Consider the following 277,656-nt stretch of genomic DNA (forward strand, 5'->3'; position numbering starts at 1 on the left):
CCAGGCGCCCCTGTTCGGAGAGCTTCCGGGTTGGTAAACATGCTGGGAGAGTGGGGCACCCAGAGAGGGCATGCAAACCTCGCACCCCTCCCCCCATACCTCACGCTAGGCGGCTCTTCTATTTTGCTCTTCAGTTGTAGCCTTTATGACAATCCCGGAATAGCAAGTAAACGGTTTTCCTGAGTTCCGTGAGCCGGTCTAACAAATCAGCCAGTCCGCGGATGGGGTCACAGGAGTCCCTGAGTTGTAGCCCAGTTGGAGAGAAATGTGGGTATCCCTGAACTCAGTACTTGTCAGCAGTGTCTGAAGCCGGAGGGGGCAGTCTTATGGGGCTGAGCCCTTTACCCATCTATACTAACTTCAGGGAGTTAGTGTCAGAATGGAATTAAATCATAGTACACCCGGGCGCCTGGGTGACTCCGTCGGTTGAGCATCTGACTTCGGTTCAGGTCATGACGTCACAGTTCGCGCGTTCGAGCCCTGCTGTCGGCATAGAGCCTGCTTTGGAGCCTCTGTCTCCTTCTCTCTCTGCCCCTCCCCCACTCTCTCTCTCTCTCTCAAAAATAAATAAACATTTAAGAAAAATAAATCATAGTAGAGAACAGAGAATTGGTTGGTGTCAGAAGTGCTGTGAGTAAAACAGATCACAGGAGTCCTCTGTTACCCATTTTTGGTCCTTCTCTGTCCCGCTCTGGTCCCAAGAGGGTGGCACATGGACCACATCACCCAGAGCCCCCTGCCCTGTTGTTTCTGGTTAGGTGTGGTCACGAGACACCAGCGCGAGGTCAGAAGGCAGGAGAAAGAGGGGTATTTACTCGCCGGCTCCCTCTAGTGGTTGCGTCCTTCTATCTCCAGCCCCTCCTGGGCAGACCTGCACCCACGACTCCCTCTCACTGGCCCTGGAGATACCACTCCCCTCTTGTCAGCCCTTGAGGTACGGGAGTGATTATGTCCCCGTCATAAACACTGGGTCCGGGCCCTCTCCTGTTGGCTCCCTTAGCACGCTGACCACACCTTTGTAAACGCTCTCAATTGCCCTGCCAGACAGCATGCCATCTGTTTCCTGCCAGGCCTCACCATACAGGGCGTCGGTTTGTGCAGTAAGGGCCTTAGTCACCCAGTTCAACCCTCCCTTTTTACAAAAAGGGAAACTGAGGACCAGAGAGGGTAAGGGACGTGTCCAGGGTCACCCAGGCGCAGGGCTGGAGCTCATGGCTGCTCTGAAAAGGCTCTGGAGAGGTCAAGGCTGACCTAGGCAGGGGGCGGAAGCCTGTTTAACCCCCTCCCCACCCTCACCCCTCCCAGCCTGGAACGGGATGTGTCTGCACTGGCTATTAAATCAGGGCCATTTGCCCCTCCCAGAGACAGGCACCTGGGAACCCAGCCAGCGCCCTCCTTCCCTGCCGCCCCTCGCCTCCCTGCCATCCCTCACCCCATCCTCAAGCCACCCAATCCTGCCCGCCCACCAGCCCCTAGTTGCTTCCAGGCCTTTGCATAGGCTGCTGCCTCGACCTGTGCCCCCTTCCCGTGTCACCTGGCACAGCACTGCTCCTTTTCCAAGGACACACCTGCCCAGCAAGCCTCTTGTGAAGCCTCATCTGGATCTGGCACCTGCATCCCCTCTAGTCCTCGAAGTGCTGGTGTCCCTCTACTCCCCCCACCTCCCTTCCCCCCCCCCCCCCCTCCAGCACAGGGCAACTTGAGGGCAGAACCCTGCTCGGGTCATCTCCCGCCCGGCCCGGAGTGGGGCTGATGACAACAAATGCTGGGCGCCCTGGCCTAGGTTTGGGGCCAGAGTCAGCTCTGGACTGAGCCCAGGCTTCCCTAGGAGCCCTAGGGCCACATGCACTTGCTTCCCCCGATGCCCAGAGTGAGCACAGGGCTGGGTGTGAGGCTTAGAGGCCCTGAGCCCTCCAGCTGGGAGGCCAGGTCAGCTGGAGAGGGGGCCACCGGAAGGACACTGGGGGCTGGGACACCCAGGGCCAGACATGCAGGGCAGGGTGAACACATTCATCTCATTGGTGGAGAGTAACCCGGGCCCAGTGAGGCCAGTGTAATCACCCTCGTTTTCCAGATAGGGACATAGAGGCCAGACGAGAGGCTTACCGGGACCCAGATGGCTCAGCTGGCCTGGGACCCTGGGCCTCACCTCCGGTGCTATATTTTCCTAAGAGCCCCCACTCCCACCCTGCTCAGGAGAGCTGGGGACAGGGGTCCAGGGAGACTCCCCAGGTGAACAACAACACAGATGTGCAGGGCTGCTGGGGACATTTATTTCTGACAGGGACAGGCCTAATTTTGGGCTAAGGACACTCTCCCCTCACCCTCACTTGGAAACACTCTCTTCCAGGGCTCCAGAAGCTTTCGGGCATGCTCCCAGCCCGGGATCTGCAGCCTGGACCAGGGAGGAGGCCAAGGGGCAGGTGCGGACCCCTCATGAGGCCCCCACGGCTGGGGGGTCAGTCACGTGGTGGGTGTTGTATCTTCTCACGCAAGTCGACTGCTCTGGGCCCGAAATGGGAGCGCTCCTGCAGGTGTCATGACTTTGGGGAGGGGAGAGAAGATGAGTGTAGGGCCTGATCCAAGTACTACAGCTACTGCCCATGGCTTGGAGCTCGAGGCATAGGAGCATTGGGGAAACTGAGGTTCCACTGGCCGGGCTGGATTAACCTAAGGGAACCGGGCTATTCCTCTAAACCTCACAAATCCAGCTGTGCCCTCCCAGCCCCCACACTCTCCTCTACTCCCCGCACCCCAGGGTCTGCCCTGTCTCCCCTCATCAAGAGCCGCCACTGGCTCCCTCTGGCCTTCAGGACACAGCCCTTTTCCTCAGCTGGGAGTCATGACCCCCACCCCCCACCCTTTGCTTGGCTGCCAGAAACCCTCCTGCCCCAGACCCTCCCCCCTCCCTCCTAGAACTGCTCCCCCCTTCCCCAAATCCCACCCAGAGACCAGGTTTCCCCTTTTCTCTAGGAAGCCCTGTGGGCACCCCTGTCCACCAGGCCCCAGCATGCGAGTTCTGAATGAAGTTTTGAGGCAAAGCTCAGCACTTCAACTGAAAGCAATTCTCCGCCTCGGTGTCTCCCATCTGGAGTGTCTGCGGTGAGCCCCCTACTCGCAATTCCAGCTGTTGCCGCCAGGGGGCGAGGGGTGCCGCTCAGAGAGCGAGGACACGCCCAGGCCACCACCGTCCCACACCGGCAATTGGTCGGCAGAAAGGGACAAAGGAGGGAGGGGTTCATGCATACACACACGCACACACACACGCACACGAACACACACTCACAAGCCCTACTGGCTTCTGGGTAGAGAGGACGAGGAGGATAAGAGGTGGTCTGGGTCAGAGACCCCACCCTTCCCAGGGGGCCCAGACCCTGGCCACTTACCAGGTGTAGATAAGCAGAGCAAGGAGGGCAGTGAAAAGGACAGCCAGCAAGACCGACAAAATGGCAATGATGACCACGGTGCCCGCGCTTTGGGGTCCTGGGACAGCCTGTAGTGCCTTGGCTGAGAGGTGTGAGGGGGTCCCCCAGGCAGGTGGGGGGTTGGGGGGGGGAGGGAAGAGAGTTCTGACCCAGAAGGGGGACTTGGAACAGCCTCCAGACCAACTATCCCTGCCCCAGCTGGGGGAGGGGCACCTGCAGACAGCAGGATGGTAATGGTGTCTCTGATGGGGGGCTGGTCCATTCTCCCCAGCCCAGCCCGACCTCAGGAGCCCCCCAGGCCCCAGCCCCCCAGCCCCAGTGTTTGACCTGCTCGTTTGGCCCCGTACCTTGCTGCAGGCGGGTCTCGCTGGACCATTCTGTCTCAGCCACAGGTCCCCTGTCACTCATCACCAGGAACTTCACTCTGAGAAGGAGACCCAGGATTGGGGGTGGGGGTCCCCGGAACCTGAAACCCTCTGGCCCCGGCACCTGTCTGACCTCTTGACTCCCGGGTACTGGGAGGTTGGGGAATTGGGGACTGGGCCTGAAAGCCAGCCTTAGAACCCACCAGAAGGGGTTCCAATTCCAGCTGTGTAGCCTTGGGCGCATCCCTCACCCTCTCTGGGCCTCAACATCCTCACTTAGGAAATGTGTGTGGAATGCACTAGCCCCCCAGCACCCCACATCAGTGAATCAAGCCCTGAGTGAGGGGACACAGGGCTGGGGACAGTTTGTGGATGGGAAAACACCCACAGGGGTGAGATGGCCCATGGGGGTAGGGGCTCAAATGGGGGGGCCCTCTGCCCAAGAAAGAAGGGAGAATTCACCAAGGCGTCCCTGGTCCCTGCCCCCTGCCCACCCCCACCCCCCCCAGCAGAAACCCAGGCACTCAGCTCGGAGCTGCCCCAGGCTCAGGTTTGGGCACAGGCAGGAGCTCACCGATAGGGGCCCGGGCCCGGCAGGGGGTGGTTACAGCCTCTCGTCTTAGGGGAGCAGCGGGTATCATTGCCAACGCGTAGGACCCGGAGCTGGTTGCCAGGCTGGTTGCCCGGGTAGAGCAACCGGTTGGCCATCAGCGTGAGATAGTAGCCCCTCTGGCTGAAGTCAGCCGGGACTGGGATGTCCTCCACCCTCTGTGGGGCAGCGAAGTTCTGGGTGGCTGAGGGTAGCCACAGGTCAGATGGTGGGGGCCGCGAGGGCAGGGCCCCACCCCATCCCACCTGGCCAGACAGCCCTCACGCCTCATCCCCTGCAGACCAGCCTCCCCTCCCCCCACAGCCGCTGCTCCACCCAGGCCTCCTGCCCATTTCACAGAGGGAACACCCAGGCCTGCCCCTGCAGCACCCACCGTTGCTGTGGGCCACCACCAGCCAGATGGTGTCCAAGTCGGAGATGTTGAGGCGACTGAACTGGCCCCTTGGCTGCTCCAGCGTGAAGGTAGACTGGGTGAGTGTCCCTGCCAGGGTGGGGCTGGAGAGCTGGGGCACGTAGCTGATGCGCTCTGGGGTGGGGGGGGGGGGGGGACGGACAGACAGAAGGGCTCAACAGGACAACCAAGCCCCCACAGCCCAGTCTGAAGTGGGAGTCATGGTCCTGGAAGCCCCAGTCTGAAGGGGGAGGCACAGACTTGATCTGGGGACCCCAATCTGAGGGAGGAGTGGAGGCTCTTCCTGGAAGCTCCAGTCAGGCATTAATCAGGAGGGTCTGCCCGTGGGGCATGGGCCGGTGACCGAGTCCGGCCCTGCCTCCTGCCTACTAGGGGTAGGAACTGTGGGAGGTCAGGAGGGAGGCCCTGCCCCACCTGAGTCACTGGGGTCTCCGCGGTGGGCAGGGCCTGGGGAAGGCATAGAGACACAGGAGACCCCTTCCCCCGCCGCATACACAATTCTGAAGAAGATGTCTTAGGCCTTGTTGGGGCGAGACTCAGATTTAAGGGAGCCTGAGCCTGAGCCCAAACCTTAGACGGGACTCTTGACAGTGACCTTGAGCTCCGGCACTCTCTGGGCCTCAGTTTACCTGCCTCTCAAGTCCCTCAGCTCCACCCAGATGGTCCAGGTTGGTTTGCTTGAGAAGAGGAATGAGGAAGGTCCCCAGCAAGACCCCAGGCCCAGACGTGCCCCTCCCGGAGGTGTCCTGGCTGAGAGCACGGGACGTCCTCTCTTCCTGGCCCAGGGCTGCGCCACCTGCCAGCCCACCCTGGGCACCTGGCCCTCTGGATCTTGTGCCCTAACCCCCCACCCCCACCCTCCTGCTTCAGCCTCGCTGGGGAAGGGTGGGGACAGGAAAGGACAAGAACCCTGGGCCCCCATGTCAGAGATGGGGGCGCGACGGACTCAGGACCCAGGGCAAGTAATGTGGCCACGTCCAGCCTTGCTGCCCAGAAGGCTCCCGAGGACAGTGCCCCTTCTCTCTGCAGTCCCCAGTCCTGGAGGGCAGCAGAAAGGGGAGGCTGGCTTTCACGCAAGTCTCCAGAGCCCTCTCCCTCTTTTTGTTCAGTTCCCCTCAGCAGGATTCATGTCCATCCCATTCGGCTCCTGAGGTTCAGGACTAGACTCTTCCTTCCTCAGAGCCCCCGCTCCTGTCTCCGAGGCCCAGTGCACACTGCATACAGCAGGTACTTAATGTCCACTTAACGAGGGAGGAGTGGAGCAGCCGAGATGGGGCGCTGCATCTCTAAGCCCCTCTAGTGTAAGAGCCCACAGTGACCAGTGCCTGCAGCCCCCCGGGAGAGCTTCCTTCCTTCCGGGAGTTGCCCTTGCAGACTTGTTTAAACCCTCCTCGGGGACAGAAGGAGGGGAGGTGGTTGCTGAGAACAGGATGGGAGCTCAGGAGGCATGGGGATGAGAACCCTAAAGAGAGGGAGGAAGCATTGCTCACTCCCTCGTCTTGGGTGTGGGGACAGGTGTCTGTCTGTGACCCCTTTGGTGGGCCATCTCCCCTGACCCACCCAGGACCCAGTCCCCAGACTTGGGGCTTGGGAAGCAGCTGGGGAGGTGGGGTCTGTCCTCCTGAAGCCGGAGGCACGGTGCCCCGTCCCCCTTCACTCACCCAGGCCTGTCCCCTGCTGGAGGCAGGTCAACAGCAGCCACAGTGGCACCGGCAGCCGATACTGTCCCCCACCGAGCCCCATGGCCAGGCCAAGTGTCTGACCGTCCGTCTGTCTGCAGCGTCCCAGAGCTTCCGCTGTGCTGTCTGCCGGGGGACTGGAGAGCTTGCCTCCGGTACCTCCTGAAGCTCCTCCCAGGTGCCCCCTCTTCCCAAACAACTGGTCGGACAGGTTTGGGGGCAGAATCCACTGGCCCTACGGATTTGGCATCCCAGGGAGGGGTCTGAAGAGAACAATCAGGCACCGCTGCCTGGACAAGCCCGTGGATGCTCCCACCCCCCACTCCAGGAGGCCCTGGCCAGGGAGGGGCCAAGGAAGGCGGTGGTAGCTCCGGGGTCCCCATGGCCCCCGTGACAGTCCTGCCTACCTGGCACCTGGGGCCCCCCACAGTCACCCTGTGCTGAAGGGAGTTACCCTCATTTTCTAGTCGGAAGGAGCATGGAGCCGAAGGGGCTTGTCCAAGATCACCGGCCGGGTGGGGCATAGCCTGGATTAGCCGGTCACACCCAAAGGCAAGTTTAGGGCACTCCCTGCTGTCCCCCTGCAGCCTGGGCCCTGGAGGGGGGAGCTCCCCGACATCGCCCTGCCTCCTCTCCTTATCCAGCTGCATCCGGCCGGAGCCACCCTCCTAAAACTCAGACTCCTTCGGGGACAAGGAAACAACTTTTAGAAAACAACTTTTAAAAAAATTATAAATATTCTCTGGTTATTATGATGCATTTACATGCTATTTGATTGCCAGCCCACGTACACTATTATTCCCCCCCACCAAAAGGACTTAAACTGTGCCAACTGTTTATGACAGTGACCTCCAAAAGGGGTAAATACTCCTGCCAACTATGGAACTGCCTGGAAGGCTTTTCGTGACCAACTCTTTACCGGGACATGTTGGCAGAGAGTTTCAGATTTTTCAAGATTGGAAATCACTGTATTTCCTTCATGATTGACTCGGCCCCAAGGGAACTGGGGGCCGAAGCCAGAACAAAAGCTCAGGGAAATCACCGGATTCTACTCCTGAAATCATTAGCGCTGTATGCTAACTAACTTGGATGCAAATTTAAAAGTAAGTAAGTAAATAAATAAATGGGGAAAAAAAACCCAAAAATAAAATTAAAAAAAAAAAAACAACAAAGCTCAGGGAAGGGAAATGAGGTCAGGGGGAGTCTGGGGGTATGCGTTGGGGGAGCCTCCTCCGGGAGGACCCTGCTACCTTGCAGTACCCAGAAGCCTCCTGTCCTACCTACCTCAGGGGCCAGTACTATTAGACATGTGCTCTGGTCGGGCTTGGTGCCCCCCCAAATGCTCCCCTAACACCCTCTCCCCCTGGCACGCGTCTCCATTTTCCAATCACTGTAATGTCATGCGCTGTCACCTCAAGGGCATCCTTGCACACACCTGTGCCCTGCTCCTGCTGACAGCCCGTGGAGGCGGGCACTGGCCCTCCCGTACCCGCGGGGTGTGGAGGGGAGAAGGGTGGGGGCCAACCAGAGGGTCTGGGCTTTCTTTAACTCCCCAGCTTTTTTTTTTTTTTTAAGAGAGAGAGAGCGAGCGGAAGGGAGATAGGCAGAGGGAGAGAGAGAGAATCTTAAGCAGGCGCCACGCCCAGCACAGAATCCGACGAGGGGATCCATCCCATGACCCTGGGATCGTGACCTGAGCAAAAATTAAGAGTCAGACGCTCAACCGGCTGAGCCCTCCGGGCGCCCCTCCCCAGCTCTTTATTATAGAAATGGTCACACCTTTAGGACAGTTGAAAATATATAGTACAGTGAATGCCCATTCATAGAGCCTCCACCCACATTCACAACTGTGAGCGTTTGGCTGTATTTGCCCTCCACCTTCTCCCTCCCAGATATACGAGTATATATACGCTATGTTACTCTCTATGTACCTCTGTACCTTTACATACTTATTGTGTATATAATATATATACTTATATATAATAAGTTCTCTCTTCCTTTTTTTTTTTTTTTTTGAGAGAAAGAGAGAGAGAGTGTGCAAGTATGAGCAGGGGAGGGGCAGAGGGAGAGAGAATCTCAAGCAGGCTCCATGTCCTGTGCAGAGCCCAATGTGGGGCTCAAGCCCATGACTCCGGGATCATGACCTGAGCCGAAATCAAGAGTCAGATGCTTAACTGACTGAGCCACCCAGATGCCCCTTCTCTCTCTCTCTCTCTCTCTTTTTGTTTTTTATGAAGCTCTATGCTCATGGGGCTTGAACTCATGACCCTGAGATCAGGACTTGCACGTTCCCACCCAGTGAGTCAGTTAAGTGCCCCAACATGTTTTCATATATTACGTATTTTTATACAATACATATTAATAAATATACGTATTTACTTTTTTTCTCCTCTACCTTTGAAAGGCGTTGAGAGCGAACATCACAACAGGTGGAGAGCTCGCTTCTTTCTGAAGACACGTTCCTGCTCATCGACTCATCTCCACAGCTCCTCTAGAAGTGAGTAGGGCAGGCATTATGACTAATCTCATTACACAGACGAGAAAACAGAGCCCAACCTTCCTGCAGTGGCCTCTCGAGCTGGAGATCGGCCCCAGGTTGGTCATACTCAGGACTCTCTCCCTGTGGATCTGTGTGGCATTGGGGGCCGGCGGGAACACTGATGTTTCCTGTCTCAGTTCGTGGCCCACGCTGATTACTGCTCTGCACAAGGCCCTGAGTTTACTTTTGTATTTTCCCTCTTTGTGCCTGCGTCCCTCTGTCTCCTGCCCCCACCCCCAGGACCCCCACTGTCCTCGGTTTGCTGTGTGTCCAGGATCACTTACCTGTGTCTGCCGTGAGATATACTGTGGTCCGGTACCCGGCATGAGGCCCCTAAAGGGTATCTTTGTTCCCTCAAAGTGCGCCACAGTAGTAAAGACAAAAATAGTGTTTTTGTTTTTCATAACAAGCCCCTTTCTTTAAAAAAATAATTTATTTTACTTATTTTGACAGAGAGAGAGAGCACAGCAGGGGCAGAGGGAGAGGGAGAGGGAGAGAGAGAATCCCAAGTAGGCTCTGCACTGTCAGCACAGAGCCCGATGTGAGGTTCGAACTCATGAACTGTGAGATCATGACCTAAACCGAAATCAAGAGTAGGACGCTTAACCCACTGAGCTACCCAGGCACCCCAATAACAAGCCCCTTTCCACCTGAGTTTATGTTAATGAGGTGACATTTGGAAGGCCCCTAGATAACCCCAGGATGGGCACTGGTGGCCAAGGACGCCAGCACGAAGAGAGGATTGGAATTTTCTGCCCCATCCCCCCTACTTCCCCAGTGGCCAGTGGCTTAATCAATTATTCCTACATCAAGCCTCCATAAAAACCCCAAAACTGAAAAATACTGAAAAAAAAAATCAGTCCTTTCCCTTTGTTGTCATATACCACAGACATAGGCAATTCTCAGTGTCCCCTCTCAGCTTGACCCAGGACAAGCTCCCATAATGTACCAGCGGTATCCACACCCACAGCCCACTTGGGGTGCCGTTGGCTTAGTTTGTCCTGCCAAGGACAAGGTACGAGGGCTCCTCCCCAGACTCACCGGCCTCCGGGGGTTCTCCCCAGTCCTGCAAGATTCATCGTGGGGCTGCTGCAGGTGACAGGCTCAGCCAGGCTGGGGGATGCTCTCTGATGTTGGTCGGTGAGCTGATGGCCGGCCCCCACTCGCGCACAACTGGATATCACCAGGGGAAGCAGCTCCCAGCAGTGTGTCACTATGTGGCAGAAATGATGATAGTGACAAGGAGGACTGGGGCAGATCCAAGGCCAGAGACACCACCTCCACCCACTGCCATTTTTCTAGCCTGGGTCAGCCCCGGGACTTTGGCACAAGCTCAAGGAGGGAAGAAAAGCCACACAAAGTGATCACTATGGGACCCACAGAGAGTGGACACCAGGAAGCAGAGTTGCTATGATTCAGAAAACAAAGAAGTCTGATGCATCCTATATCTCAAAGGTTACAGACATTCATGCCTGATTCGTGTGTGTGTGTGTGTGTGTGTGTGTGTGTGTGTGTGTGTGTTCAGGTCAGCTCCTGGACTTCCTGATTCATTTCTTGGACCAATCTTCTTTTTTTTTTAATTATTTTTTATTAAATTAAAAAAATGTTTATTTATTGAGACAGAGAGACATTGCGTGAGCGTGGCAGGGGTTGAGAGAGGAAGACACAGAATCTGAAGTAGATTCTAGGCTCTGAACTGTCAGCACAGAGCCTGATGCAAGGCTTGAACTCGTGAACCGCAGGATCACGACCTGAGCTGCAGTCGGACACTTAACTGAGCCACCCAGGCGCCCCTCTTGGACCAATCTTCTATTTGGGTATCAGTATCAGGCCATTTTAGTCTTTGTAACTTTGCCCTACGTTCTACTCGACCACAGTACTAACTGGCTGTACCGTTATTTGACGAATGCTTCTTCTCTTCGTTAACAGTGACTCCTGGAGTGCAGTGATTGGGTCTGTTTGGTTCCCCCACTGTGTTCCCATTGCTGAGCCCAGGGTCCAGCACAATATCTGTGCTCAGTAATTATTTTGACTGCTAATATGGCCACCTCCCTGTTCCATGGATCTGGCCGGGTGGCCAGCGGTTACCATCTTGTTTTACAGCATCAGTCTGACAACTAGAATGTTGTGGCTTCTGGGTAGAGGCCAGCTTCTCTGTTGGATCCGCTCTTCCTGGTCCAGATGTCCCCAGCTCCAGTGAGTCCCTGTGTGAAGGGAAGGGGCCCACGATGCCCAGAGGGACTGGGTGGGGCCCATGCCAAGCCCCAGGGAACAGTCTATTCCCAAGGACCTACCTTGCCTTGTACCTTTGGGGTGACTCATGTGATGAGGTGTGGCTTCCACCCGCCCCCAAACGCAGGGCCACCAGAGAAATTCTCCCAAAGGCCCACCCCAGCCCCATGTCCCCAGGCAGGGCCCCAGCTCCATGGCAACCATCACAGCCTGTCCCGAGGAGAGGCTCGGGCACCTCCAGGGGCAGCCTGGGACTTTGTGCAGGGAGGGGAAGTACGGGTGACCCAGTCCCCTCCCCCTGCACCAGCTTAGCCTAGGGGCCACTCACCGAATGCTGACAGAGACCCAGTGGTGCTAATCCCAAGGGGGACAGACGCCCACGGTTCATTGAGCCCACCCTGGTCCTTAATCTTTCCACGGCACAGTGATCCAGCCCCTTCCAGTTCTGCTGGTTCATCCCTCGAGACAGGCAGCTCACCACTTCCCTGGTCTAGTGATAGCATCGGACACCTGGAATCATAAAGCAGAAAGCTCTTTCAATAGGGGGGTGCCTCCTTTGAGTGAAATTGCACAACTTTGGGGCCAAGAGGCAAGCAAGCCTGGCTCACTCTTGATCCACCGAAGCCTGGGGTAGGTGGGCTTAAATCTCCCCCCACGGGACACAGGGCTGCTGGAGGTCAGGAAACTGAGGCCTTTTTACTTTCTATGTCCAGTGCAGCTGCCACACTGTTTATTGAAGGGCTACTGTGTGCCAGGACCCCTGCGGGCACAGGTCATGGGCAGAAGCTCTAGAGGAGAATTGTGGGTTGGGAAAAGAGTGGGTACTTTATTTTTATTTTATTAAAATATTTTTTTAAATGTTTATTTTTGAGAGAGACAGAGACAGAGTGTGAGAAGCGGAGGGGCGGAGGGAGAGAGAAACAGAGAGAGAGAGAGAGAGAATCTGAAGCAGGCTCCAGGCTCTGAGCTGTCAGCACTGAGCCCAACGCAGGGCTCAAACTCACAAACCGTGAGATCGTGACCTGAGCCAGAATCAAGAGCCAGACACTCAACTGACTGAGCCACCCAGGCGCTCCAGGGTGGGTAATTTATTCACTGATCCCCCCAATAGGCCGTCAGAGAGCCCAGCAGCTCTGCCCGCAGAGGACCCCACTTGAAGAGGCACCCGGAGATGTCTGATGAGCTGAGCCCCCTCAGCCCCCAAACCCTCCCGCCCACCCCTCCTCACCCCAGCCCATGGCACCCTCTACCCTGGGGGCTCTCCCACTGCCCCAGCCCCATGGAGTTGGGGCTCAGACAAGGACAGGGTTCCAGTCACAGGGATCGGAGGGCAAAGTTGAGCCTGGAGATTCCATTAAAAACATGCGGTGGAGGGGCTTTGGGCCACCTCCACTGGGTGGGGAGGGGAGCAGAGGGACCAGGGCTGGGGACCAGGAGGGAGAGGCCAGGATGACTAATGAGGCATTCCTCTCTGTCCCTCCGGGAGAAAAGTCACGGAGAAGAGTGGTTGTCAAGGGCAACACATTCTTTTCCTGTGGGTAACTCTAGCTTGTGTCATCCACAGGGAGTGGGGTTTGGGGGAGGCCGGGACTGGAGGGTCTGAGCCGGGAAGCTTGGAGGTCTTTGCTCATTTTACAGAGGGAAACTGAGGCCAGGGGAGGAGGGCGGGGTTGCCTGGTGGGGCAAACGAGGTATAAAGGAGAATGCCAGGCTCCCGTCTCGCTCCTGGGGCTCTCTCTCAGGAGTCAGGGGTGTCCAGGCTAGGACAGGTGCGGGGGATGGTAGGGGAGGACGAGGACACGGCTGTAGTGGCCTCTGGCTTCTGTATGGGGAGGGAAGGGGAAGGCCACCCAGAGAGCTGGGTCGGGGGTTGTGAGCAGATCCTGGCCTACACCCATCCAAGTCCATTATGAAGGCCTCGGCCTGCCCAGTGCACCCCCCAAGCCCCGTCCTACTTCTGAGCCTCTATGCACAAAAGCCTCTGCTCACCTGTTGGCTGGACGTTAAACGTCTCCCCCTGACCCCTACTCCGTGCGCTCCAGCTCCGTGACTACTCCTGCCCACTCTGCTGTAATGGTGGGTGGATTAGCCTACTCGGCGGCCACAGCAAAAAGCCACAGATCAGGGTGCTTAAGCATCATCAAAAACAAAACAAAACAAAACAAAAAAACAAGCATCATCAGGGTGCCTGGCTGGCTCAGTCATTAGAACACGCGATTCTTGGGGCTTTGGGTGGCTCAGTTAAGCATCCGACTTCGGCTCCAGTCATGATCTCGTGGTCTGTGAGTTCGAGCCCCGCGTCAGGCTCTGTGCTGACAGCTCGGAGCCTGGAGCCTGCTTCAGATTCCGTGTCTCCCTCTCTCTCTGCCCCTTCCCTGCTTGCACTCTGTCTCTGTCTCTCTCAAAAATAAATAGACATTAAAAAAGAAAAAAAAAAGTAACATGTGATTCTTGGATCTGGGGGTCGTGATGTCAAGCCGCATAGAGCCTACTTAAAAACAAAAACAAAAACCAAGCATCTATTTTGTCACAGTTCTGGAGGCTGGAAGTCAAGATCAAGTCCACTTGGTTGGTTTCTTCTGAGACCTCTGTCCTTGGCGGGCGGACGGCTGTCCTCTGGTCACGTGGTCTTCCCTCTGCGCTGCATCCCTGGTGACTGCTTGTCCTAATCTTTTATAAAGACACCAGTCAGACTGGATTGCACCCCACCCTAAAGGCCTTACTTGATTACCTCTTTAACTGAATTCCATCTTAAAGACCCCATCTCCAGATACCCTACATTCCGAGGCACTAAGGGTTAGGGCTTCAACATGCGAATTTTGAGAGACACAATTCCATCCCACCCACAATTCCCCTGTGGGTGGGACACTCTCTAAGGACAGGGACGGGATCTGAGGCCTCTGTAAGGACCGGAGGGTCTCTGGGCCGGGCCGGGCCGGGCCCCAGGTGTGTTGTCCTACCCCGAAGTGGGTGCCCGGCAACGGCCCCCTCCTCCCGCTCCCCTTGGAAGAGCGGGTGGGGGGAGGCAGGCCGCAGAGTGAGGGGTGAGGGCTGTGTCCCTATGCTTCTGTTTCATGGGGACCCCCGCCCAAGAACATGGTGCCTTCCGCCTCAGGCCAGGCAGCTTCCAGGGCTGCTGGGGGCAGGGACAGAGAGGGCTCCAGGGAGCCAGTGGGCTGGGCTGCCAGGGGTCAGCTGCCCAGCCGCGTGGCCAGGAGCTGGCTGTGCCCGGTCTGTGCTCCAGGCCTTCCTACGGACAGCGGGGAGGGACGAGCCCCCAAAGCTTTCTTGTGTCCCCATCCTGGGGAGGGGGGAGGGGTCTCTGGGGCGGTGGCAAAGAAAGGTCAAAGTGACAGCTCTTCCTCTGGAATAACAAAAGGTATCTCAGAGAAAAATAGAAAAAGTCATTAATTGAACATCTACACATCAGACCCCTTGAACCATCGCATCTCCCTGCCCCTCACAGCAGCCCTGGGTGACGAGAATGACTGACCCATTGTACAGACGTGAACACTAAGGCTCGCAGGCGAGGTGTAACAAGTCCAAGGGCTCGACCCTGGAGAGGTCCTTGCTCTTCCCCACACTGGCCCTGGGGGTCTTCCTAGAAGGCAGACAGTCACAGAGCCCAGCAAAGCTCTGAATTTAGTGAAACTGGGCCCAGCCACCTTCCGGAGGGATAGATGGCTGCCATTCTGACTGTCTAGCTCCTGCCACACCCTTCTTATGGCTGGGACATTGCCTTCCTGCTACGTGCACTCCCAGAGCCAGCACTGGCCACAGGACGTCTTCGTGAGAATCACACAAAGGTGTCCCTTCTCAAGGACGCGGCCCCTCACCCACAGCAGGTACGACACTGCACAGGCCCACTTCTGCTGGGGGCTTGAGTCTGCGCTCCTACTGTAGCTGCAGGAGAGTGTGACTTTCCAGCCTCCCATGCAGCTAGGGTGCCCACCAGTCATGCACCCACACCAGACAAAGAAGTGACTACCATGCCCAGCTTCCAGAGGCAACCAGGCCAGAAGCTCGCATGGTGGGACCCAAGGAATGCAGCTTTGTTCTGCACTGGGATTCCTGATGTGGTCTCCAGCCCTGGCTCTCAGAGCTCCAGGGGCTTCCTAAGCTCTTCTAGAACATTCCTTCCCCACCGGGCTCACCAAAGTTGGTTCCTTGTTCCAGTTGCTTCCTAGTCCCAGTGTTCCACTGTTTGCGGCTGAGAGCACACTGGGGTGGGGGTTCCCGGGCCCTGTGGAGCCTGAGCCCCGCCGCCGACCGTTTCCTGGGTGTGTGAGAGAGACTCCACTTCTGGGCAGAATGCAGTTCTGCCCAGTTAAAAACGATTAAGAAGTGATTCAGCCAAATGAGAGGAGCAGTGAGTGACAGAACCCATGACAGACAAACATCAGGACTCCTGTTTTCTTTTCCCCAAAAAATGACACCAGTCACAAAGGACCATGTTTCTAGGAAATGTTCAGGAAGTAGACAAGCGGTTGCCAGGGACGAAGAGAGGCTACTGCCTCATGGGCACAGGGTGTCTTTTAGGATGATTACAATATTCTGAAGTTGGAAGTACTGATGATGAGTGGACAGGTCTACGAATATGCCAGAATTCAGCAAACTGAACACTGTAAGTAGGTATATCGCATGGTATTTGAATTCTATCTCAATGAAGCTGATTATTTTTTTAAGTTTATTTATGTATTCCGAGAGAGAGAAAGAGAGAGAGAGAGAGGGCAGGGGAGGGGCGGAGAGGGAATCCCAAGCAGACTCCATGCTGTCAGCACAGAGCCCGACGTGGGGCTCACACTCACAAACCGGGAGATCATGACCTGAGCCGAAATCAAGAATCTGACACTTAACCGACTGAGCCACCCAGGTGCCCCTGAAGCTGATATTTTTTTTAAAAAAGAACGTGAACATATCTTTGCCTTTTATAAGGCAGTCAGTCAACAAATGTTCATTAAGCACCCACGGGGAGTCAGGCACTGTGTTAGTTCCAGGGGCACCTTGGTGAGCAAATCAGACATGGTCCCTGCCCTCCTGGAGTTCACAGTTTAGTGGGAGAGATGCAAAAGTCACCCTTTTTAATGCCTAACTACAAAATGGAAAACGTGCTGAGAAGAGAAAGAAGAGGGCTCCAGGAGAGCTGAAGGGTCAGAAAGGGCTTCCCTGCAGAAGCCACACTGGAGCTGATGAACGATCTAGAGGAGCGAGGTGGAGAAATGTCTTACACTGAGGTGGGAAAGCAAGTGCAAAGGCCCTGTGGCAGCAGGGCTAACCAGGGACCTGTGTGGCCAGAACACAGGGAATAAGGGATGGATCAATGGGGCCTCAAAACTGAGATGGTGAATCTAGACTCTGGTCTTGCAGCAGGAAGTGACTGCAAGTTGGGAGCAAAGGTGAACACCATCAGGTTCACAATCTGGTCCCTCTGGATACTGAGAGGAGGGCTGTGGGGGTCAGGAACGCTGCTAGAGGCAGGAGGGGGCTGGCTGGGGGTTGCAGGGACAACGGGCAAGAATAGGTGGTTCAGAGGCACAGACGAAGTGAACCCAGGGGGTGCGAGAGAGTGCTCAGTGCCCCCCCCCCGCTTGGTTTCCACCTGCTGTCATCCTGATCCTTTCGATTTCTGGTCTGATGAGTCATCTGAGAGTCATCACCCCCACAACTGCTGCTGTTTTTTTCTTTTTAACAATGAACTTGTTTTTTGCCACTGAGCCATTACCTTACACGCCAACGGATTTGGAGGCCCTCTGTCAAATATAGCCCTGGGGAAAAATTTTAAACGCTATTTAATAAAAGATGCACCATCACATGGCTGTCACTACAGGCTCTACTCAAGGCTGTCACGATCTGGCCCGTGCAGAGCTGGGGTCCGGCTGGTAACCCTCTGGAGCGTGACTCTGGGGCAGAATGCCCCGACATGCTTCCTCAGGGCCTGTGCTGGCCATGACCAATCCTGCCGCCCTTTCTCCAAGTGGCTTCTTGGAGACCCTGGCGTGCTGGTCACCACAGCCCTGGGCCAGAACACCCCCAGTCTGGCGGAGTCACAGGGTGGCCTCCCCCTGACCCAGGACAGGCTCGTAAAATATTAACGACTTGTTAACGTTCTTCTGAATGCACCCATCTGCTAAGATGGTGTCCCCAGAACCCCCTTTTCCAGAAGTCTGCTCTGAAGCAAGCTGGGGGACGGAACCACTTTCAGAACATAAAGCGCCTCCATTTTCCAGTCACACACCCCACTCCACCCCCATCAGAAACCCGAGCATGGCCTCTCCTGGGGCATCTCTCTCATCTATGAAGTCCCAGTTCCTTGGGTCACCTCCTGAATATTCTGGAATCCACCTCCTCCTCTCCAACTCCCTTTGTCTGCCCTGGTTCAGGCCTGGTTCCATTTGCCTGGAAGACCAGGCCAGTCCCCCTTGCTCTGGCCTCCTGTCTCCTAGTCCCTGCTGCCAGCCCCCCGGGGCACCATTTGTGCCATCGAGGGGGAGACTGTTCACTGGTCTCCCTGACTCTCTTGCTCTCTCTTTCTCCCTCCCTCCCCTCCTACTTGACTCACTTCCATGTGCCCCTAAAGACTCCTCTCAGAAGTCACCCTTGGGAAGCCCCCTTGACCTCGGGTGGGGTCACCCCCCCCCCCACTCCCACAGCCACGCTTCACCTACTGTGCTGTAGTGTCTGTTTTGGGCCCGTCTTCACAGTCAAGCCCTACATGGTCGGATGGGGCAAGCACAGCTCCTCACAGGGCTCCGGGGTGCCCTGCACACACACAGGGGACATCACTGGGGCTGTACCTGGGATCAGCACAGGTTCCGGCGCTAAGAATAAGCCACAAGAGGGCCCTGGGACACACAGGAGCTCAGGGCAATTCTTGCTGCTGCCTGATCTTCCGGCCCTGAGCCGGTTCGTTCATGTTTTCACTCAGCCAACACCAGTGGAACCCTTTTCCTCCTCGCCATACCCGAGCTGGGTGTCTGGGCCCAGAGGGCCTCTCCATCTGGTGCTGGAGCCAGGCCTGGACAGGACAGCGCGAGACAGGCGCTGTTGGACACAGCTGGTGAGGGTGGGAGGCACTTGGAACGCTTAGAGGCCAAGAGGGACCTAGGTTCCACAGCAGCAGCATTTCAAAAGCGGCTGCCCAAAGCGGCTGGCTCCCATGGCCAGATGTCACCCAGGACACAGGAGCCTGAGCTCCTGACTGCATTTGAATCGGCTTCTGCCTGCACCTGGAGGTATTACAGCCGAAGGGGCTGCAAGTAGGATGGAGGATAAACCACTAGGGACCAGGGCTTCATGGGTTTTGAAAGCAAAACCTCCCTGAAGTGTTTGCCTGGGAGACAGTACTGCTAAATCCGCGGAAGCTGCATTAGCGGTGGCCTCTTGGCCCTGAAATGCAAGGATGAGTTTCCCTGGGGCCCATTAGGAGATGGGGCACCTCGAAAATGCAGTTAGGGCTGTGCGTCAAAAGGACAGGCTCGGGGCAGACCCCAGGGCGGAAGGGGTGAAACGGGGCTGGGCCCCGGGCGCAGATGCCCCTTTCCCCACACCAGCGAGGGCACCGCTAGGGGGACGGAGACCGCGTTTATTCACCTCTGAGGAGGGCGGGTACACATGGGTCACGGCCGGGCGCCGTGCAGGGGCGGGGGGGGGGGGGGGGGGGGGGGGCCTGCATGCTGGGAGCCGCGGTCCCACCGGATAAGATGGGAGATGCCCGGGGACAAGAGGGGCGTGGTGGTGGTGGGAGGGGCGGCAGTGGGCAGAGCGTGGAGGACAAGTCGCCCAGCCTCAGTTTCTCCATCTAGAAAATGGTGGCGGTTGTGTGGACTGGACGGCCCTCAAGCGAGTGCGTGACTGCTCATCCCTCTGGCTTGACCCAGATGAGGTCTGGAGCCCTGACCTCCAGAAAGTGGCGACGGCTCCTCAGCATCAGGTCACCGCTGGAAACTGCCAGTCAATTGCCTCAGGCGGGTCTGTGAATACGAGTGCGCGTGCGCGGGGCCGGACGGCTGCGGCGCACCGGCGCCACCGTGTGGCCAAAGCTGGACCCACCGGCCCTGCGAGAAGTCGGACGCTAGGGGGAAGTCTAAAGAGTGTACTGCCTGATGGTGGGGGGCTCCGGGGCCTCAGAGAGCCCATTGGGGTGAGCATCTAAGGAGCTTGAACCCGAGGGTATGTGACAATCTGACAGCCCTAACAGTAACAGGTCACATCTGGACACGTGGTCATCTCAGGTCCAGAGTGGTGAGTGAGCTCCCCAAGTTCAGGACTGGTTCCTCCTGAGGCTCCATGTCTAACACTGGCAGTGGCATACAGCAGGTGCTTAATAAATGTTGGTGGAGCGAGAATGAGTAAGCCATCTGTGTGTGCAATAGGGTTGGAAGTGGTGGAATCAGTGCTCAGACGGCCACAATGTGCCTCTACACTCTGAACTTCTGGCCACCCTCAGAAAGTACCCCTGCCCGGGGAACAATGGAGGTGCCTCTGAAGGCTTCACTGCAGCCCCAGCCACTGGAAGGTGGGACAGAGAGACAGAGGGAGGCTCGGACTTCATGCACCCAGTGATGGGCCTGGCCCAGTCCCCTGCACAGGGCAGAGCAAGGCCCCCCACTGGGCCCCTCCTGGAGCCTGGAAGCTTCTGGTCAGTGTGGCCTCTCCACACTACCTCTCACAGAGGTAGGGTTGGAAGTGGGGCCTGCATGCTGGCCTGACCATGACCCTCCCCCCAGACGTGATGCAACTTCAGTTGCCTGGAGGGCAGAATGGAAAAGGCAAAGGCAGGGCTGCAGGTGGTGGGACATCGGGCGGGTGGGGAGGTGCAATGGGGGAGGGGCATGTGGGCGCAGGAGCTGGGAATGCGCACTGCGTAGGTGGCCCCCAACTTCCCAGGGCCCCGCCCCAGCCCCTTCCACCAGGCTAGGGGCTGAGGCTGGGGAGGGGGTCCAGGCCAGGCTCATAGCCCACGGGCAGGGTGGCGGCCTCAGTGGGTGGGATGTGGTGGGTCATGTAGCGCTTCCCCTTGAAGGAGCCAATCCGCAGCTGCTCCGGGACATCCTCCGGCCACCACAGGCTGGAGCTGGATGGGGAGAGGAGACCAGACTGGGTCCCTGCTGTGGGGAGCCATCTGCCAAGTCAGGGCCTCCTCCCGCAGCCTCTCCCTTTCCTTCCTTCCAGAACCTGCTTCTGGCCCACCTCCTCCAGGTGGTTGCCCTGAATACCCTGGTTTCAGTTCACTGAAGCCTCCTTGGAGAGAAAACACGGCCGGGAGGAGTAAGGCCAGGGCCAAGGACACGCTGAAGGACAGGGCAGAGCGAGGTGGCCCTTCTCTGAACCTGTCTTCAGAGGAGCCTCTGGCCCACCTCCCTGCTGTCCAGGCGAGAGATACTCAGGGCGGAAATTTCCCGCACACCCCTGGAAGGGGAACCGCCAACTCAGCCGCAGTGTTCCTGGAGGGCTTTCAGGTGCTGGGACCAGTGAGAGGGAAGGGGCTCTGGGTGGAAGAGGGGCCCAGGGGGATGTCAGCACTCACAAGCGCACGGTGGACGCAGCCAGGAAGGCCAGGAGCAGGAGGCCGGCCAGAGAGGAGAGGATGGAGGCGATGACAATCATGTCACCGCTTCGCCGCCCTGGCCACGTGTCGATAGAGCCTGGGGCCTTCCCTGCACACAGCGTACGCTCAGAGGCTGCCCCTCCAGCCCAGGGCGGTCACTTCCCCCTCCAGACTCACGCTCAAGGCCTGACTGCCTCGAGTCCCAAGACAGCCCCTTGAGCCCACCCCATTTGTCCAAACCAGCGGGGCATCAGTGCCTTCCCAGGCCCAGACCACCCACCACTGCTCCAGCCTTTTTTCTTAGTCTCACTTTCTAGGCTGTTCTTGCCAACACGCCCACCCCACTGCACTGCCCACAGTGGGCAGAACTGCGGCCGACCTCAGGACCAACCGGGTGGCCGCCTCGTTTCCTGGAGCGTGGCATTCAAGGCCTTCAGATGACAAGACCCTCCACCCCCAGCCAACACCCAGCCTCTACAGCCAGTCTCCCAGGTGTCCCTCACCCCGGGGCACTGGCCTTCCTACATGCAGTTTCCTCGGCCTGGTCCATCACCAGCCCTTTAGGGCCCCGCTGAGGGAAGTCTCCCAGAACCTGCGGCCCTGACTCTGACCCCAGCCTCTTGGTGCCCTGGCCCTTCTCCACCTGGCAGTGCTTGGCCCAGGGCTGGCTCCCCATTGGAGGGGAAGACTGTTTCTGCCCACAACTGGGCTGGGACCTGGGCACCCGAGGTTGTGTTGATGTGGATGGACACAGCTGGTGTCTCTGCCAGTGAGGCTGACCCAGTGCCTCCTCGCCCCCAGCATGAGGTTCTTTTCGGGGGATGGGCTGGACTTGGAGACTTCCTCCAGGCCCCCAGTCTCATGGCAGCAGGGGGAGGGGCCGGCTAAGCAGGACCACTGGGCAGAGGGTGACTAGTCCACAGGGGCAGACTGGAGCCAGAGCACGCCCCGCCCCCCTACGCTACCTTGGTGGAGAGTAATGGGGTCGGACCACCTGGTCTCGGCCTGGGGTGAGCCGCTGGCGTCCATCAGGAGGAACTTCACCCTGGGGAGAGGAGAAGGAGTGGGGCTCAGAGCCTCAACTGCCCTGGGCCCGGTGACCAAAGCAGCCAAGCCCCAGGCACTTCTGGGCCGGGCTCTTGTAGGGCCTGTCAGGGCCAGCCATGGCCTGGTCCTGCTCTGAGAACCCCCCCCCAAGACCTCTCTGGCCACAGTGACCTCTGCCAGCAGCCCCAGTCCACCTGAGCCGTTACTCTCCAGACTCCCCATCAGGTTTAGGGGGCCCCCATCACTGTCCCATACAGAGTGCCTCAGGGAGTCAGATGGGGCTGGGGGCCCCGGGCCTCGTAGAGAACAGCTGGCCAAGTGACATCTAGAAAACCATAGAAGTCTCCCCAGTAGGGTCAGGTACCCTAAGCAAAAGCCCAGGGAGGAGAGGGGTGTTCAAGAGCCTGGGATCACAAGGAGAGGCAGGCTGAGACCCGAGGGCACCAGAGGCCATGCAGAGGAGCTCAGGTTGTATCTTTGTGCCAGGTGGGGGGCTTGGCAGATGTCTGAGCATGGAGGGGCCCAGGCAGGCTGGCGTGGAGGGCAGCCAGCTCTGGTGGCTGCTAGGAACAGGGGCAGGAGGTTAAGATGAGGCTGAGCCAGGAAGTGGGCATTGGGGGAGGTAGGAAGGCGGTTCTGTCAGGGCCGGGCCGGGGAGAGGGCAGAGGGAGGCGGTTAACGGAGGTGCCGGTCCAGCCCACACCAAGCCCCACCTTCCCTGCACCCCATGCTGGTTCTCTCAGCTGGACTTAGTCTCCCTGAGGACACCTGGTCCTGTCCTGTGGCCCAGGCGGTCCTCATCTGGACACCTGCTCTCTCACTCTGGCTCCCCCCGTGACCCTGACAAGCCCTTGGTGCCCTGTGCCTCGGTTTCTTCACCTGTAAAAGTGAGCAGTAGGCTTATTTCCTGTTCCCCTGTCTTGTACCCACTGATTGGGTCTGGACTCAGCCCTGGGCTCAGATTCCTACCAGATCTACCCCGGGGCTCGTGGCTGCAGCCCGGCAGCTCCCCACCCCTGACCCTGGGCCTGAGACCCCACCCTGCCCCCACAAGCCCTGTGGTGCCCACTTCCTCGTGGGCAGTTCTCCTGGAAAGGCCACATTCTGCCTGCCCCCCAGCTTGGATGAGCGTTGCTCCCTGACCTCCCCCCCCCAAGGCTTGTGAAGGGGAGGAGCCTGCCGCCAGGATGGGGCCCTGGGGAGAGGCTAGGGAGGGCAGCCCTGTTCCCCCAGACCCCTTCTCCCCCAGTACAGGCCCTGTCCCAGGGTCCAGGCAGAATGACTCACCTGTAAGGTCCAGGGCTGGGGAGGGGGGTGTTGCAGAAGGGTGGCTCACGGAGGTCAGCAAGGCAGCCAGGGTCATTGCCCACCCGAAGCAGGGGGATGCCCCTGCCGCCCCGCACGGGGTCCTCACAGGGCAGCTGGTCCAGGGACAGGGGCAGCGTCATATAGTGGCCATCGGTCAGCAGCCGTGGGAAGGCTGGGATCTCAGCCAGCGTCTGTGGGTTCCGGAAGTCCCTGGAGGCTGTAGGAGAAAGGGACAGACGGATGGGGCTAGAGGGCATAGCCCCAGGCTGGGTCTGAGGCCTCCCACCCTGGCTGTCAATGCCTTCGGGCCCAGAGGCTCCCTCCAGACACAAATCAGGTCACTTTGTTACCCTCCCGGAGCCCCCCAGGATAAAGCCCCACGCCCAGTCTGCCTCCCTGCAGCTCTCCTCAGCCCCAGACCCGCACCATGACGCACCGTTGCTGAAGGCCACCACCAGCCAGATGGTGTTGGCAACAGTGGCATGCCCATCCAGGACACAGCGTGGCTGCTCCAGGGAGAACGTGGTGGCTGTGACCTTCCCTTCCAGGTCCCAGGCTGTTATCTGCGGCGTGTAGGGGATCAGCTCTGTAGTCACACAGATAAGCATGAGCGTCCTGGGGCCTGCCTTCCCTGGGGCTGCCTTTCCCAGTTGGAGGGGTGGGCTCCCAGGGTCTGTGAATTCATCCCAGGATCCCCACTCACCCAGGCTCATACAGGGCGGGGGCCAGACCAGCGCCCCCATGAGGAGGAGAGACAGCAATGGGCCAGGCTGCCTCTGGGAGAGCCCCATGATGGCTGCCCAAGCCAGGGCTTCTTCCACATCCACAGCCCAGGGCGATGTGGCCACCTCCTGCTGCACCCCCTCCCCCAACACCTTGACCCTGGAGGAGCTGGTTAGTCAGGCTTCCAGGCCGGCCGAGGACTGGAAAGACCTGAAAATGTAAATGCACCCCACCCCTCCCACTGGCCCAGCCTACCATGAGGAGGGAGCTAGGCAGGGCTGCAGGGTGGGGCCGGCCAGTGCCAGGCCCCACTGCCGGGAGGGAGGCGGATGCCACCGGCCCCCCAGATGCCAGCCAGGAGGCCAGAGACTCCCATGTCTGAACAGGGGTCCCACCCAGCCTCCCAGCCCTGGAGAGGACCCAGTCTCTGGAAACATGGGCTCAGGGCCACATGCCTGAGATTCCCACACCCCGGGTGCCAGGAGCCTCCCTCTGGCCTTCCATCCCCACCCAGGGAGTGGAGAACAGGGCAGAGGTCCCGACCTGTCCAGCTCCAGCCCCACCACAGCCCCCCTGGTCCTGCTGCCATCTCTGCGCCCTGCCCTCCCTCCACAAGGCCACATTCTTGTCTGAAGGAAGAATCTGGAGCCAGACGAAGGACCTCTGACAGCTGACAAGCCTCCACTTACTTTACTCCCTTTGGCTCTATTTTTTTTTAATTAAGACATAATTCAAAAGAAGATAGAATTCACACAGTATAAAATTCATCCTTTTAAAGCATACAGCTCAGTGGGTTTTCACAAGGTTGTGCAAGCATCACCCAGGTCAGCACATTTGCAACACCCCAAGAGGACAGTCTGTACCCATTGAAAGTCACTCCCCATTCCCGGCTCCCCTGGCAACCTCGCACCCGCTCTCTGCCTCTACAGACTTGCCTGTGCCGGACATTTCACAGCAACGGAATCACACACGTGGCATCTTGCGTCTGGTTTCTGTCACCTAGCATCCTGTTGTCCAGGTTCGTCCACGCAATAGCACGAGGCGGGAGTTCGTTTTTCTCAGGGCTGCGGAACTTTCATCCCACCGGATGGAAACCAGGCATTTTATTCACCGGCTCCTCCGCTGACACCCATTCCCGCTGTTTGGCTTCTGTAAGTAAGGCTGTCATGCGCGCTCATGCCCAAGTTTTGTGTGGACCTGTTTTCCGTTCTCGGATACACACCTGGGGTGGAATTGCTGAGTCACAGGGTAACTGCTTTTTTTTTTTTTTTTTTTTTTTTAATATTTTATTTGTAAGTAATCTCTACACCTGATGTGGGGCTCGAACTCGCGACCCCGAGATCTAGCATTGCATGCTTTGCCAACTGGGCGAGCCAAGTGCCACAAGACACTCAAACTTTTAGATGGAAGAAAATGCTGTAATATATAATACACTCAGCTTTAAACCAACACATCATGAAATAGAACTTAATTTTTTTTCTTATGGAGAAAAGGACCTCAAGGAGGCAAAAGTATCCCTGGCCCACTCAGGATGTGCCACCCTCCCCGCCAGGGCCCTGCAGCCCCAGGCCCCAATCACCGCCCCCAGGCAGACAGCAAGCTGGGGTATTTGATGTTCCTAAGAGGGCTGGGAAGAATTAGGACTTCAAGGATGACGTCAAACCAATCCTGGCCCAATTCCAGCCCCGGCTCTACGCCCTACTATGAGCCTGCGACCTGGGGCGGGTCACTGCATCCATGACCGTTTCCTCATCCGTAACAGGGAAGACAGCAGCACCAGCCACATGTGAGTGGCGCTTTACTGCGGGAGTGAACAGGACGGTGGGCCTGGCGGAGCTGCTGGACCGCACACGGCGAGAACTAGAGTCGGGGATGGGGAAGCAGCAAGGTCAGTGCTCGGGCTCTTGGGCCCTCTCTGCGGCCTCAGTTTCGTCACTGGGGAAAATGCGCGTCGGACGGGCAGCGTGTGAGCTCCCTCCTGCCCTGATGCAGCAGGGCACGTATGTGTGTGCTGCCTTCTCACATCAGAACACACACACACACAACCTCTCCACCAAAAACACACCAGGGCCTGCTGACTTTGGCTATAGGGCATTTATTGCAAACAGAACATCTGAGGTATGAGAAGCTGACCCAGAACCCACGCCTGCCCTGGCTACGATGGGGGACGGGGCAGTCTCGCCTCACCCCACGCCAGGCCCCCGGCACTACGGCCCCGAAGCAGCCCGCCAGTGGCAGAGGGCCCCACGCACTGAGGTAGCTGCATCTTAAGCCCCCACAAGTACAACTCCCTGGGCCTGCCTGATTCGCCTGTAGATCTGGGCCTGGAGGGGAGGATGGGGGCAAAAGGCGGGCCCCCACAAACCTCGCAGCCTCTGAGGAAAGGCACCTTCCCGCCTGCCCATCCCGGGGCAGCCCAGCCGGCAGCAGGGGGAGAGGGCAGCTGGCTGCCAGAGGCAGGCGCGGCAGGGCGGGGATGGGGCCGGCCAGGCCCGGGGCTCACTGCTGCTCCAGGCAGTCCTCGGTCACCCCCTGGGCGGCCAGCTCGGCCAGCACATTCTGCAGGTAGTTGGGGTCGGGGTAGCCATGGCCTGTCACATTGCGGTCCATCTCTGTCTTGTGGTGGATCTCGTTCCACACCACTGTGTCGGTCTCTCCCGTGGTGCTGGATGTCCCTACCGTGAAGATCAGTCGCCTCTTCCAGGCCACTTTCAGCAGCTCCAGGACCTGCCCTCGAGGAAAGGGTGGAGGGGAAAGGAGGGAGGGCCTGGTGAACAAGTGTAAACCTGGGCACGGGTTTTTCACTCTGGAGCGGTGGGTGGCCAGGTGACAGGGTGAGAGCATCTGCGGCTCCCCCTCCTTCCCTGGTCTGATCTCCCCAGCAGTGAGGGCCAGTACGGCAGGAGCAGCCACCCACCAAATGCCAGCTGCGGGGTGGGGCACACTGAGGGACGAGGCTCTCTGTCCCTTTGGCCTTTACTGCGAGCCACTGGCAGGCTGAGGTTGGGCCGCTCTCCCAAGTGATCACATCCACAGTTCCGGGCCGGGGCCCCATCTGTCGGGATCCTCAGCCTCCAGCCCCAGTCTTGACCACCGCCCCCACCCCCCGGAACTCCATATGCTGACCTGACCGCCCAGGAGGACCCCCCACCTCAGAGGGCGCCGCCATCCACTGCTCTGCTGCCGCTCAAGCCACACCCGGGGCCAGGCTAACCCTGCCCTACTTCCAAGTCATCCTCTCCCCAGGCCAAGCTCACAGCAGCCAGAGGGCGCCTGATGCCTCACTGCCACACACACACACACACACACACACACACACACACACACACACACTCACTCACTCTCTCTCTCTCTCTCTCTCTCTCTCTCTTCTCTCCCTCTCTTTCTCTGGGATCTGATCCTCCCCAGACGCCTCACACCCTCCAGCCCAGCCCACCTCTGCGACTCTCAAAGCTGCCACTCAAGCTGCTCGTCTGACCAGAATGCTCTCCTGCGTTGTAATGCAGAGGTGGCTTGCAGGCCATCACGGTCACCCAGTCCTGTTCCCCTGTCCCCACTCTGCCCAACGCGTCACACTAGCCTGACTTAAGAGCAGGTGACCTGGCCAGAGAGGTTGCTAGAAGTGGCCTCCCCTCCCTGCTGGTCGTCTCTCCTGGTCAAGGATGCCTCACGGATAGCAGGCAGTCCCGGGAAGGAGTGGCCAGCACCCCAGCCAGCCCCAGAAGAAGGTGAACAGGGCAGAGCAGGTATGGCCTCCCCATCCCACCTGCTCGAACAGCCCACGAGCAGCGAGGCCAAGGCCTGCCAGCAGAGGGCGGGGGGTGCCCCCAGGGTGGTGGGGCCTTACCTTGCGGCCCTGGGCATTGTCCGGAAGGTAGCACTGACGGGGAAAGCCCCTGGCGGTGAATGGTTTCCCGGGATTGGGGTGCTCTGGGCCCTGCAGGAGGAACACAGACACAAGGAGGCGGGGTACCCTGAGAGGGGCCCAGCAGCTGCAGAGGCCCTCGCAGCCCGGCCCGCCCTTCACCTCCCTAGCCAGAGCTTTGTCTGCACTCAAGTGACCAAACAGATCGCTGTCTCAAATCTTGCCCCTCAGAGACCCAACATGATGTGGCCTGCCTCCGGCGACCACCTTCCCTGACCCCACGCCATTTGGCTTGGCATCACACACTCCTGCAAATGTCCTGATGAGACTGGAATTCATCAAAGGCTGGGGCTCCCATTCCGCTGGGCACTGGGCTCTTTGGCCTAGAAGGCCAGGCCTCCCTTCCTGATGCCCTCGCTCCTTGCTCGAGATGGTGCCACGGCGGGGCCGGAGACAGTGGCAGCAAACTGGACCGAAGGGTGGGCGGCTGGAACAGTGAGGGATCCTTGCCCGTGCCCTCTGCCACTCAGAGACACGCCACATCTACGCCACGTATACTCCACACTCCCCTCCTGCTCTGTGGTTCTGGGGCTGTCTGGAATGTTTTTAAAATTCACTACAACCCACTGAGAAGAAATGGAGGGAAACCAGGGAAAAGCATATGGTTAAACGAAAGAGGGACTCTCCATCTGTCACAGACAGGCCACCTGGGTCCTGGCCTCCACAGCCCTGTATCTTCCCCACCCGCCACCAGCTCTGAGGTCAGTCTTGGCCCAAGCAGGAGGCCTAAGGGTCCAGGGCTCCTGTCTGGGTCTCTACTGCGACCTTCTGCTCGGGCTCCTGTCTCGCTCTTGACATCAGACACAGCCCTGCCACAGGCCTGGATCTGGCCACCGAGCTGGTCTCTCAAGGACAGTCCTCAGTGTTGGCACCTCCCTGCCCTCTGGGTTCTTCCACTATCCAGACCTTCAACACAAGTGTTCTTCCTGCTTATACACTTGGCCTCCCGCCCAGCACAAGTCCAGCCAGGATGTCTCCGCCTCCAGGATGCCCTCCCTGCGTCAGGAAAGGGCTGGAGGCCATCTCTTTGCTTCCACAGCCCTAAGAGCTTGTTCCACCTCCAGACACCAGTGCCCCCGGTTCCTGGGAGCCTGAACTTGGGAAGCCCAGGCATCCTGAGTGCCTGGGGTGGGGGGGGGGAGGGAAGGCAGACTACAGGGAGAGGGGCAGGGTAGGAAGAAGTGTGCCCCACAGCGAGAGGGACCGAGTCCAGAACGGTCTGAGGAGGCTCCTCCTGTGCTGGGGCCCCTTACCTGGATGCCGTGAGGAATGTTGTAAACTATAAGTATCGTCCCACAGTCCTCATGGCCAGGGAGGGACACCTGGAACTTGAACACCTCCATCTTTCCCTGGGGCTGGGTCCCGGTTTTCTCTCCGTAGATGGTTTTGCAGGAAGGACACTGCAAACTCCCGTCCTGAGGCAGAGCAGAGCACCTAGTCTCAGCCGGTGCCGAGAGAGCACCCAGGCACGCTGTCTGGCTGTCGAGGTGGGGAAGAGCCCACAGGGGCTCAGCTCGGCCCGCTGTCACACAGCAGGTCCCTCCTTGCACAGAAACCCAATCCTGAGAGCGTCCCTGTGAAGATGTCCTACACCAGAAACTCCTCAAGCCATTTCCATCCAAGGGGTGAGGTACCAGGAGGCGAGCATCAAGTAGGAAAATCAGGTTTATGAGCAAAAGTCTCCACGGTCTAACATGTTTAAAATCAAACAAAAAACCCCGTGACCTCTCAACTGACTGTGCTGGCACCCTGGCTGGTACAGGGGTGGCACAGCGATCTGCAGAGAGGCCAAGCCGGGCCCAAAGGTCTGCCATGTGACTCAGTTCTCTCTGTCCTCCCAACCTGTCCATTCCGGCTGAACTCCACTGAAGGGAAGCAGCCAAGTATCACCTGTCACCCTCGGCACCCCCGGCGGCCAACCCCTATCCTGCTGTGAGGCCAAGGCCTACAGACATCTTAAGGTCGCCTCTGAGTGCCCTGGGGCTCACACGGCAGCAGCAGTCACCAGCTCAGATGCGACAGGATTGGGACAGGACTATGGGCAGGTTGCCCCGACCCCCACCCTGGGGTCAGACGTGTGGGCACCTTGTTTCCATTGCAGTACATGGCCAGCAGGCAGAGCAGGTGGAAGGCATGGCTGCACTTGACGAGGCGGCCCACGGCCACTGGCCCAATGGTCTTGCTGTCGGTCACATCGCTGTACCCGGACACCACGGACAGTTTCTCCATACAGATGATGCAGTCCTAGAAGGAGACCAACACAGGGCACGCTCACCAATGGCCCACTGTGCCAAAAGGGGAGAAGGGAAAGAAAAAGCCTTTGTCTGCTGAAACGCCAGGATTACGGACAATTCTACAGCTGGGAACACAGCTGGGAACACAGAGGAGTCCCCAGATTCTGCGCCCTCAGAGGGCTCACCGTAGTACAGAAGACAACAGGCAGCAGTGAGCATGGGGGACACGGGGGCCTTGGCAGTAACAGGGCACGGGCAGGGAGAGGGGACAGAAGAGGGCAGGCTCCTTAGAGGTGCCCCGCAAGTTGGGTGTCACAGGGGAAAGGACCTTGTCGGGTAGACAAGCACAGGAACGGGCATTCCAGAGAAAGGGAAGAGGATGTTCTGAAGCAGGAACCAGCACAGAGTTTGGGGAGGGCGGTGGTAATTGCAGGGGCCAAGGGGTGAGTAGGGTGTAAGAGACCGGTGGGACAGGACCAGGTCCCGGAAGGTTCTGATGGCTAAGCTCAGAGCTGGGCTTCGTCTCACACGTCAGGGGACCCTGCTGAGGTGCTCTACAGTGGGGGCACCACCAGGACCACAGCTGCGTGCAGGCTGTACAGGTGGCAGCTTGGAGGGCAGGAGGCTGGCACAGAGCGGCCCAGTGATGCCAGGTGAGCACAAGGGCAAAGACAAGGACACAGACGTATGCTGTCAAGTGGGAGACACGAAGACGGCCTCCAGGTCACTGTCTAAAGCTTTACCAGCCAGAGCTGCAGGGGAGAGGCAGGGCAGAGCCCTCGGTTCCGCATGGGCATGACTGCCGTTTAACCCACCGTCCAGAGTCCCCAGGATGCCCCATTCAAATCACAGACAAGTGGCGCTGCGGCCCCTGAAACAAGGCTCAGCACAGAGGCTCCGGTCCTGCCCAAGCAGCTATGAGGGTCTGGCAGGCCCTGTAATTACAGGAAGCCTGGCTGGCTTTCCCAGTAGCCAGAGGGGCAGGACTGCTATGGGGACAAAGCCACTCAGCCCGTGGGGAGTGCGGCAGGCTCTCCCATCCTTGGCCTCCAGGACTCCCAGGCACCAGGACGGCACAGGGACAGGAGCACCCAGAGGCCTGTGTAGGAGCTCTGCTCACTGGCGGCAAAGCTAGGATCAGAATCCAGGCCTCTGAAGTGCAGGCTGCCTCCTCCTGGTAGGGCCAGCCTCCTATGGGAGGCTGGGAGATTAAACCCAAGCACCTGGAGCACGGCCAGCACCCAGAGGCACTGTGGGAAGTACCCCCTGCGGCACAGGAAGGGCTGGTATCCTTCTCTGGCGCTACTCCTGGTCTCCAAACGAAACCAAAGGCAACATGGCTCCCGTGACACATACCTCATCTGGGGCTATCTTCAGCTCTTCGGTATAGTTTTTTATCACCTGTTCTGGCTCTGGCTTTGGAGTCCCTCCTAGAAGAGAGAAGGACAGAAGCAGTGTCCCAAGGAGTACGAACTGGGGACGCTGGATCCAGAGAGGAAGAGGATAAGCCGCCAGGAGGGACATTCAGAGAGGCCAGGGCAGGAGGGTGAGCGTGCAAGAAGAGACGGGGGAGGGTGGGGGCCGACTCGGCCAGAGCCCTGCCGGGCAGAGCCCCCTCTGGCCCCACCAGGACGAGGACCAGAGACGGCTGCCGGTCACAGCCCCCAGGAGCTGCGTGCTGGGCCTCCACCACGTCCCTGTGCACGTTCAGTCAGGAAGCTAGACGGACCCAGGCTCCTCAGGAGGACACACAGAAAAGCCAAACAGCAGCTTCTAAAACAAACTACTGTGGGGAGTGTCCCGGCAGCGCTGTTTCACTCAACTGTCATTACTCTGGTGCGAAAGCCAAGGCAGGAGAAGTTTCAGGAGCCGAACGTGCAGTGGGTGCCCACCCCCGCGGCACACAGATGCCCACTGACTGCGGATGACGGCCACGCTGACAGGGTCACGACAAACCCCGGTTTTCTCTCGCCTGTCCCTGGACTGTGGGGTCTCAGTGACACCCCAACTCTGGGAAGGAGCCGAGGAGCAGCAGGAGGGGCACCCTGGCCACCCCACTCCTCTGTGCACATGTGCATGACGCTGCACCTGCACGAGCACCGGCCCCCACGCCCCCAAAACAAGAAACTCCCGCAGCGGGCGAGAGAACCGGCCAGGCCCGGGGCGGGGTGCGGGGTGGGGGGGCTCTCCAGCCAGAGGCAGCAGCAGAATCACAAAGAATGGCAGCAAAGCCGTGCAGGGGCAGAAAGGAGGGACCAGGGAGACCAATGTGGCCTGGGAAAGCAACCCCGGCAGGGCTCCACATCCTGCCTCCAGGTCACCAGGCAGCTCCTGGTCCTAGCCTCTGAGTCCCGAGGGACCCGGTTTGAACTCAAACTCATAGCCACCAGCCTATGGCCGCAAGGACATACGAGCCTGACAGCTCCACAGCCAAGCGCCCTCAAAACCAGAGAAGGCTAGGGGTCAGCTATGAAGGGAGCAGAGGCTGGGAGCAGGCGACGTCAGGCTTGATTCTGGCTCTTGTGCTGGGACCAAATCACGTCACCTGAATCTCAGTTCCCTCACCTAAAAACAGAAACCTAACCCTGACCGAAACTGTGATTGCTGTGAAGGCATGAACCGCTACTACCTAAAAGGCAGCGACTGGCAAAGGAATATCACCCTCTCTTCCACACACACACACACACACACACACACACACACACACACACACTCCCCACCCCCCTCACACACACAAACATACCACCATCCCCCACAAACATATCCCACACCCCCTCACACACATACCCCATCCCTCTCCCCCTGCTCCACACACACACACCCCATCCCCCACAAACATATCCCATACCCCCTCACACACACACACACCCATACACACACAAACGCATCTCCCACCCCCTCATACAAATATATCCCCATCCCCTCACACATACAATATACACCCACACCCCCTCACACATGCACCCCACACTCTGTCACACACACACACACACACACACACACACACACACCCCTCCCCCACCCAGTACACATACAGACACATACACAGATTTCTAAGCCACTGACTGGTCACTGGTAAGAAAGTCAGGCCAAAGCACAATGACCACCAGCACCAGTGGCCATCCTCGTAGCTGCGACTCTACTCGGACTTAGGGAAGAGGCGTTTTAGAAAAGCCTGGTGGCTACAAGTCAGTCTCTAGAAGGATCCCAGGACCCCATCTGCCAGGACCAGCCTTGGGCCCACCTCTGGCTCAGCTCTGCATCCCATTTGCCCACCACTCGCCTTTGCCCGGGCAGCCTTTCAGAACCGAAGGTAGCTTTCCATGAGCCGTGTTTCTCAAAGGGGGCCAGCCAGGTGACCACCAACCCCAAGAAAGGGACACCTGAGCCCAGGAAGGCCAGAGGGTCTGCCAAGAACGTGTGTCCTTCCCGGGGAAGCCCAAGTATCTCAGGAAACTCCTGGCCTGCCCTGCCCGCAGACCTGCCTCTACCTCCAAGGCAGAGGAAAAGGGGAGTGGGTCAGGACATCCGAGGCCTGCCTGACTTCGGGGACCCGGGTGAGGTGGGGGACTGGGTATGAAGCCCTACCGCTCCCTGGGCCTCCGTGCCACCTGCGGGGTCGGGGTTAGACAGATGGTGGGCCAGGGTCAGAGCAGCCCCCATCACTCTGTGCCAGGCACCTCACATGTGGATTTCCTATTCCTCCCACGACCAATCTGCTAAGTGGGAGGTACCGGCTCATGAAGGGAGACACGGGCGTGAGACCCTAAAGCAGTGAGCACAGAAGCCACGACTGGAACCCAAGACTGGCTGAGCCAGAGCCATGCTCCCTGCTCACCCCACCGTCCTGAAGGTCACTGGGCTTTCAGCAGTCTGTGCGTCTCCAGCCCAAAGCTGGAGGCAGAGCCGCTACCAGCTTTAGAAATGGCAGCTTTAGAACCTACTACCCACAGGCTCCTTCATGTAAGTCTGCTTAAAACTCACTGCACCTTCCACGGTTCTGAAACCCCTTCCTCCCCAGCCGTGTGATGGGCAGCACGGTGCTCAGTGGGAGACCCCTCGGAAGTAGGCCAGATAGGGCTGGGGGCCTTTCCTGAGACACATGCTGGTCCCGGTGGGAGGGACAGAGTCACCCCCATCCTGAGCCGGCCTCACCCCATATAGAGTCACAGAGTCCTCAAGAACAGGCCCCTCATGCTCCAACTGTGCCAGGAAGATAGGAGCTTAACTCTGGGTCTTGAGTGTTAAGTAGATTCTGGGGGCCACCTCTGTGCTGAGAGCAGGGAGAAGGGCCACTGAGCCCCTCCCCTGGGGGGTAAAGGAAGCAGAGAAGGGCCGTAGGAGTCAAAGAAGAGCAGTCAATGCAGGAGAGTCAGAGGCAGCAAGACTCGGAGGCTTAGCAGAGGCCAGAGAGCATTTGTGAGCAGGAACTACCTTTCATGGACATTTTCCTCAATCTCTTAACTGAGCTGTGACTTTTAGAGGCCAGACAGGAGGCGGGAGGGCTGGCGGACTGGGGTGCGCGGCTAAGACACACAGGGAGTCCAATGGCTGACATCAGAATACTCGTCATGCCTACACGGGGTGCGAGATCAGACATGCAGAGAGGGGAGAAACGTTAGAAGGAGTCATTCGGCATGTGACGTCCACAAACCCTGGCTGAGTCCAGGTGGCACTGTCAACGGCCAGCAGGACCCACCGATCTCCCTGAGGACTCAGCCGCTCGAGGCTGCCAGGGCCTACTCGGGCGCGCTGGGCTAAGCTCCAGGCCAGGAACCAGTGAAACGCCCGGCTCATCGGAGCCCCGGCCCCAAGTTCCACAGCTAACTGTACAAGCAACCACCCAGCCCGCGCTCACAGCATGCGGGGAAGGCGGCGGGGCGAGGCCGCTTGCTTCAGGAGGGCAGAGGGCAGGAAGCCATCCCAGGAAGCCTCCTAAGCAGTTCCGGATGGGGTCTCCCTGTGCTAGGAGCAAGGAGAACAGGCAGTGACACGGAAGGATGCGGCCAAGCTATGGAGATGTGGACGGGGTCTCGAGCTCCCAGTCCACCCCCTGTGCTCCCCCGGATGTGCCCTCTTGGCTCCTGGTCACCTTGCCTCCAGTGGGGTGCTATCTGCCTCCTGTCCCCCATCTGGCCTGTCTAGGTGTTTTCAGCGCCATTGCTAGGGTGGGCGGGCAGGAATGCTGGCCCCGGGACCTGCTCTCCCACCGAGGCACCCCCAAGGCCCTTGCTCCTCTGGAGCAGCAAGGGTCCCGGGCCGTGGCCTCCTCCTCTCGTGCCCTCGGTCAGGGCTCAAACAGCCCCTCTGCCTCGGACGGAGCAGGGTGGGCATACCCACGGGGGAAAGGCCTCACTCCTCAGCCTGGTGCTCCACACACACCCTTGCCGGACTCTCCCCCCTCACCGCTCCCTGAGGACCTGACACATCGTGGAACACGGCCTGTCCTCCTGCTGCAGTCTGTAGTCCTACTACACCCTCAGCCTACTTTGCTGTTCCACAGCACCCCTACCCAGTGCCCCCTGCCCACTGTCTAGCTCAAAACCACCTCCTCCCCAGGAGAGCTCTGGGTTCCGCTCTGCCACCTTCCCTGCGGGCAGCCTGGGATAGGAAGTGGAGATCCCGCAGCTGGTGCTGCCCAACGCAGATGGGTGAGGGGAAACCCGGCCCTAGGACCTGGCCGGGCCAGCCACTGTGGCCTCTACAGAACAAAGATTCAATGTGGCAAACATGCCCAGTCAGGGACAGAAGCAGAGGCCAGCCAGCAGCCTGGGCATGGGCAGCACAGCAGAGGCAGGCAGGGGGTGCCATGGCAGCCACTTGCAAGAGACACAAAAGTGCACATCAGAAGACCACGGCTGCACCCCAGGCGCTCGCTTGTCAGGTAATGCAATGCCACCAGCGTCTTAGGGTTGAGTGCTTCTGAGCTCAGATGTGAGTCTGAACCTAACCGTCCGGTGGACGGAATAATGACAAGCAGGCACGGGGACAGAATGATGGAGGGGACGGGAATGATGCCTTAGTAGAGCCCTGGGCCTCTGTGCTGACCATGACCTCCTCCCCCAACACCCACTGCCTCACTTCGACCAGACCTCTCCCCAAGTGTCTCCTAGGAGGCAGCCCTGCCCTGACCACCCCATCTATAAGAGCCACGTCCCCTCCATCTCTGCCTCCTTTACCCGACTTAGTGTTACCTGAAAGGACTCGCATACCTGTTTTGGGGACTGCTGTCTTCCCTGCAATGAACACCCAGGGCAGGGCCCGGTCACAGGAGGTGTTCACAGCACCTGTCTGCTGGGGAACCAAGATACCCCAAATGCTGCTGGGTGGCTGCTGTGAGGCCAGCATGAACAACACTTCTGCTCCGGTCAATGCAGGACCCCCTCCCCTGAATTCAAGTCACGGACACAGAAGTCTCAACTTAAAAGCCTGCGGAGAAGCAGCCCCTGCTCTGTGGCCTGCCTTCTTGCAAGAACGTGCGAGAACCACCCCACACCCACACTTTGCGAAAGCAACATCCACTGGACAGGATGAGGTGGGGAGACACCCAGAGGGGGCCATCACATCTTCCCAACAGCAGAGCTCAGGGACAACTCCCCAAACTCCTCACATCCCCAAATGACTGTAGCAGCTTGAACGGCCACAGCTTCTCCACTCTTCTGAGAGGATTCCCGCTTATCTGTCAGAGACCCCGAGAGAGCAGTCCCTGTCGCGGTCAGATGTACAATCACTTTCTTTCTGACACCAGGGGTCGGCCCTTCGTCTAGTGACCGGGGCTCAGGTCCAAGCCTGTCCTGACTCTGGCCTTGCCCGGCCAGCCCCACTCCTCCTGGCTGTCTGGGCTTGGGCAGGCTGTGAAAGCAGAAAACTCCAAGGAGAGGGCTGGGCCATGCTGCAGCCAGGGAAGCTGTCACCTGAGGCACTGAGGCCTGACCTGGAGGTGGCTCCTTGGTGGACCTCCTGTCCCAGTGTAGATGACCATTTGCTTGTAAACCTACCCACAGAGTGCTCAGTGCAGGGAAGACAGCACTCTGTTCTCCAGACCCTGCTTCCTGGAGGCTGGCTCAGGATCTCTCCTTCCCTGACACTTTAGACTAGGGTCCCACAAACAACTACAAGCCAGAGGCTGTGTTCAGAGGAGGTGGCATCTGACCAGTGGTTTGAGTCTCCACTCCGTGCTCGCTGGGACTGAGTTCCTAAATCTTTGAGGTTTCCCCAGTGAGTAAAATGGAGGTTAAAAGACCTACCTACCTCCTGCATCGATCTGAGAGCCAAGGTGACAGGGGACATTGGAGACAATCCGGGATACAGACCAGAGAAGGTCCTCAGCCTCAAGAGCAGCGGAAAGGGAGCAAATGCTACTCAATCCCCAGACCACTTCTGAGACGCGTTTAGAAAAGTTATTACAGGGGCGCCCGGGTGGCTCAGTTGGTTAAGCATCCGGCTTTGGCTCAGGTTATGATCTCACAGTTCGTGAGTTCGAGGCCCGCATCCTGCTCTCTGCTGTCTGCATGGAGCCTGCTTCGGATCCTCTGTCCCCCTCTCTCTCTGCCCCTCCTCCACTCATTCTCTCTCTCTCTCTCAAAATAAATAAACTTAAAAATATTAGAAAAGTTATTATAACATCTGTATTCAAGCCTTAGTGATTACAGTGCTGAATGGAGCTGGGCCATATGCAGGCCAGGCCTATTCACCTACAACCGTTCTCCAATAAGACCACCACCACACATATATGCGCGTGCGCGCGCACACACACACACACACACACACACACACACACACACACACACACAGAGGTCTGACTCACCTATGGCATCTGATGCCACAAGAGGACCTAAACTCAGGAGGAACTTTCCAGTCACCACATCTTTGCTCACTGTTCTCTTTGCCCCCGCAGAAGGCTGATGGCTGAGCAGCTGAAGCAGATTCCAGAGGGGCCCCCTCTCCTGTCTTCTACCACTTTTCTGATTGGTCCCTCCATTTCCTTCAAGGGCTCTTCCCAGAATCCCACTTACAGTCTCTGTGAGCTCATACGATCCCCCCGCGGGGGCAGAGGCCACCCCATTCCACCCCAGAATGTTCTTCTGAACTGCACACCCAAACTCCCACTGCCCCCAGGACAGATGCGCCGGGCCACAACCACAGCCAGCACCCCCCACCTCTCCCCGCGCTCCCACCAGACTCCGGATCGGCACAGTGAAATGGCTAAGAACCCAGGTGCTGAGGCCTAGAATGCCTGAGGCTGAGTCCCAGCTCTACCAAGGGCTGACTGGCTCATCTTGGGAAGTGTCTGGAATTCTCTGAGGCTATTTCCCCAAGTATGAAATAGGAATAAAAGTTCATACCTCACAGAGCTGTTACTGGGAAGAAGTGAAGGAAGACACATGCAAAGCCCCTACACGATCCTCAAGAACGATCACGACGTGTTATAGCACCACATCGGCAGCCTCACACCGGGCCTCCTTCTATTCCTTCTCTCTCACGGCGCACCCAGTCACCAAGTCAGACGCTCTTACCTCCACGACTGCCACGGCTCCCCTGAGCCATCGTGTCGGGCTCCACACGGGTCTCCCTGCCCCGGGCCTGTCCCCTCGAACTCCCGCTGTCTACTACGGTGACTCACCCTAACACACAGACTCGGGTTATCTTATTCCCCTGCTTCAACCTCACGACACTCCTCCCCTCTAGCTTTCCATAACACATTGCATTTCCCATTAGTTAAAAAGTAACTTTCAGTAGCTCCCTAAACTATAAAAAGAATCTAAAAAACAGTTCAAAGATATATGGTTAACAAATGATCCAGTTGGACACAAAGCCACTTAATGCAAAACGTAACTGCAACCAAAATAGCTGCAAGTTCCCCCGAAGGGCCCCTTTCGGGAAATGCCTAAAGCATCTCAGGACAGAGCAGTGACTCAAACCATAATTGAAGTGACGTGAACATGTAAAAGGTGGAAAGGTCCACACCATCGTTCCCACTGATATCAAGCAGGACTCCCCTGGAGAGACAAAGGAGGGGCGGCCCCAGGCCCACTCGCTGAGGGTACGCTGAGGGTACGTACACTGTCACCCATCACCCAAGAGGCACCGCCCCCTAGGGAGTGGCTGCGGCTTTCCGTGAGAAGAAACAAGGTAACAGCACCCCCACCCCACCATCTCCTCCCTCAACCACGCATTCTCCCACCACCTCCGCATCCTGCCCCCTGCCGGGTGGTCTGTTCTGGAACCCGGAACCCAGCAGGGTGCCTACCTGCGAGGGCTTGCTGGACCCGGCTGGGCTTCGGCATCTGCACAGGCACAGCGGCAGGGACGCTCCCAGGGTTGCTGGCAGGACCGATGGGGAGGGAGGCACTAGGGGAGAGGAGAGAACAAAGCTTAACGTAGGAGCCGATTTAGCAGGAACAAGAGCCAGAGAAAGACCAAGATAGGAATTCGCTGGTGTTGCCGGGGCCACTTCGCAGCTTCACCCTGCATGGCTGCTTCTGTGTGAGTGAGGATTTCTGGGTTTTCTTTTAATTAAAAAGATCCTGATGTCTGGAAAGAGAATCAAAGAAATCTGAATTTCAGCACTCTTAGACCCAAACTAACCTACAGAATCTGACTGCTGAGGATGTGAAGCCCAGAGCCAGCCCCACCACCGCCACAAAAATCAAGCGGGGACGTAAAACTCCAAGCCAGGCATCGAGTGGGGGGAGCATCGGCTGGCAGGGCCAGAGCAGTGATGGGACAGAACACTGATGGGTCACGTCACTGCTGGGGTGAGCCTCCGCTTTTTACAAGCGATCAAGAAGGAAGCATAAATTGTCAAAAAAAAAAAAAAAAATGTTTTCCTGGGCAATTCAGACTCTGAAGACAATCCTAAAAGAATTCTGAGCTCACTCACTTTGTCAGAATAAGAGCTCTATGGTACCTGAAGAGGGGAAATCTGGCAGCAACTGCTCTAACAAGTACTCAAGACCAGTATCACCAGTAATAGGGCCAATCAACACCAGGAACCCCAGAAATGGTGCTCTGAAAGGGACAGAACACCATTTTTGTGGTTCCTGCCAAAAGTGCATAACCTCAAGCATGAGAAACCGACAAGCCCAAATTAAGGGACATTCGACAAAGTAACTCTTTAAAAGTGTCAAGGTTATGGGAGATAAAGGAGGAACTCCTACTGAAGGGAGGAAAGGAAGAAGAAAACAAAACTGGATGCGAAGTGGGGTCCCCCAGGATCCTGGGACAGAATGGAAACAGTGGTGAAAAACCGGTGAAAATCGAGAAAAGTCCTTGGTTAACAGGAACGCACCCACGGCCATTCCCGGGTTCTGAGGACTGCAGCATGGTTATGAAAGATGTTTATGAGAGGAGTCAAGGAAGGGAGATATGGTAACTCTCTGCACTATTTCTTAACTTTTCTATAAACCTAAAACCAGTTCAAAATAAAAGAATTTCTTTTTGGATTTTTTTTTTTTTAAATGGGGGTCTTGCTTCCCACAGTAACTATGTTTGAGTCATTCATCTGGTTCTAAGACATTCTATTTCTCAAGTGTTAATAAATCTACACGACTCTGGTTTGGGAAGAGCCCCACACTGGAGACCGGCTGGTGGAGATGGCCCGAAACGCCTGACAATCCACGCCCCCCCCCCCCCACCGGCCCAATTCCCACGTCTTCCAGCCCATCCTGGGGCACCTCGGTATTTGTCTGAGTGAAGAAAGATGTTGTTTTGTTTTCATTTCTTGATTCTTCTCCCCAAAGAGAATAACCCGTGTGGCCACACTACTCACATCGTGGCCCCCGCCTCGGCTACACTCAAGCCTGAGGGAACAAGGGACCTGGCTCCGGAGTGCTCTGATAATGCAGGGGAAGAGCCAGGCATTCAGACCACCTGCGCTAAGGTTTGGTCCCACTAAACTGTTTGATTTGGAGCAACCACCACCCCCTTCCTGGTCCTGTTTCTCCATTTGGGTTTTTTATTTTTTTATTTTTATTTATTTATTTAAAAAAAAATTTTTTTTTTAACGTTTTATTTATTTTTGAGACAGGGAGAGACAGAGCATGAACAGGGGAGGGTCAGAGAGAGGGAGACACAGAATCCAAAACAGGCTCCAGGCTCCGAGCTGTCAGCACAGAGCCCGACGCGGAGCTTGAACTCACGGACCACGAGATCATGGATCATGACCTGAGCCGAAGTCAGCTGCTTAACCGACTGAGCCACCCAGGCGCCCCCCATTTGGGTTTTTTAAAGGAAGGTAGATAATCTCTGACGGTCTTTGCAATTCTTAGGTTCTAGAAGTGAAGGAATTCCAGAAGGTAGAGCCCTTCTAGTCATGGACTCAGGCAACCTTCCGGGCCTCCCCTGTTCCTGGGTCTATCTACAAGGCCCAACCTGGCTTTCTTGTCTGGGACTATCCCCAGGAGCTTCCAAATGGAGCTCAGAATGAGACACGAGGATTTCTAGTCTTCTGTGAAGGTGAGATTGGACAGCCCCTGTGCAAAGGGCAAGGCTGGGAGGCTGGACCAAGGAAATGCATAGCCTCCTACCAGCTTCCCACAGGGTGAGCCAGCACTAATCAGCAACCCCGGGCAGCACGTGCAGTATGAGGAATGTGACACGGCTCGGGGCGGGGGGGGGGGGGGGGAGGGGGGGGCTCTGGAGACCCCGCTAACAGCACCCGCTCCAGCTTAAAGCTGTGTGCCCTTGGCCAGGTCGAGTACCCTTTCTGAGCTTCAATTTTTCTATCTGTAAGATGAGAACAATTCTAAAAGGCCCTTGGGGTGGTTGTGAGGCTCAATCCACAGCCCAGTACAAATGTCCACTGTTCCCCTGTTCTCAGAGGAGCAAAGGGGACACAGGAAAGCTGAGGAGCCGCCGGGTACCTTCCTGCAGGGCTCCCCTGAAACCTTGAAAACTGTAATACTGGAGCAAAAGGAAATGTCACACTTCCCAGTCCAACTCCTTAATCTTAAGAGGGGAAAGGAGGGACGTGGAAAGGGAACAGAGCTGACCCAAGGGCCTACAGCCAGTCGGGAGGAAGGTCCCCCTGGGACCCAGGACCCCCGAGCACCCAGGCCAGGCTGAGAGCAGGTGGGAGTGCCTTTAGAGGCTAGGAGAACAGCAGTAGCAAGAACAGAGCAGATGAAAGCAAACCGGCAGAGCCATTTCCAAGGGCTATTTAGTGCAAAGGCAAGGCGCCCCAGGGCTCAGCCACACCAAAGCTGCAACAGACTGCTGGTCACGATCACTACCGGAAGTCATCAAAACGTTAAGCCACCACACCCCCTATTAAAGACGAGGAGAGTGTGCATGACACATTTTGGAAAGTTTTCCACCCCACATCATTAAAACACAAGTTTTGGTGCTTAAAGGGATAAAGTTCAGCTACTAGGAAATTTTCTTAAACCCAGCAGCTCAGTGACAGACAGACGAAGTCCCTTCTCAATGTATTACTGCCTACTCAGAAAGCCTCCCACAAGGAAGTCAGTCGGCCAAGGTTTTACCCAGGTTGAGCAAGAAGCGATGTGAAACCACACGGGTTCCCAAATAAAAACCACATGGGTTCCGTGAATTTTGATTCCACTCATTCACATGTTCTTTCCAGCGGTTACCAGTAAGTACAGCTGGTTCTCAGGCTTCCCCAGCCCATGGTGCCGCCAGCCTGCCACTCCCTGGGGAATTTTCAGTTAATGTAGCTGACAATCATTCACCTTGGAGAACCAGACCACGGCCCCCAAGGAGACCAAGGGGTCGAGTGTTTTCGATCATCCTGGCCCTGCTGGGTCAAGACACCAGGTATTCGTTACACCCCTTCCAGCCAGCTCTACGATACCCACCGGAAGGGGGTGAACTAAAGAGCATCGATACAAATAAGACGTGGGAGAAATCCTGTTTTTCCAAACAAGGATAGGCCCATGCAAGTGAACTGTGCCTCTCCCAGCTCCTGAAAAGTTGGAGGAGATAAAGATGAACACCCACCTCAGGAGGAAGGCTCCTTCGAGGCGGTTTCAACTAACAGAGCTGGCTGGCCTGGTCCCCTTCCTGGCTTACAACCAAGGCAAGCAGGGCAAGTAGCAACACGCAGGCCCAGAAGCAAAGGTAAGACCTTCCCTTCTGTAACTTGCCTGGCCTGTACCAGGGGGCCCCCTTTGGCAGTCTCTCGGGCTCTCAGGCTGGGGAGGGGGGACGCCAGAGAAATATCAGGAGAGACCAATGGGAGCCCTGTACCAGGAAAGAGCAACAAAGCCCATCAATCAAATCACTTGGCTCAATCCCAGAATCCCAGTTCTAGAACTATCTAGAAATGTGCCTCAAAATAATCTGTAAGAACTTAAGAAGCCCCAGGAGGCTCAGCAGAACTGACCTAGTAGAAGAGGCTCTGGTCCTGCTGATAACCATTCTGGGCTGGTAGACAGCACACTTTTTCCTGAAAGATTCTGACCCACTTACTATAGGGGGCCTCACAGCATGCTGGGTGGGGCTGGGACAGCCCAGAGCCCCGTTCGCTAACGCCCACGTGAAAATCCGGGGAGAAGGCCAAGTGAAAGCTCCTGTAGCCCCATTCCCAGAAAGAACTCAGGTCCACCTGCTCCCACTCCCTGAAGGAGATGCCCCCAGAAGATGCCCTGACCCATTCTCCTCCTGTCTACGGACTCCCCACGGTCATCCCTCAAGATACCACTGCCTTCCTATTACTCTGCCTTTAAGACAGCTTCAAGAACTCCACGTGTCCCTTACAGCCTGCTGTGGGGCCTGGTTTAACCCCAACTCTACCACTTGCTGGCTATGCTGCCAACCTTGTCAACCTCGGTGTGCTCACCGGTAAGCTGAGGACACCACCTACCATATGGTCACTACAAGGATTACTGACATCATTCACACAGCCTGCTCAATAGGGCCTGGCAATGTGTGCTCAGTGAATGGCAGCTGTCACCCTGTCTTATAGAAGCTGGCAGGGTCCTCTGAAACCTAGCTTTAAAAAAATGCTAGGAGTGCCTGGGTGGCTCAGTTGGTTAAGCGTCGGATTTCAACTCAAGTCATGATCTCAAGGTTCGTGGGTTTGAACCCCACGTCAGGCTCTTTGCTGACAGTTCAGAGCCTAGAGCCTGCTTCAGATTCTGTGTCTCCCTCTCTGCACCCCTGCCCTGTTTGCTCTCTGCCTCTCTAAAAATTAAATAAACATTGGGAAAAAAAATTAGCTAGAGGTCCAGGAAGCCGCTGAGAAAGTGTTGTCCACACTGGGAAGCCCTCACTCACCATGGTCAAGGAGGCAGGGATGCGGCTGGGTGATGAGCAAGGCAGAACCAAGAAGCTGACTGGCCAACGTCAGTCCAAACCAACAAGATGTTGACCCCCTTGGGGGGCAGGGCAGTCACAGGTCCACTACAGGCCCACACATCCAGTCATTACCCACCCTCTCCGGTCACCATCTCAGAAACCAGCCCCCCATCCCAGCTCCCATTTGGAATTCTCTAAATGTTCTCCAAGCCCAACACCCTCAGTAATGATCACTGACAAGGCCCCTTGTCAGTGACAAGTCTCCAAGCACCCAGAAAGCAGCCCCCACTGGCCACTCCAAGAGGTTTCCTGACTTTTAGGTGCCCCCTGGTCCGGATGGGGCACATTTCACCATCCCCCTCAAGGAGCAGAGAGCTCTAGGAGGCACTGGGCCAGACTACACCAGCATGGAAGCCGTCCTGTCACCTGATGCCACCTGCCACACACCCAGTGTTTTGTTCTCTCCTCAACCGATTGTTAAGCACCAAAACTGGGCTCACAGCCTCCCCCTGGACCACACTTGGGCTTGTGGGAGAGAATGTCCCATGTCTGTGTCTTCAGTGCCTAGCACAGAGGAGGAATCAACGAAACATTCTCAGGTGCAACATTCTCATGAGCGATGTGGCACACAGGCACACCTTTACCTGCTCTACAGAGAACCTGATTCTCCTGGCTGGCTGCAAGCATTACTGTTTTTAACCCATGTGGCAACGATCAGCGCTCAAGCACCAGAGGTCAGGGAGGCTCCATGCATTGCAAGGCTGTGGAAGGCCAGCGCCTGGGCACCAGGTGGTACATGCAAAGGAGATGACGCAGAGACAAGGAAGCAGGGGTCAGGTCTGTAGGTATTTGGGCACATCTTCCCAGCTAAGTAAAAGCAGAAACCCAAGCCTGCTGACAGGGCACAGAGGTAGACAAAATGACCCTCAAAAACATAAGATACCTGGCTCCGCCGGCAGTGGACAATCCTGGGGGCTGGTGCTGTGGTCCCAGGTGGGAGAGGCTGGAGCGGTAGAGGGGCTGGTTCCCCAAGGAGGGCGGTGCCCCACCCCAGGGGTTGGTGGTATTCAGCCTGGGTGCAGACCTAGCCCCAGAGAGTGAGGGCTTATTGTACGGGGCAAAGGCCTGGTGGGTCCCAAAGACAATGGCGGTCCTGTGGGGGGGCTGGGGGACAGGGTAAGCCGGGAGGTTGGTCATGGAGTGGCGGTAGCGGCCCGACACGGGGCCAGTTCCACCACCACTGAGGCACTGATGGCAAGAGCAGGCGACTCCCATGTGGCCCGGCGGGGCAATGATGGTGGTCACCGGGTATGGGGGTCCTGCTTGGCGCCGCACACTACGGCAGAAGCTCGAAGTCTTATTGGTCTGCGTGTGGGTGGCGTAGTTGACGGTATAGTTGTACCCCAGGGGAGCCAAGTCCACAAGATGGTTGCCCCTGGCCACCTGCTGCTCCAGGAAGTCACAGACACTGGCTTCATATGCTGTCCAGGAGCCATCGTCACTCAGCCACTCCCAGACGATGCCCCGGCCCGGGGCTGAATGTTGGGGGAACAGATGCCTCCGCACAGCCCGCATGGTACCTGTTTGAAAAGGAGGAGGACACGTAAATGGCTAATCTGCTAGCCCCCCAAAACAAAAAGGGCTTAAAAATTCTTTTTGGGGGCACCTGGGTGGCTCAGTCGGTTGAGCGTCCGACTTCGGTTCAGGTCATGATCTCATGTCATGGTTTGTGAGTTCGAGCCCCGTGTCCGGCTCTGTGCTGACAGCTCAGAGCCTGAGCCTGCTTCGATTCTGTGTCTCCCCCTCTCTCCGCCCCTCCGCCGCTCATCCTCTCTCGAAAATAAATACACGTTAAAAAAAAAAATTCTTTTTCTACAACCAAAAGAAACCAACATGGTCAGTGTATATAGGGTCATGTTGCTATCTGACCTAAAGGCTAGTACTGGTTATTCCTTCCAAATTTTGGGTGAAGGGTAGAAAGGGTAGAAAGCTCCCTCTCTGTAAAGAAACAATGGCCCAAAGGGACCTAATGGCAGAGGGGGATCTGTGCTCCTCGGCAGGAGTAGGGGATACCAGGAGCTTAGGTCAAAGAACAGCTATGGCTCAGATTCCAGGCTTTTTCAAAATATTTCTAATGATGAAACGTATGTAGTTTCACTTAAAAAACTGAGAAAAAAAAAAAAGGAAAGTTAAGAAAATTAAACCGTCCATAATCTAACCACACAGCTTATATCACAATGCATTTCTTCCCATTTCATCTTCTAGACACGTCCTTTTAGGAAGCTGACAATCACACTGAAAACTTTTTGGGCTGTTTTCTTCTGTTAGGCCATCAGTTTTCCTTACATCTCTAAAATTTTATACATAACTCAGTATTCATTGTTACGTAAGTCTCTTACGTGGATGTACCCATACCCTTTGACTCTTCAAGCAGCAACTACTGGGAAATACCCCGTGGTTAGCTTATATTCTTAATAAACCAAACCTGATGATTACAGAGAAAAATTAATTCGGGCCATGTTTCCAAGAGCACTTGCCAAAAGATGATCACTGCAATTTGCTTCTACTGGTCTCCTGACCCCCACCTCGCCTCCATCCTTGGCAGCCAGAGGGATACTCTTCACCTCCAAATCAGATTACAGCACTCCTCTGCCCAAATCCTCCCACGGCTCCCCCTTTCAGAATAAAAGCCAAGGGGCGCCTGGGTGGCTCAGTCAATTGAGCGTCTGGCTTGATTTCAGCTCAGCTCATGATCTCACAGTTGGTGAGACTGAGGCCTGCATCGGGCCCTGCGCTGACAGTGCAGAGCCTGCTTAGGATTCTCTCTCTCTGCCCCTCCCCTGCTTGTACTCTCCCTCTCCCTCTCTGTCTCTCAAAATAAATAAATAAACATGAAAAAAATAAAAAATAAAAAAAAGAATAAAAGCCAAAGCCAAAGTCCCTTCAAGGGACAACCTGCCCCTCCCTCAGGTCTGTCTTAGACCCCCTTCCTGGTGACCTGGCCACCCTGGCTCAGACCTCCACCTCTCCCAACACCTCCATTCCCTGATTAACACTTATTGCCATCTAACACAATACACAATTTCCACATTACATATCTTGTTTGCTGCCTTTCTCAGTGGACTCCAAACATCAGGAAGGCAAGGACTTTCTTCTGTATCCAACTGATTGGAAGGCTTAGTCCTCACACACCCAAGGACGCTGCCGTAGGGATCAGAGTAGCGTTTCTCAGTCTCCCCACCAGTGACATCCTGGGCCAAGAATTCTTTGTCGTGGGGCCGGTCCCGTGCATTTAGCAGCATCCCTGGCCTCTACTGACTAGACACCAGTGGCTCCCTGCCCAACTTGTGACAATTAAAAATGTGTCCAAACATTGTCAAATGTCCTAGGGGACAAAACACCCCCAGTTGAGAACCACTGGGTTAGACAGACGGGGCACAACTCCGAGGGGAACTTGGTGGTCCCATTCTCAGTAATACTGATCAAAACACACAACAAACCCTAATGTGAGCACACAGGAGAATAAAGTAACCTGCTCAGGTCACACGGACACTGTGCAGCGGAAGCAGAACTCATCACCAGGCCCTCTTAACTAGCACAGCGCTCTTCCTCTGTGCTGGCCTCTCTGCCCACAAGCCCCTCCATTTCTGCAGGTGGAAGCAGGCAGTTTGGGTTCAGGAAACAGGGGGGAAGGGGCGGGGCGGGCCTCTGCCCTGCGCTCTCAAGGCACTCCCTACTACTAAGAGGTACATCCCATACTGTGGTACCTGTACCACTCACAGCACCTGTCGGGGACAGGATGAAGGGCCGAGAGTCAATTCTATATATAACTCCACCATCAGCATGGCACCTGGCCCAAAGCGGGTGCTCCAACACATACTAGAGGCAGGAAGTGTCTTACCAGTGTCCTGGCGGAACTGGGTCCAGCTGGGGAGGTCAATGATGTAAGGGGCCAGCGAGGGGTCAGCTTGGCCTAAGGGGATGCTGTGGGCCAGACTCCCCAGCCCGAAGCGCTGGCCCTTCTGCTGGACAAACTGCTGCTCGATGTAGCTGCAGACAGTGGCACTGTAGGGGTGCCAGGTGCCCAGCCCATCCTGCCATTCCCACACGGCCACTGCCACGGGGCTGGTGTACACCTGAGCCAGGGAAGGGCCTGGGGCCATGGCCATCTTCCCCAGGACTCCCTCTTCCTTCCCAAACGGTTTCAGACCACTCTGGGCTGAAGTCTCGGGTTCATTGCCCAGTGCTTCCAGCAGACCTGTAAACAGGACAAACAGTTATCAACATACACGGTGTCCCTGAGAGTTGGCCTCAATGCAGGGGAAAAAAAAAGTATTTTCCCACAATCACTTTTTTCCCTAAAAGAAAAGAGCATTTTTTTTTTTTTTTTTTTTTTCAACGTTTATTTATTTTTGGGACAGAGAGAGACAGAGCATGAATGGGGGAGGGGTAGAGAGAGAGGGAGACATAGAATCGGAAACAGGCTCCAGGCTCTGAGCCATCAGCCCAGAGCCCGACGCGGGGCTCGAACTCACAGACCGCGAGATCGTGACCTGGCTGAAGCCGGACGCTTAACCGACTGCGCCACCCAGGCGCCCCAGAAAAGAGCATTGTGAATCAAGTACCTGATCCTGTCTTTTTGTTCAGGCAGCCAGGAAGAATTCAGTCAATCAAGCAACGTACCTGCCTCTGTAAATGTTCAGGAAGATACTGTGGAGTGAATTTTGGGTGCTAATCAACAGCCCAGCTTCTTTTTACCAATCATTTCCTTCTGACCTAACTACTGAGTATATCCTTGTATACTGTTTTCGTGAGTCACCCCAAATCCTTCGTGTACTGAGGCCACAATGACCCCTTACAATTATGTGAACACTCTATGGTTTCCAATGCAGGTTTGGGAGATACCGCTATGCTCCTGACGGGAAAAACCTGTGTCTCAGAAAGGACTGGGGGCTCAAGGACCCTCAAGAGGGTCAGTGGCAGAGCTGAGACTGAAAGCCTGGTCCTAGCTCTGCCCAGGTCTCCAGGGTACCCAAGAGACTTCATTAACCATGAAGGGCGCCCTAGATAAACATTAAGATCTCACAGATGCAGAAAGCCGGCCTCTCCGCACCCCTGTCTGGGCCTAGCTGACCATCAGTCAGGCCCAGAGAGTTTACACCCAGCTCCTGAGACACTCTTCTCTCAGCCACCCTCGCCCATCCTCTTCTCTTGTAAACTCTACTCAGCCTTGAGGCCCAGCCTGTGTGGTTCAGGGAGCCCTTCCCTGGCTCACGTGAGCTTCTGCCTTGCAGCACCGGCCAGAATGCTAATGCCTCTATATATGTATGAGGAGGAGGACGTTCCAGAATTTTCTGCTCCTCCAGACAGCAGCGAGCCGGGGAGTCTGTCTTGTCCACAGTCCTATCGCCAGCTCCAGCAGAGATCTTGTCATGTGCTAAGTGTTGTATACATACTAGTTGACAACACGGCTGAACGCGAAGCCGCCTGCAGTGGTCTGAGGAAGGGCGCTATACTGTGAACGTACCGCGCCAGGCGCCCGGAGCACCAGCACTCGGAGTTCAGTAGGAACAGGACCAGTGTAGTGGCAAACACCAAATATACCTGTCTCGTGTATGCCTAACAGACTGACAAGGTGGCATTTCTCCCACTTTACAAGGCTCAGAGAGGTCAAGGTCTTATTGAAGGTCACATGAATACTGTTGAGTGGCGGCAGAGAACAAGCCCAGATCAACCCGGCTCTAATGTCCATTTCTGAGAGAAGAAAACTCAGCCTGACTCCACCTTGGGCTCCACTTACAGGCCGCGCTGAGAAAGGCGGAAGGAGAGAGGAAGCTGTGTCCCAAGTCCCCCAGCACCCTCAGCGGTTACAGCACGTCCACCCAGGGCCCCGGTGCCAGTACGGTTCCCAGTCACACCATCTGTTCAGATTCCTACACAACCCTCTTAAGTGAACACGCTGAATTTTCTCCCCATTTTGCAGATGAGGAAATCAAGGTCCAGGCAGTTGTGGGGACTTGCTTACACAGTGGGACCCTGGGCTTTTTGCTGCTGTCCCTGCGAGTGCACTGCACTGTCAAGGTGTCGAGAAGGCCAAAGACACCCGCCACAAGGAAGGCAGAGCTGGAGCCCTAGGTGAAAGGAACAGGCACAGGCTTACTTACTCCACTCGCTGTGTCATCCTGACAGAGGTACCCGAGCTCTCCAAGTTTGCTTTCCCCTACTTGACAATGATGATAACAACATCCATGTTCCGTGCTTTTCACGGGCATTCAGACAGACAGGTGGTACAGAGCACACAGCAGATACCCGCAGAGCCTGTCCTCCCTCCCTTTCCCTGCCCACCCCTGCCCCCCATCCCCCGGGGCCTCCCTCCCACCCCTCAAGTCCAGGTGAGGAGCGGCAGCCTGGGGCGGCACTGGGCTACACAGCACGAGAACGCGGGCGATGAGTCAGGCCTGCAAGAACGCAGAGCACGCCCGCGGGTGCCAGGGCCGCCAGTGAGCTGCCAGCTGCTCCAACAAGAGCACACATCCCACTCTGGAGGATCAGACCTGGGATGCCCTTGGGTGGCTGGCTTATTAGCTCCGTGACTACAATTAGAAGTCTCTGTAACCACATCCAGGTACAAATCACAGGACCGGTTTCAGAGCCAGCTACTCCCGGGCTCGGACTTTCCTCCTGGCACCTCCTGGCAAGCATCACTCACCCGGCAGGCAGCGGGGGCCTCCCACAGATCAGCACCCGTGGTCCGCTCCAGCATGTCCGCACATCCCCGGATGAACCAACTTGCAGAACTTTGCCAAACAGCCAGAGAAATGCAGGCTAGTGCTGCAGCTCAAGTTTTTCCTGAACGTGTTCGGCCTCCACCGACCAAGGGCGCACCCTCCTCAGGCACTGTTGGGGTCCTAAAGACCCAGAGATGAAAAAGACACGGCCGCTGGTCCCCCCTCAAACCAAGGCCTCCACCTTACATCCAGCCATACCAAATTTTAGCAAGTGCCAGAACATTCCAAGCCATTTCCTACCACCTCACAGCTGTAGAGCCTGCTGCTACGTGTGTCCAGACTCCAGTCTTCTCTTCACCAAGAACCCAAACATGCCCATCTTTCCAGAATCAGTCACAGCACCCCTCTCCTGAGCCCTCTGACCCACACCTCACCAGAAAAGTGCTGACTCCACCCACCTGTGAGTCTTCACTGCATATCCTACTTATCCAAACATGAACACAACGACATCCACTGGTCTCGGTGTCTGTCTGCCCACCGGAACAGGAACTCTCTGAGGACAGAGCTAGTGCTGGCCCAAAGCTGGGGCTTTAGTTCTTCAAATGCCTAATATCCCAGAGGGTCTAAAACCCCAGCGGACAGAAGAGAGGTGAACCTTCTGCTCCAGGGGCCTGGGGCACATTTGAAGCAATGTCCAAAAATGCCCACTGGCATGGCACCTGAACAGAGCAATTACGCATGTCCAACAGCCATGTCAATGCGCCCATTCTCTGCAACAACCTCAGCCATCACGAAGCTGCAGTCCAAAAACCTAATTTGTCTCGGCTCCTAATGATGGGGGCTATTTAGGGTGTTCCTAATTATGAAAATAATAATTATTATAATTGCCCATAGAAATAGTCCTCGATCTGGAACCTGAACACCTACAATAATGGAATTCTTAAATAAGTTACAGTACATTCTAATGATGGAATATAAGTCTTGAAAAATGTTTACAAAAGGCTTACAGACCTGGGGCACCTGGGTGGCTCAGTTGGTTGAGCAACTGACTCTTGATTTCGGCTAAGATCATGATCTTGCGGTTCGTGAGTTTGAGCCCCACGTCAGGCTCTGCGCTGACAGAGCAGATTCTCCCTCTCCCTCTGCCCCTCCCCTGCTCCCACTCTATTTCTGTCTCTCAAAATCAGTAAACATTTAAAAAAAAGAAAGGCTTACAGACCTAAGATAATGTTCACGACAAATGAAAAATACAAGATATGGAACTGCACAGGCCCCACCGTTAGGCAGGAGGGTGTGCCCTTTATTGAACACCTACTGCGGGGCACACACTCTGCCTGGTGCTCTTGTCATCCAGCCCTCAACCCTCAACTGGAATTATGCCCATTTTATAGATGAGAGAACTGAGGCCAAAAGAAATTAAGAATTGGGGTGCCTGGCTGGCTCGGTCAGAAGAGCATGTGACTTTTGATCTCAGGGTTGTGAGTTTGAGCTCCTCATTGGATATAGAGATTACTTAAAAATAAAATCTTAAAAAAAAAAAAGAAATTAAGAATTTACCAAAATCTATGATGCCATAAAACCTATGTCCTTTCTGCCCTGCATGAACTAATTTTTAAAAGGCTGGAAGGAAGGGGCGCCTGGCTGGCTCAGTTGGAGGAGCCTGACTGAGACTCTTGATCACCATGAGTTCAAGCCCCATGCTGGGTGCAGAGATTACTAAAAATAAATAAACCTAGAAAAAAAAAAAGGCTGAAAGGAGAAAAAAGACTGGAAGGAAGATCTCTAAAATGTTAATAGGAGTGATGGATCATGGGATTTTTTTTTTTACCTCTTTCTGTACATACAAATGCTCTACAATGGTCATATTACTTCTTATGAGACCAAAGTAACATTTTAAAAAATATTAACGGGGCACCTGGGTGGCTCAATCGATTGAGTGTTTGTCTCTTGGTTTCAGCTCAGCTCATGATCTCATGGTTTATGGATTCAAGCCCCATGTTGGGCTATGCACTGGCAACTCGGAGCCTGCTTGGGATCCTCTCCCTCTCTCTTTCTGCCCCTCCCCTTCTCGCCTTCTCTCAAAATAAATAAATAAACTTAAAAAATAAATTAAAAATATCAACAGCCTTGACCACGAAGAAAACCTTCCTGTTTTCCTTCGCATTTTCTTGTGCAATTTAGCTGCAAATCCTGTCCACAGTACTGTGGCTGCGAGGCACAGAGGAAATTTGCTGTTCTACCAGAGAGGAGTTTTCACACATAAGAAAAAAAGTTACATGTGTCCCACAGTCTTTCTATCCCCAGAGGATTTAGAAAAGCTTTCGAACAAGATCTGAGCTGGCACAAGAACGTGAGTGAAAACCATCTTGCCTAATTGTGGGTCTCCAGGTGGGTGAACCACACGAAGGGATCCCACCAAAGCTGCGGCCTCTGGGCAGAAGGCTTCGAGTGTGGTTTTTAAAGCAGTGCTCACACTGAGTGATCACCACCTTGCCAATACATGAGGACCCCACTTCATCCCTCCAAAGCCCACCCGTGCCGGGCTCAGCAGTTCACCCTGCAGTCCATGCTTGGGACAGTGGCTGTCCCACACTCTCCAATGTCCCGAGAGGAGATGGAAACGGAGAGATCTGTCAGGACCCCCTCGGCGCGCGCACACATATGCTCCACACTCGGTGACTTTGGGGCAGTCACTTCCCTGTCTGTAGACTCCACCACTCAGGCAGTCAGATGGGTTTGCCAGCCTGTTACAAGCAGTGGAACCTGTTTCCAAATGTGATCACAGGCCACCCACTGAATAAAATTTAGGAACACGAGGTGTTCTTTTTGACACAGAAATGGTCTTCATTCCTTCTTCTCAAAACGCCCAGGATGCTCTTCTGCAGAAGAGTTCTGAAGGGCATGGATGGGAAATCAGCGAGAGCAGGCAAACAGGAGGCCTATTTTTTTTTTTTTTTTTAAGTAGGCCCCACACCCAGGCCCGACACGGGGCTTGACCTCACGACCTAGAGATCAAGACACTTAACCGCCGGAGCCACCCAGGTGCCCCAAGGAGGCCTATTTTCTATTCCACCTCTTCTTCGGACCCTTTCCAAGAAGCTCAGCCTGAAACTCCATACCCACCAGTTGACCCAGGGAGTATAACCTTCCCAGACCTCTCACAGTGCAGCCAGCCCCCCGGGTCCCATCAGGAAACCCTCCTGCAGACCTGGGAAAGTCCAATCCTGCACACAAGCCCAGCAAAGAAATGTTCTACCTGACTAGAAACGTTTTTAATACAAATTAAAAACAACGGAACATTATTTTTTGGCCTATCAAAATAGTAGAAAAAACAACACACACACACAAACACCCCTTAATTTCAATACTTGGTGCTGGCAGGAGTACAGAGTCCTCATATCACTGGGAAGGATAAACCCTTTCCAGAAAAGTGTGGTAACAGGTATCAAGTGGTTTAGAAATGCTTACTCACTTTGACCCAACAATCTAAGGAGATTGTAGAAAACCTCTGACATAAAGGTATTTGCTGTAGCACTATTCTGACCAGGTAAAAGAGAAGCAGAGAGAAAACTCAACAGAAACACTAAAATGTTCGGGACAGCTGCGGCCACTGACTAGAGAAACCTCAGGAGGCCTTTTGTTCAACTTCCTTACGTACCTGAACTCTTCACATTTTCTAAAGTGAGAAAGTATTACTTCTGTTAGCAGTAACACGTCTCTTTAATATGCCCAACACCTTTAAAAGATCATAAATAGAAACCAAACCAGCACCACCGTCATGACTTAGCATTGTTACTTTAGATGGCCACTGACTATCCCCGTGGGTTTCACAAACAACAGACCTGGTCAGAGTACCATGGCACCTCTTTGCCAAGAGACATCCCCATCTCTGAGTTGCAAGAAAAGGTGCAACCACCCAGGTGCCTGAACTACTGCAAGAGGTAGGCACTGCAAGACGAGGCTTTTGTCTTGAAGAGAGATGGCTCGAGCCGGTGCCGCCCAGAACTTACTAGGTTTCTGAGTTATGGAAGGATACTAGTACATGATCTGTCCCTTGCACGCTGGAAGGGAAGTGATAACTCCTCCTCTAGCTGTGCCTACCTGAGCCCTCCAGGGGCTGGTCAGGGCAGAGCCTTCAAATAGGGCACCGAAAGCCACAGGCGACAGGCACTAGCAGATGGCAGGCACTAGCAATCTTCGATCCCCTGTATCGAAGGATCCCTTTGATCCTTCTCTACCAGGAGCAATGTGACCACTGGTGACCTGTCAGGACAGAGCCCTGGTCCCCAGGCCTACCCAGGGGTCAAAATGGGGGAGCAATGGAAGCAGTGGCAGGAGTAACAGCGATGGCTACCAACCAAGAGCTTACGAGGCACCAGGTGCTAAGAAACTCACATGAGTCCTGGGGCGGGTCTTCTCCTGACTTTATAGACGAGAAGAGAAGGCAAAAAAGGATGACCAACCCGCCCAAGAATACATGGGTATAAAGAAACCCAAATCTGTTCCCAGGGTCCACTGAGACAGAAGGGGTCCACTGATGCTGGACAAATCGGCCTGCCAGATGTGTTTTTCCTGGCCTATACAGTTTTCAGTTTTTTTTTTTTGTTTTTTTTTTTTAAATTTTTTTTTCAACATTTATTTATTTTTGGGACAGAGAGAGACAGAGCATGAATGGGGGAGGGGCAGAGAGAGAGGGAGACACAGAATCGGAAACAGGCTCCAGGCTCTGAGCCATCAGCCCAGAGCCTGACGCGGGGCTCGAACTCACGGACCGCGAGATCGTGACCTGGCTGAAGTCGGACGCTTAACCGACTGCGCCACCCAGGCGCCCCCAGTTTTCAGTTTTTTTAAAAACTGAGTTGATGTTTAAAAATTGGAATATTCACCATTAAAAAAAAAAATTCCAGATTTCCAGCTTTTAGAAAGCAGAAAAGTTGGCAACATTTGCAGCGCTGACCTAGATTCATTATCCATCCAGCAACAACTCACTAAACCACTGTGGTGGCTGGGACACACTCTCGCCAGGTCACCACGGTTACCGTGACGCCCCCCCCCCCCCCCCCCCGGCAGGAGTGAGCAACCTTCTCCTGTAAGGGGCCAGAAAGTACACATATATTTTAGGTTTTGCAGAACACAAGGCATCTGTCACATCTACGCAACTCTGCCACGACAGTGTGAAAACAGCCACAGACAATGTGCAAACTAACCACAGAGTGATCAGTGTACAGCTTCCCCAACACCCATCGCCGTGCTCACAGCGTCCTATAGTTGAGAAATACTTCTCTGAATCCACGTCTCTATCAGAAAGTAGGAAAGGGCCTCTGCTGACATGCCAGTCTTCCCCCAGTACCTGAGGGCAGCTTGAGACTCTCTACCCTGTGAAATCTTTACTTTCACCCACTCTTCCACTCTGGCAGAAGTGGCCACTTCTAACAATCAATGTCCATGTAATATCTGAGTGCAATTATCTACCTGGCCCTCCACTAGGGCATAGGGTCCTTAAGGCAAGGACTAAGGTCAGGAAAAGACTTTTTAAACAAGATACAGAATGCTGAGTACAAAAACAAAAAAGAAAAAAAAGGGGGGGGCGCCTGGGTGGCTTGGTCAGTTAAGCATCTGACTCTTGATTTTGGCTCAGGTCATGATCCCAGAGTCATGGGATCAAGCACCACGTCAGGCTCTGTGCTGACGGCACCGAGCCTTCTTGGGATTCTATCACTTCTCTCTGCCCTTCCCCCACTCACACACTCTCTCTCTCAAAATAAACAAACATGAAAAAAAAAAAAACATTTCACTATGTGAAAATTAAGAATGATTGTTCAACATGGGGCACCTGGGTGGCTCAATCGGTTAAGCGTCCAACTTCGGCTCAGATCATGAACTCATGGTTCATGAGTTCAAGCCCCACGTCAGGCTCTGTGCCGACAGCTTGGAGCTTGGGGCCTGCTTCGGATTCTGTGTCTCCCTCTCTCTCTCTCTGCCCCTCCCCTGCTCGTACTCTGTCTCTCTCTCTCTCTCTCTCTCTCTCTCAAAAATAAACATTAAAAAATTTTTTAAAAGAATGGTTGGTCAACAAAAGACGTCTTTAAGTAGAATGACCCATTACAAGCTGGAAGAAAATACTCACAATATGAACAAAGGATCGAAATCAAGAATATATAAAGAACTCTTGGGGCGCCTGGGTGGCGCAGTCGGTTGGGCGTCCGACTTCAGCCAGGTCACGATCTCGCGGTCCGTGAGTTCGAGCCCCGCGTCGGGCTCTGGGCTGATGGCTCGGAGCCTGGAGCCTGTTTCTGATTCTGTGTCTCCCTCTCTCTCTGCCCCTCCCCCGTTCATGCTCTGTCTCTCTCTGTCCCAAAAATAAAAATAAAACGTTGAAAAAAAAAAAAAAATTTTAAAAAAAAAAATAAAAAAAAAAAAAAAAAAAAAAGAACTCTCACAACCAGTAAATAATAAAAAGTTGGGGCGCCTGGGTGGCGCAGTCGGTTAAGCGTCCGACTTCAGCCAGGTCACGATCTTGCGGTCTGTGAGTTCAAGCCCCGCGTTGGGCTCTGGGCTGATGGCTCAGAGCCTGGAGCCTGTTTCCGATTCTGTGTCTCCCCCTCTCTCTGCCCCTCCCCTGTTCATGCTCTGTCTCTCTCTGTCCCAAAAATAAATAAACGTTGAAAAAAAAAATTTAAAAAGTTGGCAAAAATCATAAGCAAATACTTCACAGGAAACACACATGCCAATAAGCTCATGAAGAGATATTCAATGTCAGGGCTCAGGAACATAGAAATCAAGATCCCAATGATCCCATTTTATATCCATTCAATCAGGAAAAGTGAAGTCTGCCTATAGTGAGTGTTGGCAAAAACGTGAAGCAACTGAGTCCCATGCGCTGGTGCTGAGGGAGTGGATACTGGTAGGACCACTTCAGAAAAGTCTGGCTACATCTATGAAAGTTGCACATGATGGATGACCCAGCAAAATATCACCCCTAAATTCATACCCAAGAAAACCTCTTGCACCTGTACTACAGACGTGTATGGGGATGTTCAGAGCAGCACATTTGCAACAGCAAAAATCTGGAAACAACTAAGTGCCCATCAGTGGAAGATTAGATGCATAAGCTGTGGTGTGTTCACGGATTCTTCAGTAATGAATATGAATGAATCAGAGGACATGCAATAAGATGGGAAATCTTAGCAACGTTTTCTTACTTTCCTCAGAAACACATAAAACTACATGAGCATGAAAGCGAGGGGAAAATGGTTATCTCAGGATGGGGAGAATGATAAAATGACTACAGGTAAACTTTCGTTTCAAGCTTTTGTTCTGGGTGGGTGGAACGTGGTAACTTACTACATTCCTTACAAATCACTTAGGAAATAAGTAAAAGCAAGCCATGCGTGAACAGTGATGAGCATGTATTAATCTAGCTCTGTGTTTACCCAAAGTAGAAATGAAAACCAACACATTTTAACCCAAGTACCAAGCCCTACCCCTGACACAGGGTTTCTGTGTGGCCCATGGCCCCATTCCTGCTGGCCTCTTAGGTACCTTTAATATGTCTGAACCCAGGGGCGTCTGGGTGGCTCAGACAGTGAAGCAACCGACTTCGGCTCAGGTCATGATCTCATGGTCCGTGGGTTTGAGCCCTGCGTTGGGCTCCGTGCTGACAGCTCAGAGCCTGGAGTTGCTTCGGATTCTCCGTGTCTCCCCCTCTCTCTGCCCCTCCCCTGCTTGCACTCTCTCTCAAAAATAAACAAACATTAACAAAAGCTTTTTTTTTTTTTTTTTTTTTAGTTTAATATGTCTGAACCCAGACTCATCTTCCTTCCTGATTGTCCTTTCCCCCTGGATTCCCTGGCCCCAGGCAGTTACGAGAAAAAGCTGGGTTTCTAGATCCTCACAACCTTTCCCCTCCAGCCCCGCAGCTGCCACGGCTTCCTTTTTCTCCTCCCTCCTCAGGCCCTGTTGCTTGGGACTTATATGCCTCTCACCCTGATAAGTATTCTCTCTGAAGTGGCTTCCCCAAATCTGTCTCTCCTTCTGGTCCACCTGAGAGCCAAGTGCAAGATTGAGCCTCCTGAAGTACACTTCCGGAATAAAGTTCAAGTTCCTTAGGTTGACACTGAAAGCCCATCACAGTCTGGTCCCTTCCTATCAACTGTATTTGCCAGGGAGCTTCCCTTCAATACCTTACTTTTGTCTGTGCCTCCCCTTCCCCCAATCCATACCTGCTACCCCCATATACATCCAGTTTTCCCACCTCCATACCTTGGCTCTGTGCAGAATCCCACCCACGTAGCTACACATCCTCACCTTACCCATACTTTCAAGACCCAATTTATTTATTTTTTATTTTTTTAATATTTATTTTTGAGAGAGAGAGGGGCAGAGAGAAAGCACCACTGGGGGAGGGGCAAAAAGAGTGGGAGACAGAAGATCTGAGAGGTGAGCATCACTCTGACAGCAGAGAGCCCAACGTGGGGCTCGAACTCACGAACCGTGAGATCATGACCAGAGCTGAAATCGGACGCTTAACAGACTGAGCCACCCAGGCGCCCCAGGACCCAATTTAAACGGCACCTCCAAGATGCCTCGATGTGCCCGACTGAAAGAAAACACCCGCTTATCAACTTCCACAGCACCTGTCTGCCCTCCACAGTTCTCTACGTCCATTCTATCTCTCCAAGGAGACTATGAGCAAACTGGGGGCCACATCTCATGGCATAAGGAAATAGTCACAAAGAGAATAACCCAGTCGAATCCATCCCATACTTTCCAGCCAGTGTGCTCATCTAAAATGCCTCTTCTGCTGGGGCGCCTGGGTGGCGCAGTCGGTTAAGCGTCCGACTTCAGCCAGGTCACGATCTCGCGGTTCGTGAGTTCGAGCCCCGCGTCAGGCTCTGGGCTGATGGCTCAGAGCCTAGAGCCTGTTTCCGATTCTGTGTCTCCCTCTCTCTCTGCCCCTCCCCCGTTCATGCTCTGTCTCTCTCTGTCCCAAAAATAAATAAAAAACGTTGAAAAAAAATTTAAATAAATAAATAAATAAATAAATAAATAAAATGCCTCTTCTGCTGGGGCGCCTGGGTGGCTGTCGGTTAAGCGGCCGACTTCGGCTCAGGTCACGATCTCGCGGTCCGTGAGTTCGAGCCCTGCGTCGGGCTCTGTGCTGACAGCTCAGAGCGAGCCTGGAGCCTGTTTCGGATTCTGTGTCTCCCTCTCTCTGACCCTCCCCCGTTCATGCTCTGTCTCTCTCTGTCTCAAAAATAAATAAACGTTAAAAAAAAAAAAAATGCCTCTTCTGCTAAAATCCTGCTCCCCGGAGCCTTGGCAGGGCCCCCAAAACCCTCCGCGCTCAGCCCTCTCCCTACTTCACCAGCCTCCTCTACCCCACACCCATCCCTTGTTGCTTCTGCCACACGGAGCTCCTTACAGGGGCCCAGGCACACCAGGCAACTTCTGGACTCTGCAGACGTCAACTCCTCTGTGGGGCTTCTTCCCTCCTTTCCAAGTCCTACTCCTCCTCCATGACTCACCTTAGTTTTCCTCTTCCCTCCTACCCCTTCCTGGACAAACGGGGTCGGGGGGTTGGGGTCCTGCCCTGCGACTCCCCCCTCTCCCCCTCCGCCTCAACACATATCGCACCAACAACACCTTGCCACTGCCTGTGGTTCGTCTGTCTCTTCCACCAAACCGTGCATTCCCGGGTGACAGAAAGAACCGTTGCCCACCAGTGGACCCCAGCACTGGGCATGGGCCTTGACACAAAGGAGGTACCCAGTTTTGTTTGTGCAGGAAAAAAAAAAAAAGAGACATAAACATTTCCAGGTCAGATGCAGAAAACATGACTTGTGTCCTTCATCCCATAAAGCATGCCCTAATGGAAACCACGTGGAAAGTATACTCTAAGACTGGTTAAACAGGAGAAGCCCTTGGCAAGAAAGCACTTGAATTTATTTGAAGACAGTTGGCAATCAACTATCAACTCCCAAGGCTGACTTTTCATCCCGGAGACCTCAAAGTCCAGCCTCCCCTACCGAAAACCAGATTGAGAAGGGAGCAATGTAACGTCCCCGGGGCTCTTACCTTTTCTCTCTGGAGAGCTGGCACAAACTGTCCCTTCTTGATGGAGACAGTAGATCCTTAGGAGGACTGACTTGTTTGAGTTCCCATCTTGATATAAACGCAAACAACAAAAGCCGAGCAAATCCGAAAGGCCTGCTGACTCGGCAACACAAATTCCAAGGCACCTTTGCCAACAAGGAAAAAGATGATCAGGTTTTAAATTGAGAAACAGCAGTCAGTGAAAGCGAATGCACAGATGTTGGGTCTGTGTGCTGCGGCTGGGGACTGAAAACCACCAGGTTTATTTTCCAACAGCCTGGGCAGGGCAGAAGGTACAACAGTCTCCCTCCACCCACTCAGTCATCAAGGGAACGGTGGAAACAAACAAACAAACAAACAAACAAACAAACACCTCAGCAATTTCATGAAAAGGCCTAAACGGACTCCATAAGCCACTCTGCAGTGATAAGTATCCAGAAAATTAACACACCAGAGAGGGTGAAAGTTTGGCCAAGGTCACACAGCAAAAGAACAAGAGGCCTAGTTACAGCTACCCTGATGGTAAAGCCTGATGTTGGCTTCATCAGAAAGTTCACCTTCCAGAACTCCAGAGGAGCTAGGACGGCAGGCAGAAATATTCGGAGTTCATTCTTAAGGGGCCAAGCGCCCGTGCACACACCATTTCCATTGTTACTGGCACTTAGGGAAGTGGAACCAGTGTGGAGGGGAGCAGCTGGCTTGAGGGAAGGGGGGCGGACGGAAGGCCAGCTTCAGAAAAGAAGGTCTTCTAAATCCTCCTCCACATACAGTATGCACCCCTCAAAAGTAACCCAGGGCCCCAGCAAACTCCTGTTTCCTGGAGGGCGACCCCTACTTGAGGCGAGGGAAGCAGAGTTACGGGGCAAAAACTCTTTCAAAGTACGGCCCCGGGCTCCAGCGAAGTCGTCCACCTGAAGGCAGACCCCGGACCCCGGGAGAATCCACGCCCTCACCGCGTAGCCCGGTGACAAGGCCACCCCCGCCTCCTCCCGGTCCTGTGGGGAGGGGTACCCACCTCGCGACGGCCCCAAACTCCCAGGGTCTGCGCCCCTCCCCCTGCTAGCCCTTCGGCTTCCACCCGGCGTTCACCCTCGCAGCCGGCACCCAGTCCCGTCCTAAGCTGCCCGCGCCTCCGATTTCCCCGACGCGGCGGCCCGTCCTCCCAATCCCCCCAGGACCTCACCCCGGGGCTCTTCCCCGGCCCGGCCCTCCCTCACTCGCACGCCCGCCCCCTTCCGGTCCCAGCTCGGCTCGACCCCCGTCCTCCCCCCTCCCCCCCCCGCCCCGCGTCCCCGGGACCCCAGCCCTGACGACAAGCAGGTGGCCTGCCCGCCCCTCTCACCGAGGCTGAGGAAGGCGAGGGGGCAGGCTGAGGGCACCGCCGCTCTCGGGCTACAGCTGGGGTTCGGCCTGGGCACCGCTCCCGCTGAAGCTCCGACTCTGAGGAGGCAGCCAGAGTGAAACTCGGCGTCGCAGCTTCCTAGCGCCCCGGTGCGCATGCCCAGGACGCGGGGCCTTCTGGGAAATGTAGTTCCGTGGGTTGGGGGGCGGGGCGGGGCCCAACCCGTCGCGCACCTGTTCAGGTATATCTATTCCTCTTCACTCTGTTCACTCACTGACTTCGTTAACTTACTGACTCGTTTTAGGTACTTTTTAACCGATACGTAGGTGATGTCAGGCCCTGTGCTGGGTACTGGGGATTAAAACGTGAGTTATGAACTTGGTTTTTCTCCTGGGAGAGCTTCGTATCTATTTGGGGAGACAGATACTCAAACATAGAATTACGGTACAGTGGGATAAATGGGAGTTTGAACACAGGAGTTGGAGCGCAGAAGGGTGTGCTTAATTTGAGAGGGGGTGTCAGGAAGACATCACAAAGCGGTGTTGCATGAATTGGATTTTGAAGCATATATAGGGGTTTGCCAGATGGAGTACAGAGAAGTTCTTGCAAAGGAGGAGACGTGTGAAAGTGCCTGACACAATCGGGAAGCAGTGAAATGTTCTCTGTGGTCAGGGCAAAGGGTTTATGGAGGGGCTGAGGACAGAGAAAATAGATTAGGGTGTGTCAGGACAGGAGTGTGGGGAGCAGGCTGGGTAAGATTATGATCGTCTTTAAATGCCATGCAAGGAATTTAGGCAGCTGGAACCAATAGAAAGATTCAAAGCAAGGGGATGACAGTCAGCATTGCACTTTAGAAGGATACCGTGTGCGGTAGGTAGAGGATAGGTTAAAGGGACAGAGAAAAGAGCTAGGAGACCAGTTTGGTGGACATTGCTGTCCAGACAGAAGGTGATGAGGCCTGAACCAGGTTGGAGACTGCCCTTCTGGGATCACAGACTTCCCTTTCAAAGCTAAAGAAAGCTATTCCCAAAATATGCTCAGATGTACATGCTCACACACACGTACACACGTTACATGTACAATCTTGCACACAGGTTCAGGGGGTTCAGAGTTCTCTGAATCTTGGACTCTAGTTGAGTAGAGTCCCTCGCACTAATACCCCTCACACTTCATCAGGGATTTCAGAAAGAGACGCTCCCCTAACTCCCCCATCATTCAGTTCAAAACTTCATTTTTTTTTTATTTTTTTAATGTTTATTTATTTTTGAAGGAGAGAGAGACAGTGTGAGTGGGGGAGGCGCAGAGAGAGAGAGAGAGAGAGAGAGAGAGAGAGAGGCACAGAATCCGAAGCAGGCTCCAGGCTCCGAGCTGTCAGCACAGAGCCCAATGCGGGGCTAGAACTCACAAACCGTGAGATCATGACCTGAACCGAAGTCGGACGCTCAACCGACTGAGCCACCCAGGTGCCCCTCAAAACTTCATTTTATAGAAGAGGAAGCTGAGGCCCAGAGAGGAGGGGAAGGAGTGCCTGTGGCCCCACTTCTGGTACCCTAGGCCAGGACTCTTTATGACCCAGGACCTGACTTACAGGACACAGGCCTTGAGTTTGGGGACACACCAAAGTCAGGTTCTCCCAATTACACCCAGAGCTAGCTCTCTTTCTAGAACTGAAGGGTAACTTTCTAGTTGTGATTTATACTATGTGACTGCAGTGGCTACAGATTAGGATGCGAACATTTCCCCATCTTCTTTCAGAATCAGTTTTCTCAGCCATAACCATCTACACCAAACATTTCTTTTTAAAAAAAATTTTTACTGTTTATTTATTTTTGAAAGCGAGAGAGACACAATGCAAGCAAGCAAGGGAAGGGGCAGAGAGAAAAGGAGACACAGAATCCAAAGCAGGGTCCAGGCTCTCAGCTGTCAGCACAGAGCCCAATGTGAGGCTTGAACCCATGAATGGTGAGATCATGACCTGAGCTGAAGTCAGACGCTCAACTGGCTGAGCCACCCAGACACCCCTACACCAAACATTTCTAAAGCACTTAGTGTGTGCCAAACACTTGGCATGCATCACTTCATTAAAGCCCCTCAGTGAGGTAGGTATTATCATTTTCCCCATGTTATTTATTTTTTAAGTGGGCTCCATGCCATGGAAGGGGTGGGGCTTGAACTCACAACCCTGAGATCAAGAGTCGCATGCTCTACCAAGTGAGCCAGCCAGATGCCCCCTCGTTATCCCCATTTTAAAGATGGGGTCACCGAGACACAGTTTAAGCGATGTGTCTAAGGTCACACAGCCAGCAACTGGCAGAGCTGGTCTTAAAATCAAGGTGGCATCTAACTCCAGATTGAGCACCCCTATATGAGTGGCCTCGCTGGTGGGAGGGTGGTACAAGCTGAAACGGTCTGAAGCGTTAGAAAAGCCTTTCAACACTCAAAAGATATTTTCTTTTTTTTTTTTTTTAAATTTTTTTTTTTTCAACATTTATTTATTTTTGGGACAGAGAGAGACAGAGCATGAATGGGGGAGGGGCAGAGAGAGAGGGAGACACAGAATCGGAAACAGGCTCCAGGCTCTGAGCCATCAGCCCAGAGCCTGACGCGGGGCTCGAACTCACGGACCGCGAGATCGTGACCTGGCTGAAGTCGGCCGCTTAACCGACTGCGCCACCCAGGCGCCCCTCAAAAGATATTTTCTTAAGTGCTTCCTTTTTCCTCAGTGAAATGCTTGCCTGATATTGTCCAAAAGTCCCACTGCACACACACCTACAGGCTCAAACAGAACTGTGGTGGCAGGCCAGGCTGGAAAGGTTCTGGAACCTAGGCTCTGGAGAGGGGAAGACATCTCAACTCAGAGAGCAGGAGGAGCCAGAGCGCTGAGGAAGGCTTGATGGGGCTGCCCAGGTTGGGGACCAGTGTGGGAACCAGAGGGAAAGCCAGGGTAGAGAAGCTTCACAGAGGACACAGCCTGGAAGGCTGGGTGCATGGGGTGGCTTTCCATGAGGTAGAGGACACTAGAAATGTGGCTGGGGGGTGTCCGGTCAACAAGGTGAGGGGGAGGTAGGGAGATGGGCAAGAACAGCCAGGTGGGAGGTTCTGGAGCCGCCTGGGTAGAGGCAAGGGCTGGGGAGTCACCGGCAATGAGACTGAGATCACGTGGAAAGACCTCAGAAGATAAGCAAGGTTAGTCCGAGGCTAAGGAACACTGACCTTTGAAGGACAAATGAAACATAGAAGTGTCTGAAGGGAGGCTGGACTGGGGCGAGGCTGGTGAATCAGAGAATCAAGGGGAGTGTCCCATGGAGGTGGTACTCAGTGGTGACAGATGCTTCTGAGAGGCCCAACAAGGTGGCCGGCTGGGAGGCAAGACTATACCAGAACCGAGGGCTCCTGTCTCCCAGCTCTGGGCTCTCTCACCTTGCGGTCTCCAGGAAACGCCCCAAACTTCCAACTTAACTACACAGAGGCCACTGGTGTGTCCCTCGTGGTTTCCGTTGAGAAGCAGAGGCCTGAGCACAGAGATGCACACAGGTGTGTGTGCTTGGGAAGGTTGGGAAGGTTCCAAAAACAGTCTTTGTGTTCCACGCATGGGGGCGGGGGGGGGGGGGGCAGAGGGAGGATAAACCCACACATGTGGAATGAGGCTACTTACATAAGGTTGCCCATGGCTGTGTGTGCCTGGAAAGACGCTAGACAACACGGTCAAGTCTGAGAGGCAGGATAGCAGGTGATTTTCACTTTCTTTGTACTTTTCTTGCCCCATTTGAGTGTGTCCCAATGAATGGTTTCCTTTTTTGTAACCTGAAAAGAAAGACTATTTTTATTTGGGGAAAATAGAGAGTTCTGGTAGCGAAAAAGCAGCAAAATAGGGCAGCAGCAAGAGGGAGCATGTGCGGGGGCACGGACTTTTAATTTTTAGGCAGGACAGAGCAAGTGTGCTGTGTTCTGAGACTGCAGCAGGATGGCCCTCAGGAAGCTGGAAATGAGGGGCCTGGGATCGGCCACTTGCAAACTGAACTTGAAACCAATATAGTAGCAAAGGATCCGCAGCAACTAGAAGAGGGCGGGTTAAATGACCTTGGAACACTAGTTAAGAAGAATGAGGAAGATGCACAGGTACTAAGGGAACAATGGCCAAGGTCTAGGGTTAAGCAAAAAAGAAACTTTCACAGCATACGGAACATGCACCTATTTGTGGTTTTGGTTTGGAAAATGTGAACACGCCTCCCTCCCCCTCCACACACACAGTAGGGCAGGTTAGGTATGCCTGGCACAAAGGGCACATGGGGGTGAAAGGGGACGGAAACATTCCTGGCATGGGCTCTTTGTCCTCACAAAAATCATCTGCCCCGAAGGGGAGCTTTGTGTGTGTGTTTTAACATCTCAAATGGAGCTTGCTCACCGGCTTCCGAAGGCTCCCTAGCAACTAAGAATGAATGGCGTGGCCCAAGAAAGAATGTGGCTGTTGGCCACGGAATGGGGAGTGATGGTGGCCAAAGAAACTCTTTTTTTTTTTTCCCCCCAAAAGTTCTTAGACTCCATTCCAGGTGCCAGGATTTACTGCTTCCGAAGGTTCCGATCCTGGAACAGCCCCAGCTCACTCAGGGAGCAAGAAAAGATCCATGACATAGGGGCCCAGCATCACTGCTCAGGGACTCAAGCACTTTCTGAGGTTTTGCTTGGAAAGGCAGAATTTTGTTGCTTGGTGCCACTCGGCTAATTGGCCTCCATCTGACGCTCTGGAGGGACCGTCTGATTAGAAGCCACAGCTGCCTGGCTCATTATTTCTGATTAATAGACAGCACCTGGCATCTCTGGGCGACAGTGCCCACTCAGGACCCAGGTGTGACCTACACGGCCAACAAAAGCGTGATGGCTCTGCAGCCCCAGGACGAAGCCCCTAAAAGTGTTCGTCATCTTATGTAAGTCCCAGCCCCTTGGAACACGTTTTGAACTGGCTTGTCCTTTTTGCTGGTTCCTTTGCTGCGAGTCTGAAATAATTGATGTGTACTCACAGTTAACTCATCCGAGAAGTTTGCTTTCACACCAGGCAATCTCACTGGATCTATGCCCTCCACCCCATTGTAAGTTACTTACTCATTTTAAGTTAGTACTCTGGCATCCTGGTTTGAGATCCATAGAAGAGAGGTGTCAGTTGTGCGTGGACAAGGCAGGCCTTTTAGCCTAAAGGCTGAGGGCAAGAGGCGCCCCCGAGAGACAAAGTTGTCTTTCTGGTGGTAGCCAACCTCCCCCGGAAAACTTCCAATAGTCCCTGGCTGCTGCTTAGAATTGATTGCTAAAAATACGTGATAAATCTAACATCCATCAGGAAAAAGCGTGAGTCTCAGATACAGACATGAACAAAGAGATTACGAAATGTCCTCTCGCACCCTTCCAGATACCCTGACTCTGTAAAAGTCTGCCTTTCCTGGTCTTTGACGGAAGATATTTTGCAATTCTGTATATTGTGGAAAATCAGTAGTGCAAATTATTGCAAATAAGTCTTGTCTGGGGAGATGCAATTGATTTCTGCCCTTTGTAGGAAGCCAAACTTGCGTCTATCAACAAATTCATTTCTGCATTCCTGTTACTTTATGCAAATCTTCGGATTCTCCTTTGAACCCATTTCGCCTCTGGCAGTTCCCCTCAAGGAAGGAGTTAAAACAAGACCTTTGGGGCGCCCGGGGTGGGGGGGGGGCGATCTCTTAGTTTGTGTGTTCCAGCCCGCATTGGGCTCTGCGCTGACCATGTGGAGGGAGCCTGCTTGGGATTTTCTCGCTCTCCCTCTCTCTCTCTCTTTGTGCCCCTCCCCCGCTTGCACACACGAGAGTTCGCTCTCAAAATAATCTTAAAAAAAGACCTTGGACATATTTTCATTTTGTATTTGTACAAACATGATTTTACTCCCCGGCTCCCCCCTTTCTCCGCATTGTCCTTTCTTCCCCTGGCCACCAGGAAGCACAAAGGCAAAGTTTTAAACCCACGGAGTGTCGGTCCACTGAGAGTTTCACGGGATGTGATAGGCAGCTGCCCCAAACACCAGGGAAACAGGTGGCCGTAGGCAATGGAAATCCAGACCCTCAGCTGCCGGCCACCTCCCTCCCTTTCCCCGCTCTAGCCTCCAGTGGAGACTGGAGGCAGGGCCCTCGGATCTCAGGGCTGGAGGCCGCCTCTCGGTGGCACCCGGAGAGATGAGGCCCATCTGGAACTGGCTGGAGCTGACCTGCTCCCCACACTTCCTCCTCACACCAGCTACAACCACTTCCTGTTCCCAAGGACAGCGGAAGTTGGAGAGGACTTCCCAGGATGTTGCAAGCCCCAGAAACAGGAGGGCAAGTAGCGGATGGACAGTCCCCCCGGGGGTTGTGGAAGCAGCTGGAGCTCAGAGTGTGGTTCTGTCTGAACACCTGCTGGTGTTGGGGAGGGAAAAGCCTCGTCTTCCACAGGTTTTTCTGGCCGGTCTAAGAATTAAGTTGGTCACCAGCTAGACCTCAAGACTCGACAGTTGCTGCCTACATTGTACCCATTAACCTTTGTCTTACATCTTCCCCTAAACTCTTCTTTCCAGCTTATTTCTAAACTCAGGCAAATGAAATCCGAAACCACCCCTCAGGGGATGGCGAAGGCCCTGACAAGGCCTCCCAGACCACCCAGACCTTTTGAGCTAAACTTGACTTGCACTGGGGCAGATGCACCAGAGTGGCCTCTGGAATGACCCACCTTTAAGTTTACCTCATTAGAATACTAAAACCCTCCCCCAGGGAGGAGCCTCAGCCCTCATTTATGTAACATACAAGGTCTCTACAGGCGGGTTTCCTTAAGGCACATGCATCACGCCCACCTCTACCTAGGCCTCCCTGTCTAAATAGCCATCCTAACCCTAAACAGAAGGGACCCATTCGCCGTCTCTCTCGGGGAGTCACTGCTTTGGAAGCCATTCCCTATGATCTCCTTGGCTCTCCGAGGAGCGAACTCACGTTTGTTAGGCTAAAAGTTGACAGGAAACAGATTAACAGAACAGCAGGTTTAATTTTGCTTGTGCGAATCTCTCACAAATATGGGGTTCCCAAAGTTAAAAGGAAGTACATATGCCCTCCTGAACCAAAAGGGATGAGAGCCTGGGGCTTCAAAGGCACAGAAGGCAATTCACAGACCAGGAAGAGTGAATGTGTGTGCCTCCCCACGCCCACCCCCTCACCCCCCCCCCACAGGTGGATCACTTAGAGAAGATTTAGCTCTGGTAAGAACCCCATTGTGGGAAAGATGCCCAACTTCAATTCTTCTAGGTAGTTAAGGGGGCAAAAATTTCTCTTGAACTGTTGGGTCTTGATGGGCACAGAGGTGATCGTGAGCTACAGGCAAAGCAGCACACTTCGCAGGGGGGGGAAGCTTGTTCTGAACCCCTGTACTGGGCCCCAAGTAACACATTACCCCTCCCAGGAATGCTGAAGTTGAGAACTCAAACCTCCTGAAAGGGGTCGATGCTGAGGAGGAGGAAACATGCTCAGTGAGGAGTCAAGCTGCGTGGGACGGGACACAGGCCCTCTGGCCCAAGTCCTGCTGCCTGAGCCCGGATGCCACTCCGCTCACGGTGTGGGTTACAGATGAAGTGGCCTGCCAAGGCAGCAGTGGTGGGGAGCCGGGCTGGTCCTTTCTCTGCCTCCAGGTCAGTCTCTGTCCCTATGGGTCTTCCTGACATGACCTTCCATGCAGTGGCTCCTTTTCATTGTTGGCGGCCCTAGGAGGCCTCCCTCTCTACTCCACGGCTCATAGACCATCAAAGCCCTCCCTTCTGCCAGGGAGAAGTGTTCTCCCTTTCTCTCTTCCCTCCACACCCACATCCCGTTTTGTCCAGCTAGGGCCTGCCCGCTCTTGAAGGATTTGCTCCAGGGTCACCAGCTCCAGGAGGCCCACCCCTCTTACCTCCAGCCTTTTACTTCCTCACACAGCCCACTCTGACCTGCTGGGGGGGGGGGGGGGAGAAGAAGGATTCTTTCGGGATGCAAACCCCCGGCCCGGTGCACTTGAATCACCTGGAGATTTTAAAATGCAGATTCAGTCTGGCATGGGACCCAAAACTTGGCCTTTCCGCAGATCCCCAGGTGATGCTAATAGTGTTCACAGGTCACACTTAGAGGGGCAAGAGCCAAGGTCAAGGGGCTTCCTGTTCTCAGTAGACCCAGAATCCCAAGACTTTGGCCAACTGCCTCTATCAACACACTTGAGCCCCTGCCCCCAGCCAGGCCCCAGGCTGCAGAGACACACGGCTCCTTTCGCTTCCAATCAATTTATGTCCAACAGGCCTGCCCAACAGGTACCAGCTCCATTTTGCCCACGAGGACCCTCAGGCTCACAGCAGGTAACTGGCAAGGTGGGGAGTCCTGGTGAAGGTGATTTTCACTCAGGAAAACGAGCCAGACCTGATGGGGGGGGAATGGGGGGGTGGGGGGAGTGGGGAATGGAACCAGCCAAGAGCCACAGCACTCAGACAAGGGGCCACATTCCCTCCTGGACACTCCCAGGGCCTGGGAGAGGAGGGCAGTTCTACCTGGGAGCAAGAGAGGCAGCAAGACAGCTCCCATCAGTGACAAGAAGCTTCAGGCAGTCCCAGCCCTCCTGAGGTGCCCACCCCCAAGCCAGGGACCTGTCCAGAGCTCCCTCTCTCTCTCTCTCTCTCTCTCTCTCTCTCTCTCTCTCTCTCTCTCTCTCACACACACACACACACACACACACACACACACACACACACACACACACACACTCTCCTTTACAGCACCTTCAGGCCCAAGGGGACCACTGTCCAGACCACTGCCCTGGACCTAGTCACCTCTGGCCTCTGGGCCTCTAGCCTGCTGCCCCTAGAAGACTCAGTCCTTTCCTGCCTGCCCCTGCCCCCACACCCAATTCAGATGCATGGGGTCCAGAGACACAAACCCTTTGCTAGCCCAGGAGGAGGCCTGGCCTCCAACAGCTTACACCCTGGCCTCCTGGGAGGCATGGGATTACTGTCACCAGGGAAGATGAGCCCCTACCCCCCACCCCAACTCCTGCCCCAGGAAGGCCACGTTGCCCAAAGCCAGGAAAATGCAGGCTTGCCCTCACAAATCAGTCCGCCCTCTCCACTGGTAGATCACCCCCACACTAGTACAACAGTCCTTGTTGGGTTGGGCTCCTTTGAGCCCGTGACACTGTTTTACCGTCGCCCCCCTCCCCAGCTCACCCCTATCTGACATCACTGTGCTATACCCAAAAAGCTCATTTTTTTCTTTTATTGGGAAGCAGACACAGGGCAGATCACAGGGCGGGAAGCAGTGTGATGCCTCCTGGCGAGACCCAGGACAATGGTAGCCAGAGTCAGGGACAACACCGTGGCCAGGCCTATGCCCACCATCACAGATGTGTGAGGCGAGGTCGACCCCTCCACACCATGATCGGCAGCCTTTCCCAGGAAGATCAGAGGCCCCACAGTGATATCCGCTTCTTCGGTCACTGAAAGATACAGGACACCCGGGGTCAGATAAAGGGTTTTGCTCTGTTCCAGTAGACTGAACTAGGTTTTATTCTAACAGCTGCATTATCACCCCACAATTGTCATTATGCCCTACTCAGAACCCCCCCGGCTGACACTGGTATGGGGGTTTAGAGCCCCCTATTACCCCCAAGGCTTCTATGTTAGGAAGGCCACGAACAGCATTGCCCCAGAGGTGAGCAGCCTTGAACGGGGGACAGAGGAGGAATGTCCCTCTGCAGTAAGGCAGTTACCCTATACTGAGGGGAGAGCCGTAGCCCCGCAGCAGTCCTAAGCCATACCATGCCTGCGATTTCGGGAAGCCATCTTGTGCCGCGGTCTGTCTAGGTGGGACAGCCTCCAGGAGCTGCCCGGAAGGCCACAGCTACCTTTGTTACAACAGTTACAGATGTCAGCAGGGCCTTCTACTGGGAACCACCTGAGCAGAGGAAGACGAAAAGATGGGACGGCTAGGTTGCCAGCAGGAAGCAGCTTGCTGATGACCTACACACCAGGGAAGCCGGGCAGGCTTTCTACCCCAGCCACGTCTAACCTGTTGCCTCACCTGTTAGAAGACTTGATGAAGGAACAGGCTTTGTTTAGCTGGTCTGGGACTCGGCTAGCTGGAGTGACTTTCAGATGGCAGGTGATATAGATCTAGAAGTAAGAGCAGCAGTTACAGGGTGGAGGTCTAGGCTCTACCAGTGACTTCAGGAAGCCAATTCTTTAACTCTTAACCCTCAGTTCCATTTCACAGATGGAAGGTCAGAGGTGAACTTGCCCAAGATTTTGGAGGGAGTGGCAGACCAGACCCTAGGACTAAAACCCACCAGCTTTATTCCCCGCCGTCTTTCCCCAACCCTGTCCGATGGCTTACCCTGCCACCTGGGGCAGGGGAAATTTTGACAAAACTGGGGCTCAGGTCAGCCCCGGCCCATTTGGCAGAGGGATCTCCAGGCAGAGGTCCCTTTCATACTCTAGGTAGTGCACTTCACACCCCCTGCCAACCCCACAAGGGCATCAAAGTTCTACCACCTTCTCTCTGAAGCCTTTCGCAAAGCCACAGCCTTGGCCACCACCTAGTGGCTGAGCACACCAGCAAGGAAGCCACTCCAGAAACTCCAACGAGCCGGGAGGCACTTCTGGCCACTGGCCTTGTATCTGCCCCAGCAGAGAAGGGCTTCAGAGTCCCTTAGAATCCTTTATTTCAGAGAAGTACTGCTTTTATCCTCAGCTCCCTCCCAGGACATTTTTTTGATGTTAACTGGGGCCCGTGACCGTAGAATGGTTCCCTGATCCTCGTAAATAAGGGTTTACACCCGCCCCTACCGTGGCCACAGGCGGCCAAACCATCCTATCTACCTTTGAGGGGAACGCTCCCAAAACTCAGGCTACCTTTCATTCTTCAGCATTGTCCTCTGGCACCTGCCCTGCCTCCTCCCCCCACAAGATACAGATCCCAGCTCTGGTGGCTCCTGCGCGGAGAACCACCCCCCGTATGAAAACTTCTCCCCCTCCCCTCCACCAGACCGCCTCTGAGGTTAACGGCATTCCCAACCCCAACTGGGCTCCTCTACCCTGGGACCTACAAGGTCACTGATCTGGGGACCAGGACCCTTTCTCAGTCTGCTCTCCTTTATCCCCCACCCCAGGACCTACCATCAGCTTTAGGACATGTCACCAATAGGACATGTCTTCAAGTCATACCCGTCCTGCTACCTGCCAGTCTGTATCAAACTTCCTGTTCAACAGAACTGCGGGGGGTGGGGGCAGGTAGCTTCAGTATCATCTTCTACAAATTCACTGTGCTCACCCCTTAATGCCCGCCCACCCACCCACCCCCCGGCCATAGGAGCCTCGGGTTCAGTGGCTTGCAAACCCAGCTGCTTAGAGTCCTCTAAGGAGCTTAAGTAGCTTTTGAGGATTTCCAAGTAAAACCAGATAGTACTTTACTCACGTTCACCTACCAGTCTAATAGAGCTCTAGATGGTAGGTGTGTAGGTATTTGCCGTAAAATTCTATGAAGGTTTCCATAACCATGTTCAAGAAGTAATGCCAGGCCCCCACCCCAATTAAGTGAGAATATATGGTATTAGGTGACCTTTCCAGGGGGTTAATATAGAGTCAGTCGGTAACAGGGATTTTTCATCACTTCCTGACCAGCTGTTCCAAACTTCAGAATGTGGGGCTTTAACACCCAACCCTGGGATCAGAGTTGCATGCTTTACCAACTGAGCCAGCCAGGTACCCCAAAGTGATTTTTTTTTAAAGGCTATTACCATGTTTCTGGGGTCATTAGCAAAGTGGAACGTGTCTACTGTGAACTGGAGAGTCTCTGGCCTGGGTCTGGGGGCTTTGAAGGCAGAAGAGGCATCAGAGAGACCATCCACGAGACAGCTTTGAAGAGAAGGAGGAGACAACGGAGTCAGGCGCTAAGGCGGTAAAGGTCATGTTACAAGGGCTCCCCCAGAGGTGGCCCAGCCCTCACCCGTGGAAGTCCACGATGGTGTGATGAGGGGAGGCGTTCTGGTCTGGTGTCAGCGTGGCCACACAGTAGTCCACAAACAGTCGCAGTGGTATGTGGCGGCCGGTGTGGACTTCGGCCTGGAGGTGGGCTAGGTCTCCCAACTGGAAAGTGGGGGACTGCTTCTCGGAGCCCCAGTCCTCTGAAAGGCACAGCGAGGGGTGAGAGACCGCCAGAGCTCTCCCTGCAGCCCCCCTCCGCCATCCCCCTGTGCTCACCCTCCATCAGGCGCAGAGAGAAAGCCAGCTTCTCCTCTGAGAGCATTGTGGTCCTGAAGGGCACCCAGGTGGGCAGGATGGCCTCGCTGCTCACGTTGCTGTGCCTACGGAGAAGAGCAGTTGCCCACACCTGTCCTGAGCTCACCCCATCTGGCTTCAGGGGAGTCTTCAGTGGGGGGTGGGGGGGAGGAGGCGTGTGTGCGCGCGCGCGCGCACACATTTCGCCTCACCAGTCTTCAGCTGTGGCCCAGCCAGGCAGCTAATCCAAGGCAGCTGAACCGACACTTGAAGTCTGAGCCTGCCCCTTGACCCTCCCAAACTCGACACCTGCGAGTGGGCCCCGCCCTCCGGCCATGACCCAGGCGGAGGCACGAAAATGGGATACACCTGAGTGAGGAGTCCGGCCCTTAGACCCAGCTGGGCTTATCGGGGCTCAGGTTTTGGGTCTGAGGCAGCCCTCCCTCCCTGCACCCCTCAGCGTTCTTGAGCTGAGATCTAGTGCAGTCCTTCAGAGAGAAATACAGCTAGGCCTCCGGTCCTTGAGAAGCCACGGAGACCGTCTGAGCCTAGACCAGGACAGGAAGGTCCTCGGAAGCAGTGGGAGTCACCCCACCGGGACTCACGGAAGAGGCTAGGTCATCTGAGAACCAGGCCTCGGGCATCTGGAAGTCCGAGCACCCCAGCCTGTGGCAGGCCCCCTGCACTGCCCACCCCCGTGGGGCCAGGCAGGCCAACATTCTCAGGTCTGTCCCAGGCAGAGACCTTCTGGAGCAAGACAGCTGTGGTCCGAGGAGGGCTTTGGCCTCTCTAGCGAGAGAGGGGGCAGCTAGCCTTCCTGCCCTTGGCTCCTCCATCTCCCCTACCCTACCCGGTCAGGCGCTGAGCTCTCTCCAGCCCGCCCCTCCACCCCTGCTGCCACAGGTCAGGACTCCCTCCATCCCATCTCAGCTGATCTCCCTGACTCCATCTGCCTCCTGTACCAGCGGCCAGAGGACCTTCCGGGTTCAGAGACCATCCTTGCCATTCAGTTAGGTTCACGGTGGCAGCAGCGGTTGGGGGGGCAGGGGGTGCCTGCTAAGGTGCCAGCCTGAGCACCTTCTCTGGATCTGTTGGGCCTTTAGAACCTATCTGTCCCCCTTCCCTTATTGAAGGGGCCCTGGGCTACAGCCTCTATTAGTGACACGCTGCCCTCCCTGGTGTGCGTGAGTGTGTGGCCCTGCCCAGAGGGTCTCACCCCCACCTGCCCCTTTATGTACCCTCCCAGGATCTTGTTCTGGGAGCTTCTACCTTGACTCCTCCCCAGGCCTATGCCATGGCTCATCTCCCCTGCCCTTGTGGTAGCAGCACGGACCTTCCTGACCTCCTCCCAGATGGAGGGGCAGGATTAAAGCCTAGGCACTCTGCACTCGACTCAGCCACATAGGACTCGCCATCGTGGCCTTGTTGTTATGAGCCTAGTTGCCCTCTCCTCATGCCTCCGTGCCCAAGTTCACAGGCACATCCTTAGGGCTAAGGCTTGAGGGGCTCCCACCACCTGCACTCGGGTACTGGGGGAAGACTTGGGCAAAGGGCAAGCAGGGATCACAGGAGCCTAGAACTTCTCACTTTACTCAGAGGCTCTCTGAACTCCAAGGCCTGGGCTGGGCAGCTGTGCCCCAGATGCATTCCGGAGGCTCAGAGGAGACTCCACGGGCTCCCCACTCCCAGCTGGGAAAGGGAGCAGGGACCACGGCTTAAGTACCTCCGCCTTATCGCAGTCATGCTGCCGGGAGGCCGACGTGCTCGCTGAGGGGCCGCGACAGGCCCCAACCCACACTGACCTGGGGTAGCGGCATTCGATGGGAACTTCCGCGCGGTTGGTCCTCAGGATGGACAGGTTTCCCACGGGGCGGGGGTTGTGGAGCAGGAAGGTGCTATACACCAGGGCATCTTCGGTCACCTGCAGCGAGGAGGGGGGGGTTGACCCTACCGGCATCACCTGCCCTAGGTTTGCCAACCCATGTGAGGGTATAGGGAGGGGCAGCCCACTGGGGATGGAGGGACCACAGGCCCTGGACCCAAAGTTCACCTACCGCTGACCCATGGGAAAGCCCGAACATGTACCACCTTGGAAACTCCGTTTTTTCAGACTTGACTCCTGACACCCCCGTAGGGGGTCTGGATCAGCTCCATGTCTGGCACTAAGCAGTGCCCAGTGACCAGGAGTGCCGGGCACGGGCTCCCGCTCAGGCTGCCACCCCCATCCCCACACACAGCTTCCTTCGGGGGGTGCTGAGGTCTGGGACCAAAAAGCTCCCTGGAAGAAGCTAGAAAGTACCAGGAACTTTAACTTGTTGCCACAGCAGTGGACACTCAAGTTGCCCGTCATCTTCGGACTTATTCTCACACCCATTTCACAGAAGGGGAAACTGTTCAGGGATTGCCCGAGGCAGGAAGAGCCAGGCAGGTGCTACTGGGGAAATCTGCACCTTCCAGTGGGCCACCTACAAGGGGACAGTGAGGCTGCCTGGCCCCTAACCGCTCAATCTTCAGGGGAGAGCCCTAGCTTGCTATTAGTGAGGGCCCCAAATGGACCAGCTGCAGAATTTGTGGGTCCCCTTGTTCAGAAGTTCAGAATTTCAGGGCGTTAAAGCAATCATGGCCCTGGGAGACAGCACAGGTCCTGGCCGTAGGTGATTGTCCGGCAAGATTGGGAGACCCTGCCCAGGAGAAAGGCGTGGCCAGATTGTGCTCACCGGCCTCACCTGGGGACCTTAAAGATCCCGATGTCTGGCTCCCACTTCTGGGGTCTGATTTAGCATAGGCAGTGGGAATCAATTTTTAAATGCTCCCCAGGTGATTCCAATGCTCAAAGATTGAGGGTTACTCAACTAGAATAATTCCTCAAATAACTCCCGCAGTTCTCTGGGCTCTCTCTCCCCTCTCCCCGGGGGAGCAAGTGCCAGAAGGTCTTGGGGCAAGCCCTGGTGGGGTGGGGGTGGGGGGGTGCACCTAAGATCAGAGTCCCAGGAGGGCTCCAGGTGCTGAGCTTGTACCCACCCTTCCCAAGCTAAGACCTGGTGGGCGGGAGCAGGGGCCGAGGACAGAGAAGATGGCTCTCAGTGGGGTACCAGGAAGTCCGTCCAGAGAATTGTGGACCAGCTAGGGATCCTGTGTCCAGTCCAGCCCTGCTTTGTTGGAAGCCCCTCCTTGTAGCCTGAATTATTCAGCTCTTCCCTTGTTTGTACCCGACTCCCGCATTAAGCTTCCCTATCCCCCACTTGGGACTGCCCTGTTTGTGCCTGTAAAATCCTCAACACAGAGGGGATTATGATGCCCTTTGCCCCCTCCCTCTTTTAGTTCGAGGCTTCAAGGCATTAAACATGAATGAGGGAGGCCAACATTAGGGTTTTTTTTTCCCCCTGTGATTGCTTCGAGCTTTACCTCTTCCCCACAAGTTCCTAGGGCTCCTGCAAATGCTGGGCCACCCGCAGGTCATGAACAGCCCCCAAATCAGCCACATCTCTCCTGGATGCTCTCCAGTGGTTCACAAATCCTCAGGAATCAGAGTGGGGGGTGCCCTATCTGGACCAAAGTTCACTGCCACCTCTGGACTCCACTGCCCCCCACCCCCCACCTGATTCCAGCCACTAGAGGCAAGAGCTTTCAACCACCCCAGCCCGGTGTCACCAATGCCCAGCTTCAGGCCTCGGCCTGCCCCCAATGAAAGGGATCTGGCCCAGCCCCACCTCTCACCGGACATCCACTCAGCATCCACCCTCCCCAGCGCCGCCCAGAAGGTCAAGTCTCACCTGCACGCTGTTGCCACACTTGTGCAGCTCGACTTCAAACCTGACCATATCATCTGAGTCCCCAGAGATCAGGGGCTCACAGTTCTCCGGACCCAGGGTGAGGTCTGCAGGCCTCACAAGCCTCCCAGTACCAAAAAGGTTTTTGCTGACATTGACCACCAGCCAGGCATGCCGACACTCTACCACTACAGAGGGGCTTGATGGCAACGAGGGGTGGGTCTTATCCTCGGTGGTGGTTGGGGGATAGCACAGCCCCGTACCTCCCCAAAGCAGAAAGCAGATGAAAAGCCCGTAGCTCAGCCCCATGGCGCCTACGCTCACTCCCGCTGGTAACTACAGCCACCACCCAGTGGTCTTATACCCCGGATGATGCCACTTGCACCTGGGCTCCCACCTGCTTCCCTTCCCCAACCAATCAGTGGGCTAGTCCCCCATCTAGAAACATCAGCACCACCTGGGAGCTTGTTAGAACTGCTGCTGCTCAGCCCCACCCCAGACCTACCCAGTCAGAATCTGGTGTTTTACTCTCTTCCCAAGTGATTTGTATACTAGTTAAATCTGAGAAGCGTGGGCTGGCAGCCTATTCAGTCACGTCTTGCCCCGCCCCTACGCCCACGTGTCTACCCTTTTGCCAGCCCTGCGAGGGAGTTAAGAGCTGCCCCAGGTCGATGGCGGAGACCAGGAGAAAGGCCTTCATGGCTGGAAGGGTCGGGAGAACTGATCAAGGCGTGGCAGGGAGCTTATTCCAAGTGAGAGAACAGGAGGCATCATTAAGAGACCAGGAAAAAAAAAAAAAAAAAGACCAGGTAATTTTAGGGGCTCTTGCCCAATTTTATGGGTGATAGAAGGGGAGTTCCGTTCCGGCAGAGGCAGCTGGGTGAACAGAGGTGAAGAGAGGGCGCAGGGGAGGCTTGGGAGAAAAGCCTAGGAACTCAGAGTTGCCAGAGCCTCGGATCCCTGGGAGGGAGAGTGGCTGTTGGGGGGGCTGGGGAGGTGGGTGGGGCGGAGACCTGAAAGTGTCTGGCTGAGATGCCAGACTTTGCTGTGTGGGCAAGGGAGGCCATGGAAGGTGCTGAGGCTCATGCTCTGTCTCTCTCTTTCAAAAACCAATAAAATTAAAAATAAAATAAAGAGGGAGGGGGTGCCTGGGTGGCTCAGTCAGTTGAGCCATCGACTTCGGCTCAGGTCTTGATCTCACGGTTTTTAGGTTTGAGCCCTGTGTTGGGCTCTGAGCTGGCAGCTCAGAACCTGGATCCTGCTTCGGATTCTGTGTCTCCCTCTCTCTCTGCCCCTTCCCCTCCCCCCCCCCCCCCCGAAAAGAAGTAAACATTAAAAATATTTTTTTTAAAGAAAATATAATTTAAAAAAATAGGGAGTGACATAAAGGAAATTATTATGAAAGAATTCATTGTTTTAGTCAAGGTTGCCCTCCTAGGGTGAACGGAAGGTGGTCTTTCAGTAAAGTTCCTAGTACTCAAACTAGTGCAGGAAATTCCTATGTTGGCTGGTTAAAGGTTACCTTTCTGAGGGGTTGAAACTGCAGGTAGGTTAGGTATAAGTCTTACCTTAACACAAGTGATGCCATTTTGGGCCTGTAGTTTTCTTTTTAACTTACCTACCCAGTCCCAGAGGGAGGGAGCCAGCTGTAGCCTGAGGCCCCAAGGAACAGCTAGTTGGAGACATTGTGTCTTAGGAGTGGCAGCCCTCAGGGGAAGGGGCCTCTCCACGCTTGTTGCCCACAGCTGTGTTTGTGGATTGTGCTGGAAATAGGGTGGGGTGGGCTGGGGACTAGAGATCAAGACCTCCCTGAAGCCTGGGATCTGTCCCCTCTCCCTCTCTGCCCTGGAGCTAACCCCTTTTAGAAAGCTTCAGGATAGAAGGACATAGGGCACTTGCCTCAGTGGAGCATGTGACTCTTGATTTTGGGGTCATGGGTTGGAGCCCCCCCCCCACGTTGGGCTTAGAGCTTACAAACAAACAAATAAGACATGAAGAAATTGGTGAGGGTGTGAGGCATGTATTGGGAGGAGAGGGAGGGATAGGTGAGGCTGGAGGAGTGTCTGTATGCACATGAGGTGGTAGTAAGGTTGTGTTTTCCCTTTCCAGAAAGAGGACCAAAAACATTCCCAGCAGGGAGCGTGGCCAGTCCAGATTCTGGGTCTTTCCCATTTTTCTGAGAAGTGCTGCCACCTGGTGGCCAGAATTCACCAAAGGCAAGGCCACCAGCCCAGAGCATTTTCCTTACAATATGGTAGAGGCCAGATATTGGTTTCTTTTCTTAAAAAAAAAAAAAAAAAGTGTTTATTTCTTTTGAGAGAGAGAGTGCAGGCATGAGCAAGCAGGGGAGGGGCAGAGAGAGAGAATCCCAAGCAGGCTCCATGATGTCAGAACGGAGCCCAACACAGGGCTCAGATTCACAAACTGGACACTTCACTAAGCCACCCAGGCACCCCCAGATACTGGTTTCTAAATACAATTCCTCTCTAACAGGGGGACCTAGGGCTCCTTAAAAGATTGGCTGATTGCAGGACTAGAGCCAGCAAAGTACAAGGTCAATCTGGAATATCCTGTTATGGCAAAAACTCACAAAATGATGAGGACCTGTCAAAAGGACACAAACAAGGAGGTGCCTGGGTGGCTCAGTTGGTTGAGCATCCAACTTCGGCTCAGGTCATGGTCTTGAGGTTTGTGAGTTCGAGCCCCACATCAGGTTTGCTGCTGTCATCACAGAGCCTGCTTCGTTCTCTGTCCCTCTCTGTCTCCACCCCTCCCCCACTTGTGCATGCACACACTCACTCTCTCTCTCTCAAAAAGAAATAAACATTTAAAAATAAATTTCAAAAAGGATACAAGCCAAATTGAATGGTGGGGAGAGGGGAATCCCACTGGCCAAACTGGGGACTCCACATCGAATAAAGTAAGAATCCATGAGCATCCAATTCTGATGATCCATAAATACACATACATGGGAAAATTTTTCCAGAAAAGGGAAGTAACTTCCTTACAATAGAATGCCAACTAACAATCATAAGAAGAATGATAGTTTAGAAATGACCATCAGTGGGGCGCCTGGGTGGGTCAGGTGACTCTTGATTTCAGCTCATATCATAATCTCATGGGTTTCATGAGATCGAGCTCTCTGATCGAGTGTGTTGATCGAGCGCTCAACCCACTGAGCCACCCAGGCGCCCCTAGAAAGATTTTATTTTTAAGTAAACTCTATACCCAATGTGGGGCCCGAGATCAAGAGTTGCATGCCCCACTGACTGAGCCAGCCAGGTGCCCCCAAATGGTAAATTTTATGTACATTTTGACACAATAAAAACAACACGGGGGGAAAAAAACAGTGGATGGAAGCTTTGCACAGTCTCAAAATTTTTCCCTTAAGATTCTGTATTAATTACAAAGGAGTAAGTGGTTACTTCATGGTGAATAAATATGGCAGACACCACTTTAGCCACATTGTCAAAGTTAACTAACAATTAGTGGGAAAAAAAATTGTCCCACTAGTGGGATAAACTGACATCGTGTGCCTTCTGATGTGAGGCGATGATGCCCGGTTTTGGGGGAAATGTATGTATATGTATGCGTGTGCATACACTTGTATGTGTATACATATATGTGCGTGTATACACGCATGTGCATGTGTGTATACACGTCTGTGTACATATATACACATACAAATATAAAGGGATACAGAGAAGTGTACGCAGCAAAATGTTCATATTTGCTAAATCAGGGTAAAGGGTAAACAGGATTTCAAGATGAAAAGTGAAAAATAAACCCTCTCTAGGTCAGATTCAAGGCAAAGAGAAGTCAATGGGATCCAATTTCAGAAGAAGGCTTTTAACTAGTTCTCAAAAGCAATTGCTGAAATAAAATATGAGGTTACTAGGCAAAAAACATACCAACAAAAAATGTGCAAGATCTTTTTTGAAATTTTTTTAAAATTTATTTTGAGAGAGAGAGAGAGTGTGTGCACATGTGCACCAGTGGGGGAGGGGCAGAGAGAGAGGGAGAGAGAGAGAATCCCAAGCAGGCTCTGCACTGTTAGCACAGAGCCCAATGTGGGGCTTGAACTCACAACCTGTGACATCATGACCTGAGCTGAAATCAAGAGTCAGGCGCTTAAATGACCGAGCCACCCAGGCGCCCCATCGTGCAAGATCTTTGAGGAATGACTTTATGAAACTTTATTGAAAGTCATCAAAGAATATCAAAATGCACTGAGAGATATTCCATATTTGTGAATGGGAAACACATTTATCATAAAGATATCAATTCTCCGAAAGTTGATAATCTCTATCAAAATCCCAACAGGTGTGTGTGTGTGTGTGTGTGTGTGCGCGCGCGCACGTGTGTGTGTGTGTGTGTGTACGGTGTACAGAACTTGACAAACTGATTCTAAAATTTATATGGAAGGGCTAAGGACCAAAGAAATCAAGACGTTTTAAAAAAATTTTTTAACTGTTTTTATTATTTATTTCGAGAGAGAGAGATACAGAGCATGAGCAGGGGAGGAGTGTGAGAGAAGGAGACAGAATCCAAAGCAGGCTCCAGGCTCTGAGCTGTCAGCACAGAACCCGATGCGGGGCTCGAACTCATGGACCGCGAGATCATGACCTGAGCCGAAGTCGGACGTTCAACCAATGGAGCCGCCAGGGCACCCTGAAAGAAATCAAGTCTTTTGAAGAAAAAGAACAATATGAAAGACACACTTTTGCAGCTATGAAGACATATTCTAGAGCCATGGTAATCTAAATGGGGTGCTGTTAGGACAGAAAAACAACAGCAGTGGAATAGATGAGCGAGCCCAGAAACAGCCACTTGCATATGTGAAATATGACACATGACAGAGGGGACAGATGGACAACTTAATAAAAGGAGCTATGACAGTCATTATCCATATGGGGAAAAAAACTGGATTTCGACTTCACACATAAAAATGAATTCTAGATCAATGGAGGAGCTGAATGTGTAAGAACAAAACTTTAAAATCTGTGGAAGGAACTATAACCTCTCAGGACGGAGTGAGATGGAGGGGTATTTGTTAACCTGACTCCCACTACTCTCCCCTCCCCTCCCCTGCCCTCTCCTAAGGAAAAAGCACACACCATTTAAGAGAAGTGACTTTTGGAGTGCCTGGGTGGCTAAGTCGGTTGAGCGACCGCCTTCGGCTCAGGTCATGACCTCGCGGTTTGTGAGTTCCAGCCCCGCATCGGGCTCTGAGCCGTCAGCCAGCTAAGAGCCTGGAACCTGCTTCGGATTCTGTGTCTCCTCCTCTCTCTGCCCCTCCCATCCTTATGCTCTGTCTCTCTCTGTCTCTCAATAATAAATGAATGTTAAAAAAAATTTTTTTTAAAAAGGAAAAGTGACTTTTTAGGACATTTGCATAAGTGATAAAAATAACTACAATAATCTACCGTTTATCACTGACTCACCATACGCCGGGACTAGACTAAGTGCCCTCATCCTCATACCCATCTACAGAAGCATTATTGGCCCCATTTTTACAGATGAGCAAACAAGCAGTCGGAGAAGTTGTGCCTAAGGTCACACAGCCAGTCAAGGCCAAACCAAGATTCAATCCCAGCTCTACTGGACTCCAGTTCCTTTTCTTCTGTGTACACCTTACTGTCTCTCTGATACTTTAGAGTTAGTAACACCCAGTGTGTATATGGGGGAGATGCGCTCAGATAAACAACTCCAATGTGAATGAGTGTTAGGGTTGATGTGCCCCAACTAGTTTATAGTACACATTCAGCAGGTGCTTAAAAAACAGGACTTTCCTGGGGCCCCTGGCTGGCTCAGGAGGTGGAGTGTGTGACTCTTGATCTCGGGGCTGCGGGTTCAGGCCCCATGTTGGCTGTGGAGATTACTTAAAAAAATAAAATAAAATCTTTTAAAATATATAGGACTCTCCGTTCTGCCCGTCACCCTGGGAAGACAAAATAGCTGATACGTAATAGAGAATAAGAACAGCCATAAATTGTGGGGCAGCTGGAATTTGCCGGACACACATATCCGCATGCTGCTGATTCTACTGCTTAATTCTGCAGCCAGACTTTAGTCAGACTCGAGAGATCCTGATGGGCTGGAATTTGGCACATTTTTTGTGCAGGGGGTGAAGTCAAGGGGGAATTTTGGTGGGGGGGGGAACTTTTCACTATTTCATTATTAAAGATTTTTTTAAAGTAATCTCTACACCCAACATGGGGCTTGAACTCACAACCCTGAGAAAGGAGTCACATGCTCCACAACGGAGCCAGCCAGGTGCCCCACCCCCACTATTTCATTATTAAATGTCAAATGATGTATAAAATTTACAGCCCACTTGAGCCAATAGGTGACCTTGATTACAGCGAAAGAAAATGGATATTTTGTACCATGTTTTGGCTTTTTATTATAGGGTATTAAAAATTACCTTTAAGGGGCGCCTGGGTGGCGCAGTCGGTTAAGCGTCCGACTTCAGCCAGGTCACGATCTCGCGATCCGTGAGTTCGAGCCCCGCGTCAGGCTCTGGGCTGATGGCTCGGAGCCTGGAGCCTGTTTCCGATTCTGTGTCTCCCTCTCTCTCTGCCCCTCCCAGGTTCATGCTCTGTCTCTGTCTGTCCCATAAATAAATAAAAAAAAAAAAAAAGTTGAAAAATTACCTTTAAAAAATAAAGAAATGTCTGGGGTGCCTGGGTGGCTCAGTTGGTTAAGCATCTGACTCTTGATTTCACCTCAGGTCATGATCTTGCAATTTGTGGGACCCAGCCCCACGTAGGGCTCTGTGCTGACAGGGTGGACCCTGCTTGGGATTCTCCCTCTCATTCTCTCTCTCCCTTACAAAAATAAGTATTGGAAGGAAGGAAGGAAGGAAGGAAGGAAGGAAGGAAGGAAGGAAGGAAGGAAGGAAGGAAGGAAGGAAGGAGGGAGGGAGGGAGGGAGGGAGGGAAGGAAGGAAGGAAGGAAGGAAGGAAGGAAGGAAGGAAGGAAGGAAGGAAGGAAAGAAGAAAGGAAGACAGGGAAAGAGTCTAAAGTAAAAATGGAACCCACTCCCTCCCACCCACATTGTTACCAATTTGTGGTGGATCCTTCCAGACTTTTTTCCCAGATGTTATATTATATGCATATATAATCATTCAAAAATACACTTACTGGGGGGCCTGGGTGGCTCAGTTGGTTGAGTGTCCGACTTTGGCTCAGGTCATGATCTCATGGTGCATGAGTTGGAGCCTCACATCGGACTCTGCACTGACAGTATGGAGCCTGCTTGGGATTCTCTCTTTCTCTCTCTCTGCCCCTCCCCCACTTGTGCTCTCTCGCCCTCAAAATAAATAAATAAGCTTAAAAAAAAATACACTTGCCAAATGCATTGTGAGGTCCTGGATTGGATCCTGGAAAAACAACAACAAAAAAAGACATTAATGTTAAAACTGGAAGTAACCACATGAAATCTGGGGTTTGGTTAATACTGACGGATATTACTACTGCCACAGTTCAAGCGAGATAGGATGGAGGTGTGTATCTGCGTGTGATTTCTCGAGCTCAGCACTATTGACATTTTAGCCCAGATAATTCTTTGTTGCGAAGGCCTGTCCTATGCATCGTAAGTAGCATCTATCCAGTTGTGACAACCCCAAATCTACCCTCCCCAGGTGTGACAACAAAAATGTTTCTAGAACTTGCCAAATGCCAGGGTGCCTGGGTGGCTCAGTCAGTTAAGCACATGACTCTTAATTTCGGTTCATGTCACGATCTCAGGGTTTGTGAGATCGAGCCCCACATTGGACTCTGTGCTGATAGGGTAGAGCCTACTTGGGGTTCCCTCTCTCCCTCTCTCTCTGCCCTTCCCCCCGCTCACTTGCCCGTGCTCTCTCTTTCTCAAAATAAATAAATAAACACTTAAAAAAATAAAAGTTGCCAAATGCCCCTTTGGGCAAAATCAGCCCATTGAGAAATGTATGGCAGTACTGGAGTTGGCATGGAGGAGGTAGGAAGGGGCTGGGTTCTGGATATATTTTGAATGCAAGGTTGAAAAGACTTTCTGATGAAATGGATGCTGACGGCCAGATGCAAGAAAAAGAACAGAAAGAATGACTTCACTAGATAAATAAAATGTAGTCCATCCAGGGACGCTTGGGTGGCTCAGTCGGTTAAGTGTCCAACTTCAGCTCAGGTCATGATCTCACGGTTAGTGAGTTTGAGCCCCACATCGCTTACAGTGCAGAGCCTTCTTGGGATTCTCTGCTCTGTCTCTCTCTGCCTCTCCTCAACTTGTGCTCTCTCAAAATAAAATAAATTAAATAAATAAACTTAAAAAAATGTACTCCATCGTTTTTAAAAAATGACGATATGTGGGGCACCTGGGTGGCTCAGTCAGTTAAGCATCCGACTCTTGGTCTCAGCTTGGGTCTTGATCTCAGGGTTGTGAGTTCAGGTCCCGCATTGGGCTCCACGCTGGGCATGAAACCTACTTAAAAAAGAAAGAGAGGCACCTGGGTGGCTCATAGTCATTAAGCATCTGGCTGTGGCTCAGGTCACTATCTCACAGCTCATGAGTTCGAGCCCTGCGTCGGGCTCTGTGCTGATGGCTCAGAGCCTAGAACCTCTCTCTTGGCCCCTCCCCCGCTCACCCTCTGTGTCTCTAAAATGAATAAACGTTAAAAAAATTTTTTTGGGGGGCGCCTGGGTGGCTCAGTCGGTTAAGCCTCCGACTTCGGCTCAGGTCATGATCTCGAGGTCCGTGAGTTCAAGCCCCGTGTCGGGCTCCGTGCTGACAGCTCAGAGCCTGGAGCCTGTTTCAGATTCTGTCTCCCTCTCTCTCTGACCCTCCCCTGTTCATGCTCTGTCTCTCTCTGTCTCAAAAATAAACATTAAAAAAAATTTTCTTTTTTAATTTTTTTAGGGGCGCCCGGGTGGTTCAGTTGGTTAAGCGTCCGACTTCGGCTCAGGTCACAATCTCGCGGTCCGTGAGTTCGAGCCCCACGTCAGGCTCTGGGCTGATGGCTCAGAGCCTGGAGCCTGCTTCCCATTCTGTGTCTCCCTCTCTCTCTGCCCCTCCCCCGTTCATGCTCTGTCTCTCTCTGTCCCAAAAATAAATAAACATTAAAAAAAAAAATTAAAAAAAATTTTTTTTAAAGAAAGAAAAGATGATATGGAAATAAATATTTAAATACATATGTACATAAAATTTAGAAAGAAAATAAAGTACTGATACGTGCTATAACATGGATGAGCCTTAAAAACTACACTAAGTTAAAGAAGCCAACACAAAAGGCCACCTATTGTAAGCTTGCATTTCTCTGAAATATCCAGAATAGGCAAATCCATGGGGACAGAAAATAAATCAGTGGTTGTTATGGGTTGAAGGGAAAAAGAATTGGGATTGACTGCTTATAGGTACAGGGTTTCTCCTTTGGGGGGCGATGAAAATGTTCTGGAATTAGATTATGGTGATGGTTGTACAGTTGTGTGACAGTACTAAAACCAACGTATTGTACACCTTGAGTTTGTTCAAGGCCTCCTGGAGGGAGTATGGACAGAGCAGTAGTCCCTAGGCCGGACACTAGGCCTAGGGCTCCCCTCCACTTGCCAGTCATGTTGCAATGGGCAAGTAGTTGAATCTGGTCAAGGAGACTCAAAGGGATATCTGTTGGGGGTTTTCTGGGAAAGACCTCACAGCTTTTAAAGGAGGACACAGGGGCGCCTGGGTGGCTCAGTCGGTTAAGTGTCTGCCTCTTGATTTTGGCTCAGATCATGATCTCATGGTTCATGAATTCACTGACAGTGTGGAACCTGCTTGGGATTCCCTCTCTCTGCCTCTCTCTCTTCCTCTCTCTCACCCTCCCCTGCTCTCCCTCTCTCTCTCAAAATAAGCAAATAAACCTAAAAACATAGGACGCAGATAGAGATATTCTAGGTCTCAACATTGTCATATGCAGGAGATACTCAGAACCGAGGCTGCCATCTTGAGTCACCAGGGAAGGCAGCCTCATGACTCAAGAGGGCAGCCAAGAGGAGGACGATGGCAACGTAGATGGATGGGTAGCACCTGGGTCCCTGATGATGTCACTCCATGAATTCACCAATCCTGAAATGGCTCTACCTCTGGACTTCTTGTTCAGTAGATAAAGTCTCGAGCAACTTTGATTTGTGCTTTCTGTTACTTGCCGACAAAAGCACTGTCAACTGATAGAGTATCAAATGCTGCTGACACATCAAGTAATACAAGGACAACGTGCATTGACAGTACAGTGGTGAGCATAGCTGCCTTCCATGGAGTGAGAGGACGGTGGTGAAAACTTCGCTTGTCCCCTGTATCTGCTCTCCCTTCTTACACAGTAATGGAATCCTTAGCTGGGCTATGGTCAGGAGAAGTTCTGGCCATGAGATACGAGAAGGCTTATGGTCATAGCCTTTAAGGAAGGAGCATGAAAAAGCCCTCCATTTCTCCTTTCTTTCCCCTTTTGTTGCCTGTTACGGACTAAATGTATCCCTCCAAAATTCATGCTGAATCCCTGACCCCAAATGTGGCTATTTATGGAAATAGGACCTTTAGGGGGTAATTTAAATTACTTTAGGTCATAAGGGTAGGGCCCTCATCCCATGGGATTAGTGTCCTTATAAGAAGAGACACCGGAGAGTGCTCCCCACCCCGATGTGAGAACACAGAGAGAAGGCAGCCATTCGCCAGCCAGGAGGAGGGTCCTCACTAGGGACCAAACCCTTCCAGAACCTTGATCTTGGACTTCTAGTCTCTCCAGAACTGTGAGAGAATAAATTTCTGTGGTTTAAGCCTCGTGGTCTATGGCATTTTGACGTGCAGCTGACTGATGTATCTACCAAAATAAAAGCGTAATGGCAGGGGCTGTGGTGGAAGACATCCAGACGGCAAACAGACACATGAAAGGATGTCAACCCAAAATGTGAACCCAATGTGAACCCCAAAAAAACAAACAATCCAGTGAAGAAATGGGCAAAAGACACGAAGAGACACTTTTCCAAAGAAGACATCCAGATGGCCAACAGACACATAAAGAGATGTTCAACATCACTCATCAGCAGGGAAACACACATCAAAACCACAATGAGACACCACCTCACACCTGTCAGAATGGCTAAAATTAACAACTCAGGAAACAACAGATGTTGGCAAGGATTCGGAGAAAGAGGAACCCTTTTGCACTGCTGCCAGGAATGCAAACTGGTGCAGCTGCTCTGGAAAACAGTGTGGAGGTTTCTCAAAAAATTAAAAATAGAGCTACCCTGTGACCCAGCAATTGCTCTATTACGTATTTATCCAAAGGATACAAAAATGGGATTCGAAGGGGCACATGCACCCCAATGTTTATAGCAGCATTATCGATAATGGCCAAATAATGGAAAGAGTCCAATGTTCATCGACAGATGAATGGATAAAGAAGATGTTGGTGTGTGTGTATATATATATATATATATATATATATATATATATATATATGTGTGTGTGTATGTATACACACACACACACACACACACACATATATATATATATAATGGTATATTGTATATTGGTGATCAAAAAGAATGAAATGGTACCATTTGCAACAATGTGGATGGAACTAGAGTGTATTATGCTAAGCGAAATAAGTCAGAGAAAGACAAATATCATATGATTTCACTCATACGTAGAATTTAAGAAACAAAACAGATAAATGTAGGGGAAATGAAGGAAAAATAAGATAAAAACAGAGAGAAAGGAAAACCAGAAGAAACTCTTAAATACAGAGAACAAACAGAGTTGCGGGAGGGGTGTTGGGAGGGGGGATGGGCTAAGTGGGTGGTGGGCACTAAGGAGGGCATTTGTTGGGATGAGCACTGGGTGTGGTATGTAAGTGATGAATCGCTGAATTCTACTCCTGAAATCATTATTACACTGTATGTTAACTAAGTTGGATTTAAATTAAAAAAAAAAAAAAAAAGCCCAATGTGAAGAATCCAGTTGGGAAAGAGCAGCTGAATATGGGAAGAGAAGACGCACAGATGGAGAGAGGGAGGTCCTCGACGAGGCAGAAAGACACGGGGTTTGGACAGCGGGGAACATCTCCTCAGGCCAGGGTAGAAAGGAAGCAGCAGGAGGAAAGGAGGGGTGGGCGCAGACCCACGAGGGGATACAGGTTTGGGAGCAGGGTGATGGCAGACCTCCCCTCAGAGGTTTTCCTTCTCTGAGAAATGGAAAGCATGATCAGGCCCAAGAGCCCGGAAGCAAAGTCCTGAGAGGCGCCGGGCTGTGTCTCCCTTTTCCTCTCTTGGCCTCATCTTCCCAACCTGCAGGATAAACAGCTTGGTCTGCACCCCTAGTCCCCAAACTTGTTTGATCCTCAGGAAGTTTTCAAAAACACACTTTTGGGGGGGCGCCTGGGTGGCTCAGTCGGTTAAGCATCCGACTTCGGCTCAGGTCATGATCTCATGGTCCGTGAGTTCGAGCCCTGCGTCGGGCTGTGTGCTGACAGCTCGGATCCTGGAGCCTGCTTCAGATTCTGTGTCTCCCTCTCTCTCTGACCCTCTCCCATTCATGCTCTGTCTGTCTCTGTCTAAAAAAATAAACATTAAAAAAAATTTTTTTTTTAAAATACACTTTTGGGAGGCCCTACCCATGAATCTCTGGGGTTAGAAGTGGCGGGGGCAGGAATCTGTATGTGTGTGTGTGTGTGTGTGTGTGTGTGTGTGTGTGTGTGTGTATGCATACATGTATGTATATATGTGCATGTATACATGTATACATGCACATACATATATGTATGTGTATATATATATAACATGTATTTAGTTTTGAGATAGTGCAAGTGGGAATGAAAGAGAGGACAGAAGATCTGAAGCGGGCTCTGTGCTGACAGCTCAGAGCTTGGAGCCTGCTTCAGATTCTGTGTCTCCCTCTCTCTCTGACCTTCCCTGTTCATGCTCTGTCTCTCTCTGTCTAAAAAATAAACATTAAAAAAAAATTTTTTTTTAAATACACTTTTGGGAGGCCCTACCCATGAATCTCTGGGGTTAGAAGTGGCGAGGGCAGGAATCTGTATGTGTGTGTGTGTGTGTGTGTGTGTGTACATACATGTATGTATATATGTGCATGCATACATGCACACACATACATGTTTATATGTACATGTACATGTATACATGCACATACATGTGTGTGTATATATATATAGATATAGATATAGATATAAAACATGTATTTAGTTTTGAGATAGTGCAAGTGGGAGTGAAAGAGAGGACAGAAGATCCAAAGCGGGCTCTGTGCTGACAGCAGTGAGCCTGATGTGGGGCTCAAATTCATGAACTGCGAGATCATGACCTGAGTGGACGTTGGACAGACGCTCGACCGACTGAGCCACCCAGGTGCCCCCAAGGAATCTGTATATATTTTTAAAGTGGCCCCGGGGCTGATGTGGGTGCACTGCCCTGCGGAGGCGAGAGGCGCTTCAGCTTTGAGAGTTTGTTGTTCCAGTGGGAAGGTGCAGAATTCTAGCACAGCATTTCATGGGAGCTGCAAACTATAGAATAAGCCTCCTGCCACTTCTTGTCACCTATAACTACAACAGCCCCAAAGCTCAAAGGGTAACTCAAGAGGAACAACAGCAAGGCACAATCAGCAGCAAGATCAGGGCCCTGCCTGAACGCGAAGCCCACCGCATACACTCTGGCTCCTGTGACCATGTTTCCAACCCCCCAGTGGGACGTGGGTCAGGGCTTAATCAAGGGGACTCCCAGGCGGCAACAGTTGGAGCAGGGCTGTTGCAGGAGCTCAGGGATGCTTGGCAGAGCTGCCTTTCTGAAACCTGAGCCTTGGGGGTAGGGGGAAGGGGAAGGAGGGGCTGCCTGGCCCTGGGAATCCACGCCTGCCTCCCCCCCTGCGCCGCCCCCCCACCCCTGCAGCTGGGAGCTCCTCCTCTGCCTGGATGTCCCTTCTCTGGGGCTGCTCCAGACTGTGCGGGTCACCTCCACTCTCCCTTTGCCTCCCTCTGCCCCTGAGGTCTGGTGGGGACAGGCTGGGGCCACGAGTGAGCTCCATGGACGGGGACTTGGCCTCAGCTTATCTTCCAGCTTTGGAAAGGAAAGAAGAAAGGACTGTGCTGATTTGCATTTGGGGGATTCTTCCCCCTCCTAAACTACTGGGGGCAGAAAAAGTGATTTGAGATTTAACCTTGGATAGACCGTGGAAGAAGGGACAGAAAGAGCCCAACATTCACCCAGGTATGAATACTTCAATTCTGCTAGTGTGTGTGTGTGTGTGTGTGTGTGTGTGTGTGTGTGTGTGTGTGAGAGAGAGAGAGAGAGAGAGAGAGAGAGAGAGAGAGAGAGGGAGAGAGGGAGGATGACAAGTTTTCTACTGGTCGGATGTGGAATTGCCCTTGATGATATCCCGGGCCCCTCTGACTGCTTCATTCTATGATTCTGCAGCCCTAAACTTCATTCAGTCATTCAACAAACATTTCCTGAGTGTCCACCCTGTGCCAGATGGTGCCATTGAACAAGATCTGGCACTTGCCCCAAAAAAGGTCCACAGATAGTAGTAACAATAGCAGTAGCTCCCACACATACGGTGGGTCAGGCACTGGGCTAAACCTTCTATAAACTTTAGCTCTTTAGGGGCACCTGTGTGGCTCAGTAGGTTAAGCATCCAATTTTGGCTCAGGTCATGATCTCACGATTTGGGAGTTTGAGCCCTGCATTGGGCACTCTGCTGTCCGCACAGAGCCAGCTTCAGATCCTCTGTCTCCCTCTCTCTCTGCCCCTCCCCTGCTGTGCTGTCTCTCAAAAATAGGTAAACATTTAGGAAAAAAAAAACAAAAACCCCAAACTTTAGCTCCTTTGACCTAGCCACAATCGTCAGAGCTAAGTATATTACTAACCCCATTTTACAGATTACAATAGTGAGGCTTAGTGAGGTGAGATCACAGAGCTGGTTGGTGGTGGAACTGATGCTTCTGACCACTGTGCTGTGCTGCCTGGCCCGCCCTGTAAAGGCAGAAGATGAACTAATAACACACAAAAGGAGGGAGTGTGAGAGCTTCAGAGAGTCACAGTTCCCGGAGGGCAGGGAACAGTTAAGTCTCATTTCCACCAAGGGTCCCAGGGGTGAAGCAGGGGCGGGCCCAGATCACTATGGAGTCCCTCAGCAAAGACAGGCCCGTGACTACACCTCCTTGGAGTCCTCAGTCCCCATCTCCCAGCTGTCCCGGGTCAGGCAGAGGGAATACAAAAGCTGATTATTCCACTGGGGGCTGTTCTGGGCCCCATGAATGGAGTATTGAAAACCCTGTGTCCACATCCAGATAGGTTTTCAATCTCTCCCCAACAAGACTGTTTGTATACCCGGACGGAGGCCAAGCCAGGGGGAAATGGCAGGGGTCTCCTGCCGGGAGGTATCTCCCTCTCAGTGTAGCCCAAACAGACCCATCCTCTAAACCAGGCCCCCATCTCCCCCCAGCCGTCGCATCACTGTCCATGCGCTGTATCGGCCTCTTGCTGGAGGTCTGTCGGAAAGGGGACCTAGGGTCTTACTGGGACGTGCTTACATGGTGCAAATGTTCACTGAGTTGCATGCGTAGGATTTACACATGCTGGAGCTTGTATACCTCACTCCAAAATTTGTTTATTTTTAAGGAATCTCTACACCCAACGTGGGGCTCAAACTCACAACGCTGAGATTAAATGTCGCATGCTCTTGGGGCACCTGGGAGGCTCAGTCGGTTAAGTGTCCGACTTCAGCTCAGGTCATGATCTCACGGTTTGTGAGTTCGAGCCCGTGGCGGGCTCTGTGCTGACAGCTTGGAGCCTGGAGTTTGCTTCGGATTCTGTGTCTCCCTCTCTCTCTGCCCCTCCCTTGCCTCTGCTCACACTCTGTCTCTGTCTCCCTTAAAAATAAATAAACATTAAAAAAAAAAAAAAAAAAAAAGAGTCGCATGCTCTTCTGACCAAGCCAGCCAGGCACTCCTACTCAATCCAAAATACATGTTTTAGGTTTATTTATTTATTTTGAGAGAGAGAGAGAGAGCAGGGGAGGAGTAGAGGGAGAGGGAGAGAGAGAGAATCCCAAGCAGAATCCGATGCGAGGTTCAAACTCACAAACCGTGAGATCATGACAAGATCAAGACCTGAGCTGAAACCAAGAGCCAGGTGCTAACCTGACTGAGCCACCCAGGTGCCTCTCAATCCAAAATTTAAAAAATAATCTTCAAGGCCTTCCCACCCCAAAAGGGCAGAGCCTCTCAAATGTCACCTATTCTCCCAGCCCTTCACCATTTTGGCATATTTGAGAGTCATGGGAACCATACTTCCTTGACTGTTTGTTTTTTTTTTCCTTAAATTGATTCTTTTCTTCTGATTTATTTATTTTGCGGGGAGGGGAGTGCAAGTGAGTGAAGAACAGAGAGAGAGACAAATCCCAGGAGGGACAGAGAGAGAGAGAGAGAGAGGGGGGGAGAGACGGAGAGAAGCAGGGCTCACTCGAAGTGGGCTTGTGCTTACCCAAAGCAGGGATGAGCTAACCTGATGCCGGACTCGAACTCCCCAACTGTGAGATCATGACCTGAGCCAAAGTCAGATGCTTAACGACCGAGCCACCCAAGCTCAGGTGCCCTCATTTCTTCTGATTTGTATTAACGTTTTTTAAAAAAATGTTATTTTATTTATTTTAGACAGAGAGAGGGCACAGGAGCAGGGAAGGGGTAGAGAGAGGGAGAGAGAGAATCCCATGAACTGCGAGATCATGACCTGAGCCAAAATCAAGAGTTAGACATTTAACCAACTGAGCCATCCAGGTGCCCCTGATTTAAATTAACTTTAAAAATAAACTTTATAGGAGTGCCTGGGTGGCTCAATTGGTTGAGCGTTGGTCTTTGGCTCAGGTCATGATCTCGGTTTGTGAGTTCGAGCCCCGCGTCGGGCTCTGTGCTGCCAGCTCGGAGCCTGGAGCCTGCTTCGGATTCTGTGTCTCCCTCTCTTTCTGCCACTCCCCTGCTCATGCTCTGTGTCTCTCTATCAAAAATAAATAAAATGTAAAATAAATAAATAAATAAATAAATAAAAATAAACTTTATAATGCTCCAAATAAATGGAAAACCAGAATCCTTTACTATAAACAGAAAGCATTGTAAAAAAAAAAAAAAAAAAAAAAAGAAAGAAAGAAAATAGGGGTGCCTGGTGGCTCAGTTGGTTAGGCGTCTGACTCTTGATTTCAGCCCATGTCATGATTTTGGCTCAGAACATGATCTTGGCTCAGATCAGGGTTTCGAGGTTCGTGGGTTCAAGCCCTGCACCAGGCTCCACGCTGACAGTGCAGAGCCTGCTTGGGATTCTCTCTCTCCCTCTCTCTCTACCCCTCCTCTCCCCTCTCTCAATAGAGAAAGAAAGAAGACAATAGTAGACATCCTTTCATCTCCCACTAAAATTATGTGGATTACCACCAGTGGCACCAGCACCAGGCTTTGGGATACGGTGCCCTGGAGGATAAACCCTGAGCCCTCGGCACAGACTCCGGGCCTGTGATGCTTTGGGACCAGGCAGCAGTCCAACTTTGTCTCCTGCCGTGGCTCTCACACACCCTCTGCTCCAGCCAGACCTAAGTCTTGTGCTCTACCCTCAGAGAGCCCAGCTGTTGCCCCCGCCGCCTCCGCCTCCACTCAGAATGCCGAATCCAAGCGGAAATGTCACATCCCCCTGAGGCTCTCGCTGAGCCCCTTCCAGCTGGAGGATGTGACTTAGGATCTTTATTTCCAGATGTTCCAGCTGTGACTTCTCCACCACCCCTTGACGGGACCATCTGAACGGCCATCCACTGGCTGGATGCACGAGGAAGCAGAGATGCGAATTGGTCCCCAGCCAGCAGAGAAGAGCAGGGGGCGGGGGCTGGGAGACTGGAGCACTGGCTCTTCACGCCTCCCCCCGGCCCTGTCCTTCCTTCTCCTTTTGCCGCTGGGTGAGTGCCCTCCCCCCTCAACCCCGGACCCTTCCCTTGTCTGGCTCTTGGTTTTCCCAGCTGTAAAATTATGGTTTGTGAATGAGATTGTTTCCGAAGTTCTTTTCAGCTCTGACATTTGTTCAGGGTTGATGAAATCTAAGGGTCTGTCTGAGTTGGGGAAGTGGAGGGCTTGGTGCTGGAGGTGAGGGCTCGACGTAAACAGGGTCTGGGCGGTTAGGGGACACCGGAAATAGGGAAGGAGGGAAAGGAGCGGGCTCACCAATGGCTGTTGGAAAGGCAGCTGGTGGAATACATAGAACCAAATGACCTAGGCGCCATGCTAACTTGAGAAAGAAGCAACCGAGTCTCAGTTTCTTCATCTGTAAAATGGGCACACCAGTACACACCTCAGAGCATTGTCCTAAGGATTCTATGAGGCGCCTGGAGGCACATGAAGGTGCCTGGGAACCGTCACACCCTGCGCACAAGTGAGGGGCTTTTCTGGGCTTGTCAATTTCCCACACTGGGCCAGTTTCCCTGTTTCCTACCACCTCCCCCCACCCCGCCCCAGGCCATGTGCCCAGAATTGTGTGCTGAAGAAGAGTGTGGCTATTTGGGTCGGAATCTCGGCTCTATTCTTTGTTCTCTGTGTGGCCTTGAGCAAGTGGCCTCACTTCACTAAACCAGAAGTTTCCTCATGCGTGAAATCCTACCTACCTTACGCGTCCCACTGGTTAAGTTAGCCAGGCCACATACAGCAATGGGCACAGTGCCTGACTTACACATAATGAGAGCTGAAGCAGAAGGCCTTGTATAGGTAAATCTTTGGGGGGATATCCTAATAAATCCCAAAGCCAATTGGCGCACTTAAGACAGAGCTACTGACCGTCTGCTGAGTAATACCAGGAAACACACAGACAGGCAGGGCCACATCACCAGGCAGAAGACCCAAGAAGGCTTGGAGACTGTGTCCAGAGATTGAGAGGAAACCGCATTTCTAGCTGAAGGCTCCAGGAAGGCTCTCCAGGGGCAGGGACTCCGAGCTATATCTAGAAGGATCTGCAGGCTCTAACGAGCAGAACTGTTCAAGTAGACGAGACTGCAGGGTTAAAGACCCAGAGACAAGACTGATGGGAAATTAAGAAGTAAAGGAAGGTGGGACTCCTGGCTGGCTCAGCGGGTGGAGCGTGCAACTCCTGATTTTGGGGTTGTGAGTTCCAGCCCCACGCTGGCTGTAAAGACTACTTAAAAAATTTTTTTTTCAACATTTATTTATTTTTGGGACAGAGAGAGACAGAGCATGAACGGGGGAGGGGCAGAGAGAGAGGGAGACACAGAATCGGAAACAGGCTCCAGGCTCTGAGTCATCAGCCCAGAGCCTGACGCGGGGCTCGAACTCACGGACCGCAAGATCGTGACCTGGCTGAAGTCAGACGCTTAACCGACTGCGCCACCCAGGCGCCCCCTGTAAAGACTACTTTAAAAAAAATTACTTAAAAATAAAATATTTCAAAAAATAAAAAAAGAAGTGAGGGGAAGCTGGCTAAAAGGCTTTGTAGAGAAAGCTCAGGATCTGGGACTCCTGCAGGAAATGGGGAGTCTTTGAGGCACTTCACAGTGGAGGGGGAGAAGCAGACAGACCCGTTTCAGGCAGGCAGAGAGAAGAGAAGCTTGGAAAAGGCAGGGAAAGTGAAGAGGAGGGGGATGATGGTAAGGATCATGGGGGGAGAGGAGGCTGTTCCCAGGGCCCTTGGCCAAGGGTGGGGGCAGAGGGACCAATGCTTTTTCTCATTCTGTTTCAGCCAGCGCCCTACAGCCCACCCCACTGCCCTTTCCAGGTAGGTGCCCCTGCCCCTCCTGCCCATACCCTGCCCTGCCCCCAGGTACCCAGATGAGCAGACGGAAGGCCTCAGGGAATGACAGCTAACCAGCCCTCCGTAACTCTAGATGCCCCCAAAGAGATTGCGCTAGTCTCCCCATTTTACAGAGAGGGAGAAATAAGGCCCGGAAGGGACTGACCGTAAGGCTCCCACGGCTTCGCAGCAAGGTGGGCGTCCTGCACATCAGGCCCAGCAATCCCCCTGGTGCCAGCCCAACCCTCTCCACAGAGCTGAGGCTGGTGGGGGGCCCGAGCCGCTGCCGGGGGCGCCTGGAGGTCTTGCACGGCGGCTCCTGGGGCAGCGTCTGTGACGATGACTGGGATGTGGTGGATGCCAACGTGGTGTGTCGACAGCTGGGCTGCGGCCTGGCACTGCCCGTGCCGCGGCCCCTTGCCTTCGGCCAAGGCCGAGGCCCCATCCTGCTGGACAACGTGGAGTGTGGCGGGCAGGAAGCTGCGCTGAGCCAGTGCGGCAGCCGAGGCTGGGGCGTCCACAACTGCTTCCACTACGAAGATGTGGCTGTCCTGTGCGATGGTAAGCAGAGACCTGTGACCCGGGAGGGCGGGCAGCAGGGTTGTATGGACGAATGAAGGGACTGGCATGGCAGAAGAACAATCCAGAGGTGGCATTGCACGGTGTGGGGGAGGAGCCCCGGCCTCGTTGTCAGGGTCCCAGCGGCCCTTCTGCCTCATTGTGCGATCCTGGCTGAAGGAAAACCAGCATTATTGCTTCTATTTGGGGCCTTGATGGTTCCAGCCGAGCTCTCTCCCCATTTGACAATCAAACAATTGGGGTCAACACTGGCAGTGAGGTCCGTTTGGTGTGGAGCTGCAGCAGACATCTCTGAGAGGCGTTGACCTTGAGAGTATTGGTTCTAGTTTTCAAGAAAATCGCCTGGTGGGCCCATTAAATAAAATACAGACGGTGGCCCCATCCCAGAGTTTCTGATTCTGCAGGTCTGGGGTGGGGCCTGGGAATTTGCATTTCTAATAAGTTCTCAAGTAACGTAATGTTGCTCTAAGAACACAAAGAACTTGTCTGAAGCTACTGCTTTCTGGACTCAGGGGGCCCCTTCTCCTCTCATACCCCAGGGTTCCTGGCTTTGACCCTTTGTGCGGCCAGAGGCCCTATGGCAGGTACCTTAGGGGTCCATGCCCTGCCGCTCACACATCCGGTGTGAGGATGAAGAACAGAAAGATCCATGTATCCTCCTCCCTTCCACCCTGCTTCCTTCCCAGAATTCTTGCCCACGCAGCCCCCAACAAGGAAAGTGTTAACCAGTAGGGCGCCCCCTACAACTCCCCAGAATGGGAAAGGTAAGTAAGGGCAACATGGGGACCACCTGGGTCATAGGAGAAGGACCCCGAGAGGAGTCTGCCACCCTTACCTTTGATGGTGGGAAGAGAGGGATTACCGATGGGTGAGCTGGGACATTCCCTTCCCATCCTGCCCCTTGCAGGCCCCCAGGCTGCTCACAGTCTGGCTAGGGAAAGAGGAGGCATTCCTGTGGGGTGATTAAAAATAGCACAGGGGCTCCGACTGACTTCAGCTCAGGTCATGATCTCACGGTTTGTGAGTTCGAGCCCCACGTCCGGCTGTGCAGACAGCTCAGAGCCTGGAGCCTGCTTGGGGTTCTGTGCCTCCCTCTCTCTTTGCCCCTCCCCCGCTCACACTCTGCCTCTCTGTCTCTCTCTCTCTCTTTCAAAAGTAAATATTAAAAAATATATTTTTTAAAAAAGTCAGCACAGGGGCACCTGGGTGGCTCGATCGGTTAAGGGTCCAACGCTTGATTTTGGCTCACGTCATGATCTCATGGTTTGTGGGTTCGAGCCCAGTGTTGGGCTCTGTGCTGACAGTGCAGAGCCTACTTGGGATTCTGTCTCTCCCTCTCTCCTGCTCCTCTCTCTTGCATGCTATTTCTCTCAAAATAAATAAACTTAAAAAAAATAGTCAGCTGAGGGCACCTGGATGGCTTGATTATTTACACATAAGACTCTTGGTTTTGGCTCAGGTCATGACCTCACTGTGAGTTTGAGCCCTGTGTCAGGCTCCGTGCTCCTGGTGCAGAACCTGCTTGGGATTCTCTCTCTCTCTCTGCACTCCTCCCGCATACACACACACACACACACACACACACACTCTCTCTCTCTCTCTCTCTCTCTCTCTCTCTCAAAATAAACTTAAAAACCAGCACAAGTTGCTAAAGAGGTGAGGACTGGAGCTTAATCCAATGGGAGACTCAGATATGTACAGAAATATGGATAATGATGGAGAACGAGAAAATGAAAAGTGCCCCCAAAGAGGGACAGATTAAATAAGCAAGGAAGCCCAGAGGAGGAAGAGGGTCTCACCTACTAGAGATATGGGAGGGCTTCCTAGAGGAAGAATTGTTGGCAATGCACCTGGAAAGGTGAGGCTCCTTTCACTGCAGGAGTAAGTGAGGAAACAGCAGAGTGTGGACTGGTACCAGGAAGGTTGGTTTGAGGCAGAAAATGACCCAGTCAAAGCCAGTTTGTCCTGATCCCACAAACCTCCCCCAATCTGGGACTGTGAGGAGGAAGTGCCTTCGGGTAATTGGGTGAGAAGCTTCTCCTTGGTTTTAGGTGCTGGGGTCCCATGCACTGTGGGTACGTGGAGGGCCTGAGGCATTGGGGAAGCACTGGATTGGGTGCACTGTTGGTGGGGGAGGCACAGCCCTGTGGGAAATGCTCCCGGCCCGCCCCCCCAACCAGGTGAGGGCAGCGTGCGCCTGGTTGGGGGCGTGGGCCCGTGTCAGGGCAGAGTCGAGATCCTTCATGGTGGCCTGTGGGGCACGGTCTGCGACGACGACTGGGGGCTGCCGGATGCTGCTGTGGTCTGCCGCCAACTGGGCTGTGGGGCGGCCCTGGCCGCCACCACCAACGCCTTCTTCGGTTATGGCACGGGGCACATCCTTCTGGACAACGTGCACTGCGAAGGCAGCGAGCCCCGCTTGGCAGCCTGCCTAAGCCTGGGCTGGGGTGTGCACAACTGCGGCCACCACGAGGACGCCGGCGCGCTCTGCGCAGGTGCGGGTTCGGGGGCGGGGCTGGGCGGGGACCGGGGCGGGGCCCCGTCCTGACGCGAGCGGAGGCGGAGGCGGAGCGGGGCCGAGCGGGGCCGGGCGCGGCTTGGTGGCTACCCCCCCATGCACCCCAGTGCTCTCCGGGAAGGCCCCAAAATTACTTTTAACGTCTCAGTACTGCTCAGTACTGCTCTAGAAGTGCCTCTGAAAGTCCCAGTACTCTTTGTGGTAGGTTTCACGGTATTGTGCCACCAATACTCCAGAATTATTTAGCAGTACCCCAAGAAAGCCTCCGGAATTTTCTAGCAATTTCTAAGTGCTCTTCATGGAATACTCCAGAGTAAAGTAATAGTACTCTAGAATTACCCCAGAGCTACTCCAGAATTCTCTCACTGTAGCCCAGGTATGCCCCCAGAATTACCAAGCACAGCCGTCTGTAATCCTTTGTAATCTGTAACCACAATAGTGTGTTCACCCACCTGGTCCCTCTCCCATTTTGAGATTTTTCCTGAGCAAATAGGAATAATAGGGCCAGTAATGGCACTTCACAGATGGACTCCACTCTATAGCATATAAATTGTTTGCTCTGCCTCACAGCACACCAGGGGCCATTATTCCTGGTTTACAGATGGGAAAGCTGAGGCCCAGTGAGGCAGAGCCTTACCCATGGTCACATAGTGAGTCCTGGCAAAGCCACAGCTAACCTTGCTGCACAGTCTCCAGCATGACTCTTGCCCTTTCTAGTCCTATTTTATCTGCAAGATGGGGATGAGTCTTGTGCTGTAAGCCCCTCAGGACTGTGCATGGCCCTCCCTGGTGGGTAAGGCCTTCTCTGTCTCTCCATCTTGGACACACACTGGGCTTCTGAAAACACTGGAGAGAAACGAAAGCATGTGTGTCAAAGCCCTTTATAAACTGCAATGTGGACACCTGTGCACCAAAAGTAAATTACAAACACTGTCAAGTAGGGCAGATCCCCCCCCCCCCCCACCCCAGTTTGGGAATAAAATCTGTTGTGCTCTCCACAGAGACCCTCCCATCCTCCCCTGATGGCACAAGGCTGACCCGGAACCAAAACCTTGGCCTCTGACGCTGCTCCCTTCTCTCCTGCTCTAGTCCTGGGCCCCCTGACTCTCACCACACTACCACCCTTGGCCACAAGAGAGGACTGGGCCTGGCACACAGAGCCAGAAGGTAAGGAGCCCAGCCTTCTGGGCTGGAATGGTAGGGACAAGGCAGACAGGGCTGGGAAATAGAAAGGCTGTTCTGGATCTACTGGAAGGCGGCCCTGGCTAGCTGACCAGGACTTTCCGCCCGATGGTAAAGAGGTGGGCGAGAGAATCACGAGCAGATGGAGCAAGGATGAAATCCAGAGCTCTGAAAAGTTCAGCAAGGTGGGAGGAGACAGTAAGAGATTTCTTCAAAGCTCTGAGGTACAATTTGGGTGGGTGCTGAGGTTGGAAATCGAGAGACCTTGTGAGAGGGTTGAGCTAAAGGTTGAATGAAAGCTAGAAGCACATTGGGAATCCCGTCTGGAACTATCATTGAGATTCAAATTAGAATAATGCCTGGAAACAGGATTCGGTTCATTCCAATCAAGTTTCCTGAGGACCACACCGGACTACACGGCGACACTAGGATTGAGGCTGAGTGTGGGGTGCAGGTGTGGTACAGCTGGGGGCTCGTAGGCATCGCTGTGCCCTGTTGTAGGCCAGAAGGCCTCCTCGTCCCCTTCACATGCTCTAGAGGCCCTGTCTCTGCAGCTACAGGAGTTGGTGCCCTGCCTTCCAGGGAGATGGCACTGTTCACCACAGCCACCTGGGTCGCGGGGAAGAAAAGTAAGTGGCAGAGCCAGGGTCCTGTGGGGGTGGGAGAGGGGTAGGGCCGGGGCTCTGTCCCGGAACCAGCGGCCCCAGCCCAGCCCCTATGGCCACGGGCCTGTGCGCCCCGCAGGCGGGCGGCTGCGGCTGGTGGGCGGTCCGGGCCCGTGCCGCGGCCGCGTGGAGGTGATGTACGCCGGGGGCTGGGGCACCGTGTGCGACGATGACTGGGACTTCGCGGACGCGCGTGTGGCCTGCCGCGAGGCGGGCTGCGGGCCTGCGTTGGGCGCCACGGGCCTCGGCCACTTCGGCTACGGGCGCGGCCCCGTGCTGCTGGACAACGTGGGCTGCGCCGGGACGGAGGCCCACCTGAGCGACTGCTTCCACCTGGGCTGGGGCCAGCACAACTGCGGCCACCACGAAGATGCCGGCGCGCTCTGCTCAGGTGAGGTGGCGGCGGGGCCGCGCAGAGGCGCGCACTGCCGCGCGGGCGGGGCCGCGCAGCACGGCCTCCCGGGAATGGGCGGGGCCGCGCGCAGACGCGTACTGCGGCGCAGGCGGGGTAAGGCTGCCTCTGAGAAATGGGCGGGGCCGTGCGTGAGGGCTCTCTGCGGCACTGCAGCGTGAGAGGGGCTGGAGAGGACGCGCACTCCGCAGAGAGGCGGAGCCCGACCATAGACGCGCGCTGCGGCTGCGCAGCATGGGCGGAGCCGGGAAGGGAGCGCCCTCTGCAGTGAGAGGGGGGTAGGGCTTGGGGCGGGCGCGCCCGCTGCGGCAGTGAGGGGAGGGCGAGAGGCGAAAAGCTAGGGACAAAGTCTGGAAATCTGTGTGAAGGGAGGGGCAGGGTCTCTTTCTATCTGCTGAGTCAAGGACCCGCAAAGCTCTAGGAAGCAGAGTTGATCAGCTTTCGGGGAGCAAGCGTCTGACCTTTGAGAATCAATGGAAAGGGGTGTTTGTAGAGTCTGACCTATTTTAAAATGCTCCTGTTTATTGATTGGTGTGGGAAATGAGATCTTCACCCTCCTTTGGTGCCCTTGGCCTAGGAGCCTTGGCCACAAAGGGGTAGCTACAAAGGGTCCTACTTTGGTTTCCAGGGTGAAAGAATCACAACCCCATTTCTGATCCAAGTGGCAGAAAGCAGTTCTCCTTCAGGGTCCTGTGAGGCCCTTCCTGTCCCTTAATCAGGCTCCCCTTGGGAGGGTAGAAGGTAACCTGGCCTCAAGGAACATGTTCCCTAATGTGACAGCCACCTCTTTTTCTTTGTCCTTGCTGAGCCAGGCCCAGAGGAGCTAGGACTTCAAGTCCAGCAGGATGGTTCTGAGACCACCCGGGCGCCCACTCCTCGGCCCAGGGACGGTAGGTGCCCACAGCCCCAAAGATGGAAGTAGAGGCGTTAGGATCGGAAGGACCAGAACTGGGGGAGATCACAGCCTGAGGTTACACAGCTCAGCAGATTTGTACCAGGTTTGAGAACCTTTGTTTTGTGTTAGTCTCTGTTCTCGTTAATAAGGGTATGGTATCCAGAAGAGGGAAGTGGGTTTTAAGGGAGCAATCTTAGAGATTTCTAGAGATGGGATCAAAATAAGGGGCTCCTTCCTGAAGAGATGAAAGGAAAGAATTCAATTTTAAGCCTGTGGGTGAGGGGAGATGATAACCTCCAGGGGACACAAGCACAGTCTCCAGAGAGTGGCACTGGGGCTGAGGGTCTGGGGTTATGAACAGAGGACTAAGGAAAGAGCAGACATGAAGCACTCAGCAGGGACACAGCACCCCACAAAGGCTCGTACACATTCTTCCAGTCCAGAGACTGAGTCTAGACTGCCACCCAGCTTATTTTAACCTGATTTATCTGCCCTTGTCCATCGGCCCCCAGAGCAATGCTGTGTCTGACATCACTACCCTTTGCCTTTTCTGTCTACCCCTTTCATGGCCTGGCATGGGCCAGCCCCTTCCAGCCCTGGGCCTTGTCTCTCCACAGGGCACCTGCGTCTGGCCAATGGAGCCCACCAATGTGAGGGGCGCGTAGAACTCTTCCTAGGGCAACGGTGGGGCACTGTTTGCGATGACGCTTGGGACCTGCGGGCAGCCACTGTCCTGTGCCACCAGCTGGGCTGTGGCCAGGCCCTGGCAGCCCCCGGCGAGGCCCACTTCGGCCCGGGCCGAGGCCCTATCCTCCTGGACAATGTCAAGTGCCGTGGGGACGAGAGTGCCCTTCTGCTCTGCTCTCACATCCGCTGGGATGCCCACAACTGTGACCACAGTGAAGACGCCAGTGTCCTGTGCCAGCCATTGTGACCCAGTCCATTCTGCAGACCATCTCTTCTGGGAGCCTGCTGTGGCCTGCCCCTCTTCCTCCAGGAAGCCCTCCTCCTCTGACAACTTCAGTTCACTCTGCCCTTCCCTCCTCTTGCCTGGGAGAGAGCCTATTCAGAGAGTGTGGTCCTGCATGGGGGAGCCTGGCTCCACCCAGGTGACATCACCTGTCACCAATTATTGTGGGCCCAATTCAGTAAGAGTTCCCACTTGCTGCTCAGCCAGAATATAAAATGGGGGGAAGGGAAGGACTCATAACTGTTTTCTTTGGTGGGGCTCCTGTTACAACACCTGACCCTGCCTTCCTGGACCCTGGTCCAGGAGGCTCAGGGGCTCTCTATAAATGGAGTATCCCCCCTCTCCCCAACCCATATTGGGAGCCCCAAGAAGAGGGAAGGCAGGAGAGACCCACAGCTCTTACCTTAGACTGCCTGTGGCTGCAGAAGAACCTGGGTTGTTGCCCTGGCCTTCTCCGTGAGGGCCCAGACTCAGATGGTGCTTGGCTGGACAAGGGGACTGGAGGGGCCAAAGCAGGGACAGCGGCCCCTCCCTGCAGCTGGAACCAACATCTCTGATTTATGCTGCCCCCACCACAGAGCCTCCACTTTGCAGTAGCGAAGAACCCTGGGGGCCTGTAGCCACCTGTTTATAGGTGCCAAGTCAATAAAGCATTGTTCCCCCCCCACCCCCCACCCCTGTCTTTTTACTTGCGGGCACAAGTGTATCATTTGTGGCAGCAGCAAAGACTGGTTAGAACTCTCTGGAGGAAACCGGCTCGGGGATGGAGGGCCGTGCAAGAGCATCATCAGAGAGCTCTCAGCAGGCCCGCACAGTCTTAGAAGTGCTGACTCGCAGTATGAGGCCTGTAAGGCCCCAGAGGGTCCCCAAGCCCACCCCTGCTTTCCTTTTGCATATAGAGAAACTTAAGGCCTGCAGAAGGAAAGGGTCTGCTCCAAGACACGTTGCAAGGTGGGAGAGGCACTAGAGCAATACTCAAGAAAAAGCAGGGAGATAAGAGCAAAGCAGCACAGGGGCGTCCCTGGGGGCTGCTCTTGGGGCACCTCACCTGGAGCTCCAGGGGCAGAAAGAAGTGGGCGATCTTGCCAGAGCCCCTCTCAGCCCCAGGGTAGGTGACCTGCCTGTTTAGCAACTGTCCTGGTCAAGCCTCTGCCCTCCACGTCCAGCACACAGGCTCTCTCGTTTCCTATGGCTGCTGTACCAAATTATCACAAACTGAGTGGCTTAAAACAACACAAATTTATTATTCTACAGTTTTGGGGGGTCGCTAGTCTGAAATGGGTCTCCCTGAGCTAAGTTCAAGGTCTCGGCAGGATGCTGTTCTTTCAGGAGAGTCTAAAGAAGAATCCGTTTCCTTACCTTTCCAGCTTCTAGAGGCTGCCTGCCTCCCATGCCTGCTCGTGACCTCCTTGTAGCCAACAATTGTATCACTTGGACCTCTGCTTCCACCGCCTCATCTCCTTTCCTGACATTCCTGCCTCCCTCTTCCATCCTCTGAAACCCCTTGTGATTATATTAGACCCTGGATAATCCAGGGTACTCCCCCCCATCTCAAGGTCCTTAACTTAACCACATCTACAAAATCCCTTTAGCCATTTAAAATAACACTGTTCAGGAGCTACAGGGATTAGGACATAGACATCTTGGTTGGGGGGAGGGCATTATTCTGCCTCCCACAGGCTCCATACCCGGGTCCTGGCTCCCAGCCAAGGAGTGAGGCAGACACTTGAGCTCCAAAGTCCATCAGCACTTGGCAGTAATGGCTTTGTCTCCATTTGTTAGGGAGCTCCAAGACCCACAGTGTCATTGGAAGGATGAGGATCTGAGCAACGAAAGGAATGAAAATACTTAAGGACTCAGGGAGTCGGGGCAGAGGGACCAGCCAGCCTGTAGCCCCCAGATCTGAGTGCAGCACGCTCAGATCCACTTAGCCACTGCGGCCACGCCCACATTCAAGTGTGTGTCTCCTTCATCCTGAGAAGTAAGTGTTACAGCTTCCCATCCCTGGATTCCTCTTTCGCATCTAAACAAAGTGCTTTCATCAGTACCAATGCTCTGCCCATTAACCCTCATAGCAGCCCTGCAAGAGAAGTAACATCGCCCCCTTTTACAGACAGGGAAAACTGAGGCTCAGGGAGGGAAACTGATTTGTCCAAGTTTCTCAGGGTTTCCCATGACAAAACCTAAGATTTCTCTATTTTTTTAAAGTAAGCTCTACACCCAGTGTGGGGCTTGAACTCATGACTCCAAGATCAAGGGTCACATGTTTTACCCACCAAGCCCACCAGGTGTCCCCTTAAAGCCTAAGATTTTGATGCCTCAATACTGGTCACCAACATGTCCAATACTCCCCTTCCTGGCACACGGTGGACTTGTACTTCCCTGCCCTCTTAAAGTGAGGCATGGCCCTGTGACACGCTTTGGCCAATGACACGTGAATGGAAGTACCCCTCATAGAGGAGCCCTCAAGGACCTGAGCACAGTTTGCCACATTCCTTCCTTCAGGGTGACCAGTGATGTTCCAGAGAGTGGAGGCCCCATCAACCTGTGTCCCTGAGTGAGGGCCACCTGGAGCAAAGCCTCTGTTGACTCAAGATGGGCTTAGAGTGAGTGAGAAACAAATCTTTGTAAGTGGGGCGCCTGGTGGCTCAGTTGGTTAATCGTCTGACTCTTGGTTTCCGCTCAGGCCATGATCTCATGGTTCGTAGGATTGGGCCCTGCGTTATACTCCACACTCAGCGTGAAGCCTGCTTAAGATTCTCTCTCCCTCTCCCTGTGCCCTTTTCCCCAACTTATGCACTCGTGCTCTTTCTCTCTAAAATAAAACAAAACAACAAGAACGACACAAACCTGGGTTTCCCTGTTTGGTAAGTAGCACTACCAACCACTAGCTTAAGCCATGAACCTGGGTGTTATCCCCAACAATCTCCACCCCCCAAAACCAATTAGTCACCGAATGTTACTGATTCTATCTCCCAAACCTTGCTGGAATCTGTTCACTTCTCTCCGTCCCCCCCATTTCTTACTACGGCTTCTTCACTGTCTCCCCGTCTCTAGCCTGTTCCCCATGCCACAAGAACAGTGAGCTGTTTACAACCCCGATGGTACCACTCCCCTGCTCAAACCCCTCCCATGGCTCCCCAGTGCTCTTCCTCAACTCTTGAGCTCGGTTTGCAAGGTCCTGTCCAGGCTGGCTCTGCCTGCGTTTCCGGCATCATCTCTTGCCACTTGCTGCCAGGATCTCGCCAGGCTGAACTACTTTCAATTCCTCTAATGTCTGGGCTCTCTTCCCACCGGGCCTCTGCACATGCTGTTCTCTCTGCCTGGGATACGCGTCACCCTCTCCCCTCCTTCCCCTGAGTCAACTCTTTTTAGCCTCATGTCTCAGCTTTCATTTTCTCCAGAAGGCCTTCTCTGATACCACCTCCTCTCGGTCTGGACTAGAAGCAGCCAACATCGCACCCTGTACCTCCCCGGGGACAGCACTCACCCCTGCTGAGACTGCTGACTTGGCTGTCTCCTCTCCTAGCTCAGGGGGCCTTAGTGGGCTGCGGCTGGGGCTGTCGTGCCCAACTTCGTGCACAGGACTACACATAGTAGTTGCTCAAATAATATTTGTTGGGTGAATGGAGGACATGAGCAAATATTTCTGGAGCACCTGTGTGCTAGGTCAAGCACAGTGTCGTGCTCTGGGGCTCCAGAGCAAGAAGAAATCTAAAGCAGCTTCCTGTCTGCGTGGCACAGGGATTACCTTCAAGAGGAGAAGACCAGTGATAAGCCATTGAACATATAAATAGTTGAGAGAGAGGTGCCTGGGTGGCTCAGTCAGTTAAGTGTCTGACCCTTGATTTCGGCTCAGGTCATGATCTCACAGTTGTGAGATCGAGCCCCACATTGGGCTCAGCGTGGAGCACAGAGTCTACTTGGGATTCTCTCTCTCTCTCTCTCTCTCTCTCTCTCTCACTCTCTCTCTCTCTCTCTCTCTCCTCTCTTTGCCCCTCCCCCTTCATGCACAGGTTTGCCTACAGGCACTCTCTCTCTCTCTCTCTCTCAAAATAAATAAATAACTTAAAAAAATAGTCGAAAGAATTTGAGCTACTGATAAGTGCTCTAAAGAACGTAAAGCAGGCTGTCCTGCTAGGGACTGGGTGGTGAGGGAGGGTCTCCAAAGAGGTGAGGCTTGAGTTGGGCCTCAGTAATGAGAGGAAGGTGGCCATGAACCTTTTGGCCACAAAAAGGTTTGAGGAGACACATTCCAAATCCCTCAGTGGGGATTTAGCCTGAGCTGTAGACGGGCCAGAGAGAAGGGCACTCTATGATTGGAGCAAAGAGGAACGTGCTAAGAGAGGAGTCAGGAAAAAGTGGTGGGGGGGAGATCACTTGGGGCTTTCTAGGCTGTGGGGAGAAGTTTTTTTTCCAAGGGCAATGGGAACCCATTGGAAAATGAGTGATACAGGTGCCCCAGATGTCAGCCTCTTGGATATCTTCCACGTCTTTCAACTTGATGAGTGCACCTTGCCTCTCAAAATTTACTTAAAAGGACCCAGCCACGTGTCTCCTGTTACAGTAGGACACCCAGCATCCCTACCAGAAACCTCAGGAATTCTTCAGGAGCTTAGATTCTGCCAAGCACTCCTGACTTTTGCTGATGTCTGAAACTTCCATCTGCTTTTGCCTCCACCGTGACTCTCCTTTTTCCTGTTCACTAAGCCCTTCATTCCTGGTTGCACCAATTCCAGGCTGTGCCTGTACCACACTTGGCTGATGCTTTGGAGCAAGGACCGAACCACCAACTGAAAATTGAGAAGCAGATACTTTGTTTTGACAAAGCCCTTCTATATTCATACACACCACCCCACACATTCACATGCCCAGATAACTTTTACTCATTTCCTCCACTCTAGCCCTAACGGCCTATGTCAGTGCTGAAACCCTCCCTTTCTCCTACTATGCTTCTTTCTTTCTCCTCTCTGTTTTGCAAACCCTCTGACTCCTGCCTTTTGGTCATTGCGCTTTTTTTTTTTCTCTTTTAAATAAGTTTCATCGAGATAAAATTTGCTTATCGTAAAGCTCACCCTTTTCAAGTACACAGTGCAGTGGTTTTTTGAGTATATCCACAGGGTTGTGCAACCATCACCACCACCTAACTCCAGAACGTTTCATCACCCCTCCCCCCAAAAAACCCTTATGCCCATGAGCCATCGCTCTTCATTCCCCTTCCCCCAGCTCCTGGCAACCACTAATCTACTTTCTCTGTGGATTAGCCGATTCTAGACATTTCATAGATGCGGAGTCATGCAATAAATAGGTGGCCTTTCTAGTCTGGCTTCTATCACTTAGAATAAATAATGTTTTCAAGGTTCATCTGCGTTATAGCATGTATCAGGACGCCATTCATTTTCTTTTTCTTTTAATTTAATTTTTAATTTTTTTAAATTTACATCCAAATTAGCATATAGTGCAACAATGTTTTCAGGGGTAGATTCCTTAGTGCCCCTTACCCATTTAGCCCATCCCCCTCCCACAACCCCTCCAGTAACCCTCAGTTTGTTCTCCATATTTATGAGTCTCTTCTGTTTTGTCCCCCGGACGTCATTCATTTTCTGGTGGAATAATATTCCTTTGTGTGGACTCAGCCAATTGTGTTTATCCATTCATCTGTTGATGGATACTCGGGCTGTTTGTACCTTCTGGCAATTATGAATAGTGCTCTGTGAATATTGACGTACAAGTATCCATTTGAGAATTTCTTTTCAATTCTCTTGGGTACGTACCTAGGAAGGGAATTCCTGAGCCATGTGGTAATTCCCTGTTTGACATTTTGAGGCACCACCAAACTTTTCCACACTGGTTGCACCTCTTACATTCCCACCCGCAATGACCTGGGTTCCAACACTCCACATCCTATTAAAAAAAAAAAAAATTCTAAGACAAAAACAAATGAAATTCTAGCCAGCCTAGTGGTTGTGAAGCGGTACCTCCTGGTTTTGATTTGCGTCTTTATTTTTTAAACATTTTTGGGGCACCTGGGTGGCTCAGTCAGTTAAGTGTCTGACTCTTGGTTTCAGCTCACGTCATGATCTCACGATTTCGTGGGGCCAAGCCTGGCATCAGTCTCTGGGCTGACAGTGTGGCGCCTGCTTGGGATTCTCTCTCTCCCCCCTCTCTGCTCCTCCTCCACTCATGCTGTCTCTGTCTCTCTCAAAATAAATAAATAAACTTAAAAAAAAAAAAAGTGTCGCATGCTCCACTGACTGAGCCAGCCAGGCACCCTACACCTTTTTAATGACTAATTATGTTGAGTATCTTTCCTTGTTCTTATTGGCTATTTATATATCTTCTTTGGAGAAATGTCTATTCAAGGCCGTTGCCCACTCTTCAATTGGGTTCTTGCTCATTTCTCATGCAGAACTGTCTAGCTATCTTATCCAAAGCCTAGCCTCCAGGGCTAGCTTTCCAAAACTGCCCTTTTTGTTTTGCTCATCAAAGCTGGCTGTCCTAATTGGAATTTTGCTGCCTTCTGTGTATCTATGTCATTTTGTCTTATTCTCACCATCACAACCGAGGATGAAGGTAAAATCCTTCTCTGATTTTACACACGAGTCTTTGGCGATTGGCCAGGATCCCACAACTGGTTAACTAGGGGGAGGGATTTGCAACCAGAGTAAATTCCCAAAAGCCCCACGCTCTTTCTGCTAACTAGCTAGTCCTAGCTTGTCTCAAGATCTCCCAGTATTCTAATCTCTACCGCAGAAAAGGGAAACTACAGAGAAGGCTCTGGAGCTTCTCCAGATCACATAGAAAGATCGGGGAATCACATGTAGGGACTCCCACCCCAACCCACAAATCCTTGCCCGAGTCCCACCCGCTCAGTGCTCAGTGCCGCGGGCCCGGAGGGAGCCACACGGCTTGGCCTTTCCGGCCCAGTCGGGTCGCGCCTTCCAGCTGAGTCACCGCCCTGGCGCTAGCGGGGCATGGCGGACAGAGAAAAAGCGAGTAGGCGCCCGTCCCGCGTGGGAACTGAAGCCCCACCCCTGGCTCCGCGCTGGCCTCCCGATTGGAGAGCCTGGGAACGGCACAGCCAATCACAGCAAGCTGCGAAGTGCCGTTGAGACGAACCTAAAGCAAAGGAGACGCCCTCTCCTCCCCTGGAAATAGCCCCTCCCGGGCGCACCCGTTGGAGCTTTTGGGAGTGTTCGGCCCCGGCCACTGGACGGGTGGGGCTGGCCGGAACCTGGGCCAGGGAGCCCTGGTGCAGCCTATCTCGGCGGCGTGGGAAGGAACGATGGGGAATGACCGCCGGGAGCTTGGAGTGCAGGCGACATTTTCTAGTCTGTGAGGCCTTTCGCAGCTTAAAAGACTGGCCCACCACTCGGGCCCGGCTGGGGTCTCCACTCTTGTTTCCAGAGGGGAGGATTAACCTACAGAGGCTTGTTAAAACTGTAAAGCCAGTTTTTGAGTGAACAAATTAGAGAAGGGCACCCTTGAACACTCCCAGACATGCACACTAGACTGAGAGTCTAACAACCAGCCGCGCTCTTAGAGGCACCCGAGCAAAGGCACAGGGAGGGGCGCAGGGTCATACTCTGAGGATGTGGCCCATGTGGTCTCTGGAGTTGGCTCTCAGGGCTTTCGTGATACAGGCAAGGCTGGGAAGGTGATCTCTGGCTCTTAGTGGATTCTCAAACTCATAGTCAAGGCCAGATGCTCTGTCTCGGAGGCTGGCTCTGCCCCTCTCTCCGGCCACCCATCCTGGCCTCTGCTCCTGCTTGCGCTTACTCTCAAAGACTCCCTGCAGTCTTTCTTTCCAGCTCACTCAGCTACTCATCAAATATTCTGAGCCCCTTCCTTGTGCCAGGTAGGGATGAAAAGCTCCATTGCAGGGCAAACCAGGTCTATGCTCTTCAAGAGTTTACAGTCCAGGCGGGAGATGAAGCAAAAATTCCATCAAAGCCTGATGAGCATTGCAATGGGAAAGAACAGTGTTAAGTAAGGGTCAGGTTACAGGGGCCCCTAATTTATACTGGGGGGAGAGGCCAGGGAAAACTTTGAGAGGAAAGTTACTTTTCAGAAGAGGAAAAGGAGGCTGGCCTTATTGGGGTGGGAGGAAAATCAGATGGCTGGAATGGAGGTTCAATCGAGATGGTGGGTTTAGAAGGGAGGAGAGCCTTGTAGGCTCATTAAAGATTATGGAGATTATCATGAGGGTACCAGTTGGCTAACTAGCGGTTTATAAGCAGAGGAGAGACATAAGATCTGAATTTTATAAAGATCACCCTGGGCACCCTATGGAGAAGAGAGAGCTTGTCGGGTAATAATATAGAAGTAGAGAGACTAGAGACTGCCGCATTAATGCAGGGGAGGTGAGGGTGGTTGGACTCTGGTGGGAGTGGTAGACAGTGAGCACAGGATGAGCTGTTGACCTGTCTAAAGGGAGCTCTAATGCTTCCTGGGTTCCTATTCATTCATTCATTAATTCATTCATTCTCCCATTCAGCAAGTATTTGAGCACCACTCTGGCCCAGAAATGAATGCCCAGTCTGCCAGGGAAAGGGGCTGCTGTCTGACCCAGTCAGGATAGAAGGCAAGAGGTGATGTCTGCAGAGGGGTTGGCGCACTCCTCTTCTGTGACCCCACAAGTGCACAGTATTTGGACACTGATGTGGGGGTTCCTACGCATTGCAGCCCTCACCGGGGCCTCGCCTCCTCTCTGCTGCCAGCCCGGAATTACTATTCCCGCTTGGCAGATGGATAACCTCATGCTCAGAAAAGGGACTACCCCGACCAAGGTCACTCACCTTGAGCTAAAGGCAGACTTGGAAACTGGGTGTCCGGGTTCCCACAGCTTCTCTCCTGCCCCTGCAGTCTGGCTGCCCACATTTGGGTTGTTTCAGGCTCAGAGAACCCCTCCACACCGTCAGGCAGGGGAAGCTGCAGACAGAGGGGCGCCTGCTCCCTGCCTCTCTGAGCCCAGCTCCGGCCCTGAGATTGCTATATTATTAGCAACAGCCCATGGCTGCAAGGAGTGTAGGGCCTCCAGCTTGCCAGGGGACCTCGCATGCAATATCTCATTTGATCCATCTGGCCACACTGGCAAGTGAAGATTATTGTCCTCACTTTACAAGTGAAAAGACTGAGGTTTAAAGACAGTAATTATTATGCATCGTTGGGGTTCAAAGACTGGCAAATATGTATCCTTCGAACTCTGACCCCTTGCTACTGTGCTGGGCTCTGTAGGAGGCAAAGATGAACGGGGAGTGGGCTCTGCCTCCAGAAAGGAGACCATCTATAGGGATATAATGCATATACGTTCCTAGACCTTGTATAAGACCCCAGGATGTGGGTCTTTGGAGAAGTGTTATGGGCTCAGAGGTGGAAAAAGGCCTCAATCCTAGTAGATGTTATGGGAAGCCTTCCGGAAGAGGGAACATTTAAGCTGAGGTTTGGATAGGCGGGGAGAGGTTGATTGATCCCCTCTGTGTCCTCTTCCCGCATCCTGGGCTCATCACACCTACCAGTGCACCTGGTAGATGTTCGATGTTTGAGTGAATGAAGGGGTAAATGAATGGCAGAGAGACTGGATGAGGCTAGGGTGCAGGTGGCCTTGGTGACCAGGAGCAAGAGTCTCTCCCAGTCCTGCTGCTGAGGGCTACTGTCTGGAGTAGAGCCCTTGGATGGTTAGGACAGAACGATGAAACTTGCCCCTGTCTACTTCCCTGTTGCTGTGGGGGTTGGCACCGAGCATAAGTGCCGGGGTTTGGAAGTAAGGGGAGCTGGATAGGAGCCCTTTACTGGTGGGATCTTTATCAGTTGTGCAACTCTGGGACCTGGGGTCACAACCTATTCTCCTGACTCACCACCACCCTCAGCCCAAACTGCTTGGCCAGATTTTTGGAACTAGCCCCAAAGGGTGCCAGGCACAGAAGGCATCTGTTCCCTTCATCTTCCTGTTGGACCTGAAGGACACTGTGACGTCCCAGCTCACCCAGGTCCCTGTTTCTGCGGAGCAGGTGAAAACATGTCAGAATCACTGAGGACCGGGGTGGTGGTTCTCATTTTAGAGCTGGGAATGAAGACAGCCCAGGGAACTCGATGGCCTCGAGACCTCACAGCTAGTGAGAGGCAGAGCTGGGGTCCGTGTCTCCAAAGCAGAGCCCTTCCTCACCCTCCTGCTGTCCTTGAGGAAGCTCCGAGGGCGCACCCCACCATCGGCCTATTGGGAAACAGGGTCAGCTGGCCGGGCTTTCTGCAGCGCGTCGTGCAGTTGGGAGAGACGGCCCAGCTGCCCTGCCTGGCGGCCTCTCGCCCTCCCAAAGCAGCCATCCATCTTGCACTGATTGGGTCCAGCCCAGCAGCTTCCCGGATGAGCCGTGGGCACCTGGCCAGCCTGCTCAGCACCTTCTCTCCCCGTCTCTGTCTCAGGCGGTCTGTCTTCCTGTCCGTCCCTCTGTTGAATCCTTGTCTCTCTCCTTCTCTCTCTCTCTCTCTGGGTCTGTTGTCTCTACTACAGTGTGTCTATCTCTCTGTCATTACTGTTCTCTAATCTCTGTTTTTTTCCGGGGGGGGGGGGGGCGAAGCTCAGCCTCAGGACCTTCTCCCTGCTCTTTCCCCTCCCTTGGGAGGATCCCCAGGACATCCAGCCCCTTGGGAATGCTCTCTACTCTGCATAACCCAGTGGATAAAAAAAACTACTAAAAACAAAACAACCCCCCCCCAAAAAAAACCCAAAAAAACAAAAACAAACCCCACAAACGACCAAGCAGGGTGCACCGTGGTCATGCTCCTATTTGTTCAAGCCCTTGACTTCCTCTTCCCTTTGTTATGAAGCTCAAGAGGGCCTGAATCGTACCCATCTCGGAGGCGGAAGTGTGCCCCAGAGATCAGTTAGGGGAACAAGATGTGTGAGTGGCAGGCCTCTGTGCCAGGCAGAACGGAGAGGTATGATGGTGCAAGCCATGAGGTGTCCTGCCAGTTCTGCTCCTTCCAAATGCCTCGAGCAAGTCCCCTTCCTTGGGGCTCAGGCCTTGCAGCTCTGTGACTCGTCCCTTTGCCTAAACAGCCGGTCCCGGGTGGCATTCCTGAGGCCTGTGGCCTGATGGGAGTTTGCCTTTTCCCCAGGCCCTGCCTCCTGGGATTCCAGCATCCACAGGACAAGCGTCTTGCATCAGAGCCTCTCGGGGAAGCTCTTTAACCTTTAACCTTAGCCATGACTACTCCCCAGAATTTTCTTCAGGCCTTGGGGGTCCTCTGAGAATGACGACACTCCTGTGTCACATCCACTTCCCTCCTCCCCACTCCCTGCTCTTCCCTGTCCCTGAGGCCTCCCGCGCCTGACTCCCTCCTGGCCTCTATTTCCCTTACCTAGCTCAGTCCTTGGCCCATCTGGGCCCTCACTCCTTTGCTATATCAGGCTCCCTCCCTGTCCCCCAGACCCTTGGCCCCTCAACAACTTGGCCACAGCTGACCACTGCCTGCTCCAGGTGATCTGACCTTCGCCTTCTTAGCTAAGACTCACATTGCCAGGGCTGCAGGTGAAAAGCACAAGTCTGTGCGGACAGGGGCCCTGTGTGGTGGCCTCTGGGTCCAGCCAGTCCTGGAATGGCCGGTCTTTCCCCAGCTCACTCCCCCATCCTCCCCAGATACTTCCTCAAACCTCCCTCCTCCTCTCATGACTCAGCAGCGAATGACTTCAGCTTCTCCTTCTCAGAGAAAGAGGTTCCCAGGAACCTCCCTGCTTTTCACTCAGAGACCCATCCACCCACCTGCCATCCCAGCTGACCCCTCATCTGGGGACCCTGCCCTCTCCCACCTCAGCTCACCCCCCTGTCCCTCCCAGTCCTCTCCTCTTCCAGCCACTCCTCTGAGCATTGAAACAACCCTCAGCCTCCTCCGGAACAAATAAAACCCTCCCTCTGCCTGAGCTGCCAGAACATAGGCTTCTCTCTCCTTCATCTGACCATTAAATTGCTGATGAAAGCAGTCGGCTCCACATTTTAACTCTTCACCCCTTTACCCCTTGCTGTCCAAATTGCTGGCCTAGGTCAACAAGGATGCCCTAACTCAAGAAAAGGCCTTCCTGGGGCTCCTGGGTGGCTCAGTGGGTTGAATGTCTGACTTCGGCTCAGGTCATGATCCCGTGGTTCGTACGTTTGAGCCCCGCATCGGGCTTTGCACTGACAGCGTGGAGCCTACTTCAGATCCTCTGTCTCCCTCTCTCTCTGCCCCTCCCCTGCTTGCTCTCTCTCTCTCTCTCTCTCTCAAAAATAAATATTGAGAAAGAAAGAAAGAAAGAAAGAAAGAAAGAAAGAAAGAAAGAAAGAAAGAAAAGGTCTTCCTTTCTGCCCTCACATGAGTTTTCTGCAGGCATCTAGCAACATGGCCATAGAGCACCAGGAGGATCTGGTGATCACATCATTCCATGATCCCTGAGACACAAGAACTCTGGTTTTCCTGGTGCTCCCTCCAGGTCTCCTCTTTTTTTTTTTTTTTTTTAATTTTTTTTTTCAACGTTTATTTATTTTTTTGGGGGACGAGAGAGACAGAGCATGAACGGGGGAGGGGCAGAGAGGGAGGGAGACACAGAATCGGAAACAGGCTCCAGGCTCTGAGCCATCAGCCCAGAGCCTGACGCGAGGCTCGAACTCCCGGACCGCGAGATCGTGACCTAGCTGAAGTCGGACGCTTAACCAACTGCGCCACCCAGGCGCCCCCTTCCAGGTCTCCTCTTGAGCCCATGCGTGAGGGCCTGCTGTTTCAGATTTCTACTTCCGGCCCCAACCTGGGCATCTCATTCGGATATTCTTTCTTTCTTTCAACTAAATTAAATTTTAAATTTTATTAATTTGTTTTTTTATATTTTCAGCCCAGCATAGTTAACATACATATCGTGCTGTATCAGTTTCCTGTGTGCAATACAATGATTCAACAACCCTATACTTAGATACTCTTTTTTTTTTTTTAATTTATTTATTTTTGAGAGAGAGAGTGAGCACAAGTGGGGGAGGGGCAGAGAGAGAGGGAGAGAGAATCCCAAGCAGGCTCTGCCATGTGAGGTGGAGCCGGATGCAGGGCTCAGACTCAGGAACTGTGAGATCATGACTTCAGCTGAAACCAAGAGTCAGACGTTTAACTGACTGAGCCACCCAGGCACCCCTAGATACGGTTTCACACTTGTCACTTCCCAACTGAGCCCATCACCTTTCCCTTAAGCCTGTTCTATCTCGGAAAATGGGATCATCTTGGGAGTCAGGCTGGGTATGTCCCACCTCCCACAGCCACTACAACGGCCGGCCCTGACCCAACCTCCCACCTCTCACAGGAACCCCCCAAGTGGTCTCCCTCCCTCTGGCCTTCTTCTCATCCAGTCCATCCTCTGTCCCAGCTGCCACAGTGCCTGTGTTCTAAAATGCCAATTTTTTCTGCCTTGCGTGAAACCTCTCCTAGCTGAAGATTCTGAAGGGCTGGTCCATTCTGAGATTCCCAACCTTGGTTCCTCTTGGCACCTTTTTACTTGTTCTCTCCTCCCTAGAACCCAGGAAAGCCCCGTGATATCACAGATAGCCAGCAAAGCCCCGTGACATCATTGGGTGCTTCTGATCTGCACGGGAGAACCTGAGTTCAGATCATTTTAGAGAAGGTATCAAAATGTAAAGGTTTTAGTATTAGCCCAAGTGGCTTGTTTTGACCTGATGCGTCATGAGTCATTGGTTCCTCATTTGGCAAAGGAGGGACAGAGTTCCAGAGAAGAGAAGTAATTTGTTTAAAGTTATTCAGCAAGTCATTAGTGGAGCAGTTCTGTTCACTGTCCCAGGACCTGGAACCCAGCATGGATGGCCACCCCCGTGGGCTGTACACCTGGAAACTGCGGTCCCTCCAACTTCTCTGGGAGGGCTTTTGCTCTGATTCACTCCCCTAGAGACCACACTCCTTCCTGTGAATGAGTAAGTCACTTACTTCCTCCCTCCGTTAGAAACAGACCCAGCTGGGGGCGCTTGGGGGGCTCAGTCGGTTGAGTGTCCACCTTTGGCTCAGGTCATGATCTCACGGTTCGTGAGTTTGAGCCCTGCATCTGAAAGTGCAGAGCCGGCTTCAGATCCTCTGTCCCCCTCTCTCTGTCCCTCCCCCACTTGTGCGCCCTCTCCCTCAAAAATAAACATTGAAAAAAGTTAAAAAAAAAAACACTGGAACATTGAAAAAACAAAGAAACATTGAAAAAAGTTAAAAACAAAACAAAACAAAAACAAAAACCAAGAGGGGCGCCTGGATGGCTCAATCAGTTGAGCCCCTGATTTCGGCTCAGGTCATGGTCTCATGGGGTTTGTGAGTTAGAGCCCACGTCAGGCTCTGTGCTGACAGCTCAGAGCCTGGAGCATGCTTCATACTCTGCGTCTCCCTCTCTCTGCTCCTCCCCTGCTCCCACCCTGTCTCTCTCTTTCTCTCTCTCTCTTTCTCTCTCAAAACTAAATAAAAACATCAAAAAAGAAAAAGAAAAGAAATAGGCCCAGCTGGGTGCTTCCAGATGGTGGATAAGGAGTAAGAGACACATGAACCTCCTTTATGACCCAAAGCCTCCACTTACTAGCTGTATGACCTGGACAGGTTACTTATCTTCTGTGTGCCTTGGGTTCCTCATCTGTGCTATGGGTTCTCTAGTGTCTATAGGGGCATGGGAACAATCACATCCACTCTCCTGTTCTTTTTTCTCACCTATTGGCCTTTCCCGGCTCTCTGAGATTAGAGACTAAGGTGAGGACTTGGGGGGAGGAGCATCGATTATAGACCCCCAGGTAAGACTTGGATGTAGCTGGGCACCCAGCCTGGGTTGGGGGAAGGGGCGCTGCTGCCATGAGGTTGGAGACCAAACCCCTCCTCTTTGTCACGAAGTGTCCTTCGGCCTCGTAGAAGCCTCTGTGCGCAGGGAATCGGTACTGCGTGTCCTGGCAATCTCTTTTTGGCCATCTTTCCGTTTGCATCGCATATCAGGCACTCTGGAGGCAGAAAAGCATGTGCTCAAACCTACTTTCCGCTGCTGGGGAAACCGTCCAGTGTGGAGACCACAGGGCTTCAGCGTTCTGGCCTTACACATAAAAGGTTTTTGGGGAGAAGCCTTCTCCTCCTTCTTGCAATGCTGGGAGGCAGAATGAGGAACAATGGACAGATGCTCTGGGAACAGGAGTGCTGTCCCGAAGAGGAAGGGGGACCTCAGGAGAACAGCAAATGATCTGTGGCTGGAGGGGTGCTAGCAAGGGCCGACACCCAGGAGGTGGGGTGCCGCGTAAGGAAGGGATTCCTCTCCTGGACTAACAGGAGTCCTCCTATTGTCCCTTCCAATTATGAACCCCAAACTCCAGGAAGACGGAGAGGAAGCCTGGCTGGGCCCAAAACTCAGAGCACGGTGCAGGCCCCATGCTCTCGAGTCGTCTTGGCTCACTTGAGGCTTGGCATGGAGGGAGTGCCTCTGGCCCCTGCCTGTCCCGGGGCCCGGAGTGAGGAGTTGGTGCGGAGTGTCTGTCCCCTGGTGCAGCCTGGGCTCCCGACTGCCTGCTGCGTCAGCACCAGTGTTCCTTTTACATGACCGAGTGGGATTTGCACTCTGGAAGCATTAGTGCTGGGCTGACTCGGCAGAATGGCCAACACGAGAAAATGCCAGTTCCCCCACCTCTCCCAGACAGTTCTCAGAAGGCCTCATGGCCGCTTGACTTCCTCTTCAGGCAACCCAGCCTCTCCTCCTTCAAAGTCGCCAGGGCCTTTTGAGGTTACCCTGGCAGACCATGGGTGATAGGAAGAATCCCCCAGAGAGCTTTGAAAGCATACAGTTCCCCGGACCCCACCCTTAGAGATTCTGACCCAGGATGTCTAAGCTGCACCTGGGACTCTATTTTCGACACACTCCCCCAACCCCAGGTATTGGGAAGCAGTGATGTCCAGCCAGCTTGAGAATCACTGTTTATCTGCTGACCCTTGACCCCTGATTCCTGCCCCAAGCCCTCCAGACCCGCTCGTGTCATCACCATACAGCTCCAGCTGATGGAGAAATTGCTTCCTTGAGATGAGCAGGCATTGGTGGGCTCTCTGAAGCTTGCAATCCTCCAAAGATAGAAAGGTCCACCTCACTCCGTGTGATCAGTTGGCAGGCTGCCACCACCTCATCACTATCAGTCTCCCACGAGTCCTCCGTTGGAGTTTGAAGCCTCAGAACGCTGCTTCAGACCCCTCTACCAAGTCAAAGAACATATTCCTGCCATCGTACAATTCAGAGAGCAGGGTGGAGATTTCTCTTTAAGATTCGGTGGGGAGGGTCACCTGGGTGGCTCAGTCGGTTGAGTGGTTGAGCATCTGATTCTTGACTTCAGCTGAGATCATGATCTCATGTTTCATTAGTTCGAGCCCCATGTTGGGCTCAGTGCAGAGCCTGGTTGGGATCCTCTCCCTCCCTGTCCCTCTGGCCCTCCCCCACTCGTGCTCTAACTCCCTCTCAAAAAATTAAATAAACTTAAACAGAAAAAGATTCAGTAGGGAATCTGAGGTCCAGATTGGTGAAGCATTTGGCCCAAGTTTACATAGCTGAGTTTTGGGAGAAGATCCTAGCTCAGGCGCCTCTGCTCTGGAACACCTATCTCTTTCTTTTCACTTTATTATTATTATTTTAAAGGTTATTTATTTATTTATTTATTTAATGTTTATTTACCTAATGCTAATTTATTTTTGAGAGAGACAGAGCATGAGTAAGGTAGGGCAGAGAAAGAGATAGACACAGAATCTGAAGCAGGCTCCAGGCTTTGAGCTGTCTGCACAGAGCCCGACGCAGGGCTCGAACCCAGGAACCATGAGATCATGACCTGAGAGGAAGTCGAACAGAGCCACCCAGGCACCCCTATTTATTTTTTGACAGAAAGTGCACCACAGCAAGTTGGGGAGGGGCAGAGAGAGAGGGAGAGAGAAATGCCAAGCAGGCTCTACATTGTCAGCACAGAGCCCAGCACAGGGCTCGAACTCACGAACTGCAAGATTACAACCTGAACTGAAACCGAGAGTCAGATGCTTAACCCACTGAACCACCCAGGGGCACCAGGAACGCCCATCTCTTGGGAATGGCACAGTTTATCTCTTTGTTTGAGAAAATGACCCTTTTTTTTTTTTTTTTTTTTTTTTTTTTTTTACTGTGACAGACATTCCATTGGTGTGGTAAATTTTGAATTTGGTTCTTTTTAGGGGAATGCAAAACTTAAAATGTAAAGATATGTCAGGAGCACCTGGATGGCTTAGTTGATGAAGCATGTGACTCTGGATCTCAGGATTATAAGTTCAAGCCTCACATTGGATGTAGAATTACTTAAAAAAAAAAAAAAGAAAGACAATGAAATCTTCAAAAAAATATATAAAGATCTATTAGACTTTTCAATCTCTTCCTCTTCATAGGAGATTTTAGGGGATTTGAGAGTTTGGTCCTGGAGTAGGGAAGCTGGTTTGGTGAGGAGTGGTCAGCCTCCAGGGAGTCAGAACAGAGAATTTCTGCTGGTAGTGAGCCCCATGTCAACAGGCCCTTCTTTGAAATCCTATACGGATGCTCTTCAAAACTATCCTTTCTGGCCATAGCCCTATCTGTTCCTGGGATCGTTTACGGTTCTGCTTTCCCGAGTTTTTGCTGCAACTTGCCCATGACCATTGCTTTTGGGGTAAAACTTTTCAAATCCCCCTCAAGAGGCTAGACCATCACCGGGCCAATCCTTTCTCGAAGTGGAGAGTCCCTTTCATTGAACCAAACTGCCCTGAAAACCTGCTCCATGCTAGGCTTGGAGCTCAGAGGTGGCTCAGGTGGAGCTCTGTCTTTGAGGAACCCGTTTGTAAGACCTCAGGGAAAGACAGACTCATATATATAAGGGTAATAAGGAGATTTAAACCCTTTGCCGGAAGTATTGTAGCATAGGAGCCGGTAGGGGCTCCAAAAGGGAGCAGTTCAGTTTAACTTACAGTATCTGAGTCTGAAAGATAGGAGGTAAGGATTGAATGGGGGTAGGAGTGGAAGGAGTTCCCTGCAGAAGGCATAGCTTTTGAGAAGGCCCGGAGTTGGACGAGGGTACTACATGGCTAGGAAATGCCCATCGAGTGCCCTGTGAAAAATGAAGCTAGAGACGTGGGCAGGGGCCCTTAGGAAAGCCTTGAACTCCAGGCTAAAGCAAAGTGACTTTGGCCCATATGCAAGGGGAGTGACATGTATGGTGGAGCCAAGGCAAGGGAAGAAGATGGGATGTCTATTTGGAAAGATCTTTTAGATCTTTTACTGGAGAGGCTGGGAAGACATTGAGGCGGGCCAGCTGAAAGGCTGTTGCTACTGGCTGGCAGATCTTAAGAAGCAGCCGTCTAATTCTATTCTTTTATAGATGCACAGTCTGAGGCCCAGAGAGGTCAAGTGACTTGCTCAAGGTCACTCAGCAAGATCAATAGCAAAGTCAAGGCTTCAACCTGTGGGTCCTGCCTCCCAGCACAGGCTTCCTTCACTGCCCCACACTCCTCAGGAGGGCGGGCCACCCACTGAGATTTCTTTTTCGTCCTTTGCTTCTGAATCTGTTATGTGCTCTGCCCCTACCACAGCCCAACCCTCAAGGAGAGTGACAGGGAAGTGTTCCCAGAGGACAGGGCGGGGAGTATTGCCTGCTTCAGAAGATGTTGCTGCTGCTGCTGCCACCGCTGCTGCCGCCTCCCCGCCAATCAGGGAGCTTTCTAGCCGCAGGAGGAAGCCAGGAGCCAGGGGATGGGACTGCAGTGATTTATGACTGCACAGAAACAGCAGGACACTAATGTCTCTGGCCGGCCTACTTGTCTGCCAGCTCAGCCAGAGAGCATGGATCTAAAGGTCACGTCCTCCAGGGCTGGAGATGGGGCAGAGGGTCAGCCATACAGGGTGCTTGCCCAGGGCCCTCGTGTCAGGCCCATCACCAGAGGGCAAGGCCCCTCCCTTCCTGAGCAGATGCCAAAGGGTAGATCCTCACAGCCTGGGCAGGGAAGGGTGCCCTTGCCATTGGGAGTCTGGACGATCTCCCTGGGTTTGAATTCAGTCACTGATCATCTCAGTCACTGATGTGTGATCTTTGGCTGGTCATACAGCCTCTCCGTGCCTGAGCTTCCCGATCTATAAAACAGGGATGATTTTGAGCCTCTCAATCCTTGGGATTGAATCATCTCCCAGGTCTGCAGGTACAGATTCCCTGTTGCTGAGAGGCTAAAGAAGAGGAACAAGCCGAATCTAGAACTTTGTCTTGTCGCGGCTGGGTGGGGCATCTAGCGCTCACTTCGTTTGATTTCTCCCTTCAAAGTTGGGGAAACTAAAACCCTGAGAAGGGGCAGGCTTTGCACACAGAGCCGGGGGGGGGGGGGGGGTGAGGTGGGGGGGGGGGCAGGCAGAAGCCAGGATGCTAGTTTTCCACCTCCCTGTTCCAGGTGTTTTTCAGCAGTACCAGGCAGTGGCGAAAGAAGCCAGAAGATTAAGCCATTTGTTCTGTGTAATGTCGCTCTACCTCTGAAGCAGCCCTCTCAACATCCAGGCACGGCTGGGCTGCTGCAGCTTTAAGCTTAGAGTCTCAAAAAAAAAAAAAAAAAAAAAAAAAAAAAATCAAAAAGGAAAGGAGGGCAGGGCCAGCTCTCCCCTGCACCATTGGAGGGAAGCTTTGATGTGGGGACTGCAGATGTCATTCCTCTCTGGCTTTGGAACATCCTTTTCTTTGCATCTGCTTTCTTTTCCCAACCAGATTTGGCCTGGATTTTTATAATAATAATAATTATTATTATTATTATTATTATATTAATGCACATTAAACTGGTGGGGGAAGGAACTGATGTGGAGAGGTCAGAGAGGCAGCCTGAAATGAGCCAGGAAGTTCCCAAGATTTTGCATCTGGGGCCTGAATCATTGACACATTTAATGCACAGGAGGACAAGCAGGGTTGGCTATGAGGGCTCATTGCCACGGACCTGTGATGCCCAGGCCTGGACCAGAGAGGAAGAGAGAGGAAGAGGAATGACTTGGTGAACACTCACGTAGGAGACAGGAGAAGGGGGAGAGTTTATTCACCCCCAGGACTGCATTTTGCTGAGTGTTGTAGTAAGAGAGGAGGGACTAGATGCTATGTCAGTGGTGGGGAGAGCAATTTCTAGACCCTCTCCTCACTCAGTCCATCTCCTCCACTTCTGCCGGGGCAGCCTCCCTAAAGTGCATGCATTCATTAATTCATTTCTTTATTTCATACATTCTACAGATTTACTGTGTGCCAGGCACTGTGCAGTGCTCTGAGGAGGCCACGATGATGGACGCAGGATGCAAATCTCATCATTTTTTGCCCTCGTTAAAATCTCTCACAGGCTTCCTACTTATTTCAGGATAAGGACTTCACTCCCTTGCCTGCCATTCAGGGCTCCTCCTGTTCTGGCTCCGGATTCCATCCCCAACTCCACTCCCGGTCACTTAAGGCAACAAACACTTTGGATCCTTTGCCTAACAATAAATATGTCAGGGGAAAACGTGCCTCTGAGTCCTGCTGCCTGTGTCCTTTCCATGCTCTCAAATGCTACACATCCTTTTAAGAGCTGGGTTGGAAACGTTACCAACCTTCCTGGAGAAGCTTTTCAGAACCTCTTCCTATCCAGCCTGAAAGAATTAACAAACAAACGAACAAACAAAACTTAACAGCACTTAAAACATTCTAAATTCCTTGAGGGCAGGATTCTGTGCCCTCTTCCTCTACCATCTAGCACAGAGCCTGAATAGTCCTTCACAGAGACTCCTTCATTCTAGATTCTCATACACAACACTTCATATCCTGTTGTTGTTTTAACTCCTTATCACTTCCTAACATTTTACTCGACATATTTATCTTTATCTTACCTGTTTTCTGGGGGGTAGGGTTTTTTTGTGTCGTTCCTTGCTGTACCCCATTGCTTAGAACAGTGCTTGGAACACAGTAGGTGCTCAACAGATAACTGCCGGGGAAAAAAAATGAAGCCAATAAAATGTGCAGTCAAAACTATGGATGTGTAAGCTCCACGGAACGTTGAAAATGGAAGCATATGAGCAAGAATTTGTCAGCCCGACCTCAGTGTGTGCGTCTTAGGTGGGGAGAGAAGGGTTGGTCAACCCTCAGATAACAACCTCATGTGAAGCATACAGTAGGCTCTTGGCAACAGAACTTAATCTTTGACACTCCACGCTGGAGAGGAAGGAGCTCCCCCGGGGGTCAGCCTGAAGACAGCTGCATCCTTTCTGTAAATTAACCAGTATGCCTGGCCAGTATTTGTCCTTCCATGTTTTCACCTCATCAGGGCCAAGAACCTCAAAGTGCGTGTGGGGAAATGGAAGCCTGTGGGGGAGGGTGACAGTTTAGCTCCCAATATTAAGCTCCGTAATTCAACCCATCCTGCCGGCGGGCACCACCCTGGCAAGTTTGGACCTACGGTGGACGCGTGTCCTCTCCTCTGTCCCTCCTTGGCCTGCTGCTACTTTATCTCTGAGACGGGGTCCAGGGCTGAGGTCCTGGCCCCCTCACCTCGTAATTTCCCGGAGAATATGGGGCGGGGCCGTGAATCAGCACTCGCTAAGACTGAAGCAGCCTCAGTCCCCGCCAGGGGTCCCCCGTGGCCGCGGAATTAGAACCCCTCCCTTCACCTCCGCTCGCGCGCTATGACCATTGGGAGATGTAGTCCTAACTGCCCCTTTGTCCTTGATCTCTCCAACATATCACCCCACTGCCGGGCAAACTACAATTCCCAGGGGCCCACGCGCTGGGGACCTGGCAGGGCGGGGGGCGGTGTGAGGGGCGAGGTTGGGGGTGATCTGGAGAAGCTGAGGCGCAGGAACAGGGGTAAAGTGAAGAACGGGGAGCACTGTGCGGGGGGGCAGCGGGGAAGGGAGGGACGCCCAGAAAGCGAAGGTAAGCTGAGTCGGGGAGGAGAAGCCCGAGAGGCGGAAGGGCCGGGGCGGGGCCGGGGCGGGGTGCGCGGGAGGGTAGGCGGGACCGTCTGCGTCACGCGGCGTGGGCGGGGCCGCAGGGGGTTGTCCGCCCGCGGCACGCACAGCAGCCGCAGCCGCCTCGCGCCTGGTCCCGCGGTCGCAGCTCAAGCCGCAGCCTCCGCGCCGCCGCCGTCGCCGTCGCCTTAGCTGCTCGCTTCGTGGGTCGGTCTCTCCGGCACACGGGCTCCAGCCGCGCCGTAGCTGCCCTCCGAGCCCTTCAGGCCGCCCCGGTCTCCTCACCCGGCCCGATCCAGCCCTCGAAGATGGTGGACCGCGAGCAACTGGTGCAGAAAGCCCGGCTGGCCGAGCAGGCGGAGCGCTACGACGACATGGCCGCGGCCATGAAGAACGTGAGTTTCTCCTCCCCTCCCCCCGCCTCGCCCCAGTCCCTTCGCAGACGCGGGCCTTCGCGTGGACGGCCCAGGGACTAGTCGCCATTCGCGACTGCAGCGTTGACTGCCCCTCCCCACTCACTCGGGGAGCTGGGGAGGGCCCCGGCAGCGATAGGGACCCGGGTTGTGACGCGGCCTCTCCCCGAGCGTCCCCCAGGGCCGGCGGCGCTGCCTTCTCGGCCCTCCCCGGACTCGGGCTGGGGCGGGATCTTGCAGGGCTGGTCTCGGGAGCGGGGTCTCTGGCCCCCGCGTCTCCGGGTCCCTGGGGACTTGAGCGGGGGCCGTGAACATCCTTTGTGCCCCACTTCCCCTCCTCCCAGCCTGGGCGTGGGGGCGGGGGGACCGCATGGATGCGGTTCCTCTTTCTCTCCCTGGTGTCTGGGCGGCGCCTTTCCCATTCACTCATCAGGTCTCCTGGTTTTCTAATACCCCCCCCCCCCCGATATTCCCCATTGCCTCTCCTGACAGATCCTTTAGAATCTCCACAGAAAAAACGTAGGCTCTCCTGAAAACCTGGGCTCAATGGTGCAAAATCGAAACCTTGCTGCTCTCACGTTTTTGTTAACAAAAGGCTCCTCTCTCTCTATACCCCAAAGCACGTCCTCTTGCGGGGAACGTATTTCTCGCTAGCGTTTTCATTGATCGTTCTCGACATGTCATCTCCGTTTTTTCCTAACGTGTTTTGTATTGAAAAGGGTAGGTATTGTCTTTAAAATAAAGGTTATGCATTTAGCTGACTGGTTTAATTTGTGACAAATGCTGTTTCTTTTTTAAATAGGCACACATCTGTTCATCCTATAAGTCGAAAAAATATTCTCCCTAATCTGATATTGCAAACAAAGCAGTGGTGGGAGGCAGTATCAAGTCATTCTAGAAGATTCTGCATTTGTCATATTGCAGAGAGCCTAGACTGGGTGGAGGCTGGGAGGAGTTATTTTAAAGGAGGAAAAAGTCTTTTTTTTTTTTTTTTTTTTTTTTAAATAATTTGTTCTGTTAGATACATCCGAGGCTTAAAAAAAAAAAAAAAAAAGCTAGCGCATCCTCATGCTGATGAAAAGAGAATACTGATCGCCAGTTGTCGCATTTTGTCTGGGATGCAGATTCCTGCCTGTATTGCACCATTTTGTCAGTAACACTACATTTATCTAATTGGCTATCAAAGAGTTTGATATTAGAGGAGGGAGCAAATATTGAGCATTATGAAATAAAACATGGGAAATTATCTGGTTAATGATTTAGGTCTCCCACTGTCTTAACATTTAACTTCCTGTCTTATGTAACAAAGGTTTTTAAAATGCATCTCCAGTGTGAAGTGGATTCAGGAGTGTATCTTGCGTGTTAATTTTTTTTAATGAAGCAATGTAGGTATCCCAGCTTAATCCTTGAACAACTTTGCCAGTTCATAAAAGATAACAATGCTGATGCTTTTTTATTTAAGCAGGCTACCTTACCAAAAGATTTTTATCTCATTAAGGAAGAGACGTGATTCTGAAATGGGGAGTATTGCCGTGTTAATGTATTGCCACAGATGCTACCTTAAAACATTTTAAAGCTCAAATGAGAAGTTCTGCTCTTAATAGATATCAGTGTTGGAAATACGTTTAGTTCATGTTATTTAGACTCTTCTAATTTTTCCATATTTCTAGTTTCACAGGAAAGTGAGTGACCTCGCACCTATATCCATAGCAACCCAGTGATGTCACACACAATGACACAGAGGCTGCAATGCACCTAAGGGCTGGTAGGGAGTATGCAAATGGCATTTGTCCAAGGTAATGCAGAAATTAGCAGATAAGCAGGTGGAATTGAGGACTTCATCTTATCCACCAGATAAGAATTGGTCCAGAAAATAAGAATATCATTTACCTTTAGGCATGCAGAGCAGTGACCTCTAGATATGCCAATTCATTTTCCAATTTCTAGTTTACCCACAAAAGTTTATAAGCTACATTTGTATTTTTAAACATTTGTCTCATTGTTAAAATTGGACAATAACGGAATAAAGATAGAAATTTTAAACAAGAATATGTCTTAATCATAGTGCTGGGCTGGGCTGTATACTTGGGTTTTTTGCAGATTATTAACTTGGCAGGTGTTAATAAAAACCTTAAAAAACTCTTGACTTCCTACTGGGTCGTTTTCAGTAATGTTAGAGAGTGAGAACTGGTTACAAAACACAAGGCAGAAGTTCTCTTGTGCCTCTGGTCCTTGTCAGTATGGAGGAAAGGGCAATTGTAAAATAAAGCAGACCTTTCTTCAAACCCACTTATGAGGAAGTGTGCTTACCTCTCCGACCCTCATTTTCCTCATCTGTGAAATAGGTCAATATCCCCTTGAAAAAGGTGTGAGGAATAAGAAGTTAGTAGGTGTTCGAAAATAGTAACTATTTCTAAAACTTTGATTCTTCCCCTGTTTATGAGAGTCATCTCCTCATGGAGAATTTGGGAAAGACAGAAAGATACAGAGAAAAATACTCTGTCCTGTCACTCAAATGAGTGTTTTAAGGCTGAAATCATCCTAATGGTAGAGGGATTAAGATTATTTGCATTTAATGAAGTTATCCTAGTAATAATGTCACTGGGGCCTGTGTGGAGGAATAAATTGTGTGTGGGTGACATAACACAATAGGAATGAAAATCGGCATGCAATATTTTGAAAAGGAAGAAAGAGGGAAGTTTAGTGTTGGGTTTTTTCCTTAAGTTATTATTTTTTGTGTTAGTAATCCCTATGCCCAGTGTGGGGCTCGAACTCAGGACCCCAAGAGCAAGAATCACACGCTTCCAAATGAGACAGCCAGTTTGTTTATTTATTTATTTATTACTGTCTATTTTTGAGAGAGGGAGAGACAGCATGCAAGTGGGGGAGGGGCAGAGAGAGAGAGAGAGAGAGAGAGAGAGAGAGAGAGAGAGATCTGAATCAGGCTCCAGGCTCTGAGCTGTCAGCACAGAGCCTGACGCAGGGCTCGAACTCACAAACTGTGAGATCATGCATGACCTGAGCCGGTCGGATGCTTAACCAGCTGAGCCACCCAGGCGCCCCAAGGTTTAATTTTTAAGAGAAGTGTGTAGTCTTCCATTTAAGGGGAGAGGGAACACCTAGATGTTTCTTGTTAGATGGTTCTGTCCTGTCCTTTGGATTCTAATAGCCTCTGAAGAGAAGTTAATAATCTAAGTAGGATACTAGTATTCGCCTCCGGAGGGAGAAAAGCTTCTGGGCTCCTCTTGTTGAAGTGACCCGATTGGGGGGTTTACTTGCAAAAGGCCTTCTTAATTCTATTTAAAAAAAAAAAAAAAAGTCTTGCTGGAATCAATATAGTTGAAAATTCTTCCTATCTTAAATATTGTGTTTTTCCTACTATCCCTTCCAGGAGGGGCCAGATCAATAGCCATTATCACTAATGGAGTAATGACACCTCTGTAGACTTCAGAGGTGGAGTTCTGCCAGCCATTATTCTAAGTCATGTGGTTTCAATTGTTCTCTTCTTTGGGGTGGGAAGGATACAGATAACAGTTGGCTTTTTATGTAGTAGTCTTTGCAGTAACTGAAATGACGATTAAGTGCGTTTTCTAATTATTAAAAAAAAAAAGCAACCTCCCATGGATCTTTTGAATTCTATCCAGATAAAAGGTGCTGCTAAACGTGTATTCTTGTCAACAGAGCTTTGTGTTAACAGCAGACCGTGGGGGGAGTTTCATCCCCTAGTATTGGCAGGAAGCCTTATTTATTTGTTAAGCCTAACTCCTAATCGTTAAGAAGAAAAAATAATTTTGTTTTTATTGAGGTAAAAGTCAACGTAACATGCAGCAAACCGTTTTCAAGCATACGGTTCAGTCACATTTTGCACATTCGCAATGTTGTGCAACCGTCCCCTCTAGCTGAAAAACTGGGAGAATGCCGTTTCTAAAAAGGATGATGGCTTGGCTATAACTGGCTGGATTTCAAAACATTACTGATTCAGGAATGTGTCAATAATGAAGTAACCACAGCAGCTTACAGCCACTGGTAATCGGGATCCTTCTCTTTGTTTTCTAACATCTGGACCTTTTTGGCATAAATTGAAAAGAAAAGAGACTTGTCTCAGCTAGATTAAGATTTCCATCGAAGTTCCAGAGCTTAAAAACCATATGATGGTCCCCCAAATAAGTAACAATGTATCTGAAATTGGAACAAACTATTAATCATTTGGAGATTATGGAAATTTTGCTGGGTTGTACTAGGACTCCTTTTCCACTCCAGTGCTGACTTCGTTGTAAATGATTTCTCTGCTGTGTGGCAGCAGTCCCCTAATGAGCACCGCACGGCACCCTAATGAGCACCGCGCAGTGCTGAGAGGGTGAGCTGTTCAAACACGGATGCTACACTGATAGTCCCGCGTATATGATGTCACACACATCGTTTGGGGGGCTTCTGAGGCTGCCAGGAGCTTCTCCCTCCCATAATCACCAGCCTTAACCCTTTTATCTGGCAGGGCATCTGACTGTTTCTGTATTGCTATCAGATTCCGTGGGATGTGGGAGAGAGAGCACAGGCCATCTTAGGTACTTAATAGTCAAAGGAGGAAAAAAATTACACATAAACCACCGTCTTTTGTTCTTTTGAGTAAGCTCTGTGCCCAACGTGGGGCCTGAACTCAGGACCCTGCAATCAGGAGTCACATGTGCTACCGACTGAGCCAGTCAGGCGCCCATCTTTTGTCTTATTTTCTAAGTTCTATTAGTGCTTAACCAGATATTTAAGGTTATAATCAGAGGATGCTATGTTTGCTGCCTTTGTAGGTTGTGAAGGCTGTCAATATCTGCCTTTTGGCCTTGCCTTTCATAATCCCTTTCCTCTTCTCCCCAAATTCTGTTTTAGGTATGAGCTGTTGAGTTTGGTTCACTACCACCACATCATCCTACTTTTTAAATTGGGCACTTGTAGAGATCCTTGAGTTTTGTTTTTTCTAATTTATAAATTTGAATGGTGCACAAAACTGTTCTGTGAGAAATGATCAGTAGAAGTTCCCAAAGGAGAGCTTTAGTTTAAAGGTAAACGGTTAAATAATTGGTTTGGTCCCACGATCTTGCAGCAACAATAAAAATTACGTCTTAAGGACTTGGCATGAGTCTTTTGTTTCTTTCCTTTTTAAAGAACTGGCGAAGTCTAAGCTAAATTTTCATCAGCATTTCACCTGTAAGGGTGTGTCCTACAGAGGGAGACTTTTCCTTGCATAAGTTGAATACTGTTAATGTGCTGCGTAACGTTAATTCGGTTGTGACTAGGTAAATGGAAATGAGTGTTCTCACATACACAGATTTTTTTTTTTTTTCCCTTCTAAGTTTTTACTTAAGTGATCTCATGACCCCGAGATCAGGAGTTGCGTGCTGTTCCGACTGAGCCAGCCAGGCACCCCACATACAGAAATTTTTAAACATGAGGTTTAGAAAATAAATTTCCAAAGAAACTCCTCGGTCTTATCCTCCTAATCTTTGGAGTAATACCGTATTTTTGGAGAGATGGATGAAAGCTGAACTGAGTAGGACCCAGGTGTAGTGTCAGCTTTCTCCTCTTAATTCTGTTACTAGAACGGGGGTGTCAGAGCTGGGAATAGGACAGTGACAGCAGTGGGCAGCTGCACATGTAATGACAGGAGCTTAAGAGGAATCCCTTAGCCACCCTCCCCCACAGCCAAGTGTGTAGGGCAGCTGTGGCGGTGGAGAGAAGGGTAAGAGGTAATCAGAGGAAGGCTTTCATTTTTATTTATTTTAATGTTTGTTTACTTTGAGAGAGACACAGAGTGAGCGGGGGAGGGGCAGAGAGAAGGACACAGAATCCCAAGCAGGCTCTGCACGCTGTCAGTGCAGAGCCAGACTCAGGGCTCGATCCCACAAACTGAGATCATGACCTGAGCCAAAACCAAGCTTAGGCGCCCCAAGAGGAAGGCTTTTTTTTTTAAAGACGCAGGTTTGTTTTGAGATATATCATTTAAATGTCCAACACCTGAGCTCCCATACTTTCATAACCTGGATCTAGGAAACCGTGGTCTCTGGTGCCAGTACTTTAAGGATGTGGAAATAAACTTTCTTTTGCCTGAATTGTTCCAGTTCTGGACCCTTCAGTTCAATACAGTGCGCCTTTTGTAGCTAACAAGAACTAGCAAATGAGTATGTGTGTGCCCTGGTGGCCCAGCATGGATGGTAGCCTTGCAGGTAATCCCATGCCCCCTGCCAGTGCAGTTCTGCTGCTTGAGCTGGACAGGCTGGGTGGGATAGAAGCTATTGCAAATGATGCCTGCCCCACTCTTCACATATGACCTATATCTAGTCTTTGTAACTACATCTGTGTAATAGAAATAGACGTTAGACACTAAATTTTTTCTACTAAGTCGAAAATGACCCAGTCCAGAAGGGCAGGGAGAATTCATAGGATAGGCTCAGAAAAGAGCATCCTGAAGCAAGGAAAAGCTAGTTGGGAACAAGTGGGTAGTAGAGAAGGAATATTCCTTTTTTTTTTTTTTTTTTTTTAGTTTTTTAAATTTTTTAGAAAAGGTTTTATTTTTTTTAATTTTTTTTAATGTTTATTTATTTTTTGAGACAGAGACAGAGCATGAATGGGGGAGGGGCAGAGAGAGAGGGAGACACAGAATCGGAAGCAGGCTCCAGGCTCTGAGCCATCAGCCCAGAGCCTGACGAGGGGCTCGAACTCACGAACCGTGAGATCGTGACCTGAGCTGAAGTCGGACGCTCAACCGACTGAGCCACCCAGGCGCCCCAGAAAAGGTTTTATTTTTAAGTAATCTCTATGCCCAGCGTGGGTGCTCAAACTTGCAACCCTCAGATCAAGAGTCACATGCTGCACCAACTGAGCTTGCCAGGTGCCCCTAATTTTTTTTTTAAGTTTATTTATTTATTTTGAGAGAGAGAGAGGGTGGGTGGGGAGTGGGGGACAGAGCATCTGAAGCAGGCCCTGTGCTGACAGCAGAGAGCCGGATGCCTGGCTTGAACTCACAAACTCTGAAATGACCTGAGCAAAAGTTCAGACGCTTAGCCGCCACCCAAGCTCCCCTAATTTGTTTTCTTTTGGGAAGGAATATGGTAGAGTATCTTGAATTTGGGGATGCTGTTAATTAATGTCCTTTTTTTTTCTTTTTTTAATTTTTGAAAATTCAGTTATTTTGAGAGAGAGGGTGCGCAAGTTGGGGAGGGGCACCGACGGCTAGCACAGAGTCCAGTGCCAGGCTTGAACTCGTGAAACTGAGATCATGTCATGACCTGAGCCAAAATCTAGAGTTTGATGCATAACCAACTGAGCCACCCACCTACGGGCCCTGGGATGTTGTTAATTTCTGAGGGAGTCTTTGGAGTCATCGTTGGGAGTGATGACTGATGACAAAAATGTCTGACCTTTATGATGCTAGAAAATTTGGGGGAAAAAGATAGGTATCCCCATAATTCCCCATGCAGGGGTATATGTCCATCATGTCTTTTTTTTCCTTGGGGTTTAGGCTTGCTTTTGTACCGTGCCTTCTTCCTTGACATTCATTATTTCAAGGAGTTTTTTTTTCTGTAACTAGTATGTTCAATGGCTGAATAAGTCTGTGGATGTGTCATAATTTACTTATATTTTTATTTAACATCCATGCTCTTTGCAAATTTGTGGTAATGTTGCCATGAATATCTTTGGCTAAAGCTTCGACCACAGTTGATATATTAGGACCGAGACCCAAAAGTGGAATTTTTGAAAGCATAAAATTTTAAGCCTTTTGAAATCATCAGTAGTACTGCGTGTTCTTAAAAGTAGTGAGAGATGTGGGGCGCCTGGGTGGCTCAGTAGGTTGGGCGGCTGACTTCGGCTCAGGTCACGATCTCACACTCCGTGAGTTCGGGCCCCGCGTCGGGCTCTGTGCTGACCGCTCAGAGCCTGGAGCCCGTTTCGGATTCTGTGTCTCCCTCTCTCTCTGACCCTCCCCCGTTCATGCTCTGTCTCTCTCTGTCTCAAAAATAAATAAACGTTAAAAAAAAAAAAGTAGTGAGAGATGTAACTGAATAGGTAAACATACACATGGTTCAAAATTCAAGGATGCCCTGTTGCCCTTTTACTACATGAAGAAAAATAAACTGAAGACATCTGCTCTCAACAGATCTCCCTTTTGTTACTTTTTTCTGGTTGGAATGACTGCCTTTAAAAAGAAAACCCTGGGGGCACCTGACTGGCTCAGTCTGAAGAGCATGGGACTCTTGATCTCTAGGTCGTAAGTTCAAGCCCCACGTTGGGTGTAGAGATTATTCTAAAAAATGGATGTTAAAAAAATAAAAAGAAGGGACACCTGGGTGGCTCAGTTGGTTAAGTGTCCGACCTTGGCTCAGGTCATGATCCTGTGGTTCATGGGTTTGAATCCTGCATCAGATTCTGTGTCTCCTTCTCTCTCTGCCCCTCCCCCATTTGTGCTCTGTCTCTCTCTCAAAAATAAATAAACATTTAAAAAAATAAAAAGAAAACAATGATATGGAAATTTTCACAACATTTGTTGAGATGAATAGCGGAGTAAACCTCCCCATAACCTGCTTCACCAGGTGGCAGCATAGCAGTCAATCTTTTTATCTACGTACTTGCCTACTGGTTGGTCCCCTTGGGATTTACCATCTTGGAAGATGGCTTCTTACCGACCTAAAATTACCCCTTTTTTGCTGTAAATGGTCAAGTTAGCAGCAGGGTCTCCTTACATTTATTTAAATTTGGCACCCTGCAAAGTAGTTTCTTGCTTAAGCCATTTAATCCAGATGGCGGCTGATTGTCACTTTTCCCTTGATTTTAAGGTGCTTCTCTTCAGTTGACATGCAGGTAATGTGTTATCTGTGGGGTAAGAGTGTGATCACTACAGGACTGGGATTCCTTTCTTGCTGCCTTTTTTCTTTAGGGTGGGGGAGGTAGATTCTTCTGACAGAAGAGCTAAAACCCAATGAACTTGCAGAGGATGATGCAAGTAAACACGTTTTGCTTTTATTTCGCCTTGTTACTTGCCAGGCATTTTTTAAAAATCCTTTTTGCCTTAAGGTCAGTGTCCTGCTGAGTGTGGGGATGCATGGGCGGGTAGATAGTCAGCATATGTAATAGCTGTCTGAGCCCAGACAGCCTGGCTTTGAATCCATGCTCAGAAGTATGGAGCGGACCAATCTAATGATGTTAGCAGTAATTTAGACGGATATGCTGCCGTTCTATTTATTTTTTGCCATCTGAAGGTCCTGCAGTTAAAACTTGAGATTTTTGGGACAGGATCCGTTTATTGAGGAAAGGAAAATAATATGGTAAACTTCAAACAGGTATAGTAACGGCGTAATAGAGTAACAGGGCACTGAAGTCACACTGGACTTCAGTGGCTCTTTCCTAAAGAAGTGATGCTGGCATAGTCCCTTGGGGGACTGCAAGGGAGGGGGGAACATGCAGAGGAAGGACTGTCCTGGGAGAGGGAATAGCATGTGTAGGTTCAGAAGAGCAGAGTGTGGTGCGGGATTCATTTATTCACTGTTGGTTGCTGCAGTACTGTGCATTTGAGGGAATATTAGCAAAGGAGTCCAAAGAGGTAAGTAGGAACCAGTTTATTGAAGGGCCTTGTGGAGTTTGAGTTCTTTCTCTAAGCTCTGGAGAGTCATGGAAGGATTCTAGGCAGAGGAGGATCGTGATCTGATTTTTGGCCTGGAGAGATTTGGAAACTCAAGGACAGTGAGACAAAGGGAGGGAGACTAATTAGAGTATTACAAGGGGTCTAGTTTGAAGGAGGAGAACCTGGACAAGGATAGTGAGGGTAGATCAGAGACAACTTGATGGTCGGAGATAGAATAAGAAAGAGGAAGAAGGAAAAATGATGGAGAAGAGGAATGCAGCTGTCCTGCAGAGTTTGGGGAAGCATTTAAGTGGAAGTAGGTTTTTATTCATAAAGGAACCCAACACTGCCGACCACTCCCCCTTTCTTGACACTCTCTTCCCTTTGTTAGCATTCTTTCCTGGTTTTCTGCCTTCATCACTACCAACTCAGCTTCCTCATTCTGGTAACTATAGAAGTGCTATTCCCCAGGGTTACATGTTTTGACTCCAACTCTCTGCTTTCCCTAGGTGACCTTACTACGCCTGGTTTTAACCACCATGGATATATAGTGACCCCCACTGGAATGGCAGTTCTAGGAGGGGAATGGGACACGTGTTCTCCAGCTCTTGGACCAGAACGTAGTCTATAGTTGGTCCTAAAAAAATATGTTTACTTGGGGCACCTGGGTGGCTCAGTCCAGCTCTTGGTTTCAGCTCAGGTCATGATCTCAGTTTGTGGGATTGAGCCCCACGTCCAGCTCTGCAGAGCCTGCCTGGAATCCTCTCTCCCTCTCTCTCTGCCCCTCCCCTGCTCGTTCTCTCTCAAAATAAATAAAAATATTTAACATCTAAAAATACACACACACACACACACACACACACACACACACACACACACACACACGCTTACGCTGTGCCAGGCACTACTCTAAGTGCTCCTCATGTACTATCTTGTAGCCATTATCTTTTATCTTAAGTTGACTTAAGGGAACATTGGTTGGGGATATGAAATGGGAAGGATAGTTAATGGCATTTTATTAGATGGGTACAGGGGTGGTGAGGTGGGGAGTGAATGAAAGGAAATGCTAGGAAGTATAGACTTTCTTTTTTTTTCATTAAAAAAATTTGTTTTTACATTTATTTATTTTTTAAGAGATAGAGCACAAGTCAGGGAGGAGCAGAGAGAATGAGACACAGAATCTGAAACAGTCTCCAGGCTATGAGCACTCAGCACAACCCCAACGCAGGGCTCAAACTCACAAACTGTGAGATCATGACCTGAGCCGAAGTCGGACGCTTAACCGACTGAGCCACCCAGGCGCCCCTAGACTGAACTTTCAGAAGCTTGATTTTGTAGGAAATAAAGAGATGGAAAAAAAATGAGATTAAAAGGCATCACTTATTTTCACCCTAAACTTGGGTTATATGTTAATGGGAAAGAGCAGGAGAGGAGGAGGGAACATACAGGGGAGAGCATGACCACTGGGCACATAGAGGGAAGAAACACTTAGTTGGCGCATAGGGAGGAGGCAACGATAGAAGTTGTTTGCCAAGAAAAGGCCTTGGAATCTGCTTACCTGGTGGTCGCTTTCCTCTACAAAGAGGCAGTGGTAAGCAAGGATCGCTAGGCAGTGAGTGCAGAGGGTCAGAAAAACCCTAATGCGTAGCGGCTGGTCTTCTCTTGGTGTCTGTCTCGGTCTCCCTCCCTGTCTTTACTCGCTTCAGTTTTGGGTGGAAGAATAAAAAAGGCTGAGTGGTTGGACTGATTGTGCATTTGGATGCTTTAGAGCTCGTAGAACAGAAGGACAAGGCACAGGAAAGTTTATATTTAAACAAAAACAATTGAATTGGTGAATCTTAGAAGAAAGGAGTAAAGTCTGAAGGGGAAGAGAAAGGATGGGATTCAAGAGCACGGTGGGAGTGAGGACTGGTATTACTGGAGGTTGTAAGAGTTTGATTTTAAAAGTGAGTGATTTCTCTGGGGGTCGCCTGGGTGGCTCAGTCAGTTAAACATCTGACTCTTGGTTTCAGCTCAGGTCATGATCTCATGGTTCGTGAGTTCGAGCCCCACATCAGGCTCTGCATTGGTATTATGGAACCTGCTTGGAATTTTCTCTCTCCCTCTCTCTTTGCCCCTCCGTGACTTGCACTGTCTCTCTCAAAACAAGTAAAATAAACTTAAAAAAAAAAAAGCGAGTGATTCTGGAGCGCCTGGGTGGCTCAGTCAGTTAAGTGTCCCACTCTTGATTTCGGCTCAGGTCATGATCTCATGGTTCATGGGATTGAGCTCTGCATCAGGCCCCATGCTGACAGCATGGAGCCTGCTTGGTATTCTGGCTCTCCCTCTCCCACTTGTGCTCTTTTTCTCTCTCAAAATAAATAAGCAAACTTGTAAAAACTTAAAAAATAGAGTGAGTGATTCTGAACAAAGAGGTCAAGGGTGTAGCTTGGGCGAGAAGTTGTCAAATTTGATGAGATAGCTGAACTATTGTTCATAATGGATTTGGGGGAATAGCCTTGGATAATGGAGGTGGAACAAAAGATATGGACATAAGTGAACAATCCCAACGAAAGTGAACGTGATGTTGATTCTGGGAGAAGTTGTAGAAGCAAAGAAAAGGCCTAAAAGTGGAACTTATTGTAAAAGAAAGTCAGTATGGGTTTGTAGAAGAAGCTGTTTAATTTTTAACTAATTTTGATTGAATTACTTTTTAGAATAGGGTTATTTGACTACCAGCCAAGGGAACACTGGAATATGTATACCTGAATTTTTTCAAGACATTCAGGTCAGGTGTTTTTCCTCCTATGTGGGGTTACACAGCAAAGTTTTGACAAATGTCCTAGTTGTTAGAAAGTGACATCAGACTGGAGCAGTGGGTGGAATCTAGGGTAATGAAATGGCCTTATTTTTTTGCTTAAAGTCTTGTATTTTGGCCCCCAAATTCAGCTTTTCATTATTCCATGTGGTGCGGATGGCACTTAACAATAGCACCTGTTGGGGGCAAAGAGACCTAGGGTGTTGATTGAGATCGCAGTAGGAATTCAGTCTGATTGATTTTCAGAAGTTAATTTAAGCAGAATTTAACACTGCAAGATAATATTAAAACAAGTATATAAGTTAGTTTTTGTTGATATCAAATTACCCCAAAGATTTCTTACTTCTCATGATTCTGTTGGTTGGCCAAGTATTTTTGGTTTAGGCCAGCCTCAGTTTGGCTAGATGAAACTACAGTGGCCGTGGAAGTTTCCTAGCAGCAAGCCCTTCCTGACTCTCGAGCACTTTTTAGGCCTTTGCTTGCCTTATACTCGATAATATTCCACTAGTTAATGTAAGTCACATGACCGAGTGCAGCCTATGGGGTGGAGAACTATATTCCATTTCTTCATAGGAGGAGCTACAAAATCATAGTGAAAAGGAAGATGTGTACAGGTTTGGGAAGAAATATTATTGCCACTTTTGCAAACAGTCTGGGCTTGATACATCATGTGTAAATTCATGTCACTTACACATTCAGAAGTGACTGTTAGGTAACATGGTGATTCATTGGTGAGTGCAAGGTGGTACCTGCCCCTTAAGGACTTCAGTCTTCTTGGGGAAAGGAAAGGTATACAGTTAACGGTACAAAGTGTTAGGAATCGGCAGCATGTTGGGGCGCCTGGGTGGCTCAGTCGATTGAGTGTCTGACTCTTGATTTCCACTTGGGTCATGATCTCACAGCTCGTGAGTTTGAGCCCCGTGTTGGACTCTGCACTGGCAGCACGGAGCCTGCTTGGAATTCTCTGTCTTCCTCTCTGTGTTCCCCTGCCCTCCCCCACCCCCCGCCCTCAAAAATAAATAAATAAAAATTTACCCAAAAAAAACCCCAAAAAACCCAGTATAAAAGGTGGAAGGTAAAAGTTACACAGAATAAGCAGTGATTAGAGCTGCCTGAGAATTTTTCAAGAAGCGTATGTAGTATTTGAATTAGGACCTGATGGATATATAATTTTTCTTTATGGGTTCTGGAAGTGTGTTTAGGTGGTTGGAAAAGCATGAGAGCAAGAAGTGTGTGGTATGAGGAAGAATGTGAATATCATGACCCAAGTGTCGGTAACTTGGTGCAGGGTTTTTCTACATCGATATTTGGACCGTATTGTTCTTAGCTCCTGTAGGATGGCTGTCCTGTATATTGTGTGGCAATAGCATCCCTGGCCTTTGCCTGATAGGTAATATCTCAGTAGAGTGGTTTTCAAGAAACTGCTGTGCTGTACCATAGTTTATACAGCACTTTCATACATGCCAGTTTGTTTCATTTTCAGCTGGGGGAGTTCCCCCTTTCACACCAAAACACAGATCTGTCATAAAAGCAGCAGTTATAAATATTAGCTCATTTGTTTGCTGAAGCTTGCAGTCTTGTATTCTTTTTTTTTTTTTTCAACGTTTATTTATTTTTGGGACAGAGAGAGACAGAGCATGAACGGGGGAGGGGCAGAGAGAGAGGGAGACACAGAATTGGAAACAGGCTCCAGGCTCCGGGCCATCAGCCCAGAGCCCGACGCGGGGCTCGAACTCACGGACCGCGAGATCGTGACCTGGCTGAAGTCGGATGCTTAACCGACTGCGCCACCCAGGCGCCCCCTTGCAGTCTTGTATTCTAAGTAGCAGGCTGAAGGGCAGTGACCAGGGAGCCTCTTTGGGGGAAGAGAGTCCGGATGGGCAGGGGAATTGTATCCAGATCATAGAAAATAGTAAGCAGGCGAGATCCAGAGATAGGAGGGCTCTCTTCATCTGTATGAGGAATTGATTCTGGCCCCAAAAGATAAAATTCTTAAGGCTAGCCCGTGGCAGTTGTAGGGAGATGAACTAGGTTTTAACATGAAGTGAATCTCTAAAGGTGGGTTTAGGCTGAGTTCTTCCGGAAAGCATGCAGGTAGAGGGTAGAAGACATTCACTCAGTCTGTAAGAGGGAAGGGAGCTCTGGTTTGCTATTCGTGTGGATTGTCTGTATTTCGGGAAGTTAAGTAATCTTAGTATGTTTCTCTCCTTGGCATTTCCCTCCCCTAATGGCAGGATTGGATGCTTATTATCATAATGGAAAAATAACCTGTGGTAGGGAATGTAAATTTCTTAGCCCTTTTCAGGTTTATGTAAGTATGCGTGAGCAATAAACATAACACAGTACTCTTGTTCTCATTTTGAGGAGAATTAAAAACACAAGGTTTGTGCTCTGTTATAGTTACTTTTCTTTGTATAAGCCCATGTATTATGAAGCACGAAGTATCTGGAATTCTGAACTCCTCAAACATGTGAGTTAATGTTTAATTGCTGGTATGTGTGAAAGTGCTGTGTAGACTATGATACAGTGCAGCAGTTTTATTTTTATAGCTTTATTGAGGTAAAATCCACCTACCAGTCACCCATTGAAAATGTACGATTCAGTGATTTTTTTCTTTTTTAATGTTTAATTTTGAGAGAGAGAGAGAGAGCCAAGAGCACGAGGAGGGGAGAGCAGAGAGAGAGGAGACACAGAATCCGAAGCAGGCTCCAGGCTCTGAGCTGTCAGCACAGAGCCCGACTTGGGGCTCGAACTCAGGAACCACGAGATCATGACCTGAGCCGAAGTCGGACACTTAACTGACTGAGCCACCCAGACACCTCTCAGTGGTTTTTAGCATGTTCAGGGTTGTGTAACTGGCACCAGTGTCTGAGTCCTGGAATAAATATTGTCATTCCCCACAAAGAAACCCTGTACCCATTGGGAGTCACTCCCTACTCCCCTGCCCTCAAAACCCCTGAGCCCTAAGCTACCACCAGTCTGTGTTTCTAGAGATTTGCCTATTTGGGACATTTCCTAAAACTGGAAACCTACAGTATGTGGTCTTGTGAGGGGCTTTTTCGTTCAGCATAGCATTTCCAGTGTCCCCCATGTTGTAGCCTGTGTCCCTCCTCTGTTGTTTGGATAATACTGCATTTAATTTTGTCTGCTCACCAGCTGACAATTAGATTGTTTCCATTTTGGGGCTGTTTTGACTAGTGCTGCTGTGAACATTTGTTGACAAGTTTTTGTGTGGACGTTACGTTTGTCAGTACTCTCCTCTGTACTTACCAAAGGGTGGAATTGCTGAGTCACGTGGTAACTCCACATTTTGAGGAACGTTGTGCCGCAGTTCTTAACCTGGAGAAACAGAAGTATGGATTCCACTCGCTACTGAGTCTTCAAGGGTTAGGGCTGCGTAGGGAGATACTTTAAAAAAGCTTCCCCCTCCTTGGTTAAGAACTAGGCCTATAGTGGAAGGCATATAGGATTTTGAGCCATTAGGTATGGGTTCCATTCTGGGGCTCTGAGCTTTAATGTTCCTAACTTTAAAATGGGAATAACAGGGGCGCCTGGGTGGCTCAGTCGGTTAAGCGTCCGACTTCAGCTCAGGTCACGATCTCGCGGTCCGCGAGTTCGAGCCCCGTGTCGGGCTCTGGGCTGATGGCTCAGAGCCTGGAGCCTGCTTCCGATTCTGTGTCTCCCTCTCTCTCTGCCCCTCCCCCATTCATGCTGTGTCTCTCTCTGTCTCAAAAATAAATAAACGTTATAAAAAAAATTAAATAATAAAAAAATAAAATGGGAATAACAGTACTAAATCATAAAGCGTTATCTGGAGGACCAAAATAGAAGTTACAATTTGGTAAAGAACCCATTTCTAATATGACGAAAGTTACTTAGAAAGATACGGAATAGATGGATACTTTCTCAACATGGTAGAGAAATCTCTTTTAAAGCGAAAGTCAGTATTTAAGAATGAAACGCTGGAAGTATTCCATTAAATTCAAAACCAAACAAAGATGCCCATGATCAGCGATAGTAACATTGCCCTTGTGCATGCAGGAAGATGTGGTTACAAGTATAAGAAATATAACTACGGGAAAGAGAGTGATACTTGGAAACCAGAAGATTATGTAGGGAATAGGGGCACCTGGGTGGCTCAGTCAGTTAAGCGTCTGACTTCAGCTCAGGTCATGATCTCATGGTTTGTGAGTTCAAGCCCCGCATCGGGCTCTGTGCTGACAGCTCGGAGCCTGGAGCCTGCTTCGGATTCTGTGTCTCCCTCTCTCTTTCTCTCTCTCAAAAATAAAATAAACATTAAAATATTTTTTTAAAAATTCAAAAAAGTGTTGGATTTAACAAAGATTATGTAGGGAATAAAATGGGAAAATATACGAAGTAATAATTGGTTTAATGACAGGGCTGAAATCTATGGTATATATACTATATACTGGTCCTAAGCTGTATAAAGATACAGTGAAAGATTTTTATACAACTAAAATGAATGGAAAAAAGTTGTTCTTGGTAGGGGTGGGGTAGTGAGCACTAACCAGCAGATGTACAATCATTTATATCAATAAACTATATAAAATTACTGGCTTCAGCTTTTTTTTTTTTTTAACTCGTTTTTCAAAATTGGCTTTAAACTTTAATTTTAGATCTGATTAACAGGGTAAATTGTGGAGCGGGTTTGTTTGGGTATACCGTAACAGGTCAAAATTCAACCTTCTCAATCTTGACTGCCTCCCAGCCACTCTGTTTTCAGACCTTTCTAGAAAGTACACTGAGAATACACAGATACTTTTTTTTTTTAATTTTTGAGAGAGAAAGGGAGGAAGACACAGAATCTGAAGTGGGCTCCAGGCTCTGAGCTGTTAGTATAGAGCCCTATGTGGGGCACGAACTCCTGAACCGCGAGATCATGACCTGAGCTGAAGTTGGCCGCTTAACCAACCGAGCCACCCAGGCACCCTTACACAAATACTTTTTGATTGGCTGTCTTAAGAATTCCACTGTATGGATGTGTCCTAATCTAATAACTAGCCTCTTACCGAAGACCATTTACGTGGCTCCAGACTTCAGCTGTTAGCAATAACGCAGTGAATCCCTTTCAAGAAAGGGAATTGCAGAGGGTCGCCTGGCTGGTTCATTTGGTAGAGCACGCAACTCTTGATTTTGGGGTTGTGAGTTCAAGCCCCACGTTGGGCATAGAGCTTACTTTGAAAAGGGGGGTGGGGATTGCAGAGTCAAAAGGTTGTTGAGCAGTTGTAATTTTGATAGTCCTTTCCAGATTGCCCTCCGATAAAGGTCTTGCCCGTTTATAGTTTCCCACTGTAAGCGAGTGCTTTACCCACACCATCACCTTCATAAGTCGTCTGACTTGAGATATTGCCCGTCTGATCAGAGAAAAAATGAACATTTGTAATGGATGAAGTTTGGGTGCTCTGCTTGTGTTTCCTTTTCTTTCAACTGTCCGTTCCTTTTACTCCTTTTGCTATTGCTGGTTGGTCTGAAATTCTTTTTTAGGTCTGTGTTAGAGAAATCAGCCCTTTCTCTGTGATGTGTCAGCAACGTTTATATCGTCAGAGAAAGAACACAGGGCTTGAAGCCACAGGGCCCACGTTTATGTCCCGTCTCTGCTGTGTGTTCGTGGTGTGCTTTGGGGGAAAAATCATTTCGTACCTCTGCCTCACACCCGTGAGGTAAGTGTAATGTCCGCCTCTGTAGAGTGGTTGTGAAAAAAACTCAGGACTTGGTGGCTGTCAGAAAAGCCCTGGTGCTTGGCCAGCTCTCCTGTCACCTGTGAGACCTTGCAGTTGGCCCTGATGAATATGAAGTTACATGACTGTTTGTAGGATGTTCCTCTTCCTGAAATGTTTCCCTTCCGCACAGTGTTTATCCAGGATGGTTGCTGCCGGGTTTTTTTTTTTTTTTTTAAAGCCCAGCTGATGTTATTTTCTAATTAAGATTTCCTCTAAACTGCCCAGGTAGCGTGCTACTCTCAGAAGATCCACCTGTGTGGCTGGTGACCTAAAGTGAATAAGTGTGTGCCCCCTCCAGGATGTCTGTTGTCTGTCTTCACAGAGTGGTGGCGTGGGACACGTGCTAGATAGATGCTCAACAAATGTCTGGTGGATTATCTGATGGCATGGCTTTTCAGTACATTTTCCTTGTCATCAGACCTTACAGGACACATTCTATCAAGTTTTCCAGAATGAGTGTACTGGTGGTCTCCAAGACTACCCCCCACCCCCTGGGATGTGCATACAGTTGTGCTCAGGGCTGTTGATTTATTACGGTGAAGCCATACTGAGCGAAATCAGCAAAGAAAAAAGGTGCCTCGGGCAAAGAGTAAACCAGGCCCAAGCGAGAATCCTCTCCCCCAGGGGACTCCTGCTAGGGACTCCTACGTAGGGTGTGTGTGTGAAATGGTGTCTGCCTAGGAGTTTCATAAGAGATTTAGTGACCACGGGTTTTACTGGGACTATTCACATAGTACTTCCTGCCTAGCACATACCAAAAATGAAGGCTCCTAGAAGGAAAACAGGTGTTTACCATGAACCACATTGTTTGCGCAAACAGTTTAGGGACAGGGAGCCATTCTTACCTGGGAATGATGGGAACCCTTCCAAAATTCAAGTTCTCAGATGCCAGCCAGGGGTCAGCTTTGCCAGCAGACCTTTCTAAAGATAGCAGTCTCCAGTTAACTCTTTCACGCAGACTGTAATTCAAGTTTTTCAAGTTTAAAGGCGTTTTACTCAGGCGAGACATAGCTTCAGGTTATTTTGTAAAGTTTTTGTAGTTATTTAGTAGACTGGTCATCTCTAGAATACAGGATTCGTTCTGTATTCAAGCAGAACACTTGAAAGTGTTTCTTTCCAATGGTTTATTCTTCTGTCTGTACAGCATATAGATACTGTGTCCGTTACATGGACGCTGATGCCCATCCTGCACGTTGTCACCTTGTTTTTTCTGTTTTTGGCATAGGATGTTCCTATACAGCAGTCACTGTGTTTATCTTTTTCATTTCTTCTTGGCCCTTCTGGGTGGTTAGTACTCCACACCTGAGGGCCCTAAAAAATGGAAGACGGGGCCAAATGTTATACCTAGTGTCTGCTAGCCCTCTTTTTTCTACTTTTCTTTAATAGATTTTTCTTTTTTTTTTTTTTTAAGAGCAGTTTCAGGTTCACAGCGAAATTGAGTGGAAAACACAGAGTTCCCATGTGCCCCCTACCTGCCCTGCCACCGCCTGTCTGCACAATGCCCTGTGCTGTCAGTGTCTTTTGACTGGTCTGTTAGAGTCAGTGGGCCTAGACCTACCGTCCATGATTTGTTTACATTAGGGTTTATTCTCAGTGATACATGTTCTATGGATTTTGACGAGTGTGTAATGACATGTACTCGCCAGTAGGGTATCATACAGAATAGTTTCATGCCCTAAACATCCTTTTTTCCACCTGTTCATCCCTTCTGTCTTGATTCTTAAATCAAGATGTTTTGTGGTCACCACCATAACTGTTGTTTTGTAACTTCTTCGTAAGCTTCTGCAAGATAGGAATAGATATTATTTATTTATATATTTTTTAATGTTTATTTGTCCATTTTTTGAGAGCACAAGCAGGGGAGAGGCAGAGAGAGAGGGAGACAGACACAGAATCCAAAGCAAACTCTAGGCTCTGAGGTATCAGCACAGAGCCTGATCTAGGGCTCGAACCCACAAACCATGAGATCATGACCTGAGTGGAAGCCAGACATTCAGCCAACTGAGCCACCCAGGTGCCCCAATAGAAATAGATTTTAAATAAAGTAAGCCTGATTCAAGTTTTTTCTTATTTAAGAAGATTAAACATTTGAAGTTGTGTTCATTACGATTTAAGGTCCTTGATAGAGAAGTTGAGGAAATTGTAAATGACTCAGTGCTCTGAATCTTGGGGTCAGAAAGTCCTCTAAATAGCTTTCCAAGAATCTTGAGGGTTGCTGATCTTTGGTTGAAAAGTCTCTGCATCAACTCTTAGGGGAGAACAGTTGACACTAATTAATATCTGATTCCTTAGCAGCTGGGATTTGGGGAGTTCTAGTTCTTAACCTGTCTGAGAATATCAGATTTTCTGGGTCTTTTTACTTCTCTGTTTATCTTGAACTCACTGAAAGAAATTTGAACTTGGACTAGTATCCTAGGAGTTGAAAAGACGGAAAGTTTCATTTTGTTTTTAAGCGGAACATGTGACACACCAGAGAATACAGACTTTCTACATTTTCCAGCCGCCGTGACAGTATATTTTGGGGACCATATTTAATGTGTTGCATTCGTAGAAACAATTCAGTGACTGTTTTTGAAAAATAAGTCTCTCCCTTCCCAGATGATACATCTCTCTCATCTTCCCACATCGAACACTCTCCTTCTATCTTGGTTAAACCTTTTTTTGGACACTATGAGAATAATTTTTTTCTCCCCTTTTCAAAAGTTCTCTTGACTCCTAAAACTAGCCTGTTTGGGATCTCTTGTTTGAATGTAAAAATCACAGGTTAATTCTCACACAAGTCATTTTGATCTTAAGGAGTTTTTGAAGTGCTTGTTTAAGGCTCCTAGAGGAACCTCATCTTTCCTTTGAGCAGACTTTTTAAGAGTCAAGGTTTTTCCCTCTCACTTAGTTCTTCAGTGGCAGAGAACATCTGGGTATGTTCCAAATGTGGTCGAGTTACTATATCTAAAGGCGATACGGCCGTTTCATAATCTCCGTGTGCCCGTCTGGGGCAGCCGTGCCGTCTTGACATAAGCACATTTCTGCCCGTGGGCTCTGCAGCCCTACTGCATTTGCAGCAGGAGACCTAACAGTATAGGGTACTGGTGAGGTCATTTGAGCTTTAAATAGTTGCCGGCTCTAGAAATAAGGACAGCATGATTTAGGGGAAAGGCCAGAACTCGATCTCAATGGCCTTAGGCACTCTGGCTTCTTTTTGCATCAGAGACAGTTATCAGGTTGCACTAGAGGCGAGTGTCCAGTGAATATAGGCTGGAGTCCTATGGTTTGCGTGGCTGAGGCTTACAGAGGCCTCTGCCTGTTTGAAAGCCAGTCTGGGGAGGTTTTTGTTTTTGGTTTTTTTCAGGCTATATGATGTTAAAGTTTCTGGAAAGGAAGTGATGTAAGGTAGCTAAAGAAATTTCAGCTTTGAACAGAGAACAGGATGAAATGGAGAAGCGATACTTGATACAGGGATGTAAGCTAGCAGATTGTTATGTAAGAAATTTAGAGCCTTCTTATGCTGAGAATTAAAATGGAAAACTATTCAAGGCATTCTCAAAAGTAATTGCTCACCTCTTTGTCACTTTATTGAGTCAAGAGCACTTTACCGTTCATCTGATACGCTTTTTTAATTTTGAAAAAAATTAAAAAAAATTTTTTAATATTTTATTTATTTTGAGAGAGAGGTGGGGATAGAGTGAATCCCAAGCAGTCTCCATGCTGCCAGCACAGAGCCTGATGCAGGGCTCGATGCAGTGACCCATGAGAGCATGACCTGAGTGGAAACCAAGTCAGACACTCAACTGACCGAGCCACCCAGTCGCCCCTCATCTGATACACTCTTAATAGTAATTTTATGAAAGAGGCAGAACCCTTATTTTAACGGATAAGAAAATGAGATGCCAGGAGGATGAAATGCTTGCACCCAAGGTCACTTAGTAAAATGGTGGGCCTGGGAAAACCCCAGTCTTCTGGGTTATCTGAATATGCCTCAAATCATCAGGAGTGACAGTGTGGTCTGTGGGCTGAGAATAGTGTCTCCAGAGCCTAGAACATATAAAGAATTGGACGTGAGATGATACAAGCCGCCTTATTCTGGAGAAGTGGAGTTTCCACAGGGGCACGGGGGTCAGAGGTCATGGAACAGAAAACACCTGTGTCCTGATTTCCTTCTGCACAAAAAGCCTGTCTCCTCACTCTGTGTCTCATGTAGGCCATGTCTGGGGAAGGTCCTGTTCTCCAGCATTATAATGGGGAACCAATAATGCATAGCAAAAGGGTAACATAAGAAAAGCGGCTGATGAGTTTAAGAAATACTTGCAGATACGTCATTTGCCGGATATTGTGGGAATTAGCGAGCAAAGCATGATTAATTCTTTCAAAGAATGAATTGCTTGCCGTAAATTAATATGCATGATTTGGTTTGTGTTCTGATTTAATTATCTCCTCAGAGATACTGTTTAATTTATACAACCAGTTGCACTAAGCATAACCCTCCCCACCTTCCCAGTTTATAAAAGTGCCATACAGACCGAATGTGAATGATTCACATGTACGAAAAAGTCTCTTGGTATCCCAACTCCTCAAAATAGTTTTGGTATATCATTTTGCATTATGTCCTCCCCCCACTCTTCACATCTATAAGTAATATAACACTACGTAGAGTGGCCAGTTGTTTTTTTTTTTAATTTTTTTTTTAGCGTTTATTTATTTTTGAGACAGAGAGAGACAGAGCATGAACGGGGGAGGGTCAGAGAGAGAGGGAGACACAGAATCTGAAACAGGCTCCAGGCTCTGAGCAGTCAGCACAGAGCCCGACGTGGGGCTCAAACTCACGGACCGGACCGCGAGATCATGACCTGAGCCGAAGTCGGATGCTTAACTGACTGAGCCACCCAGACGCCCCTAGAGTGGCCAGTTTTAACTGGGGTTGGAGGGAGAGATGGGGAAGGTTTCAGAGAGGATATGAATAGAGGATATTAACTTTTTTTAATGTTTATTTCTGAGAAAGAGAGCTCAAGCCGGGGAGGGGCAGAGAGAGAGGGAGACACAGAATCCGAAGCAGGCTCCAGGTTCCAAGCTGTCTGCACAGAGCCCAATGTGGGACTCAGACTCACAAACTGTGAGATCGTGACCCAAGCCGAAGTCGGATGCTTAACCAACTGAGCCACCCAGGCGCCCCTTAACTTGGATTCTTGACACTTGTATAGTATTTCAGGGAGGGGAAGAACAAAGGGCAGAAGTGCGAAGTTTTTGTTTTGTTTAGTTGCAATTAAGGTGTCGTGACTGGAGCCACAGGTAGGAGAGGACAGGACAAGGGAGGTGTCTGGTCCTCTGTAAGACTTTATGAAATAGTGAATGAATCGTGGTTCCTGATGTTGTGGCTTAGCCATTGACTTAGTATAACTACCAGTGTAGATAGGATAGCCAGACAAATAAAAAATGTGCCTTTGGATAGGAATAAAAAGCCCTATCCTTGTAAAATTTTCTATTTCACATGTTGTCAGACAGTGGTGTCTGGCTCTGATATGACAGACATCAGGTAATATAAATTAAGTCAGTGCAGTGTTACTGACTTTCTTATTCTAAGCAGTTGTGTGGTAGTCCTAAAAATACAGATCATTGGTGGGACATTGCTTTAACTTCCTCAGAGTGATTAATCTTTGGGGTGATGAAGATCGAAACTTGTCGAAATGCCCACATGGAAAGAAGCATTAATTCCTATTGGCCACCTCAGCTTAGAAATACCTTGCTCATCTCTCCATTCTTTTGTGTTACTCGTAGCGTTAGGCCGAACACAGCAACAGGTCCGTGTTCTCCCAGTTGCTGACGTATCTCCATGGCCAGACTCAGCCCCATGCCCCCGGTGGTTTTGATTTCCCTTCTGAGATTTGTAATTCATACGGTCTTAACACAAGAGCAGAAAAGCCTTCTCATTTCTCAAATGTCAACTTGAAGTTGACTCACAATATTCTCCCTGAAGAGGGACGGAACTGAGTAGACAGGACGAGGTTAGAAGGAAAGGGTCAGTCTGATTTCCTAAAAATCTGTTGAGGTAGGTTGGCCACCTGTGCTTAACAACCCCCGGGATTTGGTAGGTAGGTATGTAATGTTACAGGAGAGATCTGTTGACCTTTTGCAACGTAGATCAAATTTTGGTTTGTCCTCTAGGAGCTCAACTTTGATCGTTCTTCGGAACAGCTATGTGCTAAGGCTGTGTCCTTTCCCTGGGAGGAAGCACGGGTTCAGGCACCACTGATGAGCAGCAGTGTTTTCCTTCTTTGTTGTTCGTTCCGCCTCCATCCCCTTCCGTACACCCACACGGCCTCAGTTCTCAGCTGTTAATCACTTTAATCAGCCGATGAGTCTGTGTTTTAGTGGCACAGAGATAGGATTAATCCACTGCCATCATCTGGACCATAACGACTCCTCATTCTCTCCTCCTAATAGGTGACAGAGCTGAACGAGCCACTGTCCAACGAAGAAAGAAACCTCCTGTCCGTGGCCTACAAGAACGTAGTCGGGGCCCGCCGCTCTTCCTGGAGGGTCATTAGTAGCATTGAGCAGAAGACCTCTGCAGATGGCAATGAGAAGAAGATAGAGATGGTCCGTGCTTACCGCGAAAAGATCGAGAAGGAGTTGGAAGCGGTGTGTCAGGATGTGCTGAGCCTGCTGGATAACTACCTGATCAAGAATTGCAGTGAGACCCAGTACGAGAGCAAAGTGTTCTACCTGAAGATGAAAGGGGACTATTACCGCTATCTGGCTGAAGTGGCCACTGGAGAGAAGAGGGCGACTGTCGTGGAGTCCTCCGAGAAGGCCTACAGCGAGGCCCACGAGATCAGCAAGGAGCACATGCAGCCTACTCACCCCATCCGATTAGGCCTGGCTCTTAACTACTCCGTTTTCTACTACGAGATCCAGAATGCGCCGGAGCAGGCGTGCCACTTGGCCAAGACCGCTTTCGACGACGCCATCGCCGAGCTCGACACTCTGAACGAGGACTCCTACAAGGACTCCACTCTCATCATGCAGCTGCTCCGCGACAACCTAACGCTCTGGACGAGCGACCAGCAAGACGACGACGGCGGAGAAGGCAACAACTAAGGCCCCCAGGTGGACTGGCAGCGCACGCTGATGCTCCTACCGCAGTCTTTATTTTTTTCCCATGAGTGGGGGGTCGGGTGGGGGAGGGGAAGGGAGGGACGACCTTCCCAGGGAGAAGCCCACGACCTGTCCTGTCTTTGATCGCCTCTTTGACGTTTTTGCCAAAACACCACTAGTGGAAAGTCAGGTTAGCTGTGCTGGTATTGGAATAGCAGCCTCACACTGGCATACGGACTGTTCTGTAGATGAACGCAGGTGGAGCTGTCTGTCTTGAGTCTAACTTATTGCCAGAGTAGGGTTTGGAGTTCAAAAGAAAACTGAAAAATGGAATGGCCCTCATTCAGGAAGTTCTGTGGTTCCAGTAAGGATTTGTATGTACATACGCTCTTAATCTTAAGTTCTGGGTACTTCCTAGCTCATCTGTTTTTAGTCGTGCATTTTCGTTTTGTTCTATTGTGTTTTTTTTCAGGGTGCACTCGACCAGCCAGGGAATAGTTTAAATCCCAAACTGACAGACTTGGGACAGAAGGTATATTTATCCTTGTGGTTTTAGGCCTTGCCAGTTTTCTGAAGTCTCCGATTAGTTGACAGTATTAACACTAAATTGCAGTTTACAGTATTTCTACATGACAGCCATATGTAACATCAAGCCATCGAGTGTGCATTTTTCTTTGCTGGTTCTTTTGGCTTTCCATCCTTAGTCAGCCTTGACCCGGGTTGGTGTTGCTGTTCCCTGTCTCCTAGGCCAAAAAGGCTTGCCTGAGGAGAATCCGAGCTACTTTAGGTTTTGGTTAATAGGTGCTTGGCAGGTGGCTGTGGGATTTTTGTCTTTCTTTCCTCTTAACTTCAATCCGCCACAAAAATGGATTACTCGCTTTAATAGAAACGTTACACACCACAAAAATAGAGAAAATTCAGGTCTGTATGTCATTTATTGTGTTGATATTTTCAGAGAACTCCTGATTTTTAAGCTGCCACAGCTCCTTCCTCAGGGATCATGCTGCCATTTCACTCTTCACTTGAGTGCTCCCCACTGTACCTTCTGCTGGCGGCGCCCAGTGGGTGGAGACGCTGTGGGGCTGCAAAGGCTGGGCCGTCCTCCTGAGAAAGTCTGCGGTGCAGTGTGTGAAAATTCAGGTGCTAGAAGCTTACTGGTAGAAAAATCCAGAAGGAAGAGCTCTTCTAGTCATACACATTCTGTCCAATGGCGGGAGCCTCCGTAAGCATGTCAGTCCTTTCCTCCCCGAAAACACTCCTTCCCCGAGTAATTGTTGTAGGAAGATGAACTAAAATCATCCTCGGATAATAAATAACTCCTATTTGACCAAAACTTTTTCTATATATCTACACTTTTTTCTTTTTAACGAAAGCATCGAAGCTGGAGAGTCCTTTTCTCTCGCGCGTGGTCGACGCATGATTTGGAATTGAAGGGAAACGACCTTGCTGTTTTCCACAAATTTGTTCTCAGTTAGCCTTCGGTCCTTCATTTCTCATTTTGGAAAAAATCTGTCTGAAAACGCAAACCGTGGAGTATGTGTTCAGTCTTTTTTAGAAGATCAGTAACAGTGTGAACTCCCGAGACAGGTAATGACGCCAGACTTGTTTTGTCTGTTTCTTTGTTTTATTTAGTCAAGGAGAGGTATGAGTAATAATTGAGGAAACACTGACCGTTGCTTTTGCTGTTACCAAAATTGAACTTACGGTTAGGAAATGGATAACGTGTGACAGGATCCAGGTGACCGTGAAGACCAGAAGTACGACGAATTGATGCTCTGTGGCATCGCACAGTTTATACAGCGTGACTTTCCTTAGAAGGTTCCCTCCATACGCTAGAGCAGAAGTCCCAATTAACTGAACCCTAGCAGTAAACTCCTAGAAGAGAGCTGTACAGCTTTTGTGCCATCACTGGGGCCTAAAGTCAATGCCATGGATGGGAAAAGATTGGGGGTGGGGGGAGGGGGTAGGTGGGGCTTTTCCTTAACTTATCTTCATGTCCAGTGAGCAGTGTTGTGTCCTTTCTTGTAGCATTTGGAAATGATTTACTGGAATTACAAAACCTATTTTTTCTTTCAAATTTCAGCTTTGGCTCTGGCTGCTTTTTAGAATAATGCAAGATAAAATTATACCCGAGGGCTAAAAATGAAGAGGGGATGGGAGACTTGATATTTAAGCAGCTTGAATGGTTTCTTTTCTTTTCTTTATTTTTAAAGAAATGCACTTGCCTCTGATACTGTCTCTCCAGTGAAATGATTACTCCTCCATTACTCTATTGATACAATATTGTGCATGCTAGTGTTGTATTTCTATACAGTAGCTTGAAATTTATTAACTTATACTGTAGGTGTTATGTATTCCTATGACAAAAAAAATTAAGTCTTCAAATTTTTTAAAGTTTTTTTAATTTAATTTTTCCTTTTGGGGGTACAGTTTGCTCTACCAAATAGTGATCGTAACAAATTGATCTGTTTTGGATGTTGCTATAGTGACATGCAGTTATATATTTTGTTTTTAAGGGTGGGGGGGAAGCAAAAGAAACACCAGTGTTAGCTTAATCTTAATGTCTGGTGTTTGTCATGGTGAAATTATAACTATTACAGTGTAGGAGAACAATGAAGATGTTCTCTGAATGAGCCTCTGTGCTTTTTTGTCATGTTATGCAGTGAACTATTTTTAAGGTCTAATCAGTGATTATTTTTCCAACTCCGTGTTTCTCTAAGGAATTCTTTCACACACGGACCATTCTTAGCAGTTTTCCTCAGTGATGGAATATCATGAATGTGAGTCATTATGTAGCTGTCGTACATTGAGCAAATAAACTTACAGATCTGATGTCAGTGCCACTTAGTTTTATTTAATGAGTATAATTTGCCTTTGAAGGTTTGCTTGGATGGGGGCTGGGGGGGGGGCCTCTGTCCCCCTGTCCGCTCAAAGAATGAAGTTGGACTGGGGGCAAGGGACAAGACTATCGGAAAGCGCCTCTAGCTAGGAGTCAGACCGGGTTTGCTGACCTTGAAAAACCATAGCACCTTTGGAGCCTCTGTTGTTTCTCTTACAAGAACGAGCACGTTCAAGTAGATCTCTAAAGGTCCTTCTGGGGGTATCATTTGGGAGAAGCACAGACCTGGGTTTGAATCTGGCTCCCTTCTGCGCCTCGGGCAAATTACAGAACTTCTGAGCTTTGGGGGGGGGGGGGGATGTGGGTGTGAATGAAAACTGGGTCACGTGCCTGGTTTGGTAACTCCATTAGTTTCCCAGTATTGTTGGAGATCTCATGAAGTCTTAGATGAGGTGGTTCTTTGCACTTAAAGGTGTTGGTAAGTAAAACTGTCTTGTGGTTTTAGCCCCTCTGAGGTGGCCAGCAGCCTTAGTTGGTGTGGGCTGAGCTCTCAGTAGCCCACTGTCGGCTGATGGCAGCTGTCAGAGTGTGGCCATCATGAGAATTGCATCCCTGGGTGTGTGGGGTGTGTCCTGCCTTGATCACTGTGGGGAGGGATATTTGTAGGAAGGAAGAATGCCAGGACAAAGGCTTTCCTCGTCAGGTTGGGTTTGCTCCAGGAAAGAGGTGGAGGGTTGTGGGTTTTTTGTTGTTGTTGTTTTAACTTTTTGAGTAATCAGAATTCACATTTTAGGAATAACAATTTGTGTGACCGAGTTTTTGCCACGTTCTGGATGAATTCACCCATGTTGGCTCGTTTGTCACTCAGAACCACCCTGAGAGTGCCCCTGCAGGCATAGCTGTGGAAATAGAAGTGGCTGCCGTGCCCAAGTTCCCAAGATGTCACAGCCCCAGTCCTGGGCCCTCCTGAACTTGGCCTACAAACACCAGGCTGCTTTTGTTCAGCCAGGAAGACTAAGAAACTGAGCGTCAGCCAGCATCAGCACATGGTGATTGAGCTCTTTCAGTGCAGGAGATATTGAGGGTATAGACCATCAGACGACATTTTGCCAATAGGACAGTGGAGGTGCGGGCATCATCACAGCAGTCAAACTGGGTTAAGTAAAGTAACAGGCCCACCAAGGCTCATCAGAAAGAAGGGTTAGCTCCTGGAAGGTGCTGCCATTATACTATTTCTTCCGTGTAACTTCCCATTATGAGTGCCTGGAATTTGCTCAGAGTACTTGGACGGACACTTAAATTTCTCTTGAGCTAGGACGCTGTCTGTTGCTGCATTTCTATCCAGTTTCGAAGAATATCAAAAACCAGATATTAAAAATAACTCATTTGTTTAATAAAAACCCATGACATGTTAAGTAATAACTTCAAGAACAGTAATTGTGTGCCCCGCTTCCCCCCCTGCCCCCCCCGCCGCCAAAAAAAAGAGCATTGTTGTGTTTTTTTTTTAATTTTTTTATTTTTTTAACGTTTTTTATTTTTGAGACAGAGAGAGACAAAGCATGAACGGGTGAGGGTCAGAGAGAGGGAGACACAGAATCCAAAACAGGCTCCAGGCTCTGAGCTGTCAGCACAGAGCCCGACGCGGGGCTCGAACTCACGGACCGTGAGATCATGACCCGAGCCGAAGTCGGCCGCTTAACCGACTGAGCCACACAGGCGCCCCAAAAGAGCATTGTTTTTACAGTTTTCCTGATCTCTTAGTAGAGGTCAGCTGGACTCTCTATACCTGCTCCTGCACTCGATATGTTGTGATGTTTTTTTGAGCTGAAGTATTTGGAAAGGGAAAAGAAAGGAGAAGTAGTTGGAAATGGATGGCCTTAAAGAGGTCAGGAACTGAAGGATGCCCCATGTTAGGCACCAATGATTGAGTCCTCTTCCTCAGTGCACTCCAGAGTGTTAAAAATAACATTGTGTGAAGCAATTAAATAATGGTGATGGGTAGGGTAGGAGAGCAATTAGGAAGAGTGGATCCACTCTACTTGGGGCGTCTCTGTAAAGCAGAATTCTCCATTCCAAGGCTGGGGCGGAAGGGCTGTCAAACAAGATTTAGTGGCAGGGCACTTGAGTGTAGCAAGCGAGTTGCTGTTCGGTGCCAGTGCAGTTTTCCCGCACTCTATTTATGTGTAATTACCACACGCGTTGGCCTCTGCGCTGGTCAGCTGAGACTGCGTGTTGACTAACGCTGGCTGATCGGAGTGGCTGAGAATGGCGGCCCCCTCCTGGGTGTACAGTTCTCCAAGCGTGGAAAAACAGCCTGCCGAAAACTAACTGGGTAACACTTGTCTAATTCTCGGAGTTGACAGTAAGCAGTAACCCAGCCTAATCAGAACATTACAGTGTGGTATACCAGCTTGCTCATTAGTCTGCTGGTTTGAATTTTACAGTTCTGGTATGGATTGGGATAAAATGGTCGAATGGGAACGGCCACAAACCCTGCCTCTAATGAACCGGGTATCTGTGGTCAGTGAGAGAGAGGGTGGGGGCAAGAGTGGCTGGGTCAAGGTGACAAGAACCTTCAGTACCAGGTCAAGTTTGTTGGTATCTTGTGTTTGTACTTCATCCACACCTGGCAAGACAAACGGGTCAGGATTTCCTATTTTAAGTAGTACTCTGAGGTGGCATTCAATTACCCACCTGCAGGAGAGGAAAGTCAGGAATTTGGGGAACATTAGCTGGTTTGGGGGGTTTTACATCAGTAGGTAGTGCAGGCACATGAAAGTACACCAGGGTGTAGTCTAAAACAGGCTTTTGTATGGTCTTTGAGCTAAGACTGGTTTTCCATTTTAAAAGGGTTGTAAAAAAAGTGCAAAGGGACAGTATATTGCCCACGAAACTTAAAACGTTTACCATCTGGCCAGCAGTTGGGTGACCCCTGGTTTATCAATAACTCACTGTCCCACACCCTTTTCCCAGCCATCCGTTTCCTCCCCTTAGAGGTAAACCACTGTTCTCTATTCTTACCTGGCTCAGTTTGAGACAGTAGAGTTGACTCTGGCTTTGAGATGGAAGGATTTCTGCTTCCGAGCAGTGACTATTGGTCCAAAGAAGGTTTTGCCTTGTGATTTTAAATACGGTGAATTGAAATTTGGTGATCTCAGTGAGTACTTCTTACTTGGATACTTTAACCGTGTTTAGGGGCACCTGAGTGGCTCAGTCGGTTAAGCATCCAACTCTTGATTTCGGCTGGGTCCTGATCACAGGGTTTGTGAGTTTGAGCCCCACGTCAGGCTCCGCACTAATAGCGTGGGGCCTGCCTGGGATTCTCTCCCTCTCTGCCCCTCCTCTGATCATGCCCTCTCTCATTCTCTCGCCAAATAAGTAAGCTTTGGGGGGGGTGGATTACTCTAAAGATATAACTCCATTTAAATGGAGGTGGTGTTGGGTGGGGCACTGAACCTCCAGCATTTTGAGAAATTTCAGACAAAAAGGCTGAAAAGAATGGTATAACCAAATACCCACTGCTTAGTACGGTAGTTAGCATTTTGTCATCTTTGCTTTATATTTCTCTGTATCTTGTGGAACTTTGAGAGTAATGATATTTACTCCCTATATTCATATTTCTCTCAAATATCAGGACATGCTCTCACATGACTACCCCTATTGTCATCACACCTAAGGAAATCAATAATTGCTAATGTCACCCCATATTCAGGTTTCCTTAAGTTATCCCCACAATGCCTTCCCCACCACCAGCTCGGATCTAATTAATTCATTAACTGGATTTCATTATTAGGTTTCTTTAGCCTCTATTCCTTCCACCTCTTTTAGGATAATGACTTTTTCAAGAAACCAGGCATCTTCACAAGATGGGTCTTTTTTAGAGATTTCATTTAAGTAATCTCTACATCCAATGTGGGATTTCAACTTACCACTCCCAACATCAAGAGCTCTACTGACGGAGCCAGTCAGGTGCCCCTCAAGAGATGGTCTTATGGAATGTCCCACATTGCAGGTTTGTCCAGTTTCCTCCTGTGTCCTTTAACTTGTTCCCACCTCTGTGTGGGCACTTGCCTTGCACAAGGGTTTTGCTTTGCCCCTCCGTCCAGTCTTCAATGGTTTACGTGAAATTAAATGGGAGCCTCATAGTGCTCTACTGAGAATCAGGTGATCTTAAGCAGTAGCCAGCACCAGGGCCTGTCCCCTGAGCCTACTGGACAGGCTAGAGGGAGTGCCTGCTGCCCAAGGGAACCGGAGTCTTCTAGGCTAGGATGTTTTGCCTCCTTTCAGCTCTCTCGTCTCCCCCAGATGGAGAAAGTCTTATGTAGGCACCCAGTCTCACTCTGACTTCGCAAGCCAGCACACGTGCACCCCACAGGGTGAATCCTGGCGGTCTGCAGTTCTCCCCCTCTGCCTGGGGAAGGTGGCAAAACAGTGTTGCCCACCATGTTCCCAGGAGTTCTCAGGAACAGGCAGGCATGTCTGAGAGGCTGTCTTCATACTGAATGAATGTACATTAGGAGAATAAATCTAGACTCGTTTTAAACCAACCTTGGTATAAACTGGTTCTTCCCACAATGATGGACAAGTTCCCCTACTTACTGACTCTTAGGGACCAGGAAGAGACCTCAAACCCTTCCTTCTACCTCTTAGGCGCTAAGCCCAGATTTTAGGGATGGGGTTTTGATAGCTGGTGGGTTCCTTAAAGCCTAGTGGGATTCTGGGTTCCATAAGGTTATCAAAGCATATTGCCTTCCAAAAGTCCTTGCCTCCCCAAATATGGAAGTATAAGGTCATCATGGTTTACAGGGTTTTTGCCTTCTCCATTTGCAAACTGCTTAGTCTTAAAAACAGTCTAATTTTTAGGCTTTGCGCCCAGTGTGGGACTTGAAATCAGAATCCTGAGGTCAAGACCTGTGCTGAGATCAAGAGTTGGACGCTTAAACCGACTGAACCACCCAGGTGCCCCTGAAAACATTTATTTTGGGGAATGTTGTGGTCCCTCAGTGATGAGTTCCAAGAGCAGGGCATTGGATTGTAGGCAGACTGAGAGTGAAACATATTCTCTTGCCCTAAATTTGAAGATCGCATTGAAAAGAGAGACGAGAGATGTAGGAAATAATGGCTGGGTAGCCGGGTATAAAGGACGAGCAGCTTATGGCTGACTCATTTGGGGGCGAGTCCCTTCCCATGCAGTCTCCCTAAATTCTGTCCAGATCCCCAACATCAAACCATCTACTACATCCCACTGCTGGGCAAAAGCAAAGGAGCAATAATAATTGCTCCCTCAAGTATTCTTTAGCCTGGTGGGGACAGGGCCAAAATAAGCCTGCATACCAGAAGTAAAAAAAAAAAACAAAACCTTGGCCCATCCCTCACGGCTTCCCCCCAGAATTGACCAGCGACGAGTGGTCAGGCCGCTCTCGCACCATTACTTTGGGGGTGCTGAATGGTTTGCTGGGCCCGAGACTCGGGGCGCACGCGGCAGCGGGTTGGGGGGGGGGGTTCGGCATCCACCTGGGCCCGGCCCCCCCTAAGCGCTGTTCCCAACTGGGTCCCGCCCGGCTCTGCAGCAGGTCCGCGTCTACGGAGCCCCACCCTCCCCGGGATTCCGCCAGGATCCCCCCAGGTTCTGCTTCTTGCAAGCCTCTGCGACACCGAGGCTGGACCCAGACCTCTGGGCCGCCTCGGCGCCAACCCACGTAGGAGCTCCATCCTCCGGCTTCTCGGGTCGCCTCCCATCCCAGACACCCGGGCCCGCCAGGCCTCAGTTCTGCGCGGGCACACGGGCGAGGCCGCGTGAGTAAGCCGCACAGCCCCGCGCGCTCCCCGCAGGTGCTCGCCCCCACCACGGTCCCGCCGCGGGTCTAAGAACGAGCCCGCGCGCGCTGTCAAGAACTGGGGTGGGGAGAGGGAGGGCGTCTGACCAGCAGGAATCGCGAAGGTTCCAGGACCAGCCAGATACCCGGATGTAGGCTGGGCGGGGCACGGCCCGCCTTCCAATCTCCGGCAGTGGCGAAAGCGAATCACGGGCCGGTCTGTCCCTCTCCTCCAATGGCCGGCCTGTTGCTAGCCCCGCTCCCCGATCTGCCCCCGCAGCTGCCTAGGTCCGATTCGCTCCCGACCCGGCGCCCCTCCCACTCGGTCCTCCCTCTTCCGCCCTCCCCCAGCCCGCCTCCACTCTCCTCGTGCGCGGTCGTCACCCAGAGAGCAGCCGGGCCTGGGCTGTGTGGGGGTTTCTGAGGCCGTGTAGGCGATTGGCCACGTCTCCGGGCCCTGTCCATTGCCGCGGTCGGTGAAGGGAGCGCGTTGGAGGGGACAGGGCCTCAGGCGTCAGCTTTCCCCCTGACCCCGTGCCTGCCCGTCAGTTTGTGAACGGCCGGCACGACCGCAGATGCCCTGTGCGGGTTTGCGGTGCTGTCTTACCTACGGAGCCGTCATCCGGCGCAGGCCCCAGCGGGCACGTTTCCCGCAGCCGCAGATTGCGGAGGAGGAAGCCGGGCTCGGCACAGCCTGCTTGACCCGCACAGCTGAAGCGGGCTCAGGGCTGGTGGCGACTTTGGTCTGGCACATGCTGGCCCCGTGGCCCCGTAACCTGGCGTCCGGATGCAACGAAGCCCCCCCCTACCTGTCTTTGGCGTTCAAGGTTTCTCCAGCCTCACCTGCCGCCCGCCTCACGTCACAGCCTCGTCCTCCTTCGGCCAGTGCTTGTTCCACCCCTGAAAAAGCCCTTTCTTCCCCGACGCCTTTGAAGAGAGACTCCCAACTTGGAACTGCGTGGTGGCCGCCCAGGGCCAGGCCCAGAATCGGACGTTGGAAAGGAGGGCACGCACCCCAATCTCCACCCCAAACATCTCCCCAAGCAAAGGGCTACTTCAGCCTGAGGGCCCGGGAGGGGAGAAGGCTGGGTCAGCTTCAGCGTGGCTGGCTACGGTTCTCGAAGGTGAAATTTCTGTCGCTCAGCCATGTCTGTGTCGTGTTCCAAACGGAAGGGCTGTGTCAGTGGCAGAAAGTTTAGGAGGCGGGGCTTTGAATGCCCACCTTACCCCGTCCTAGCTGTGTGGTGTAATCTCTCAAGTCCCTTAGCCTTTCAGGCCGACAGTTTCCCGATCTGTAAAATGGGACTAATACAGTCTACCTCATAAAAATGCCTAGTGTGGCTGGGTGTCCAAGACTTGTATTTGTCCGTGTAGTCGGCTTCACTCTGCAGAGGAAGAAACCAAGACTTTGTAACTTGCCCGAGTTCCCACAGTTAGTAAGTATGTGGGCCCAATGAGGGGTTGACCCAGGCAGTTTTGACACAAGAGGCAGAAGTAACCACAATCCTCTGCTGCCTCTCAGTGGCATAGGGTTGCTCCGAGGATTTCGTAAGCTAAGCAGTGATTGACAGCTAGCAGGTGCCCAGTGCTTGCCAATTGTGATAAGAGAAATGGTGGCGAGTATCTATGCAGCAGGGCAGAGAAGAGGCCTCCAGGCCTTGGCTGCCAGACCCTGCAAAGACAGAGAAAGGGGTGGCTGGGGGTGAGCTGGGTCCTCCAGACCCGAGCTTCTAGGAGGCTTGAGGGCTCTCAGAGACTGAGGCCCAGAGCAGAGAACAGGGCCAAAGGTACGGAAGGCGCAGAGCTGAGGGTGCCCGTCCCCTGCCCCATTTCTGCTCTGGGCCTGGCAGGACCTAGAACGAGGGCAGAGACTCCTGAGGGTTCTGGGGTAGGCTGTGTTGGCTCTCTGGGAGAGCACCAGGGGGCAGTCCTTGACTGTCCGTCCTCTTTGGGCCTGGAGGAGGGGAGGGTGAGGAAGCCCAGCCCCAGAAGGTCCGGCAGGGGGCAGTCAGAGCCTGCCTTGCTTGGCACTTGGCTCCGTCCCCCCTCCCAGGTGGGGCCTAGGCTGGGCTTCCTTTCTGGAATTGGCCAGTACCACCAGCCCAAGGACCCAGCTGGCAGGGCCTGCAGCATGCTTGGTGGGGATTGGTTTCTCCTCCTCCACAACTTCTCTTCTACCCAGGAGGCTCCAGGGCCCCTGCTGAAAGATTGGCCTTTGGGGCCACTCCTAGGGTTCAAGGCTTCCAGGCTGCTCAGGCCTAGAGAAGGGGGTTTTCAGCAGGCCCACTGAGGGGATTGTAAAAAAGATAGCTTACCCACCAGGGCTCAGAGAGAGATGGGGGTGGAGTTCAGATGGGGAGGGGCTCAGAATGGAAGGGGGCATGATGAAGTGAGAAAGTACAGCGATGGAGGGTGGGGGTTCAGTGAAAATGGAAGAACTCTGAGAAAAGGGGGGGAGGTTTGGAGAAGGGGTTTGGGGGTGGGGAGGGATGCAGTGAGGGGTGGGTCTGAGTAAGGGGGGTGCAGTGAGAGAGACAGGGAAGGGCAGCAGAAGGTCAGAAGGGTCTGGGAGAGGGTGGGAGAATTCAGAGAGAGAGGGGGCTTAGGGGAGAGGGCTCACTGACCTCTCTGGTCATTCATTCACCTAAGTAAGTCCTCAATGTCCCTGTCCCATTGCCAGCCTGAATGAACACTGAGACTCAGCCATCCTGGAGGGACTTTCAGAAAACCTTTCAACCTATCTTGTGGAGGGGAAGGATGTGAGAAGGGAAGGGTTAGCCGGACCTGCCCTGGAGTCAGGGCCAAGACTGAAGGAAGGCCTTCCTTCCCCATGCCAGGCCTTGTTGGTCCTGCAGAGAGCTGTCCTTATATCCTTGGGCGCCCCTGGGACTTTGGCCTTCCTACCATTGTTAGGAGACCCTGGGCAGCTGCCAGTCTTCACGATTCTCCCTTGATGCCAGTTCTGCATAGGGCTGACAACACTGACAACCCAAGGCAGGAGGGGCCTCAGAGGTCACCCAGACTCTCAAAATGGAAACTGAGCCCAGAGCAGGGTGGGCCCCAGACCATATCTCCAACAGGGACGGAGCTGGCCTCAGCCCAGTGCTTTTTCCTGAACACAACTGCTTATGCCACCTCGATCCATTTTGTTTTTAAGTTTTATTTATTTAATCTCTACACCCAACTCGGGGCTCAAACTCACAGCCCCGAGATCAAGAGTCGCATGTTCCTTGGACTGAGCCAGCCAGGCGCCCCTCAATCCATTTTTTAATCCAAGCCTTCCTAGTAAGTTCTGCCCTGTTTGGCCCAGGGGAAGGGGCGGGGGTAGACTTTCTTCCTCTGAGGCAGCCCCCTGGACCACTGGTGCCACATCTTGATCCAATTACTGCCACCATAGTCCGGACAGGGTGGTTATACCAGGCTGGTAGGTGTGCAAGGCTGGAAGGAAGGGTGGCAGGGGCCATTATGCTACAGAGACTCCTCCTAGGGCTGGTGGGTTTCCCCAGGGTCCCCAGACGTGACCTTTTCTCTCTGGGTGTTGGGAGCCCTGGCTGGGCACTTGACTTTCCTTTGCCCTCAGTCTGCCCCTCGGAAGAGAAGGAGGTGGCTGGCTGGCCAGGGCTCTTCTGCCCTCCATGCTCCTACATGAAACCATCCAGCGGTTCTGTTACTGATCTGAAGCTGTCCCTTCTTCATCAAGCCTGGGATTCCTGGCATTTTTCACGCTGCCAGCTCTCCCAGCACAAGGAATGGTTGGCAGAACTGTCTCGTGAGAAGCCCATGAGAACATGGCTCATCCTTGGGATACAGAGTGAGATGCACGCAGTGAAATCCAAAGTCACCTGGCCAGGTGGAAGAAGGGAGGACCCAGAGCCCTTAGCTAAGAGGGTTGTGCTGGGGATGGAGATATTTCCTGCTCACGTGTGGGTCTCCCCCCGTGCAACCCTGTGCTCCTCAGGACTGGCACACAGGGGCATTGTCTGGTGGACAGGCAGTACATATTTTGGGGTGGGGGACCACTTTCCTGGGAGGGCAGCATGGGAGGGGGAGTGGGGCTTAGCCCCCATTTCACTGGGTCTGAGCTGCCAGGCCCAGTGCCAGATTCTGGCTAAGACCAGCCTAGGCTTGCCCTTACCTATGCAGCTTCCTCCCTGCTTTGGTCCTGAGCTGGCAGCTCACTGCTGCTGTGCAAGTCTGGGCCAGAGGCCAAGCCCTGAGCTCCGGAGCTGCCTCAGATCCCCAGGTCCCACCAATTGCATGGGGTGGTGGGGCAGGGTAGGGAGGTGTAGGGGAGTCCAAGGTAAAGTGAGCCGATAGGACCCTGACCAGCCTGAGCCCTGCCCTGTCTTAGGCTCTGCCAGGAGACTTTGGGTGGCTGCCAACAGACCAGGGGGTCCGGGGTCTCTATCAACCATGGGCCAGGCTCTGGTCCTGCCTTCTTTCTCTGCCTGGTTGCCCCTTCCCCATCACACAGGTGCTCTGACCATGCCCTTTGGACCCAGCACTAGGGTCCTCTGCAGCCATTCTTCAGGCTTTTGCTTCCCACCCCAACCTCTCCATGGAGAAGTCTGTGCCTGGCAAACCCTGAGTCGATTTTGTAGCGAGGAAGATGATGCTATCTGGAAACAATTCATTCCCCAGCAGCAGAGGTCTGGGGGTCTGCCTGGACTTACGGAAACTGGGATCAGCAACCTGGGCAGGAAGCCACAAGAGTCAATGGCTCAGAGCCTCAGCGGATCCCTTTCTTCCCTGCCCCCCACATCCCCACGCTGCGGTCTGTTACCCCACACCACGGAGCCTACTGCTGCCACATCCTGACATCTGTCCTCCTTTCCCTCTCCCCCTGGCGGGACCCATGCCCACTATACCTCAGCAGCACACTGTCCCCTGCCTTTTGACTGGTTCCTGCCAACCACTCTCCTCTAAGATCTGGACCCTTTTTCCTAAAGCAGGAATGCTTAGGGAACGCCTGGGTGGCTCAGTCTGTTAAGCGTCTGACTCTCGATCTCGGCTCTGATCATGATCTCAGTTTGTGAGATCGAACCCCATGTCCGCCTCTGTGCTGACAGCACGGAACCTGCTTGGGATTCTCTTTCTCTCTTCTTCTGCCCCCACCCTGCTCGCTCTCTCTCTCTCTCTCTCTCTCTCTCTCTCTCTCTCAAAATAAATAAAATAAACTTTAAATAAATAAAGCAGGATGCTTAAACCTCTCCACTATGGTCGCTTACACTTAGCGTGGCCTTCAGGGCCCTCTGAGATGGGCCCCACTCACCTCCCTCACTTGCCCTCTTGCTCTCCTTCCTCCAGGCTGACCTTGCCAGTTTGCCAGCCCTGGCCTATGTGATTCCCCCTTGCCTATCCAAGGGTCACTTCTGGAAATCCTGCCCCCACTAAGACCCCACAGGATGTCCTGCCCCCCCACCCCTACCCCATCTCTAATGGTATAATACTGCTTGTCACTGAGAGGTTTCCTCCATTTGGTCCCTTGAGCAGAGACTCAGATTGACTGGCTGGGTCCTATGCCCAGAGGCAGTGCCAACAGGGATGGCAGATTTCACAACTGGGAGGGAGAGAGGAAAGGAGAGACCCAGGGATTGGCCTGGAACTGAGGATGGCTTGTGCACTCCACAGATCCTAGGGAGGCTGGAGCTGGTGAGAGGTGGCCACGGGGACTTGAGGTCCTCATCAGCCTGGAGCACAGAGCATTGCCTCTCAGGCACCCTTCTGCTGAGCAGAGGGGCCCTATTGCTAGTATTCATTGAATCAAGGCCAATGTCTGGAGTCTGCAGACCTGAAGGACATCAGAGGCTTTTAGAGAGGGCCCAACTGAAAATCAGGGAAAGGCCTGGAGAAGCTTGGAAATGCTCCTGGACCACAGCAGGTGTCCCAGTGCCCAGTGCCAGCCTGTCCCGGTGGAAACCCGCAGACATGAGCCAGCCAGTCTACCCAGGGGTGCTGGCCCAGACCCCATATCTGAGTGGTGGTGCTCTGGGCATAGGGCCAGCCCAGCCTCAGACTCCCCTCTTGTCTCTGCCCCATGGTGGCCCAGGCAGGCTACAGTTTTCCTTGCCTTCTGCTTCGTTTCCTCTGGAAACTGGGGCCTGTTTCCTTTGCAGGAACTGAATCCCTTCCCGCCCACCTACCCTGTGCCCAGCTGTGTCCCAAGTGATGGCCTGAACCCTCAAGACCTCAAAGCTGCTGCCCTTGGACTCACTCCTGTGGTAGGCACTGACAGTCCCCTGAGCGCTGACCTCTACCTGCCCCAGGCCATGGCCTTGGACACTAGGATCCCTCAGCCCCCTCGAGCAGCCCTGGCCCCTAGGCTCACTGCATCCCCCTTCTGCTGTGGCCCCACCGAGCCTCTTTCGGTTGTACTTCAAGCTTGAAGCGTGGGACACTTCGATATGCCCTCCTCCTCTCCAGCCTTCCTGTCTGAGCTAATCTGCCCTCCCCTGCCTATGGCCACACTGACGTCCCTCCCCCACCTCCAGGACTAGCCGTGTGGACCCGGGCAAGTCCATTCACTTCTTTGAGGCTCGAGGCGCCCAGGTGGAAGGCAGGACCAGCCACACCTCTTGACGCGAGGATTACCTTGTCAAAGCTTGGCACCAGCTTTCCCACACTTCCAGTTCGCTGGCAGCCTTGCTCCCACTCTGACAAGACGTGAGGAGGCAGCCACACCCCTGGAGGCCAGGGCCATCCTGCTGCCAGCCAGAAGGGAGCTGGCGAGCAGAGTGAGGGCGAGCCCTGGACGGGCTGATTCAGTTGGGACCACAGGAATGTGGACACGTCCAGGAGACACCTGAGATGCGGCATGTGTGTTGTCAGGGAGGAGGATGGCAGATTGAGGAGATAGGAGCTCAAGAAATGAATAGTGGTAGGGCTGGGTAGATGGGGCAGTGCCCTGGCCAACAGGCCCAGACCTGTGCTGCCAGCCGGGCCGGCACAATCCTCGTTCCATGTGTTTATTTATTTCCCTTGTTGGCTGCCCTCCAGGTCCAGCGAGGCCTTCAAAGCCAGGGACCTGCTTTGGCCTCCTGCCTGCTCCAGATTGTGGTATCCCACCGGGGAGCCCCGCACCAAGCAGTGGCAATTAAGGAGCCGCGCAGTGTTGAGGGTAACGCACTCGTGTGTATGTGTGCACGTGGCTGCTCTCACAGACCCCGGGCAAGTCGGGCTGTGGGCTTAGAATGTCACGGTGTCTTGCCGCAGCTTCAGGCTCTGTGACCTTGTAGGTAAAGATGGTGTGGGATCTCTCAAGTTCTCAGAGACTTCACCCTGGGCTCCCAAACCCCCATCTGCTCTGTTCCTCTCCCAGATCCTTCCGAACCCTTCTTGGGCCAGGTGAGATGAGAGGGTGGTGGGTAGGACGAGGGCCAGGGAGAGGACCCAGGTAGGTGTGACTCTTCCTACCTGGGCTCGTCAAGGCAGGCCCTTCCTGGAGTGCACGTCTTCCCTGTCAGGGTCTTTGCCTCGTTTCCATCAAAGCCTGGGCTGCACTGCCCTCACCCTCTGCGGAGCACCCTTGACCCGAGAGCCCAGGCCTGCTTCCTGCATGCGTGGGCACTGGGGGATGGAAACTTCGACAAGGTCAACCTCCTCTCAGAAAGTCACCTGGAGTGCTACACCTCCCATACCTTCTACAGGGTCCTGCCCCTCCCGGGGAGAATAGTGAAGTCTCACTGAAGTCAGCAAGGGACTCTGAGCTCCCAAGAAGCTCCCCTCCCCTGGCCCTGCTCTGTCCCTCTGCACCTGACTGCAGCCTCTGAGTCCCTGACTGCCCAAGCCTGGACCTGTAACAGCTAGTTACAATCATTTCTTCTCTCTTCGTGGACTCAGGGCCTAGCATCGGGCTCGGCACACAGGAGACCCTGGGCAAAAGTGATCAGTGTGTCAGCCAGCAAATGGCACGGAACCCCAGGCCATTAGAGAGGGCCCAACTGAAAATCAGGGAAAGGCAGAGGCAGAGGCAGAGGCTGGCAGTTGCTTCAAACTTTATTTGAGAAAAACAGAAGGTTAACGTATCAAAAGAGCATACAGGTTGGTGGGTGGGGATGGTCAGTGATGGCTACTGAGGCAAGGGGCAGTAGACAACAGGGCTAAGGTCTTTACTTGGCTGCAGGCTGCTCGGACTTCCCAGCTTCTGGGCCCCCAAGCTGGGCACGTGCCTCGAAGGTGACAGGAATAGTGATTTCTGCCGACTGTGTGGCTGGCTTGGGCATGGGGGCCTCCACGGTGAGCGTGCCCTCAGGGGACAGGGAGGAGGAGACCAGAGTGGGGTCCACACCAGGGGGCAGCCTAGACAGACAGAGGAGGAAGACAAGAGTTACACCCCCATGCCTCACTGCCCCCTCCGCCCCGCACCCCTCTTCCCGCCCCCCTCAATCTGGGGCCAAGACTCACGTGTATTTGCGAGTGAAGCACCGGGAGATGTAGCCGTGCTCATCCTGACGCTCTTCATGCTTGCCTAGGGGGGAAGGGGTGGGGAGGGGAGAAGGAGGTCAGAAGCTGCAGGGAGGGGCCCGCCCAAATCCACACATGCCCCAGTGAGTGGCCAGACTAAGCCCGAGGCCCCTCAGAAGCTTCTGGAAAGTTGGGTTCAAAGTAGGGTGGGGCAGGGCGCCGCGCCAAGGAAGCGCACACGCCCCCTCTGCGGACCCGGGCTTAGGGCAAGCAGCAGGGCCAGCGCCAGTCCCCTCTGCCCGGGCCTGCGGATGGCCGCGAGGAGATCTGGTCATTTGGGGGCGGGGCTGGAGGTCTCCTCCGGAAGGAGCCATTTCTTCCCTCAAATAGAGCACTTTTCGGGCCAGAAGGGCCCTGAGGAAGCACACGCAGTCCCCTTTCCAGAGCCGGAGCCAGAGCCTGGGGGCAGGGTGAGTCCCAAGTCTTCCGGGTCCCTTGGTGGAGTTTCCCTGCCCAGTTCCCCTGCGCCCACGGCTCAACCTCCCACCCCGCCCGCTTGGTCCCCGCAGGGCCGGGGGCTCACCGGTGATCTCCACCACGCCGTCCTTGGTCTTGACCGTCAGCTCCTCGGGGGCGAAGTGGTTGACGTCCAGGGACACGCGCCAGCGGTCGGCCGTCTGCCGGATCTCCGAGACGCCGCTGCTGAGCTGCCGGCTGAGCGCGCGGCTGTAGGCGGGCGCGGCCACCGCGGCGGGGCCCTCGACCGCGGGCAGCGGGCGCACGTAGCCCGGCCAGCCGCTGTGGCCGAACCACTGCGCCCACTCCTCGGGCAGCCGGGGCAGCCCGAAGGCCTGGTCGAAGAGGCGGCTGTGGGCCGGGTACCAATCGCGGAAAGGGTCCCAGCTGGGGCTCCGCAGGAGCGAGAAGGGCACTCGGCGCTCGGTCATGTTGGCTCTGCTCCGCGCGTCTGGCTGAGGCTTGGAGAGAGAAGTGCGGAGCGGCGGCCCCGCAGCGCTTTTATGCGTCTCCAGCCGGGTATTTTTAGCAGGCGGTGTTTCAGGTCTCTATTAAAGGCAATGACGGGCTGGGGTCAGCCCCTCCCCCTGCATTCCTCCCCTGCACTCGGGGCGGGGGCGGGCCGAGGAAGGCCCTGCCCACATCTGGAACCTTCTCTTGTTTGAGAAAACAAATGACTGGAGCACCGGTGCTGGTGCAGTGCCCGCTGCCGGACACTCGCAGGCCTGGACGGTAAAACGCTGGGTGGCGCGGCTGGTGGTCAGTCCTATCCCTTTACCCTGGAGGACAAAGCCCAGAGAGGCTGGGCTACTTGTCCCAGGCCACGGGTATCTGGAAGTGGCAGAGCCAGGATTTGAACCACAAGGTGTCTATGAAATAATGTCTTTAAAAGCAGCGTGGTGTCGTCGATGAGAGTGTGGGCTCTGTAGCCAGGCTGTCTGACTTCACATCCTGGTTCTGCCACTAACTGGGTGGATGTGCCCAAGTCAGACTCTGTGCCTCAGTTTCCCTATCTGGAAAATGGAGATGGTGATGATGATGATGATGATGATGATGATAAAAATGCTTACATCATTGGGTTGATGTGAGAATTCAGCAACTTAAAGCAAGTAGAGATTTTAGGCCAGGGCCAGGGCCTGGTACCTGCTCATTGTTCATTGTTGTTATTTTATCTATCTGCAGTTAAAGGGGGGAAGAGGAAGGAGAGTGTGTTATGTATCTGTGTTGCAGAGGCAGTGACCCAGGTCAGAAACCCACTGCTGACAGGGGGCAGGAGGAAAGTTGTTGCAAATCCCCCCATATATCTTATTTTTCCTCTAGGAGCCCTGGACCGGGAACTTGAAAGGCAGTAACTTTGAATTTAGCCTGGGCTTTGCTGTTGACTTACTGTGATTTGGGGCAAGTCCCCTCCTTTCTCCAGACCTCAGTTTCCTTTTTTGTAGATTCTTATCTCAAAGTCCCTTTTGTTTATGATTCCCACAGGACCAAGGGAGGGAGAGCGCTAGGCAGTACATTTCTCTCAAACTTGCTTGGAGCCTGAGGCCTGCCCTTGGGCCCCTACCTCCTGTCTGACCACCTGTGAGATCCAGGCCCCCACCTCCCACCTCTGGGAGAGGGTGCCGCACCTAGGCTCCTGCCATAATCCTGACATTCCCTATCTCCTGCTTTCATAGGCATGACCCCCCTCCATTCTTTCTCCTGATTGATACCCTATTATCCCTACTTTTTATTTTTTTAATGTTTATTTATTTTGAGAGCAGGGGAGGGGCAGAGAGAGAATCCCAAGCAGGCTCCATGCTGTCAGTGCAGAGCCCAACTCGGGGCTCAAACCCACAAACCATGAGACCATGACCTGAGCTGAGATCAAGAGTCAGATGCTTAACTGACTCAGCCACCCAGGTGCCCCTATCCCTCCTTTTTAGATGAGGAAACTGGAATTCAAAGAGATATAGTGACTGGCGTACTGTCTCCTGTGAGACGCTAGCACAGTGAGCCTCTTGCCTCTCTAGTGCCCTAGCTCTTACCCTTGTGAGGCTCCCACCTTGGAGTCCTCCACTTCTGCTCTTTAGGAGGCCCACTCTGCTTAATGCCCCTTTCCCAGGGCTGCGCTGAGGCTGAACCCCGACCAGTTTTACAGGGAGCCCTGTAGATGCCTGAGAAACTAGAAGCCAGACTCCAGCCACTCGCTTTGATGAGCTCAGGGTAGCAACAAATCTCATGTCTTCTCTGTGTCTGTTTCCTCTTCAGGAGAGAGCTCCTGGATGCCTGCCTTTCTTTCTTTCTTTCTTTCTTTCTTTCTTTCTTTCTTTCTTTCTTTCTTTCTTTCTTTCTTTCTTTCTTCCTTCCTTCCTTCCTTCCTTCCTTCCTTCCTTCCTTCCTTCCTTCCTTCCTTCCTTTCCTTCTTTCTTTTCTTTCTTTCTTCCTTTCCCTCTTTCTTTTTTCCTTCCTTCCTCTTTCTTTCTTTCTTTCTTTCTTTCTTTCTTTCTTTCTTTCTTTCTTTCTTTCTTTCTTTCTTTTCTTTTCCTTCCTTCCTTCCTTCCTTCCTTCCTTCCTTCCTTCCTTCCTTCCTTCCTTCCTTCCTTCTCCATCTCCTCCCATCTAGGAAGAGCAGGGGCCGGGGCATGAGTCTGAGGTTGTTCTGGTCACCTCTGAGCTCCTGGGACTTTTGTGGGCCAAGGGTGCAAAGCAGATGGAACCCCTGTTTCTGTTCCACCTCCCTTGCTGGGTCGTGTCATGGGCCCAGTGGGTCTCCTTTGGGAGCAACTGGCTGCCCCCCCCCCCCCGGGCCCACAAGGGTTTCAGCTTTAGCGAGCCCCAGGCCTTCACTCCCTGGCACTCCCAGGCCCACCCATCCCCAGCTCTGTAAAGTGGAGATGAGGTCAGGAGCCAGGGAGGGCCCTTGTCCGCCCCTGCTTGCCCACCTTGGCCCAGACTGGAGCCCAGGAGCCCCACCCTACAGGGAGCTGTCAGATGTGGTCATGGATGCTTTCAAGTGTGGTCCTGCCCGGCCCAGCCACGTTGTGGGTGGGGGCTGCTGGGCTGCCTCCCTGCCAACACTTTGTAGACAGAAGCTCCCTTCGTAGCTCCCTGCATCTTGCCTGAAGCCAGGGTGGGGAGGGTCCATTCCTGTTGCCCCAGCCAGGGAAGTTGTGTAAGCCAGGGCCCAACAGTTCCTAGCACCCTGCCCATGGTGGGTGGGGGGGGCAGGACTGAGAGTTCATATCAATCTTCAGCGGGTCAGTTCTCGAGGGACCCTGCCAATCACAAGGGAAGGGACGTGGGTGGCTCTGGGTGATGGTAAGGGGGTGGGGTGGGGGACAAACTGGCTTTTGGGGTCAGACAAGGCTGGGCTTGAATCTGGGTGCTGCTGTTCACTGGCCTGGTGACCTCTCTGAGCCCGCTGACCCCATCTGCAAAACGTCGGCAATAATAAGGCACCCGTGTTGCCGGGTGGTGGTGAATCTCAAATGTAGTAATGTATGGGAAGTGCCTGGCGCTTAGTAAGTGCTCATTGTTATTAAGGAAAGAGGTCCTTTCATTTTGGATACTGAGATTTAGGCTAATGTGAATTGCCCAGTTGTATGCATTCTAGAGCAGGTCCAAGTATCTTATCAAAGTCTCGTTTCTGAGATGAGAAAACGGATTTAGAATTGCCTCAAGGTCACAAAGCTGGTAAGGGGGCGGGAGGGGGTGGTGGGGGCGTGGATTGGAACTCAAGCCTCCTGACTGAGGGGAGAGACTTTCCGAGCTGTCCAGGGAGGGCTGTGGTCTGTGAGCTTGTGGGTGCAGGGGGAGGTGTGTAGCCAAGGGGGAGGGAAGGTCGGGCCAGCCTCTCTGGAGTCCCTTGCCACCCTGACCAGTCCCCCTTTTGGGAGGTCACACCGTTATTCCCTGGGCACAGGGCAAGGGAAGCAAAGGCTGAATGTCAGCCCCTACTTGTCTACCTGCCCAAATATTCTTTGACAATCTTCTACTGTATCATTCTGGGCACTGAGCTGCCAGGGCTAGGCTTTCTGGGATTAAGAGGACAACTCCACCCCCAGAGATTTCCCAGTAGCCAAAAGGGGAGTCAGTGGGGGAGGTTGGCACTGCAGGGTCTGGGATTCCTTGATCAGAGGGGCCCCTCCCCTCATCCTTAGCCCCGAAGTCTGTGGTACTCTGCAGCAACCCAAGGCCAGCCTCGGAGCCTCCTTGCCTGGCACTGAGCCCAAGGCCTTGGCCACACTAGCCACACCTTTGACAGGCCTTTGCCAACTGTGGCTGAGCCAGCCCCTCCCTCCCTGGCTCAGCCTTAGAGAAAGCTCGAGAGTCTTCAGGCAGCTGCCCGAGCTCCCTGGAGAGGCCTGACAGCTGATGGGTTGTACCAGTCGCTGGGCTTACTGGGAATTAAAAATATGGGCAACAGTAATTAGAGCACATGGGGGTGGGGGGCACTGGATCTTTCTGGAAGCATCTAGATACTGCCCCTCTGGGAGTATCTCTCCAACCTGCCTACCCCCTAGGCTTCTGGCTAACCTTGGGTGTCACCTCACCCCACCACCACTGAAAGGGGGCCAAGGAGGAGCCATGTGGGGAGGGCTGGAGATCCATCCCCTGGCCCCTCCCGCCCTGCTGTCTAGCAGAAGGAATCTGTCTAGTCTGGGAGTCTGGGGACCTGCACTGTCTCTGGCTCTGTGACCTTGGCCAGCAGCCGGCTCCCGTGACTCATTTTCTTCATCTGTACAATGAGACCATTGGACTGGATGTTCTCGAAGGCTCCTTCCAGCTTGGTGAATCAACAGTTTCTCCTCCACTCGCCCTCACTCCCCCAGCCCCTCCGCACTGCCCGCTGTGCCATCTAATACCGCTGGAAGGGGTGTGTGAGTGGAGGGAGGCAGAGAGGGAGGACCTGGCATCCCCTGTGATGTCTGTGGAGGTGGGAGGCCCTATAGCCAGAGCGCCTTCATGTCTTGGGTGTCCTTGAGTGGAGGAGAGGGGCCTAGTGAAGGAAGGGCAGGTGTCTTGTGATCGGGCCTGTTTGCTGAACACGCCCTCAGCCGAGAGGCCGGTGCGAGTCCAAGGGGCTTTCAGGAGCATCTCAGAGAGGCAGGGGATGGGAGACGCTATCTGGGACACCCAAACTGGGCGTGTACTCTTGTGACTTGCTACCCTGGGTCTGGGACTGCGGGAAACCAGTTAAGAAGAGAAAACACCACCAGAACGCAACACAGGAAGCCCTGCCCAGCCTGACTCCCAGCTACCGTATTGGGAGCACAAGGTTAGAGGGGTCCCTGAGGCCCCCATGTGCAGAGAGACCAGGAGAGGACCTACGACACCCCAAAGGCCCACGTCCTGGGGAGGTTCCCCCCGCCCCATCCCCTCCACCCCTTGCTACCAGGTGCAGAATTGGAGTTTACTATTTTCCTGCTTGCCTTCCTGGAGGTATTTTTTTTCTCTTTTCCCAAGCTGTAGAGCAGAGTTTAGGCTGAACCCTCAGTCTGTGGGTGGGCAGGGGCTTTGTCCTCTCCCCCTCCTTCCCCGGGGATTGGACGCTGTTTCCCCAAGTAGCCGGGGTGGGTGCTGAGGACAGAAGCTTGGGGTTTCCAGGCTGACCTAGACCATCCCCCAGGGCTCCCGCTCCATTCAGGCCAGTTTTGTGTCACTACTGGCCAGCCACCAACAGGCAATTTTCCTTTTCTCTCTGTCGCCCTCTAGTGTCTATCTGCCACCACCGCACCTTGCCTTTGGTTCATGCCCTCCCCCAAGGTTTCTGGAACCGCTCGCTCCCTGGCTCCCTGATTCACTTGTTTACTCAGTTGACAGACATCTCAAAGGTGCTTATTTGGGAGATGCAGAGGCCAAGAAGGCATGGCCTGGCTCCAGAAACTCAGAGATTTAGGGAAAGATAGGCATGCCAACAGATAAGCTGAACAAGAGCTTAGGGACCTAAAGGCAGGTACAGACCCCAAAGAGCTGGAGGGACCCAGAGGTGAGAGTGGGCATTGCAGCTGGAGATCAGGAAGGCTCCTCGGAGTAGGAGGCAGCTGAGCTAGGTCCTGAACCAGGAGCTCACCTGAACGTTTGGAGGTGGAGAGGGCATGCATGGAGGGCCCGAGGAGGTGGGTCAGCTGGATGGGGTGTGTTGGAGTCAAGGACAATGATGGGAGGGGAAGCTAGGTGGGGTGTGGGGCTTGAGGGAGGTGGGGGTGTTCAAAGCCCACGGGGTCTCCAGGCTGAAAGGAAAGTCTTCTTGGGTCCCCGTTTTCCTCCCCACCGAGCTGCACGCTCCGCTCCAGCACTCAGGCAGGGAGATGGACACCCTGGGTTCTGGTTCCTTCCCGCCAGATCTCCTCTCTGGGGTGGAGTCCGCGACCCTCTCCTTTCTTGGAGGGAAGGACCCCAGGACCTTATGCCCTCCCCACACTCCCCAGGTGCCCAAATCCACAGAGACCTAGTCTCACCACCTGCCATCCGGGCACCGAGTGTTTATTAGAGTCCAATTTTTATCCGCACCGCGGAGAAAGAGGGAGGGGAAAATAGAGAGAGGGGGAACCCGGACCAGACCCCAGACCCCTCCCCCGCTGTGGGAGCCCAGGGCAGATGCCCTGTTGGGCCAAGGAAGACTTTGTGAGATCCCTGAGGGCCCCAGGAGGAGTGGGCTGGGAGCAGCAGAAGAGGGCTGGGGGGGGGGGGGGGTGCCACTCGAGGTCCCAGGCCGAGGCCCTGCATCTAGATCTTACCCTTTGCTGTAGCACCCCTCTCTGGGTAGCCTCCACTGACTACCTCCCCACCAAATCCCGAGAAGGAAGCGCTCCCTCGGGCAGGCCCCGAAGTGCCTGTTATCCTATACCTGCGACCCTGTGCTGCCATCTGGCCCATGTCCCAGACACAGGGCACACTGGGACACCAGGGCTTGTTCGGTCATCGGACTGCGTTGCCTTCTCCCACTCCTCACAGGCTCTCTTCCATCTACCTCTTCTCTCTTCACCTTCTGACCTGAACCCCTTTTGATGTCAGGCTCGGATGCAGCATAGTCTATACTTCCCATCTCTTGTCATGCAGAAGGCCTGGCTGCTGCTGCGGCCTTGGCCCGGGGCATGGGGTGAGGGCCGAAGGGGAGAGCCTGGCCTGGAAGGGAGAGGTGGGACCAAGAGTAAGCTCCCCGGCTCCTCAGGCTGGGGCTTAGGGGCCCACCCAGTCTGGGTCCTCCTGGGCCAGGGGAGGCTGTGGGGCCAGCCTCCAGCCATCAGCCAGGATCCTGCAGCCAGCTCAGAAGGAAGCCGCTCCCCAGCTTGGATGGTGATGCACCAAGGGTTAGGTCGTTCTTCCTTCTGTCTAACTTAGATCCTGCCTGCCATCCCACCTCCTCGTCTGCGCGTTGATAGAAAGGAGCCGAGGGCCCTGTGGAGTGGGTGCGGGAGGCTTCCAGGTCTGGCACCTTCCGAGGTGTCCCTGGGTCCACCGAGCTGTCCCCAGCCTGGTGAGCTGGCATCAAGCAGGAAGGGGGACAGGGCGATCCCTGTGTTCGCAACGGCTCTTTGTTCCCTGGACACGGTGGGCAGGCAGGAGGTGGGGGTGGGGACCCTCTAGAAGCAGCAGAACCCAGCTCCTCCTTGTCTGCAGGACGCCCACACTCAAGGTCTTCCCTGGCCCGGGGACCCCCTTGTAGCAGTGGGGTGCAGGCCCCCTCACGGGTCCTGGGGCCTGACCCCTCGCCTCTCCCTATGCCAGGGGGCACCAAGCTGGGTCTGTCCGGGCTCAGAAGCCCCCACTCTCTGAGCTGCTCCGGCTGTGGTAGCTGGGACTGGGGGTCCGGGAGGGGCTGCGCGTGCGGCTGCGGGTCCCGCGGCTGCGGCTGCTGTAGCTTCCGTGGCTGTGACCGGGACTGGGGCTGCGGCTGGGGCTCCGGCTTGAGTAGTCGCTGCTCAGGCAGCTGGAGGAGGACGAGGGGCTGGGCCGGTAGTAGGGGATGGGACGCTTTCGGGCACTGCCAGGAGGGAAAAGCTGATTACAGGCCATTCGGGTCCCTGAGCTCTGCCCCAGGCTCTAGCTTGGCCCCTCACTCAGGCCAGGGCTTCCCCAGCAGTGGCCAGGGCTTTCCTGCCTCAGTTTCCCCTGAGCTCTGGCCTTGGAGTGCCCTCTACCCCAAAAGGATCAGGCAGTCAGTGGTCACTTGCCAATTTCATGTTGGACCTTTTGTTTTTTGCTCACTTGTCTTTAGGGAAAGGGGACCCAGTCTCTGCTTGACCGGAGTAGGCGCTCAACAATTTGTTGAATAAATGAAACTTTTAAATATAGACAACTCGCGTCAACCAAGCTAAGTAGTGGTTTCTGTGCATGGGAACGGTTGTGGATATAGCCCAGCCCTGCTTCTCTCTTCCTCACAGAATCGAAGGATTTGGTTTTTCAGGTCACTTCAAGGGAACAAGGAGGAGACCCCCCCGGCCATCGCTGCCCATGCCCATGGCCCAGCCCAGTCCCACCGGCCCCTTCTCCTCACTCAGCTACCTCCCGCCGGCCCGGAGTTAGTTTGAAGCCAGGAAGCTGTGACCCAGAGAAAAGAAAGGAGAGTGGTTAAGGGGGCAACAGTGCCCCATGGCGTGGGGTTAATTCTGAGGAAGAAAACAGGTGTACGTTAGTGGATGGAGGAGGAGGCAGCCCGGGAGAGGGGCCGAGGTGGGTGCCAGGTGGAAGGTGCAGGGCTCCAGCTGTCTTAGGACCCTCTGCGTATGGCGATCTGGATCACCAAGGACTTGGAAGGGCTGGTTAGAGAATCAGTCCATGTTAGAGCTGAAAAGATGCTCAGGGAGCCCTGCTTATTGTTCAGACATGAGAACCGAGCCCCAGAGAGGCACACTGATCTCCCAAGGCTGCCCAGCAAAGTCTCAGAGCTGGGTTCAGAATTTTGCCTGTAGCCCTCTACCCCATGTCAGGGGTCTAGGGCTAGCAGAGTGATTTCCACGAACACAGACCATAATCTCACCCGGAGGCCCAGGCCCACGCCCACCGGTCTGGGCCAAAGAAGCTTTCTGATGGGGCTTCTGTCACATCAGCCACACCCTCTGCACAGCCCCATAGGACTGAGAGGGGCAGTGGAAGGGATGGGACCTCCCACAGCTGCCCCAGAGGGTAGGCCGCTGGTGCCCCCTCCTCCAAATTCCCCAGGGGGCTGGGAGGTGAGCAGTGAGGTTAGTGAGAAAAGGAGAGGCAGACAGATGACAGCTGAACAGAGCCAGATCAGCTCACATGGGCATCTCCCCTGCAGCCTGTGGGGAGGGGGTCCCCTCGGCCCCCAGGCCGGCCACAGGCCACTCGGCAGGCTGGACCTTGAGATGAAGGAGAAAAGGAGACATCATTGCCAGGAGATGGATGTGGGGAGGAAGGAGAGAGGGAGGGGCTCCAGGAGGGATGGCTGGAATCTTCCGGAGCTGAACTCCATGCCTGCTGCTGCCTACCCAGACCCGAGCGCACAGCCCCCTCCCCTCCGTGGGCCTTCAGACCCCTGCCTCTGAGTCCCACCTCCCCAGCACCTCCAGTTCTGGCCCCTCTCCTCCTCCAGGGGCCTCTTCCTCCCCCCCCCCCCCCCCGCCCCCACCAGAACGACACCTCTCCTCCCGCACCGGGTTCAGTCCGTTCCCCTGGAGGTCCCCAGCGGGCCGGCCGGGGCCCCTCCGTACCTGGTGATGCGCCGCGGCTCCATGAAGCTGGGCGAGTCCCGGCGCCGCTTGCGGATGGGCGAGTAGCTGCGGGAGCGGCGCCGGGCGCGGGCGGCCTCGGCCTCGGCGTGCCTCGCGCGGCCTTCGCCGTCCTTGTCCCTGCGGGCCCGGCCGAGGTGAGCGACGCGGCCCGGCCAGCCCCGGCCCCGGCCCCGCCGCCACCCCAGCGCCCGGCGGGGACCCCCGGGCCCGCACTTACCGGCCCAGGTTTTTCTTGGGCGACGGCGAGCGGCTGGGGCTGCGGGTCCTCTTCTCCGCGGAGCGCGAGCGGGACTTGGAGGGCGAGCGGCTGGAGCTCCACGAGCGCGGGTGGGGGCCCGGGCTGCGCGACGAGCTCTTCCCCTCCGGGCCGCCGTGCCTGCCGTGCGCGCCCGGGGACGGGGAGGTGCTGGCCGGCCGAGCGCGCGGGGGCCGCTCCTTGGTCCTGCAGAGGCACGGCGACAGGGGCTTAGCTAGGGAAAGTGGGCTGGGGCGGGGGGGGGGGGGGGCGGGTGTGGAAGAGGGTGCGGGTGACAGGGAGGGGGCTCAGCTAGGGACAAAGTGGGCTCAGGGGAGGGAAAGGGATTCAGTAGGGGGAGGAGTTCTATGCAGGAGAGAAGGGTTAGTGAGCGGGAAGAGGTGATGCGTGAGTTGGTGGCGCGGGGGAAGGTTTCCTGAGCAGGGAAAGGGCTGGGATAGGGGCGTGGGGAGTGAAATCAGTGTGGAAGAGTGTGTTCCCTGGTGTGGAGGGTGAGTGATCGGTGGGGGCGGGCAAGTGAGGGAGGAGAGAGAGCTCCCTGATGGGAGGAGAATCCTGGGTGTGGAGCGGGGCGGGGGTGGGGGGGACTCTGTTGGGTAGGAGAGTGATCAGTGTGGGGAAGGGAGGGCTCCGTGTGTGAGGAGAGAGCGATCAGTGAGGGGGGACCTCAGTGAGTGGGGAAGGAGAATTGCAGAGTGGAAGGGAGTTTGCACCGTGGGTGGGGGGAGTGATCACAGAAGGGGGAGCTTAATGAGAAGGAGGGAGAGCGGTCAGCGTGGGGAGAACAGTCGGTGGGTGGGGGGTAAGGGGTCTTTGGGAGCAGGGAGAGTGGTCAGAGGGGCCGGTGGGGGTGGGGGGGGGCTGTTCCGAGGGGTGGGGGAGAGGGGTCGGTGGAGAGGGGAAGCTGTTCTGTGGGGAGGGAGGGGCGAGAGCGCGGGGAAGGGTGTTCCGCGTGGATGGACGGGACCGGTGGGGGCAGGTGTTCCGCGGGGGCGGGGCAGCGCTCGGGGCGGGGAGGGGAGCCGCTCACCGTTTCCCGTGCGCGCCGTGGCCTCGCTCGGAGCCGGGCTCGGGCCCGGGGCCGGGGGCGCCGCCGCCGCCGGAGTCGCTGCTGGAGCGGGCCCTGCTGAGCGAGCGCGACGAACCCCGGGGCGGCGCGGGCCGGGCGCGCCGGCGGCCCCTGCGGCGGGGCGCGGACGCCGAGGACCGGGAGCGCCGCCGCCGCCGTCGCCGCCGCCGCCGCCGCCTGGCCGTCCCGCCCGCCGCGCGGCCTCCTCTGCCCTGCGACGACGGAGCCGAGCGCGGGCTCGGGCTCTCCTTGCCCCGCGCGGGCGGCGTGGCTGCGCCGGCCTCCGCCTGGTCGCGGGCCCTGGGCGAGGGCGAGCTGGGCTTCTGACGGGGAGAGAGGCAGAGAGGGCACGGAGGGGGGTGGAGGGGACGGGGGAGCAGACAGAGACGGGGCGGAAGAGATGCCCGCAGAGACAGAGGAAACCGAGGAGGTCGAGAGAGTCCAGAGCAGAGAGAGAGGCGGAGGAGAAGGAGGCGAAGGAGCAGGGGAAGTTAGAGAAGCAGAGAGAAAAGGCGGAGACGGGAGGGGGGGGGGGGGAGCAGAGGAGAGACAGAGAGAGGACAGGCCAAGAGAAGGAGCGAGGTCGAGGGTGAGACAGCGGGCGGGTGGGGGGGGGGGAGAGAAGGAGAGGGGGCTTTCACCGGGCCCAGGCCGGGGGCTGCCAGTCCCGGAGCATCGCACACACGGTTCCCCGCGCCTGCCCTGCCTCTGCCTCTCCTGAGTGTCCACCTTCTGGCCTCAACAGTGCAGCTCATGCAAGGTTCTCGGCATGCAAAACACAAGAGGGACGGAGCGGTGGGGGGAGGGGGGCTGAAACGGAGGGGGCTCCAGGACGGGCACGGGGGCTGGCATTGCCCCCCGATGGGACGGACGATCCCGGCAGAGAGTAGAGAGAGGGCGGGCACCGGGAGGCCGGGCCGGGGCCAGCCCCCCAGGCCAGGCCCCCCCCAGCGCGTGGGGGGTGGGTGAGGGGATGGAAGGGGCACACGGCACACAGATGGGGGTGGGGGCGGGGCGGGACAACTGAACTCAAAACTGAACCGAAGAAAGGGAGGAAAAACAGAAATAAAAAACAAAATCCACAAATGTCATTAGATACCAAAATCAAAAACAATGTCTGAACTCCTGGGGAACTGACATTTTTTCTGTTAACATTTTTCTTTCTTTGTTTTCCGGCCCTGCAGAGACCTGTGGAACTGTCAGTAACACCCGACTGTCTTTCTGTTTCTCTCTTTTCTTTTCCTTTCCTTTTTTTTTTTTTTAAAGTTCTGATTTTTTTTTAAGTCCCTCTTGGTTAACGTCCACTTACCAATAAAGTGGCACTTCCTCCTTTAGTAGGTAAGGTGTGTAAGAGAAGGGAAAAGTGTGGTAGCGTAAGTTCATCATTAGATTCACAAAAATGCAAGAGAGATAGAGAGAGAGAGAAAAAAAAAACGCAACCACCCCATTCTAGGCCGAGAGGAGGCCACACCGCCTCTGGAGGAAGGACTGGCCGCGCCCGGCTCCTCGGGCCTGAGCAGGCACCTCTTGGGTGACTGCTGGATAGAGATGTCCAATGTTCTTCCAAAAGTGCAGTTAGGACACAAGGGTTGGGGTACAGAAAACCAGAAAGGGAGCCTGGTACCATCGAAAGGGCCCTAGCTGGCAACCAGGGGTCTGAGAGCCTGCCTCTTCCTGAGTGACCCTGGCTAAGTCACTTCCCCACTCTGGGCCTCAGTTTCCCCATCCCCAAAACGAGAGGGTTGGGCTCTGCTTCCTGATGTCCCTACCAGAGCAAATACTCCAGGATTCTCTGTGTACCCCTGACCACCCTCTCCATCCTCCTCCCCTCACAGAACAGACCCCTCCTCTTGTCCTCGGGTTTCCAGCTTTCTGTCTATCTGGTAACAGTTGGTTCCACCTGTCTACCCCACCCCCAACCACCAGCACCAACTTGACTTCGAAGCACCTCCAGGGCAGAAATTTTTGGTTGGATTCAGCTCCGTAACCTCAGTTTTTATCGCAGAGCTTGGCATTTAGTAGGGCCTCAATGCCGTTGCTGAAGAAGGAATCATTACAAGGGTCGGGGCCAAACCAGGTAGTACTAAAAGAGGGGCAGGGTCTGGGCCAAGCTTTTTTGGCAGGCTCCTGGGATGGGAGAACAAAACCAGCTACCTACCACCCCTCAGGGCACCTTGCTGCCAGAGACTGAAAGGAGCGTGGTTTCCTTGGCATGGCCTATGCTTCCTGCAGGAGGCGGGGTGGTGCCCAGGCCCTTCCCTGCAAGCCTGGATCCAGCCAGGGCTTGGAGGCAGAGCCAAGAAGTCGGTCCCGTGGGAGGAAAGGCACAGCCAGCTCTGATTGGTGGCTGAAGCAGCCAATGAACACTAGCCATAGCAGGTGAGAGCAGCTGCCCAGAGTCAAATGGGCCATAAAGGCCTCCTGGGAGAGCCTGGCGTCTCTCCCTTGGGGGCTCAGGCAGGCATAGGTGGGCAGGGTGGATATCTGAGCACCCCAGCTCTCCTGATGACCAGCTCACCTCTCTTCCTGGGCTAGGAGCCATGGCCCCTCTGAGACGGCAGCTCCAAAGTCAAGAGACATTACCAGGAGACACTTGGCTCTCCTAACACATATCCCCTGCACCCCAGCGGGTGGCCAGCGCCTACAGCTCCCAAGCCCCCAGAGGAGGCAAATGAGAAAAATCGCCAGAATCTTCACATTTCCAAGTTCTTTCCTATCTCCTGGGTTGTCTGAGAGTGGAAAGTGAACAGATCCCAGGCAGGGGAGTGGGGGCCCTGGTGGCCAAGGCATAGTACCCAAACCCAGGAAACGCTGGACCCCACCCTAAAGAAGCCTTTGCTTGCTATTCTGATGGGGGGGGGGGCGTGCAGCCAGGCAAGCAGGCAGAATAGTAAACATGGGGGTCAAGACCTGGCTGTGAACCCTGGCTCCAGCTTAGACTCTGGATCTGAGCCAGCTTCTCTGACTCCAGGAGACAGGCCAGCAGTGGGGGAAGGAGACTGAAGGCCCCAGTGTTCCTTCCCACAGACACTGGGGGGGGGGGGGGTCCTCTCTACTTCCCACTGTTGGGCTGGGCGTGTGGTGGGACTGTTAGGAGCAAAAAGGGTCTGGGTTGGGTGGACGCCCACCTGCATCACGTTGCTGTCCGCAACCACTGAGGCCCAAACCTCTGTGCCAGACCCCCTGTGCTTATCTGGAAGCTTCCTGCCTGGCGTGCCTTGAAGTCAAGTCCTCCTCCCTCTCCCCTCCTCCAAGCCAAATGCCATAGCTTAAGATGATGGTAAGTGGAAAAGTGGCACACCTGGAATCAGCCCTGATACGAGTTTGCTGTGATCTAACTCTGGGGGCCTCAGTTTCCCCATCGATAAAGTGGGGATAACTGGGGTCTTTGCTGGGGGAGGTGCCTGTATAGGAGTCGAAAGGTTCTTTTCAGAGCACAGAGCACAAGTGACTCACAGTCCCCTCACGGATGAACGGGGTCAGAGCAGCGCAGGAAGGTCTGGGCATGGCCACGTGCCAGGATGGCAGAGGACGGGACGAAGGCGCTGCTGGGCAGGGTGGCAGACAGCGCCTTCCCTGGGGGAAGACTCCTTGGGCCAATCTCACATTCTTATCCCCCCATACCTCCCTGGAGAAAGGGTCGCCATGGTCCCGCCAGAGTGAGAGCCCCCTCCTCAGCTTGGCCGGGTCTCATTTTTCCCAGGAACTGAGGGAGAAATCAGTCCAGACACCATGGGATTTCATAGCCAGACGGGACTGTTGTGGCCAGGGACCTCCAAACATCTCCTCCAGAAGCCTGCTCTTTGTGACTCCTGTTCCCTCTTCCCCTTCCTTGCCCTCACCACCCCCTCACAGCCTGGCTAATGCCTATGGGCCCTGTGCTCGATCAAGACCACCTCCTCCAGGAAGCCTTCCCTGACCCTCACCCTGAAACAGGTGCATTCCTCTGTGATCCCACAGACCCTTGGGCCTTCTCTCAGTATGGACTGTGCAGGGCTGTGAGGCCTACTGTGGTGAGCAGAGTTCCCCACCTGTTGGCTCGGCTTTTCCCCTCTAATTGTTCTCAGTGACCTTTGTCAGTGCCCCAGCCTGATAGGTGGGGGCCGCAAACCAGTTCCCTCAAACCCAGGCACGGACACCTAGCACGGGACCTGGCACCGAGGAGGGCTCAGCGGATGCTGGCTGAGTGTGTGTGTGAGTGAATGAGTCCGTGAACACAGAGGACCTCGCCTGTCTCTGAGCCCGGCTTCCAGGCTTCCAGGAGCCCCTCTGCTCCTTCGTACCACCTGCTCTCTGATACCTTCTCTTTAGCTTACATAAGAAATGTTTGGAGGGAAAAGGCAATGGAAAAGAGTAAGGCAAAAGATGATGTGCCAGCCCCATCCCGGGATTCTTAAGGACCAGAACAGTGAGCATCTGAGATGCTCCACCCCCTCTCCCCCCAGGGCTCAGCTAACTACCCCCTCTAGCTCAGCATGTGGCGATCCCGTTTCTGGGTCCCTGGTCACATCAGGTCCTCTACTCCTCCCATCAGGCTGGGACAGTCTACCTGTGGGACCCAGAGTGATTTCTCTCCCTGAACAACTTCCTGTCTGCCCTCCCAACACCACTCACAGCCGAGCAATATTCTGAGTGGGTGAGCTCCTCACAACCTGCCCCTGGGGTCAACATAGGGGAGGGGGGGGCAGGGGGGGCGGCGAGGAGGGTGAAGAGCCGGACTTTCTCTTTCCAGAGCTGAGGACGGAGGTCCGCTGATGCCTCACGAGGGCTGGGATGTCAAACTTCTGCAGCTACTCCCAGGTGGGACAGGAAACAGTTTAAAGAGCTGGGGTGGGCGGTGGGGTCCGAGGACCTACCCCCAACGTGGCTGGATTGGGCACTGGCCTGGGAGTCGCAAGTCTCAGGACCTAAGCTCGGTTCCGCTCCAACACCTCGGGGAACCCCGGCTGTCACTGACTGTCCTTTCCGAATCATTCTGCACATTAAACTCAAATTCAGAAGATGGAACGATGCTGGGAGCAGAGGGAGACCCTGTCTGAGCTGAGTAGTGGTCCAGGCAGGGGGGAGGGTGAGCTGAGAGTCCCCTTCGTCCCCCACATTGCCCCACTGAAACTTTACTAAGTAGGCCCTCTGAGTCCAGTGCCAGCTCACTGGGCCCCTGAAGTTCAACGACCATTACACCCAAAAGATGGAGCTGTGAGGTTCAGCCCTGGTGCCAGCTGCTGCCCCAGAGTCTGTAGGTCCTGCCTGAAAGCTCCAGCTGCCACCAGGGCAGGACCCTTGGGAGCCCAGCAGGCCCTGGAGGGTGGGGCAGGGCTCTTTCGTCAGGTTTGGCCTCAGCCAGAACTTCTTCCAGGATCTGGAGGCCAAGAGGCCAGCACACGCTCCTCCACCACTGCTTAGTGCCAAAATGGGCCCCGGGGGCTGGCAGGGGTGAGGGGTGGGGGGCTTAGCAGCTACTCCAGACAACAGAAATCAAATTGGCTCAACCGCAGCATACAGTTCAGGAGGAGAACACAAACTTGGAAATGCTAACCACACAGAAATGCATTCGGACAACAAAATGAGAAAGAGAGGGAGTGGGGGGACGGGGCTTGGAGGGGTGGGGGTGGAGGTGGGGTCGGAGAGGAAGAAGAAGGAGCAGGGAAGGTGGAAAGGAGGGGGAAAATGAACCAGAAAAGTTGTCGGGGAAAGTCAAGAAAACCAAACGACAAACCAGGAAACACAGCTTTCGTACGTAGCTCATTTGGAGAAAAAAATGCAAGTTACAAATGAGGAGTCACTAAAACAAAGAAAGAAAAGGGAAGGAGAGAAAACCAACCAGAGCGAGATCGAGAGAGAAAGAGAGAGAAAGAAAACCACATTCAAACCAAGCAGAGTGGCAGGGGGCTTATCTGGAGATGGGAGCGAGCGGGGCGGGGCGCACAGCGGGGCCGGGATACCTACCTTCTCAGTGGTCAGGGACAGGAATGCAATAATAAAAAAGAAAAGAAGATCTCCGCATTGGGAATGCAGAAGGTGGGGGGGGGGGGGGAAGACGGTGACTCTAAGCTGTGCTCCCCCTTGGGAACTGGCACCTGCATGTGCAGCCAGGGTGGCTTTCGGTCTAGTCCCAGGGGTGGGAGGGGGCTCCTGCCCAGCCATTTTGGTCTGCTTTTTTTGTTTGTTTTTTTCTTTTTGTGTTTAAACCCGCAGGCTCCAATAGCCAAGCTTTCCTTAACTCTTTAAACAACAGAAAACCTCCAGAGGGCATGCAGGAAGCAGCGGATGGAAGCAGAACCAGAGGGTGGGCTCAGGAGGGGCTGGCAGCAGGGGGAGAGAGGCCCATGTGGGGGGAGAGATGGAGAGAGAGACAGAGACAGAGAGATGCAGAGAGAGAGGGAAACAAAGGCAGAAGGAAACAGACAGGCAGGGAAATAGAGAGAGGCGGGCCCAGACAGAACAAAGAGAGAGAAGCTATTACAATGAGGCAGAGTGGACAGATGGGGTGAAGGGATCAGTGCATTTAAAAGGGAAGGCAACCACAGATTCAGTTTGGAGGCCTGAACCTGCCTCAGGTCAACTGCTTTCCCCCTCTGCTTAGGCGTCATTTTAGCAAAACCCATCCCTCCTGCCTTCTGGCTTCGGCCTGGGAGAAATGCCAAGATGCCGCTTCCTATTCTGACTGCCCCCCCCCTCCCAGCTGTGGTTACTGCTCTTTTCTGGGGGCAGGAGGGGGGCGCCGGGGTGGAGCAGGTGAGGCAGTCCCACGGACACCTCTTCTTGGGTCACCCTAGGCTGCCCATTTCGTGATGAAATTTGAGCCAGAGGCGGAGGCCAGAGAGAGCCTGGGGGCCTGGCTCAGGAACCTTCTCTGTCACCCTCACCAAATGGAGAGGCTTCCCTTGACACTTCCAATGCCAGGGACAGGTGGAGCCAAGGCAGGGGGCCCTCCTCCTAAGTCCTTAAACACCTCACACCTTTTCTGGCACTTGGGCTCAGCATCTTACTTCTCCATCGCCAAATCACGTGACCATGAGCAGCCCCCTTCCCTCTCTGCCTCACTATTTCTGTCCCCATACGTGTGTGAACTGTGAGGGCTTAGGGTTTCTGAGTCACTGAGGTGACAGTTTTATAGAATTGGGTTTGCTTAATGCTGGGCCCACCTATTCCCTGGTCTCTGTGTGGGTGGGCCCCAGTGCCTGGGAATTGAGAGCTGGGAGTGTGCCGTGGACATCTCAAGGGGTCCCCAGGGGGAAGGCAGGAGCTGAGACAACCAGCACCCACCTCCAAGCCCTCCTCCCCTTACTCAGGGCTCCCAGAGTGTGCTTTTCCACTGGCTACTCTCTCCACTGGCTGGTGGTCTCGAGGTGAGGGGGCTGGAGTCTCCTTTTGGATCTACCTCTAAAAAGCTGTGTGACCTTGAGCCGGTCACTTGACCTCTCTGAGCTCCTGGCAGTAAATAGCAGAACCCAGAAATCCCTTTGGGGGTTTAATCCTGGCCTGGGACGGGACAAGAGAGCTGTGGTGGGAGCCAGCACCCAGCTGGCCTTTGTCTCAAGATGAGGATTTTTGTCTTGCCTGGGAATGTCCGGCTCTGAAGCCCTCACCTGGGCTACAGGTGTGGACAGCTCCCTCCTCTAGGATCTGGGGCCTGGCACTGAAGGCCTTGTGCAGCCTGTCCCTGTCTCCCCCAGCCATCTTATACTAGAAGGAACTGGGGAGCCATAGGGTGCTCACTGCCCCTGGAGGTTCCTCCGGTGACCTGGGAAATATCTCTCTTCCTCCTGTCTCCCAGCTTCCCTCCAACGTTCCTTAGAGACAGGGACACGGAAGAATGGCCTGGCCGGGGGGCCACTTCTGTTCATTTAAAAGCTGAGGCATTTCCAGCACATGCCCTGGGGTTGAGGAGTTGATTGGCTGCCGCTGCAGATTTCGCAGGGGCTGCTGGCATGGGAGTCATTTTTTAAGAGTTATCTTCCCTTTTAAATTCTGGTTACAAAGGGAAAAAGGATAAGTGTAAAGACATATGTATATGGTCAGTGTTCACTTGAGATTCAGGACCCATCTCTGCATTAGGAGGAGAGGCTCCCACAGTAACACGCACAAAAGCAAAATTCTAGAGCAACATAGAAGATAGAAAAAAAGAAAAAAACAACCAGAGAGATAGTTTGCATTTCTGTACATTACCAAAGGAAAAAAAAAAAAGAAAGAAAATACAAACAAAAACAAAACAGGAAAAAGTTACATAAACTTCCCCACCCTCTTCCCTTGCCAACTGAACAGGAAAATGGAATCACAATATTACCACGGTTCAAATGGGAGGCTAAAAAAACAAGCAAAAACATAGACGGGGTTAAAAATGGTGAGCTTTTCTTTTTTTCCGTTTGTTCTCTCTCTTTTTTTTTTTTTTTTTTTTTTTAAGGTAGCGTCCAAGAATACCCCCACCCCCCAGTACTTGTCCCCAAAGACATTTTTGGTGACTGGCAAAGTCTCCACACACACACACCCCCCCCCGCCCCCATCTCACCTCCCTGGAAGGGTGCAGGTGAGAGGCCTGGATGTCCTGAGGTCCCAGATCTCGCAGGGCCCGAGGGAAGGGAGAGGATTTGGGGAACATGCTTTGTGAAAGGGGTAACAGAGTGCCGTCTCCCAGGAGGCTCCCGGAGCAATGTCAAAATGGAATCCCATTCTGGGAGGCAGTCAAGATTTGGGTGCGGCCGACAGGGCACCCTCCCCAAGGCTGGAGGCTACACCCTCTTCCCTGGTTGCTCTGTCCTGGGGTCTACTTCATTGCTGTGGCTATTTTGTCTGTACGTGTCCAGGGCTCTTGGTGGTCTACTGCTCAGGGAGGGGAGGGGACCAGAAATGGGATGGAGCTTCCTTTTGGCCCTGGCTTCGTTCTGTGCCTTTCCAGGAGGATGAGAAGCTCCCCTGAGAAGGTGTTTGGGGGCTCTGTGCCCATGGTGGTGGGGGGACAGGCACACTCTCTTCTGAGTTTGTCCACTGTCTCTGTCCTGGCTGCCTTCAGCTACCTTTGTGTGTCCTCTTCCACCCCCAGGACAGATCCAGGGACACTGGTGTGATCCTCCCTATGTGGCCCAGCCAGGCCCTTGGGAGCTCAGGAGCCTGGCACCCTGTCCAAGTGGGGCAGTCCCGAAACAGGTAACGTCCTTAAACAAAAATTAACCTTGACGCCAAGAGCCTTTTGTCTGCGGCCTTTGGCTTTCCTCACTAAGGCCTTGGCGGTGAGGGTGTTTGAGAAAATAAAGGGAGTGAAGGAAACAGCCAAAAATCAAAATGAAACTGACCAACACGGACATATTTGCTGCTGAGACCGGAGGTCTGGGGAGGGGCAGCCCCCACCCTCCCTGCTGGGAGGCAGCCTTAGGGTCTGGGGTGGGGGCACCTGCAGGCCTGTCCACCCCAAGTCCCCCTGCCCACCCAGTGCCCCTGCCAGTACTGCAGCCCCGTCTCCCTGAGATCAACGGATACAAGGGGATGTGGGGCTCCCCTGGGGCTTGGTAGAACGCCCCCTTCCCAGCCCAGCCTAGCCCCTCCACCTGGGAAAGGCCGAGAAGCCTGTCTGTTCTGCCAGCCCCTGCCATCGCCACAGCTGCTTGTGGGTCTCATGGAGTCCTGGCCCCTCTTGGAGGATGGGTGGGAACAGTTTTTGGGAGGTGTTGGTGTGGAGTCTCTGAGGGAGCAATGGGGACACTGGCAGGTGCTTTAGGAAGGTTGGAACACGGGGAACAAGGGCGCCTGCAGGTTTGAGACATCTGTCCACACGTGGGCAGCCAGTCCCTGGGGGAAAGGACACACTCTCCTTGGAAAAGGGACTTCAGAAATGCAGCTCGGTGGCCGCTTGGGGACAGAGAAAGGGGAGGGCTTCGAGGGAGAGGGAGGGGCCAGTGAAAGGGTTGAGGGAGGGAGGGCGCTTGGAGAGGGAGAGGGAGGCTCAGGGCCTAAGTGGTGCCCAGGGGAGACCCCGTCTCTGAATCCGGTTCCTGACTGCGACCCCTAGCATTGTCCATGCCCCTCCCACCCCAGTATGCCTGGAGAGAGGGAGGCAGGAGACCCCGGATTCTCCTCAGCTCTCTACCCAACTGGCTGGGAGTCCCAGTGGTCAACCCCCTCTGGCCATCAGTTTGCCAAGCTCAAGGGTGGCCCAAGCCTGCAGGCCCCCCTCGCCCTGACACTAGGGCCAGGTGGGCGCAACAACCAAGCATTCCAGGCCGCTCCCGAGCCGGGAGGGGGAAGCGGCGCCTCCCTCCCCCATTTACACACTCACCGCGCCCCGCCCGGCGGTGACACCCCACCCAGCGCGGCGCAGCCCGCACGGCGCGGGAACCCTCCGCAAAGCGAAGCGTACGTACATCTGGCGGGCTGTGCGCCGAGCCGGGGCGGCCCCCGTGCGCTCCGCTCCGCTGTCTGTTGCCGCCGTTCTGCTGGGGCGACCCCCACCCGCTGCCGCCGGACGGGGAAGGCGACCGGCTCCCGCTGGACCGCTGGCTGCCCGTCTTCCGCCCGTCATCTCGGTGCTTGGGGCTCAGCCTGGGGGGTGGGGCGTGGGGAGGGGACGTGGCGGGCAGCCGGCGTGGGACCGCCCCCTCTGCGAGCGGAACCGCTGCCCCTTCCCCTGCCTCTCACTTGCATTTAGAGAGCAAGGCCCTGGTCCACCTATTGCCTCGACTTCCAAGAGCCGCGGCCGGAAGCTCTTCCTCGCCCATTTGCAGGGGGGTGGGCACCTGCACCCTCCTGGTAGACTTCCACCCACCAACTGCTCTTCTGCCCACCAGTCTCTTCCCCAGCCCTTGGGAGGGTTCGATCTGCAACTCCCCACCCCCCAGCAGAGCTGAACCGAGCTGAACGTCCTCTGGAGCGTTTCGAAGGGGCCCAGGACCTACCTGCTGGGTGATCTGGAATCGCTGTAGTGGGAGGAGAGGGAGGGGCTCTGGGAGCTGCCGCTGCTGTGGCGACGGGGCCTCCGACCTGGGGACTCCGCGTGTGGCCTGGGAGAGAAACCAGCCAGTACCTAAGTTCCGCCTGACTGCCCCACGGGGGACCCCGCCCCCTATAGTACCCTACAGAAATAGCCTCTCTAGTCCATGGGGGTCATTTGTGGGAATTAGGAGAAAGCACCCTTTTCTCTAGACAGCCCGGACCCCCAAGACCTCACCGGCTCCTCAGCTGGTGTTCTTGTGACTAGGGGGTGAGGGACGCGGGGAGTAACAAAGACAGAGTTTGAAAGAACCCAGGACTGGGAGGCAAGAGGCCCCCCTTCCAGTTCTGGCTCTGCCACTGACACACAGGGGCTCTTGGCTTCCTCTCTGGGTCGGAATTTTTCCATCTGGGCAATGGGTACCAAACGAACTATCTCCAAGGGCCCAGTTCCGTGCTTCTAGAAGGCCAGGTTTGCCGGAGTGGGGGAAGAGTGGAGGGAGGCGGAGGAGCTAGAGAATGGTGACAGGTTCTCACCTCTTCCTCTCTTTGTTCTTCTCTTTCCTTTTGCTCTTGGGGCTTCGAGATCTGCAGAAAGCAGAGGCTGAGGGGACAGCTCGGCCTGAGCCCAGCAGGGGGTGTGCCTAGGTAGGGAGCTGAGGGAGCTGAGATTTGTTCCTGTCTGGGATCTGAGCCCCCCACCCCTACCCCAGCTGGTGTGGACTCGCTCATCCCACCTCACTGCTTTGGTTCCTTTTCACACAGCCAAGCCTCCTTCCTTCCTTCTCCCAGGATCACTGCCCATCTGGGCCGGAGTCTTGCTCCTCCTGGGGGTGCCATAAGCGATGTGTCCACCACCCCAGAAGGTTGACTTGTCCTTTCCTTCTGGAATTGGTCTCAGGACAGGCCCCTCTATGAGTCATGGTGGTGGGGGTGGCCCTTCCACACCTAATTTGTGTCCCCTGTTCCCAGGTCCCCTCAGATGGGGCTCTCTAGGGCAGAGCCCAGGCTTCCTGCCTCTCTGCCCCCTCAGAGAGTGGCCCAACTCTGGGCTAGCTCCCCGGGGGTTTAGGAAAGAAATGCTTTCCCTTGGGCATGATCTCCCTGCATTTGAGTCCTCTGGATTCTCATCAAGTGCTGTTCCCAAAGCTTTCCATCCCACCCAGTCCTGCCCCCTACAGTCCCATCCCATCTAGCTCCCTGGGCCAGGCCCCACAGTGTTCTCCTTCTACCTTTGACAAAAGGATTGAAAAGTTTCCTAGTAGGTGTCTAAGGTCTCACTGCACCCCTGATCCCTGTAGATCTCTTAGCCCCACTCTCCCTGATGCCACCAGATTTCCAGCTGGATGCTTCTAGTCCTGAACAGATGCCTCTTTCTGACCAAATATGAAGTGATGCTAAGAAAAAACTGGGATGTGTTTCTCACAGGAGCAGAGTGGGTGGGGGCAGGCCCAGGAGGCCAAAGATTTTAGTTCTAGAACCCATGTTGCTTGCTTTGGGCTTCAGTCTCCCCACCTGGAGCTGCTCTAGCCCTAGGTGGTCTCTAGGTCCTTCCCAGGACTCCTGGGAGCTGGCCAGAGGATCTGTGCAGATGGATGGTGACCACTAGGGGGCAGTAGGGGCCCATACTGGCCCCTGAGAAGTGGGGAAGAGAGGAAGGGAAGATGGGAAATTGGGGAAATTAGAGATTCAGGATTATTTATTTAGGCTCCTACCCCACCTGGCAAATGACCCTCGGCGAATTCCCACTGCAGGAATGAGACTGGGGATTCTGTCCCTCTTCAGGGCTGCTGGGAGGTCCTCTGGCCCTCATGCCCACCCTGGGGCTGGGACGGCCTTACATCTTCCTTCCCTCCATGCTGAGTTCTCTACTTTCCCCACTCCAGCCTCTGCCAGGGCTCTTGACTTTCACCTCCTCCCTCCCCTCCCCTAATCCATCCTGAACAATCTCTGTCCTGCTCAGAGCCCCATGCTGGCTCCCAGCCCCGCCTGGTTGGAGGCCAGCTCCTTGGCCTGTCAGTCAGGTCTTTTTGGGGGCTGGCACCTGTCCTCCAGACACAACTGCCAGCCACAGCCACAGCTCGCCCACCTGTCTCCCACCCACTGAGCTTTCCTTCTGTATGGATGCCCTTTCCCTGCAAATGTGGGGTCTTGAGCTTCTCCCTTCCTGACATCAAGGCTGACTCATGGGACCAGAAAGCTTTGCAAACAATTGGCCTTCCTTCTCGCCCCCCACCCCCAACTTTCCCTGCCTGCCTCCCGGAAGGAGTCCTGGAGGGAGGATGGAGCAAGGGAAGACCCTCACCAATCCCCTCCCATCACTGCTTCCCTTGGGCCTTGGTCCCCACGGGGTGGCACTAGCCTCTGTCCACATCCTTAGCAGGGCATCACTCACCTGTGTCGTCTCTTCTTCCGGGACCCAGAATCAGACCTGTAGGGCCACGAAAGGGTTCTCTTGAGCTTGTCTGGGGTGGCCTGGGGACACAGATCTGCACAGCCATGGTCCTGGGCCGACAGGAGTGAGAGGAGGCCCCAGGGGAGGGAAGGTACCTGTCTCTTCGGTGCTTCTTCACACTCTTCTTCTTCTTGCGCAGGGGTGAGGAGCTCCCACAGCTGCGGACACAGGGTGGGGTAGGTTCTAGTGAACTGGTGCCCGGGACGGGGAGGGGCAGCTGGAAATGCTGGGGAAACCTGGGTGTCTCGGGCATCTAGCTGAAGCCGGCTGCCCATTGTACAAAGCGAACCGAGGCCCTGAGGGCCAGCAAGGTCCCTAAGGTAGGTGATGGAGCTGCCCGTGTTGTCCCCTAGCCACCCTTCAGCCTCCTTGGCATTTTGAGTGAGGGCTGTTTCAAACCCAAATGTTAGAGGCTCCAATGGTGGGATTTCTGGCCTCCGTGGGCACAGCTGGCACATTGGCAGTGTCCAGGGCCTGATGTGGCAGGCCTCCTGCCTCTGGGGGATGGTCTTGGAGTCTTGCCCACCCACAGACATCCCCACTCCTGTCCCCCCCCCCCCACCCCGCCCCTGGTAACCAGTGATACTGACCTGCACTCAGAGTCCAGTCTCCTCTTTTTGCTGAGGGCCAGGGAGAGAAAAGGACAGACAGTTGGACAGAGTTAGTTGGGGCTCCAGAAGTCTGCAAGGGATAGGAGAGGGGGACACACAGATGGGGAGCCACAGATGTGACCCAGCTAAACCCCTCCTCCCCGGGCCACTCACACTTGTGGTGGTGAGTGCAGGACCGCCGGGGGAGCGAGAAGGGGGGACTGCGAGCGCGGGTCTAGCGGGTGGACCCAGGAGCCGGATCAGTGTGTCTAGTTCTGGGGTAGGTGAGTGCCAATAAGGGGGGGGGGGGGGGGCTGGGCGAAAGGGAGGGGCTCCGCGAGGGGGAGGAGCCTGGTGAGGGGGCGGGCCCTTCGTTGCCCCCCCCACCCCCTGCACAGTGAGGGGGCGGGAATCTGTAAGGGCAAAGGGTCGCGGCGAGGCGCGGGGCTCACAAATGCAACTTTGGGTCTCCTGCCCGCAGAAGGGTGCGCACCTGGGGGACCCCACCGTGCCCCTCCCGCCCCCTCCGGCCGGGCGGCGCTCTCACCGGCTTCTCCGGTGGCCGCCTTTCTTTTTCTTCTTCTTCTTGGGAGGGGGCGACGCCGAGCTGCTGGACCAGTGCTTGGTCCTGGGTGAGAGGGGGTGGGGGGTTGGGGGTGGGCGGTGAGGGAGGAGAGGAGGCTCTGGCCCCCTTCCCCCCGCCCCTCCCCGCCGCGGCGGGCGCTGACCTGTACCCCCGGTGCCCGCGGTAGCAGGCGGCCGGGCAGTCGCAGTCCACCGGGCCGTCGTCCTCGTCCAAGGGCGCGTACTCCAGGCCCGGCTCCGCGCCCTCGAGCAGCCGCGGGGTCTCCGCCACGCTGCCGGCGACAGGGACGCTCACCACCCGCGCCCCAGGGCCGGGCCTTCCGCCTGCCCCTTTCTCAGCGCGGCGCCCCGAGGCCTGGTCCTTCCGCAAGGTCTGCGGGGTGCGGCCCCGACCCCTAGAAGGTCAGTCGGGGATCTGGGCGACCCAAAGAGCCGCCTCCCTTGCAGACACCCGGCCTCAGCCGGGCCCTCCCGCCACTTCGGCCCCTTCTTTGGTCTCACCTCTCAGTGAGCCCCCTCCCCTCGCCGAGCCCCTCACTCCCATTCATAGTGCTCCTCTGCCCTCCCCAGCCCCCCTTTCCCGCACAGAGCCCCTTTCACCGATCCCTGTGCCCCTGAGCCCCACTGTCCTACCCCTACCCGCCTGCCCCTCGCTCAGCCCACTCCCCGTCCGCAGCCCCCCTTCCTCTCGTGAGCCCCGCTCTCCCCACCCTCCTAGCTCCCTAACCCCGCTCGCCGGCCTGGTCCCCACCCCCCTCCCCGCCGAGCGCCTCCCTCCCCGCCCCCATCCGGTCCCCCCGCCCCGGCCGCGGCTCTGAAATATTCATGGCCTCTCCTCGCCCTCCTCTCCGCAGCCTCCCGAGGCCCGGCTGCTCTTCTCCCGCTGCCGCTGCCGGGCTGTCATCAATCACCGCCCGGTGGCAGCGGCGCGGGCCCCGCCACTCCGCCGCCTCCGCGGCTCCCCATCTATCTTGCAGAGCCCTCCCCTGCGCTCAGCAGGGACCGCAGCGTCCCGTCCCTGCTCCCGGCTCTGGAGCCCACAGCCGTCTTCCGCCACAGATGTTCGCTCCCTGCGGGCGCTTCGCCGAGGGATGCTCTCTTCCTAAAGGCAGCGGGGCTTGCGGCTGGAGCATGAGCTTTGAAGCCGCAGGCGTGGCCTCATCGTGCACTGGCCCTGAGTCCCTGTGTGACTTGGTACCTGTCATCCCCCCTCTCTGAGCCCCTTCTCCGAGAGGAGCGTGATAACTGTCACAGGGCCGCTGGGGGATTCTCTGGGGGAAACAGTACTGTGCAACTTCTTCTTTGAGCCCAGAAGCGACCCTCCAAAGCCCAGCTTCAGGGTAATGGCTTCAAGGTGGTGGCTTCCCCACTTTCCGTTCTTTGTTTCTGGCTCAGACAGTGCCCTTCCCAGATGGAGGCTCAGCCCTGCTTCAGGTACCACTACCCTCACTCCTGGGTGCTGTTCGCCAGGCTCACTCTTTCCCTGCCCGGAGCAAGGCAGGCCAGCACTGGGGGTGGCAGAGCATTAAGGACATGACACGAGCTTTGGATTCACACAGACAGGTCTCAATCCAGGCATGACCATGCTCACTGAGTCCCCAGGCCTTTATCTCCACAAGCCCGAAAAGAATATCCCAGCTGAGGAGAGGATTAAGTGAGATTCGCTCTATGAAGCTCCTGACATGAGCGACAGGCCTGGCCCCAGACGGTCGTCCCACACATGGTTGCCACTGTTAGAGGGACCCCTGTCAGACACTAACGCACCCTCACCTTCTCCCCACAGCTACAAGGTGAAAGAATTTCCAGGAGCAAATCTCTAGTAGAGCACCCACTAATCTGTTCTTTGAAGAACTGGTTTTGTAGGGCACCTGGGTGGCTCAGTTGGTTAAGCGTCTGACTTCAGCTCAGGTCATGATCCACAGCTCGTGAGTTCGAGCCCCACGTCAGGCTCTGTGCTGACAGCTCAGAGCCTGGAGCCTGCTTAGGATCCTGTGTCTCCCTCTCTCTCTGCCCCTCCCCTGCTCACACTCTGTTTCTCTCTCTCTCAAAAATAAAACAAAAAACTAAAAAAAAAAAAAATAATAATAATAAAGAACTGATCTTGTATAAAAAATAAAAGAATTGGGGAGCCTGGGTGGTTCAGTAGGTTAAGTGTTTTGACTTAGTTTTGGCTCAGGTCATGATCTCACAGTTTGTGAGTTCGAGCCCTGCATTGGGCTTTGCACTGACAGCGAGGGGCCTGCTTGGGATTCTCTCTCTCTCTCTCTCTCTCTCTCTCTCTGCCCCTCCTCTGCTCGTTCTCTCTCTCCCTATCTTAAAATAAACTTAAAAAAACAAAAACCAAAAAAGAATGTAACCCAAATCTGACAGTGTTAGCTAGCCTGGAGGCCAGTATTAAGAATGCTGTTTGGTTCCTAAACCCCGACCTGGCCCGGGGCAACCCTGAAGTCGCACGGGTAGTGTGGGAGGTTTCTCTGGGGCGACGGAGGTGGGGGGGGGGGCTTCACGTCATTCCCCCTGCACCCCACAGAGCCAAACATCCCCATACCCCTCCATTCAGACCTCTCTGCTCTTCCCCACATTCCTCTTCCTGAAGCCAGTGGCCTCCTTCCTGTTCCTGAAATCTCCAGCTCTTCGGCCTGTCCCGTGCGCCAACCCCCCCCCCCACTGTCCCCTACCCTGACGGTGTCACCCCCACACAGCCCTCAGCCGCACAAATGCCTGACACATAAACACGGTCTTTGGCAAAACTTAAGGGCACCTCAAACACTGTGGGTGAGCCGATGGCAGGAGGGAGCTCCGGAGTCTATCCTGACGAAAATGTGATAAAGGTTATTTACAAAATAAAACAGCTCCATCTGGGCACTGCCCTGGGCAGGGATCCTTTTTTGTCTGTAACATCCGAACTCCTCCTTCCCCACACTGTGCCCTCCTGCTCTGCCGGCTGCACCCCTACAGACATCTTTCTTCCTCTGTCCTGGGGACAGAGCTTCTGTATTCTCCCTCCCTGGGGACTTCTCAGCTGGCCTTTCTCAGTCTGTGGTCCCTTCCGAGAGATTTACTTGGGCTCTCGGCTGCTGGGAGCATTGAAGGTACAAGCACAGGGCATCGAGTAGTGGGCTCAGGGAGGGGCACAGGTCTCAGAACCTTCTGGTTCCAGAACCTCTGTGTCCTGCAGGTTCCAGGGGTATAAAAGGGCGTAGGCTGACGCTTCTCTTGCTGACTTTGTGCAGCTGATATCAGCACATCTGTTTTTCAGGATCTCCCAAGGCTAGAACCCTGTGTTCTCCTAGCCTGCCTTTGCTGGATGATAATATCACCAACAATAATGTTCTCTAATGTTTCAATTGTCCACAAATCCCAATCAGAGTCACTACCTGATTTAGAGAAATTGTACCTCCCCATTTTACAGAGGAGAAAACTGAGGCCCAGAGAAGGAAAGGAACATCCCCTTTGGTTTTGGAACTTTTGACTAAAGGATACAAGTTCACTTATGCAATTGGCTTTGAGAATTCATGTGCAAACAGGACAGGCCTTGACTTCACTGGCCAGCCCCTGCTGCCGATGTTAGCTCAGCCCTGGCCTCTACTTTATAGACACAGTTGTGGGTGTATGCACGGAGTTCTGGATATGCATGGAGTTCTAGATTTGTGTAGCACTTCCTCCTCTTTTTAAAACATTTTTTTAAAAGTTTATTCATTTTTGAGAGAGAGAGACAGAGTGTGAGCAGGGGAGGGGCAGAGAGAGAGGGAGACACAGAATCTGAAGCAGGCTCCAGGCTCTGAGCTGTCAGCACAGAGCCTGACGTGGGGCTCAAACTCACAAACCTCGAGATCATGACTTGAGCTGAAGTCAGACGCTGAACCAACTGAGCCACCCAGCTACCCCCTTGCTCTTTTTTTTTTTTTTTTAGGTTTATTTATTTATTTTGAGAGAGAGAGCATGCACACACCTGTACGTGAGCAGGAGAGGGACAGAGAGAGGGAGAGAGAATCCCAAGCAGGCTCTTCACTGTCAACACAGAGCCCCATGTGGGGCTCGAACTCACAAAATGTGAGATCATGACCTGAGCCAAAATCAAGAGTCTGATGCTTAATCAGCTGAGCCACCCAGGTGCCCCTAGTACTTCCTGCCTTTAAATTCGAGTTTGTCATCTAGTTGACTCCTCACCACATCTGTGGAATAGGTGCGGGAGGCGTTACTCCCCTGTGATACAATGAGCCCAGCCCCCACAGAGCTGAGCAAAGCCAGCCAAACAGTCTGGGTCTAGTGACGAGAGACCAAGAACGAACGGACCAAGGGTCCTCACCGCACAGGACATGTGTTGGACCGGCCGCCACGGCCAAGGCTCTGACATGAGTAAAGACTGCCTGTCACACGCTCTTCCTCATGCCAGCAGCTTCTCTCATTAACGGGTTCTGTTTCCCATTAGCCAAGAGCATAATGGCCAATCAACAGATGAATGAGTCCAGACAGAGGAGGGGAGGATTCCAGGCAAAGGGTCTGCTTTCCCAGCTCATTCACTCAGCCGGCATGCCAGGTCTGCCTGGGGCCTGGGACAGGGACAGCGGTGGCAGGAACAGGGATGAGCAGGATGGCAGGACAGGTGGCGGGAACAGGGATGAGTCAGGCCTGAGGCCCCTCCCCTTGCTCCACACAGTGCATGGGGGCGTATTGTCAGGCACGATTCTAAGCACTGTGTCTGTATTTATCTCATTTAATCATTTAATGCTCAAACCGCTCTGTGACATAGGTACCATCATGAAAATTCCCATCTTATAGATAAAACCATGAGGCACAGAGATGTCACACTATGCAGCAAACCGGATGCACAGGAAAAAAAAAAGACTGGAATTTGCTCACTGTGTTAGGGAGTAGCTTATGAATATTGTTTTCCAGAAACCCTCTCTCCCGAGCATTTTTTTTTAATATTACATAACTAGGAAAACAATTATTCTTAAAGCTTGTCTATTAGAGCGAGGGAAAAAACAAAATAGAACTGAGAGCAACCACGAGAAGTAAGAAAGCATTGTGTGGATTCCAAAGAGGAAAACGGTTTACTTTTATCCCGGGAATGTTGGTGGAGTGGTTTTTAGAGGCAGCCCTGAATGATGGGGTGAATTAGAGCCAGTGCAGAGGGGCCCAGGGTGTTCCAGACCGAGGGCCCAGGGTGAGCAAAGGCATGGACCTGGGAACAGCAGGAGGGAGCTGGGAACTGCAGGTCGGGCTGGCTGCTGCCTGAGGCTGGGAGCGGGGAACCGGGCTGGGTTGAGAGTGTGGAGACCCTTCAGTAGGAGGCCAGGGCGTCCAGGGCTGCATGGATGGTGGGGAACCACAGAGGGTTTCAGGGGTAAGATAGGCTCCCAACATCAATCAGTTTGCAAGGACAAAGGTGTGTCCTCTCTCAATGTCTCTGGGACCTGACTCCTGTCTGTCATCTGGCTTCCAGATTACCATGCCAGCTGCCCCACGGTTCTCCCCGCCTGTCACCCTTCTGATTCCTCTTTCCAAGAAGAAAGTCCCCAAACACCTGTCTGACCACATCACACCTCCCCCAAACCTTCCACCGGCTGCCACCATCTATGGAATCCAGTCCAGGTACTGCAGCAATATGGTGTCCTGGCGGTCTGTCTCAAGAGACGGTCACTCAAACTGGTAGATTAATTTAAGATCACTGGGAGTGATCCTGCCCCTTTAAGACCCTTTTCCTGAAGGGGAGGTACCATAGGCTCTTACAGTCCATGGAGGGTTAAAATCAGATATCCCTCCTCTCTTCCTCCTGAGAGGTGACATTCTACTGGCTCTGGCATTGTCACCTCCCTCTAAGAGGGCACTGGATTTCTCCATGTCTCAAAATCCAGTCCATGAGGGGGTTGGGGTATCGGGGTCAGGAAGCCAGAGGCATGAGCACAGAGATTGCCGAGTGGTCCCTTTTATAAGTAAAGAAGTAAAGGCCCAGAGAAGTCAAGGACGTGCCCAAGTCACACAGCCGGGGTGTGGTCGAGCTGGGATCCAGGGCCCGGGGGGTTAACATGGAGCTTGGAGGTTGGGACAGGTGACGTGTCTGACACCAGAGCCCACACTCTCCCTCCACTACCCCAGACTCCGAGCTAGGAAGCGAAGATCCACGGTCTGATGCCAGGTCCACAGGAAGGCACACGACCCATCGGTCACCAGCTCCCTGTCACCTCTCTGCCTTGGGCCTCGGGCTCCTCCCAGCCTGCGAGTTATTATCCAGGCCACCATCAGCCTCCTTAGCTTGCCTCAGTCACCGTTTGGAGTGCTATTTTCACATCGTTTTGGCTCCCGGAGCTAGAAGAAACCTTCCGGCCCCACCCCTTTTCCCACGTAGAGGAGGAAACCCAGGCTTTGGGGAAAATCGGGCAAGTGTTCTAGGTACCAGAGAGAGAGCAGCAAACAAAACCGATAAAGATCAGTCTTCTGATAGCATCTTTTAACACGCTAGCTAGCGGAATCCCAGGACCCAGCCTAGTCTACACTCTTCTCTGCCTCCAAAGCAGGAGTGCTCCCTGATCATCGAGTCTTCCAGACACTGCCTCTTCCAAGGGACCCTTCCTGACTGACCACCCCAGCCTGTCGCTCTCTCTTCCTCTACTGAGCACACACAAGGGCTTCGTGGTTCAAGCGGCCCTGGTGTTTCTTGTCAGGGGTTGCTGGTGATTCCTGGTTTCAGGTTTCAGGTTTGTGTTGCCACGGGGGGGGGGGGGGGGGGGGGCAGGGGGCCCCCCCCTTCCCCTCCTCTCCTCCCTGCTCCTAGCACGGGGAAGGGGGGGGGGACACCCAGCACAGACCCTCAAGGACATTTCTTCTGATGATGGACACGCTGGTGAATTTCCCAGTGCATCCTGGTTCTTACAGGGGAAGATATGATCAAGACCCCTGGCAAAGACTTGAGAGCACCCCCTGACAGGAGGCATCTCAGCAGGGGAACAGGTGAGATCCCTCCCTCCTGGGGAGAAGAGGGAAGGCAGAGGGAAGGGCCCAACATCCGGGAGGAGGGCAGGGGCAAAGGGAGACAGAGAGAGTCACCAGGGGAGGCAGGAGGAAACACAGAAGCCAGGGGAAAAGTAGGCTTCCAGAAGGGGAAGCACAGTGGTAGCCCCGACTAGAGAGAGGCCAGGCCTGCCGAGAAGCACGGGCCACCGGAAGTAGGACTCTGGAGGCCTTGGTGTCAGCAGGTCCCAGGGATTGGGGCGGAAGCCGACCACGGCTGCGTGGCCTAAGGAAGTAGGGGCAACACGTGCCTCATGGTCTACAGAAATTCGATTGAAAAAGGAGAGAAAAACATGGGACAGTGGCCAGAGGAGGAAGCAGAGCTGAGGAAGGACGGGGAATTCAATTAAAAGGAAGGAGCCTGGGAGGCACCTGGGTGGCTCAGTCAGTTAAGTGTCCAGCTTTGTTTGGCTCAGGTCATGATCTCGTGGTTTGTGCGTTCAAGGCCCACATTAGGCTCTCTGCTATCAGTATGGAGCCCGCTTCAGATCCTCTCTCCCCTTCTCTCTGCCCCTCCCCTGCTCACGAGCGGGCGGGTGCATGTGCGCTCTCTCTCTCTCAAAAATAAATAAACATTAAAATAAAAAAGAAAGGAAGGAAGGAAGGAGCCTGGGAGAGGGGAGAAGGGCCAGGGAAAGTGGCAGGAGAGTCCACACAGGCCTCTGTCCCTTGCACCGTGTAGAGGAGGGTGATTTTCCAGAAAAGCACTGGGGTGATTTGAGGGGGCACGAGTGGGAAAGCCAGGACCTCCGAGTCTGGAGGTGGTGCGGGCAGCAGCAGGAGGATCCGGCTCTCAGGAGCTTTAGGAAGGGAAGAGAGGTGCTGTCCTGCTCTTGGTGGGGGTGGGGGGCAGGGGGCTGGATGGGCATCACTGAAGGGAGGGCACGGGAGTGGCTGAGGGTGCTGTGAGTTGAGGGCGGCTGCAGAGAGGGAGGTGGTGATTAGCGCCACCTTATCGCCTGGCTCCCCCAGATCACCCGTGAGCCCCTCGCAAGCCTCCACTGCCCTGTGTTTGCTCCTCTCCATACCTGAACCAGAGAGGTGAGGTTTAGGTGGGGTACGGCGGGACTCCCCCACCCCCGGAGCCCCCAGCCATCCAGAAGGACAAAGAAAGGGCTTCCCCGCTGCCCACCCAGGTTGGCTACTCCTGCGATGCTGTTTGTCTTTAAGACATTGGCGACAGGAGGGGCGCCTGAGTGGTTCAGTCGGTTAAGCTTCCGACTTTGGCTCAGGTCATGATCTCAAGGCTTGTGAGTTCAAGCCCCGAGTTGGGCTCTGTGCTGACCCACTGGGAGCCTGGAGGCTGCTTTGGGTTCTGTGTCTCCCGCTCTCTCTGCCCCTCCCCCACTTGTGCTCTGTCTCTCTGTCCTCAACAGGAGAATCTCTCAGAACATGCTGCTCTCTTTTTGTTTGGGGTGTAAGCAAAAGTGACAGGGGTTTAGGGGCCTTGGCAAAATGCCTGCTCCTCAAATTAGTCCCCCCCCCCCCAGAAGAAATGCCAGGAGTATTTACCTTGGCTGCTCTAGAAGCCTCTGTCCCGCCCAGAGCCAGAACCAGGTAGGGCTCTGAGGCTCAGTGAGGGGAGGGGAAGGCCCATTGAGTGGATTCCATGAAGCCCCCTCAGTGCGCACTGCCTGCCAGGCATGGGGCGCGGTCAGCCATCCAGTGGGGCCGGGACTGGCGCAGGGACAGGCTGCCCTCACACTCCTACAGCAGCCTGCTGCACTTTTGTGTGGCATTCTTGTCCCCAGTTTCTCTAACCCCAGATAAATCTGCCTCCCCATAGCTCCCCTGTTGGATGCCAAGCCCACGGCCCATGGCACACTGGTGTTCCTCCTGTCCTGTGAGGGGCGCAAGATGTGACCCCTGCAGAGCCCTTGCTCTCTTTACCTGATGGTTCTTTGGCCACGCTGGCAATGGCATTCGGTGTGTCGGTTCCCACTTTCCAGAACACGTGCTTACTCCGGGGCCCATTTTACAGGTGGTAATAACTGGGGAAGTGGGGCTAGCCTGGGGCCACACTGTCAGCCAGCGGCCACGCTGGGGTCAGAATGTTTTTGAAGTTTCCTGATCACCCTCCCTCCCCCACCCCTACCCCCAAGCAGTGAGCACTCACATGTGGCCCCCAGGCCGGTCCTCCCTGGTCAGCATTCCCTCCTTCTCCATCAGCATCTGCCGGAAAGTCCTGACCTTCTGTCGGGTCTCCTCCTCCGAGTACCTGCAGGGGCACAGGGAGGGTGAGGGCTGCCCTCTTGGCTTTCTTTCCCTCCCCACCCCCCCATCCCCCCCCATCACAAGTGCACCTTCCAGCTTGCAAAGACCTGTCTGAGGTCACACGACCAAGCAAGGCTCTCAGCCCTGGGGAAGCTCAAGGCTTTTTGCGCCAAACCAGACAATCAACCAACTAAACAAACAAGCAACGACCAGCCAAACAAACAAATGGACCAAAAAAAGGGAAGAGTTGTCCGGGAGGTGGGGGAAGGGGGGGAGACTGTGGGGAGGAAGCTGTGCCCTTCCTCCTGGTCCCCCCCACTCCCAGGGCAGGTCACCCTCCCATGTCCAGGCCGCAGTCACTCTCTGGAGACGTTTTAAGGGAGAAGTGAAGGTCCGGGACTTTTCCGCTTTCCTGATCCTTACAATAGCCTTGGGAAGTCCTCAACTCATCCCAACCTCTGCAAGAGCGAGGCTGCAAGCGGCTTGTCCCAGATCCCAGTACCAGATCCATTGCTTCTCTGTTTTGGGGGGGGAGGTGGGTGAAGGCTGGTCTTTTTTTTTTTTTTTTTTTAATGTTTATTTATTTTTGCAGAGGGAGAGAGAGAGAGAGAGAGAGAGAGAGAGAGCAGGGGAGGGGCAGAGAGAAGGGGAGACACAGAATCTGACGCAGGCTCCAGGCTCTGAGCGGTCAGCACAGAGCCCGATGCCGGGCTTGAACCCACAAACTGTGAGATCATGACCTGAGCCGAAGTCGGACACTTAACCGACTGAACCACCCGGGAGCCCCAAGTCTGGTCTTGAATGGAGTCCCCCAACTTCTCTATTCCCTTCCCCCCCCCCCCCAAGCCTGGGTTCAGGCTAAGGACCAAAGTCCAGAATTATCACCCTTGCTCCCACCCTGGGGTCAGTCATCATCCCCTGTCACTGCATCCCTGTGACAGCCTCTTGGCTCCTCTGGCATTTCCCCCTCCAGCCTGTGTCCATGCTGCCCCGGGGCAGGGTGTGGGGGCCTTCGCTCGCTCAGCGCTCAGCCCCGTGCCCTGTGCCTGGCGCACAGCAGACATCGCGTCTGTTGCCGGATGAATCTTGGCCTCCTAATCCCCTCACCCTCCCATCTCTGGCTGCAGGTCATTGTCCTGGATGGAAAACATGGTGGCAAAATAGGACCGGGGTCCCGTCTTGTCTCTGTCCTTCACTCACCATCCACTCTGTCCTCACAGCAGACCCAGGCCTCTGCGCTCAGTTTGTCCATGAAAATGGCACGTTGTTGCCTCTCAGGGACCCCATCTCTGTCCTCCCCTCTCTTCTCCTACCCTCCTTCCCTCCCCTTCTCCAACAAGCATTTGGGATTGGCCCAGCCTTTTTGGAGAGCAATCTGGCAATTCCTTTCAAAAGCCAGAAGGAATGAGCACATCTTTTGCCTCACAAAATTAACTTCCTGGTTTAGCCAGTGGAAATAATCATGGCCAAGCACAAAGACGTGACTCATGGGCTGTTTACCGCAGGACAGATACCCCCAACCAGGTTAGGTTGTGTTTCCATAGCAACCTGTGCCTCCAGGTCCCAGCAGGTAGCTCCTGTGTTGTTATCTGTTGACCGACTCCTCTGTATCCTGCACTGGCTTGGGGGTTCCTGAGGGCAGAGACCTTGTCTGTCTGGATTGCCATTGTGTCCCAGCATCTGGCACCTTGCCTGCCACATGTGGCCTCCAAATTGCTTTGACAAATGAGTGACTGGTGACGGAGAGGCATCGAACAGTTCGAAGGTTGGATGTTCGTTTTGGACACTTGACTCTGGTGGCTGCGTGGCTAGAGGCGGGGGATCTGGAGGCAGGGAGGCCGGCACTGGCTACTGCAGGGCTTTGTGTGGGAGACCGTGAAGTCAGAGCTGGGCAGTGGGCGTGGGGAGTGGGCGGGAGGACCCAGGGGAAGAAGTGGACAGCAAGGCATCCGGGATGCAGGGTGGCTGGGACCTGGGGACCCCCTGCCGACTGGCTCATGCTCATCAATGTCCACCTCTGTCCCTGTTAGGCTCAGACTCGGGCATTTGGCTGCAGGTGCCTTGGCCTTGTTTGCTGGGCAGTGCAGAGCCCTTGGTCGGCTGGGCTGTCCTGGTGCCCGGGAAGAAGGGGTGGTGGCCCCTTTTCTGAGCAGTGCAGGCACATGGGAACTGCTTCCTTCTCGCCTTCTCCTCAGGGGACCAGCTTGTCATTGGCACCAACATTGAGACAGGCAGCAGAGGCCCTTCCACGCTGCCCAGACCCTGACTCGTGGATCTCTGGGTGGGAGAGACAGGCCGGCTGTCTCAGGCCATGGGGCCCTGGACCTGGTGGGGCTGGGGAGATGGCCCAAGAGCGAGGCTGGGCCGCATCCTCAGTTGAGTGGGATGGGCTTCAGGCCAGGGCCCAAGTTCCCCAGACTCCTGGAGTCTATGGAGCATAGGGGGCCGGGAGGTAGGAGCAGGACTCAGGGTTCGCTAAGACCTGGAGCAGGACATGTGCAGGAATTTAGGGCCCATCCCAGAGCAGGCAGGTCTGAGGCAAGTTGACGAACTTCAGCGCAGGCCATTGGGAGGCCAGGAGTGCTGGATTGAATCGACTTGGAGGCTTAGGGAGGACCCCTCTATGCCCCAGAGCATCTTGCTAGGAGAAGGTGGGGACCCAGGGATGACCGTCTGGTTACTGGGCAAAGAGGTGTCAGGTACAACCTCTGCCTTCAAGTCTCCTGTTCCCTCGTATCTCTTGAGGTCAGCCCTCAGCTGAGGCCACGTTGGACAGTGATTAAGGGAAGAGGTCTGAGAACCAGGCGGTCCTGTGTTTGAGTCCTGGCACCCTCCATTTTCTAGCTCTGTGACCTTGACCTCTACATCTGTGAAAAGGGACAGTGACTTGTCTTTCAAGGCTGTCACAAGGATTAAGGGAAATGATGCTTACAAAGCACTCTGCGCAGTGCGTGGCACATAATAGCTGCCCAATAAATAGTAGTGACCAAGGACCCTTTGTCCCAGAGCAGGAGGGACTGAGGGTCTAGCTGTCCCAGGCTCCCTGCCTTCTTCCACCCTACACCCCTGCCAGGTCAGCAGTGTCCCAGGTCAGGAATCACCTCCGGTCCATCTCCCTGTTCTCCCAGAGGCAAAGGCCGAGGTAGGGAGGCTGCTACCCCGTCCTTGTGAAGGTGGCAGTGCCTGCCATGCAGAGGCCTGGCAGCCGTGCCAAAGCCAGACTGGAAGTCGAAGGCTTGGCCAGGGGACTGGGGACAGGGACAGCAATTACACCTGTCTCAGTGCCCCAGCCGCCTGGCTCAGGCAATCTGGCTCCCTTGTCTCGCCTCCACTCTATGGGCCACGAGGGAACGATGTGCCAAATTTGTCGTTGCTTCCTGGACCGCCCTCCGAGGCTGGGGCAGGGTGAGGGGACACTGCATTAAATTTTTTTTTAATGTATTTATTTTGAGAGAGAGAGAGAGAGAGAGAGCACACAAGCGACGGAGGGCCAGAGAGAAAGAGACAAAATCCCAAGCAGGCTCTGCACCATCAGCGCAAAGCCCGATGCGGGGCCTGAACTCCCAAACTGTGAGATCCTGACCTGAGGTGAAATAAAGAGCTAGACGCTTAACCAACTGACTGTGTCACGCAGGTGCCCCAGAATACTGCATTTTAAAAGAGGTCCTCAGAGTTGAAAATGTTTCATTCTGCCAGTCTCCACCCAGACTGGGATGCTCCTACGTAATCACTTCCTGGGTCCCTGGGTCACTAATTTGTTCTTGACTCCAGCTCGGAGAGGGTGGGCGGTCTTCCTCTTCCCATTTGACGGATTTGGAAACAGAACAGGGAGAAGGGAGGCTCCAAGCTCCAAGCCCCAGAGCATGGCTCTGCCCGCCTCCGGGGCAGAGGAAGGGGCACAGGTTGGGGCTGGGGTGGGAACAGCACATCACACAGGCGAGGGACTCTGTCCCTGGCCCCATGGTGATTGCAGGCTGCGTGAAGGTGATTCCAATGCAGCATCAATCACCAGTGAATTAGCCATCCATCCGTCAATATTAAGGAAGGGATTGCTTTTTAATGGGGCCAAAGAATGTGTGTTCCTGTGACTAGTGGGAATATCTGTCAAATGCCTGAGAACCTGGTAAATAGACTCGAATGAACCCGTGTTTGTAGAAATGGATATTAATGACCGGATTTTGTAACAGAGCAAGGGTCCCCAGTGTTTGTGGAGCACCTTCTGGGGACTGGCTGGAGGTGGGAGAGCCCTGTACATCTTCAGCCCACAGGACGTAGAACAACTCCCAGTAGCCATAGCTTGCTCAGTTCTGGATTGTTGGGTTCCGGAGTGGCTGTGCCCTCCAGTGACCAGGCTGCCGCTAGGGGTTTGGGGGCGGGGGGAGGGGCACTGGTGACTTGAGAGCTAGCTTTACAGGAGACTCCAGGCTAAAGACCATCTGGAGTGAGGGCTTGGGCAGGTCACGATCTTGCGGTCCGTGAGTTCGAGCCCCGCGTCGGGCTCTGGGCTGATGGCTCAGAACCTGGAGCCTGTTTCCGATTCTGTGTCTCCCTCTCTCTCTGCCCCTCTCCCGTTCATGCTCTGTCTCTCTCTGTCCCAAAAATAAATAAACGTTGGAGTGAGGGCTTGGGTAGGGTAAGGGGTCCTGACTGGAGACCTAGTGGGTGCGTCCCAGAGAGGCACGGTCCTTGATGCCAGGGGACCAACACTGAGGTCATGGTCAAATGACCTCTGCCTGACCATCCCCTCTGTGTGAGGCTGCCCTCATCCTGCGATGACCTTCTTGTGTGCCGTGAGGGTCTGGGGGCTCCTGGAGGAGAGGGAGATTCAGCCAGGGGAGGAGGCTTGGGGAGGAGCCCCATGAGAGGGGTGCCTTAGGGATTCCCTGGGAGGATGGGGCTCTTCAAGGGGGAGAGAGGGGGCTCAGGAAGGAGGTGGGGCTGTGGGAGGGGGAGGGGACAGTTTCCAAGAATGCAGCGCAGAAGGCTGGCCCTCTTCTGGCCCAGGCGCCCCTCCTGTTCCCTCAACTCGCCCACCTGCCTGTCAACCCTTCACTGCCCAAGTCGCCCCAACTTATTGGGATTTGCAGGTTGAAATAAGGTCCGTGGGCTCTCCTCTTCCCACCCCTACTTGACCCTGCCCCTGGGGATCTCATTTCCTCTGTCCACATCCACGGCTCATCAAACCTGGTTTCATTGCCAGCTGGAAGCCTCCTTTCCGTCTGCCTTCAGCTGCTTTCCATCCATTTATCCCTCTCGGCAGGGACCCCCCCACCCCCACCTGGTCCCCAGCTGGAGATGAACACCAAGTCTCTGTGTCTCAGGGGCCCTGCCTGGCAGCCTCCCTGAGGACCCTGGATCTGGGCCCAGCCTTGGCTCTGCCTGCAGCCAGGGACTGTCTCTGTCTGAGCTTCAGTGTCTTCCTGGGCTCTACAGTGATGGTGAACCATGTCTTGGCTGCCTCTTGGGGAGCCCAGAGGCCTGGACGGACAAAGGCGAGGCTTAGAAGCACTTCTGTACACAGGCTGTCTGTCCCAGTGTGGCTCCGGGCCCCAGTGCACTGGGCATTTCCAACTTGTCAGCTCCCCAACAGTGCCAGTCTGATGGGCGGGCCCTGCTCCTCACTTTGACTCCCTCAACAGCCAGCCCAATAGTTTCAAAATCCTCAGGGTAGATACAAAATGGAAACTCAAGACTACCTGCTTTCCTTAGAGCTGCACAAATGGGAATGGCTTTGTTCTGTTTCTTTGCCTCCAGCCCCATGTGTCAGGCCTGTCCTGTCTCCACTGGACTTTTGAGGAAAGTCCCTAAAAAGAGCCTTACTGACTGATCGATGCACAAGCCCTGGCGAACCCCTACATCCTTCAAGGCCCATTCGAATGTCTCCTCTCAGAATCTCTCCTCTGAGCTCCTGAAGTGCTTGGTCCTCTCCTGTCCTGTCCTTTAACCACGATTCCAATCCGTTTTATGCTGGAGTTGGCTCTAAACATGGTTGTCTCTCTTCTCAGTCGGGGAGGGAGTGAGGGGCAGTCTTTGAGGAAGTGACCCTGATCCAGCTCCAACATTGTGCAGCACGGTGGCTGGCGCACTTGTGTGTCCCCGTGACTGGGTCTGAACTGGACAGGTAACACTGAAGCTTCTGGGTGTGGCTGCTGGCTGGGGTTCCTCTGCTGAAACCACAGGTAGCCTTGTACTAAAAAAAGCCCATCGTCCCCTCTTGCCTGGCTGCAGCACCCACCTTGGCACAGTCCAGGAAGCTCAGTAGAGTTGTTTTAGAGAAGGGGAAACTGAGACCTTGAGTTGGTTAGCATAGGTGTTTGCATGCTTCTCTCCCCCCCGGACTGGATGTTTCTGGAAGACATGGACTGTGTGTCTCCTTGGCTTCTGTGAATCTGAGCCTAGTTCAGAGCTTGACGTAGAGCAGGCGGCCAAGACGGTTGATAAATGAATACAAGAAGGCAAGTTCTGGCCTTGCAGTGGCTCCACCTGGACTGGCTCCGAGTGCGGCCCCTCCCAGCCTGACTGCAGTCCGAGCCTCGCCCGGCCCCGCCCCGCCCCGTGACCCGCCCCGCCCCGTGGCCCGCTCACCCTTGCTCCTCCATCATCTCCTGCAGCTCCATGCACTTGAGCTCCACGCGCCGCTTGCGCTCGTGGTCCAGGATCTCGCGATGCGCGCGCTTTACCAGGCCCGGCTCCGCGGCGCGCAGCTCCTCCTCGGCCCGCGGCCAGGTCCCCGAGGAGGCCCCCGGCTGAGGGAAGCCGTTCGCCGCGTCCGGTGGGGACGGCATGCCAGCCGCCCCGTTGTTCACGGTGGAGGACATGGCGGCTGGCCCCGGAGCCGCTGGCCTCGGCCCTGCGAGACAGACACAGACACCGGGCGGGATGGTCACTTCTCGGCCACCTGCTAAGCTCCTCTCCGCGCGGGTTAATCCTGGAGATTTAAAGGCCCACTCATGGCTCTAATCCGCTCCCCCTCAAGCTGCAGAGGGGGGCGGACGTCAGGTTAGCACCTTCGGGTCACGCCTCAGGGCATGAGGGGAGATTGGACCCCAGGCTTTCCCATCTGTAAAGTGGGTTCATGCAGGTTGGACTAGATGGCCTCTAAGGGCCCTGTGCTTGGAATAATCCTCTCCAGGGAGGGACCTAGCAACCGCTTAGGGCAACCCTCTCTCCCTTGTACCAGTTCCTGGGCCTGAATTCTAGCCTCTGCTTGCAACTCCCTTGTGGTTGTAGGCAACCACATTGGTCTCTGGGAAAACGTGTTAGGTTGTTGTTGTTTTTTAAGTTTGGTTACTTGCTTGCTTGCTTATTTATTTGTTTGTTTGTTTATTTAAGTAATCTCTACACCCATCGTGGGGCTCGAACTCACAGCCCTGAGATCAAGACTCACATGCTCTTCACACAGAGCCAGCCAGGTGCCCCAGGTAAAATTTGTTTGTTTTATTTTTGTTTTTCCCTTCAGCCTCAGTTGAACCCCCCACCTCCTCCCCCCAAACACCCATTGTCCTGCTGGCCCATGCGGTCACGTGTGTCCCCAGCTCCCAGGGCAGCCCTGCGGAGATAGGAAGATGAAGTCAACTGCATTCCCACCACAGATGCAGGTTGCAGTTGATCTGGCCAACTTTTCCAAAGCCAGCCTTCCAGTGGTGGGCCACATCCAGACTGAAGCCCCACAGGTCTGTCCCCTCCTTTGTTCTGGAAACACTGCTTCTGAAGATACAACCAAATTGGCACTGACATTAGCTTTCCAGACAGCCACATCCTCCTTCAGGCTCAGGGCGAGGTGGGCGTCAGCATGTCTTGAAAGGTAAGACTCCACACTAGGCTCAAAGTAGAGTAGGCATACACACACGTGCAAGCACACGCACGCACACACGCGCACACACACACCAAGGACCTATCTTGACAGAGGGGAGGCACCTCCTGAGCTATTTCCATTTCCTTTCTCCTAGGCTCCAGCTAGTTGCTAAGCAACAGGGAGGCCTTCTTCCCAGCGAGTGGGATGGGAGAGAGGGAAGGGGTGGAGGGAGGTGGGAAGAAGGGATTGGGCATGTCTGGACATCCTGGACGGGGCCTTTCCTGCAACACAACCTCCCAACACACATTCCCCTCATGGGCCTCAGAGTGATGGGGTGGGAGGTGTTCAGAGCCACAAAACCTGGAAGGTAGAGAAGGGGACAGAGTGACAGACAGGGATGATGAGGTGGCGATGAGAACATAAGCTCATGTGTCCATCCCCCTAAATCCCAAGTCCCTGGGTTCTAGGCCAGGCTCCTCACTCCTTGCTGTGTGACCCTGAGGATGTCACTGACCCTTTCCGAGCCTCTGGTCCCTACCTGTGCCTGGGAGCATCATCCAGATTTTTCAGGAGAGGAAGGCTTTTGGGACTTTACAGACCAAACCTGTTCTTCTAACCTCTCTCTCCATCCCTAAGCCCTGCCAGCTTCCTGCCTCTGTCCTAGCCCAGCCCTGCACCCCAGCTCCACCGGGGCCTCTCCTGGGGTCACCCACAAGCATCCCACACTCATCAAGCCCCACACAGAGCTCTGGGAGCCCTGTTCTCCACCTGCCTTGGCCATAGTGCTTGGCCCATGGGTGACCCTTCTGGCTGTTGGTCACCTGTGCCAGGAACACATGTGGAGCTTGGAGACCCTTGCTGCCCCGGCCCATCACAGCTCACCTGTCAGCAAGTTTGGTCCCCCATCCCTTCTTGGTATCACTTCCATTTATCCACTCGCTCCCCTCCTGTTGCCACCAAAATCCAAGACCCTCACTCTGATCTGCTGCTCCGGCATCCTGCCCGCCTCCCCGCCCCCTCATCAGCAACCTGAGAGATCAGTCCAGGAGCAAATCAGACTGTGTCATGACCTGAGTAACAGCTTCTGGTGGCTTCCGGTCGCTTAAAGTCGTGCCACAGCCTGCCTTCTGGTCTAGCTGTAACCACCCCACGGACACCCTGCCACACAGATTCCGCATCTCTCTTGTGTCCAGGCTTTTCCATTCAGTGCTCCCTTTCCCTGGGACTCCTTCTCTTCTCCTGACTCCTTTGTGTCCCCAGAGTCACTGCCCATAGGCATCACCACCTTCTCGAAGGCTTCCCTTAAACCCCGTGGCTGGTGCCGTCCTGCCAGAGCCCTTGCCGCTCACTGTTGTCACTGTGGACTCACGGGTCTGGCTCCCTCTGTGCTGGGGACAGTTTGGCTTTCAACTCCTAGTGCCAGCAAAGTGCCTGAGCGAGCGGGCGGTGCCCAGTGCACCTGGATGGAACAAACAGAAGATATCACAACACGAGGCGGGACAGAGGACTACCTGGTATAGTCCTTAATATGGGTTGCAAGATCCCTTCGCATTTTTGCCTTACGCTGTCCTGCAACTTTATCCCTTGCTACACCTCCTCCTGCAAACAACATCCAGCCCTTCGGCCTTGGTCATCTGTCCCAAGGCATGTGCTCACTCCTTTGTGTCCTATGGTTCCCCTATGCTGGGATTCCATTTCCTCACTTTTCCACCTGGGGGACTTGTGTTCATCCTTCAGGGCCCAGAGATGTCACCGCCTCCGGGAAGCTGTCCCTGCTTCTGAGGAAGGGTGAGTCATTATCTCCTTGTGCTCTAGCTCTGTCCTCACCTCTATAGATAACGGAAGTTCGACTTGTTCTTTGCATCTGACTCCCCTTCTGAACTGTGAGCGCTTTGGGGGGATGGATCCCTTCTTTCTGGTTCCCCAGAGCCTACCCAGCACTGGCAATGGAAGAGGCGTGCTGAGGGTATAGGGATAAAGTGCTTAGGCCTCGGGGGAGCCAGGTTCTGAGCGATGCTGCTTTGCACTCTTTCCTTCTGACATGGGCGTGGTGCCCTTGCCTAGAAGTTTGTTTGAGCTCCTTGAAGGCAGGGGAGGGGAAGCTGGTGGGAGCAGTGCTGAGCACCCATCTCCAGACCCTGAGCTGTTCTATCCCTAGAATCAGGAGAACGCCCGGCTAAGTAAGATTGCTGGACTGTCCAGGTAATCTTTCAGACGTGTCTCTAAGAAGTAAAAGAGAGAGGTGCATAGGCATGGGGGCAGGGACAGTCTGGATTTTCACTAGGACAGACGGTGGATTCTCCCAGCTTCACCTGGTGAGTTGGAGGCCACTAGACAGGAATCAGAGGCAGGTGATTGGAGGACGACCCCTGAACCCCAAGACGAGGGGCCAGGCCCCTAAGAGTCATTGCACGTGAAACCCGCTTCTTTCCAAGTTGCAGTTGCTGGGCCTGCGGACCAGGGAGTTACTGCAGACACACGGTCTCTCTGAGAGGCATTTGACATTATTTTTTATGGAATCCCTGTGAAATTGCATAAAGAGAGAGAAAGATTGCGATTTATTGGAACTAATATCCTGTTCTGCACCGTTGTAATTGGCGGATAGATTGACCTGTGCTCAAAGGGAGCTGATTAATGGGTTGATGTCACATTAGATGGAGGTATTTAGTGAAGGACCACAGGACAGGGCTCTGTCCTCACCCATGTCTGATCCCATATGTTCACCACTGACTGGATGAAACATTGATAATCTGATGATCAGATTCATAGACGACAGCATGAGGGAAAGCTTCTAAATACAATCAGTTTCTAGAAGGACTCAACAGGCTAGAAAGATGGGAGGAATTGAAGAAGGTTGAGCAGGACAGTGAGAAATCCCTCACTTGGAAACTGGATCCCGAATTCACTTTCTAAAAATGGGATAGACATAATTTAAAGCAGCATATTTAGAAAGGATTTAGGGGTTTTTCAATGGTCACAGACCCAATTTGAGTCAGTATCATAGCGTGGTGCTAGAAGTGCGTGTTCTCTTAGGCTACATCAACAAAAACACAATGTCTAGAAGGGGGAGGTGATAAGAATATACAGGTGGTCAGAATCCCCATCTCGAAATACTTGAAGGATGGTGGAGGATTTAGGCCAAACCTGGCTGAGTCTGTGGGGAAGCTTGTTAAAATGAGGTAGGGCTTCCAGATTTGGCAAATGAAAATACAGGATGCACAGTAAAATTAAACTAGAAATTCATGAATTTCACATTTGGGGCATACTTATACCAAAAAAATTCCTTGTTTATCTGAAATTCAGAAATTTTTTAGGAGGGAATCTTTTTTTTTTTTAATTTTTAAAAAATGTTTACTTATTTATGAGAGAGACAGAGACAGAATGCGAGTGGGTTAGGGGCAGAGAGAGAGGGAGACACAGAAGCAGAAGCAGGCTCCAGGCTCTGAGTTGTCAGCACAGAGCCCGATGCGGGGCTCGAACTCACAAGCCGTGAGATCATGACCCGAGCCAAAGTCGGACGCTCAACCGACTGAGCCACCCAGGCGCCCCAAGAGGGAATCTTTTTTTTAATGCTTATTTATTTTTGAGAGAGGGAGAGCGAGGGTGGGGCAGAGAGAGAGAGAGAGAGAGAGAGAGAGGGAGAGGGGATCTGAGGCAGGCTCCGTGCTGATAGCAGAGAGCCCAATGTGGGGCTGGAACTCACAAACCATGACATCATGACCTGAGCTGAAATCAAGAGTCAGACGCTTAAACGACTGAGCCACCCAGGCACCCCTGAAATTCAAATTTAACTGGGTGTTTTGTATCTTATATGTCTATCCTACCTGGGACCCACCCCAGACCTACTGAATCCAAGTCTCTGGGGCATTGTTAATGTTTGCCCAGTGATTCTGACAACAGACTATCTCTGGACCAGCAGCTGGGGGCTGGCGTCTAGAACAGCAGTGCTAAATTTTATTTTTAAAAAAAAATTTTTTTTTTCAACTTTTTTTTTTTTTTTTTTTTTTGGGACAGAGAGAGACAGAGCATGAATGGGGGAGGGGCAGAGAGAGAGGGAGACACAGAATCGGAAACAGGCTCCAGGCTCCGAGCCATCAGCCCAGAGCCCGACGCGGGGCTCGAACTCACGGACCGCGAGATCTTGACCTGGCTGAAGTCGGCCGCTTAACCGACTGTGCCACCCAGGCGCCCCAGCAGTGCTAAATTTTATTAGGCGTCAAAGTCACCCAGAGGGTTTGTTAAAACACAGCTTCAGAGTTTCTGATTCAGTAGGTCTGGGGTGGTGTCTGAGAATTTGCATTTCTAACAAGTTCTCGAGTGCCCTTGATGCTGTGAGTGAGTCCTCGATCACACTGAGAAGAGGAAAGACCTAGACAATCTGGGCTGCTCCAGAAGAAAGCCAGGACTCCTGCAGGGAAGTCATCTAGAGCAGACTTCAGCTAAGTCCGAGACAGGATTTTTTTGTTTTTTTTTTTTCCTAGCAATCAAACCTTGAAAAAAAACAACAACTAAGCAGTTCATTTCGTCCCAGGATAAGTGAATTCCCCATCACAGGAATGTTCCAACACGAGATAGACATTATACTCACTCAGCAAATACCCACCCAGCATCTACTCTGGGCCTTACCCTATGAAAGTCTGGGAGCTCATGGGCTGGGTTGGGAGACCAGTGGTGTAGTGTGATCAAAGGATTTGAGGAGTTTCTGCAGCTCAACCTGGTTGGTCAGGGACAGCTTCCCAGAAGGGGTGAGGCAGGGCTGGAGACAGGGACACTAAAGCACATGAGGCCTGGACCTCAATTCAAGAAATAAATGGATGCGGGCGACTGGGTGGCTCAGTCAGTTAAGTGTCTGACTCTTGATTTAGGCTCAGGTCATGATCTTATGGTTCATGAGTTCAAGCCCCATGTAGGACTCTGCACTGAGAGTGCAGTGCCTGCTTGGGATTCTTTCTCCCTCTCTTTCTGTACCCCTCCTGAAAATAAATAAATAAACTTAAAAAGAAAGGAAAGGAAAGGAAGGAAGGAAGGAAGGAAGAAAGAAATGGGTAGATTTGGCGGGACCATGACTGGCTGGATGTAGGACAGGGGGCGGTGTCTTGAATGACAGTGGGTCTCTAGCTTGGGAGACCGGATGGATGGTGCAGGCCATTTACTGTGATGGGGAGCGTGGAGGGCAAATGAGGGGTGCGTCAGGAGTGAGGAGCTTGTGGGGGTCAAGCAGGCAGATGTGGGGCCTGAGCCATAACATGTTGAGGTCCTTGGGGACATTCACACTGAGTCCTTTAGAGGTGGAGCAGAAAATGGGAAATGTTTTCTCTGCTGCTGATTGGCTGTGAGACCCCGAGGAAGTCACTCTCCCTCTCTGGACGGTGAGGACACTGGACTCAAAGGTCCCGTGGGTCCTTTCTTACTCTAGAAATCTAGGTAATGCTAACTCGTATATATACTGCCAAGCCTTCAGCCCATCCTCTTCCTGCGGATGGAGTCAGTGGTCAGAGCCACACCAGCCACCTCGAGAGCTCAGCCCCGAGGCTGTCCTCAGCACTGGGTCAGGTCCCACAGGCCAGCCACACCCATGTGCACATGAAGTCATGGAACTCTAATTCAATGCCGGCGGGGCAGGGGAGCATCTCCTCTCTTGCTGGCCAGGAAGGGACTCCAGGGCCAGAGCCCTGACTGAGTCCCTGGGCTTGCCTCCTTTCCTCAACCCAAGCGGGGCTCCGCTGAGGCCTGGCTGAGAACAGGATGGAACACTTTCTGGCTGCTGGTACCTCCAAGTCCAGTTCTGCTGGTAGAGATGAAGTGAAAGTGAAGCAGCCCTTCTGTGCTGTGGGGTCCAGTCTGCTGACAGGGCCGGAGGCCTCTCAGCTAATGAGATCATCACTCACCCCGGGGCTCAGAGGGGTAGGACGCTCAGGTCAGTAGCGACCCGGCCAGGCCTGGGAGAGGCGGCCGCAGGACACATATGCGTCTGAGGGGGAGCGTGGGCCCTGTCCTGGGGAACTCTGGTTTGATGGGGAGACAGGGCGGCTCTTTGGGAACTCATGAGCTGAGTGTCATGTGACTGAAACTCTGTGCCTCAGTTTCCTTGCCTGTAAGATGGAACTAATGATAGCATCCTCCCCAGAGACTTGCTGTAAAGGACTAATCCCTGGGAAACGCTATCGCAGTGGGTGCCTAGCGTGCAGTGAATACTGGTGGTTGTTGACTGTCCTCTTTTTGGACACGGTGGGTGTGAGGAGTCCCCGGCAATCTGGGTGAAGATGTCTAGGAAGCCCCAGGTCAGGGGGTCTGGCACTTGGGAGCCCATAACCTGGGCCTGATTTGGGGGTTGTCATTACATCGGGAAGACTGAAACCCCAGAGTGAACCAGGGAGTTAATTGTAGAGGGAGGAGAGGGCAGAGGCCGGCCAGGGCAGGGGATGGGCACCATTCCAGGGGGCTTGCCGGACTGACCCCGGCCGCTTTCCCTTCCCTCCCTACAGGCCACTTTTCCCCCTCCCCATCTTCTCAGCCCCCAGCACCGGGGCACCCCAAGGCAGGCCCCCAGGGGCTGCCTTTGCTCCTGGGGTTCAGAAACCTATCTGGCCCAGAGCACAGCACCCTTCTCCTGGGGGCTCGTTTCCCTGCCCCTGCGTGCCAGAGACCCACCTTCCCAGCGATAGTGCCAGGACTCAGGGCCACCACCCCCTCAAGGGACAGGCCACAGCTTCAAGCAAGCTCTAGATCCATGGCCACGCACAAGTTAGCCGCCATCTTGCCAGTAAGGTCCTTCCGCTGTCTCCTGTTGGCCCAGGACAGGGATGGGGGGTAGACAAGAAGACTCTGAATTCAGAGTCAGAAGACTTGAGCCTGAATTCCAGTTCTATCGCTTCTGTCTGGGTGACCAAGGGAAGTCATTAAACCTCCCCAAGCCTCAAGTTTTCTCATCTGTAAACTGAAGACAATACTCCCTACTTGATGACGTGGTAGGATCATTCATTCTTTCAGTGACATGCTTGTTAATGAAGACAGATCCTGGTTTCCATGCCGGGGGAGCAAAAAGAGAGACCAGAGAGGGCCTGTCTTTGCTGGTGATGCTCAGAGAAGGCTTCACAAAGGCAAGGATGTTTGAACTGGCCCTTTGAAGGGTGAGTCTTGTCCATGTAAGGAAGGGGGAGCACAGGCAGGGCAAAGCACGGGCAGAGGGCAGAGACACGGCAGGGTCCAGGGACCTGGGACTAGGAGGGGCAGGATGGCATGGCCTGCATGATGGGGTGCAGGCGGGGTCTGTGAACACAGGGTGGGCCCGGTGTGTGGAGAGGGCGGTGGGGAGGGACACGCCTCCTGAGTTTCCTGGAGGAAAAAAATTTCTTGGTGGCTATCAGAAACGTGACGGACCTTACCCACAGGAAACCCAGGTACTTAGGTTGTGAAACTGGGTCCAGGTCTTTGTAGAAGGAAGTGTGCAACAATAATTGTGTGTCAAGATATTTTATGAAGCTGGAAAAGAAAGACCATCTCCACTGTGCAGAGGAATCCAGGTGTGCCTCTAGCCTCCTCCCACCCTTGGCACTGACGCTATTGACCCCTCCCTTCCCTGTGGGGACCCTTCTCCAAACCTCCAGCCCGCAAGCATGGGCATGGGGAGGGGGGTAAAGATAATCAAGCAGTGGGTGCAACAAACTGGAAGACCTATGCTGCCCAGGCAAGAGGGTGGGGCTGGGGGCCACGGGCCACGGGGCCAGGTAACAGCACCCTCAGCTCTAGGTTCGGGTCACTCATTCGTGTCATAGCTATTCAGCAAGTGGCCCCTCCAGGGCCCCTCAGAGGATAAGAGATGCAGGCGAAAATGTACCGATGCCTATGATATAGCAAGATAAGTACTGGGATGGGAGATGTGGCAGAGACATCAACTGAGCTGGGGTGTGTGGGGAGGGGCATAGCTGGGAGGTCTTCCCGGAGGCGAGATCTTGAAGTGGAAGTAGGAGCTGGTGGGACAAAGAAGGGAAGGAAGGAAGTTGTGGGCACAGCGTGGGGGTGCGTGGGAAGAAGGCTTGGAGAGGAAAGAGGGAAGAGCATAGGCCTGTGCAGGGCTGAGCACAGCGGGCCAGGGGGGTGGGGAGTGGGAACGAAGGAGCTAGGATCATACCCTGCAGGCAATAGGAAGTCAGTGAAGGCTGTTGAGCTGGGTAGATCATGGTCAGATTTGCATTTCGGAAAGCTCTCTCTTGCCGCCCAGTGCCCTCACTCTTGGTGATCCCTGCCCTTTGGATGGAGCGGTCTGGCCCTAAGGGCAGCCCGATGCACATTAGCCAGGCGCAGACCAGCAAGTGGCCGAAGAGCCAGCCCGTGTTCAAGTCATCTCCTGTGTGCCTTAAAACGACTTAACCTCTGTGCTCAGTTTCCTCATTCGTAAAATGGGATTCATATAAATACCTACACCCCCTCCCCTGCTTAGGGGTGACGTAATTCACCTTTAAATTAAGGGTACACAGTAAGTTCTATGAGTAAGTGTTAACCGCTAGTTTTGCCCATAAATGATGCCAACCGGTCTAAACCACGACAGGCGTGAGTTAACCAGTAAGGCATATAGATCAGTCTAAATCAGAACGGGACCAGGTAGATGAGTACCTCTCCAAATCAGCACCAACTTGTAAAGACGGGCCAACAAGGCGGCTTTTCACAGCCAGCCACCCACTGAGACCAGTACCTGCTGCGGCAGGAGGCCTGGGAGGAAGTACTCAGCCAGCCTGGCAACGAGAGGGTTATAGCAGCGTGAGCTTCCTCCCTGCCTTGGAGCCTCTCTTGGGAGGTGCTGGCACTGCTATTTGTTACCCAACCCTGGAGAAGACGCGGCAGGGGGGAGGGAGAATCGCTGAAAGCCTTCCTTTCAATTATTCAGCAGTCAGAGCTTCCTGCTGCCCCTGTTGGAGCCAGAGGCAGGCTCTGGCCGGAGCCCCTGGGCTGGGTCTGGCTGGGTTGGGCCTGGATGGCTGGTTCTAGGAGGGGCCGGCAGCCTGGCCCGTAGGGGTGCTGGCACCACAGCCTGGGCTGCAGCGCTCACTCGTGGTCCCACTCCGGCCCCCCCCATCCAAGCCCTGCACTGGGCCCTGGGCAGGGCTCTGAGCTGTCCCCTCCCTGCAGTCTGGGTCTGCCGTGGAATGGATGCGGCCGGGCTATCTGAGTCCCTAAGAGCCAGGATGGGTTGTCCAGGGCAGGCAAGGGAGGGCGGGCAAGCCTACTGTCCACAGGACAAAGCCCAGGCAGCTTAGCTGGCCCTTGGGTCCTGAACAATCTGTCCAGGTACCCTGTGTCTCAGACGCACGACACTCTGGTCCACCTAAGAACACCCTGGCCCACGCTGCTCCCTCTGCCCCGAATGCCCTTCCCTTTCCATTTTTTTTTCCTGTAAGACTCTGCGCAAGCATCACCTCCTCTAGGAAGCCTTCTTCAACCTCCACTGGGGGACACTCCTCTGCTGTGCCCTCAGAGCCTTACCCACTGGCTACTACTCTCCAGTTCTCTTCGTCCTACTGTGACTGTTTGCTCCCTGGGCTAGTGAGGGCAGTGACTCCAAGGGCTCTCCAAGGGTAACATCCATCTTTGTGTCCCTTGTGCCCAGCACGGGGCTTGGCACAAAGCAACCGAGCTGTGAACCTTTATTAAACCATCTGTGACACTTCGCTGAAAGTCAGCCTGTGTTTGCACTGATGGGGAGCTCACTCCTTTTGTTTTTTTGTTTTTTTGTTTTTACCACTGCCAGAGACCTCAGCAGGAAAGGTCCCTGGTTACTGCTCTTAGTATGCCCAGACTTTGCGTGTGCTCACGTTTTCACACAGGTCACATTGTCATATACTTTGTAAACCTTGGAGTTTAGCTTGTCTTGAATGGATACAAAGGACTTGCCCTGGGACCCAGGCCCCTGCCTATCAGCCCAGAACCTCTGTCCTTGCTCCTGTTGGCTCTGGTTTGGGTTCCCAGGGCAGAGGATTTCGGTGACCGGTCCCTAGAGACAAGGAGGCCTCGGCCTTCTGCTCCCTACAGAGGAGCACACAGTATAGGCAATTCAGCCCAGGTGAGATCCGGTACAGACCAGTGTAGCCCAGGACAGGCCATGGAGAGCCTGAAGCTGGAGTTCAGACTGGGTACATCAACAGTGGACAGTGCGGGAACCCACAGACCCACGCAGATCAGTATTATAGACCAGTGGACCAGAGCAGGACGTGTAATACTGGTCATTGACAATAACGCCGACAAGTTCAACCTGGAAGGCAGGCGTGTGTAGACCAGTGCTGAGACCACACAAACAAGGAGTTCATTAGTCTCCCTTCCCCTCACCCTAGTGGAACAAAGGAACGCATCCCACTCAGCCCACTCTACTTCTCTTCCGGGCCCTCGCTAGCCTTCGGGAGCTGCAGTCTTCAGCCAGGGAGCAGACAGCGTCCCTGTGGCTGCCTGAGCTAGAATGGGTATCTGAGGTTCGGGCATAGGGAGCCTGAGAAAGAAGCTTTGTATGGCTGACCTGTCACTGGTGGCATGGGCTGCCAGAGAGGTGATCTCTGTGTCCTGGGGAGGGTCCAAGCCAGGTGGCCTTGGTGAGGCATCCTAGGGAGAGGCATCTGTGTGCCAGGACTCCCTGCTCTCTGAGGACTCTTCCTAGTTGGCCTCTGGGGCTGAACGTGGACTGAAGTCAGAGGAGCCCGTGGGCTGACATCAGCTTCCATTATCCCCTTTGCCCCCTTCTCCCCTCAAGGACCCGATCCTTCAGGCTCACACCCAGGAGCTGGGCCAAGGAAGGGCAAGATGAGCTAGAAGCTGTGTGACCAGATCTCTTTTCCTTTTTGAGCCTCAGTTTCCCCATCTGGACGAAGTGTCAGGAGCCTGGATACTACTGGGGCCAGGGAAGGGCTGGGCTCTGAGTCTCTGGCAGTGCAAGACTTAGAAGAATCAAAGTTGCTGGTGATGTGCAGCTCCAGGAGTAATCAGCCGGAGGGGTGTGTGCAGGACAGACAGACAAGCCCCTTCCACCCACTGGGGAGGGTGACAGGAGAAGCCAGGGCAGCTGCCTCCATTGCCCACACAATCTCATTATGGAAAATTCCCTCTATTGACTCAGCTCTAATCAAGCAGGCTGCCCTGGGCATCCCCCCCAGGTTTCTGCTGGGCCGGGTGAGATCAAAGAGAGAGCCGGGCTGGGGGCTGGAGCCTCGCCTGCCATTCCCATCGATCCAGATGCGCCTCCCGTTGCTAGGCAACAGCCTCCAGTCTCTCCTGGTCCTTCCTCCCCCAGGGGCTGCAGGATCGGGCAGTAAGGGGAGAAGAGAGACCCCACATTTGTTCTCCAGGTCTTCCCTTACCAAGCTAGAGATCTCTGTCAAAAAGCCTTTCTCTTACCCAGGAAGCCCCCTCCCTCATCCTGGCAGGTTGACCCTCCTGCAAAAATGGACCCCTTTCTCCCCCCACATTTGTATTCATCTCCAGAATACTCGAAATTCACACCTCCTGTGCTCCACATACACACTCTCTCAGGAAGACAGGCCAGGGATTCTCGAGAGGAGAAGGGACACTCAAGGGGTCAGCGAAAAAGTCAAGGCTACCAACTTCCAGCCCAGCGCTGCACTAGATGTGGGAGCCATTTAATCTTAAGAGAACGACTCTGAAGACAAATTCACACTCCCAGTTTTGAGTGGGTTGGCATTTTTTTTCTTTTTCCAAAACGTAGGATGCATTTCATAGTAGTTTTTTTCTTTTTTGTTTCAAGTGCTATAATTTAAAACTGTAAGTTGTGTTTTAAAACAGGCACAAAAATGTACTGTGGGTTTTGGGGGCTGTAATTGACTAAATAATACAAATCTGATCATTTTATCACATTTAATATTGTGCACATTTCATCTACCCTATCCTGCTCATCTGTCCTTTTTTTCCTTTAACTGAATACATGCATGCCACCCCGCAGTTGTTCTGTGGTGACCTACTTATATCATGGCTTATTTAGGATTTTAAGGTCTCTCCCCCTTCCGAGGTCTTTAGAGCCCTTAAGGATGGAAAGCATCTCCCTTTTCCCTCTGGTCCCTCATCAGACCTTTTTTTTTTAATGCAACTGAGGGGCAGGAAGAGGGATGCACTTCCTGAAGTATAAAGAGCCAGACTTAGGAGTTCACGGGCTCAGCCCTGAGAGCCACAGTCCTGGTGCCATTGGTCCTGCCACGGCCTGCCACCTGCTCCCCCAGCTCTGCGGCACTGTGACAGCTCCTTGCTGCCTCCCCTGCTCAGCCCCAGTCACACACGTCAACTCTGAGAGGCACAGCTTTCCAGGGTCCTTGACAAATGGTAGCCAATTAATGTCAATTAATCTGATTAGCCTAAATAGTTAATTAAGCAGTTAATTAACAACATCATTGACAATAACCTACGGCTCCTGAGGGATTGTGGGTGGGAGGCAGGAATGGTGGGGGGCTCTCCTTGCTCCAGGAAGGGGTGAGTCCCTTAAGGTCAGGTTGGGCGGGGGCGGCTCGTGCAGCTGGAGCCTCTCCAAGTCTCACCTTGCTCTGCCATGAGCCCCAGAATGTTCATCAGGGCCTCGTCTGATCCCACCCCAGTAACATGCCCTCCCCTGCTCCCTGGCCAGGATTGACTTATGTGGGAGAGGCCACACCTCAGCACAGCAGAGGAGGGAGAGAGGCCTATTGTCTGGAAGACTGTTCCACTCTAAAATCGCAGAGAGGAGTCCTTGCCTCTGCTGCCACCACACCCGCTCCAGACTGGGCACCTCGCTGCTTCGACCCCTGTCGGGGCCATGGACTTCCCCGAGCTGCAGAGTAGCCCTGGAAGGGAATCGTCATCCTTAAGCCCATCCTTCAGATGTGGAAACCGAACACCTCCCATATGCCAGACCCCGTGTTCGCACCCGGGACCTACAACGGTGAGTAATGCAGAGAGCCCTCAGAGAGCTCCTGGGGTACCATCAAATGGTGCAGCCTCTTTGTTCCTGCCATGTCTTAGCTGGGTGATGTTGGTGACCTTGTTAACCTCTCTGTGCCTCAGTATCCCCTGCTGTGACCTGGCTACCTCATAGGATATTTTGAGGACCGAGCGGGAAATGCCAAATGAGTGTTCACGGTGACTAAATGACCTGCCAGGACAGAATGTAAAAGGGGCCGAGAAGGAAGTAGCATGGGACACTCGGGAGCACATGGAGGGAGGAGAGTTTGGAACAAGGTATTGTCCAGAAGACTTGTGAGCAGAGGCTGAAATTCGAAGAGGTAGAAGAAGAGGGAGGAAGGGCATCCAGGCAAAGGCAACAGCATATGCGAAGTGATAAGGCGCCGGTTTTCAACTCTAGCACGGACAGTCACCTGGGAGCTTTAAAAAACTGCAGACCCCCAGGCCCCACACACAGATTCTGAACCCATCATTTTGGGTGGGTCCCAGGAATCTGCTTTTCACGGACTGTTCTAGAAATCCGGAGGCGGGTACTCTACGCCTAGAGACCATGGCTGCAGTGGTTCTGAGTGTCCCAGGTTGGGAGGAGCTGAGCTACAGTAGGAGAGGCCCCTGGCCATGTGACCCGTGTCCTGAAAACACACCGCAGGCCCCCAGTTCTCTCCATCTGTTCAAATCATGCTTGCCCTTCAGTGGTGACCTTCCCGAAACAGCTCTGGCCTTTCGCTTACCTGCTGGAAACATCCCATGGTTTCTCTGCTGCCCACAGGACAAAAGCTAGGCTCCCCGGACCGGCACTGTGGCCCTTCGTGAGGCCTCCCTCCCCAGCCTGGGTCCAGACCCCGACTCTCCAGCCATGCCGTTCCCCAAGTGCCTGGTGTTCCCTCCATATCTCTGCACATGCTGTTCCCTCTGCCAAAAATGCCTTCCCCTCTCCCCCTCTCCCTGGCAAACCTGGACTCCTCTTAGCAAGTCCATCTGTGAAGCTGGCCCCAAAGTCCACTGGGCAGGCAACCTCCCCCACCGCCAGGGCCCTAGCTGTCCTTGGAATGCTCCCCCCTTAACCCATATTCTGTCTCAAAACATTCACCAGTTTATGGGCCTTGTTCCCCACCAGGCTGGGGGATGCTCCTCCCTTTCTCCAGTGCCTAGCACAGAATTTGGGGATGACAATGATAATTGAGCTTTTAAGGTGAGAGGAGCTGCTGAGCAAAAGTTTGATGAACGAATGAGTGATTGAAAGAATGAGCGAATGATCCTCTCTGCTTTCTGATACATGAAGAGCAGGGGGACAGAGGGAGAGAGAATTTGGAGGCAGAGAAGAGAGAAGTTCTGGGGACACTAAAGGATGGCTCACAAAGACCAATAAGCATGTGTCAGGCCCAGACAGGGAGGGGGGACAGGGCTGCCTGGAGGCAGGACCTGCTGGGTGTCCTGGCTTCCTTCCCGTCCCAGAAGTCCCCAGAAGTGGCATCCTGTTGGGAGAAGGGGTGGCTCAGCTCCTCTCCCAGCCCTGAAGCTGGGAGCCCTGAGCGGGCGCCCGCTCCCCCAGCCTGGGGTTCTCTGTTTGATACCGAGGGCTGTGCCAGCAGCTGGGGCTGGGTGCGGGGACAGGCTGCCCACCCCATTCTAGCCCTGCCCCTGGCCCATGGGTCTTCCTTCCTCCCTGAATGAGTCTAGCCTGGTGCACGTGCACGTACACATACATGTCAAATCTCCCAGAGGCATGTCTCCGGTAACTGTCCCCTTTGCAGTCACCTCCCCCCAACGCCCAGCTTCTTTGTCCTCTTTCCATCCTTCCCTCCACCCCAGTGCAGCCAGAGTGGGCTTCCTAAAGGGCAGATCTGACCAGTTCATGACAATGCTGCAAAGCCTCCCATGACTTCTGTTGCTTTCCAGATAAATCCTCTGCTCTTACAGTGGTTCCTAAGGTATTTCTCGACCTGGCTGGGACTTCTTCACTCCCCACTGGGCTGCCCTCCGCCGTTTATTCTCAGGCATTCCCTGTGTGCTACGGCTGCATTAGATTATTCACCAGGACTTTTCATACCTTTGTGCCTATGCTGTTCTCTGGGTGTCATGCCCCAGCCTTCTCTGTCTGGCACCTTCCCTGTCATTCTTGAAAGCCCAACGTAAATGCCCCCATCCCAGAAGCCTCCTCTGGCTGCCCACATCACCATGGTCATCTTAGCCTTGGCAGAACCTCAGCAGGTCGTCAATGTCAGTTCCCTCATGCCTGCCTTTCCCACTAGTCAGGGAGTTCCTCAAGTTCAGGGTTGGTGTCTGGTTCACCTGTGTCCTCAGTGCTCAGACCGGACCCAGAAAATAGGAGGCACTCAGTAGATCTTGACCGTGTGGTCTCACACTCAGATGATGGCCACTGAGCGCACTGGGTTTAATCCTTTCCTGAGTCACTTCTCATAGCACACTTGGGGGCAGGTAGCATTACGCCCATTTTACAAGGGAGGAAACAGATGTGGTCGTGGAGGTTGGGGCCCAAATGAGATCAGAGTCCAGGAGACTGGCAATCGCCTCAGCTTTCTTCTTAGGTCTTGTTGGATTCAGGTTCTCACCTTTCCTGGGGGATGTATGACCCTCACATGCTCCTCTTTGCCCCTTAGCAGCTCTGGCCTTCCCCACCTTGGTCCCGGGCTGAGCGTCACAGGGCCCAAAGCCATCCTCACCAAGGGAAACCCACAGCCAGCAGACTCCAAAGGTGTGCTCCACCTAAGAGGGAAGGGGGGGTGGTGGAAGGTTCTCCCCACAGGTCTCCCGGGCTCCCTTGGGAAGTGGCTCTTCCCATGTCCAGCCTTCAAATGGCCACTAAAAGCCAGCTTTTTAAAGAATCTTTAAAGACATCAGAGAATTCTCATGATAGAGTGAAAAATGGGATGCTGGCTTCCCTCAGCAGTGTGCTCCCGGTTTTTAAGCTCTATGTATCTATGAACACATGGACAAAATCCTGGAAAAAATACCCTCCCCCCGCCCCCCACCTTCTGATGTTCACAGTGGCTATCTCTGGGTGGTGGGACTACAGATGATTTCCATTTTCTCCTTGGCTTCTCTACTTCTCAGGTCTCGCACAAGGAAGGTGTACTATGTTTAGAATCACAAGAATCCAATGAAACTTGCTTTTATCTACCTGTCTCCATCCCGGGGAGTTTGGGGGGATGGTGGTGGGGATGGAGCTCAGTATGGGAGGGGTCTCGGAGCCACAGGCCATACTCAAAGCTAGGAATGAAATAGATAGGCCAAGAGCTCCCCAGCTCAGTGAGCTGCCTGCACCCCGGGGTTCGATTCACTGGGCCCAGACTGCCTCATAGGCCTCAAAGACCCCGGCAAGATGCTAAGGGAAGTGTGCTCTGCCTGCCAGCTCCAGCTGGCACAGAAGCCTCTGCGGTGGGCAAGAGGCCAGGCTGGGGGCGGCAGGAGGCTGAGGCCAGGCTGAGTGCCCAGGAAGCAGTGCCGCAGGTGGATGGGCTGGCGGCTTTTGGTTGGGGACAGGGGTGTCCCTGGGGGTCGGGGGCTGCTCTGGAGCCAAAGCACACATGGCCACTGTGGCCTTTCTCCCAGGCCAAGGGCCAGCTTGGGTAGCCTGGACCTGGTCACTTGCCCAGGCCCCCTGAGCCCCCCATTCTGGATGACATGGAGTCAACAGGGCTTGGCCTCTAGGGGTGGAGCTGTCACCCTCCTGTGCTCATGACCCAGAAGAAGGAGAAGGGGCAGAACCCAGAGGTGTCAGCAGGCACCAAAGCCACAGTGAAAAACCTAGCCTGGGCCAGGCTGGGGTCTATAACTGTTGGTGATGAGCCTGTCATAAGCCCCCTCAGCTCCTTTGGGCCTCCTCCCTTCTCACTGACCTCTTCCCCCCCACCCCCACCATAGAGCAGCCCACCCCCCTTCCTCTCTGTACCCACTCTGAGTGCCCTCTTTGATCCTCCCACCTCTCTGAGCCCCTGACCTTTCTGCTGGGCCCAGGTGGGTGTTAGAATTGAGAAGGAACTTTTCCCTTTCTTGCCTGGCTTTCCCTCCCCACTCGGACTAGACTAGTCACCAGGCAGATTCACTCCCTCTACAGGGCCCTGCATCCTGTCTTTAGAGCATCAGCTGCAAAATCCCTCCCTCTCCCCACGACACCATGAATAAGCCTCAACCACTGCACTCCTGCTGCTTCCGTGGATTTGGGGCCTGTGTATGTGTGTCCTGGGAGCCTCCTAGAGTCTGGCGAACAACTCTGGGGGGCGTGTGGAGGGCACCTTCAGTGTCCCTGCAGGTCACCTCAAGTCCTGGGCCAGGAAAGCTAAATCCTGGCTCAGCCAAAGAATCTGGGGTCTCCAGGTAAGCCATTGGGCCTCTCCAAGCTTTGTTCCCCCCCTTTAGTTAAGACCCCAAGTTCGTAGCTGGGAGGGACAGGTGAATTTTAAATCTCAGCTCCAACTAATAACTCAAACCTTGAAACACTTGGCGGTGACTTCTATCTCTGCCAATAGAACCACGGGCTTCCCGATATACAGATTTATAGGGCAGAGAGATCTTAAAATCGTCACGATGGCAGGGCTTTCGGGGGGTCATTCGGTCAAACCCCATCATTTTATGGCTGAGGACACCAAGGCCCAGAGACAGGAAGGGACCTGCTCAAGGTCACACAAGCAGCCAGGGTCAGAGATGGGCCCAGAAGGAAGGTCCTTGGGATCCTGTCCCAGAGCCCTTCAGATGCCTGTGCCACACACCTCCTCCCACCTCCCGCTGGCCCACAGTGCCCTGGTTGACCCTCACTCAGGAGAGCCTGGGGAATTGAGGACAGAGTGATGTTGTGGAAGCCTCGCTGGGCCCCTGCGGCAGTGGGTGTGGGCTGCACCAAGACCTTGCTCTGTGACCTTGGGAAAGTCACATCACTTCCAGGCCCGGTTTTGCTCCTCTGTGAAAGGGATCAAGGCCACCTTTGATACCAGGTTACGTGAGGATGAAGTGAAGCAACGTACATGAAGTGACAGGTCCATGGCAGGGGCTCAGAATATGGGAAGGAGTCAAGGGAGAGGGTGAGTTCCCCTCATCTCTTTAGCAGAACCCCTGATGGCTGCTGGGACAGGAGGAGCCTTGATTCTGCCCCTGGGGCAGCAAGCAGTGGGCGGAGGAAGAGAAAAGTCAGTAGGGGAGGCTGACCCCAGCAGTACTAGCAGTGGCTTGTGACCATGGCCCCATCTCGGGAGGGGGGGTGCGGGGGGGCGCTAACTGCTCAGAAAGGAACAGGCAGTCACTGGCTTGCTGAGGTCAGCAAGAGGCTGGCAGGCAGAGGAGGTGAGAAGTGGATACGGCAGTGAGCAGTTGGGCCTGCCAGACCCAGACTCCCCCTCTGGCAGGCGTGACAGTGGCAGGGGTGGGCTGCGGTGGGGGCACGCAGCTGGCCAGTTCAAAGCACATTCTACCTCCAAATATCCCAGTGACCTTGGGGGAGTCAGCTCCTCACTGCACTGCACACCCTCACTCATATGCCTCAGGCTCCCCACCTGGAAAGCGGGCATCATGAATCGAGAAACTGGCATTTAAGTGGGCCTGGATATCAAGGGGCTGGGACAGGTCATCAGCTGCACCCAGGGAAGACAGCTTGGGTGCTTCGTGACCTTGGGAAAGCTACTCGAGTCTCATTTCTCAGCTGTGAAATAGGGACAGCGATGGCTTCCCTGGGAAGTTTTTGTGAGGATTGACTGAATCAACAGTAGCACTGTGCCAAGCGTGGAGCCTGCTCCAAGGCCCTCAGCCAGTGTCCCCCTCCTCTGGGAAGAGAAAGATGTGCTTCAAACAATGCTAAGAACTTTCCCACCTTTATCCAGCTCCTCCTTAAGAAATTCTTACTTGCATTCAACTGACAAACACTCCCCCAGAATTTTACAGCCCCAAAGTAGTTTCTCAGTCCTTATCTGGATTATTTCTTGGAATAGCCAAGTAGAGACTGTTAACATGACACCTGTTTTACAGATTAGGAAACGGGCTCCGAAAGGTTAAGTGGCTTACCTGAAGTCATGTAGCTTAGATTTGAACCCATGTCTCTCAGACTTCAGAGTCCATGACACCCTACCCACCTACCCCCACCTCTTAAAATCCAATCAAGTCTTTATTCACCCTTCAAGAATTCCTCCTCCACCCCTCACAGGAGAGTGGGATGGGGCATAAAGTTAAGGAACCAAAAAGCTGGTAATGTGTGGGAGCGATTTCCTAGCCAGCTTGGTCCTATTTCTGGCTGGGGGAGAATTTGGTACATGCCGGGGCCATGACCTTAAGATGCACAGAGAAACTCTCCAGCTCCTGCCCTGCTCTCCGCCTAAGTTCCTGCCTTTTCCCTTGACACAGGACAAAAGGCCAGCCCAGGCCCTCTGATGCCAGAAGTGGGCAAGTGAGTGTGGTCTTAGGGGAGTGAGAAGTCATGGCTGGGACAGAGCATAGGCATTGGAGTACCAGGCCAGACCTGGGTGCCCTTCTTTCTCTACCCGCCAAACCCATCCCCACAATGGACCTGCTGCCAGGAGCAGGAACTGCAGGAAGCTTCAACACTGCCCAGGCAGGAGCCCTGGGAGGGGGGGTGGGGGGAGAGGATGCAAGGCAGAGGCTGCGTCTCTTCTCTTATCTCTCCTTTTTACCAGGAATTTGCTCTGAGCTTGGGCCCACTGGGAGCTTCAGAAACTCTCCCTGGGCATTCAGAGAGGCCACAGAGAACCCCCCTAAACTCCTGGTGGCTATTTTCTCTTCTGTGCCCTCCATCCTCTTCCCAGTGTGAGAGTAAATGCCATCCTGTGTGAGACCCAGTTCTCGTTGCCAGATCCTGCCTCCCTAGGGGCATTTGGGCAGCTGGGAAAGGGGCCAGGCTGTCCCCTATGCTGCCACCCCCTTCTGGACAGAAGCCCAGCATTCAGGTGGGGGCTTGCGCCTTCCACCCCTCCCAGTGACCAGCCTCTCCACAGGGTCCCTGCGTTAATCTCTCCCTTCCCTAGGGAGCAGGTCCTTCTCCTCAGCTGGGGGAGGGCAACTGGGCTGCAGCTGAGCGTCTCCCTAACATCCTCATGGGCCAGGCCATGGCCATTTATGCCCAGGGGAGTCCTGCCCATGACCCCACAGGGTTCCCACTTTCTCCGTTCCTCTCAGTGAAATGAACAATGTTCCTCATCTCTGTTTCCCAGGTGCCTGGCACCCTCGATCAAACACTCTTGCAGTCCCCCAATCTACCATCTGCTCGCGGGCCTGCGGACCTCGAGCCCCTGTCCGACTGTGGAGGCCCGAGGTTCAACCCAGCCCCAGCCCCTATGGGAAATGCCCCCGCCCCACTAGGGGCTCTCACCTCCCCGCTGGCCGCCGCGCTCCGCCGGGTGCTGAAGCCAGGCCCTCCGGCCCCGCTAGTCCCAGCTTCCTCCTCCGCTCGACTCGACAGGGCAGCTCCGCGGCCCCCACGGCCCCGCGCCCTCCGTCTCCCCGCGGGCGCCGCCGCCGCCGATTGCTGAAATGCTGGACAGCGCACCACCATGGAGGCGGTCTCCCTGCCCGCCTGCCGGCCAGAGCGGTCCGGCCTCCACAGCGCCCTCCGCAGGCCCGGAGGGCCCCCCACAGCGGAGGCCAGGGACGGGCGTCCGGCTTGGACTCTCCTTCACCTTAGTTATATCAGGTCCAGTCCTTGCGGGTGGGAGCACTCCAGTCCCCAGAGTCGCCCGGGGCCAGGGAGGTTATTAATTTGGAACTGGAAAAAGAACTCGGCATCCTGAATTCTCGCCAGGACACTGACTGAGCAGCTGGTGTCTAAGAGGGCCCTGGGATCCGGCCGGGAGATGTCCCAGGAGGCCCCTTTTATCGCGCATCCTGGTAGCTGGACAGAGGCTGGGAAGGGTGGAGGGGGAGGGCCATCGTAACTGGTAGAGGAATTTGGGAATGGAATCGCTGGACCTTTGGTGGTGCTTGGTTGGGCGTCTGGAGTTGTGAGTCGAAGTCACCCTTTGGTTACTCTCTTCAAGACCTTGGGGTGGTTTGTCCGTCCTGCAGCTTCCACCTTTCTTTCTTTGACTGAACAGTGAGCCAGCTGAGTGCAGGAAATTCAGGGGTAGGGCAGGCTCCTGAAGAGGATTTGGAATCCCGGAGACCTTTCTTTAACGGAAGCCAGGAACGTGGAGGAGGCCTTTGCTTGGAACCCACTAGTGGTGTCCTGGTGGAAGCTTCCTGTCCCAGGCAACAGGGCTGGAAGTGCCAGAGCAGACTTGAGCGGCACCCAGACTAGGGTGAGGCAGGTGAGGCTCTTGGGGCGTAGGTTTTAAGAAGGCATGTATACGACCCTGAGAATCATCCCTGGATGGAGTGTATGTTTGTTGTAAGTCTGTGCGGGTCTATGTGCATGTGTGCCCAATCTGTCTATGTGTGTGTCTGTGTGTGCCCTCCTCCCTTCCCCACTCTCCCAAGTTTCTTCATCCACATGCGTCTTTGGAGTGTGTTTGAATGATTGGCATCCTGGCACTGCAGGCCCATTCCGGTCTGCAGAACAAAGCTTGGGGTCGGGGAGAGGAGCTACAGCTGCTTTTGTCATTACCACAGACCCATGGCCCCAGGGGCAAGTCCTCTGCTGGTCTCCTGCCTTCTGGCTGCATGAATATTTCATCTGCTGGGGCCTTGGGCTGGCCTAGCACCAGTGTGCTCCCTCTTCCTGCCCCCTTTGCCTGGCTGGGCCTCCCAAAGCAGAGTAGGCAGTAGGCAGATCAAGGGCTGACAGAGGGCCCCTGAAGGGCCCACAGGCCTGGCCTCGCCTGGGGAGCCATGGCTGAGTGTACAGAGGGGGAGTAGGCGAGGCCAGAGGCGGTGCAGGGCTGGGGCATCCTCAGAGGGAAGCTTGTTCCTTTGATGAAATCAAGTTGGCTTTATGAAACCTCACCACACTGATTTGGTTCCTGACCAGCCCTGGCCTAAACCTCAACTGTTTGGGACTAGTGTCTGGGAACACCTTGCCCTAGCTGGGCACCCTTCCTCCTGCCCTCCCCTCAGCTGCCTCTGCAGACGCTGCCCCCTGGCTTCACAGTGGGAGGTACTTCAGGACAAAAGGGGAGGGGGGCCTGCAGCTGGCTCAAGCTAGCCTCCCCAGCTCCCTTAGGCCCTCTATTCTACCAGACCTGGGATTCGCAAACCCTGGACACCTGGGTAGCCCCTCAGCCCCAGGAGCCCCCTCATGCCTTGTACTCCTTTGCCCTGCCTCCGAGGACTAAGCCTTTACCTTGGGCTCTCTACCAGCCAGCTAATTTTCCAAAAAGGGCTCCTTCCCTTGTATTCATTTCAACAAACGGCATCACCGTCTGTGCTGGTTTTTCTCCATTTGCCCCTCTGGGTCCATTTTGCTCCCTTCTCTGCCCTCCTCCAGGCCTTGGGAGGTTGACCTCTGCAGACTGATTACCCAGGTTCCCTTGCCCTTGACTACTGATTGGGTTCATTCGAGGGGAAGTGTCACCAGGGGAATGAAGAACAGGAGGAGGGAGAAGCTAGGTATTTATTCCCCTACTGAGTTCTTCTCTAGCTCTGGTCCAGTGGCTCTTTGTCCACAGCTCCAGGGCTCCTGGCCAGGCTCTGGCATTGTTACCTCCCTGTGGCACATCAGGCCTACTGGGGGTGGCTCCTACTGCTGTGAATCTGGGTGCTCTTCTGTCCTTGTTGGCTTGTTCTGATATCCCCACCTGCAGCTCTGTGCACTGTCCCTTTATTACACTCTCTTCAGTTAAGACTTTGGAGGTGCTGCCTACTCCATTCTGGGTCCCTGCTCCACTCACTTCTACACCCCCACCCCCAAGCCCAGCCTCCGAGTCAGAGCCCTGTGAGGCCTCCAGCCCTCCCTCTGCTTCCCCTTCTCCCTGCAGACCTTCCACCTCCTGGAACTGCCTTCTTCACCTCCGTGGTGTCTGCCTGGCCCAGGTCCCGGACCCCCGTCTCGTGCCCACCCTTCCCCATTCTCTCTCCCCTGGAACATACATCTCTACTTGAATCGCACTTGACCAATGAACCCTTCAAAGACCTCCCCGTATAGAATAGCATCTCCCTGCCCAGCAACCTTTTCCCCTCTGACCCTCCTTTAAAAAAAAATTATTGGGCGCCTGGGTGGCTCAGTCGGTTGTGTCTGACTCTTGATTTTGGCTCAGGTCATGATCTCCGGTTCGTGGGATCGAGCTCTACATTGAGCTCCGCGCTGACAGCGTGGAGCCTGCCTGCGATTCTCTGTCTCCCTCTTTCTCTGCCCCTCTCCTGCTAGCCTGCATGCTCCCTCTCTCTCTCAAAATAAAGAAACTTAAAAAAAAATGTTGTGGTAAAATATATGACATAAAATTTACCATTTAACCATTTCAGGTGCACGGTTCAGTGGCATCAGGTACGTCCACATGCTGTACAGGCATCACCCAAATCCAAACTGGGACCCTGTACACAAGAAACATTAACTCCCCATCTCCTCTTCCCTCAGTGCCCTGGCACCTGCCACTCTACTGTTGTTCTCTGTGAATGTGTCTCCTTTGGGAACCTCATATAAGAGGAATCATATAGCGTGTGCCCCTTTGTGTCTGGCTTATTTCACTTAACATCATGTCATCAAGTTTCATCCATGTTGTAGCAGGTGTAGGAATGTCCTTCCTTTTATTTTTTTTTAAATTTTTTAAACGTTTTTATTTATTTTTGAGACAGGGAGAGACAGAGCATGAACAGGGGAGGGTCAGAGAGAGGGAGACACAGAATCTGAAACAGGCTCCAGGCTCTGAGCTGTCAGCACAGAGCCCGACGCGGGGCTCGAACTCACGGACCGCGAGATCATGACCTGAGCTGGTGTCGGCCGCTTAACCGACTGAGCCACCCAGGCGCCCCTTCCTTTTATTTTTTTTTTTTAACACTTTTTAAAATGCTCATTTATTTTTCAGAGAGAGGAGGGGAGGGGCAGAGAGAGAGGCAGGCAGAGGATCCGAAACAGATCTGTGCTGAGAGCAGAGAGCCCAATGTGGGGCTCAAACTCACGAACCGTGAGATCATGACCTGAGCTGAAATTGGACGCTTAATCAACTGAGCCACCCAGGCGCGCCAGGATGTCCTTCCTTTTTAAGGCTGAATACTATTTTATGGTAGATAAAATAGTGTATTTTGTTTCTCCATCCATCCATCAATGGACATTTGGGTTGTTTCCACTTTTTGGCTATTGTGAGTGATGCTGCTGTGAACATCAGTGTATAAATATCTGGTTGAGTCCCTGCTTTCAGTTCTTTTGGGCACATCGCCAGAAGTGGAATGACTGGATTACATGGTAATTCCATGTTTGATTTTTTTTACTGTTCATTCATTTTTGAGAGAGAGAGAGAGAGAGAGCGAGCAAGGGAAGGGCAGAGAGAGAGGGAGACCCAGAATCTAAAGCAGGCTCCGGGCTCTGAGCTGTCAGTACAGCTGCCCTTTCTCTCTTACTCTGCTGTGCCTCTGCCACCCTCTTTCTGTGCCATCTTGTGTCTAGAGCACGAACTCCATGAAGGCAGGACTCGGTCATGCCTGTCTCTGCATCTCCCACACCAGCCACGGAAGGCAAGAGTCATTGCTTGTTGAATCGAGTTGTTTAGTTTTCTGTCTGCCTTCAAGCTGCTCTCTGTCTCCCTCCCCCTCTTTTTTTAATTTTAATTTTAATTTTTTGCCTCTCTGCCCCTCAGTCTACTCTGCTCCTCTTTTCTCTGGCTCTGCCTTGTCCATTTATCTTTCTGTATGATATGATGTAGACTTGTACCTTGGGGCACTTGACCTTAGAGTTAGTCCCTCTCTTCTGGTGCCTCTTCCTCTTTTTTTTTTTTTTTTTTTAATTTTTAAAGTTTATTTATTTGTTTGTTTATTTATTTACTTATTTTTTAAGAGAGAGAAAGAGAGTGCGTGTGCAAGGGAGGGAGGGAGGGAGGGTAGAATCCCAAGTAGGTTCCACACTGTCAGCACAGAGGCCTCAAACCCATGAACCTTGAGACCATGACCTGAGCCAAAATCAAGAGTCGGACACCGACTGAGCTACCCAGGCTCCCCTCTTCTGGTGCTTCTTCAAGTGTCCCCTCAACCCTCTGCATCAGAACCACCTTAAATGCTTATTAAATGTTTTCGTGTCTGAGCCTCTCTCCAGACTTACCCTACAAGGGTAACAAATAGTCCAAAACGTAATGACTCAAAATAATGACGATTTTATTACATGTCACAAGTTTGGGGGTTGGAAATTTGGGCAGGGCTTGGGTAGGTGATTCTTTTGTACCACAAGGCTTTGAATGGGGTCCCACTTTTCATAGGGTGGGGTTTTTTTTAAGTTTATTTATTTTGAGCGAGAGCGCACATGGGAGGAGCAGAGAGAGTGGGAGACAGAGGATCCCAAGCAAGCTCTGCCCTGTCATCGAGGAGCCCCGTTATGGAGCTTGAACTCACGGACCACGAGATCTTGACCTGAGCCGAAATCAATAGCCTGACACTTAACCGACTGAGCCCCCCTGGCGCCCCTCATGGGGTGGCTTTCAGCTGAGGGATGGGTTGTGGACCAGAAGGTCAGGGATACCTTCATTCACATGTCTGGGGCCCCCGGTGGGGATGGCTGGAGGGTTAGGCTCAGCTTGCTTTCTCTCCTTCTGCAAATAATCTCTGGTCTCTCCATGTGGTATCTCCAAGCAGGGTCATCAGACTTCTCACATGGCAGCTCAGGGCTCTGAAAACGCCAGCTTCAAAGAAGGGGATATAGAAGCTGCCAATTTCTTAAGGCCCTCCCTCAGAAGGCATGACATAACCGTCCCCATTTTCTATTGGTCAAAGCAGTTACCCCACTCCACTTATTCATTCATTCATTCATTCATTCATTCATTTATTTAAGTTTATTTATTTTGAGAGAGAGAGAGAGAGAGAGGATGAGTGAGGGAGGGGCAAAGGGAGGGAGAGGGAGAGAGAGAATCGCAAGCAGGTTCCGTGCTGCCAGCATAGAGCCCGATGCAGGGCTCAAGCCCATGAAGCCAGGAGATCATGATCTAAGCTGATGGAGGCTTAACTGACTGAGCCACCCAGGCGCCCTCCCCCACCCCCCACCCCACTCCATTTAGAGAATTGCTTCATCATTCATATTCAAAGGTGGGACACCTCTACATGGGAGGAGGGGCAAGGAGTTGGTGGCCATCTTTTTTTTTTTTTTTTTAAGATTTATGTAATCTCTACACCCAGCATGGGGCTTGAACTCAGTACCCTGAGATCAAGAGTTGCATGCTCCACCGACTGAGCCACCCAGGCTCCCCTTGGTGGCCATCTTTAAACCACCATATCTACTGAGTCACACACCTTGGTAGACCCATGATCGTGCGCCTGAACTTGAAGACCCAGTGCAATGGCCCTCATCTGTCCAAGAGCTCATGCCCCTCAACCCCTAGGCTGTTCCTTTGCCTGGCATGCCTCACAGCCCCGTCACCCTGGGCTTACCCTGTCATTCAACAGTCTCCTTCCTTGGCCTGCCTCCCAGAGCCCACAGTGACACTTGTGCGAGACATGTGGGTAGGCCCCAGAAGGATGGCAGGATTCAAGCATGAGCGGCCAGCAGGCATTTGCAAGAGACTGCACCAGACATGCGGTGGAAGCTGAGTGATTGCATAATCCTGTTCTCACTGGAGAGAAAGGCCTGGAACTGGAAGATAAAAATAGTCCCTTGAACCTCAACTCCAGGGGATTTGTGCAAAGCCACCCAGGGCACATAAGACCAGAGGTGATGGTCTGAGGCCACCTGGAATTGTCGATCCTCCAGTGAGCGATGAGCATGTGCCTGGGGTGCTCCTGGCTGGCCGTGGGCCTAGGGACTCTGAAGGCATTGCCACCGTCCTCCCATGCAGGCAGGTGTGGGGAGGGGTCAAGGGGCCTAAAACTTCTTCTGAGACTGGCTGGACTTGGGCCCTCAGGAGGCTCCTGAAGCAATCTGGGAGGTATTTTTGGAGGAGAGTCTTGAGCTGGGCCCAGAGTGTGGGGAGGGTGTGACAGACTCAGTGGGAAGAGTGGGGTCTGGAGCCAGATTTGCTGCTGACTAGCGGTAGATTTGGAGAAGTGATGTAAGCCTCGTTGGGCCTGTTTCCTCATCTGCCAAACGGGGCTGATAATACCCGTCTGAGTGTTGTGCTCCGTTTTGAATTATTATAGATCTTCTCAGGGTCATAGCTTGCAGCAAAGTGGTGATATGGGTGAAGGGCCAATGATGTTCTGGCAAATGACAAGACCTGGGCATCCAGGTCACTCCCCTTGTCCTGGTACCTTAACTGTTCACTCTTTGCCCCTGGCCCAACCCTCTCTCCTGGGTCCCATCCCTGCCGCCCTGGTGCCCCCTCCTTGGCCAGCAGTATGCTGGTTCCACACTTCATTCAGGGACCACTGCCTCTCCCTCACTGTGCCTCTGCCCAGCCCACCCCAGGCCTCTTCCTCTCCATTTCCTTCCCCTCCACTGGCACATCTCTGTGTCTGTCTCTGTCTCTGTCTCTCTCTCGCTCTCTCTCTCTGCAGAGCCTGGGAAATTGAAGAGTCCCTTGTGGCAGACAGGCTGGGCTGACCTTGAAGTGGATCTTTAATAAAAAATGAGCAGAGGCGGCAGCCTCCCTCGCTCGCCTCCCCTGCACTCCCCTCCTCCCTCCCACCTCCTGCTCTCTTCTCTTTGCCTGTGAATCCCCCATAAGGAGCCCTTGCTCTGGTTAAGCACTGCCTTCATTAGGGAACTTTGGAGGGCACTGATCCCTGGGATGCGGGAGCATGAAGGGAGGAAGCTCTTGGTTGCATTGGGGAAGGGTATGGGGAGAGTGGGTTATACTCTGAGGCCGTGGGCCCTGCCTGCTTCTGCCTTATAGCTTTCCATTGGAATCAACCCCACCAAGGCTTCACAACTGTCCCAGTGGTCCAGCCCCTACCCTGGTGCGAGGCTCTCATGGACTGGAGTTGGGGGGCCAGCAGCAACAGCAGCAGCAAGTGGGCTCAGGAGGGAGAGTGGCTCACACTCTCAACTTGGCCTGATCCCAGCATTGTGTTCATCCTCATGACCTCGAATCCTCATGGTGAGCCTGTGAGCTGGAGATCATTGTCCCAACTCACAGGTGAGGACACCAAGGACCAGAGGGTTTCAGAGCTGCCTGCGGCCACCCAGTCGGTAGGTGGCTAGGGCAGTGCCTTGAATCCAAAACCCAGCTCTCTCCTGGGACCGCTGGCCTCAGAGCTGTGCACAGTCTTACCACTGCCCTGACCGGGGCAGCCAGCTTCTCTTCTGCACCAAGGCTGGAACTCGCTTAGGCCCTTGAACATAGTCCTTGTGGGAGGGATAGACCTCCCAGAACCAGGGTACCAATTCCCTGGTTCCTCAGTATGTCCCTCTTTCCCCCTGGGCCTTTTGGGAATCCCCCTGAGCTGTGCACATGGTGGGTATGTGAGTCTGGTTGGCTCAGCCGCTGTGCCCTTAGGGCTCGAATAGATCTTACAGGTGTATGGGAGGTCTAGACATGTGTATGGATGTGTGTGCACAGATGAGTGCATATAGCGTGTTTAAGGCACGTGGGTGAGAAATGAGTGTGAATTTGCAAATGAATGAATGAATAAGTCACTCAAATGGACAAGCGAATGAGGTGTTGTGTGCCAGGCAAGGTAGAACCAGGAGCAGAGACTGCCCTCTTGGGGCTCTCCCTTCCCGTGAGGCCTGCTGTGACAGAGACGCCCGCCACATGTTCATGCTCTGCTTCCAGAGTGTATAGTTGTCAATGGGATGTGAATGCCCATCCAGGGACTACATCTCCCAGCATACTTTGCATGTAGATAGACCATGTGACTAATGCTCACCAATGGGATGTGGGCAGAAGTGACATTTTCCTGGAAGAGGAGCCTAAGAAGTGGGTGTGCCCTCTCTCCCCTCCCTTCCCACCCCCTCCCCTGCCCCCCCCCCCCTTGCTGGAAGACCGTACAAGACTCCAAGGCCCTGGAGAGGGGAGAGGGAGCCACAGGATGGAAGGAGCCTGGGTCCCTATGCTATCACATGGAAGAAAGCTTGCCTGTCTACCAGGAATATCAGCCTAGGGCCATTAGAGAATGAGAAATAATAAGTAGTGATAAGCTACCGACACTTCAGAGTTTATTGTCACAGCAGCTAGCATTGCCTTAACTGACACACTCAATAGAAGCTATTACTCAAGGTAAAACTATGGAACTTAGTAGGGACTAAGATGACAGGCGCCTGTGAGGAGGGCCAGTGAGGCCCTCCCCCCTTTTGCCTGAGCATGGCATGGCCTCGCAGCTTTCTCCTCACCTCCCACATTCAGGGAAGAGTTAATGTTGCTTCTGGGTTGGATGAAGGACTCAGATGTTGGGGTTAAAAATGTCGAATTAGCCCAAACTAATCTACAGTGTCAGAAGTCAGGATACTATTCTTCCAAGAGTGGGGGGTGGGGGTGGGGCTAGAAGGGGGGCAAGGAAGGCTGGGAATGTTCTGTTCCTTGATCTAGATGCTGGGTACTTGGGTGTGTTCAGTTTGTGAAAATTCAGTGAGCTGTATGCGTACAATTTCCACACTGTCTCTGTATGTATTGTATTTCAAGAAAAAGAAAAAAAAACATTTTAAGTGCCCAGCAGAGGGAAGGTAGGGTGTGGAGAGAAAGAGGGGGAAGAAGATGGGGTGGAAATGAGGGGAGGGTGTTGGCAGAGGGATGAGGGAGGGGTGCACCCGTCACTGTGACCTGGGGTGGATACCTCCTCTCTCTCCTTGGCAGGCCACCATAGGCCATCACACACCACCCACTGTCCTTCCATCCCACACAGGCACCTATGTCCAGGTCCAGAAAGCATCCAGGCCGCCCCCCTGGGCAGGTGCTATGGCCTGGGAACCCCCACCCCCAAGGAGTGTGCAGCAAGCGTTTCTTGGAGGCCTGAACACCATGTGTTCTGATTAGGACAGGGCACATGGGGTGAGTTTAGGGTCGGGGGGAGGGCAGGGGGCAGGGCGGCTGCAGAGGTGGCTGAGGCTGTCTTGGAGGAGGTGACCCAGTTTCACGTCCAGCGTCCGTCCGCTAGCAGAAAAGAGCCCGGTCACCTGAACACCCTGTACACGTCTACATGGCACCCACACGCCAGACTCGTACACAACTCCCATGTATCTCGATACATGCCACACGCCCCGTCCCATACGTGTGCCACATACATGCCCCCACACTCCTTCATACCTATACCCATGCCCCAGAGACACGTCCCCCCCGCAGGTCCCATACCCATGCCTCGGGTACACACCTTACACGTATGCCCACACACATATCACATACGTGCCTCATACAAACGCCTTCCCATGCCATATCCGCTCAGCCAGCACGCCACACTCGTGAAATACCAGCTCCTCCTCTACACCGGTACAACCCAGATACACAGCACGCACATACGCGCTGTGGCCACAACACGGGGCCCACGCGGGTGCACGTGTGTAGAAACACACCAGCACGTCAGGTGACACGAAGTGTCCCTGGGACAGAGATGGCTAGAGATGGCCTGACTGGGGAGGAGCACACCCACAGTGACACGGACTCCCAGGAACCCAGAGGCAGCAGTGGATCGACTGAGGGTCCTCTCGTGGGGTCTTAAGCCAGGCGCCACCTCTTCCACGAGGCCTTTGCTGACTGTCCAGCTGCAGAAATCCTGCCTTACAGGAAAGGACAGATGACTCACGTCCTTGTTGGGATCTGCCAGAGCCCCCCTCCCCCCACCCTTACCTCGGCTTGGGCAGCAGTCAGAGTGAGCTGGGGGCAGGGCCAGGTGGGAGCCCCTGGGGAGCTCCAGGGTCCTTGGACTGGGACAACCTCAGCATGCCCACTAGGGCGGCGGGTGGCTTGGGGCAGGCTGTTGGTATGGACGGGGAGGGAGCCCGGCTACCCAGAAAAGAGCCGCACGTGTGTGTATGTGCGCACAGACACAACAGTTGGTATAAATATGGTGCATTTAATCGCACGCTACCCAGAAGTCTCCTGATGCCCTGACGGCAGCAGGCCCTCCTTCTCCCCCCGGCCCTGCTTTAATTACTCCTCCAGGGACCCTAGCAGGCTGCATTTGCTTCCGCAGCCAGAGGCCAGCTCAGACAAAGGTTGCTCTAGCCCAGCCCTGTGGGGGGACCGGGGTGGGGGGGGGCAGGTAAGCCCTGCACATTTGCTCTGCCTGTGGCTGCCCTGTGGACCCCCGGTTCTTTATCTCTGGCTCCCACTGGGTCCAGCCAGAGCCCTCCTCCCAGCAGCCCCCATCCTCAGGCCAGGAGCCTCCGTGTGAGCCCCAAGAGTGCCCCGGCCCCCAAGTGAGGAAAATCATAAGGACGGCCACCATTTCTTGAGTGCCTACAGTATGTTGTGGACTTAGTATACTTAGTCCTCTCAGCGATACTAGTGAGGAAGCTGGGGCCCCGGGAAATTAAGTCATTTGCTCAAGGCTCCACAGCCTTGGGGGGTTGAGGTTGGGGAAGAGGTCTGGGGTCTGGAGTGAAGTGATCTCTTGACCCTCAGCAACCTCATCTTCCAGGCTGTCCTTCCGGAGGACTCCCGCCCTGCTGGACTCTCCCTTCTGGAAGGTTCTGTGGCACTGGGAAGTATAGAGTCATTTATAATGTAGCATGTTGCCAGTGGAACTTAGGCAATTGGAGTTCTGTCTCCACACTCTTGTTCCTCCAAGCACCTTCTGGGCCGCTGTTGAGCGCTTTCTTTAAACTGGCTGCTGTCTGTCCTCAGCCGTGTTTGAGCAATGCTGCCCCGGACATGGCAGGTTTGACGTGCTGGTTCCCAACATTTAGACACACATCACAGTAGATGTGCCTAAACCACGGCAGGGCCCCGTGGAGAGGCCTGGCCGGGTGCCCAGCACTGGCCGGGACTCCACGGCGTGTGGTCAGTGCATTCTGTCCTGCGGCCCCTCCCATAGCTGCTGAGACAGTCCCTCCTCTCCGACAGCCGGACTATGACCCTGCTTCTCCCCATAGAAAGCTCCCTGGGATGGAGTCTCAGGTCCCGGCCACGAATCACCACCGGCAAGGTCACTTGACTTGAGCCTCAGTTTGCTAACTGTCCTCACACCATACCCACATCTAGTGGGAGCGTGGCACAGAGGAGCTGTCCTATAAAGGCGCTAAAGTTGCTCCAGGCTCGCACGGGGAAGGGGGCGGCTGGGCAGGCCCTCTGTGCTTCCCTGTTTGTAACAGAGGCCTCCGCTCAGGCACACTGTGAGATGGCAGATGTGGAAAGTTCCGGAGAATAAGATGCTCTGTGATGCAAACAGGCACGTCCTGGTTTGCTCCAAACGGGCAGCAGCGGCGGCTCAAGGTCCCAGTGCACCGTCGAGCCCAGCTCAGCGCAGGTGCATCTCGCACTTGCCTTTGAAGCTTACAATGTTGGCTCCCCAACACACACAGACACGCATCCCCCTCCACACATACACATGCACTCACCACATGTGCACACCACACATATACACACACACAGTACACTCATGTACCACACACACCATGCACATGCACACTACATACACATATGCATACGTATCACACACCCCCCCCCCCCCCACACACACACCACGCCCCTGCCACCGCCATCTCGCACCGGGCAATTGGCAGGCAGAAAGGGACAAAGGAGGGAGCGGTTCTTGCATACACACACACACATGCACACCACACACTACACACATGCATACCATACACCACACACACACACACACACACACACACACACACACACACAATCACTCCAGCCCACAAAAGGAGCATTTCCAATCACCCCCACCCCAGGAACCCAACCAGCAGACCTCCCTGGCAGGAGGCTAACCTAATTACTGGCCTGGTCTGCCTGTAGCCTGGCTGGGAGAATATTAACACCAGCAGGAGCCTGGGAGGGAGAGAGCGGGGAGGAGAGAGTTATTTTAGGCAAGATGTGGGGTTTGCAGTGGAGGGGGGCCCTGGCCTAGGGAGGAGGGGTCTCAGAAGGAGGGAGGGCTCAGGTCAGGAGGAGGAGGAGGCAGCCTGGCTCTGGCCTCCCGAAGAGGGACCAGGCCAACCTGGGGCTCCCAGGGACGTGGGAGGGGCTAAGTGAAGGCAGGAGGAACTTGCCAACACTAGCTAGCAGAGCGGTCCCCTGGGTGGGGGAGGGGCTGGGGAGAAGGCTCTGTGTGATCTGACAGCCCCTCCCCCACACCCACAGAGAGACAGGGTGGGAGCAGGGCGGGGCCTCTCTGTCAGGCCTTTGAGAGTAGCTGGGCAGTGGCAGGCAGGGACTGTGATGTGACTTCTTGCCCTGAGCAGGGATCTGTCCCCTGTGGAGTTCCCCCAAGATTCTGCCTCCTGGGGGATCACAGTGGAACCCCACCCCCAACAAGCATGTAAGACATCAGAGCACTGGTGAGCCAGGAACCCAAGAAATCCAAGGGTCAACTAACCCATGTGCACGAAGGGTCTGCCCAGCTCCAAAATGTCTGAGGCACGGCCCTGTACAAGCCACAGGCTCCTCGCTGAAGAGGTTCAAATCCCAGCTCTTTTTACCTGCTGTGTGACCTTGGACAAGGTACTCAACCTCTCTGAGCACCAGTTCTCTTGGCTGTGGAATGGAGATGCAAACTGTACCCACTTGAGAGGGTTGTGGTGAGGGTTAAGAGGAATATGCCTGCAAACCCCTAGGAGGCGCACCAGCTTCCTGTGGCTGCTGCAGCAATTACTACAAACTCAGTGGCTTGTTATCTGCCAATTATCTAACAATTCTGGAGGTCAGATGTTCTAGAACCAGGGTCAGCGGGGCTGCTGTTCTTCTGGAGGCTTTAGGGGAGGGTCCGTCTCCCTGGCCTGCCTTCCTCGAGGCTGCCCGAGTTCCTCAGCTGGGGACCCCTCCTCCTTCTTTGTAGAGGCTCAGAGCAGCATCTTGGGGAGTCGGGAGGGCTTAGCAGATGTGAGAGAGGGCAAAACGTGCTCATGGCCTGGACAGCGGTGGGAGATGGTTGCGTCAATAGGGGTTTCCAGGGGCTGCCAGGAAAAGTCGGCCCTGTTTTAGGCAGAACGTGACATCAGAATCAGGTACCAGGGACATCACAACTCCCTGGTGCACAGCCCTTTACAGTTTGGAAAGGGCTTTTCAGGATCTCATAGAAGAGAAGAGATCATGCTTGCTGAGGCTCAGCATGACCTTCCCCCAAGGTCACTCGGGTATAAATGGCAGAACCAGGGCTGCATCCAGGGCTGTTGGACTCTAAGTCTGGGGGATCTTCCCACCACACACCAGGTGCCTCTGTGCCCCCCACAGCTGAGAAGTGTGGTCAGGACGCCGGGAGTGGGCATGGTGCCCCGAGAAGAGCAAAGGCCACTGGGTTTGGGGAGCAGCCTGGGCCCCCGTCCTGCACTGTCACTTAAGCTGTGTGAGCTTGGGCAGGTCACCCTTGTCCGTGAAAGGGGCAGCACTGGGTGGCTGCCGCATTACATGACAAGACCCACGTGGTGCTAGAGTCTGGGGTTAGCTCAATAATGTTCTCTGGAAAGACAGATTTGATTTTTTAAAAAATGTGTATTCATTTTGAGAGAGACAGAGAGAAGGGTAGAGAGTGAGCAAGGTAGGCGCAGAGAGAGAGAGAGGGAGAGAGAGAATCCTAAGCAGGCTCCACACTGTCAGCACAGAGCCTGTTGCGGGGCTCGATCCCACAAACCGTTAGATCATGACCTGAGCTGAAACCAAGAGTCGGATGCATAACCGACGTGGCCACCCAGGCTCAGTTTGATTTGATTTTTAATTTCATAAGTGATATTCATTGTGCATTTTGACCTCTGTTGGGAAGGATTTCGTTCTCACTGTGCAATATTTAACTGTATAAAGTATGTTGGTTGTGCTGGGTCCGCTCTAACAAACTACTGCACAGGAGTGGCTTCCACAACAGAAATTTATGGTCTCACAGTCCTGGAGGCCAGATCAAGGCGTCTGCGGTATTGATTTGTTCTGGGGCCATGAGGGTGGCTCTGTCCCATGTCTCTCCCCTGGCTTCGGGTGTTTTTTAGGCAATATTTGGCATTCCTTGCCTTGCAGACAGACACATCGCCCATCTCTGCCTTTGTGTTCACACGTTCTCCCTGTGCGCATGTCTGTGTGCAAATTTACCCTTTTTATTAAAGTTTATTTATTTTCAGAGAGAGAGACAGAGAGAGAGACAGAGAGAGAGAGACAGACAGACAGGAGAATGAGCAGGGGAGGGGCAGGGGAGGGAGAGAACCTCAGGCAGGCTCCATGCACCTGACTCGGGGCTCAAACTCATGACCTGAGCCGAAATCAAGAGTTGGACACTTAACCGACTGAGCCACCCCACGTGGCCCCAATTTCCCCTTTTTATAAGGACACCAGCCGTTTTTTGGATTAGAGACCCACCCTACCCCCGTGCGACCTTAACTAATTACATCTGCAACCATCCTATTTCCACAGGTCACATTCTGAGGTACCAGGGGTTAAGACTTCAACATCTGAATTTTTAGGGACACAATTCAACCCTTATATAAGACAAAGTATATAGAAGGAAAAGCTGAGGGCACGCTATGTACAGCATGCACTCCAGAAGCAACTTCCTCATTCCTCAAGTTAATACCCGGCTAACTTCAAGACCTTTTTCTATGCACTTAATATTTTTTTTTTCAACGTTTATTTATTTTTGGGACAGAGAGACAGAGCATGAACGGGGGAGGGGCAGAGAGAGAGGGAGACACAGAATCAGAAACAGGCTCCAGGCTCTGAGCCATCAGCCCAGAGCCTGACGCGGGGCTCGAACTCACGGACCGCGAGATCGTGACCTGGCTGAAGTCGGACGCTTAACCAACTGCGCCACCCAGGCGCCCCAGTGCACTTAATATTTAAACACAAATGGGTTAGGGGGGGGTGGGTTGCAGGGCTTTAAGACTTTTCGTGGTTTTTCTACTTTACATGGAATCATGTAATGCACTTTTGTTTCCATTTAATAGGTTGTAGGGAGGCTTTTGTGTTAGATCAGTGCTTCATTTACTAGCTTTGGGCCCAGGGAGGGCGGTCGGGGAGGTGAACTTCTGGAAAGCCCAGTGCCTGGACGCCCACGCCCACCCCACCCCCAGCTGAAGCAAGGCCTGGGGTGGTGGTGGTGGGGGGGGGTGCCCTGTGCTGGGGTGGGGAGCTTACTCTCCAGCCTTATTCTCTGGTTCCTCTTCAGAAGGGACCCCCTCCAGGGTAGTATTAAAATATATAACCACCGGGGCAGGGCACCTGGGTGGCTCAGTGGGCTGAGCCTCCAACTCTTGATTTCATCTCAGGTTATGATCTCACGATTTGTGGGAGTGAGGCCCGAACTGGGATCTGTGCTGGCAGCTCAGAGCCTCCTTGGGAATCTGTCTCTCCCTCTCTCTGCCCCTTCCCCCACTTCAAAAGAAATAAACATTAAAAAAAAATTTAATGACCAAAAGCACTTTGGCAATGGCTAATCCATTGGATGATGCCATGCCACCAGAAGTTACCCCTTCACCGTGGGGAGGTCCAGGGGGTCCCAGGGGGAGGGGCTAGCAGACTGGGGCAGGAGCTGCTCATCAGTGGGTTCCAGGATCTATTTCACAACCAGAGTAGCTGTACTGGTGCAAACCAACCAAAGATCATCAACCCACCTGGCCCTGCTTGGGGCATCCAGTTCTGGGTGACCCTGTTGGATTTTATGAGGGACCTTAAATAATGTGTTTTATTTTTATTTATTTTTGAGAGAGAAAGCACAGTGCAGGAGGGACGGGGGGCGGGGACAGAGGGTCTGAAGTAGGCTCTGCACTGACAATAGCCAGCCCTGATGATGGGGGGGGGGGGGGGGGGGGGGGCTCAAACTCACGAACTGTGAGATCATGACCTCAGCCAAAATCAGCTGATGGAGCCACCCAGGCACCCTTATGAGGGACTTTCGTTAAGCATCCAGAAGAAAAGGAAGGGGATGCAAGAACATTTCTGGTTGGCTAGCTCCAGCTGCTTTTAGGAATTTGCGCCGCCTCCCCCCTCCCCCACGCAGTGAGCGCACAGGCCAGGAAGGCAGGTTGGGGGAGGGTGTGGCTGGCCTCTGAAAGTGGGTTAACTGGGGAGCCCCCTCTGAGACCCTTCGGGATTAGAAACTGGGTAAGTGGCCCCGGGGTACCTGTAAGGGCTGCAGGCCTCAGGCCCCGGGGCTTTCTCTCCTGGCCATCCAGCAGCTTCTGTCCACCCTGGGTCTGGGTTAACTAATCCCCACTTCCTCGGGGTGCCAGAAGCAGTGGTCTGCCCCTTGCCGTCCACACGGGGCACTTGCAGACAGGAGGAGCCCAAGGTCACCCGGTTAACTGAAGTGGGAAGTTACCCTCCCTCCCCTCCACCAGCTCAGGGGCAAGGCCTTGAGTCTCCAGGGAGGCTCTCGGGGGGAAGGGGGTGTTTCTTTCCAGACCCCTCCGCTCCGGCCACCCTCTCCCTGCCTATTGTGTCTCCAGGCCGGTTCCCACCGACTTCTCTGGGCTGGCTCCCAACTCCTCCACCCTGGAAGAGGTGGCTGCCCCTCCCGGTCTGGGTGAGCAGAGACCAGACAGGGCAGAGAGCCGGATTTGGCTCTGGAATGCTAATCCTCGCTCCACCACCTGACCTGCTGGTCCCCGGGAGCCGCTTTGCAGCACCAGCCTCCGGCGCCCTCTCCAGGTAACCGGGGAGAACTGCAGGGGAGGTTGGGCTGCGCGCCAGGTCCCTCCCAAGCGAGGTCAGGGTCCTTGCGGGGGTTAAGATGTTCGCCCCCTCCCCCCACTGCCCTAGCGGCGCGGACGAACGCCTCTGCTCTCATCATTAGCCAACTTGGCCGTGTGTACCCGGGACTTCCACGCATCCACGCAGCTCCTCCGCGGGACCAGCTCTTGGGCCATGCAATTACCCTCGGCACGGATGCCCCGCGGCTTCCACGCCAGGCTCCCCTCTGCTTTCTAAAGGCTGCTTCTTGGCTTCCTCCTGCAAAGGGCTCAGCCAGCTCATTATGGTCATTAACACCAAACCCTCAAACCCTCAATCCCTGGGTTTTTGTTCCTCGCCGAGGGGGACCGGAATCGTGTGTCAGGAGGCAGCGGGTCTGTGTGGACCCAGAGGCACATAATTGGAGCTTGAAAGTGGGGGTGCGGCTCGCCTCACCCTCGCCGATAACTGGCTGATGGACTTCTGCGTGGTGGGGACGGGGCTAGGAGATGCTGGTGCGTCTCCATGTCCCTGTCATCCCTTCCCTCCCACTCACTGCCACCCTATTTTGGGCCTTCAGCCTTTCTGCTGCTGCATCTTCCCTACTTAAAGGGCAGCCTCCAGGCCTGTAGCAAGGCTGTCACCTGCACCCCCCCCCCCCTCAGTGGGGTGTTAAAAGCCCCATCCTAGGATCGAGTGGGCGCCTCTGGCATCCTCCTCCCGGTCCCCATTTCCACAGAGTGGAGCCCAGGCTCTTCAACCTGGCATTTAAGACCATCCCCAGAATAGTGCCAGCTCCCTCCACCTGTGCCCTAGGCTGCCAGCCATACACTTGGCCCTTCCTCAAGCACATCTTGAGCCCATTCTCTCAAGTCCAGCCACCCCTGCTGTTGCCAGACAAGCCCATCCTGCTCCCCTGACCTTGGGAATCCTACCCAGCTCACAGCCTCCTCCCCCTCCCGAATACCTCGGTGGGGCCTCTCCCTGGATCCTTGCCTCTGCCAAAATATCCAGAAATAACCTTGTCCTGAGTCCTGCCCTACTTTATCTGTACTTTTCTCTCTGGTTCTCAACGTACCTGACTTGAGCCCCAAAGGGCAGGAGGCCTACCTATGTAGAAAGAGCTCTGAGGTAGCCAGTGTCCAAAGGGATAGGTGGGCCAACGCCGCTTCCCCAGCACAGTCTGGAAGAATCTGGAATATTCTCCATTCTTGTCCCCCACTCCCCCTTCTCAGACTGCTAGATCAGAACTTTTGAGAGGTGGGAGTCAGGAAGCTGCATCTTTTTTTTTTAAGTTTATTTATTTATTTTGAGAGAGCTTGTGTGAGCAGGGGAGGGGCAGAGAGAGAGAGGGAGAAAATCCCAAGCAGGATCCACCCTGTCAGTGCAGAGCCCGACTTGGGGCTCAAACCCATGAACTGAGATCATGACCTGAGCAGAAGCCAAGAGTCGGAGGCGCAAATGACTGAGCCACCCAGGCGCCCCAGGAAGCTGCATCTTTGGCAAATGGGCTTGGGAGGCCTTTGTGTGGTGACCGCTGGTACGTGGAGAAGGGCTCCGACCATCCTAAACAAGACAACCTGCTTTGAGTCACCAGCACTAGGTCCTGCCTGTCAGGGTTGTCCCAAGGATCCCATGACATAGCAAATGACCCCAGAGAGCTAGCGTGGTGCTGCACATGTGGAATTACTCCAAAGGTGGTGTCCGGAGCCGTGCCCTTTATAGTAGTGAAACTATAAACTACAGTAGTGAAACTCAGCAACTGAATTATCTAATGGCAGTGGAATAGATTACTGTGGGCTCACCTTAAGGGTTACTCCGTTATTACAAGTGGGAAGGGAAGATGTATCTGTGCTTACAGGAGTCACGTGTGGTTGCTCATCTAAGTGGGCCCCTGAAGAGCCAGGCCTGCCTGCCCTGCCCAGTCCGCTCCCACCACACGCCGGGGCCTGCCGGGGGACCTGCTTTAAGCACGAGGATGTGGCAGAAGTGATGCCGGGCTGGTTCTGAGCCTGTCCTAATGCCTGGCAGTTTCTACTTTTGCACTTTTGGGAACCCTGAGCTGTCAAGGAAGAAGTCTGCCCACTCTGCACAGAGGCCCCGTGGAGAGTGACAAGCCTGGCTGCCCCAGGGTCCCCCCAACACCAGCCGTGGCGAGCTACAGTCTCTGGTGGGCCAGACTGGCCAGTTCCTGCACCTGGTGGGGTGGGGACCACCCAGTGGAACCTTGTCCACATGCAGAAAGGGGGGTGAGGTACATAAAGTGGCTCTTGAGCAACTAGACTGGGGGGGGGTTGTTTTACAGTAACAGAACCGGAAGCGTGGGCTGCATGCAAACGGGCACACGAAGTGTTAACTTACGAAATAAGCAAAAGTAAGAGGACAGATTCCATTACCAGCGATTATTTTCCTGCTTTATTTTTTGGCTGCTGTTTTAGGTTTTAAGCAGCACATACTGAGGACTCGTAACAAAACAACGATGTAATGATCACGTCCGTCATTAAAGAGAAGCTGCTGTAGACACGTGGGTGCTGGGCGCTGGGCTCAGCTCCGCCCCCACCTGCCCTTTTGCCCTTCACTTAAGTTCATCCAGTTGCCGCCGCCACGTTCCTTCTCAGGCGCGGACAATGGGAACAGGTCCCCCCCATGTACGCTAAGGCCAGAGAATACAACCAAGTTCCTTTTTAGGCCTCTGATGAAGACACGGAGCCAGCCTTCCCGTGTCCCCAGCGCAGCCACGGCAGCTGGCGTTTTGGTTTTTTCTGCTCCTGCCCGGGCTTTCCTCACAACTCTGCCTGGGGCAGTCCCCGTCTCTGAACACCCGGGCCTGGTGAGGGGAGGATGGGGTTCAGAGCGAGACGGAAGTCAGCCAAGGCAGCTCCAGCGTAAACGATGGAGCGGTCTGCTTAGGCAGAAACCACCACGTGGGAAGAACTGGGGATGGTAAAGGGCAGCTGGGCAAGTGCCACCAGCTGTCACCCCGCCACAGCTGCGTTCCAAGGACTCTGAGGAATCGGGCCGGAGCCGAGCCCTCCTCAGTTTGCACAGCTGAGGGACACATTGTTGCAGGGCAGGGTTGGGGGGAGAACAGCCACTGATAAAGATTCTAGATGTTCTCGAAGCTACTGATGAGACCACCATGCGTCAGTCTAATATGTAAATAACATCTTCCGATTCGTGATGCCAGACCCTCTGAAGCAGGGGGAAGAAAGCACATTTACGGAGACCTTGATAAAGAAATTCAGAGCCTGCTTTTATTGAGGCACCCACAGATGGATCCACGATTTGGAAGGGGCAGCAATGTTAACACAACACTCGTGGGTAACGCGACTGAAACACGGAAGGGTGTGAGACGGCTTTACAGGGACATGATGCCTTCATAAGTTAGGGACACGGACCGCTCACCAGCTGCCCTCTCATTTCATGTTCTTCACGAACTCTTCTCCTTTCTTGATGGAGGCCTTCAGCTCAGGGAGGGCTTCGGCGATCATCTTCTCTTCGAAAGGAGAGATCTTGCCGATGCCTAGGTTCTTCTCGATGCCCTTTTTCTGGAGGAGAGAGGAGGTGGTAAAAATGGACAATTCTGAAATTAACAACAACCGCTAAAAATACTGTAAATTTTACAGCCGGTTTCTGTGGACGAGGCTGTTGAACAAAACCCGCCATGTAACTTCACGGCTCTGCCCCGAGCCCGGGCTTCAGGCAGACGATCCTCGGCTAGGATCTGGACTCGGTCACTCACACCATGTGCACTTTGGCCAAGGCGGTTTCCTCATCTAGAAAACGGGCATACTTTCCACCTCAAAGGAGGCGGTGAGAACACACGCGGGCGACTTGGCACCCAGGGTGCTCGGTCGTTAGCAGCGCCGCATGTTCTTCTTCCCAACACACAGCATACTTTTGGGTTCTAGTCTTTTCCCCGAGTTGGTAATAGCCACCCGGGTCTGATGTAATCAAGTAGGCACACATGTGACATCAGGAAAACAACAGGTATCTGTCACCGTGTCACCTCCACGGTTGAGCTGGTGTCTGTGTGAGCAGGGGAGGCTTCCAGGCCATCTCCCTGGAGAGCCCTCCCTGACTCCAGGGCCTGCAGGGCCTGCCCCACCACACTGGTCACGGCATTAGTCTGTTTAGTGGGTCTCTCCACCACACGGAGTCCCCGAGGCCCGGGGCCAATGTCTCCGGGATCTTTGGACACCAGGGCATCTGTGGGAAGGGCCCCTGGGTGGCTTGGCATGTCACCACACAGTTCCTTTCTGGGGAGAAGATGAAGGCAACCACACATCTGCCTGACGTCAGCAGCCACCCGCACATCAGAAACAGAGTGAGACTTAGGGGTTTCTGCTCCCTGAAGACTTGGGGAGGGTCATCAGACCGGACAGCTGCCTCCAAAACAGCCTGACTGAAGCCAAGCACTGGGGCCAGAGGGGTTCTATCCCAGACACCACGGTTCCAAGGGGTCTGCAACACATTCCAGGAAGAAAACCGGTAGGGGCAAGAGCAAGGGAGCAGGGACACCTGAGCTGGAAAATATCACAGCTCTGCCAGCTCTTCAGGCCTCCCTGGAAGAGGGACGGGGCTCGGCGCGCCCCGCGGTCAGAGCAAGAACGAACAAGCATGAGCCACGGGGCGACGTCACACAGGATGGGGAAGGGAAGCCTTTTCCTCCAGAAGTGCCCACGGCCGCCTGGAGACAGAACACGTGTCTCATCGAGAAACACAGCGAGGGGCGCCTGGGTGGCTCAGTCGGTTGAGCGTCCGACTTCAGCTCAGGTCATGATCTCACAGCTTGTGGGTTCGAGCCCCGCATTGGGCTCTGTGCTGACAGCTCAGAGCCTGGAGCCTGCTTCGGATTCTGTGTCTCATTCTCGCCCCGCCCCTCCCCAGCTCGTGCTCTGTCTCTCTCCTTCTCAAAAAGAAACATTAAAAAAAAAATTAAGACAAAAAAGAAAGAAACACAGTGAGACAGCTGCGCTGACCGGCCGGCAGAGCCACAGGGAAGGGATTCACATGCCAGCGGGTTCCTACCCAGCCCCCCTCAGCCTGAGGTTTCTCCCTGCTCTTAATTCTATGATGTGCGTCCACCCTCCAAACCCCAGCACAGGCCAGGCACCGGGATGCAGTTACCGCACAACGGGAAACCGAATTACGGAGCAAACAGCCAGGGCTCCCGACCTTAAGCACAGACAATGAGCCTCCTTCCACGAGCCCAAGACACAGCCTCCAGGATACGTACCCCCAGCAGTAAAGGTGTGGAGAAATAGGGACAGTCTGTTTCTTGGGATTTAACGAAGGAACATTCGACAACTCCTTCCTTTCCGTTGATGGCATCCACGAGGGAGAAGACAAACCGGGCTCCGGCGTATGCCATGGACAGGGTGGCAGAGCCTAGGAGGGCACGGGCAAGTTAGCCAAGCCAGCACCGGGACCGTAAAGCCCAGGAGAGGCCGCTCTGTCAGCTAAGTAACATCTTCCACATCTTCCCCTTTAGCGGTGAAGAATTCAGTCAGCGTCTCTTCATTTTACAAACTCATGAATGGCACACAGCTGGCTTCGCCAAGCTCAGACGCCCTTCCATGCCACACAGCCGAGCTGCCCTCTGCTGCGGGACGGGCTCACCCAGTGAACACACCTGAAGCTAAGAGAAGGGTTCGCTGCCTGCCCGGGGCCCTTCCGGTCTTCAGCCGTGAGCTGGAGGGCCTCTAGCATCAGCACCCCACACGGGGGTCGTCCCCCAAGAATCTACCTGCTCCAGCTTTGGCCTTCACCACCTCTGTGCCGGCCTCCTGGATCCGCCCAGTGACGGCTGTCAGCTGGTCCTGGGGTAGGTCCACCTTGGGAGTACACTGCAGGCCAAAGTCACAGGGAGCACGTGAGCAGGGGCTGCTGCCACTCCCAGACCCCGTGTCCCCTCCCCCTGTCATGGCAGGACCCCCCCACCGCCACTGCACTTAAAGCAAAGACCACCTTTGCTTTAAAGTACGTCACCTTTTTGGGAGGTGTAGTGCGGTCCCTACTCGTTTTTTTTTTTTAAGTGGGTTCCACACCCAACCTGGGGCTTGAACTCACGACCCCGAGATTAAGAGTCATAGGCTCCAGCGACTGAGCCAGCCAGGTGCTCCCGGTTCCTACTCATTTTTAAAGAACTTTTAGTATTTTGGACTAATTTTAGATTTAGCGAAGAGTCGTAAAAACAGCACAAAGATTTCCCTCACCCAGCCTACCCTAATGTTAGCATCTCACGTAACCACGGGGCAATTCTAAGGAAGAGAAAATCATCATTGATATGTTGACTACGGGCCCCACCCAGAGGTCACCCACTTCCCCACTGCTGTCCCTTTCCTGTCCCTTTTCTGATCCAGGACCCTAGCGGACGGTTATCCCAGCTCAGTCTACTCCTTAGTGGTCCCGTCTTCCGGGACACTTGTCAAGAGTACCTACCGACTGCTCGTTTTGTAGAATGTCTCTCAATTTAGATTTATGGGAGGTTTCCCTCATGCTTTTCTTACAACGTTATGCACTTTTGGTGAGGACATCACAAATATTTTGACTCCTTCCGTGTGCATTAAACTCGGGGATCAGGACACTGGTTTCATTTTCCTCATTCGCAGTGGCGTTCACCTGGTCTCTACTCGTTTTTAAACACAACAGCTTTGCCTGCTCTGACCTACCCGGGAATTCAGCGGTCCCCGCGGCAGTCTCGCTGTGCTGGGAGCAGGCTGCCACGAGCACCTTCTGACCGCGCTCACTCCCGCAGGTGTGGACCCCGAGTTGCTGGAGCCCAACCGCAGCCCCACAGGCCACTCGAGAGCCCCCCAGACAATGGGCGGGCCGTAACCACAGCAGGAATCCTCTCGAAATACAAAGATGCTGAGTTCTTTGTCAGTCTGTCTTTAGTGCCTCAAAGTGGAACCCCTGAAAGGCGTTCGTGATCCTAAGGCTTCCTGGCAAAGGTGACACACTTACCTGAGAGATCAGGGGGATGATGGTCTTCCCAGCATGGCCACCAATGACAGGAACATTGACTCGAGCTGGATCTAAACCCTGGCCACCAGAGTATGAAGCTTTGTTAATTTTTAAAGCTCTTTGAGTATAAAATGTCATATCCACCTAAAGCACCGATCCTGGAAAAACCCACGGAACTCAGAACAAAGAAACCACAAAAGACTGAGTCCAGCTGTATTTAGAGTCCCTCCCCCGGCCCCACCACATGGTGGAGCAGCAGTGTGAACGGGGCAGCGCGGAGTGGTGCGTCATCTGGGGAGGTTACTACGAGGGTCTTCCTTTACAGTGAGCAGAAAACGGCCTCCATGTAGGGTCCCCCCCGGTGGTCCCCGTCGGTCTGGTATCTTCTCAGAACCTGAGGATGACCGTCGTCTTCCCCAGAGCTAATGTCATTCTCCTAGCACAAGCCCAGACTCATGTCCCTACACTGTGTCAGAGACAACAAGTCAAATTCCCTTGCCTTCATTCTAGAGCAAAATTCAAAAACAATTCTAGGAAACCCGGGGGTGAGAACTCTGTCAGCTCAATCTGTGATCAGGACAGAATAAAACTGAGTTGTAAGGGGTCAAAACCCCATGGTTCTTTGTGGGGGCCTACCAGAAGAGGCTGATTCGTTTGTTAAACCGGAGGCACAACGCCCCCACAAATCTGTGGACCAGGTATTTCTTAAGACGGTCAAAAAAAGGAATCTGGTGGGAGTTCTGGGAGGGAAGTGAGCAGTCCCCAAATGATGCCACTTTTCTCAAATGCTGTGGCTGCTAAAGAGAGCAGCCCTCAGTTAGGAACCAGTCTTGCCCGGGAAGGGGGACACGGCCGGATCAAGTTCACGGAGCAGGGGGCTCACGTGGAAGTACCTCTGTGCCAAGGCAGTGTGCTGGTCACCAGGGACACAGGCGTGGACAGACAGAGCCCCAGTTTTTGAGACACTCACTGTCGATTACAAGACAGACACAAATGACGTCCCACTGTCATGTGCTAAGACAGCCGCATGGGGCGGCCTCGGAAGGGTAAGCACTTCCTTAGCCTGGGAGAGCCTTTTTGGGAGAGACTTAACTTCATCTGGGAAGCAGCAGCAGGACTTTGCCAAAGGAAGCGTTTTCTAGGCTAAATGAGCAGAGGCCTAGGGTACACGAAATACCTACAACATCAGCAGAAATGCAAAGAGAAGGTGGCAAAGGGGGCAAGAGATGGCTGAGGGACTGAGGAGGGTCCAGACGCTGGAGGTTTAAGGGCCAACTTTCATTCCTGATACAATTCAGGATTTTCTCAGAACGCCAGAGACCTGAGGTAAAGGGCAATTCACTGAACTGAAGCCTGACAAGCATTAGAGTCTCTGCCAGGGGCCAAGACCCCCCCCTTCCTTCACCTCAAAAAGAACTTCTCTGGCTACGATAGCACCATCCAGAACTTTCTGCAAGAACACAGAAGCCACATCTGAAATGTGGCCAGTGCAACGAGGACACGGATTTCTAGTTTTATGTAATTCTAAGTAACCAAACCAGCCCCATGTAGCCGGTGTGTTGCCGCAGGACTGGGGCCTGGGGGAGATGGTGTGCTTCGGCCAAGAGCTGGTAGCACCATGAGAGCCCAAAGGGAATGAACACTGTGGCTTCCATGAAACCGGGCTGGGAGCCTCAGGAAGCCCGAACCCCACCCTCTCGGCCTGTTCTCGGTCAGACTCAGCTGAGCACAAGCTCGCCCAGAAAGCTGGTCCTGACTCAGACAACCACCCTACACGCCCGCGCCGAACCGGTTACTCAATAATATTGTCTCTTGAATCCCAAGGGCTCCCCTATCTTCTGGATCTCTGGGACACCCGCGCCTAGCACAGAAGCTGGGGACACGCTGCAGCACGAGCTAAAGCAGGGTGTCACCCCTCAGAGGCGAACCTGCCAGGCGCACAGGGAGCAGGGGGTACAACGAAGGTCAACAGTGTCGTGTGTGCCCTCCTTGCTTGGCCGTGCGCATGACCCCTGTTCCTACTTTAGAGTCCCCCTCATCTGCAAAGTCAGAAAAAAAACGGCCTAAAGCTCAGGAGGGGCACTTCTTTAGGTCAGAGGAAGTGGTTCTGCTAGATCCACACCCCAAGACTCGGAAGCGAGCAACGAGAGGCACCGAGGATGCCAGAGCTGGTGCCCATGTCGAACCCACCCCAGGACGGGCCTGGCAGCTCAGTCGGCAGTCCAAGGAGCCGCAGGCAACTGGCCAGATGCGAACTCGCTGAGGCAACCCAAGACGGGAGCCAGAACTATCGATCAGGAATGAAAGTCCTGACACCTCAGGCCTTCCGGAACCTTCCTTAGTTCTTCGTGTTTGCCAACTTTACCATTTGTCTAACAATCAGCAGGTAAATCCTGTTAGTTCTAATTTTCAGAGGCAAGGAACTTGCAGAGTACAACTCAGCTGAGCCAGTGAGAAACCCAGGAAAAGCCTGGACCCATAAGGCACCAGGGAAGACAGACAGAGTCGAGTCAAGACTGAAGCTGACCACAGTTCAAACCTGCATGGGCCTGTGTGGATTGCCCAAGAAAGCGTGAGGGCAACTCTCCCCAACAGGGGCAAGCCCCAAGAACACTGATGATTCTGGAGTCACAAGTGACGTGTAAGTGCCTGGTCTCCTATGCCCATAGGTCAGCCAAGCAGCCAGGAACATAACTTGAAAAATATCCGGCGCAGCTCTTACCTTCAGTTCTGCAATAAAAGTGTTGGCTCTGACAATGTCCAGGGTTGTCACCCCGAAGATTTTATTGGGGTTGTATACTCCATGCTTCTTGAAAACTTCCGCTGTAATCGGGATGGTGGAGTTAACCTAGTAGATTGAGAGAGTGGCGTAACTTACCCTGCATTCTGAGAGAAGAGGCATGCGACCGAAGGACAAGTCTCTTCCCCAGACCATTAATAAGTCCTAAGGTGCCAAACCGCTCCGCTGTTTACAGGCAAGCCACCCTCAAGACAGAACAGGTCACCGTGGGCCAACTTCCTCTTTTCCCCCTGACGTGAACAAAGAGCCCTTCGTCTTGGCAGGTGCTGTTTACCCCTAGTGGCTTCTGGGCCCACAGCTCCAATGGGCACGTGCCTTGCCAGCTATCGACCTAAATCGTGAGGACGGCTCCACCGGACACTGTCCTCCCCAGCTGGGGCTGACACCTGAACGGCCATTCCTAAAACAGGACGGCATCGCACACGGCCAGAGACCGAGGGCTCGGGGTCAAGTCCCAGCTCTGCTGCTCTGCGAGGCAACCCTGGGCAAGCTTCCTCAACTCCTAGGACTTGGTTCCTCACCGTCACACAGAGGAGACAACTACCCCACGAGGCTGTGAGGGTTACAGGGCTTAATATACAGCAAGTGCGGACACGTTGCCGGGTGCATAGAAAACACGTAATAAAAACGAAAGAAAACGGCAGGACTTCTATCAGGCACCAGGTTAGCTTCCCGGCAGCAGCTGCTTTCCATGGCTGACTGGATGCCCCGAGGAGGGCGAGCCAGGTGGAGATCCGCTTCTCAGAGGCACCGGGCACAGCCTCTCGTGGGGCACAATCTCGTGGATTGGCAGGCACATCCCCAGTCAACACCACTGTGGCTGCACTTCTCCCCAGAACCCGATCCTCAGAGACCAGATTCGCCCAGGAGGGAGGCACGGAGAGGGCTGTGGTTAAATGCAACCCGGGCTGCTGGGGAGGCTTGGGGGCCACGCCGTCCTCTCAGGGAGGAGACAGCACACGTGCTTTCAGGTTTGGAGGATAAGCTCCCTACAAAAACCCGCGAGCAGGGCCTGGGGTGGCTGTGCAAGCGTGACAGGGAACCAGGAAGGGCAAACCCCGAGTAGAATACAGTAAAAGAAGTCAACAGGCTGCAACCATCAGGGTTGAATGGAGCCTAATGAATGGACTTTATCAGGGTGCCTGGGTGGCTCGGTCGGTTGAGCATCCAACTCTTGATTTCAGCTCAGGTCATGATCTCAGGGTCGTGGGATCGAGCCCCGCGTCTGTGTGGACAGCGGAGCCTGTCTGGGATTCTCTCTCTCTCTGTCCCTCTCCCTCTTACACATGTGCACGTGTTCTCTCAAAATAAATAAATAAACACTAAAACAACAACGACGGACTTTTCAGGTGGAGAAACTAAGACACAGAGAGGGGAAGTGATTTGCCCAAAGGCACACAAATGGTGGAAAACCCAGGCTGAAATTCCCAGTTACTTCATCCAGTCTGTCCCCTGCAGCACCTTAACCGGATATTTGTCCCTGTAAGCGTATCTGCACACTTTTGCTAATTACGAGCTTTCGGCACAGTATTCACGGCCTACCTGCCACAGGCACTTACCGGGTTTGAAATGATGCAGATCATGGCCTCGGGGCAATGCTGGGCGCAGGCAGCGGTCAGGGTGGCCACGATGGAGGCATTGGTGTTGAACAGATCATCCCGTGTCATGCCTGAGAACGATCCAATTCAACATGCTCACAGAGCACGGAAGGAATTGCCAAAGGTGTAGCAAGTGCTCTGTTACGGTTGTTAGATACCCTGGGTGAGACAGGGTCCCCCTTCCAAGGAAATCTATCTTGTAGGAGAAACAACCTAGTGTGACACGTGCCCAAACAGAGGCTGGTGGAGGGGGTGGAGTGTGGGGAGGAGCCAGGGAGGGAGGGATCTGAGGAGGACCATCTAGGATCAGTGAGAATTCCCGAGGGGCGGGTGAAGGAAAGGGCACTCCACGCGGACAGCGGGCACAGAAGCACCAGACTGAGCAGGGGACAGACACAGCAGACGCGTGTAAGGCTTTAGCCAGGCCAAGGAGGAGATTTCCCTCTATCCTGCAGGTACTGGGGAGCCTTTGGAATCTTTCTCTGCCATGGAAACAATGACTTGATCCAGTTTAAAGGAAAACCACTTCCTCACCTGACCCGCAGGGAGACACGAGGCAGGGCTTTCAAACACACACCTGGTTTTCTCGGAACTCCTGCGGGAATAACCACCACATCACAACCTTTCAGGCAGTCTGGCAGCTGCTCAGGTCCGAGGTAGCCTAGAAAATACCATCCCCCCAGGAAAGAGCAAGTTCACCGTTTCTGACCTGGGCAGGCGAGCACATCTTTGGGGACAGAGCTGGGGAAGATGGCCAGCCCCACCCGGGTCCGACGCCAACTGAAGGCCTCAGGTGTAAGGCCCACCTGTGAAGTGCTTCCTGGCCACTAATGCCCATGAGTTTGACAATCCCGGCACTCTCTCACGCTACTTTCCTCCAGCCGCCAACTGCCCAGCCCCCGACCCATTCAGAATGGACCAACCCTAGAGGTTTTCCCCAAACCAAACCAAGTCCGCTGTTTGCCTTCACCTGACCCGCTAGCTCCTGAAAGGCCTTCTCAGCCCCCAGGTCAAAGAGCTGCTCATCTCCCTCCCCAATCGTCCTGACGAAAGCTCCATCTCGGGGTCAGATCAGAAGGCAAACTGCACGCCATGAAAGAAAGTCACAGAGCTGACAACGCAGGACCTCTAAGCATTTGGATCTAGTTTGCTTGCTCGTAGGGGAAAAGGTCCATTTTCAAAGATTTCAAGGGAAATTTGCTCCAATGACCAATATCTGCTTTGATTTGAACTTTTTCCTTATTGCAGGACCTTCCAGAAGACCTGAAAGAGGACGAGCAAACCAACTGAGGCTATGGAAGGCACAAAAACGTAAGTTCTGACAGTTGACCTCCTGAGCTGTTTGCACCAGCGGAGGATGCGTGTAAACACCACCACACAGGGCACTTCCATACACCATCAGCAGAGACGGATCACTGCCATTTGGTGTATAATACGGTATAATCTTTGACATAGTCACACCTCCTGATTCCACTTTTGGAATCCTAAGAAACAAGATGTGAAGATGAAGATGTTCGTCACAGCTTGTGTTTGTGTCTCCAGTGGAGAAACACAGGAAATAGCCCAAAGGCCAACAGGACGGGCATAATAAATCAGTGACCAACTACAGAATTGCCTTAAAAATGATTTAACCAAGGGGCGCCTGGGTGGCTCAGTCGATTGAGGATCCGACTCTTGATTTCGGCTCAGGTCATGACCTCAGGGTTGTGGGACTGAGCCCCATGTTGGGTTCTGCGCTGAGTGTGGAGGCTGCTTGGGAGTCCCTCTCTGCCCATCCCCCACTCGTGCCATGTGTATGCGTGTGTGTGTGTGTGTGTGTGTGTGTGTACATATTCTCGCTCTCTCTCTCAAGAATAAATTAAAAAAAAAAAAAAGGTTTAACTAATTTGGTAACAAGGATAAATACTGCTACAAAGTAAAAGTAAGTGGCGCCTGGGTGGCTCAGTCAGTTGAACTTCTGACTTCGGCTCAGGCCATGATCTCATGGTTTTCTGAGTTCAAGCCCCATATCGGGCTCTCTGCTGTCAGCACAGAGTCTGCTTTAGATCCTCTGTCCCGCTCTCTCTCTGCCCCTGCCCCGCTCGCATGCTCTCTCTCTCTCAGAAGTAAACTTAAAAAAAAAAAAAAGTTAAAATAACCAGGATATATAAGTCCCCCCAAATTCCCCTTCCTGATCCTATTGTCTTTTCAAATTAGAAAAAATTAAAAATGGGAAGATTAGACCACCTTTGTTTTCTTCTGAAAGATATTGCTATATAATTTTTACAGGCTCAAGTCCAGAAAGACATTAATTACTTGTGAAATTCAGTTCTACGATGAACATGGAAACCCTGGCTCTGATGTAGTTTCGTTGAAGAATTCTATTCTACGGCTTGGATCCCGGTCTACCGGGGAGAAGAGAAGCAGAGTCCAGGGTCAGCGTGCCCAGTACCTTTCACAGCTGCTCTGGTCTCGATGTGGCTCAGATCTGCAGCCACTCCGGGTGTGTGAGCAATGTCGTAGAGGGTCAGGCGGCTCACCAAGGGGCTGTTCTTGAGGAGAAGCGAAAGGGGCTGTCCAATTCCTCCAGAAGCCCCTAACACGGCTACTTTAGCATTGTTCTGTAAAGGGGCACAGAGAAAGGACTCTTAATATAGAATCGGCATTAAAAGTATTCACGTGACAGCCTGTAAAATACCACACTGGGCCTCCTTTATGGCCATGGTGCCAAAGAAGACACAATTGTATTTCGACCAGTCCAAAGGTCCAGTTTTCTTTTGAAACACAGAAGCTTATCTCAGGAAAATGAGGAACTCAGGTCTACAGATGTTGTCACGGTCCGGGTCGTACTGCCCACACCCTCCGCAAGGGGAACAAGCCTCACTCAGGCTGCCTTCCCTGCAGCCTGTAGTTTTAAAAACTATACACACATGCATGCAAGCACCTACCAGCAGGCTGTCACAGTACTTGGGGATGCGGACTTCCTACCTGCCACACGCTAGAATGACTTGCAAACTACAACAAGGCCTGCGAGCTGAAAGACGTGCAAACGGGGTAAGGGGCATCTAGTGTGACAAGCGCTACACAGGTAGATGCCGGGAAAGGCAGCGGTACAAAGAGAACGAGCTGTTTGGGGGGGGATTTTGAAGGATGAGTAGGAGTTTACCAGATGGATGCCAGGGGGAGGAGTATGGAATATGGCCTACTGAAGGGAAACAGTCCTCTATGGCTCAAGCATTGCTGGACACACGTGGAGGAAGGAAGAAGGTAGGGCCAAAGCTAAGGGCCTAGCAGAGTGCATCTAGTTCTTTTGGGCAAAGGAGGACCACTGAAAGGCCTTAAAAGCTGGGAAAAGCATGTCCAGAACTGTGTTTTACAAAGTTATGAGGCAGAATGGAAGACAGACTGTAGATCTTCAAGAATGGAGGCAGGGAGACTACTGCAATAGTCCAAGCACGATTCAAGGGTGGGATAAAGGCAAGCATGAAGGATGGGTGAGCTACAAGTGATTCAGTTACTCCCTCCCCTCTCTCTCTATCCAGGTGGTGAGCAGAGGGACAAATCTGGGATGACAGCTTCCTGGCTTAAGTAGACAACGTTGCCTTTAAGCTTGGTCTGGAGGTCCTATCCATCTGCACTGGGATTAATGGTAGCCACGGACAAGGCACAAAAGAGAACACAGAGTGACAGGAGCACTAGAGACAGAGCCCTATGAATACCAGCATAAAGGAGGAAGAGGAGTCTGTGAAGGATGATGACCAGGTGAGACTTAAATTAAGGCCACCCTCACCCCAGCCATCCTGAATGACTAATTCAATGACTGCCTCCTGGTAACCTTTCCTATGAAAGGAATTGATGAAGTGGGATACAAGCCAAACACAGGCAATTTGATTCTTCAATTTGGGAGGGAAGGAAGGAAGGAAGGAAGGGAGGGAGGGAGGAAGGGAGGGAGGGAGGGAGGAAGGAAGGAAGGAAGGAAGGAAGGAAGGAAGGAAAGAAAAAGAAAAGAAAGGAAAAGAAGAAAAACTAAGTCTTAGAAGAACAGATCTATTCTAAGCAGTGCTCTGAAGCTCGCTCTTATTATACACAAGGTACCCTTCCCCATAAGGCTCACTCAAGGCCTCAAAATTCCTCGGTGAGCTGGTTTCTGCTGTAACCCAACAAATGAGAAGGGGGATTATCCCTGGCAGGCAGGCGGGCAGGTGCCAGGGAAGGAGACAAACTGAGAAAACAGAGACAAAAATCCAAAGCACTGCACGTGGCCATCTAGGGTCCTTATACTATCGACACAGATCTCTACGGCAACGGATGCTGGTAATTATGGACTTTGGTTATCAAAACCTGAAACTAAACCCCAAACCAAGCCCAACCAACCGCCCATCATGTGCCATCTGCTCAAGAAAGGTAAACCCTAAAAGCATACACAACTAAAATTCAAACTCAGTTTTGTTTTGTTTTTTAAATTGGTACTGTAAAGGGGGACCCCTGACTTCCCAGAAGACTTCACTAGCCACATCAACCAGAACCCAAGGCCTGGCAATGTCATCCACTTCCAGACCTTCAGTTATCACTCTCACGTCTTGTCTCTAATCCTTGGAACTCTCAAATTCCAACTCCCACATTCCCAGCTCTGTCAGACATTCCAACTGTCTAAATAAGTTTATGCTATCTCTCCTACCCTGTTCCCAAATAGTACCTGTGTTCTCCCAAATCCAAACCCTTAGAAGCATTTCCTGCCTCTTCCCTTATCCTGCCTTCCCTTCCCCCAGTTAAGACAGGAAGGACTTGGCATCTCAAACATCTTCCCAACCTGTCCCTGACTTCTGTTCCTGTTCCTTTGTCTATCTTAGGCCCCTCACCACCACCTTCAACCATTCTTCAGAAAATTAAACTTTTGAGGGGCGCCTGGGTGGCTTAGTAAAGCATCCGACTTCGGCTCAGGTCATGATCTCACGGCTTGTGGGTTCGAGCCCTGCATGGGGCTCTGTGCTGACAGCTGGGAGCCTGGAGGCTGCTTCAGATTGTCTCCCTCTCTCTCTCTCTCTCTGCCCCTCCCCCGCTCACACTCTGTCTCTCTCTCAAAATATAATAAAAAATTTTATTAAAAAAAAGAAAATTAAACTTCTGGGCATTTCACTTCCTTGCTCAAAAATCTCCTTGAAGTTCCTCATGCCCAGATTGCTCAGCTCGGCTTCCAAGGCTGACCAGGGCAGTGGATCCACCATGGAGCCCCATGGAGATTACTCAAAAATAAAATAAAAAAGAAACAGACTGACCTGATGCCCTCACCAGGGTCCTTAAGTGAATCGGTCCCTTATGATACATAAGATAATCTCCTCCCTTATGATACATAAGATGACCTCCTCGCTCTTTCTTTTACTTTCAATGTTGAGGTGATGCCATTGTTTGTCTATTACAAGGTTTCGTTAATTTAGTTAACATGTATAAAAACACAGTCCTTCAGTGGCGGAATCTTTACAATGTGATGAGTACTGCAGAGATTAACTGGTGATCTCTTCCTAAAAGACCAGTCTCCAAACTTGCTGACCTTTTCTGCGCTGAGGAGTGGTGGTCAACAGCACACTGCTCAGTGTGCTTTATGATGTAAGTTTACTATAGTTTCTTTTTAAAGTTCTATTTTCTTGTGTTGTAACACATATATTAGTACACACAGGGAGAAATGAATATATTGAGGCTGTGCACTTGATTCACTTTTACTGTTAAGGACAGAGGATCCAAAGTCTCTAGACCAATGTTATCTACTTTGCTCAAGCTCATCTTTCTGACTTACTCTAATGCCTTCATCAATATTGCAACTTCTATGTCCATGTGCATTTTACTTTAATTTTTTAGAGAGAAAGAGTGCAAGTGGGGGAGGAGGCAGAGGGAGAGACAGTCTTAAGCAGGCTCCATGTTCAGCACGGAGCCTGATGCGGGGCTCAATCTCATGACTCTGGGACCATGACCTGGGCCAAAATCAAGAGTCGACGCTCAACCAGCTGAGCTACCCAGGTGCCCCTCCAATATGCATTTTAAACTCAACATTTCAAACTGAGCTCCTGATAGCCTCCCCCTGTCCAAATCCACTCTCTGCCAGCAGTCTTTCCCATCTCAGCAATCAGCAATGTCAAAGCCTGAAGTCTTGGTGTCCTCCGTCTGGAACCCTTTATCAGACCATCTGTCGGCAAATCCTACGGTGTTACCTGTGATCAGTTCCCTTCCCCCCACTCCTCAGCATCAATCTTCAGCATCTGTCCTAAGTTTACTCCTTTTGAGCCTATCTCAAGTGCCACTTCTTAGACATCTTATCTCCTGCAGCACCCAGCACAGATCTTGGCAAGCATGGATACTCAATGCTGTTATTGTGTACTTATTTTTCAAATGAACTGAATACACAAGAAACTGACCTGAAGGACAGAAGCTAAAGCAGAAATTTGGAATCTCCTTTACTAATCACCTCCCTTTTGGATGCAGTGCTTAAGAGGCAACGTGCGCATCTCCTGGGTTCTCAAACTTTGGTTATATTGGAATCACCTGGGACACCTGATAAACATACAAAGGTGCAGGTACTACCCTCCCTTCAATGAACCTGGGTCTGGTCTGCATTAGCTTTCAGGTGATTCTGACACACACCAGTTTGAGAACCACCATCCTAGAAGATGCCTAAAAATAGCTTAGGTTAAGTACTCCCAGGCCAAGTGTTGCACAGTCACCACACCTGGGGTCAGGCCCAGTCCGCCCACAGCAGGAAGGATCCTTCAAAAGAGTCCTTAAGAGGAAGCAGCGTCTTTAGGTTCTTAAAAGGAAGCTTGGTAATTCAAAAGCCACTGACGGTGAGCGGAAGAGCTGGCTTTTAATCCTCTGGCTAAATGTGTGACAACCTTGGACCAGTTCCCTACCCTCGGTATCTCATTCTGTACTATGGAGTTAATAATTACACGTTATTTGTACGGATGCTACAGAAAGAACAAGGTTAGTAATATAGAAAGTTGCATACAAGCATAAATTACTTTCGGCCCTGCAGCCCGGGCTTCTCAACCCTGAAGGAATGCAGGGCAAGAACAGGTTCTCTTGGGGTCCGGAGGACGAGCTGGGGGACTCCCCCCACCACTTTCTCCCGGGCTTTCTTTTGGCACTTCCCGCACAGTAACCGGGCCGGCCCAGGGCGCCACAGCCGCGGGTCGGTACCGGGCCGCCCTGCGATCTAGGGCGGCCCCGGGGATCAGGGCTGCTCGCGAGCCCAGAACCCACGTGGCCCAGGCAGGGGACCCCCGCCTGCAGGCAGCCCCTCATCGGGCCTACCTGGGCTGAGGTGCTGAAGCTGCGGCGGAGAGCGGCGCCGGCAGGGCGGGCGAGGGCGGACAGCATGGCTGTAGCGGGAGGGGCGCGGACCGGCAGGCAAAAGAGCTGGCGGAGGTAAGTGACACCAACGACCTCCACGGTGTACAGGCCCTGCCGGCTCCGCTCCGCCCGGCCTCGCGAGAATGGCCCGGCTTCCGGCCCCGCCCTCCCCCCAAATCTCGCGGTATCACGTCCATCTCTGGGTTGTGGTGGAGAAGGACTGCGGGGGATCGATTTCTGCGCGCAGGAAGCGCCGTCAGGGCAGGGTCGTAGCGCGCGAAGCGTTCCGTGCGGCCGGTGGTGGAGCCGCGGTCGCGAGTGGGAGGGAGAGTTCTCACCAGAGCGGTGGAAGAGGTCGAGATTTAGACTGGAAGAGCCTTAGAGGAGCCATTTTACAGGTGGGGCTCCAGACAAAGGCCCTGACAGGGAGACAGGTCTAGGTCGCGCTGCAGGCCGGGCGGAGGGGGTGCGGTCCGGGCCCTTGACCTCAGCCCAAACCACCCGGTCTGCTCCGGGAGGCCGCAGGGCCTCCGAGCTCTGGAAAGCTCTGGAAAAGAAAAGGGGAGAGGAGGTTGAGCCCTGGGGGTGGGGTGGGAGAATGGGGTCCCCTCTCATCAGTCACTTCGATGCACCCCTCCTTCCCCCGGGTCACGTACACGTACCGCCCACCCACCAGTACCCTAGTCCTTGGAGGTGCACAGGACCCTCTGTTAGGGTTCAGAGAGCTTTACAGACACAACCACTGAGAATGGCGGACACAGCACTGCTGGGCGAGGCACCATTATAGTTTCAGGAAAGCAGCCCCGTGTTGCAGAGGAGGAAACCGGTATCTAGGTGGTAACTTGCATGGTCACCCGATCCCTACTCCTCAGGTCTACCCAGCCATGCTGTGAACACGGCCACATTGTTTCTGCTTTAGGTACGGAGAAACTCGCTTGACACCCAGTTATAAGGGGATTTGTTTGGAGTTTATCCAGACAGGAAGTAAAGCTGTGGTTCTTGCTCACAAGGAACTTATCACTTAACGTTTATAAGCTGAATTATAGAAGCTTCATTTCCCCCCAACTGTTTCCTGGGTACACAGAGAGTTCCTTGCCCTCAGTCAAGGGGTGGGGGTGGGGGGCAGATAGAGGTGCAGCAGGTTGTTGGTTTAACAAGATCCGCCCATTTTCTTGCGTTTAGGGAGCTGAGTCTAGTGGGAGAGAGGGGCAAATTGCAGGCAGCATGATATGGGCAACACTAGGAGAGTTACCAGGTGCGATGAGAGCAGGAGGTGCATCCAACCCTGCAACAAGCTGAGACATTCAGGAGGGAGTTACTCAGTGGGACCATTCGACTCCAGAGAAGAGAGAGAGCCTTGCCTGGCTGTGGGGGTGCAAGTGTTTGAGTTGAGGAAGAAGAGTCCAAAGTAAAACCTGGGGCTAGGAAAGCCCAAGTCTACAGATGGTGAATAGATCCTCTCTGTTGGAGTGGGGACCTGCAGACGAGCAGTGTATCTTACCACCAACTGTTCTCTGGTTAATTATTTACCCCTCTATTTTACCACTAGAACCGAGACTACCTTGTGGTCCGGTACATCTCTCATCCCTGAGCCTTTACTGTCCAGCAGACTGAGCATAGATCTCTGAATTTTGGAAGAGTTGAATAGCTTTAGATAAGGCTGAGAAAAGCAGGTTGCAAAACAAATGAACAAACATTGTGCAGGAGCAACAAATGTTAGCTGAGAAGTTTATATTTTATTCCTTAGGCAGCAAGTGTTTATGATGATGCCGCTGGCACTATGGGGGAAGATTGAACTGACCTTAACCTGCCAAGGATTCGGATGGCAAGATCTGGAGGGCAGGGAAATTGTTTGGGAGGCTATCCTAGGAGATGTTAAAGATCTGAGTTACGGTGGCCATAGACATGGAGGGAGTGGGGCCAGTGAGGGAGAAGTCTCCAGGGAAAAATTGATTAGTTTGCGGGTTTAAGAAATGAAAGATGGGGGCGCCTGGGTGGTTCAGTCAGTTAAGCATCCAACTCTTGATTTTAGCTCAGGCCATGATCTCATGGTTCGTGGGATCGAGCCCCACATTGGGCTCTGCACTGATAGCATGGAGCCCCCTTGGGATTCTCTCTGCCCCTCCCAGTGCGTGTGCACCTTCTCTCTCCCTCTCTCCCTTTCTATATCTATCTATCTATAAAATTATATATACATATATATATACATATATACATATATATAATTATATGTGCATATACATTATATATATTATATATATATATATTTTTTAAAAAAGGAATGAAAGAAATGTGGAAGATCAGACTGAGAAGTATATAAGTACAGAAATGGGATTTGGGGGTTATGTGGAAGGAGAGCTGGCTAGAGAGGCAAAAAATAGCTCCATTTTAGTTGGGTTGAATTAGAAGTGACGGTGATTTGTCCACATAGAAATATCGGTGGACAGGTTGGGAGTTACTCCAACATGAAATGTGGGATTGAAACCCATGAGAGAGGCCAGGGCCAAAGGCATCCCTGTAGAGGGGGGAGAGAGGTGAGGCCCTGAGAAAAATGTGAATCATGGAGTCTCACACTCCTACAACTGGGCTACACCCTCCCTCTCCTTGCCAAGTTGTCTACTCGGGCCATCCCAAGCAACTTGACTGTTAGAAAAGCCAGCCTCGCATTCAGTTCACAGCTGCTTGCCTTCAAATCCCGAGATTGCTCATAACAGCATTAACAGCTGCTGTATTAAACGGTGTGTCTCTGCTGTCCTTTGCATGTGTGACTGTTACACTGAACATGCAGGGCCTCGTCCAGAAAGCCCACTGCAGTCCTGAAACAGCTTTGTTGTCGTCCCCATGCTTGCTTTATTTCTTTGCTTGCTCTCGGATCACCCCAGTCATAGAAACAGACTTTGTGCAATAGCCGTAATGTCCCGTTTACATTAGTAGTCAAATCAAGCGAATTCAGTGTCCAAGCCCCTCCTCTTCCTCTCTTAAGCTTGCTTTAGGCTCCCACCCTTGGAGGGGAGAGTGCTTGACTTCTCCATTTCTCCCATCTTGCTTCCTCACACCCCCACCTTCCCCGAAAGACTGTGGCTTCAGACTGCAGTTGTAGGAGTAGAGGTAGGGGCAGGAAAGGTCCCTGTGTCATCTGGTATTAGTATTCTCTGAGCTTGACAGGAGTTTGTAGCTGATTATCTTCCATGTGGTGCTTGTGTGGGTCTCTAGCTGCAGTTCCTTTGACCTAAGTGGTTATGCCTCAGTCTTGCTTTCAGTTGTTCTTCAGCCCCTGGTTTCTGGAATTCCCTACTACCTGCAGTTGGCCCATTGTGCCTCCAAGTGGTCATCTTGGGCAAAGTCCCTTTATGATGGCTTCTAGCTGGCCTTCTCTCTTGCCCACATTTTATCTATAGGAAACACAATTCTTTGCCCCAAAAAATCCTGGGGTGGAAGTTGGGTGAGCGCAAGGCATTTCAAATGCATCTGACTCTCCTTGCTTTGCTAACAGCTAGCCAACCTCAGACTTTTCCGGGCTGGGGCCTGGCACCTGCCTCTCTGCCTGCACTAGCTTCAAAGGGCATAGGCCAAGCTATTCTAGGGATTTTCTTTCTGGCTTTATGAATTGTTTCAAGAAAGCTCAGGCTTGTGAATTTTGGAATTCAGAAAGATGCTAATGGAGGAGGGGGGAGAACTCTGAGATCCTGAAAGGAGAGAAAGATTAAGTGGGAGAGGATAAAGTCAGAGGATTCCAGGAGAAAGCATGTAGCCTCCCCCCCCCCCCCCCCGCCCCCAACGGAGATTGGCGGCAGGGGGGAGGGCGGGGGGGTGCAGCTGGCTGAGAAGGGCTGTTCACACCTAGTGGCCTTAACTTTCCCAGGCAAGAAATAGGAAATGAGAGAATATGCTCCATGGGGACCCCAGGAGGGTTGAGGAGGTTTGGATAACAGTTACAGCAACTGAGAAAATTCTGGGCAAATGAATAGTGAGAAAGGGATTAGTTGACAGCTGTGGAGGCCAAGCTGAATTCTGCAGTGTGTACTTCTGTGTGTCCAAGTCCACATGGTTTCCACAGCCCAGACCCTAGACCAAGGTCACCAATGTGCAAATGGGGCTGCATACACTCCTATCCACACATACACATCTGCGTATTCATATCTTTGAACACACAAACGTGAATCTACAAGGGGGATTTATTTTTATTGTTGTATGGTTTGTATATGATACAGATCTTAAGTGTTCAGTTGACTGTTTTTTACTATTTACACCCTTAATCGCCACCCCCCAATACAATCTATAAAACATTTTCACTATTCCAGAAAGTTCCTTCATGCTCCTTTACATCAGTCCCCCCAAGACTGTTGCTTCTGTCACCATAGTTTCATTTTGTTCGTTCTTCATTGTATGTTTTTATATATGATATGCGAATATATTGACCCCCCCCCTCCTTGCCCTACCCCTCACGTACACAAGCCATCCACATCCACATATACTGACCGTTTTGTGCCTTACAATAGACTTAGACCATGGTCATGGGCTATCCTGTCTCTATTAGCTGCTATATATGCTAACCTATATATATGTTGGATACATATCCCATATAAATATATATATGTGCAGTATATGTGCTAACCTATCTTCTCTTCAACACTAAAATCATACCTCAAGTGAAGTCTTTTTTTTTTCAAAAATTTTTAAGTTTATTTATTTATTTTGAGAGAGAGTGTGAGCAGGGGAGGGGCAGAGAGAGAAGGAGAGAGAGAATCTCAAGCAGACTCTGCACCACCAGCACAGAGCCAGATGCAGGGCTAGAACTCCTGAACCGTGAATCATGACCTGAGCAGAAACCAAGAGTCGGACATTTAACCCACTGAGCCACCCAGGCTCCCCTCAAGTGAAGTATTTTCAATCTCTCCTTTCAGATCCTTGGAGCTAAAAGAAAAAGTTAGAAAGGTGGTAATCATTCCACCTTGCATGGGAGTTTATTTTTCTCTAGGTGCTCTTGGATGTTTTAAAACAGAACTGTATCGGGATAAATAGCTTTAACTTAGCTGTGGCTCATGTCTGCCAGAAGTCAAAGGACTTGGCTTCCAAGACCTGTTCCGGCCGAACACGTAGGAGGTGGTGGGCCAGCAGCAGCACGGCAGCAAGAAGCACCGGCAGGGAGCTCCCAAGAGCTGAGAGTCGCCAATGGTGGCCGATCTGAGTCAGGAGCAGAGCCTTCCGTCTCCCAGGTCAGCCAGAGGTCAGGGAAGTAGGAGCAGTGCCCAGTCCAGAGCCTGGTCAGGGCCGAGGACCCGTGCCAGAGGAGCAGAAAGGGAGGCCTAAGCCTGATCAAGGAGCAGAGGAGAGGCAAATGCTGGTGGCCGAGTGGGAGGAGAAGAGACCAGATGTCATGGTCACGGCCTTTGGGAGACTATGTTGCAGTTCAGCAGCCCCTACCTCTGACGGGTGAATTGCCTGCAAGACCTGTCACTCTCAGGACTACTAGGGTACCTCTCAGGTGTGTAGTGTACCTAGGTGTGGGGACATGGGAGTGAAGGCAAGGGATGGGGATGAGTGCGGCTGGGTCTGGGCCCCTGGCCCATACCTGTTGCTTCCAAAATACAGGGATTCTGGCCATCGCTAACAGTAGGACCTGGTGCGCCTCTGATTTCGAGACCACTCGGGTAGCTTCCACAACCCTGTGGCGCTATAGCCTGGCGCTGTGTGCTCTAGTTTTGTCAAGGGGCAGGCTGTGATTGAAGAAAGGCTGTACCAGATCCTTGGGGATCTTGACTCTACAGCAACACCAAAGGCTCCCTCTACTTACAAACTTGGCTAGCTCCTGCTTCGCTCCTTGGCCTGAGATTCTCTGAATGGTGCTCTGTGTCTACTGGATTTGGAGCTGTCAGAGGCTCCTAGGTGAAATTGAAAGGAGAGAGAGGGTAGGAGTGAAGGAACTTCTGTTTCCTAAGCTCCTGCTCCACACCAGGGCCAGTGCTGGGCAATTTATGTCTGTCGTTTCAACGTCACATTTCTATAGCCTTTCCAGTGTAATCCTGTGTAAACTGCTTCAGTTTATGGGTGATAGTTATAGTGTTAAAGCCTGTTCCTGTATTTAAGCCTTGGTCATCCTGGCACAGCCTCTGCTTCACACAGAGAACCAGGGTACAGTGGGGTTAGCTGTGGACCCTGAGTCCTATCTGTGCAGTCCTCTGGTTCCTGCTTAGCCCGAGCCAGGAACCCACAGTAAAGCTTATGGGCTGGCTTCTCCAGGAGCATGGAGCATTGCCTCTTTTCCACCAGAAGCCCATCAGTTGTGTCCACCCAGACTGTGTGAGGCCAAGAGTCGACCAAACTCTGTCCTGAAAGTCCTTTGAAAAGCCTGATGTGAGGCCCAGCCTCTGTCGGCGATGCCATCAGCCAGAATGGAAGTCCTTGTGTACCCAAAGGATCTGGTACAGCCTTTCCTCAAGCACAGGGAAGCAAGAAGGGCTGGGTCTGGCTAGTTTCCAGCTTCATCTCAGGCTGTGTCAACCCCTAATGAAACATCCCTTCCTAACTGGCAGTTTTCCCCGAATATAGACCTTGTGTCCTCACTGGAGTAGAGTTTACCAGCCCAGTTGCATCCAGACAGCTCTGGGCTGACAGAGCTGCACACACACCTGGTTCGGAGAGAGGCCAGGCCTTTACAGTGAAGGGTGAAGAACTTCCCTACTGGTGGGTGTGTAATGTGCAAGTGTTTTGGGGTGGCTCTGCTTGCCACCCACAAAGCCATGTGGGTTTCCCAAACTGGTCAATTCACAGGAAGATTGGTATCTCTGACCCCCTGAAGCCAGCTTCCTCTGGCCACTCTTCCCATCTGCCTGCCCCGTTCCCCTGCAAAACCCATCACACTGACCCCCACCCCCAAAGTCTCAAAAAGAGCCTATCTCTGTCTCTGCTGAAAGAGTCCACAGGGGGATGTCCTAAACTTGCCATTTTGGCACTAGTGTTTTGAACAGGCCATTAGGAAAAGGATGCTTGATAGAAATAATCATAGTCAATGCTGCTAGGATAAACATCTGACTGAGGGATCAAACCTTTATTGTAAAAATCACACAGAAAAAAAAGGCTTGATCTTGGGGAAACTAATTTTGGCTAAACAAAATTGAAAAAAATCAGAATTAGTTAACTATGAAAGGAAATCAAGGAATTCAGTCCGCTTTAGTGGAACTCACGAAGGAAAATATTTTTGGCAAAAACTTGCCAACATTAGTTTAATGGTCTGTGTAAAAGCTCAAAATGTCAAAATATTCTCAGGGCCCAACAGCCGAGCCAAGAGCATTGTCAACCTTGTAGAGGTGGGAGCAGCACTAAAAGAAGTGGAAAGCCTTCCACCTGCCCGGGCTAGCAGTGCCCGTGATCTTAGCTCACAGGGCTGCGTCCTCCTTCAGAACTGTGCCGTTTAGGGGCAGGGGTGATAGTGCCAGTTGGTTAAGCGTTCGACTTCAGCTCAGGTCACAATCTCCTGGTTCGTGAGTTTGAGTTCTACATCTGGCTCTCTGCTGTCAGCACAGAGCCCGCTTTGGACCCTCTCTCCCCCTGTCTCTCTCTGCCCCTCCCCTGCTCATGCTCTCCTCTCTCAAAAATAAACATTAAAAAACCCCACAAAACTGTGCTGTTAGGTTCAGGAGCCGTTCTTATCCCTCTCATACTTTATCAGCGGATGAGGGCAGTTCTTGCTTGACCAGGGAGAGTTCTCCCTTGGGGAAGCAGAGAACTCTGGAGGAGTTGATCCCTGGGGCTGGGTTTTCACCTGGACGCCACTAGTGAACCCGGGCTTTCAGAGGCAGAGGATCTGGGATGTGACTGGGGGTGGGAGTGGGGAGGTCCTTAGGCGCGTCTGTGTGGCCTCAAGTCAAGATGGCCCCATTGACGAAGGCAGGAATGGTGACTATTCGTCCAACGTGTGCTTATTGAGCACCCTTCACCAAAAATCGTGGGCACTGGGTGAGGATACAGTGAACAAAAGGGCAAGGTCCCTGCCCTTTGTTGTATGTATGCCCCGCACATTCCCAGAGGATAAGATTGGTGGTAAAGCAAGCAAACCGATGAGTGTATTGTGTCGAATGG

At 53.3% G+C, this 277,656-nt stretch overlaps 10 protein-coding genes and 1 long non-coding RNA gene across 29 annotated transcripts in view; 4 read left to right on the forward strand and 7 right to left on the reverse strand.

Moving 5' to 3' along the window:
• Positions 1–2,251: 2,251 nt before the first annotated feature.
• Positions 2,252–18,684, reverse strand: LOC147572955 (uroplakin-3b-like protein 1). 11 transcript variants are annotated; one of them, XM_086692023.1, is made up of 12 exons: positions 15,041–15,865; positions 13,252–14,982; positions 11,591–11,772; positions 11,119–11,234; positions 10,072–10,243; positions 9,315–9,447; positions 8,871–8,982; positions 4,774–4,926; positions 4,365–4,584; positions 3,773–3,849; positions 3,387–3,507; positions 2,252–2,543 (listed from the first exon to the last, which is right to left on the reverse strand). In XM_086692023.1, exons 5-12 carry the CDS (start codon positions 10,107–10,109, stop codon positions 2,435–2,437), a joined length of 963 nt encoding a protein of 320 aa, XP_086548149.1. In that variant the 5' UTR covers positions 10,110–10,243; positions 11,119–11,234; positions 11,591–11,772; positions 13,252–14,982; positions 15,041–15,865; the 3' UTR covers positions 2,252–2,434. The 11 variants fall into 11 exon arrangements, with proteins under 11 accessions (XP_086548149.1, XP_086548147.1, XP_086548144.1 ...); XM_086692021.1 differs by having other exon boundaries at positions 10,924–11,234; XM_086692018.1 differs by lacking the exons at positions 11,119–11,234; positions 15,041–15,865 and adding an exon at positions 17,928–18,684 and having other exon boundaries at positions 13,252–13,932.
• Positions 18,685–18,826: 142 nt separating this feature from the next.
• UPK3B (uroplakin 3B) lies at positions 18,827–25,106 on the reverse strand. Of its 2 annotated transcripts, none has more exons than XM_086692028.1 (6): positions 24,823–25,106; positions 23,601–23,750; positions 23,144–23,381; positions 21,775–21,854; positions 20,789–20,918; positions 18,827–20,335 (listed from the first exon to the last, which is right to left on the reverse strand). In XM_086692028.1, the coding sequence occupies exons 1-6, from the start codon at positions 24,833–24,835 to the stop codon at positions 20,176–20,178; spliced, it is 771 nt and encodes a 256-aa protein (XP_086548154.1). In that variant the 5' UTR covers positions 24,836–25,106; the 3' UTR covers positions 18,827–20,175. The 2 variants fall into 2 exon arrangements, with proteins under 2 accessions (XP_086548154.1, XP_025779160.1); XM_025923375.2 differs by lacking the exon at positions 24,823–25,106 and adding an exon at positions 23,868–24,099.
• Positions 25,107–25,962: 856 nt separating this feature from the next.
• Positions 25,963–62,613, reverse strand: DTX2 (deltex E3 ubiquitin ligase 2). Of its 3 annotated transcripts, none has more exons than XM_025923327.2 (11): positions 62,471–62,613; positions 61,111–61,274; positions 48,207–48,563; positions 45,249–45,885; positions 39,297–39,397; positions 34,481–34,621; positions 31,403–31,476; positions 29,898–30,056; positions 29,066–29,227; positions 27,735–27,824; positions 25,963–26,614 (listed from the first exon to the last, which is right to left on the reverse strand). In XM_025923327.2, the coding sequence occupies exons 3-11, from the start codon at positions 48,472–48,474 to the stop codon at positions 26,387–26,389; spliced, it is 1,860 nt and encodes a 619-aa protein (XP_025779112.1). In that variant the 5' UTR covers positions 48,475–48,563; positions 61,111–61,274; positions 62,471–62,613; the 3' UTR covers positions 25,963–26,386. The 3 variants fall into 3 exon arrangements, with proteins under 3 accessions (XP_025779112.1, XP_086548141.1, XP_025779113.1); XM_086692015.1 differs by lacking the exon at positions 62,471–62,613 and adding an exon at positions 62,144–62,272; XM_025923328.2 differs by lacking the exon at positions 34,481–34,621.
• A 9,114-nt stretch (positions 62,614–71,727) lies between these two features.
• ZP3 (zona pellucida glycoprotein 3) lies at positions 71,728–78,943 on the reverse strand. The gene is made up of 8 exons (XM_086691344.1): positions 78,515–78,943; positions 76,544–76,662; positions 74,724–74,827; positions 74,470–74,647; positions 74,261–74,378; positions 72,547–72,638; positions 72,284–72,420; positions 71,728–71,962 (listed from the first exon to the last, which is right to left on the reverse strand). Exons 1-8 carry the CDS (start codon positions 78,818–78,820, stop codon positions 71,742–71,744), a joined length of 1,275 nt encoding a protein of 424 aa, XP_086547470.1. The 5' UTR covers positions 78,821–78,943; the 3' UTR covers positions 71,728–71,741.
• A 17,299-nt stretch (positions 78,944–96,242) lies between these two features.
• SSC4D (scavenger receptor cysteine rich family member with 4 domains) lies at positions 96,243–105,610 on the forward strand. 2 transcript variants are annotated; one of them, XR_015245209.1, is made up of 10 exons: positions 96,243–96,464; positions 98,249–98,284; positions 98,555–98,860; positions 99,565–99,642; positions 101,059–101,373; positions 102,486–102,563; positions 103,133–103,207; positions 103,323–103,634; positions 104,468–104,653; positions 105,168–105,291. XR_015245209.1 is itself a non-coding variant. In XM_086691182.1 (10 exons), the coding sequence occupies exons 1-10, from the start codon at positions 96,332–96,334 to the stop codon at positions 105,482–105,484; spliced, it is 1,728 nt and encodes a 575-aa protein (XP_086547308.1). In that variant the 5' UTR covers positions 96,243–96,331; the 3' UTR covers positions 105,485–105,610. The 2 variants fall into 2 exon arrangements, 1 of the variants encoding a protein (XP_086547308.1); XM_086691182.1 differs by having other exon boundaries at positions 104,468–104,545; positions 105,168–105,610.
• Positions 105,611–119,136: 13,526 nt separating this feature from the next.
• LOC112860142 (uncharacterized) lies at positions 119,137–126,038 on the forward strand. Its single transcript, XR_003223580.2, has 2 exons — positions 119,137–119,460; positions 125,773–126,038. It is a non-coding gene; the product is annotated as an uncharacterized LOC112860142 (long non-coding RNA).
• Positions 126,039–127,568: 1,530 nt separating this feature from the next.
• YWHAG (tyrosine 3-monooxygenase/tryptophan 5-monooxygenase activation protein gamma) lies at positions 127,569–155,948 on the forward strand. Its single transcript, XM_025923086.2, has 2 exons — positions 127,569–127,870; positions 152,463–155,948. The coding sequence occupies exons 1-2, from the start codon at positions 127,784–127,786 to the stop codon at positions 153,117–153,119; spliced, it is 744 nt and encodes a 247-aa protein (XP_025778871.1). The 5' UTR covers positions 127,569–127,783; the 3' UTR covers positions 153,120–155,948.
• Positions 155,949–169,748: 13,800 nt separating this feature from the next.
• On the reverse strand, positions 169,749–171,244 carry HSPB1 (heat shock protein family B (small) member 1). Its single transcript, XM_025923303.2, has 3 exons — positions 170,758–171,244; positions 170,175–170,238; positions 169,749–170,069 (listed from the first exon to the last, which is right to left on the reverse strand). The coding sequence occupies exons 1-3, from the start codon at positions 171,119–171,121 to the stop codon at positions 169,880–169,882; spliced, it is 618 nt and encodes a 205-aa protein (XP_025779088.1). The 5' UTR covers positions 171,122–171,244; the 3' UTR covers positions 169,749–169,879.
• Positions 171,245–177,126: 5,882 nt separating this feature from the next.
• Positions 177,127–233,627, reverse strand: SRRM3 (serine/arginine repetitive matrix 3). 4 transcript variants are annotated; one of them, XM_086691842.1, is made up of 15 exons: positions 233,520–233,627; positions 212,056–212,320; positions 205,373–205,474; positions 196,386–196,514; positions 196,205–196,285; positions 195,658–195,687; positions 195,163–195,225; positions 195,008–195,043; positions 193,150–193,200; positions 192,579–192,683; positions 192,048–192,225; positions 181,654–182,015; positions 180,585–180,809; positions 180,347–180,484; positions 178,263–178,656 (listed from the first exon to the last, which is right to left on the reverse strand). In XM_086691842.1, exons 2-15 carry the CDS (start codon positions 212,286–212,288, stop codon positions 178,428–178,430), a joined length of 1,962 nt encoding a protein of 653 aa, XP_086547968.1. In that variant the 5' UTR covers positions 212,289–212,320; positions 233,520–233,627; the 3' UTR covers positions 178,263–178,427. The 4 variants fall into 4 exon arrangements, with proteins under 4 accessions (XP_086547969.1, XP_086547970.1, XP_086547968.1 ...); XM_086691846.1 differs by lacking the exons at positions 178,263–178,656; positions 180,347–180,484; positions 180,585–180,809; positions 181,654–182,015 and adding exons at positions 182,069–182,727; positions 183,002–183,021; XM_086691843.1 differs by lacking the exons at positions 193,150–193,200; positions 195,008–195,043; positions 195,163–195,225; ... (4 more) ...; positions 212,056–212,320; positions 233,520–233,627 and adding an exon at positions 179,916–179,995 and having other exon boundaries at positions 177,127–178,656; positions 192,579–192,686.
• A 20,495-nt stretch (positions 233,628–254,122) lies between these two features.
• MDH2 (malate dehydrogenase 2) lies at positions 254,123–269,722 on the reverse strand. The gene is made up of 9 exons (XM_025923190.2): positions 269,539–269,722; positions 264,689–264,857; positions 262,835–262,918; positions 262,219–262,328; positions 260,582–260,707; positions 257,860–257,937; positions 256,640–256,739; positions 256,130–256,281; positions 254,123–254,438 (listed from the first exon to the last, which is right to left on the reverse strand). The coding sequence occupies exons 1-9, from the start codon at positions 269,602–269,604 to the stop codon at positions 254,307–254,309; spliced, it is 1,017 nt and encodes a 338-aa protein (XP_025778975.1). The 5' UTR covers positions 269,605–269,722; the 3' UTR covers positions 254,123–254,306.
• Positions 269,723–269,754: 32 nt separating this feature from the next.
• STYXL1 (serine/threonine/tyrosine interacting like 1) overlaps positions 269,755–277,656 on the forward strand; it is a 71,619-nt gene continuing 63,717 nt past the window's right edge. For both annotated transcript variants that reach the window (XM_086691785.1, XM_025923214.2), the window contains exon 1: positions 269,755–269,975. The gene's annotated coding sequence lies outside the window, so the exon portion shown is untranslated. The remainder of the gene's footprint in view (positions 269,976–277,656) is intronic.

The sequence above is a fragment of the Puma concolor genome, chromosome E3, assembly GCF_028749965.1.
Source record: "Puma concolor isolate L17-30 chromosome E3, mPumCon1.1.hap2, whole genome shotgun sequence".
NCBI lineage: Eukaryota > Metazoa > Chordata > Mammalia > Carnivora > Felidae > Puma > Puma concolor.

Coding starts and splice junctions, on each gene's coding strand:
- YWHAG (XM_025923086.2), top strand. CDS start 127,784: ATGGTGGACCGCGAGCAACTGGTGCAGAAAGCCCGGCTGGCCGAGCAG. Junction 127,871..152,462: donor TGGCCGCGGCCATGAAGAAC/GTGAGTTTCTCC, acceptor TCCTCCTAATAG/GTGACAGAGCTGAACGAGCC.
- ZP3 (XM_086691344.1), bottom strand. CDS start 78,820: ATGGGGCTGAGCTACGGGCTTTTCATCTGCTTTCTGCTTTGGGGAGGT. Junction 74,648..74,723: donor CTCTCTGCGCCTGATGGAGG/GTGAGCACAGGG, acceptor TGTGCCTTTCAG/AGGACTGGGGCTCCGAGAAG. Junction 74,379..74,469: donor ACCATCGTGGACTTCCACGG/GTGAGGGCTGGG, acceptor TTCTCTTCAAAG/CTGTCTCGTGGATGGTCTCT.
- LOC147572955 (XM_086692018.1), bottom strand. CDS start 11,765: ATGCTATCACTAGACCAGGGAAGTGGTGAGCTGCCTGTCTCGAGGGAT. Junction 8,983..9,314: donor ATATCTCACGGCAGACACAG/GTAAGTGATCCT, acceptor ACTCACTTCTAG/AGGAGCTGTGGAGATGAGTC. Junction 4,927..8,870: donor AAAGGTAGAGGAGAAAAAAA/GTAAATACGTAT, acceptor CCCCCACCCCAG/AGCGCATCAGCTACGTGCCC.
- SSC4D (XM_086691182.1), top strand. CDS start 96,332: ATGCACGAGGAAGCAGAGATGCGAATTGGTCCCCAGCCAGCAGAGAAG. Junction 98,285..98,554: donor CACCCCACTGCCCTTTCCAG/GTAGGTGCCCCT, acceptor CCCTCTCCACAG/AGCTGAGGCTGGTGGGGGGC. Junction 103,635..104,467: donor TGCCGGCGCGCTCTGCTCAG/GTGAGGTGGCGG, acceptor TTGCTGAGCCAG/GCCCAGAGGAGCTAGGACTT.
- HSPB1 (XM_025923303.2), bottom strand. CDS start 171,121: ATGACCGAGCGCCGAGTGCCCTTCTCGCTCCTGCGGAGCCCCAGCTGG. Junction 170,239..170,757: donor CGGCGTGGTGGAGATCACCG/GTGAGCCCCCGG, acceptor CTTCCCCCCTAG/GCAAGCATGAAGAGCGTCAG. Junction 170,070..170,174: donor TGCTTCACTCGCAAATACAC/GTGAGTCTTGGC, acceptor CTGTCTGTCTAG/GCTGCCCCCTGGTGTGGACC.
- MDH2 (XM_025923190.2), bottom strand. CDS start 269,604: ATGCTGTCCGCCCTCGCCCGCCCTGCCGGCGCCGCTCTCCGCCGCAGC. Junction 262,329..262,834: donor AGGAGTTCCGAGAAAACCAG/GTGTGTGTTTGA, acceptor GATCGTTCTCAG/GCATGACACGGGATGATCTG. Junction 257,938..260,581: donor CTTTTATTGCAGAACTGAAG/GTAAGAGCTGCG, acceptor TCTGGTGGCCAG/GGTTTAGATCCAGCTCGAGT.
- SRRM3 (XM_086691842.1), bottom strand. CDS start 212,288: ATGTCCTCCACCGTGAACAACGGGGCGGCTGGCATGCCGTCCCCACCG. Junction 196,515..205,372: donor GACCGGCCTGGGGGCCACAT/GTGAGTGCTCAC, acceptor TGTCGCCGGCAG/CGTGGCGGAGACCCCGCGGC. Junction 192,226..192,578: donor GATTCCAGATCACCCAGCAG/GTAGGTCCTGGG, acceptor CCCACCCCCCAG/GCTGAGCCCCAAGCACCGAG.
- UPK3B (XM_025923375.2), bottom strand. CDS start 23,955: ATGGGGCTCTCCCAGAGGCAGCCTGGCCCATTGCTGTCTCTCCTCCTC. Junction 23,751..23,867: donor CCCGCCCTGTATGAGCCTGG/GTGAGTGGGGAT, acceptor GTGTGACTACAG/AGCTGATCCCCTACACGCCG. Junction 23,382..23,600: donor GGTGGTGGCCTTCAGCAACG/GTGCGTCATGGT, acceptor TTTCTCCTACAG/CCTCCAGGGACTTCCGGAAC.
- DTX2 (XM_025923327.2), bottom strand. CDS start 48,474: ATGGCCATGGCCCCAGGCCCTTCCCTGGCTCAGGTGTACACCAGCCCC. Junction 45,886..48,206: donor CCAGTTCCGCCAGGACACTG/GTAAGACACTTC, acceptor CTTTTCAAACAG/GTACCATGCGGGCTGTGCGG. Junction 27,825..29,065: donor ACATTCCTCACGGCATCCAG/GTAAGGGGCCCC, acceptor TTCCTCCTGCAG/GGCCCAGAGCACCCCAATCC.